This window comes from Ahaetulla prasina, chromosome 6 (genome assembly GCF_028640845.1).
Source record: "Ahaetulla prasina isolate Xishuangbanna chromosome 6, ASM2864084v1, whole genome shotgun sequence".
Lineage (NCBI taxonomy): Eukaryota > Metazoa > Chordata > Lepidosauria > Squamata > Colubridae > Ahaetulla > Ahaetulla prasina.
Genome location: NC_080544.1, coordinates 112,043,549 through 112,329,116, shown reverse-complemented (window position 1 = coordinate 112,329,116; position 285,568 = coordinate 112,043,549). Strand labels below are relative to the sequence as shown.

The window sequence follows — 285,568 nt, the reverse complement described above, 5'->3', positions numbered from 1 at the left end:
TATTCTATTCTATTCTATTCTATTCTATTCTATTCTATTCTATTCTATTCTATTCTAACACCTATCAATCTATTTCTTTTGTCTGTCTGTCTGTCGGTCTGTCTATCATCCATCCAGTGGTGGGATTCAAGTAATTTAACAACCGGTTCTCTGCCCAAATGATTTCTTTCAACAACCAGTTTGTCAAACTGGTCAGAAAGGTAACAACCGGTTCTCCTGAAGCGGTGCGAACTGGCTGAATCCCACCACTCCATCCATCCATCCAACCATTTTCTCTTTTCCTGAGCATTGAAAGGAAAGGGGAGGGAGAATTCTTCATTCCAATCCTTATTCTATTCCTATTCTATCCTGTTCTATTCATTGTCAGTTCACCTGTCACAACAACCTTAAAATTCAGGTAGTCCTCTGTTTACAACAGTTCATTTAGTGGCCATTCAAAGTTGGAATAGCAAATCAAAATTCAGACACTTTGCCACTGACTCATATTTATGACGGTCGCAATGTCCCGGCGTCACGTGATCCCCTTTTGCGACCTTCTGGCCAGGAAAGTCCATGGGGAAACCAGATTCACTTAACAACCGGCTGACTAACTGAACAACTGCAGTGATTCACTTAACAACCGTGGCAAGAAAGGTTGTAAAACGGGGCAAAATTCACTTAACAAGTGCCCTGCTTAGCAACCGAGATTTAGGCCTCAGTGTTGGTCGTAAGTTGAGGATTGCCTGTATCTCCATGCATTTTTAATCAACTATCATGGACAATACAGATAGTCCTCAATTTACAACAGTACTTGTAGCGACTGCTCGAAGTTAACAACGGGATTGAAAAAAGTGACTTATGACCGTTTTTCACACTTATGAGCGTTGCAGGATCCTCGGGATCATGTGATCAAAATTCAGATGCTTGGCCATCGTCTCACATTTAGGACGGTTGCAACGTCCCTGAGTCATGTGATCCCCTTTTGCGACCAGCGAAGTCCGACAAACGAACCCAGATTCACTTAACAACCCGGATTACTAACTTAACAACCGTGGCAAGAAAAGTTATGTCAGTGGTAGTCAACCTGGTCCCTACCGCCCACTAGTAGGCGTTCCAGCTTTCATGGTGGGCAGCAGGGGTTTTGTCCGATACTGAAGCAGAGTAGAGTAGAGTAGAGTAGAGTAGAGTAGAGTAGAGTAGAGTAGAGTAGAGTAGGGTAGAAAATACAACAGAGGAGAGGAGAGGAGAGGAGAATAGAGTAGAGTAGAGTAGAGTAGAGTAGAGTAGAGTAGAGTAGATAGAGTAGAGTAGAGTAGAGTAGAAAATACAACAGAGGAGAGGAGAATAGAGTAGAGTAGAGTAGAGTAGATAGAGTAGAGTAGAGTAGAGTAGAGTAGAGTAGAAAATACAACAGAGGAGAGGAGAGGAGAATAGAGTAGAGTAGAGTAGATAGAGTAGAGTAGAGTAGAGCAGAGCAGAAAATACAACAGAGGAGAGGAGAATAGAGTAGAGTAGAGTAGAGTAGAGTAGATAGAGTAGAGTAGAGTAGAGTAGAGTAGAGCAGAAAATACAACAGAGGAGAGGAGAATAGAGTAGAGTAGAGTAGAGTAGAGTAGATAGAGTAGAGTAGAGTAGAAAATACAACAGAGGAGAGGAGAATAGATGAGAGTAGAGTAGAGTAGAGTAGATAGAGTAGAGTAGAGTAGAGTAGAAAATACAACAGAGGAGAGGAGAATAGAGTAGAGTAGAGTAGGTAGAGTAGAGTAGAGTAGAGCAGAAAATACAACAGAGGAGAGGAGAGGAGAATAGAGTAGAGTAGAGTAGAGTAGAATAGAATAGAGTAGATAGAGTAGAGTAGAGTAGAAAATACAACAGAGGAGAGGAGAATAGAGTAGAGTAGAGTAGAGTAGATAGAGTAGAGTAGAGTAGAGTAGAGTAGAAAATACAATAGAGAAGAGGAGAATAGAGTAGAGTAGAGTAGAGTAGAGTAGAGTAGAGTAGAGTAGAGTAGAAAATACAATAGAGAAGAGGAGAATAGAGTAGAGTAGAGTAGAGTAGAGTAGAGTAGAGTAGAGTAGAGTTGTAAGGGACCTTGGGGGTCTTCTAGTCCAACCCCCTGCTTAGGCAAGAAACCTTACACAATTTCAGACAAATGGCCGTCGAGTCTCTTCTTAAAATCCTCCAGTGTTGGAGCATTCACAACTTCTGGAGGCAAGTCGTTCCACTGATTGATTGTTCCAACTGTCAGGAAATTCCTCCTTAGTTCTAAGTTGCTTCTCTCCTTGATTAGTTTCCACCCGTTGCTTCTTGTCCTGCCTTCAGGTGCTTATAATAAAGCATGTTTCATTTCGGCTGCCTGTATTCGTCTTCCCTGACATAACACATTTCCAAGTTGCACGCAAGCTTGCTCTGCATATTTATGACACCAAGGGTTTCCCCCCCCCCTTTGGTTGCTGTGTGTATATATTTTTACAATATTGCAAATGACTCCGTAATCAGAAAGCCCTCTTAAGGCACCGTTTGGCCCGAAGGATGGTTATGGCAGCCCCTAAACTGTAATTTAAAACTTGATGCATCGAAAAGAAAATACGAAAGAGAGGGAATGGATGGAAGAACAGAATTCCCGTTGGAAATATTATTTGGCTGTTTTTTAACTCCAGCTCCAAGATGAGAGAGAGGTCCATGAATCCTCAGCTGTCACTAAATGCAGGGGGACATTTTCATCGCAAACTCAAATTAATTTAATGAAAAAGAAGGATTAGGGGGGACATGATAGCAGTCTTCCAGTATTTGAGGGGTTGCTCGAAAGAAAAGAGGGGGGGTCAGCCTATTCTCTAAAGCCCCAGAAGGCAGGACAAGAAGCGACGGATGGAAACTAATCAAGGAGAGAAGCAACCTAGAACTAAGGAGGAATTTCTCGACAGTGAGAACGGTTGCAATAATTGGGTATGTCTAGTTTAATGGACAAAAAGTGGGACGCGGTGGTTCAGGGGCTAAGACGCTAAGCTTGTCGATCGAAAGGTCGGCAGTTCGGCGGTTCGAATCCCTAGCGCCGCATAACGGGGTGAGCTCCCTTGACTTGTCCCAGCTTCTGCCAACCTAGCAGTTCGAAAGCAGGTAAAAAATGCAAGTAGAAAAAATAGGGACCACCTTTGGTGTGAAGGTAACAGCGTTCCGTGCGCCTTTGGCGTTGAGTCATGCCGGCCACATGACCACGGAGACGTCTTCGGACAGCGCTGGCTCTTCGGCTTTGAAACGGAGATGAGCACCGCCCTCTAGAGTCGGGAACGACTAGCACATTTGTGTGAGGGGAACCTTTAACTTTAGTTTAATGAAAAGGAGTAGGGGGTGACATGATAGCAGTCTTCCAATATTTGGGGGAGCCAACGCAAAGAAGAGGAGGCCAACCAGAGTTGGGCTTAAAAAACAGCTTAAAAATGCAGCTAAATAGCACTGGGGGAGGTCACAACTACCGGTTTGCCTGAACTGGTCGAAACCGGCAGAATCCCTCCCCTAGGTCCACCTATTCTCCAAAGCACCTGAAGGTAGGACAAGAAACAACGGATGGAAACTAACCAAGGAGAGAAGCAACCTAGAACTAAGGAGGAATTTCCTGACAATTAGAACAATTAATAATTGGAACAACTTGCCACAAGAAATTGTGGGTGTTCCAGCCTCTGGTGGCTCAACAGACTAAAGCAGTCTGTTATTAACACAGCTGCTTGCAATTACTGCAAGTTCAAGTCCCACCAGGCCCAAGGTTGACTCAGCCTTCCATGCTTTATAAGGTAGGTAAAATGAGGACCCAGATTGTTTGGGGCAATAAAGTTGACTTTGTGTAATATACAAATGGATGAAGACTATTGCTTGACACAATGTAAGCCACCCTGAGTCTTCGGAGAAGGGCGGGATATAAATGCAAATTTTAAAAAAATTGGAAGTTTATAAGGAGAGATTGGACAACCATTTGTCTGATATAGCATAGGGTTTCCTGCCTGGGCAAAGGGCTGGATTAGATGACCTCTAAGGTCCCTTCCAACTCTGTCATTCTATATTTTGAATGCTCAGCTCCAATTCACTGTGGTTTGGGGGAGACGAATGCAACCACTGCAACTGACATGGTGATATGTCAGAATATATTCATCAGCTGGGACATAGTAACAAAGTCAGCCAACTGGGAGCTGAGACAGACTGGAGCCAGGGCATATCTTAGTCTGAAGCTTCTGAGTCCATGAAGAGCTAAAGTGAAACTAGTCTTCTCTACCGTATTGTGTGTGTGTGAACAGGTCTGCTGATCCAAACTGAAGAAGCAACTGTTGGTATTGTAAATATATTGTATGTGTTATTATGTATATAAAGAAGTTAATGAATCCAGCTGATTCAGTTATCTGTGTGTGCTTCTGGATTTGATTTTTGCAAGAAACTCTGATGGTATGTATGCACGCTGTAGTATAATCATACTCAGAAGGCTGTGTGTTAAACCAGGGGTCTCCAACCTTGGCAACTTTAAGACTTGTGGACTGGCTAAGGAACTCTGAGAGTTGAAGTCCACAAGTCTTAAAGTTGAAGCCCACAGCAAAGCTTTGCTGGCTGAGGAATTCTGGGAGTTGAAGTCCACAAGTTGCCAAAAGATGAATGGCACGTTTTGTAGTGATTTGAGTTTCAGAAAGGACATACGAGGAGGAGGCTGGACGGAGGGCCACCTCCTAGTGTAAAATTAAAATGTTTAGCGAGTGAAAGCGCCAGGCAAGAAATTAGGAGATGGTGAGTTCTAGTTCTGCTGTGTGGGTGACTTTGGGCCAATCATCAAGGGATGGTGAGTTCCAGTCCCACTTTATGAATTGCATGCCTAAGGTGAAACTAGAACTTACCGCCTCCTGACGATTGGCCCAAAGTCACCCAGATGACTTTTGTACCTAAGGCGGGACTAGAACTCACCGCCTCCTAGCGATTGATGCAAAGTCACCCAGCCAGTTTTCATGACTAAGGTGGGACTAGAACTCACCACCTCCTAGCGATTGATGCAAAGTTACTCAGTCAGGTTTCATGCCTAAGGCGGGACTAGAACTCGCCATCTCCTGGTGATTAGCCCAAAGTCAGCTGGACAGCTTTCATGCCTAAAATGGGACTAGAACTCCCTGTCTCCTGGTGATTGGCCCAAGGTTACCCAGCTGGCTTTCAAGCCTTAAGGTGGGACTAGACCTCACCATCATCATCACCGGCCCAAAGTCACCCAGCTTCTTTTCATGCCAAACACAGGACTAGAACTCACCCTGTCCTGCTCTCTCACCTGGTGTCCTAACCACTAAACTGTCTCTTACATCTAACAGTATTTGGGGTGTCACTCAAAGATGCCATCTCCCTTCCACTTTTGCCCCTCAAAGCTCTCCATTTCGAGGCAGGTGCTAGACCGGGGCAAAGCATACAACAAGACAACCGTTGTGTTATCGCAATTGAGTTGTAGGTTTGGGGAGGGGAAAGGAAAACCAAACCCTGCCCGTTAACCCCAAATAACGCTCTTGCCACCGTACAGCCTTTTGAGCAAGAGACAGCTGTTTTAATTGTTTTAGTTTTTCACCTTGTCGATGACCTTCTGGGCTTGTGTTGAAAAGTATACCTAGCGCCTTTGTGGACTTTTCTTCTGCACCTGGAATTCCTTACTTTAAGGCATTTGGGAAGGAGAGACCTGATTTCACCCAACGTTCTCGGACAAAATGTTGGTTCTCGGTTTGTTTTCCCTCTCGGACATTATAACGGCTAAGCCGTGTTTGACGTAACTCCGGAAGAGAAGGGAACAGTTTTTCAAGTAAGGTTCTAAATCAGCTTCGGGATGCTTCTCCTTGAATTCGTGGAGGTCTTCCAGACCTGCCCTGGCGGTTTCCTTGGAGTTGATCTTCTTGAAAATCTCAGCCAACGTTTGGTTGACTTCATCCTGGGCTAGAGAAGAAGAGCCCGACTCTCTGTCCATGCCAGGCTCTCCCTCAAAGTGGCTGAGAACTTTCCTGAGGTTGGCTTCCAAATCGGAGTCTCCCCTGTCCTCGATCAGCGTGAGATGATCCAAGATCTCCTCGCCCTTCAGCTTGCAAAGGGTGTGCAGAAGGATCTTCAGAGCCCGCAGTGGATAACTGCTCTGATATTGCTTTAATTTCTCCTTGGGCAGGACCTTCATAAATAGGTGGACATCCAACAGGATCTGGTCTAGGTAGATGCTGTCGATGGTTTGGGGAAGCCTCTTGGCCGTTTTCCACAAGCACTTGGCCACCATTTCTGAGAAAGCGAAGAGGTTGGCCGAAGCGGTCATGCTTTCCTGGAGAAGCAGAAGCAAAGAACTAAGGATTCTGGTCTGGTTGGATTTCTCCAGAACCTTCATTACCACCAGTTTAGTGGATTGCTCTTCTGGAAGCTCTTCTACTGGAGAATCCAACAAGAAGCTGATGAGGCAACTGATGAGGTCCTTCAGCACTCCAGCAGAAGCTTCCTGGGCCAAGATGTCTACCTGGAAGAGGGACACCAGGTTGCAAGTGATGGAGTGATAAAACTCGACCACCTGTTCCTTCCGTGCTTCTTCTTCTGCCGTGACGTGGAGATGGTGGATGAACTTCATCTGCCGGAGGGTGGCTATCAGAAACGGGTTGATGTGGCCAGACATGAGTTCCACGTTGTCCTCCTGCTCCAGAATCTCCTGAATCTGGACTAAGGCCTCTGTACTTGTGACAATGCTACCACTAGCCACGTGGCAAATTATCATATTGATGTTAGGTGAGACCCTATTCTCAGCCCGAAGCTCCATATCCATCCCTGGTAGGTCTCCAGCTGCTGGTTTGGGATTTGGGGAGGTGTCCACCTGATTGATGTTCTCCTGCTCTTGAACGGAATCTGAATAGTCCTCTTCGGTCTGATTTTCAGGTGTGACATTCTGCCTGGAACCTTCTACACAAGACTTGGAGAGTTGTGTTTTCACTTTTTCCTCTCGGACAGCCATCGCTTCTGCCTCTCGGATGCTCTCCTCCAAAAGGCCCATATGTTTCTCCGAGATATTCCCAATGACCCGAAATGTTTCTACTCCAAACACATCCCGTGCAGTTGCGATGACCTTCAGAGCAGCTGTATGGACCGCATTGTTGTAATCTCCGGTCAAGACAAGGAGAGTTTTCAGAATTTTGCTGGGGTTGGGCTGGCAGACCTCTGGACCGTATTTCTTAAGCATCCATCCCAACTCTTTCAGACATCCTACCCGTTGGTTGGTGTTCTTGGCCTGGGCTCCTTCGAGAAGAAAAGAAAACGTCTTGAAGGACGGATAGATGAAGAACATCTGCTTCACAATTGCCCGGACTTCTTTGAGAATGGATTCCTTGGTTCCTCCAAGCTTCAGGAGAAGGTAGGGCAGAAAAGAGGACACCTCATTATCCGTCAGCTGGTACTTCTCCTCCATGAGCAGATGGAAGAGTCTTTGAAGGTATTCCAGAGTCTTCATGAGGACCCAAGTGTTGGTGTCAAACAACCGAAGACTGAGCCATTTCAAGATGAGATCCAGGCAGCTGAGGACCCCATCTTTCTCGATCTCCAAGCGCTTGGACATCACCGCCAACGCTTTGATGTGGTGCTGAAAGTTGGAATGAAACATCTCCTCTTGCAGCCAGTTGGAGAGACAGCCGGACATCTGAGCTTTGAGTTGCTCGATATACTTGCTGCTTGGGGTGCTGAAGTTCCACCTGAGAACTTTCAGAGCCTTCTCCTCCTTGGCCCTTTGCTCTTTGCCTTTGGGGACAATCATAAAAATGGGGCCTAGCTTGCTGGGACTTTCTTTTAAGGCGACTTTGGTTGAGGACTTTGTGGCTGGGCATCTCTTGGTTTTGGGAACAGTTCCTTCTGAGATGGCCTTTCGGACGTCCACGCTCAACTCGCTGGACCCAACATTTTCATTCGAGGAGGAAGGAGCCGGTAGGCCTGGTGGAGGAGGAGCCACATCTGATCTGGACCAAGACTTGCCTCGTGGGAGCTTGGACAGGGTCCTCGACAAGCTAAGGGTAGCCTTGGAAGATCTGCTTTCTTTGACTCTTTCCAAGAGGACAAGGATCTGTTCCCGGGAAGCTGGCTTCAGCTTGCTGGTAGCTTCACACATCTTCTCAATGCCAAGGTGAAGAAGGAAAAACGGCAGCGCCTCCTGGGCAGCTGTGCGTGTTTCCTCGTGAGAAGTCTCCAAGGCCGAATAGAGGTGAGGGACGCAACGGAGAAGGTCCGAAGAAGCCGAGTTGGAAGACGGCAGCTTCTCCACCAGCCAGCCCAGGAAGCCCTGTTTGGGAGACACCACGTCCTTCTTCAGATCTGTGAAGAGGTCATCTCCTTCCAGCCATTCTTTCATGCCGGTTTGCTCGGCCCAAGCCTCGATGGTGGTAAGAGCCATGGGCCTCAAGCTACTTTTGCTATCTTTGAGAACCGCCAGGATGGACATTCCCAGGGTCTTGACGTGATGCTTCAACCCGGGACCCATGGCCTTGGCGAGCTGCTGCAGGACAACCAAGGTCTGCTTCACCAGAGCTTTGTTGGAGTCGTGCAGGCAAGCTTTCAAGGCCAGTGGGAGGTCTCCCAGGTTGGGTTGGATGGACGTGATGTCGCTAAGGATCTTGGAGACTTCCTCCAGCCCTTCCTTCCGCACCTTCCAGCTGGGGTCCTGCATTTTGGACATGAGCTCTGCGGAGATCTTCTGTCTGAGGTCCACCGTGTTCTTCTTCCAGTAGGGTTGGGCGTCTCCTCCCTGCTGCTCATTGGCAGAGTTTCGACAGAACCTGCAGCGGCCTCGGATTTGAGGCGGGGGGCTTTGGCCGCTCAGCTGTTCGAATCTGGCGTCTATCTGGGCCAGAACAAGGGGTCTTTCGTTCTCAAAGAAGACCCTCAGTGGGCTCCCCACGTAGAGGAAGATCACGCCGAGGAGGTTGAAAGCCGAGGTCCTCACATCCGGGTGGGCCGCGGACAAGGAAACCTTAATATAGCCGACAAACATTTTGGCTTCCAGGCCATCGAAACCAAAATCTCGGATGGCTTCAGAGAGCCAGTTCAGGGTTTCTGCATGAGTTCTTGGGCTGTCTTGCAAGAAAGCAGCTTCGGTCACTTTCTCGGCCGTCCACGGCAAGCCGCAGGCCTCGGCCACTGCCGTGAGGGCGTCCTTGGTGTCGCTGCTGCAGATGACGTCGCCGATCTTGTCCACCAGGTTCCCCAAGACGAAGCGAGCGGAGGTTCTGGAGAAGTTGCCTTTGCGGGCGATGAGGGTGACGATGTGTAGCTTCTTCTGCATCACTTGGAGTTTGGTTTCGTTCCAGCCGGGCTCTTTGTGGAGCAGCCTGACCAACGCTTGGCAGGGTATCTGATGGTTCTCCATCTCTTCTACGGCCTTCTCCAGGGCCTCGAGGCAGGAGATGCGTTCTTTCCAGTTGCTGCTGTCCAGATGTTGGAGGCAGGACTCTGGGAGGACTGCGGCGGCTTCCAGCTCACATGATTCTTCTGGAAGTTCCTTCTCTGTCATGTCCTTCGGCATTAGCATCTTGGCCGTCTCTGCGTTCTAGAACCTTGGTCGGCCATGTGCAACATGGCGGCTCAGCCCTCCCTCGGGTGGCGATCAGCTCGGTCAGCGCCGAGGACATTCCGAGAAACCAGGTAGATAGCCAAGGTCTCCTTTCTAGGGGAATCTGGCTGGCGACCCCCCACTCTGCCCTCCCAGAGAGGAGATGGTGGTACCCCACTCTTTGGAGAAGAGGGCCTTCTTAAGCGGCTGTTACTCCGGCTTCTCAGTGGTGAGCTTAGCTTGAAGACCCATGGGGTGGGGGGCTTTGTGATGTCACTGATGCCACAACAGAGGGGAGAAAGACTCCAGGAACAAGGAAGATGTCACTGAAAGAGTACAACGGTCACAATTCAGCATGGAAGATAGTGGGGGAAGAATCACGGTGGAGCCATAGTTTCCGGATGGATCATCAAAGAGGGAGGCGGAATCTCCTTGAGATCTTGAATGGGTCAACGTTGGCAGATCTGGTCTATCTCAAAGAGGACTTTTTGAAGAGGGAACTGGACTTTCTTGGTTTTCCTTGAAGACGTTTCTTCTTATCATCCAAGAAGTTTCTTCAGTTCTGACTAAATGGTGAGGAATGGAAGGATTTAGACTGCTTTCAAACAGCTGATCATTTGCATCATTTTAGTCATTGAGGTCCCTTGGAGCTTTATCTGTGCCCTCAGGGTCACCTGAATTGGAACTGGTGAAAGGACTGGGTTGTAAACAGGAGATAAGTGGTCCTATTATGAGGGCCTAGATAAATCTCCAAGTGGCCTCAACGACCCTCTAAAAGGAATGCAAATGACCAGCTTTGTCTGCAAGGAGTATCAATCCTTCCATTCCTCACCGTCCAGTCAGAGCTGAAGAAGTTTCTTGGATGAGAAGCGAAACATCTTCAGAGAAGAACAAAGAAAGTCCAGTTTTGCTTTTTTTCCATTTTTGGGACAACCATGACCTGAATGACTGAGAAGCTCCGTAGACAGACCTGGCCTGGTTGGAGGGAAATGGTAACCAGGCTCAGTGGCTACATTCATACAACATATTCAACCTAGTTATAAACCTGTTCCACCATCTACTGACTCAAAAACTAAAGTGATAGGCTGTCTTCACACCATACTCTAAGCCAGGGGTCTCCAACCTTGGTCCCTTGAAGACTTGTGGACTTCAACTCCCAGCAAAGCTGGCTGAGGAACTCTGGGAGTTGAAGTCCACAAGTCTTCAAGGGACCAAGGTTGGAGTCCCCTGTTCTAAGCCATTGTTTCCCATGTTGAAGATGTGTGGGCATCAACTCCCAGAATCCCCCAGCCAGCATAGAAGTGGAAGTCCATTCGTCTTCAAATTCTCCATTCTGGGAGTTGAAGTCCATAGGTCTTCAAGTTGTCCAGTTGGGAAGACTTCACGAAACCGCAACCAAGCTTAGTAGGTTGTGTGAATCTAGCCTCAAGGTCTTTAACCCAGTTAAGAATGTTGTTAAGCCCCTACATCTCCCACAAACCCACAACCATATCTTTCCTTTCAGTGGTGGTTAGAAACCACAACCTGCCTTCCATGTTGGAACTGCAGAACCAGGGGTCTCCAACCTTGGTCCCTTTAAGACTTGTGGACTTCAACTGAGGAACTCTGGGAGTTGAAGTCCACAAGTCTTAAAGGGACCAAGGTTGGAGACCCCTGTGCAGATCAAACTTTGATCAAGCTCCATTTCCAATGTCTTGATGGACACATCTCTGTAGGTTCCTTGGCAACAGATCCAACGGGACTGGACTGTGGAATTGGCTTCCTAATTTGGCCTGCAGGTTGGGATTTTCTGGTAGCAAGATCTGACCCTCCTTAGCTTTGACAACGAACCAAAGTCATCTAGATCAGGGGTCTCCAACCTGGATAACTTTAAGACTTGAGGACTTCAACTCCCAGAATTCCTCTGCTGGCTGGGGAATTCTGGGAGCTGAAGTTCACAAGTCTTAAGGTTGCCAAGTTTGGATACTCCTAGATCATTGTTTCTCAACCTTGACAACTTGAAGATGGGTGGACGTCAACTCCCAGAATTCCCAAACCAACGTGGCTGGCTCGGGAATTCTGGGAGTTGAAGTCCACCCATCTTCAAGCTGCCAAGGTTGAGAAACAGTGACCTAGATCAGGGGTCTCCAACCTTGGCAACTTTAAGACTTGTGGACTTCAATCCCCAGAGTTGAAGTCCGCAAGTCTTAAAGTTGCCAAGGTTGGAGACCCCTGGTATAGATCTTCTTCCTTCTGTGATCCTGAAACCCAAATTAAAGTCTATCAACAAATTCAAAAGAAATCCCCAAATTTCTCCCGGCTGGTGCGTCTAGGACTTGTGTTGGCTTCTTGGGTGTCTTCTGGGTAGAGTTAAACAAAAATCAAGGTGGCAACACTGGTCCAATCCAAGCTGCACCATTCATGGAAGGAGCTTCCATCACACTAGTGTGGCTACCATCTTGACTTTTTTTACTGTACAGGCCAGCAACAATCCGTAGTACGCTTTGAATCTGAGCTTTTCCAGGCCTTGTTATTTTTATTTTATTTTATTTTAAGAGGTGGGCGCTTCAGATCAGCTCCCTGGCGTCATGGGGGATGAGTGCAGAGGGAGAAATATTCTGCTTTTCCTGCTTCTCCCCCGCCCCCCCCCCACTCCTCCCCTTTGTCCCTTTCTCTGTCTCCTTTTAATGACCCTTTCCTAATTAAAGACGTTTTAGCAGGAAGCACATCGGCCGCAGAGCATCGCGTCAGCCGTTTGCGTGGTCGGATTTTTTTTCCAGGAACGCCTCTAACGGGCTTCGTGGACCTTCTTAGAAAATTTTCAAAACAAATAGCATCTGGAAGAGGGTCGGCCTCTTGGCTCAGCCCACCCAGCCCACCCCAAACACAGAGAGATAAATTGGGGGAGTGGGGGTTGCGTGCGTATTTTTTTTAAAAAAACAACAACAACAAATTATACTCAATTATACTGACCCAGATTCTAAAGAGCCATCAAAACACTGGATTCTCTTTCGGCTCGAACGAACTGGACTTCAGTTTGTGTGTGTGTGTGTGTGTGTGTGTGTGTGTCCCCTACAGGTGTCAGGGTTCCAAGGAACACCCCCAACGAAATAAAGCTCTGAGGCTTGAGGTTCCTCAAAGTTCCAATTTATTAGAGATGTCATGTTGGCACAGCTGGGAAAACCCGAAACTGAAAGCTTCCAGCTTTTCCACACCCAATTGACAGTTCACAGCCCTTCCCCACACCCACAAGTTCATCACATTGTCCAATCAACTCTTCACACTCAATTGGATACAATCTTCAGGCAGTCTACGTCAGATGCAGGCAAAAGTCCTTGAATACAGAATGTTGTTATGACTAACTTTCTACCACTCCAACAGCAACCCTCCTCTCAACTTCCCCAGCTAAAATATGTGGCAGTTAAGAAGCAAAAAAGAAAATTGCCTTCCGAAACTGACAACAGGCAGTGGTGGGATTCAAATAGTTTTAACAACCGGTTGTCTGCCCTAATGACCGTCTGGGTGGGTGTGGCCATGGTGGGCGTGGCCAGTGGGTGTGACTCGGCCTCCTGAACCCCCCTGGGAGGAAAAATGGGCTGGGGGGGGCGTGCCGTACCCCTCTGCACCCCGTTTTGGGCCTAGTAGGCCTCCCTGCACTTACTGGGAGCCAATACAAGCCACAGCGGGACTCCTGGAAGGGGCAAGGAGGGGAGGGGCCAACCACAAAGTTAACAACCGGTTCGCCTGAACTGGTGCGAACTGGCTGAATCCCACCACTACCTTCAGGTAGTCCTTTAACCACAACTGAGCCCAAAATTTCCACTGCTAAGCGAGACGGGTGTTAAGTGAGCCTTGCTCCATCTTACAACCTTCCTTGGCGCCGTTGTTAAGTGAGTCACTGCGGTTGTTAAGTGAGTCACACGGTCCTTAAGAGAATCTGGCTTCCCTGCTGACTTTGCTGCTCCAAAAGGTCGCAAGAAAGGATCACATGATCCACCCACCCCCCGGGACCCTGCGACCGTCGTAAGTATGAGTCGGTGGCCAAGCATCTGAATTTTGATCATGTGACCGCTGGGAGGCTGCAGCGGTGCTACGGGTGGAAAAAAGATCACTTTTTTCAGCATCTTTGCAACTTCAAACAGTCACGAAATGAATGGTGTATAAAGGTTGGTTTATTTGTTTTTATTTATTTTATTTATTTATTTATTTTATTTATTAAATTTTTATACCGCCCTTCTCCCGAAGGACTCAGGGCGGTGTACACCCAAAAAATAAAACACAAAATATATACAATTAAAATAGCAATTAAAAATAGCAGATTATAAAAGGCTGATAATTAAAATTAAAATTTTAAATTTTAAAATTCACAAAACCCCAATTAAAATTCCACACTATATCCACACTATTATGCCAGTCCCTAATAGTGTCCCACACTATTATTTATGGTTTTTATATTTATTTTTATAAATAAATGTATATATGTATGTATGTATGTATGTATGTATTATTATTATTATTATGAACAGTAACAGTAACAGTAACAATTCTTTTTTATATAAATAACTCACGCTGTACTTCTCCAATATATCCCATACACCTTCCTCTTCCTATTTCCCCCATAACAACAACCCTGCGATGTAGGCTGGGCCAAGAGAGAGAGAGAGAGAGAGAGAGAGAGAGAGAGAGAGAGAGAGAGAGAGAGAAAGAATGGCTGAAGTTCTATTTTGAAAAAACAAAACAAAAACAAGATATACAACCGAAATGTGAAAGTTGCAAATCTATTTGAGGCTGCTTCCTGCAATCTGTATCCTCTATTCTGTTCTGTGGCTAAGAGTTCTCAATTACTTTATTATACTAATAGTCAATTACCATGTCTATGGCATTATTCCCTCAATACTATACAGTATAACTATGGGATGATTCTTACAATGTTTCCTTTTTCTTATTACATTTATTTACTTTTACATGTAATAAATGTATTATAATTACTATTATCTTGTCCAACTCAGGGCAAGAAGCAACGGATGGAAACTCATCCAGGAGAGAAGCAATCTGGAACTAGGGAGAAACTTCCTGACAGTGAGGACAATTCACCAATGGAACAGCTTGCCACCAGAAGTTACAAATGCTTCAAGATTGGAGGTTTTTAAGATGAGATTGGACGACCATTTACCTGAATCGGTATAGAGTCTATTGCTTGAGCAGTGGGGGGTGGACTAGAAGACCTCCAAGGTCCCTTCCAACTCTGCGATTCTGTTAATCAGTGGAACAGCTTGCCACCAGAAGTTGTGGGTGCTCCATCACTGGAGGCTTTTAAGAAGAGTTTGGACAGCCATTTTTTTCTGAACTGGCACAGGATTTTCGTTGAATATAGAATAACAGAGTTGGAAGGGACCTTGGAGGTCATCTAGTCCAACCCCCCTCTGCCCAAGTATGACAAATGGCAGTCTGGCCTCTTCTTGGAAGCCTCCAGGGATGAAGCTCCTGCAAATGTTAGCAGTTTAGCAGGTTTTAGCAGTTCTCTTGCAATGAGAAGGGATTAGGAAGCTGTTTGTCTGAAATACTGTAATTTTTTATTTTTTTATTTGCATTTATATCCCGCCCTTCTCCGAAGATTCAGGGCGGCTTACACTATGTCAAGCAATAGTCTTCATCCATTTGTATATTATATACAAAGTCAACTTATTGCCCCTCCAACAATCTGGGTCCTCATTTTACCTACCTTATAAAGGATGGAAGGCTGAGTCAACCTTGGGCCTGGTGGGGCTTGAACCTGCAGTAATTGCAAGCAGCTGCTGTTAATAACAGACTGCATTAGCAGCCTGAGCCACAGAGGCCCTTAAATGTAAGTTTTCCTGCCAGAGCCAGGGGTTGGACTAGATGACCTCTTAGGTCCCTCCCAACTCTGTTAATTTGCTAAAAAAAAACCAAGGGGCTTCACTTCTGAATTCTCTGTCAGAGCTGGGCAGGAAAGCAGGCTGTGGCAGAGCTAGGATTTTGTTTGCCTTTTCCCTGTGCAAAAAATAAATAAAAATGAAGACCAAAGACGGAGAAATAAATTTCCTCTCTTGGTAAATCAGGAATTGAAGTTTTCAGGCCCAGCAGGTGCAGCGTGTTCTGTTGGCAATTAGGTGCATGGAGTCTCCAATCTGCCTAGATTATGGCTCAATCATATTTTGCAAGGAGCATTTCCTTTGGCCTTAGCAGGGCACAATTTCTCCCAGCTCAGCTGCTGCTCGGGGACCACATTGCTGCTTCGGAGGGGGCAGCAGGGGTTGGAATGGAGCCGAAAGAAATTTGATTTCCTTCCGTCTGCTTTCTTGGAAAATTAAATAGCTTTCCCTTGCTTATTCACCCTGGTAATAATACCGCTGCCCCTTTATATTTTGCTTTATATTTCATTACTTGTCTCACGGAAAACTTTGAGGATGTCCAAGACTAACCGAACAGAGTTAGAAGGGGCCTTGGAGGCCATCTAGTCCAGGGGGTCTCCAACTTTGGTCCCTTGAAGACTCCCAGAGTTCCTCAGCCAGCTTTGCTATTTTTTTCAGCTTTATTTTATTTTATGCTATTTATTTCAGCTTTGCAGAAAAAATAATTGCTACCAACCTGCCTTCCATTGAGGACCTGTATACTGCACGAATCAAGAAGAGGGCCCTGAAAATATTTACAGACCCCTCGCATCCTGGACATAAACTGTTTCAACTCCTACCCTCAAAATGATGCTACAGAGCACTGCACACCAGAACAACTAGACACAAGAACAGTTTTTTCCTGCTAAACAAATAATTCCCTCAACACTCTCAAACTATTTACTAAATCTGCACTACTATTAATCGTCTCATAGTTCCCATCACCAATCTCTTTCCATTTATGACTGTATGACTGTAACTTTTTGTTGCTATCATTAAGGGTTAAATTGCAACCTATGACCATCATTTGTGTTGTAAATGTTGTACCTTTGATGAAGGTTTTTTTTTTCTTTTTCTTTTCTTTTATGTACATCCCTTGTGTGTCCAATCACACTTGGCCAATAAATTCTATTCTATTCTATTCTATTCTATTCTACTCTACTCTCTCTATTCTATTCTATTCTATTCTATCTAGTCCAACCCCCGGCTTTGGCAGGAAACCTTCCTGCATTTCAGACAAATGGTTTCAAAGAGCTTTCTAATCCCTTCCCATTGCAAGAGAATTGCTAAAAACCTGCTAAACTGCTAAAGGTTATTGGAGCTTCATCCCTGGAAGCTTTCAAGAAGAGACCGGACTGCCCTCTGTCAAAAATGGAGTAGGGTCTCCTGCTTGGGTGGGGGTGGGGGGTTGGACTAGATGACCTACGAGGTCCCTTCCAACTCTGTTATTCTATATTCAATGGAACAGAAGTTGCCTTCAGAAGTTGTGGGAGCTTCATTCCCTGGAAGCTTTCAAGAAGAGACCAGAGTGCCATTTGTCTGAAATGGTGTAGGGTCTCCTGCTTGGGCAGGGGTGGGGGGTTGGACTAGATGACTTCCAAGATCCCTTCTAACTCTGTTAATTTGTTAAAAAACCAAGGGGCTTCACTTCATTGTGCCTTACACAATGTAAGCCGCCCTGAGTCTTCAGAGAAGGGCGGGATAGAATAGAATAGAATAGAATAGAATAGAATTTTATTGGCCAAGTGTGATTGGACACACAAGGAATTTGTCTTGGTGCAGATGCTCTCAGTGTACATAAAAGAAAAGATACCTTCATCAAGGTACAACATTTACAACACAATTGATGGTCAATATATCAATATAAATCATAAGGATTGCCAGCAACAAAGTTATAGTCATACAGTCCTAAGTGGAAAGAGATTGGTGATGGGAATGATGAGAAGATTAATAGTAGTGCAGATTCAGTAAATAGTCTGACAGTGTTGAGGGAATTATTTGTTTAGCAGAGTGATGGCCTTCGGGAAAAAACTGTTCTTGTGTCTAGTTGTTCTGGTGTGCAGTGCTCTATAGTGTCGTTTTGAGGGTAGGAGTTGAAACAGTTTATGTCCAGGATGCGAGGGGTCTGTAAATATTTTCACGGCCCTCTTCTTGATTCGTGCAGTATACAGGTCCTCAGTGGAAGGCAGGTTGGTAGCAATTATTTTTTCTGCACTTCTAGTGATCCTCTGAAGTCTGTGTTATAAATATAAATGTAAATTAAAAAAAAAATCTCGGACAGATTCAGAAAATTCTGTTCCAAAAGAACAGTTCCCCGACTATCTGTTTAGTGACAAAAATTCAGCAATCTGGGTGTGACTTAGTTTCTTTTCTGCAGATTTTGAAACGGAAGATAGAATAATATTGCATTCAGGGTCTCGCAGAGATGCATCAAAAACTTTGCGTCTTTCAAGAATCCTTGCGCGATGTGATCGTATCATTGTTAAATTTGTACCCTATGACCATCATTAAGTGTTGTAAGTGTTGTACTTTGAGGAAAGTATCTTTTCTTTTATGTACACTGAGAGCATATGCACCAAGACAAATTCCTTGTGTGTCCAATCACACTTGGCCAATAAAAAATTCTATTATAATTCTATTCTGTTCTGTTCTCTCTATTTTATCTCTATATCTCTCTATAGAATAGAATAGAATAGAATAGAATAGAATAGAATAGAATAGAATAGAATAGAATAGAATAGAATAGAATAGAATTTGTTATTGGCCAAGTGTGATTGGACACATAAGGAATTTGTCTTGGTGCAGATGCTCCCAGTGTACATAAAAGAAAAGATACCTTCATCAAGAATCATAAGGCACAACACTTAATGATAGCCATAGAGTACAAATTTAACACTTAATGATACAACATTTAATGATAGCCATAGGGTACAAATAAGCAATCAGGAAACAATCAATATCAGTATAAATCGTAAGGATACAAGCAACAAAGTTACAGTCATAAGTGGAAGGAGATGGGTGATGGGAACAATGAGAATATTAATAGTAGTGCAGACTTAATAAATAGTTTGACAGTGCTGAGGGAATTATTTGTTTAGCAGAGTGATGGCGTTTGGAAAGAAGCTGTTCTTGTGTCTAGTTGTTCTGGTGTGCATTGCTCTGTAGCGTCGTTTTGAGGGTAGAAGTTGAAGCAATTTATGTTCAGGATGTGAGGAGTCTGTAAATATTTTCACGGCCCTCTTCTTGATTCGTGCAGTATACAGGTCCTCAATGGAAGGCAGGTTGGTAGCAATTATTTTTTCTGCAGTTCTAATTATCCTCTGAAGTCTGTGTCTTTCTTGTTGGGTTGCAGAACCGAACCAGAAAGTTATAGAGGTGCAGATGACAGACTCAATCATTCCTCTGTAGAACTGGATCAGCAGCTCTTTGGATACATTCAAAATGACAATAAATTATTGTTCTAAGTCTAAGAAATGCTAATGGAAAGCAATGGAATTATTCGCTGGCTTGCACCTATAATAGATTTTGTCCTGAAGGAGACCAGAATCGCACCTAAATAGAACATAGAATAAATAGAATGTAGAATAACAAGAGTTGAATGGGATCTTGGAGGTCATCTAGTCCAACCCCCTGCTCGAGCAGGGAAACCTATACCATAAAGGCACTTAATGCATTTAATGTCATGTCTTTTCTGTTCCTATCAAAGCATATTTCTCGGTGACGCTCAGGTGAGCTGCGTTAGTCATTTATCTCCAAAGTGGAACAATTACAAAATAAATGCATAAATAAATAAATAAAAATAAAAAGCAGCCAGAGGCGTCTCTTTTGAAGTCACGAAGCCCTTCGCTTCTGTGACTGATCTCTGTTTTTTTAATTTCCATATAAAGAAGCAATCAATTTTTTTTTTCTTCGGTTATACTTTGAAGGCGGGTTGACTGGATGCAGAGCAGACACACAAAACGCTCTTTAAATCGATGCCACGGATGCGTTTCTCGCACTATTTGGGTCTAAGGTTAAAATGATTTCGCACAACCTGCAAAGCTTTAGTCGACAGGAATGTTGGTTAATGTGGTGCACGCCGAGTCCGTGTGTCGTTCGTGCGTTGCGCCAATAGAGGCCTATTGCTTCTTAGGAGATCCACGTTGTGTGGAAATTCAACAAATGTATTAATTCCATAACTTTGGTTAAGTTTGTAGCATACACAGAACTGCCCAGCTCATTGTTTATTTATTTTTATTTATTTATTTATTTTGTCACAACAATATATGTAGGTATCATACAAAAAGATTATATAGTAAATAAACACATATATGGGTAAATATAAGGAGGTATAAGCATATATTTAGGAAGAAGAAAAGAAAAACAATAGGACAGGAACGGTAGGCACGTTTGTGCGCTTATGCACAGCCCTTATGCTCCTCTTTGGAATGGGGTGAGGTCAATAGTAGAAAGTTTTTGGTTAAAGCTTTTAGGATTATGAGAAGAGACCACAGAGTCAGGTAAAGTATTCCAAGCACTGATGATTCTGTTACAGAAGTCATATTTTCTGCAATCTAGATTAAAGCCGTTGACATTAAGTTTAAATCTATTAGTTGCTCTAGTATTATTGCAATTAAAGCTGAAGTAGTCTTTAACAGGAAGGACATTACAATAGATGATTCTGTGAGTTAAACTTAGGTCTTGTCGAAGGCGACGGAGTTCCAAGTTTTCTAAGCCTAGGATTTCAAGTCTGGTGGGATAAGGTATTTTATTGTTTTCAGAGGAATGGAGAACTCTTCTTGTAAAATATTTCTGGACACGTTCAATTGTATTGATGTCAGAGATATGGTGAGGGTTTCAAACAGGTGAGCTGTATTCTAGAATTGGTCTAGCAAATGTTTTATATGCTCTGGTTAGTAGTGTGGTGTTTTTGGAAAAGAAGCTACGCAAAATTAGGTTGTGTTAAGATGTTTGATAGTTTTATGCGTAAGTGATGTGGTGCTTATATTACACTGGACAGCCTATATACAGCACTGGCCAAAATTGTGGAAACCTTTTGGGAAAAGTGTATTTTTGAGGTTTGATGGCTAATAACACCACTTTTTTTTTTTTTTTGGCATTTCAAGATAGTCCTATTCCACTGCTGGAATGGCCTGGGAATAGCCCAGACCTTCACCCAATGGAAAATCTATGGAGCCGACTAAAGAAACTGGTTAGTCGGAAGCGACCCAGCAATAAAACCCAGTTAACAGAAACCATCATTCAATCTTGGTTTCACATTCGAACAGCTGCAGAACTCAAAGACTTGGTTCACTCCATGGGAAGACGTTGTAAGGCCATATTTCATGCTAAAGGCTACCCAACTAAGTATTAACTGACATGGGGATCATTTTTGTAGATCTCGTTTTTTCTACGCGTTTCACTTTTCTTCTTTATACTGTAACGGCTATTCTAATAGCAAATCCTTCACAAAAGTTATTGCATTACATTCTTGATTAAATTATCTTTCCATTGATATATAATTTTATGGTGCTACTGGAAAAAAAAGTGGTGTTATTCGCTAGTTTTAGAAAATACACTTTTCCCAAAAGGTTTCCACAATTTTGGCCACTACTGTACATTCCTATGAAATGGTGTTTTTCAACCTCAGCGGTTTTAAAAAGTATGGAAAAAGCTGGGGAATTCTGGGAAGTCCACGACTTCTTAAAGTTGCCAAGGTTGAAAAACACTGCTATAAAAGAATAACCCATACAGAAAAATAATCTATAAAAATCCCTCTGTCTTCATAAAACGGCCATTCATTTCCCCTTAAACATTTAAAAAAACTGTTTCTGCTATAAATTCTGATTTTAGGCTATGGAAAGTATCTGAAAATGCAACAGTCAGTCAATTGTCCACCAGGATGGTTTGTGTATTTTTGCTAGAAACCTCCAAGAAGGATTTGATTGCAGGAAAAAGTTTTTAATTTCCATATTTTTCTCTTCCTTGACTGCACCTTTCTCTAACTAAATGGGTTAACCCAATGCCTTAAATCAATGCCCCCCCAAAAAGGTTCAAAATACTATATGTAAAGAGATATTTTCAAAGCTTTATTGTGCTGTCTGAACAGATCCAATGATCAACCATTCCAAAGGGTTGCTAAAAGTAGAAACTAAAGCAGGAACAAAATTGTTCGCCTGTCTTCTTTATCCAGAACAGTTTTCCAACTTCACAGACTAGCTGGGATCTCCTAGTGGTGCATCATCCTACAGGTAACAAAGTTAGAGCCTGCTTAGCTGCTGAGCCCGGGCAATATTAATCACAGACCGGCCCTTAAAACTTGTACAATCTTTTGTTTTCAATTCTACACACACACAGAGAGAGAGAGAGTTTCACTAAAGTGTACGGAGGGGAGTCGAATTCACGCAGCAAGTTTAATTTAGACAGGTGTTGTTGTGTTCACACTAGATGTAAACCTCATCGGTGTTTCACTGGATGATCTTTTAATATTATCAATGCCTTTTTTAAAACTGACATACAAGATTGTTTAATTCGCTACCCAGATTAAGCGTGTTGTGTGAATAAAAACATAACTTCTCAACTCTTATTCTGGGAAGAATTCCTAATTGCGCTGCAGTTCTGTTCATACAACTTACATAACCTGGCTGTTAACTTCTTAACCCTCCTTCTAGAAGGCCGCCCTAATTGTATTATGCTTCTATTCACACATTAACCTGTGTGTTAAACTTCTTCAAACCTCATTTCCTGGAGGCCTTCCTAATTTCAGACCCCTTATATTTTTTTTATTTTATTTTTTTTGCATTTATATCCCGCCCTTCTCCGAAGACTCAGGGCGGCTTACATTGTGTCAAGCAATAGTCTTCATCCATTTGTATATTCTATACAAAGTCAACTTAATTGCCCCCAACAATCTGGGTCCTCATTTTACCTACCTTATAAAGGATGGAAGGCTGAGTCGACCTTGGGCCTGGTGGGACTAGAACCTGCAGTAATTGCAAGCAGCTGTGTTAATAACAGACTGTCTTAAGTCTGTTGAGCCACCAGAAGGGTTTTGCTCGATTTTTTTGATTGTGTAAAAGGACATTTAATGCTAAAGACGTCTTGCTTTGAATTTCAATCGTCGGGTGATTGTTTTCATGATTGATCGATTGATTCAGAAGTGGTATTCAGCCAGATCTGGCGAACTGGTAGCGGATATTTTGAGTAGTTTGGAGAACCGGCAAATGCCACCGCTGGCTGGCCTGGCCCCTGCTCATCACTCACCTGCCTGCCGCTCGCCCCACCCACCCACCTGCTCAGTCACTTCTCATCTCACCTCCCTGGCATAGCACACGGTGTGGCTCCTCCTTTGCGTTGACCACTCTGCGCCTTGCCTGCTTAATTGATTGATTGATGAGCTTTAACCCATCGGTGATAAGAGAAAAGCTGCAAGGAGAACACTTTGCAACACAAGCTTTATTGCCAGACTTTTAAGAATTTCAGCCAGCAAAAATTTAGGCAGCAGCTGATGGGCCGATCGAAGAAACAGAGATCACAAACTCCAGGAGGGTTGTGTACAATTTGAAACAGAAAGCTTTATTAAAACAGCTTGAAAACCAAATGGTACTCTTTTTTTCTTCTTTTTTTCCCCTTATTACCTTAACAATATTTTATTATTATTATTGTTGTTGTTATTATTATATTACAGTCTTCAGCTCCTGGCGTGAAGAGACTGAGAAATGAGAGAGAGAGAGAGAGAGAGAGAAAGAGATGGAGGGGATAGAGGAGATTTCGAAAGCTAACAAGAAGTGAAGGTTTTCCAGAAGAAATTTTTGCATCCGGCTTTGCGCTCCCGAGGGGTCAGACCCGGGTTCAAGTTGGCCGATCTCTCGAGTTCCAGTCTGACCTCATCTTGTTCGGCCCCGCGGGACAGGTCGTCGGAACCCAGGGCCTCGTTGTCCAGCTGGTTGGGTTCGGAGAGCAACTCTGCCAGGAAATACTTCGCCAGCTCCTTGGAAGGCAAGAAGAATAGGAAAACCGTTAAAGGACTGGAAAGGAAAATAACAGAATAACAGAGCTGAAAGGGACCTTGGAGGTCTTCTAGACCAGCCCCCCTGCTCAAGCAGGAACCCCTGTACCATTTCAGACAAATGGCTGCCCGATCTCTTCTTAAAACCTTCCAGTGTTGGAGCGCCCACAACTTCTGGTGGCAAGTCGTTCCACTGGTTAATTGTTCTAACTGCCAGGAAATTTCTCCTTTAGTTCTAGGTTGGTTCTGTCCTTGATTACAGGTAGTCCTTGACTTGCGACCACAACGGAGCCCAAAATTTCCGTGAAACTTTTGTCGAGTGAATTTTGCCCCGTTTTACAACTATTCCCGCCGCAATTGTTAAGTGAATCACTGCAGTTGTTAAGTTAGACACACGATTGTTAAACGAATCTGGCTTCCCTATTGACTTTGCTTGTCAGAAGGTGGCAAAAGGGGATCACGTGACCCCGGGACACTGCAACCGTCATAAGTACATGCCAGTTGCCAAGCGTCTGGATTTTGATTACATGCCGCAATGGTCGTAAGTGTGAAAATTGGCCACAAGTCTCTTTTTTCACTAAATAGACTGTTGTAAGACAAGGAACACTTGTAGTTTCCATGCGTTGTTTCTTGTCTTGCTTTCAGTTCCTTTGGAGAATAGCGTGACCCCCACTTTCTTGTCATCCTTACTCCTTCTTTTCCTAAAACTAGCCATGTCTTCTCTCCATCCATGGTTCTCTCAGATGTCTTCTTTCTTTCTTTCTTTCTTTCTTTCTTTCTTTCTTTCTTTCCTTTCCTTTCTTTTCTTTTCTTTTTTTTTCTTTCTCTTTCTTTCTTTCTCTGTCTTTCTTTCTTTTTCTTTCTTTTTCTTTCTTTCGTTCCTCCCTCCCTCCCTCCCTCCCTCCTTCCTTCCTTTTGCTTTGGAGAATAGCTTGACCCCCTTCCTCCTCTCTGTGGCAGCCCCTCAAATATTGGAAGATGCTCTCCTGTCTCCCCTGGTCCTTCTCTTCTCTAGACCAGCCAGGCCCAGTTCCTGCAACCGTTCATCATCATCATGTTTTCTTTCTTTCTTTCTTTCTTTCTTTCTTTCTTTCTTTCTTTCTTTCTTTCTTTCTTTCTTTCTTTCTTTCTTTCTTTCCTTCCTTCCTTCCTTCCTTCCTTCCTTCCTTTCTTTCTTCCTTTCTTTTTCTTCCTTTCCTTCTCCCTCCTTCCCTCCCTCTTTCTCTCTCTTTCTTTTTTGCTTCCTTTCCTTCTCCGTCCTTCCTTCCCTCCCTTTCTTTCCTGCTTTCTTTCTTCCTTCCTTTCCTTCTCCCTTTCTTTCTTTCTTCTTTCTTCTTTTTAGCCTCCAGTCCTCTAATCCTCTTGGTTGCTCTTCTCTGCACTCTTTCTAGAGTCTCAGCATCTTTTTTACATCGTGGCGACCAAAACTGAATGCAATATTCCAAGTGTGGCCTTACCAAGGCATTATAAAGTGGTATTAACCCGTCACGTGATTTCCTTTCCTTTCCTTTCCTTTCCTTCCCTTCCCTTTCCCTCTTTCCTTCCTTCCTTCCTTCCTTCCTTCCTTCCTTCCTTCCATTTTGCAGAAAGTTTGACTCCCTCTTCTTTGTGGCAACCCCTGAGATATTGGAACACTGCTATCATGTCTCCCCTAGTCCTTCTTTTCATTAAACTAGACCTACCCAATTCCTGCAACCGTTCTTCATATGTTTTAGCCTCCAGTCCCCTAATCATCTTTGTTGCTCTTCTCAACATCTTTTCTATATCGTGGCAATTAAAACTGGATGCAGTATTCCAAGTATGGCCCTATTATGGGATGCTCACGCTTCCCATAATCTTGATTCTATCTTTCTGCATACCCAGAAATCCAATTAATTGCAATTTATATGCCGTTTTCTAAGCAGCCGGGGGGGGGGGGGGGGGATCCCCTTGCCTTGGTTCTGGGTCTTGTTTAATTTCTCAGGGATTTCTCTGCCCCCCCCCCCACAATCCCCAACCTCCCCCCAACAGGTCTGACTCTGCTAAGCTTCTCGTCCCCCAAAAAAGTAATCCTCAATTTGCAAGCATCCATTTAATGACCCTTCAAAGTTCAAACAACACCGGAAAAACTGACTCACAACCCATCGTCACATTTTACAACCGTTGTAGCGTTTCCACAGTCACATGTGATCAAGATTCGAACCCTTGACAGCCGGTTTGTGTTTTATGACGGTTCCAGAATTCCCAGAGGTCCCTGATCAGCATTGGTGACCTCCCCAGCAGGGCCTCCGAGGAGGAAAATCCACAGAGAAGCTGGGTTTGCTTAACAACGATGTGACTTACTTAGCGACTGCAGTGCTTCACTGAACAGCCGTGGGGGAAAAGGTGATAGAATTTGGGGGGGGGTTGCTGGCTCACTTAAAGAATCGGCTTGCTTAGCGATGGAAACTCTGATCCCAATTGCCGTCGTAAGATGAGGATTTTACTTGGGGACGGCTAGGAGGGCTGGGTGGGAAATCCATGCCTATAATTTTAGTGGCTGGGCTTAGCGCAACATGCAAAAAATCCAGCTTTGCTTAGCCACGGTGTAACACAATTGTTGTGCTTTCATTCGATGGATTTTTTGCTCAGCCAAGGATTTAACACAATTGCCTGGTTTCATTCTCTGCATTTCACCCCGAATCATGGCATTAGATGAGATGAGATGAGATGAGTTGGAAGGGACCTTGAAGGTCATCTAGTCCAGGGGTCTCCAACCTTGGCAACTTTAAGCCTGGAGGACTTCAACTCCCAGCTTGGCTGGCTGGGGAATTCTGAGAGTTGAAGTCCTCCCAGCTTAAAAGTTGCCAAGGTTGGAGACCCCAAATCTAATCCAACTCCCACACCCCAAGCGGGAAACCCTACACCATTTCTGACGAACGGCAGTCTTGCAAAAGGAAAAGACAATGTTTGTGTAACATGCTAATCTATTCAGAAAGGAGCAATTTGATTGAATGGCTCCATTTACAGAAAATATTCAATTTCAGCTCGTATCGTCTATATCGCCGATCGAAGGAACTGAATTCACCCTCTCTCTAAATTACAGGAAAGGCAGTAAAATTTGAACGGGTAGTCCTGAACTGACGACCACAACCGACCCCCAAATTTCTGTCACTAAGTGAGATGGCAAAGTGCGCCACGGCCCCTGTTTTACGACCTGCCTTTGCCAAGCGAATCGCTGCCGTCGGTTGAGAGTTAAGTCACAATGGCATTAAGTGAAGCTGGTGTTTCCCCATGGACTTGGCCGGCCAGAAGGTCGCAAAAGGGGATCACGAGGACCATTGCAGCCGTCGTAAATATGAGAAAGTTGCCCAGCACCTGAAATTTCAATCAGAGGATCCTGGGAATTCTGCGATGGTCATATGTGTGTGAAAAACGGTCATAAGTCCCTTTTGCCAGTGCCCGTTGTAACTTCCAACGGTCACTAAGCGAACTGTTGTTTGGTGAGAGACGAGCTATACAAAGTAAGATGCAACAGGGGTCTTTCTTGGGATGTTTACTGGAGGGGAGGGGTCTAAAAACTCAAAGCATCTGAAGCCCCTCCCATTTTTAAACATGGGTCATGGGTCCAATTGCACATACTATGAGAAGCCAGCCTCCTGAGCATGTCAGCTTAGCCACAGACCTCAGTCCATTGATAAAACAGGCGGCTGCAAATGGATTTTTATCAGAAAAAGAATTCTTCCATCGGGATATTTTAATTATTTTATTATTTTTATTTTATTTTTATTTTTCAAATTTATATACCGCCCTATCTCCCTAAGGACTCAGGGCGGTTCACAGGCAGTTAAAATACATATAAATACAGATTAAAAAACAATTAAAATTGCATTGGATAAAATTGGATATAAATTGCATTTATATCCAGCCCTTCTCCGAAGACTCAGGGCGGCTTACACTATATATAGGTAGTCCTCGACTTACGATCAGAATTGAACCCGGAATTTCCTTTGCTAACTGAGACAGTGGCTAAGTGAGCTTTGTCTCCTTTTTATTACGATTATTATGATTATTATTTAATTTTTTTAATCCTTTTTTTTTTTATTTTATTTTTCCTCTCCTTTCCCCCTCTTCTACCTCTCTCTTCCTACCTACTTCCTTCCTTCGCTCTCTCTACTCCTCTCTCCCTTTCCATTCCCTTCTGAAATGGCAGCTGAGCAGCCCCAATTTCATTTCAAATTATTTTTATTTAATTACATATCTTCAATCATTCCTGTACATTATTTTTTTATTATTATTTTTTATTTACATTTATATCCCGCCCTTCTCCGAAGACTCAGGGCGGCTTACAGTGTGTAAGGCAATAGTCTCATTCTATTTGTATATTTACAAAGTCAACTTATTGCCCCCCCCCAACAATCTGGGTCCTCATTTTACCTACCTTATAAAGGATGGAAGGCTGAGTCAACCTTGGGCCTGGTGGGACTAGAACCTGCAGTAATTGCAGGCTGCAGTGTTTTAATAACAGGCTATCTTACAGCCTGAGCCACCACGGCCCTTAATAATTCTTCATCTTCCACCCCCCCCCCAAGACTTCCCAGAACAAAGTACAGGGTATAAAATTAACAAATCATAAATTAAAATACAACATAAGTCACAATCCATAGTCACTCCTCGCCCTTTGTACCCTCAACTCCTCTCCCGATTAAACATATAAACCAGTATAATACCTTTGTCTCCTTTTATGACCTTCCTTGCCCCCGTTAAGTGGATCACTGCAGAGGTTAACTTAGTCACACGGTCGTTAAGCGAATCCAGCTATCCCCATGACTTGGCTTGCCAGAAGGTCACAAAAAGGGAATTGCGTGACACACACACACACACACACACACCCCGGGAGGCTGCAGCCGTCTAAAATTTCGATCATCGATGACCGTGGGGGATGTGTGTGCTACGATGGTCGTAAGTGTGAAAAACGGTCGTAAGTGCCGTTGTAGCTTCAAATGGTCACGAAACGAACGGTCGTAAGTCGGGGGACTAATTTTACATTGCAAAAATAATTAAAAAGACAGATTAAGCCTTGGATTCCAGGGTCAGATCCATCACTTCCACAATGGTTCTGTAGACGAGTCCAGAGGTGACTGCAGGGAGGTCAAAAAAGGCGAGAGGGCAGCTGCAACCATAGATTTTTTTTTAAAAAAAACTTTGCCCATTTGAATTGGAATGTAATTTTTTTACAAACTGGGAGGAATAATGCCATCCTAACTGCCATCGTAACTTTTTTAACCATACCCTGAAGATGGAGGGATCCCTTGGACAGACAGAAAGACAGACAGACAGACAAGATAAGGGGTGGGGGGTGGGGAAGAGACATGATTTAAGGGCCTGAACACAGATGGACTTCCAAGGCTGACCTTGAGCCGGTCAGGATCGAACTCCCGGCTGTGGGCAGAATTAGCCTGAAATAAGGCATTCTAACCACTCCGCCACCAAACGAGGGAGGGAGGGAGGGAGGGAGGGAAGGAAGGAAGGAAGGAAGGAAGGAAGGAAGGAAGGAAGGAAGGAAGGAAGGAAGGAGAGGGGAATGAGAGGGAGGGAAGAATGGAGGGAAAGGAGGGAGGAGTTGGGAATGAGAGGAAGGAAGGAGGGGGAAATGAGGGAAGGAAGGAAGGAAGGAAGGAAGGAAGGAAGGAAGGAAGGAAGGAAGGAAGGAAGGAGAAAAAGAGGGAGAGAAGAAGGAGGGAAGGAGATGGGAATGAGAAGAAGGAAGGAAGGAAGGAAGGAAGGAAGGAAGGAAGGAAGGAAGGAAGGAAGGAAGGAAGGAAGATGACAATGAGAAGAAGGAAGGAGGAGGAGGAGTTGGGAAAGAGAGGAAAGAAGGCGAGGGAAATGAGGGAAGGAGTGAAGGAAGGAGATGGGAATGAGAAAAGAGGGAGAGAAGAAGGAAAGAAGGAGATGGGAATGAGAAGAAGGAGGAGGAGGAGGAAGGAAGGAAGGAAGGAAGGAAGGAAGGAAGGAAGGAAGGAAGGAAGGAAGGAAGGAGAGGGAATGAGAGGAGGGAAGAATGGAGGAAAGGAGGGAGGAGTTGGGAATGAGAGGAAGGAAGGAGGGGAAATGAGGGAAGGAAGGAAGGAAGGAAGGAAGGAAGGAAGGAAGGAAGGAAGGAAGGAAGGAAGGAAGGAAGGAAGGAGAGGGAATGAGAGGAAGGAAGGAGGGAAGGAGATGGGAATGAGAAGAAGGAAGGAAGGAAGGAAGGAAGGAAGGAAGGAAGGAAGGAAGGAAGGAAGGAAGGAAGGAAGGAAGATGACAATGAGAAGAAGGAAGGGAGGGAGGGAGGAGTTGGGAAAGAGAGGAAAGAAGGCGAGGGAAATGAGGGAAGGAGTGAAGGAAGGAGATGGGAATGAGAAAAAGAGGGAGAGAAGAAGGAAAGAAGGAGATGGGAATGAGAAGAAGGAGGGAGGGAGGGAGGGAAGGAAGGAAGGAAGGAAGGAAGGAAGGAAGGAAGGAAGGAAGGAAGGAAGGAAGGAAGGAAGATGGGAATGAGAAGGAAGGAAGTGAGGGAGGGTGGGAGGAGTTGGGAAAGAGAGGAAGGAAGGAGAGGGGAATGAGAAGAAGGAAGGAAGGAAGGAAGGAAGGAAGGAAGGAAGGAAGGAAGGAAAGAAGGAAGGAAGGAAGGAAATAGCAATAGCATTTAGTCTTGTATACCCTCTTCACAGTTCTTTCCAGCCCTCTCTGAGCATTTTACAGAGTCAGCCTCTTGCCCCCAACAACCTGGGTCCTCGTTTTACCGACCTCAGAAGGATGGTCGGTAACGGCTGAGTTAACCTTGAGCTGATCAGAATCGAACTTCCTGGCTGCGGGCAGAATTAGCCTGCAATTCTGCATTCTAACCACTGCGCCACCACAGCTCTGGCGACCGTCCCAGACCCAAAGGGCAAATTGAGGTTCTCGTTATGATGTCATTGAGGTACACCCCCCCCCATTCTCACATTTACAATTTGGAGCCTTTTTGAGTGCGGTTTTAACACAACGCACATCGAACTGACCTGTTTAGCTCTTAAACCCTGAACTATAACCTACCCAGAGATTGTGTTTGTACGACATCTTGAGAAAGGAACAAGAAATTAGTCAAGGTTAACACCTTAACCTCAAGCTTAATACGTCGCGCAATTGCAACTAAACTTGGTTAGATGTGAATGAATATAGCTAACTCGGTTATCGCTGGTTGCGTTCACACAATTCCCTTATCCTGTTAGTAAAGTCACTTGTTTTTCCAGGTTCACACAATACAGCGATCTGGAAAACTAGAAAGAAGCTGAGGTGAATAATTCTGCATTATTTAGTACACTACAAGAATAAGAATATTTATTATCATCATCTTTTAATCACCCCAATCCATTGCGGGATGGAGTCTGAATGGAGCCAGCAGAGTGGTTAATGGCCAGATGCCTTTCCTGTCACCAATGCGGAGTTTTGTACAGAAGAATAAGAATATTAATGGAAGATTAGAATTGAACAACCCTGGCGTATTTTTTTTTTTAAAAATATAGCCACTGGGTCTTTTAATAACTCAAATTAAGGAGCAGGAGCCTACCATCACGGTCATAAGTCAGGAGGGCCATAAAATACAGGGACAGTTGTAAAATGACACTTTTGCAGCAGTCATTAAACAAATCAATGGTTTGCTATGGGCCCGGTTTTGTCGAAACTTGGAAATTGCAGTTTTTGGGCAAAACCATTGCAAAATATGATTACGTGACCACAGCGTGCTGCAAATGGTGTTTGGTCACATGACTTTGGGTGGGAGGGGGGGGCCTAACTATCAGAACTTCAAATCTGGGTCACAAATAACCCCAGGGTCGGTCCGTCATAACTTCCAAATGTCACTAAGCAATCGGTCAGAAATGGAGGATTGGCTGAACAGGTAGTGCTCGAGTTAGCACCACAATTGAACCCAAAATGTACGTCACTAAGGAGAATATTTGTTCAGCGAGTCTGTCGCATTTGGGAACTTTTCTTGCCACGATCGTTAAGTGAATCGTATGGTCTTTTTTTTAAAAAAAAAATCCATTGTAAAATACAGCTTGGCTTACTTACACAAGTGTTCTGCTATTTTATTTCCCTCTCTGTCTGATTTGATGAGCATATCCACCCCTTCTTTCCACCACCTGGCCATCCTCCAGATCAGGGGTCTCCAACCTTGGTCCCTTTAAGACTTGTGGACTTCAACTCCCAGAGTCCCTCAGCCAGCTTTGCTTAAAGGGACCAAGGTTGGAGACCCCTGCTGTAGATGTGTGGGCCTCCCCACTTAGACCTCCCCACTGATGGAGTTAAACACGCTGGGGTTCTATCACATCTGGAGACGGTTCAGAATGGAGAAAACAAATATGGATGAATTCCTAGAAAAGCCACATGCCTTCAGCATTAATTGCTGGAAAGCAGCCAAAAAGAAGAATTCTTCCATGTGATATAGCTGTGTTTTTTGCAATCTTGGCAACCTTACCCGTTGGGTGGATTTCAACTTCCAGAATTCTGGGAGTTGAAGTCCACCCATCTTAAAGTTGCTAAGTTGGAAAAAAAAAAACCTCACAAAATTGTGTTCTTCTTTCTACAGAAGGGACGCCATTCGCGTTCTTCTTTGGAGTTCCTGCTCATTCGTCTCGTTCATCTATCCTTTTAGAAAGCCAGATGCGCTGGCTTTCTACAACTGCCTTAATCACAGCTGCATTCAAATGAACATCCGAACGCATTGCCTGTGTTCATTTCTGCAGTACGCCATACGAATGTCGCTGCGTAGTTATTTTGCAGTTTTATATCCTGTGAGCCAGTTTTTCGTATCTCAGCAGGTGCTAAAACACCTGCATTTTTTCAATGCAACAATTAATATTCTATAGACTTGTGTTCCTCTCTGTTGCATCATCTCTTTGCTACAAATACATCCCCAAAGGATGTGGAATTATTTTATCGTTCGGATGCAGGATGGCCCCAAGTTTTAATATTACGATCGGCAGAAATAGCGTGTTGCATTTCTGCCATTCTAGACTTCTATTCTTCTGCCTCTTTTCAAAGCTCGATCCATAAAAAAATTAAATTATCATATTGCCACCTTCTTGTTGTATCACCTTACCTTCTCAATAATCTTTTTCAGATGGCGTCAATGCATGTTCCAAAAGTGGTGGCGTTATAGATTTTATTGCAAGCATTTATTGCACGCCATGCATTGGAGTGATGACATTTCTCAAATGCATTTTTGAGGAGGAGGTTTCTTTAGATTAATCCCTGTTGTGCCATTTACCCTTTTCACTATGGACATAGGCTGGATTAAGCCTTTTTTTTCTTGGCTCTCCAGTACAAACCATGATATCTTTCCTAAGTTTTAAACCACTATTATCACATCAGCTTATCTCGTGGGTTTATGAATGCTTGCTCACTGAGGTCTATGGAGATTCTCAGTCATCCAGGTCATGGTTGTCGCAAAGATGCTTTTTCGAGAGGAAACTGGACTTCTTCAAAGCTGAAGAAGCTTCCCAGCTGGATGAGAGAAGTGAAACGTCTTCAAAGAAAAACCAGAAAGTCAAGTTGCCTCTTGAAAAAGCACCTTTGGGGACATCTCTCATTGAAGGTGTTCTAGATTTTTGGTTCTAGGTTTTTGTCTGGTATAAGGGCTCCTTGCCTTGGAGAAGGGCGTTGGAGGTCCCTTTCCAGCCCTAAGATTCTTCTGCAGAATTGTCCTTTTGTCTTATTTTTGGCATTCTCCAACTGAGGCAGGTGACTTGATGTCACCCCAAAACCCGGCCACCTCTCTCAACGGCTGACTTTAATGTTGCGAAGATTGAAAGCGTTAGTGTGTGTTGGTGTATTTTTTTTTGTGTGTGTGTGGTGTGTGCGTGCGTGTGTGGTGCATCTATCATGGAAACAGCCCGTGTACTAGTTCGACCCGCTTACATCGGCAAGCCTGGCGATCCGAGTTTAATCACGGTCTGTTGGAGCGAAAGCGAAATCCTTTTCAGGACCCTGGACAGCTCCGCGCTTCCCAGTCGCGCCTCTTTCATTTGCTTTTTCATTTACGACTTCATCACGTCCTATACAATTATTGGGGGGGCCAGGGTTTTTTTTGGGGGGGTGGGGAAATCTGGGGGTGTTGTCTAAGATAAGAACCTCTCTCTCTAGTTCTCTCTCTCTTTCTCTCTCTTTTCTCTCCCTTCTTTCTCCTACTCTCTCTTTCTCTTATTCTCTCTCTTTCTCTTTCTCTCCCTTCGCTCTCATCCTCTCTTTCTTTTATTCTCTTTCTTTTTTCTTTCCCTCTTTCTTTTTTCTCCTTCTCTCTCATTCTGTTTTTCTCTTGTTCTCTCTCTTTTTCTCCCTTCTCTCTTGCTCTCTCTCTCTTGTTCTTTCTCTTATTCTCTCTCTTGTTCTCTCTCTCTCTCTCTTTCTCTCCCTTCTCTCCGGTACTCTTTCTCTTATTCTCTCTCTTTCTTTCCCTTCTCTCTCATTCTCTCTTTCTCTTGTTCTCTCTCTGTCTCTTTCTCTCCCTCTCTCTTTTTCTCCCTTTTCTCTTGTTCTCTCTCTCTCTTTTTCTCCCTTCTCTCTCATTTTCTCTTTCTCTTGTTCTTTCTCCTGCTTTCTTTCTCTCTCTAAGTTGCAATCGCGATTCAAGGGCGAAAGATGGTGACTAGCCTGGTGACTGAGAGTCAGTGAGGATAGGGAAATAGGACAGGTTAATCCGTTTGGTTCAGTGATTAGGACCAGGCTAGAAAGCAGGAGACTGTGAGTTCTAGTCCTGCCTTAGCCATAAAAGCGATCTGAGTGACTTGAGGGCAGACCCTCAGCCTACCCACCTTACAGGGCTGTAGTTGTGGAGAAAATAGGAAGAGGAAGATGTGTCGGATATGTTTCCTGCCTTTTTGTAAAACAAATGAGGGCGGAAATAGAGATTTATCTCCGTCTCTCTCTCTCTCTCTCTCTCTCTCTCTCTCTCTCTCTTTCTCTCTCTCTCCCCATCCATCTACCATCTTTCTATAATATTGGTCCTACCGATCTACATCCTCCCGCCCCCCCCCCGGGAAGCTGGCCAGGTTCTCCCCTGCTGATCCTCAGCCTGATTTCAATCCTAAGGAACTACCCAACACTGAGCTGTTCCTTCATGAGTCCTAGCAGGTCAGTAAAGCCTCCAGGTTAGGCAACAGTTTATCCCTGAGCGTCTTCCAACGGAAGTTCGAGGAAGGGTCTTATCATCGTGCAAGACCGTTGGACTACTCTAGTCTAAGCAGCTACCCAATTCCATCCTACCCAAGAGAGCTAGGAGCTGAGCCTCCATGGGCAGGAAGAGTCTACCGTCGCCTTTAGTGAGTTAACAAAGCGGGGGGGGGATCTCCCTGTCTTCCTGTCGGATCCAGCCTCCCGCAGCTCTTGGGATCGGGCGAGGAAGACGGCGCTCTGCATTCGCTCAGGGGTCCGCTGCCTATCACCCCTTCGTGCCATCCCCACCCTACCCCGCCTCGCACTGCTGGATCCTTTTACCTGCTTCCCCGCGGCTGCGGCCAGGGATTTCTGCAGGAACTGCCGGAGCCTGGGATCGGAGGGTGCGGCCGCCACGGTGCTCCACGCCACGGACACGGACACGAGCAGCGCCAGGGCGCAGTGGAGGCGACAAGGGAACATACCGGCGAAGCTCCGAGGAGGCGCGGTTGGATGCCTTCAGTGCTCCGGTGCAGAACGAGGCCAATCTTGGCTTCTGGGATATCCATCGGCGCCCCCACTTTATAAAGCCCTCTGCTGACGTCAAGGCAGGGGCGCGACCCCCTCCCTCGCCCCCCCTTCCCCGCGCTCCAAAGAGCGCCCGGCGTTTTGATGGCCCATTAAGCGCGCAGATCCATCAAGTTAAGGCGGAGAGCTGGTCTGGGGGAAGGGAAGGGGGGCTAGGGGGGAGGGAGGGGGGGCAGACCCACGGGGATACGGTGTTGTGGCATCACCACGCCCCCTCCCGAATGGGGTCTTTGCTCTTCCTCCACCCACCACCCACGCCCCCCAAAAAAATGCGCTTCCTCCCGTAAATGCCATGGGGAAAGATGATTTCGTGATTCCCCAAAATTGATTTTACTGGGCTATTGCTCGGTTGGACCCCTGGCAAATATAGTTTATGGAGTGGGGTGGGGCGTGGCGGGGGAATTGAAGGAGAAACTTTCTCCAGATCCCGAAGGGAGGGGCAGAGGAACTTCGGGCTATTTCTTAAGGCTTGCGGGGCCGGGTTCAGAGCGGGCTTGATTGCGCCAGATCCTCAGCTAAAGCCACGGGGCAGAGTCGGGAAAATAAGCAAAGGGAAAGATTCACGGATCCTAGCGGTGGCGCAGCTTGGGAATGCTCGCTTGCTAGGCCTTTAAAGAGCCTGGCTGAGCCCGCGTGGGGTCTTGGGAACACAGTCACTCTGGAGACCAGCCAGGATTGGAATTGGAGTCGGCGGGTTTATTCGGATCCCTCGGTTTATTTCATCAGTCATTATTTTCTTTACCGTCTTCTCCAGATCGTTCAAATTAAAAGAGTTGGAAGGGACCTTTATAGGTCATCTAGTCCAACCCCCCCATCCCCGCTCAGCAGGAGACCCTCCACCATTTCTGACAAATGGCAGTCCAATCTCTTCTTGAAAGTCTCAAGTGAAGAAGCTCCAGTAAGGAGTACTTCGAGGGGCAGAAAAATAGCTGCGCCAGGCGCGCAGAATTCCAGGATCGAAAGGCGACTACAGGATGGGATATTCTGGGAAGCTTAGCTGGAAATACGAGGGAATTGGGCTCACGGCAATTCCGTGGGTCCACCCGAGTGGGGAGAGGCGGCGTGTCCTCTCTGGTTCTTTTGTAGATTCGGATGGGAGATTTAACTGATCTCAGAAAGCCAAGCCGGGTCGGATCCCACTAGCCCAAAGAAGACCACTAAACTGAAGCTAAACTGGAAAAAAAATAAAGAAAAATAGAGATACCACGGAATCTATACAGCTAAACTGACAAAAAAAATCTGTAAAGCTAAACTGAAAAATAAAGAAAAAATATAGATAACCACGGAATGTTGAAACGGCAAAGCTTTTACGCAGAGAAAACCTCCGACTTAGTGTCTGACATCTGGTTTCCTGCTTTGAGCAGGGTGGGTGGGTGGGTGGGTGGGGATTGGGCTAGACCCCCAAGGTTCCTTCCAGCTCTGTTTATTCTGTTATTCTTGTTCGTTTTTTGTCGATCTTAGCTTTTGTCAAGCTAAACTAGCCAGTACTGGGACGGCCCTTTTTCAATCAATGGTCATCAAGGTTAGTAAATTTGTATTCACGGAACGGGGGCCACGAGGAGATCCCAAGCCTAAGGAAGGAAATAAAATGCCTTTTCTTGCGCCAGCTGGGAAGCGCGGGGCGTTGGAAATCCTCAAGAGAATTCGGCCGACATTTAATCATCCTGACGCCTGCGTTTAAGCTAGGGTCTTCTGCTGGCTTGGTTGGGGCGGGCGAGAGGATAAAAATCCGCCTTCACACGTTACACTAAACCACGCGGGGGCGTTTCTGCAGGTTAGTGCCGTAACTAGAGTAAATTGGGAGTTCGTAACATAGGATTCATGGTTTACCAGGTTCAGGTTTATTCAATAAACCACGGTTTAACCCCGAGTGGGTGGGCTTATCTTGCTTGGCACAGAGACAAAGCAGAGAACGGGCAGATAAGATTTCTCGGGAGGGAAATGCATTCGGGGCGGGGAGGAGGGAGGAGGTGTTTCTCGGCTAAATTAAACCGCCTTGCTAAGTAGTAAAATACGGGCGGCCCTTTTAAGCAGATTCCCAAAGGCTCCGGGCGGTTTTGGAAGCCTTCTGGGAGAGCCAACAGATCTGCAGTTCCTGAGACGGCCAATAGAGGGCAGTTACTCCCTGCTCCCTAGCGGCCGGCACAGATTCTGCAGTCAGACGGGAGGGAGGGAGGGAGGGAGGGAGGAGATGGTAATGAGAAGAATGGAAGGAGAGATGAAGGGGAAGGAAGGAAGGAAGAAGAGAGAAAGGAGAAGAATGGAAGGATAGAGGAAAGAGAAGGGAGGGAGGGAGGGAGGGAGGGAGGAGATGGGAATGAGAAGAATGGAAGGAGAAAGGAAGGGGAAGGAAGGGGAAGGAAGGAAGGAAGGAAGGAAGGAAGGAAGGAAGGAAGGAAGGAAGAAGAGAAAGGAGAAGAATGGAAGGATAGAGGAAGGAGAAGGGAGGGAGGGAGGGAGGGAGGAGATGGGAATGAGAAGAATGGAAGGGGAAAGGAAGGGGAAGGAAAGGGAAGGAAGGAAGGAAGGAAGAAGAGAGAAAGGAGAAGAATGGAAGGATAGAGGAAGGAGAAGGGAGGGAGGGAGGGAGGGAGGAGATGGGAAGGAGAAGAATGGAAGGGAGAGGAAGCAGAAGGAAGGAAGGAAGGAAGGAAGGAAGGAAGGAAGGAAGGAAGGAAGGAAGGAAGGAAGGAAGGAAGGAGGAAGGAGAAGAATGGAAGGAGAGAGGAAGGGGAAGGGAGGGAGGGAGGGAGGGAGGGAGGAGATGGGAAGGAGAAGAATGGAAGGAGACAGGAAGAAAGGGAGGGAGGGAGGAAGAAAAATATTTCCTTAGCTTCTCATATAGATGATGCTGTAGAATTGATTGGATCCCTAATTTTATTCCTTCTACCCAATTTCCCCCAAAATAAGACCTCCCCGATAATAAGCCCAATCGGGCTTTTGAGTGAATGGCAATAAGGCCAAGCACTTATTTCAGGGTTCAAAAAAATATAAGTCAGGGTCTTATTTTCGGGGAAACATGGCATTTTTAATAGAATAGAATAGAATTTTATTGGCCAAGTGTGATTGGACACACAAGGAATTTGTCTTGGTGCAGATGCTCTCAGTGTATATAAAAGAAAAGATACCTTCATCAAGGTACAACATTTACAACACAATTGTGGTCAATATATCAATATAAATCATAAGGATTGCCAGCAACAAGTTATAGTCATACAGTCATAAGTGGAAAGATATTGGTGATGGGAACTATGAAAAGATTAATAGTAGTGCAGATTCAGTAAATAGTTTGACAGTGTTGATGGAATTATTTGTTTAGCAGAGTGATGGCCTTCGGGAAAAAACTCTTCTTGTGTCTAGTTGTTCTGGTGTGCAGTGCTCTATAGCGTCGTTTTGAGGGCAGGAGTTGAAACAGTTTATGTCCAGGATGCGAGGGATCTGCAAATATTTTCATGGCCCTCTTCTTGATTCGTGCAGTATACAGGTCCTCAGTGGAAGGCAGGTTGGTAGCAATTATTTTTTCTGCAGTTCTAATTATCCTCTGAAGTCTGTGTTTTTCTTGTTGGGTTGCAGAACCGAACCAGACAGTTATAGAGGTGCAAATGACAGACTCAATAATTCCTCTGTAGAACTGAATCAGCAGCTCCTTGGGCAGTTTGAGCTTACTGAGTTGGCGCAGAAAGAACATTCTTTGTTGTCCTTTTTTGATGATGTTTTTGATGTTAGCTGTCCATTTTAGATCTTGCGATATGATAGAACCTAGAAATTTAAAGGTTTCTACTGTTGATACTGTGTTGTCTAGTATTGTGAGAGGTGGAAGTATGGAAGGGTTTCTCCTAAAGTCTACCACCATTTCTACGGTTTTGAGTGTGTTCAGTTCCAGATTGTTTCGGTCGCACCACAAGGCTAGTCGTTCGACCTCTCGTCTATATGCGGATTCGTCATTGTCTCAAATGAAACCAATCACTGTTGTGTCATCTGCGAACTTCAGTAGCTTAACAGATGGATCGTTGGAGATGCAGTCATTGGTATACAGAGAGAAGAGAAGTTTGGAGAGCACACAGCCTCGGGGGGCCCCTGTGCTAATTGTACAGGTATTTGATGTGATCTTGCTTAGCTTCACCTGCTGCTTCCTGTTTGTTAGGAAGCTTGTGATCCTATAAGATTGGGTCTCCTTCAAGTTAATGCCAGCTCCATAGGATAGCTGTCAATTGCAGAATTTTCTCAGCAGAAATGATTTCCCGGGCCTTCTTCCAAGACACGAGTGTCAATCTCGCGGGCCACGAGCTGGATGCGTCACGTGCTGGCCACGCCCACCTCTGTTTTAGCAAGAGGGGGAGTCGTGATACATCACGTGATGACAATGTAATGACACACGTGTTCCAAGATGTCTAGGGAATCTCCTGGTGGCCTCCCATCCAAGACCTTAGCAGATTTTCATGACTGGGGCTGTCTTTGTAGCAGAGGTGGTAAGTCAACCATCACAACAAAAACACACACAACTCACAGCACAGTCTCTGCATGGCTTATAAAGATTAAAACCATCACAACAATCTTAGGCTATAGTTTTATTCAACTTAGAGGAGGTAGCAGATGGGGAATACAGGGAGTCCTTGACTTACGACCCAGAAGTCCGGATCAGAATTTCCATTGCTAAGCAAGAAGGTTGTTTAATGAGTGGCGCCTGATTTTACCATCTTTTTTGCCATGGTTGTTAAGCGAATCACACAGATGTTAAGGGAATCCAGCTTCCCTGATTGGCTGGATGGCTGGGGAATTCTGGGAGCTGAAGTCCGCACAGGATGGCTGGGGAATTCTGGGAGTTGAAGTCCGTACAGGATGGCTGGGGAATTCTGGGAGCTGAAGTCCGCACAGGATGGCTGGGGAATTCTGGGAGCTGAAGTCCGTACAGGATGGCTGGGGAATTCTGGGAGCTGAAGTCCGCACAGGATGGCTGGGGAATTCTGGGAGTTGAAGTCCGCACAGGATGGCGGGGGAATTCTGGGAGTTGAAGTCCGCACAGGATGGCTGGGGAATTCTGGGAGTTGAAGTCCGCACAGGGTGGCTGGGGAATACTGGGAGTTGAAGTCCGCACAGGGTGGCTGGGGAATTCTGGGAATTGAAGTCCGCACAGGATGGCTGGGGAATTCTGGGAGTTGAAGTCCGCACAGGATGGCTGGGAAATTCTGGGAGTTGAAGTCCGCACAGGATGGCTGGGAAATTCTGGGAGTTGAAGTCCGCACAGGATGGCTGGGGAATTCTGGGAGTTGAAGTCCGCACAGGATGGCTGGGGAATTCTGGGAGTTGAAGTCCGCACAGGATGGCTGGGAAATTCTGGGAGTTGAAGTCCGCACAGGATGGCTGGGGAATTCTGGGAGTTGAAGTCCGCACAGGATGGCTGGGGAATTCTGGGAGTTGAAGTCCGCACAGGATGGCTGGGGAATTCTGGGAGTTGAAGTCCACAGGATGGCTGGGGAATTCTGGGAGTTGAAGTCCGCACAGGATGTCTGGGGAATTCTGGGAGTTGAAGTCCGCACAGGATGGCTGGGGAATTCTGGGAGTTGAAGTCCACAGGATGGCTGGGAAATTCTGGGAGTTGAAGTCCACAGGATGGCTGGGGAATTCTGGGAGTTGAAGTCCGCACAGGATGGCGGGGAATTCTGGGAGTTGAAGTCACAGGATGGCTGGGGAATTCTGGGAGTTGAAGTCCGCACAGGGTGGCTGGGGAATACTGGGAGTTGAAGTCCACAGGATGGCTGGGGAATTCTGGGAATTGAAGTCCACACAGGATGGCTGGGGAATTCTGGGAGTTGAAGTCCGCACAGGATGGCTGGGAAATTCTGGGAGTTGAAGTCCACAGGATGGCTGGGAAATTCTGGGAGTTGAAGTCCACAGGATGGCTGGGGAATTCTGGGAGTTGAAGTCCGCACAGGATGGCTGGGGAATTCTGGGAGTTGAAGTCCGCACAGGATGGCTGGGAAATTCTGGGAGTTGAAGTCCGCACAGGATGGCTGGGGAATTCTGGGAGTTGAAGTCCGCACAGGATGGCTGGGGAATTCTGGGAGTTGAAGTCCGCACAGGATGGCTGGGGAATTCTGGGAGTTGAAGTCCGCACAGGATGGCTGGGGAATTCTGGGAGTTGAAGTCCGCACAGGATGTCTGGGGAATTCTGGGAGTTGAAGTCCGCACAGGATGGCTGGGGAATTCTGGGAGTTGAAGTCCGCACAGGATGGCTGGGAAATTCTGGGAGTTGAAGTCCGCACAGGATGGCTGGGGAATTCTGGGAGTTGAAGTCCGCACAGGATGGCGGGGGAATTCTGGGAGTTGAAGTCCGCACAGGATGGCTGGGGAATTCTGGGAGTTGAAGTCCGCACAGGGTGGCTGGGGAATACTGGGAGTTGAAGTCCGCACAGGGTGGCTGGGGAATTCTGGGAATTGAAGTCCGCACAGGATGGCTGGGGAATTCTGGGAGTTGAAGTCCGCACAGGATGGCTGGGAAATTCTGGGAGTTGAAGTCCGCACAGGATGGCTGGGGAATTCTGGGAGTTGAAGTCCGCACAGGATGGCTGGGAAATTCTGGGAGTTGAAGTCCGCACAGGATGGCTGGGAAATTCTGGGAGTTGAAGTCCGCACAGGATGGCTGGGGAATTCTGGGAGTTGAAGTCCGCACAGGATGGCTGGGGAATTCTGGGAGTTGAAGTCCGCACAGGATGGCTGGGGAATTCTGGGAGTTGAAGTCCGCACAGGATGGCTGGGAAATTCTGGGAGTTGAAGTCCGCACAGGATGGCTGGGGAATTCTGGGAGTTGAAGTCCGCACAGGATGTCTGGGGAATTCTGGGAGTTGAAGTCCGCACAGGATGGCTGGGGAATTCTGGGAGTTGAAGTCCGCACAGGATGGCTGGGGAATTCTGGGAGTTGAAGTCCGCACAGGATGGCTGGGGAATTCTGGGAGTTGAAGTCCGCACAGGATGGCTGGGAAATTCTGGGAGTTGAAGTCCGCACAGGGTGGCTGGGGAATTCTGGGAGTTGAAGTCCGCACAGGATGGCTGGGAAATTCTGGGAGTTGAAGTCCGCACAGGATGGCTGGGAAATTCTGGGAGTTGAAGTCCGCACAGGATGTCTGGGGAATTCTGGGAGTTGAAGTCCGCACAGGATGTCTGGGGAATTCTGGGAGTTGAAGTCCGCACAGGATGGCTGGGGAATTCTGGGAGTTGAAGTCCGCACAGGATGGCTGGGGAATTCTGGGAGTTGAAGTCCGCACAGGATGGCTGGGAAATTCTGGGAGTTGAAGTCCGCACAGGATGGCTGGGGAATTCTGGGAGTTGAAGTCCGCACAGGGTGGCTGGGGAATTCTGCGAGTTGAAGTCCGCACAGGATGGCTGGGGAATTCTGCGAGTTGAAGTCCACTCATCTTAAAATGGCCAAGGCTGAGAAACATTGATTGAAGCTGTCATATTATTAAAAGTGACACATAAACTGAGGCCACAGAATTCTTTCCACACATTTCTCTTCCCTAAATCTTGGGAAGCTCTTTAGCTGCCTGTGAAGACAAGAGACAGAAATAAATCTCATTTCTTAGTGCAGCGATTGAGAAATCATTCAGACAATTGATCTGAAAGCCCATTTATCCCGTTTCACTGAGCTGGCTCAATTGGTTAAATCGCACCTTTTCCCCCTCATTTCTCCGAGGCTTCTGAGTACTTTAATCATGAATTGATTTTCCCTCCGTTTTTCCCCACCTCTCCTTCCTTGTCATCCGGCCATCCAAACTGCATTTATTGATGGAAGAATTTTGCATCGATAACCATTCGGGGCCCTTCACCCGAAGCCTAATATTTGCCTTAAGGTTTTTTTCCAGGGAAGTTGGCCAGTTGAAGGACCAGCCCCATTTAAACGTAGGATCAATTGGGACACTTTTGCTGTAAGGACAAAAAAAAGAAAAAGAAAAAGAAAAGAAAATTCTATGTGTCCCAGGATGATGTTGCAAGATCCGATCTGGGTCGGTCCCTGGGACCAGAGGTTTCGTCTTCCCAGTTTTCGAACTCGCTGGAGCCCATCCTCAGGGAACTTCTCTCGGCGGGCTTTGGGCTGTTCTGCGTGTGGGATATTTATTTATTTATTTATTAAATTTTATTTTATAGAAAAACATACATTTAAAACATCAGCAATTCCTTCTGTGTGATGTCTCGGTGTTTTCTTCCTGGCTCCATCATTTTATTGTTTCTTCTTTCTTCCCTTCAATTTAAACTATTACCATTTGTCTTCAGATACATAACATAGGATAATAACAAGAGTTGGAAGGGACCTTGGAGGTCTTCTAGTCCAACCCCCTGCCCAGGCAGGAAACCCTACACCATTTCAGACAAATGGCTATCCAATGTTTTCTTAAAAATTTCCAGTGTTGGAGCATTTACAACTTCTGCAGGCAAGTCGTTCCACTGATTAATTGTTCTAACTGTCAGGAAATTTCTCCTTAGTTCTAAGTTGCTTCTCTCCTTGATCAGTTTCCACCCATTGCTTCTTGTTCTACCCTCAGTTGCTTTGGAGAATAGTTTGACTCCCTCTTCTTTGGGGCAGCCCCTGAGATATTGGAAGACTGATGTCATGTCTCCCCTAGTCCTTCTTTTTATTAAACTAGACATACCCAGTTCCTGCAACCGTTCTTCATATGTTTTAGCCTCCAGTCCCCTAATCTTAATAAGGGGAGGGGGAAGGAAGGAAGGAAGGAAGGAAGGAAGGAAGGAAGGAAGGAAGGAAGGAAGGAAGGAAGGGAAGGGAAGGGAAGGGAAGGAAGGAAGGAAGGAAGGAAGGAAGGAAGGAAGGAAGGAAGGAAGGAAGGAAGGAAGGAAGGAAGGAAGGAAGGAGGGACTGCAATAAGCTATCTGGTAAGGAAATATCTCCAAAATGATGACACAAGAGATCATAGCTTGTCCAGTATCTATTAAAATTGCCAAGGTTGAGCAACACTGACTTAATTAGTAGTTGGATGGAAGTCCAAAAGGAGACAAAGACACACAAATGTTGGTTAGATTGATAAATCAAGCCAACATCCCCAAATATTAAGATTAAGGTGAACCATTTCCATAACTGTTGGCAAGAAAACCGGATGGACTCTCCGTTCATGGTGTCCTCGGGAACTGTAAAAGCCTTTATTTTATTTTATTTATTTAGTGTTTGCAAGCCAGTTGCTGAGAGCGGAAGCCAATCAGGAGGCAGGGGAAGGCCGAGCAGTTTTCCCTTCTGTATGGAGAAAGCAGAAGGAGAAGAAGAAGAGGTGCCAGCACCAGCAGTAAAAACTGGGTTGCAACATGGAGGGAGATGAGTATTTAACAGTAGCAGAGTTGGAAGGGACCTTGGCGGTCATCTAGTCCAACCCCCTGCTCATGCAGGAGACCTATACCCGGGATTCGAACCGCCAAACTGGCGACCTTTCTGATCGACAAGCTCAGCGTCTTAGCCACTGAGCCAACAGAGTTGGAAATGTTAAATTGACCAATAAAGAAATAAAGGGAGACTAGTATAGATCTATTCCAAGCTATTTCGCTCTCATCAGCTAGACATATACCCTTCTAGGATTCAAACTCCGGGCCGATAGATTGGTCTCACCGGAAAAACACTGATTCTTCCCCCCAGGTACAGCCAACTAAGTGAGGAGAGCCTGTGGACTAGAGATCAATACATCTGCCTAATATGCAAGCGGCCTGGGTTCGAATCCCAGAAGGGCATGGCTAGCTGATGAGAACTAAACAGCTTAAAATAGATCTATACTAGTCTCTCTTTATTTCTTTGTCGGTAAATTTAAATTTAACACAAAATAGTTTGTCACGAAGGCTCCTGGATTGCTCTAGACTGGTCTCACCGGAAAAACACTTAACAGAGTTTGGAAGGGACCTTGGAGGTCTTCTAGTCCAACCCCCTGCTTAAGCAGGAGACCCTATACCATGTCAGATAAATGGTTCTCCAACCTCTTCTTAAAAACCTCCAGTGTTGGAGCACCCACAACTTCTGGTGGCAGGCTGTTCCACTGGTGAATTGTTCTCACTGTCAGGAAATTCTTCCTTAATTCCAGGTTGCTTCTCTCCTTGATCAGTTTCCATCCATTGCTCCTTCCCCTGCCTTCAGGGGCTTTGGGGAATAGGGGGACCCCCTCTTCTTTGGGGCAGCCCCTTCAATGAAAGGAGTCGATTCCCTGTGGAGGGGGGGAATGCTCTAAGCCAGAGATTGGAAGTGAAAAGAAAAATATTCAAAGCAATTTGCAAAAGGGTTCTTTCCTTGAAAAATTCTGCATGGCCCATCCAAAGGCCAGAGAGAGAGAAAACTTGCCAATCTGGTGAAACATTTTACAGCTCAAATCTAGTTTTATTTATTTATTTTGTCACAACAATATATATAAGCATCACACAAAATATTATATAGTATATAAACATATATATGAGTAAATATAAGGCGGTATAAGCATATATATATATATATAGGACAGGAACGGTAAGCACTTTTGTGCTCTTATGCACGCCCCTTATGGTCCTCTTAGGAATGGGGTGAGGTCAATGGTAGACAGTTTTTGGTTGAAGCTTTTGGGATTATGAGAAGAGACCACAGAGTCAGGTAAAGTATTCCAAGCACTGATAACTCTGTTACAGAAATCATATTTTCTGCAATCTAGATTAAAGCGGTTAACATTAAGTTTAAATCTATTGGTTGCTCTTGTATTATTGCAATTAAAGCTGAAGTAGTCTTTAACAATAGGGACACGGTGGTTCAGGGGCTAGGACGTTGAGCTTGTCGATCAAAAGGTTCGAATCCCTAGCGCTGCCGTGTAACGGGGTGAGCTCCCATGACTTGTCCCAGCTTCTGCCAACCTAGCAGTTTCGAAAGCACGTAAAAATGCAAGTAGAAAAAATAGGGACCACCTTTGGTGGGAAGGTAACAGCGTTCCGTGCGCCTTTGGCGTTGAGTCATGCCGGCCACATGACCACGGAGACGTCTTCGGACAGCGCTGGCTCTTCGGCTTTGAAACGGAGATAAGCACCGCCCCCTATAGTCGGCAACGACTAGCACGTATGTGCGAGGGAAACCTTTACCTTTACCTTAGTCTTTAACAGGAAGGACATTACAATAGATGATTCTATGAGTTAAACTTAGGTCTTGTCTGACTGGCAGTAACATACCTACAACAGCCTCCCAGCCAACAACGTCACCTCTGGTGCCACCATCTCACCTGGCACAGATGTCCCCAGTTTAAATAACGAAAATGCGTTTCTGCCCAGGAATAATTCAATTTATGCCAGAGGTAACAAAACAGAACGGCTCCATCTTGTGGCCAGAAATGAAATTAATTTTCTCCCTTATACATACCTCAGGTCCTTGGCTGTTTTCAGTCAAGAATAGAGCTGGAAGGGACCTTGGAGATCTTCTAGTCCAACCCCCTGCTCAAGCAGGAGACCCCCAGACAATTCCAGACAGTCTTTTCTTAAAAACCTCCAGTGATGAAGCATCTACAACTTCTAGAGGCAAGTTGTTCCACTGATTAATTGTTCTCACTGTCAGGAAATTTCTCCTGAATTCCAAGTTGCTTCTCTCCTTGATTAGTTTCCATCCATTGTTTCTTGTCTTGCCTTCTGGTGCTTTGGAGAATAGTTGGACTCCCTCTTCTGTGTGGCAGCCCCTCAAATACTGGAATTCTGCTATCATGTCTTCCCTGGTCCTTCTTTTCTCTAGACTGGCCAAACTCAATTCCTGCAACCGTTCTTCATAGTTTTAGCCTCCAGGCCTTTGATCCTCTTAGTTGCTCTTCTTTGCACTTTTTCCAAAGTCTCAACCTCTTTTTTGTAATGTGGGGACCAAAACTGGATTCAGTATTCCAGGTGGGGCCTTACGAAGGATTTATAAAGCGATTTTTGAGGACATCATAAATCTTATATGTTGGGATTCATTGTTGGAATATATTTCTATGGAACAACTACAGTAACATTCAGCCAGGCTGAATGAAATTTAGGCTTCTGAAATTTACAAGTTTGGATCTACTCTATGTTTTTTTGTTCTAAGTAGAGTTTGCTGTTTGCTGTTTCCTGTTAGAGTTAAGCAGTTGTGCAGTAAAGCACATGGTTACTGTACTCTTTGTTTGCTCTGTGATTCTATATAAAAATAGAATTTCTAACAATATAATTCAGTGTTGCTGTAACTTTGAACGGTCACTAAATGAATGGTTGAAGACTACCTGTATGTAGTTGCTGAGGGTCACCAGGTTATTGATTTATAATTAAATTTATTTAATTCATAATTTATTTAGAAATCACAATGTATTTCAACTTCTATCCTTAAAATGACGCTACAGGGCATTGCATGCCATCCCTCTGCTAAAGAACTAATTGCCACAACACTGTCGAACTATTTAGTAAGACTGTATTAATATTATTCTTCTCATCTTTCCTATTATCCATCTCCTTCTCTACTTATGACTATAACTTTGCTGCTTGTATCTTTACGATTTATGTTTTATTTCGTTTCCTAGTATGATTTATGTTGATTCTATCAGTAAGTGTTGAATCTTATGATTTATGACGAATGTATTTTTCTGATGGCTATGATCAGATTTATCACTTATAGCTTTTATGTACACTCAGAGTGTATGCACCGAAGACAAATTCCTTGGGTGGCCAATCACACTTGGCCAATAAAAAAAAACCTCCTTTGAAATGTAAAATTAGGTTCTATAAATCTGTAGATTAAAAACCTATTTTTTTTTAAAAAAAATTATCAGTATCTGAAGATAGCTCAGAACCAGTCCAGTATCTAGCTAAACCAATGGTGGGATTCAAATAATTTAACAACCGGATCTCTGCCCTAATGACTCAGTGGGCGTGGCTAAGTGGGCGTGGCCAGGGTGGGCGTGGCTAGGGGCAGGACAGCACTCAGCCTCCTGCAGCATTCTGCCAGTTATAATGGGGTGCAGGGGGCCATGTGACCCCCCCTCGTGCCCTATTTTGGGCCTGGACGGCCTCCTGCACCAACCTGGAAGTCAAAATGGGCTGTGGGGGGACTCCTGGGAGGGGAGGAGTGGGGTGGGGTCAGCCAGAGGTGGGATTAGTTGGTTGTCCGAACTGGGCAAAAAATTAACAGCCAGTTCACCCGAACTGGTGCAAACCCACCACTGCAGCCCGCCAGCCGTTGCCCCAGCCCAGCTCCACTGAGCATGTGCATGCGCCTCCCTACAATCAGCTGGTCTCTACCGCATATGCACGGGGCGCATGCCAGAGGTGCCCGCATGCGTGGGGGGGGGTTTGCATGCGTGAGGGGTGCAGATTGGTGCAGGAGGTTTTCCAGGCCCAAAACTGGGCACTGGGGGGTGGGTCTGCCCCGTTTGGGACCTGGGAAGCCTCCTGCAGCAACCTGGAAGCCAAAACAGGGCATGGCGGGGGGGCTGGGTGCATGCGCAGGGGTCCTTATGCACAGGGATGTATGCGCATGCATGAGCCGCATGCGCGGGGGGGTGATCGCATTGCATTTTGGGGGATTATTATTATTATTATTATTATTATTATTATTATTATTATTATTATTATTATTATTTATTAGATTTCTAGACCGCCCTTCTCCCGAAGGACTCAGGGCGGTGTACAGCCAAGATAAAACATAAACCATGTACAATTAAAAATGAATTAAGAAACTTATTATACAGTTGGTCGAAAAATTAAAATATTTAAAAATCTAAAAACCCCAATTTAAAACATAAATAGAATTTAAAATTTTAAAAATCTAGACAATTTAAAAGAAAAGCCTTAAGCCAGCCCCGCGCGAATGAACAGATGTGTTTTCAATTCGCGGCGAAAGGTCCGAAGGTCAGGTATTTGGCGTAAACCAGGGGGAAGTTCGTTCCAGAGAGTAGGAGCCCCCACAGAGAAGGATCTTCCCCTGGAGGCCGCCAGCCGACATTGTTTGGCGGACGGCACCCTGAGAAGTCCCTCTCTGTGTGAGCGTACGGGTCGGTGGGAGGCATGAGGTAGCAGCAGGCGGTCCCGTAAGTACCCGGGTCCTAAGCCATGGAGCGCTTTGAAGGTGGTAACCAAAACCTTGAAATGCACCCGAAAGACCACAGGAAGCCAGTGCAAACTGCGCAGGAGAGGTGTTACATGGGAGCTACGTGAGACTCCCTCTATCACCCGCGCAGCTGCATTCTGGACCAACTGAAGCCTCCGAGTGCATCTCAAGGGGAGCCCCATGTAGAGAGCATTACATTGTAGGTTCTGGTACGTGCACCTACATTCGTGCGCACATGTGTGCGCTTTGGGCACTAGGCGCCAAAAAGGGTAACCATGATTGGCCTATATTTAAGAAATAAGATGTAAAAGCTTACACTTTGATGCAGGGGTGAAATGCTCCCGGTTCAGCCCGATCCGGTAGCGATGGCGTCAAGTGGTTCGGATTTTAGCAAAAATCCCTGCCCCCCACCATGCCCAGCTGAGCCGCGCGATCATCAGAGTTGTTGGGGGTTTTTTTTCTTTTAAAAGCATTTTTTGTTCGGCCGAAAAAATGCTTTTAAAAGTTTAAAAAAAAAAACAGCCTCTGATGATCGCGCGGCTCAGCTGGGATCGTCCGAACCGTTTAAAAGCATTTTTTTTTACAACCTCTTCGGCCGAAGACGTTGTAGAAAAAAATGCTTTTAAAAGTTGGAAAAAAAAAAGTTGGCCACGCCCACCCAGTCATATTACACCCCCCACCAAGCCACGCCCACAGAACCTGTAGTAACAAATTTTACATTTCACCCCTGCTTTGATGGCTCAATCGAAGTCATGACAATATATATATATATATATATATATATATATATATATATATATATATATATATATATATATATATATATATATATATGCTTATACCTTTATATACTATATAACCTATCTGTATGATAGTTACATATATTGTTGTGACAAAATAAATAAATAAATAAATAAAAATAAAATAAATAAAAATAAAAAGTAAAAATAAAATAAACAATGGGGTGCCCATTTCTCCTTCATGGTTTCTGCGGCGATGAAAAAAAGATTTTTTTTATTCCATTTGGCCTCTAGAGGGCAGCCTTGGCCAAGCAATCATTCAAAAGCCATCTTAAAAGCATTTTTTTTCTCAGCGATTTTACCATATGCGGATTTCAACGCCCAGCATTCCCCAGCCAGCACATTCTGGAAGCTGAAGTCCCCCCCCCCCCCCACAATCTTCAAGTTGCTGAGATGAAGAAACCTTGCTGTAGGTAGGACCTGGAGTAATGCTGGCTGGGGAATGCTGGGCGTTGAAATCCACCCGTCTTCCAGTTGCCGAGTGCTGCAAACTTCTGGCAAGCATTTCGCCGCAACGGATTTAAAAGAGAAAGGGGTTTGTACGCTGAGCTGCCTTTCTATTTCGCTGCTCTGAAATATTTTATCTTGGCAGGCAGCCTCAACCTGGTTGCCTCGAGACTAGGATGAGGGACGCAGCAAGCCACTGACTTCCTCAGAAGGAGGAGAAGATCAAAAAACATTTAACACCACAGACAACACTTCTATCATTCAAAACGACCTTGACCATCTAACCGCTTGGTCTAAAAATTGGCAGCTCCAAATCTCAACCAGCAAATGCTCAGTCTTACATATAGGAAAAAAGAACCCTAAAACTAAGTACATACTAGATGGACATTACCTTACAGATGACCCCCATCCCATCAAAGACCTTGGAGTTTTCATGTCAAATGATCTAAGTGCCAAAGCCCACTGCAACTACATAGCAAAAAAAGCTCTAAGAGTTGTAAACCTAATTTTGCGTAGTTTCTTTTCCAAAAACACCACACTACTAACCAGAGCATATAAAACATTTGCTAGACCAATTCTAGAATACAGCTCACCTGTTTGGAACCCTCACCACATCTCTGACATCAATACAATTGAACGTGTCCAGAAATATTTTACAAGAAGAGTTCTCCATTCCTCTGAAAACAACAAAATACCTTATCCCACTAGACTTGAAATCCTAGGCTTAGAAAACTTGGAACTCCGTCGCCTTCGACAAGACCTAAGTTTAACTCACAGAATCATCTATTGTAATGTCCTTCCTGTCAAAGACTAGTTCAGCTTTAATTGCAACAATACTAGAGCAACTAATAGATTTAAACTTAATGTAAACCGCTTTAATCTAGATTGCAGAAAATATGACTTCTGCAACAGAATCATCAGTGCTTGGAATACTTTACCTGACTCTGTGGTCTCTTCCCATAATCCCAAAAGCTTTAACCAAAAACTTTCTACTATTGACCTCACCCCATTCCTAAGAGGACCATAAGGGGCGTGCATAAGCGCACAAACGTGCCTACCGTTCCTGTCCTATTGTTTTTCTTTTCTTCTTCCTATATATGTTTATATGTGTATATACTATATTTTTTTTTTTTTTTGTTTACATTTATACCCCGCCCTTCTCCGAAGACTCAGGGCGGCTTACAGTGTATAAGGCAATATATAATCTTTTTGTATGATGTTGTGACAAAATAAATAAATAAATAAATAAATGATGGAGAGACAACATCAAAGATGGTGCACAAACACCCCCCCCACTCATTTAGAAGGAAGCTCTGGGCCTCAGTCTTCTGATCCAACCGTTTGATCGTGCTTCTTGTAGCCCACCAACCAGATGGCCTTTTGGAACCACTTACTCATAAAGGAGAATATTTCTAAGCTCGGGGTAGGCAGGAGGGGTTCCTCGGTGCTCCCTGAGCTTGGTTGTTATCTTGCAGGCGTTTCGTTGCCCAACTAGGGAACATCATCAGTGCTAGAACAGAGTGGGAGTTTGTGGAGTGGAGAAGGAAAAGGGGAGGAGGAGGAGAGTATGGGGTTCTGGGTGCTTTTTGAACTTGTTTTCTTGCAGACCTTTCATTACCCAGCTAGGTAACATTATCAGTGTTAGAAGGGAGAGAGGTTTGCGGAGGCGGGGGGAGGAGGAGAAGAAGGGAGAAGAGGAGGAGGGAGAAGAGGAGGAGAAGGAAGAAGAGGAGGAGGAAGAAAAGGAAGAAGAGGAAGAGGAGGAGGAGAAGAAGAAGAGGAGGAGGAGGAAGAGGGAGGAGGAGGAAGAAGAGGAGGAGGAAGAGGAGGAGGAGGAAGAGGAAGAAGAGGAGGAGGAAGAGGAAGAAGAAGAGGAAGAGGAAGAGGAGAAGAGGAGGAGGAGGAGGAGGGAGAGGAGGAGGAGGAAGAAGAGGAGGAGGAGGAAGAAGAAGAAGAAGAGGAGGAGGAGAGAGGAGGAGGAAGAGGAAGAAGAGGGAGGAGGAAGAGGAGGAGGAAGAGAAAGAAGAAGAGGAGGAGGAGGAAGAGGGAGAAGAGGAGGAGGAAGAAGAAGAGAGGGGGAGGAGGAAGAGGAGGAGGAAGAGGAAGAAGAGGAGGAGGAGGAGGAGGAAGAGGAGGAGGAGAGAAGAAGAAGAGGAGGAAGAGGAAAAGGGAGAAGAGGAGGAGGAGGAGGAAGAAGAAGAAGAGGAAGAGGAGGAGGAGGAGGAGGAGGAGGAGGAGGGAGGCGGAGGGAGGCAATCCTGTGTGCTCACTGCCCTTGGTTGTTTTCTTGCAGATATTTTACGACCCAAGTATGTAACACCATCAGTGCTAGAAGGCAGAGAGGGAGTGTGGAGAGGGGAGGAGGAGGAGGAGGAAGAAGGAGAAGAGGAGGAGGAGAAAGAGGAGGAAGAGGAAGAAGAGGGAGGAGGAAGAGGAGGAGGAAGAGAAAGAGGAGGAGGAGAAGAAGAAGAGGAGGAGGAGGAGGAGGAGGAGGAAGAAGAAGAGGGAGGAGGAGAAGGAGAAGAGGAGGAGGAGGAGGAAGAAGAAGAAGAGGAGGAGGAAGAGGAAGAAGAAGAGGAAGAGGAAGAGGAGGAGGAGGAGGAAGAAGAGGGAGAGGAGGAGGAGGAAGAAGAGGAGGAGGAGGAAGAAGAAGAAGAAGAGGAGGAGGAGAGAGGAGGAGGAAGAAGAAGGAAGAGGAGGAGGAGGAGGAGGAGAGAAGAAGAAGAGGAGGAGGAGGAAGAGGGAGAAGAGGAGGAGGAAGAAGAAGAGGAGGAGGAGGAGGAAGAGAGGAGGAGGAAGAGGAAGAAGAGGAGGTGGAGGAGGAGGAAGAAGAGGAGGAGGAGGAAGAGAAAGAAGAAGAGGAGGAAGAGGAAAAGGGAGAAGAGGAGGAGGAGGAGGAAGAAGAAGAAGAGGAAGAGGAGGAGGAGGAGGAGGAGGAGGAGGAGGAGGGAGGCGGAGGGAGGCAATCCTGTGTGCTCACTGCCCTTGGTTGTTTTCTTGCAGATATTTTACGACCCAAGTATGTAACACCATCAGTGCTAGAAGGCAGAGAGGGGAGTGTGGAGAGGGGGAGGGGGAGGAGGGGGGGGCAGGACTTCCTCCGATCCAGGGGTTGTGTTTTTGGCGTACAGAAGACACACAAAGCTCCAAGGCCTTTGGCAAAGGCACCTCCTCAAATTGCTGCGAGATTAGCGATGCTGAAAGAAAGTTTTGTTGGCTGCTCTCGCACAGTGCCTTCCAGATGTGTTCCAACCACCGAGCCCAGCATGCCCAGCCAGACTGGCTGAAGGCCTCCTGCCATCTGGAAGCCACGAAGCTGAAAAGAAAGCAGAGCTGGATTGTCACCCACCCACCGCCTGGTTTTCTCTGCGGGAGAAAAGATAGCCTTGTCCTCAGCACATACTTGGAAAATTGCACAAACGTTGGCGGACGGAATGGAAATGCTGGTGTTAAGCAATGTTCTTGCAGAGTTCCTTCAAGAGGGCCGCGCCCTGGCAAGCCCTGGACGCCTCCAACTGTTGGAGAGGGGCCCAGCCCAAGCTTCTCCAGACCCCGTTGAACCCTGAGCCTTATCTTCTGGTGGTCTGCAAATGAGCCAAACATCTTCTGGTTGAAGTCACTTATGACTATGTGGAGGTCTACCAGGGACAGGACAACCAAGATGATGAGGAGACTAGAGGCTGAAACATACGATGAACGGTTGCAAGAACTGGGCATGGCTAGTCTAGTGAAGAGAAGGACCAGGGGAGATAGGGTAGCATCTTCCAATATTTGAGGGGTTGTCACAGAGAGGAGGAAGGGGGTCAAGCTATTTTCCAAAGCCCCTGAAGGCCAGACAAGGAACAATGGATGGAAACTGAACAAGGAGAGATTCAACCTGGAAATAAGGAGGAATTTTCTGACAATGAGAACAATCAACCCATGGAACAGAAGTTGTGGGAGCTTCATCACTGGAGGCTTTCAAAAAGAGACTGGGCTGCCATCTGTCAGAAATGGGGTAGGGTCTCCTGCTTGGGCAGGGGATGGGTTGGACCAGATGACCTCCAAGGTCCCTTCCAACTCTGTTAATCTGTAAACATAGAAGGATAGGGTTGGAAGGGACCTTTCAGGTCTTCTAGTCCAACCATCTGCTCAAGCAGGAGACCCTATCTATGCCATCCTGGTCAAATGGGCTGTCCAGTTTCTTCTGGAAGACCTTCATTGATGGACACCCACAACTTCTGGAGGCAATCCATGGATTCATTGTCCTCACTGTCAGGAAATTCCTCCTTAGTTCTAGGTTGCTTCTCTCCTTGATGAGTTTCCATCCGTTGCTTCTTCTCCTGCCTTCAGGTGCTTTGGATAATAGGTTCTCTCTCTCTCTCTCTCTCTCTCTCTCCCACTCACACACACCCCTTCTCTCTTGGGGAGTCCCATGTTGTAGTCATAGAATATACAAAATAGAAACATAGGGTTGGAAGGGACCTCAGAGGTCTTCTAGTTCAACCCCTGCTCAGGCAGGAGACCTTATACCAGGGGTATCCAAACTTGGCAACTTTAAGACTTGTGGATTTCAACTCCCAGAATTCCTCAGCCAGCAAAGCTGGCTGAGGGATTCTGGAAGTTGAAGTCCACAAGTCTTAAAGTTGCCAAGTTTGGACACCCCTTCCCTATACCATTATCAGACAAATGGTTGTCCAATCTCTTCTTACGAAAGATTTGCACCATATCCTAAACCTCCTTCCCAAACTAAAAACCGTCTCAAGGCAGATTTAATTCTATTTAAACTTAGCACGTCGGGCAAATATTTATCGGCCACTTCTCGCTCTGTACTTAAATACGTTGTGCAAACAAAGCCAATTTTGTTTCCCTGCAAAACTGCAGCCAGGGCCAAGATCTGACATTGCCCTCGAACCAACCACAAAATAATTCATAATACATAGCCAGAGATTCCCTAAAGTCATATAAGTGAGACCAAATGTTGCGGAGTGGTTAGGAGTTTCAGGGCCAGGCTGACCCGGGGGCTGGCTTTTCGTGGGCAAAGAGAAAGTCCGCGAAGAATTGACGTTCTTCCTGCGTTACAGGTAGTCCTCGACTTACAACGGTTCACTTAGTGGCCGTCCAAAGCTACGAAAAAGGGACTCGCGGCCGTTTTTCTCCCGACTGTTGCTGCGTCCCCATGGTCACGTGGATCAAAATTCAGAACTCTTGGCCACCGACTCATATTTATGACGGGGGTCACGCAATCCCCTGTTTGCGGCCTTCTGGCGAGCAAAGTCAATGGGGAAGCCGGATTCACTTAGCGACCGTGTTACTGGCTTAAGAGCCGCAGCGAATCACTAAAAAAATGTGGCGAGAAAAGCTGTCAGACGGGGCACTTAATAACCATCTCACTTAGCAGCGGAACTTTGCGCTCAACGATGGTCGTAAATCGAGGACTGCCTGGGTTTGAATAAATAGAGAGGAAGTGGTGATAAATTAGAGAGATTTCTAATGGAGCAGTTCTGGTGGGTGGGATCTCATCAGTAAAGTGGGCTTCGGACTGATTATTTCTTTTCTGCTTCAGAGTTCAAACGACTGCCAAAGTTTTTAAGTTCACCCACCCCGTCCCTGGTCTCTCCCCTCGGCTGGCTGGCGGGCCAAGACAATGCCGCTCTTTGCAAATCCGGATTAGGATTATCTATGAAACTATTTAAGAGATCCTGCAGACCGACTCCTAATTGGAAAGTACCAACAGTCAAAAGTTTCAGGCACGGAGGAGGAAGAATGTGGAAGGGAAAGACAGCAGGGGGACTCTGTGGAAAAGATGGATTCCGTTCAGAAGGGAAGGGAAGGGAAAGGGAGAAAGAAGGGAGGGAGGGAGTCAGAAGGGAGGGAGGGAGGGAGGAAGGAAGGAAGGAAGGAAGGAAGAAGGAAGGAAGGAAGGAAGGAAGGAAGGAAGGAGGGAGGGAGGGAGGGAAAGGAGGCAGGCAGACAGAAAGGAAGGAAGGGAGGAAGAAGAGAACAGATGGGAAGAGAAAGGGAGAAAAGAGGAAGGAAAGAAGGGAGGGAGCGAGGGGAAGAGAACATAAGAGATGGGTAGGGAAAGGGAGAAAGAAGGGAGGGTCAGAAGGGAGGGAGGGAGGAAAGAAGGAAGGAAGGAAGGAGGCAGGCAGACAGACAGACAGGAAGGAAGGAAGGAAGGAAGGAAGGAAGGAAGGAAGGAAGGAAGGAAGGAAGGAAGGAAAGGAGGCAGGCAGACAGAAAGGAAGGAAGGGAGGAAGAAGAGAACAGATGGGAAGAGAAAGGGAGAAAAGAGGAAGGAAAGAAGGGAGGGAGGGAGGGAGCGAGGGGAAGAGAACATAAGAGATGAGTAGGGAAAGGGAGAAAGAAGGGAGGGAGGGAGTCAGAAGGGAGGGAGGGAGGGAGGGAGGGAGGGAGGAAAGAAGGAAGGGAGGAAAGGAGGCAGGCAGACAGAAAGGAAGGGAGGAAGAAGAGAACAGATGGGAAGAGAAAGGGAGAAAAAGGAAGGAGGGAGGAGGAGGAGGAAGAGAACATAAGAGATGGGTAGGGAAAGGGAGAAAGAGGGGAGGGAGGGAGTCAGAAGGGAGGGAAGGAGGGAGGGAGGGAGGAAGGAAGGAAAGGAGGCAGGCAGACAGAAAGGAAGGAAGGGAGGAAGAAGAGAACAGATGGGAAGAAAGGGAGAAAAGAGGAAGGAAGGAGGAGGAGGGAGGGAGGGAGGGAGGGAGGAAGAGAACATAAGAGATGGGTAGAGAAAGGGAGAAAGAAGGGAGGGAGGAAGGAAGGGACAATGAGAGGGAGGGCAGGCAGGCAGGAAAGAAGGAAGGAAGGAAGGAAGGAGAACAGATGGGAAGAGAAAGAGAGAAAAGAGGAAGGAAAGAAGGGAGGGAGGGAGGGAGGAAGGGAGGGAGGGGAAGAGAACAGAAGAGATGGGTAGGGAAAGGGAGTCAGAAGGGAGGGAGGAAGGGAAGAAAGGAAGGAAGGGACAATGAGAGGGAGGGAGGGAGGAAGGAAGAAGAGAACAGATGGAAAGAGAGAAAAGGGGAAGGAAAGAAGGATGGGAGGGAGGGGAAGAAAACAGAAGAGAATGGAAGGAAAAGGGGGAAAGGAAAGATGGAGGGAGGGAAGAAGGAAGAAGGGGAAGGGAAGGAAGGGAAGAAGACAAAGAAGAGGAGAGAGAAGAGGAGAGAAGGACACCCACTGAGTCTTTCCTGAGCAGCTACACTGGGGAAATTAGGGTGTCTTTATAAGCCGACATACAACCAGCAGCAACACCAACACCCCTTCCCTACACTGCACCCTACCAAGCGTCTTTGTCGTGCAATTCCCAGAAGCCCCTTGGATCTTGCAGCAGGAACAGTGTTGGCGTGACCCAGCCTGGGGAAGCCCCTCTCTCCTTTCTTCACCCCCCTCCACCCCGGACTTTGATCTCAGCTTCCAGGAACTCGAGGGGGGGTCAGCAGTGATGTGATCGATGGGACCCTTCCAAAATCAACACCGAGTTTGCAGGCCTGAGGGCAACTTTGGACTTGGGCTTCCCGGCTTCCGATATAAGACCTTTGAAACTAGTTTGAAGCCATTTGTCAGAAATGGCGTAGGGTCTTGGCTGGAGGGGTTGGACTAGATGACCTACAAGGTCCCTTCCAAATCTTTTAATCTGTTACTTTGCTGGGGAAAACTTGTATCTTGTCAGTCAGTGTAATTCTTTCTTTTTTTCCAGTTTTGAATAAATCGCTCCGAATTTATCAGCAATTCTTCATAGCCCGACCTAGTGTTTCTCAGCCTGGACATCTTGAAGATGTATGGATTTCAATTCCCAGAATTCCCCAGCCAGCATAAAGGATAAAACTGGCTGGAAAGTTCTAGGAGTTGAAGTCCACCCATCTTAAAGCATGCTAGCTGGGGAATTCTGGGAGTTCAAAGTCCACCCCTCTTAAAGCATGCTTGCTGGGGGATTCTGGGAGTTGAAGTCCACCCCTCTTAAAGCATGCTAGCTGGGGGATTCTGGGAGTTGAAATCTACCCCACTTAAAGCATGCTGTCTGAGGAATTCTGGGAATCAAAGTCCACCCCTCTTAAAGCATGCTAGCTGGGGGATTCTGGGAGTTCAAATCCACCCCTTTTAAAGTATGCTAGCTGAGGAATTCTGGGAGTTGAAGTCTACCCCACTTAAAGCATGCTGTCTGAGGAATTCTGGGAATCAAAGTCCACCCACATTTAAGCATGCTTGCTGGGGGATTCTGGGAGTGGAAGTCCACCCCTCTTAAAGCATGCTGGCTGGGGGATTCTGGGAGTTCAAATCCACCCCTTTTAAAGCATGCTAGCTGGGGAATTCTGGGAGTTGAAATCTACCCCACTTAAAGCATGCTGTCTGAGGAATTCTGGGAATGGAAGTCTACCCCTCTTAAAGCATGCTGGCTGGGGGATTCTGGGAGTCAAAGTCCTCCCATCTTCTAGTGCCAAGCCTGGGAAACCCGGCTCTGTGTTTCTCGCTGAAGCATTCGCCGTGTTCAAGCGGACCTCGTGCCCGCACACCGCATGCTCTTGCAACCATCTGCCCCGTTCTCGCCGCAGGGCGTGGAGTTTTGACGACCAGCGCATTCCTCCTGCACACCCTTTGTGTGCAAAGAAAGCACCAGAGATTGTCAGATCCTCAGTCCCAGCGGAGAGGCAGTGAAAGAGAAGGGGGAGTGTGGTGGTGGGTACTGCTGCTGTTGTTGGCAGGTTTGTGTGTGTGTGTGTGTGAGAGCGAGGAAGGCGTGACCAGCATGGGGAATGCCAGATTCCCCGAAACACACTGCCTTGCACACACACAACCACACTCTCTGCCTTTCACTGTTTTTCTCTCCTCACTCCAAAGCTCTGAACAGAGATAATCCAGCCAGCATTGAGCATCGGACAGCGCACGGCTCACTCGGAGCATAGCCACCCTTCTGCTCTCCAGAGGCATCCCAGGACCACCACCACCCCAAAAAAAATAAAGGCCACCCCCAGGGGAGGAGGTTAAAAAAAAAAGCATGAGGTGAGTTGCTGGCACAAGGGGAGGGAGAGTGCGAGATTGTCTTTTTGTGTGTGTGTGTGATGCCCCCTTGGTGTTTTTTCTGCACAAAGGAGCATTTCTTGGCAGGGAAGGTCGAACAAAGCTGGAGAAAGACACCTGTCAGTTTGGCAGCCTGGGTTCAGAAGGGGGCAACGCTCCTGTTCTCTCTTTTTTTCTTCCCTTGGTTTTTTTTAAAATGTCAGACGTACCTTGCAGGGTTTTAAATTCGATTTGTTTTTTATTTTTCCTCCTCGCTGGGCACATGGATGGCAGGCGTCAAGAGACAGAAGGGTAAGTTTAGAGGAGGGGGGGGGTGTCTTTATGGATTAAAAATGTCCTTTCTGGGGGGGACCACCACCCCCACCCCTAGGATCTGGTCTCTCGTGCCTTATTCAAAGGAAATGGGAATTTGTGAGATGGAAGGGGGAATTGCAACTAAAGATTTGGGATTGTACGTAAACATTTGGGATTGTAAATAAAGATTTGGGGTTGTAAATAATGATTGGCATCCAGAACTGATCTTTGGAGACGCTGCAGGCCACAGAGATTCCAAGAAACGAAAAAAGGATCCAGTAGCTTTTCTTGATTTCTTCCTGGGATCTGGGGTTGTTGTTGTTGTTTTTAATAAAAAAGTGACTTTTGGCAAAAGGATTTGCGAGTTTTCCAAACAACGGGGCCTTCCTGGCCATCAGGAGGACTTTGTTTATTTACTTATTGCCTTCGCCACGCTAATTAAGTTTGCAACTGGCTTGGTTTTGCAAGGTCAGGAATTTAATCCAACCGGCAAACCGTTTGCAGATAGGAAGGTTGTGTTCAAAAGTAGCAAAGTTCGGAGCGACACAGAGGTCTATCGAGGGAGAAGAGTGGGCTTGAAGGTTGCACAGAACTCCTGTCTTCCTCGTTAGGAATTGCAAGGGGGAAAGGAAGAAAACAAAACTGTAATTAAAGAAAAGACTCTTATTTGGAAGGCTGGGAGTCAGTGTAGCCTCTACTATTTATTGTGGTTTGCAATGAGGGTGAACAACTATGGTATACCTGAAGAATACCGGCCCGTTTTACAGAGGTTGGGCCCAGAGGACCTGGATATTTGAAAAAGTGGGATGTCTAATTGCGTACAACTCAGTCCCAAACGTATGTTGCAACCAGAGAGCTAATAACTCAGCTGCTGATCTCCAGCAACAGTTTCCTGAGGGCAATGGGGTCAAAAAAGTCAAAATGGCAGCAGGGATAGAGCACTCATAAGTCCTGCCCCATTTCTAAGCACCAGGCTAGAAATCGGGAGACGGTGAGTTCTAGTCCCACCTTAGCCATAAAAGTCAGCTGAGTGACTTTAGTCCAAACACCAGGCGACGTGGAGTTCTAGTCCTGCCTTAAGCCTGAAAGACAGGCTGGGTGATTTTGGGCCAGCCCTCCCGCCTCAGCCCAACCCACCTCACAGGGTTGTTGTTGTGGAGAAAATAGGAGAAGGGAAGAATATTAGGTATATCTTCTCCTTGAGCATATTATTATAAATAATTTTATGGTATTATAAAAATAATAAAGGCAACCTATTAAATGAAATGGTATAGGGTTTCCTGCCTGGGCAGGGGGTTGGACTAGAAGACCTCCAGGGTCCCTTCCAACTCTGTTATTATTATTATTATAAATAAATACCTGAATGGATAAATACATAAGTATGAAGGGTTGGGCTCTAATCACAGGGTCGCAGCCACCATCTTGACTTTTTCGACCCTCGCCCAGTTGCCCCTAATTTCCCAACCTGATAAAACCAGGTTGGAAAATGTTAACCTTGGCTTGCTTCCAATTTTTTTTCCCATGGATTAGCACGCTGTGTAGATTGAGCTCAGTTTACAGTTCTCCACACTGTTTAAGTTAGTTTACGGTTAGTTTACAGTTCAACGCACTGTGTGAAAATGGATGAATTCCATCGCCCGACTCACAACATTGTAAGAACGCAGCCATCTGCAAAATTGACAAATCTGCCGCAAGATGTTTATAGAAAATCGGAACAGAGTGATCCGGGATGAGTTTCTTGGAGTTTGTTGTGTATTTAAAACGACATAATCTTACTTTCTCAGACTCCTTAAATCTGCACGGGAGGGGCGGGAAAGTCTCAGAAAGTTTTTCTCGACATTAGGAAAATTTAAGAGGGGTGGACTCCAACTCCCAGAATTCCCCAGCCAGGATGTATAGATTAAAATTCCCAGAATTCCTCAAGACACTTGTGACCTTCTGACAACCAAAATCAATAGGGAAGCCAGATTCATTCAACAACCAAGTTGCTAACTTAACAACTGGTTTTTTTGGTTTTTTTTTTAATTTGCATTTATATCCCGCCCTTCTCAGAAGACTCAGGGCGGCTTACACTATGTTAAGCAATAATCTTCATCCTATTTGTATATTTATATACAAAGTCAACTTATTGCCCCCAACAATCTGGGTCCTCATTTTACCTACTTTATAAAGGATGGAAGGCTGAGTCAACCTTGGGCCTGGTGGGGCTTGAACCTGCAGTAATTGCAAGCAGCTGCTGTTAATAACAGACTGCATTAGTCTGTTGAGCCACCAGAGACCCTCTGTGACTCTCTAACTGTTGAGAGATTCACTGAACAACCCGTGTTGCTAACGTAACAACTGTAGTGATTCACTTTACAACGGTGTTGCTAACTTATCAGCTGCAATGATTTACTTAACAACGGTGGCCCAAAAAAAAGGTGGTAAAATGGGGAAGAACTCATTTAACAAGCGTCTCCCTTAATGACAGAAATGATGGGCTCCATTGTGGTCGTAGGCCGAGGACCACCTGCAAAGTCACCTTCTTGAGTGTTTCGTTCCTTGCCTGGCCTACCTTGCAGGGCTGTGAGTGCGTGGAGACACACGGGCTTCACCGTATCCTTGTTTTCTAGGTTTTTGCTGATTTGGGGTCTCCTTTGTGCCGCGCGGCTGTTCGGAGCAGACGCCGTCGAATTGAATGAGATGTTCGGACAAATCAGCTCTCCCGGTTATCCGGACTCTTATCCCAGCGATTCGGAAGTGACGTGGAATATTTCGGTGACGGAGGGCTTCCGCGTCAGTCTCTACTTCATGCATTTCGACCTGGAACCGTCCTACCTTTGCGAATACGACTACTTGAAGGTGAGCCCCCAAAAATCTAATTTCTCTTCTTTGGTGCCTGGAAAAACTGTGGAATTTTAGTTTATTAGATATATATATATATTCTGCTTTTCATAACCATTCAAAGTGGTGTTTACAATGCTGCTGTTTCCTATTGTTTCCCTAACACAACAGCCTTGCAAGGTGGAGGCTGAGAGAGAGAAGAGGGAATGGCCCAATGTCACCCACTCAGCTTTCATGGCTAAAGTGGGACTAGAACTCACAGTCACCTGGGGATTGGCCCAAAGTCACCCAGCTGGCTTTCAGGGCTAAGGTGGGACTAGAACTCACCGTCTCCTGGTGATTGGCCCAAACTCACCCAGATGGCTTTCAGGGCTAAGGCAGGACTAGAACTCACCATCTCCTGGTGATTGGCCCAAACTCACCCAGATGGCTTTCATGCCTAAGGCAGGACTAGAACTCACCGTCTCCTGGTGATTGGCCCAAAGTCACCCAGCTAGCTTTCAGGGCTAAGGCAGGACTAGAATTCCTCATCACCTGGTGATTGGCCCAAAGTCACCCAGCTAGCTTTCAGGGCTAAGGCAGGACTAGAATTCCTCATCACCTGGTGATTGGCCCAAAGTCACCCAGCTGTCTTTCAGGGCTAAGGCAGGACTAGAACTCACCGTCTCCTGGCGATTGGCCCAAAGTCACCCAGCTAGCTTTCAGGGCTAAGGCAGGACTAGAATTCCTCATCACCTGGTGATTGGCCCAAAGTCACCCAGCTGGCTTTCATGCCTAAGGCAGGACTAGAACTCACCGTCTCCTGGTGATTGGCCCAAAGTCACCCAGCTGTCTTTCAGGGCTAAGGCAGGACTAGAACTCACCGTCTCCTGGTGATTGGCCCAAAGTCACCCAGCTAGCTTTCAGGGCTAAGGCAGGACTACCGAACAAACTTGGTTAAACGGTTTTCAAACTGGGTTTCAAACTGGGTTTCAACTGGGTTTGTCTCTTTGTGGCTTAATCCGGGTGCAAATCCTGTTTTGGAGAGTTAATTTATAATTCAGGGTATTGCACCGATCTTATATCTGAGTTGCGTAGTAAAATCATCACTCGTCGTCTTTCGCCGGCCTGAATTTGCAGGGCGATATTGTTTCTTTGTTTCTTTACATATTTATACAGTCCTCGACATATGACAGTTCATTTAGTGACCATTTGAAGTTACAACGGCACTGAAAAAAGTGACTGAGGACCGTTTTTCACACTTACGACCGTTGCCGCATCCCCGTGGTCACAGGATTAGAATTCAGACGCTTGGCAACTGACTCATCCTTATGAAGGTCGCCGTGTCCCGGGGTCACGTGATCCTCTTTTTACGACCATATGATAAATGAAGTCAACAGGAAAGCCAGATTCACTTAACAACCGAGTGACTAACTTCACAGCCGCAGCAATTCACTGAACAATTTTGGCAAAGTAAGGTCAAAAAGCGCGACGAGACTCACTTAGCAACGGTCTCGTTTAGCAACTGAGGTTTTGGGTTCGAATGTGGTCATAAGTCGAGGCCTGCCCGTAAATTTGCTCCGAAGACCCGTTCTCACAACTTTCTATTGTATGTTAGTTAGGTATTTTATAGCTTTCTGTGTAACACAGGCCAGCTGTTTGGGGTTGAATAGGAATGATGTATTAATCAAATCCAGAAAGTAACCCGGTTCAGTAACCAGGTTCAGTTTATGTTGTATGAATGCAGCCATTTTCATTATATGAAGCCTGGACAGCGTCCTTTCTACATTATCTCTTTAGTATGTTCTCTCAGTTGCACAATTCTGCTAAAAATGACAATTAAGTTTTTTATTTTTTATTTTAAAACAAACATCACATCATTAATAAATCAATTTGTCATCCGGGTACAAATTTTTGAGTCATCATATTTAACGCTTACCATCATTTTCTTTATATATATATATATATATATATATATATATATATATATATATATATATATATATATATATATATATATATAGGTCTTTGGTTGTTGGTTTTTCTCCGTGTAAGATTGGAAGTGTCTTGGCGGCGTTTGACGAAGTCTCATTCGTCATCTTCAGGCTTCAGCTTCGTGCTTCTGGGAGCACGGCTGAAGCCTGCTCTGCTCCCAGAAGCACGAAGCTGAAGCCTGAAGATGACGAATGAGACTTCGTCGAAACGTCGCCAAGACACTTCCAATCTTACACGGAGAAAACCCAACAACCAAAGACCTATATACAAACACCCGTGAAAACCTCAGAAAACATATATATATATATATATATATATATATATATATATATATATATATATGAATAAGAATATATATATATATTCTTTGCTTTTACATTTCAATTTAATGTATCTCCTATTAAAACGTTTTTCTTCCAAATTTATTTAATTTTATACCACTTTTTTCCATATTCATTTTCTATCCAATGGTAAAATTGCCCCTGTATGTTATAGTACTCCGATTCTTCCTTTCCTTTAATTGCCAATATTAATCTATTTATTTCTGCACATTCTAACATTTTCTTAATGACCTCTCCCTCTGTAGGGATTTTTTCCGCTTTCCAATTTTGTGCAAATACAATTCTCGCTGCAGTTATGGATAATCAAATATACATTTTCTTCACTAAATTTCTCAGATTAAATACCCAACAAAAACAGGTTCTGGTTTTAAATCAATATGCTGCTGAGTCATCAAAAATGACAATTATCTGTTGTTGCTTACAATGAATGTGCCTTCTAATAAGACCTCTGAATTGCGTTAAAGACACAAAACAACCTTTGTTCCTTCAGACCCAGCTTGGACATTAACTTGGGCTGGTTTGGGCTGCAGATCAAAGGTTGCTCATCCCTAAATCTAGTTCCACTATCTTGTCTCCAGAAATCTAGGTATATACTGTCTCGTGCTTTGTCTGTCAGATATACTGCCTTTGAACATGGGGTCGCTAAATCACATTTTGCAAAACCTTTTGAATTTAACTGAGCTGGTTTCGTTAGGTATCTGCTGTACGCAATTCCTAAATAATGAATTAGTAACTATGAGCCAAGAAGGGTTGAATTTTTGAACAAAGATTAACTTTTCAAACTGACCCAGAGATAAGAATACCGGGGTGTGTGTGTGAAAGTTGTCAGAAAAGTCAAAATGGAAGCCCCACCCTGTGATCAAAGCCCCAACTCTTTTTATGTGCAACTTTATGACAATCACACAAACTTACGAAAGTCACACAAACTAAGATTTTGTATGAGTGGCATACACTTTGATTAGTTTGTGGTTCAACATCTTTTCAAAAGCTAACAACACAGGTAGTTCATATTTAGTGACCATTTAAGCACTAGAACTTAAATGGAACTTAAATGGAGAAGCAACTTAGAACTAAGGAGAAATTTCCTGACAGTTAGAACAAATCAATAAGTGGAACAACTTGCCTGCAGAAGCTGTGAATGCTCCAACACTGGAAATTTTTAAGAAAATGTTGGATAGCCATTTGTCTGAAATGGTGTAGGGTTTCCTGCCTGGGCAGGGGGTTGGACTAGAAGGCCTCCAAGGTCCCTTCCAACTCTGTTATTATGTTATGTTAAAGTTACATAAACTACTATGTACTACATAAACTACTATAAACTACTAAATTTTGTTGGTTTTTAAACTTTATATTATGAATTTTAATGGGTTTTTAGAATTTTAAATGTTTTAAAGTCTTAGGCCAATTGTGTAATAAGTTTTTTAATTCTTGTTTTAATTGTATATTGTATTGTTTGCTTTTATTTTGGCTGTACACCGCCCTGAGTCCTTCGGGAGAAGGGCGGTATAGAAATCTAATAAATAATAATAATAATAATAATACTATTGTGGTTTGGTTCCATCAAAGGAACTTACATCCCAGATTCGAATTCTGAAGTCACGTGACTTTTTTTTTTTTTTTTTGGGACACTCGGCAGCCAGCTGACGTTTACAATGTCCCACAAGTCACGTAATTGTGATTTATGACATTTTTTACCAACTTCAGCAATTATTTATGGTTTCCAGCAAAAAAACCACCGTATGTTGGGCTTGCTTAACGGTATTTGTTTAACGGCTACTGCAAAAAGGATCGTAAAATCGGACGTGGTCATAGGATGACCTGCTTAGCAACCGTCATGACTTACGACCATCTTCGCCGTCCCATTTACGGTATAATTGGAAGCTCCACTCATATATCTTTGAAATGGACTTGACTTACAACCGTTTTTTTAGTGAGCATTCAAAGTTACAACAGCATGGGGTAGTCCTCGATTTAAATCAATATGCTGCTGAGTCATCAAAAATGACAATTATCTGTTGTTGCTTACAATGAATGTGCCTTCTAATAAGACCTCTGAATTGCGTTAAAGACACAAAACAACCTTTGTTCCTTCAGACCCAGCTTGGACATTAACTTGGGCTGGTTTGGGCTGCAGATCAAAGGTTGCTCATCCCTAAATCTAGTTCCACTATCTTGTCTCCAGAAATCTAGGTATATACTGTCTCGTGCTTTGTCTGTCAGATATACTGCCTTTGAACATGGGGTCGCTAAATCACATTTTGCAAAACCTTTTGAATTTAACTGAGCTGGTTTCGTTAGGTATCTGCTGTACGCAATTCCTAAATAATGAATTAGTAACTATGAGCCAAGAAGGGTTGAATTTTTGAACAAAGATTAACTTTTCAAACTGACCCAGAGATAAGAATACCGGGGTGTGTGTGTGAAAGTTGTCAGAAAAGTCAAAATGGAAGCCCCACCCTGTGATCAAAGCCCCAACTCTTTTTATGTGCAACTTTATGACAATCACACAAACTTACGAAAGTCACACAAACTAAGATTTTGTGGCGTAGTGGCATACACTTTGATTAGTTTGTGGTTCAACATCTTTTCAAAAGCTAACAACACAGGTAGTTCATATTTAGTGACCATTTAAGCACTAGAACTTAAATGGAACTTAAATGGAGAAGCAACTTAGAACTAAGGAGAAATTTCCTGACAGTTAGAACAAATCAATAAGTGGAACGACTTGCCTGCAGAAGCTGTGAATGCTCCAACACTGGAAATTTTTAAGAAAATGTTGGATAGCCATTTATTTGAAATGGTGTAGGGTTTCCTGCCTGGGCAGGGGGTTGGACTAGAAGGCCTCCAAGGTCCCTTCCAACTCTGTTATTATGTTATGTTAAAGTTACATAAACTACTATGTACTACATAAACTACTATAAACTACTAAATTTTGTTGGTTTTTAAACTTTATATTATGAATTTTAATGGGTTTTTAGAATTTTAAATGTTTTAAAGTCTTAGGCCAATTGTGTAATAAGTTTTTTAATTCTTGTTTTAATTGTATATTGTAGTTTGTTTTTATTTTGGCTGTAAACCGCCCTGAGTCCTTCGGGAGAAGGGCGGTATAGAAATCTAATAAATAATAATAATAATAATAATAATAATACTATTGTGGTTTGGTTCCATCAAAGGAACTTACATCCCAGATTCGAATTCTGAAGTCACGTGACTTTTTTTTTTTTTTTTGGACACTCGGCAGCCAGCTGACGTTTACAATGTCCCACAAGTCACGTAATTGTGATTTATGACATTTTTTACCAACTTCAGCAATTATTTATGGTTTCCAGCAAAAAAACCACCATATGTTGGGCTTGCTTAACGGTATTTGTTTAACGGCCACTGCAAAAAGGATCGTAAAATCGGACGTGGTCATAGGATGACCTGCTTAGCAACCGTCATGACTTACGACCATCTTCGCCGTCCCATTTACGGTCATAATTGGAAGCTCCACTCATATGTCTTTGAAATGGACTTGACTTACAACCCTTTCTTTAGTGAGCATTCAAAGTTACAACAGCATGGGGTAGTCCTCGATTTACAACCATAATGGAGCCAGTTGTTAAGTGGGAAATTTGTTAAGTGAGTTTTGCCCCATTTTAAGACCTTTCTTGCCACCGTTGTTAAGTGAATCCCTGCAGTTAACTTAGTCACACGGTCGTTAAGTGAATCTGCTTTCCGCATTGATTTTTGCTTGTCAGAAGGTCGCAAAAGGGGATCACGTGACCCCAGGACATTACAACCGTCATAAATATGAGGCAGTTGCCAAGCATCTGAATTTTGATCATGTGACCATGGGGATGCTGCAACGGTCGTAAGTGTGAAAAATGGTCATAAGTCACTTCTATCAGTGCCGTTGTAACTTTGAACAGTCACTAAACGAATTGGTGTAAGTCGAGAAATACTAAAAAAAGTGACTTATGACCGGTTTTCACACTTAATGACCGTCGCGGCATTTTTCCTACTTATGACCGTTGCAGCACCCCCATCAGAAATTCTGACGCTTGGCAATTGACTCATAGTTATGACGGTTGCAGGGTCACGTGATCCCCTTTTGCGACCTCCCGGCAAGCAATTCACTTAACAACCGTGGGACTGACTTAGCCGCAGCAGTGGCTCGCTTAACAACGGTGGGAAAGCTTAACAAATGGGGCAAAACGCGCTGAACACACGTCTTGCTTAGCGACAGAAATGTTAGGCTCAGTTGGGGTTGTAAGTCGAGGACTCCCCATGTAGCCTCTGTAGCCTCTGTTGTGTCTCGTCCGATCTCACCACAGCCGGGGCCTTCTTATCTGCTTCCGAACACGGAGGAATGTCCTAGTATGCCTCCCGGCCCCAGCCCTGGCTCCATGCCCAGACAGGCTGAAGAGGAGGAAATACCTCCAGCCCCCAGCTCTGGCTCCATGCCCAGGCAAACGGAGCAACTAGACCTCCCCTCCTCCACAGCATGTGAGCCTGAGGGAGGTCAATTGCCAACAGCTGCAGACTGGAGTGACCCTCGCGTCAGAAGACTTGATAGGCGGAGGCAACAGAAGGAAGGGAGGGGCAGGCCTGGATAAGTGCTGAGTCATGGAGCCACACCCCATGGCCTATATAAAGGATCTGCTTTCTGGCATTCTCTGAGTCAGGCAAAGTCTAACATATCTTGCTGAAGTCACTTTCTGGTCTCCTGCCTGCCCTGAGGACTTTGCTAGGACTTTGGCAGAGCTGCAGAGGCACGCCTGATTCGGATTTCCCTGACCCGGCCGTCAGCGGAGGAGTGGGACACGACAGCCTCTGCTCCTCCTTTCTAGTAACTTATTTCTGATTTTCAACAAGCAGGAAGGGCAGAGCTATACATACAAACCTCGCGGGTGTTTGTATGTAGGTCTTTGGTTATTCGGGTTTTCTCCCATGTAAAATTGGAAGTGTCTTGGCGACGTTTCGACGAAGTCTCATTCGTCATCTTCAGGCTTCAGCTTCATGCTTCTAGGAGCAATGTGTGATCGCAGCTGTTTCTTCCTTTTAACTGCTAGTGGGGGTTTGAACTGATCGGGTGGGAGCTTGGCTTTGCTCTGATTGGATGGGTGGGTTTTTTTTATGCTCTGATTGGCTGGAGGTGTGTCCTGTTTGGGTGGGGGCTTGGTTGTGCTCAGATTAGTCTGAGTTGCAGGGGGATTTGAGCTGGTGAGCTGCATTGCTGTTGTTTGGCTTCATGTTCGTGGTCGTGCTACATCTTCATTGTGGGTGTCAGTCTGCTGCATGTATGGATTGGAGGGGTTTAAAAGGGCTAATGTTGCAGCTGCGGTCTGGCTTCTGGTCCTTGATCGTGCTTCCTGATCAGTGTGGGTTTGGGTCTGCTTTCTAGGTGGATGTGTGGTGGTGACATCTTGTGTGGACCTCGTGAGTGTGGGTCTGGTGTCATTCCTCGTGTTAGGGACTCGTTTGTCAATAAGGGCGGGTTTCCAAATGGCTGGTAGGCGGGAGGTGTCATCTCGTTTGTTCATGCTGTGTGGGCGTTTTTCTATCTCGATGGCTTCTCTGATTATTCTGTTGTTAAAGTATTCAGTTTTGGCGATAGTTCTGGTCTTTTTAAAGTCAATATCGTGTCCTGTGGCTTTAAGGTGTTGGACCAGGGAAGAAGTTGGTTCCTCTTTTTTGACTGAGTTCTTGTGTTCTTCAATGCGTGCACTTATTCTTCTGTTGGTTTGTCCGATGTATGTGGTGGGGCAGGCGGTGCATGAGATTTCATATACTCCTTGATTTTCTAACTCAATTTTGTCTTTGGGGTTTCTTAGGATGGTGGATATTTTTTGGTTTGTGCAGAATGCTGTCTTGATGTTGTGTTTGTGGAGGATCTTGCTGATTCTGTCTGTGGTGCCTTTTATATATGGGAGGAGGGCTGTGCCGTTTTCTTGTTCTCTGTCTTGGATTTTAGTGGGGGGTTCTTTTTGGATTAGTTTGGTATATATATATATACCAAATATATATATTTGTTTTCTGAGGTTTTCGCGGGTGTTTGTATGTAGGTCTTTGGTTGTTCGGGTTTTCTCCCATGTAAAATTGGAAGTGTCTTGGCGACGTTTCGACGAAGTCTCGTTCGTCATCTTCAGGCTTCAGCTTGGTGCTTCTGGGAGCCAAGACACTTCCAATTTTACGCGGGAGAAAACCCGAATAACCAAAGACCTACACACACACACACACACACACACACACACACACATAGATACATACATAACGACGCTATAGAGCACTGCAAACTCAAAACGACGCTATAGAGCACTGCACACCAGAACAACTAGACACAAGAACAGTTTTTTCCCGAAGGCCATCACTCTGCTATACAAATAATTCCCTCAACACTGTCAGACTATTTACTGAATCTGCACTACTATTAATCGTTTCATAGTTCCCATCACCAATCTCTTTCCACTTATGACTGTATGACTATAACTTGTTGCTGGCAATCCTTATGATTTATATTGATATATTGATCATCAATTGTGTTGTAAATGTTGTACCTTGATGAACGTATCTTTTCTTTTATGTACACTGAGAGCATATGCACCAAGACAAATTCCTTGTGTGTCCAATCACACTTGGCCAATAAAAATTCTATTCTATTCTATTCTATTCTATTCTATATAGATCAAATGATGTGTTGTTATTTAAAAAACCTTGCCAGAGTCACGATCAAATGTTGGAACTCGCCCCAGTTTGACAGATTAATTAATCGTCACCCTGCTGTTTCCCTCCAGCGATGTGTGATTCACACCTGCCTGGTGTTTTGGGCACTGGAAGAAACTCTTGTGAAGGTGAAAATCCAACGAAAAATGTGCCTTTTCTTCTTTTCCCACTTCATTTTAATTGTGTTTTTTTTTAGCCCTTCTGAACTTTTTATTCTATCATAAACCTTCCAGAGTCGCCGTCTTAGTGAGGTGGGCGGCAGAGTAATTTAATAAATAAATTTATAAAAGAGGAAAGCGTCAAAAATACCTTGCCGTGGCTGAAAACTGCTCTTAGGGAATGATGGACTCATTCAATCAAAGGGTGGGAAGGGGCTTTCGAGGTCTTCTAGTCCAACCCCCGGCTCAGAGGATCGTTGTAAACGATATACAGTATATATGCACGCTTGGAATACAACTTACGACCACCATTGAGCCCCAAATGTATGTTGTTGAGTGAGAAATTTGTTAAGTGAGCTTTGCCCCGTTTTATGACCTTTCTCGCCACAGTCGCTAAGTGAATCACTGCAGTTGTTAAGTTGGTAACACGGTCATTAAGTGAATCTGGCTTCCCCATTGACTTTGCTTGTCAGAAGGTCGCAAAAGGGGATCACGTGACCCCCAGAACACTACAACCGTCATAAATATGAGTCAGTTTCCAAGCATCTGAATTTTGATCACAGGACCATGGAGATGCCATAACGGTCATAAACGTTAAAAATAGTCAAAATTCACTTTTTTTCCCCAGTCCTGTTGTAACTTATGAATTGTTGTAAGCTGAGATCACCCTATAAATTGTTGTAAGCCGAGGTCACCCTATGAATTGTTGTAAGCTGAGGTCACCCTATGAATTGTTGTAAGCCGAGGTCACTCTATGAATCGCTGTAAGCCGAGGTCACCCTATGAATTGTTGTAAGCCGAGGTCACCCTATGAATCGCTGTAAGCCGAGGTCACCGTATGAATTGTTGTAAGCCAAGGTTACCCTATGAATTGTTGTAAGCCGAGGTCACCCTATGAATTGTTGTAAGCCGAGGTCACCCTATGAATCGTTGTAAGCCGAGGTCACGCTATGAATTGTTGTAAGCCGAGGTCACCCTATGAATTGTTGTAAGCCGAGGACTATCTACTGGGTACGTTTAGGAAAATACAACGAGCGATGCCGTTCCGTTTCAGGAATCATAAAAATATTGGGCAAAGCTTGAAGACCCAAATCTTAAATTTGGAAAAAGAAAACAGGCCCCTAAGATTAGATACAGATTTGAACACCAAGTTGAAAACAAGCTTTAAGTTCAGTGAACTGAAGCGAGCCGACTTGCAGGAAACGAAGAGACACAGAATGGGGGAATGTTGCCGGTAAGGCCTGAGAAATCAAGAAAAAATGGAAAGTAGCAATTTTGGCTGGATTGCATGGAAACCACTGTCTGTCCACATATGCATATTTATGCAAACTCCATGTTTATACGAATTAGCTCAAACCGCAGAAGCCATCAATCCTCTCCGACTAAAACGGCCCTTTTGACTTTCAGATGATTCCAAATTATTTGTGGGTTGCCATCAAAGTAACCGCCGAGCTCTTCGGCCCCACAGGACATTCTGTGAGAAAAGTGTTAATGTCCTGCCATATGAAGCATGACCACAAGATCCTAGGGAAGGACAGCCAGCGGGATTTCTCAGCCTTGGCAAGCTTGAAGACGGGTGGACTTCAACTCCCAGAATTCCCCAGTTCAGCATCTGAGCTGCTTTGCATATGTTAATTGTGTCTCAGAAAAAACAAATCTGGCTTTGCTTTCTTGGTTTAGAGCAAGGTTTCTTAACCTTGGTGTTGTGGTCCACCAGCAGCCTGCGGAGCTGGCAACGGAGTCGGACAGCGATGAGGCTGAGGAAGAACATGGGCCAGTCCTGGAGGCTGGGAAAGGCCCGGATGAGGGCTCTGCGTCGGAGGCAGAGATGGGGCCAGGGCCATCTGGGAGTGATGTGTGGACTCTGGAGGCTGATAGTTGTAAGCTAGAGGAACAGGAGGAGCCTGTTCCTAATGCATGCATGAGAAGAGCTGCCAGAAGGCAAGAGCAGCTCAAGCAGAGAGGACGACTCAGGAGTAATGCCAAGAGATTATTGCCCTCTCCCATAAGGCTTAAAAGACCAGCAAAGGCGTTTGGGCTCTTTGCCGGAAAACAACGTTGATAGACTTGCTCCTTGTCTTGCTGCATTTATTTCTTGTCGGCGTCTTCTGCTTCTGAACTTTTGCCAAGAAAAGCCTTTGGCAGTTTGCCTAATTAGACCAAGGTTGGTGATAAGACTGAAGAATTGTGTTATGAAGAATTTGCTTCGATTTAGTTTGGACGATGCTGAGAAGGAGTTAATTCTTAGCTGTCCTAATAAAGTTTGTTTGTTTTTGAACTGATTGCTGTCTACTACTACCTACTTGGGCCTGGATCACAACACTTGGCAGCTTGAAGATAGGTGGATTTCAGCTCCCAGAAGTCTGGAAGAAGAACGCTGGCTAGGGAATTCTGGGAGTTGAAGTCCACGCATCTTGAAGTGGTATGGTGGAAAAACACAGTTCTCGCATCAGCTGGAAGTTCTCCAACCTTCATTAAGCTGAAGGAAACCTTCTGACAGGTTTCATAACACCCCAACAATGATTGGATGTAGAAGATGGTAGAAGTGCAGCCAGCCAGATGTGGGTGTTTTATGGAGTTAAAGCTCTTGTTGCAGGATGTAAGCTATTCTAAGTCAAGCTGCCTTTTGCAATTGACAGATTGGGATTTGTCAATGCGCGTGGTTGTCATGATGGCTCATTGCGCAATCAGCCAGATGTTCAGACTGGATTTGGCATTTTTGTCCACCTATCGAGTGTTTCCCAAGCACCTGAAATAGACAGATGTTGTTTGAATGTCACAGGATGTAAGCTGTTCTGAATCAAGCTGCCTTTTGCAATTGACCGAAAGTGATTTTGTCAATGCTGGTGATATTCAAGTGTTCTGGTTGTTTTGGGATTGCACCCATGGCTAATATTATTATTACAAGTGAGCAGAATAGAATAGAATAGAATAGAATAGAATAGAATAGAATAGAATAGAATAGAATAGAATAGAATAGAATAACAGAGTTGGAAGGGACCTTGGAGGTCTTCTAGTCCAACCCCCTGCTTAGGCAGGAAACCCTGCCTATCTGGGATAGGTTGTTTGATAATCTCAAGGATATCATCGCAGGATGTCCACTATTCCAAGTCAAGCTGCCTTTTGCAATTGACTGATGTTGACTTTGTCAATGCTGACTGTTATTATTATTATTATTATTATTATTATTATTATTATTATTATTATTATTATTATTATTATTCATTGCACAGTCATCCAGATGTTTAGACTGAATTTGTCATTTTTGTCCAGCTATTGAGTGCTTCCCAAGGACCTGAGATAGACAGATGTTGTTTGAATGTCGCAGGATGTAAGCTGTTCAGAGTCAAGCTGCCTTTTGCAATTGACGATGGTGATTTTGTCAATGCCGGTGATTTTCAAGTGGTGCTCCAGTTGTTTTGAGATTGCTCCCATGGCTAATATTATTATTACTCTCAAATTTATTTGCCCTGCTCAGATTCAAGGCAACTCTTTCCATTAGATGCTGGTTTAAAAGATGGAAAGATTCAAGAAAAAATGGAAATTAAACAGATAATTCCTTCCTTCCTTCCCCTCCCTTCTTTCCTTTCCCCTTCCATTCTTCCTTCCTTCCCTCCCTCCCTCCCTCCCTCCTTCCTTCCTTCCTTCCTTTCTTCCTCTAAGGAGAAATTTCCTGACAGAAAAATAATGGAAATTAAACGGACAGTTCCTTGATTCTCCTAACAACAGCACAAACGGCCTAATAAATTATTATTTTTCTCCTATGTAGCCTCTTTCTGTTCTGTTCATCTCTTCTCCAGCCCACAGCAGAGGCTGCTTAAATTCATCCATAAATATTCCAGCTCCAGAGTAATATTCACCCTTTTTTTCCTCTGACACAATGTTGGCCCCTAAATCAGTGTTACCCAACCTTGGCAACTGGAAGGTGGGTGGACTTCAACTCCCAGAATTCCCCAGCCACCATGGGTTCTTGGTCACCACAGCATTCTTGGTTAATGATATGGCCAGGACTGGCATCTTGCCAGATCCTGTTGGCCACTCCTGATTGCTCCAGACATGTCTTGTTCCTTTTGGTTGTTGGGTTGTCCCTGCATAGACATGTTGGCTTGGAGATGGCTATGAGGTTCTGGCAGACAGATCTGCATGCAAAATCTTATAAGGTTCCTTGTAAACATGGATTTACGGGTCTTCTGACTTCATAGTTACTTTAATCAGCTCTTAGGAACCACACAGATAGATGTTCTCCAGGAGAATCGGCCCCCAACCTGGTCCTTCAAGTCTTCCAACTGTGTCCTCATCACCATTGTAATTGTCTATCTTTGCTATTGGTTGTCCTTTTCTTTTCTATGGAGATTCTCCATCATCTAGGTCCTGGTTATCCCAAAAGAGCCTCTGGTGGCTCAACAGACTAATGCAGTCTGTTATTAACACAGCTGCTTGCAATTACTGCAGGTTCTAGTCCCACCAGGCCCAAGGTTGACTCAGCCTTCCATCCTTTATAAGGTAGATAAAATGAGGACCCAGATTGTTGGGGGGGCAATAAAGTTGACTTTGTATATAAATATACAAATAAAATGAAGACTATTGCTAACATAGTGTAAGCCGCCCTGAGTCTTTGGAGAAGGGCGGGATATAAATGCAAATTTTAAAAAAAGTGCTTTTTCAAGAGGCAACTGGACTTTCTGTTTGTTTGGTTTTTTTGAAGATGTTTCTCTTCTCATCCAGAGCTGAAGATAGTGTGTGTGGGGGGGCGGGGGTGTACCAAAGGCTGAGTGCAGGTTTAGACATGGTTGTGTGTGTGCAAATCTTTCTCTCCCAAGCATTTCCTTCAGCTGGAGATCTGGTGAGAAAGAGAATCTTTTTTCTGGTACACAGGCGGTTCAGGTTTGATGGTGTTTATTATTATTATTATTATTTATTATTTATTAGATTTCTATACCGCCCTTCTCCCGAAGGACTCAGGGCGGTGTACAGCCAAAATAAAACAAACAATACAATATACAATTAAAACAAGAGTTAAAAAACTTATTAAACAATTGGCCTAAAACTTTAAAAAGGTTTAAAATTCTAAAAACCCATTAAAATTCATAATATAAATTTAAAAACCAACAAAATTTAAGCCAGCCCCGCGAGACCAGTTTAAGGTCTTGTCTGGAATACTGGGCGATGACCCTCAATCCTTGTATCCCTGCTTATTTTCCAAATTCTCCCCATAATTTGAGCATGTCTCTCCACGTTCACTTAACTATGACCCAGCAGTGTGTTGTGTGGCCATACACAAAAAAGCCAAAGCCATCCTAAGCTGCATTAACAGAGGGATAGACTCAAGATCCCACTTTATAAGGCCTTGGTGAGACCACACGTGGGATATTGCACCCGGTTCTAATAATAATAATAACAGAGTTGGAAGGGACCTTGGAGGCCTTCTAGTCCAACCCCCTGCCCAGGCAGGAAACTCTGCACCATTTCAGACAAATGGCTATCCAACATTTTCTTAAAAACTTCCAGTGTTGGAGTATTCACAACTTCTGCAGGCAAGTCGTTCCACTTATTGATTGTTCTAACTTGTCAGGAAATTTCTCCTTAGTTCTAAGTTGCTTCTCTCCTTGATTAGTTTCCACCCATTGCTTCTTTACTGATAGTCGTCCTCTTTCTTTTCTTTCCTTCTACCTTTCCCAGCATTATTTTTTTTCTTTTTACTGGTGAACTGGCTGATGGATTCAGACTCTGCACTTTCAACATCCTGCAGATTTAGGAGCGTTGTGTGGAATCCATTGTGGCTTTTACGCACCAGGCGCTAAATGCTTTCTTCCCTTGGCAATCTGAATCAGATCCTCTCCAGATGAGGAACATCTGTTTTGAAGACGAGGGGAGAGAGAGAGAGGGAGGGAGGGAGCTTTAAGGGCTCCCCTTATTTGAGACCTGAGTTTTCATCTCCAGCTTCTGGAGCAGGTGGTCAAAAAAGTCAAGATGGTGGCCTGGTTTTGCCTGTGATTATTTTTTTATAATCATACACTGCGGGAGCTCCATTCAGAACTAGCAAGCAGCATCTTTGCTAGAGATGACTCTAAACTAAAGCAGCGTTTTCAAAGCTGGCCATATTCTTTCTTTTACTTCCTTTTTTCCTTTCTTTCTTTCCTTCTACCTTTCCCAGCATTATTTTTTTTCTTTTTACTGGTGAACTGGCTGATGGATTCAGACTCTGCACTTTCAACATCCTGCAGATTTAGGAGCGTTGTGTGGAATCCATTGTGGTTTTTACGCACCAGGCGCTAAATGCTTTCTTCCCTTGGCAATCCGAATCAGATCCTCTCCAGATGAGGAACATCTGTTTTGAAGACGAGGCGAGAGAGAGAGAGAGGGAGGGAGGGAGGGAGCTTTAAGGGCTCCCCTTAGTTTGAGACCTGAGTTTTCATCTCCAGCTTCTGGAGCAGGTGGTCAAAAAAGTCAAGATGGTGGCCTGGTTTTGCCTGTGATTATTTTTTTATAATCATACACTGCGGGAGCTCCATTCAGAACTAGCAAGCAGCATCTTTGCTAGAGATGACTCTAAACTAAAGCAGCGTTTTCAAAGCTGGCCATATTCTTTCTTTTACTTCCTTTTTTCCTTTCTTTCTTTTTTCCTTCCTTCCTCCCTCCTCTTCCATCCCTTCCCTTCCCTTCCCTTCCCTTCTTCCTTACTTCTTCTTTCTTCTTCTTTCTTTTTCTTTCTTTATTCCTTCCTTCCTTCCTATTTTCTTCCTCTTCCTTCCCTCCCCTCCCTCCCTCTCACCCTTCCTTCCTTTATTCCTTCCTTTCTGTTTTCCTTCCTTCCTTCTCCTTCCTTCCTTCTCCCTTCTTCCTTTCTTCCTTCTTTCCTTCCCCTAAGCCAGCGGTTCTCAACCTGTGGGTTGGGACCCCATTGGGGATCGAATGACGATTTGCCAGGGGTCGCCTAAGACCATCGGAAATATGGGAAGTATACTTGCGAGTCGAAGAATCGCGCTCCAATGGTTGACTCCACAAGCCAGCTGCAGGCTCTTCAAATCGCTAGCCGAATTCGGCTTCAGGCGCGAGGAATTAAAAAAGAGAGAAATCTTTGCTCTGATGTCTCCCTCTCAAGCCAGCTGCAATCACTCCCAATCGCGAGCCTAATCTGGCTTCAGGCGCCATAAACTTAAGAGGGGAGGAGTCTCCGCTTTAATGCCTCCGTCCTCAAGGCAATCGCAAGCAGTTCAGATCGCTAGCCAATACGGCTTCAGGCGCGATAAATTCAAAACGAAAATAATTTTATGGTTGGGGTCGCCACATCGTGGGGAATTGTATTAAAGGGGTCGCAGCACTATAAAGGTTGAGAACCACTGCTCTAAGGAGAAATTTCCTAACAGTGAGACCAATTAACCAGTGGAACAGCTTGCCACCAGAAGTTTTAGGTGCTCCATCACTGGAGGTTTTTAAGAAGAGACTGGACAGCCACTTGTCTGAAACCATCTAGGGTCTCCTGCTTCAGCAGGAGGTTGGACTAAGAGACCTCTAAGTTCCCTTCCAAGTTTAATATTCTGTATTTCCCTTGAAGGAACTTCTAACAACCATGAAGACTATCCAAGGTTTCCTCACCCTTTCTACTTTTCCCATGGCAAGAAAGGATAGCCCCCCCAGAAACATTCCCATGACCCCTTCAAGGACCCCCCTCTAGGCTTTGGGGTGCCGATCTTTCACCCTGGGGGCCATTGGCATTTTCTCTCTTCTCTCTTCTTTTGTTTCTTGTGGTTTCCACAAATTGCTTCCATCCTGCCGTGGAATGCCAGACGCTTAATGAGGAAAACAGTTGAGATATGTTTGTGTGTGTATATATATATATTGAATATTTTTTTCAAGAGGTGGACCAGACGCCCCTCGGCCCAATTAATGCATTCCAGGACAGGCCCAGAGGAGGTCAGCGTCCTCTTCCAGGGACGGTAGGCCAGAGGGTCGGTCACACAAGCTGGGACCATCCTGGAGAGCTTCCCATAAAATGTCTGGAATGAGACATTCCGTTTTTGCTTTTTCTTCTCCTCCTGCAAGCGGGGGAAGCAGGCAGTAGTTCTGAGAGGCTTTCAGCCCATGCCAGGGGACACTGCTGAGTTAGAAGAGGGGTTCAGGGTTAGAGGCCTTGAGGGGATCCCTGTGCCTAAATCTGTCCGCCGTCCTTCGCCGGCTCAGCAGTTTTGGCTGGCTGGGGAATTCTGGGAGTTGAAGTCCACAAACAAGATGGCTAGGGAATTCTGAGAGTTGTAGTCCATGCGGGATGGCTGGGGAATTCTGGGAGTTGAAGTCCAGCCTTCATAAAGCAGGCCTGGTGAGGAATTCTGGGAGCTGAAGGCCATCTGTTTAGAACATGCCGGGTGGGGAATTCTGGGACTTGAAGTCCACATCTCTTGCATTGTGGTAGCTGAGGAACTCTGAGAGTTGAAGTCCACGTATTTTAAGTAGGCTGACTGGGGGATTCTGGGAGTAAATGACCACACATCTTATAACATGCCGGTGGGGAATTCTGGGAGTTGAACTCCATCCATCATCAAGCATGTTGGCTGGGGAATCCTGAGATTTGAAGAACACGCATTCTTATGCTGGTGGGGAATTCTGGGAGTTGCACTCCACCCATTTTAAAGTAATCTGTCTGGGGAATTCTGGGAGTTGAAGTCCAGCCATCTTAAAGCACGCTGGGCGAGGGATTCTGGGAGCTGAAATCCACACACGTTGGCTGGGGAATTCTGGAAATTAGTCCGCCCATCTTAAAGTAGCCAAGCTTGAGAAATACTGCTGGAGAATATCTTATCTTAATAACAGAGTTGGAAGGGACCTTGGAGGTCTTCTAGTCCAACCCCCTGCCCAGGCAGGAAACTCTACACCATTTCAGACAAATGGCTATCCAACATTTTCTTTAAAAATTTCCAGTCTTAATCAAAGTCTTAACCAAAGCTGAGCTTTTTCTTCTTCCCTTCCTTCTTCTTGGTTTTTCCATCACAACCTTGGGAAAGAGCTCCCACTTCTCAGTCTGTTCTCCATGGCAGACCCTCTATTTTCAGCCCCCCACAGACACACACACACAAACACACACACACACACACAAACACACACACACACACACACACGTCTTCTTTTGCTTAGAGCCATCCATCTCTTTCCCTAAATTACCAAGCAGAGCAAGCAGGCGGCCGGACTTAAAGCAGAAAGATAATCTTATCAACTCGTTCATCCACATAACTTCTGTGGTTGACGGCATATTTTTCCATAAATCGTGAAGATCCACAGAGCTGACAGCTCATTATGGCTTTCGCCTTGGCTTCGCTCCCCTTTGGGGTCAGGATGTCAACATGTTCCCTAGAGAAGATTTACCCCCGAGAAAGAGCAGCGATGGCCGAAGACGAGAAGGAAAAAAAAAAAAAGGAAAAAGTTTATCTCTTAAAACAGAGTGTCTTTGTGTGTTTAATCACAGCTGGCCAATAAAGTATTCTATCCTACTCTATTCCAAAATAATATTTCCCTCTTTGGTCGCCACGATATAAAAAAAGTTTGTTGAGACCCTAGAAAGAGTGCAGAGAAGAGCAATAAAGATGAAAGATACGGAGAACGGTTGCAGCAACTGGGTATGTCTGGTTTAATGAAAAGAAGGACTCTCTCCCGAATTATCGCTGTGGAACAGGATTTGAACTTGGTTGCTCCGGGTTTCAATCCGTCCAGGAGATTTCTCTCCGCAAAAGGGCCCAAGTTCTTTCGATCCAGTTTTGATCTATCAAGCGATAAAGCCAAGGTGTATGGGAAAAGGCCAGGTGAGGTCCCCAGAGAATGTGCAGAGTGCAAAGAAGAGCAACTAAGAGGATTAAAGGCCTGGAGGCTAAAACATATGAAGAACGGTTGCAAGAACTGGGTACGCCTACTTTAATGAAAAGACATGATAGCAGTGTTCCAATATCTCAGGGGTTGCCCCAAAGAAGAGGGAGTCAAACTATTCTCCAAAGCACCTGAGGGTAGAACAAGAAGCAACGGATGAAAAGCAGGGGTGAAATCTAAAAATTTTCCCTACCTGTTCTGTGGGCGTGGCTTAATTGGTGGGCGTGGCTTGGTGGGCAGATGGCTGGATGGGCGTGTCCAATAACAATAAATAATAAAAATAATAAAGTATACAAAACAATAAGAGGTACCAAAAACCAACTTTCACACTTTACAAACACAACACAACACAACACAACTGACTCACACACAATGTAAAAGCAGCTGCACTTCACCCAGAATGGCCCCTGCAACAAGCAGGAACCTCACACAGCCACAAAAAGCTCAAAAATCAACTTTCACACTTTACCCACACACACAACACAACACAACAGACTCAAACACACACACAAAATGCCGCATATAGCTTTGTGAGATTTTGTGTGTTTGTGTAGTTAGAGTGAAACACGACAGAAACACACCAAATCTCAGAAAGCTGCACAAAATATTTTATTATTTTATTTTATTTATATTTTTAGATAAAAGCAGTTAAATTTAAAACCTCCTTTTAAATTTAAAAGTAGCAATTTAAAGTTAATTGCTATGTCTAAAAAAAATTAAACTCTTTTAAAAAAAACAATTAACTATTTTTTTAAAGCTACCCCCCCCCCACAAGTTACTTACCCAATTCAAAGAAAAAGGCAGGCAGATTGAGTTGCTCACCAATCCGATGGATTGCAGGCAGATTGAGTTGCTAGCTGATGCAATTGATTGCAGCAGCCGAAGCAAAGCAAGGCAGGAGTGAGCCCAAAAGAAGGAGCAAGTAGGCAAGTGGGTGGGCATGGGCGGGGGCTGGGGGTGGGCAGGGATTTTTGCTACCGGTTCTCCGAACTACCTGCCCCCCCCATCACTACCGGATTGCACGATCCGGTCCAAACCGGGAGCATTTCACCCCGATGGAAAGTAATCAAGGAGAGAAGCAACCTGGAATTAAGGAGGGATTTCCTGACAGTGAGAACAATTAACCAGTGGAACAGCTTGCCACCAGAAGTTTTTGGTGCTCCCATCACTGGAGTTTTTTCTTTTCCTGCTTTTGCAGGCGCGCACTGAAGGACGGAGCTTGGCAGGATGATTTATGGGACTCGACCCAGGGCTCTGCTTAATAAAAAACAAAGCCCCTGGGGAGGTCTACCACACCCCCGCAGCTCTTATCTTTTCCCTTTCATCCAGGGAAAAAGATTAAAGCCGGCGTTTTCCTGGCTTTTACGAAGTTCAGTACGGAGCTCCTTAATTAGGAACTCATCGAAGAAGGTGGCGCCACTGGAAGCCCACTGGAGTTTTTTAAGAAGAGACTCGACAACCATTTGTCTGAAATTATATAGGCTCTCCTGCTCGACCAGGGGCTTGGACCAGGGGTGAAATGTTCCCGGTTTGGACCGGTTCGGCTGAACCGGTAGCGATGGCGGCACGAGGCTCCACCCACCCACCCGGTCTGGTTTTAACCAGGAAATAACCTGGTTTTTACCCTCTGCGCATTTGCAGAAGGGTTTGTGCATGCGCAGAGGGTCTGCTTGCACTCGCGACGCATGTGGGGCGCATGCACTTCCAAACCGGTGGGGAAGGTAAGTAGATTTCACCCCTGGGTTGGACTAGAAGACCTCCGGGATCCGTTCCAACTCTTGTTATGCTATAATATTCTACCTTCCTTTTTCGGGAGGGAAAACAAACTGTGGTTTGCTCCCTTTTTAGTTCAGGGACACCAATGCCTGGCGTAACCGAGATTCAGCACTAACCTAAAGATTGTGGGGTTTAGCCCCCCCATCATGGTCCAGAAAAGAAATTAGATTGGACTCCAAACCTATACTATAATACAGTTATATTTCCTAAAAGGTAAAGGTAAAGGTTTCCCTCGCACATACGAGCTAGTCGTTCCCAACTCTAGGGGGCGGTGCTCATCTCCGTTTCAAAGCCGAAGAGCCAGCGCTGTCCGAAGACGTCTCCGTGGTCATGTGGCCGGCATGACTCAACGCCAAAGGCGCACGGAACGCTGTTACCTTCCCACCAAAGGTGGTCCCTATTTTTTCTACTTGCATTTTTATGTGCTTTCGAAACTGCTAGGTTGGCAGAAGCTGGGACAAGTAACGGGAGCTCACCCCGTTATAAGGCAGTACTAGGGATTTGAACCGCTGAGCTGCCGACCTTTCGATCGACAAGCTCAACGTCCTAGCCCCTGAGCCACCACGTCCCTTTTTCTAGTCTTTTTCCTAGTCTTTCCTAATTTGGCTTTACCGCTTGCATCAGAAAGGCAAAATTTAGAAGGTCTCTGCAAACTTTCCGGTGAAGACTCATGAAAGAGGCAGGGCGGTTGGCCAGGCCAGGCCTTCTCCAGTGTGGCCTCCTGGCTTTAGGGCTCCCACCCAAACGAGTCAGGCAGCGTCAAGATATTGCAAACGTGTCCTGGTTTTTGTATCCTGGTTCTCTGGCCGCTGAGCCATTTGTCAAAATCGTGAGGAATCTGGACGGGCAGAAGAAGGATTGCTGTGTGTGCAAGAGCTAGCCAATTTGGGGAAGGGAGGAGAAGGTGGTGATGGAGATTGTGTTGTCCTTGGTGCTCTTTGACCTTGGTGGTTTTCTTGCAGACGTTTCATGACCCAACTAGGTAATATAATCAGTGCTGGAAGGGAGGAGGAGGAGGAGGAGGAGGAGGAGGAGGAGGAAGAAAGATGTGGGGTCCTTGGTGCTCTCTGAGCTGGGTGGCTTTCTTGCAGACGTTTCATGACCCAACTAGGTAATATAATCAGTGCTGGAAGGGAGTGGGGTGTGTGAGGAGGAGGAGGAGGAGGAGGAAGAAGAGAAATATGGGGTCCTTGGTGCTCTCTGAGCTGGGTGGCTTTCTTGCAGACGTTTCATGACCCAACTAGGTAATATAATCAGTGCTGGAAGGGAGGAAGAGGAGGAGGAGGAGGAGGAGGAGGAAGCATGGCAGCCAAAGGATGCCACCAACGAGCCGCCCTTCTATTTTCCTCCGAGCAGTGCTGGATAAAGAGAAAACAAATCCAACTTGGAAGGAAGCCAATCTGCCTTGGAAGGGATCCAGAAGGCTGGCCTGGGATGGTACCCACTAAATCAGCCCTTTGCTCTCCGCTCATATTCATTTAATGGCTTATTAGCCAGTGGGATGGGCGGGGCAGGGTCAGAGCCCAATTTCACAACCACCGCAATCTTTGCTGTGTAAATTCAGGTCCCAGTGACAAATTCCTGTGGAGTTTTGTTTTGCGGGTATTTCACAGAGGCTTCGGCGTCCAGCCTTGGCGTGGATTTCTGCCAGTTTCCTATCATTCGGCCTCGCTGCGGCTTGAGAGGGGCAGAGCCAATTTGGAGAGATTTATGGGATCTCTAGTGTGGTTTTCCTGGTGATGCTAAGCAATGATTTGAGGTTGCCTTCTTGGCCGGATCCCACCTTGATTTAAAGCCCTGGCATTTCCCTTTTTTTATTTTATTTTTTTATTCTTAATAATGTTATTTTATTCAAAAGGTTTAAAAGCCCTGACATTTCTGAGTGGTCTCCCATCCACCCTGCTTATTTTTCCTTCCTTCTTTCCTTCCTTCTTTCCTTCCTTCCTTCCTTCTTTCTTTCTTTCTTTCTTTCTTTCTTTCTTTCTTAAAGCACCTTTTAATTGCTTATTTATTTTAGAGTGTGTAAAACACAAATGAAAAGGAAAACCATAGGAAAAGGAAGAAAGAAAGAAAAAAAAAGAAAAGCAGGGAAATGTGGATTTTCAATTTTTTCCCCCCAATATAGTAAATATGGTAAAACACCAAATACAGGTAATCCTCAACTTATGACCAATACGGAGACCAAAATTTCCAATCCTAAGCAAGACGGTTGTTGTTAAATGAGTTTTGCTGCATTTGATGACTTTTCTTGCCTCCGTCGTTAAGTGAATCACTGAAGCAGTTGAGTTAGTCACCCGGTTGTTAAGGTGAATCTGGCTTCCCCGTTGATCGTGCTTGTCAGAAGGTCGCAAAAGGGGAATCACGTGATCCTGGGATACTGCAAGCGTCACAGATATGAGTCCGTTGCCAAGCGTGTGATGGTGGGGGAAATGTAGCAACGGTCGTAAGTGTGAAAAACGGTCAACGTCACTTTTTTTTCCGGTGGTGTTGAAACTTTGAATGGTCCCTGAGCAAATGGTGGTAGTTCGAGGATGACCTGTAGAGTATTAAGATGGTCTTAAATCGAAATTTCTCGAACAACCAATTGGTTTAATCAGCAAAGCCCCAAATCAAAATTTCATATAAGATGAAATTTCACATAAGATCTTTGCGTGAAGATATAAGGGTTTCTGCAGGATAAAGCCAAAAGAGTCAAGAATAGAATAGAATAGAATTCTTTATTGGCCAAGTGTGATTGGACACACAAGGAATTTGTCTTGGTGCAAATGCTCTCAGTGTACATAAAAGAAAAGATACCTTCATCAAGGTACAACATTTACAACACAATTGATGGACAATATAGCAATATAAATCATAAGGATTGCCAGCAACAAAGTTACAGTCATACAGTCATAAATGGAAAGAGATTGGTGATGGGAACGATGAGAAGATTAATAGTAGTGCAGATTCAGTAAATAGTTTGACAGTGTTGATGGAATGATTTGTTTAGCAGAGTGATGGCCTTCGGGGAAAAACTCTTCTTGTGTCTAGTTGTTCTGGTGTGCAGTGCTCTATAGCGTCGTTTTGAGGGTAGGAGTTGAAACAGTTTATGTCCTGGATGCGAGGGATCTGTAAATATTTTCACGGCCCTCTTCTTGATTCGTGCAGTATACAGGTCCTCCATGGAAGGCAGGTTGGTAGCAATTATTTTTTCTGCAGTTCTAATTATCCTCTGAAGTCTGTGTTTTTCTTGTTGGGTTGCAGAACCGAACCAGACAGTTATAGAGGTGCAAATGACAGACTCAATAATTCCTCTGTAGAACTGGATCAGCAGCTCCTTGGGCAGTTTGAGCTTACTGAGTTGGCGCAGAAAGAACATTAAATTTAATAATCATTTTAAAATGCACATTAAAAATAGCAGAGGTTCAATTAGGGTCTCCTGCACATACAGGGAGTCGGACTAGAAGACCTCCAAGGTCCCTTTCCGACCCTATGATTCTATGTTCACTGTCAGAGGTCTTCAAACTTGACAGCTTTAAGACCTCTGTTCTATGATCATTAATACCATCTCTGACTTTTGTGTCCGTATCCTACAGATATGCCTGCAAAGGGTTGTTTCACATTTCAAAGCAGAACATGCAGAAAAGCAATACAGGCAAACAAAATCATATAAAATAAATACAGATTGAAGGATTGATTGAAACCAGCCGGGCTGGCACTATTGGAGTGTGCTCTCTGGAAAAAAACAACACAATAATAATAATGTCAGTCTTTCCAAATTTTCCACTCCCAAAACCAAATAAATCAAAAGGAAAAGGGCGAAAAAATATAGTGGAAAATATAGATTATAGTCTTTGAAACCTCCATCTCTGCCTTTCCGGCACATGGCAGAAAACGTTCGGGCTATCGGCCAAGCATTGAACTGTCGGAAGAATAATTTGGGGTTCCAACTCGAACCGGGGTTGCATGAGAATAAATAAAAATGAGACCCAGACAGTTGTGAGGAAAGAAGAAATATTTATTCCTAAAAGCAAAGCAGTTGGTTGTAGAGAAATGGGGGTACAGTGGCAAACTTTTATAGGGGGAGCTTGTCCGGGGTGTAGAAGTGTCTATATGCTGAGGGGCATGTGTGTGTGTGTGTGTGTGTTTTCTTGTGAACATATAGTCTGGCTGGGAGAGTTAATTTATTATTGTTAATAAACTATTGTGTTTGCAGACCTTATCCTTTGATATGTGGATTGGGTCTGGGTAACTTATTTGGGGGTTTGAGGAAGTTTCCTAATTTGAATGCAGGCGCCTTCATGAGGCAATCTGCACTCTGATTGGTTGCTGGGTGTAAAGGGGGAGTTTCCCTTTTTTCCCTCCTTTTTCTTCTGTGTATTCTATAGGCTGTTAAGATTTACCTCACAATGATTTTACCTCACGATGATTTACCTCACGACGATCTTGTCTGTATATTTATGTAAAACTACAAATTTGTGTCAGTGTCTCTGACTTCATTTGGGCACCAGCTGCGCAATTCCATGACAGGAACTCTCATCCCTAAGTGGGGCGAGAGTTCAGTGAAGGATGCCCAATTTCATGACTTTTTCCCCCCCCAATGTCATTAAGCGAATCCCATGGTTGTTAAACGAACCCGGCTTTCCCCGTTGACTTTGCTAGTCGGAAGCTGGTTGGGAAAGTCATAAATGGGGATCATGTGGTCCCAGGAGGCTGCGACCGTCATAAATATGTGCTGGTTGCCAAGTGCCCGAATTTGGACCGTATGACCATGGGGTTGCTGCAATAGTCATAAGTATGAAACATGGTCATAAGTCACTTTTTTCAGTGGCAAGGTAACTGTGAATGGTCATTAAATGAATGGTTTTAAGTCGAGGACAACCTGTCTTTGCTTTTCTATTGGGTTGGAAGCTACAATGTGGGTCCCAGGTATCCCACCTCCCGGCAGAGTGGCCTCAGGGAGCTTCTGGGCATGGAGGGGAAGAGACGAAGGGAAGGGAAGAAGAAAGGAAAGGAAAGGAAAGGAAAGGAAAGGAAAGGAAAGGATGGATGAAGAGGAAAGGAAAGAAATGAAAAGGAAGGGAAAGGGAAAGAAAAGAAAAGAAAAGAAAGGATGAATGGATGGATGAGGAGGAAAGGAAAGGAATGAAGAGGAAAGGAAAGAAGAGGAAAGGAAAGGAAAGGGAAAGAAAGGAAAGGATGGATGAAGAGGAAAGGAAAGGATGGATGGATGAAGAGGAAAGGAAAAGAATGAAGAGGAAGGAAAGAAGAGAGAGGAAAGGAAAAGAAAAGAAAAGAAAAGAAAGGATGCATGGATGCATGGATGGATCAAGAGGAAAGGAAAGGAATAAAAGGAAGGAAGAAGAGGAAGGAAGGAAGGAAGGAAGGAAAAGAAGGAAAGGAAAGGAAAGGAAGGGAAAGGAAAAGAAAAGAAAAGAATGAATGGATGGATGAGGAGGAAAGGAAAGAAAAGAAAAGAAAAGAATGAATGGATGGATGGATGAGGAGGAAAGGAAAGGAATGAAAAGGAAGGGAAAGAAGAGGAAAGGAAAGGAAAGAATGGATGGATAAAGAGGAAAGTAAAGGAATGAAGAAGAAGGGAAAGGAAAGGAAAAGAAAAGAAAAGAAAGGATGAATGCATGGATGAGGAGGAAAGGAAAGGAACGAAGAGGAAGGGAAAGAAGAGGAGAGGAAAGGAAAAGAAAAGAAAAGAAAGAATGAATGAATGGATGCATGGATGGATGAAGAGGAAAGATGAATGGATGCATGGATGAAAAGGAAAGGAAAGGAAAAGAAAAAAAAGAAAAGAAAAGAAAGGATGAATGGATGCATGGATGAAAAGGAAAGGAAAGGAATGAAGAGGAAGGGAAAGGAAAGGAAAGGATGAGGAGGAAAGAAAAGGAAAAAGGAAAGGATGGATGGATGAAGAGGAAAGGAAAGAAAAGAGGAAGGAAAGGACAGAAGGAAGGGGAGGAAGGAAGGAAAGGAAGGAAGGAGAAGTCAGAGGAAGGAAGCCTTTGCAAAAACGAAAACATTTGAGTTGACCCAACATAAGGGTGGGGGAGGGGTTTCCCTGGTGGAAAAGTGAAAAGTCTTCAGCCTCAAATCAAAACACAGGTTGCCCAGCCATGTTTCTCAACCTTGGCAGCTCCTGCTGGTCTGTGGACTTCAACTCCCAGAATTCCCCAGCCAGCCTGTGGCAGAGGCTCCACCCGGGGGGAGGGGGCGTGGGTGGGAAGCGAAGGGGTGGCAGAGCCCTTTGGCAGAACTGCCAGCTGCGGTGGCACCATAGGAGGGCGAGGACAAAGAAGGGCTGAAGAAACAGCAGGGTGGCAGTGCCAGGAATAAGCCCAACGCCCGGGGGCCACAACCTTTGCGAGAAACAAAAAACAACAACCTCTTTTCAAATTGTGAAACACACACAGACACACACAGTGCATAAACACCACCCCAGCAAAAATTAGCTTCCTGCAAACGGGAAGCTGCTAACATGTTTGCTGCCTGCCTGTAAATCTACCCGAGCCAACGAACCGGCAGTCCTCGTCTTACGACCACAACGATCCCCCACATTTTCTCTGGCTAAGTGAGATGCGTTAAGCGAGCTTTGTCCTGTTTTATGATCCTTTTTTGCAGCAATTGTTAAATGAATCACGGCAGGGGGTTAAGTTAGGGGCACGGTTCTTAAGCGAATCTGGTTGTTGTTTTTTTCTTGCTAGAAGGTCGCAAAAGGGGATCACGTGATTCCCCCCCAGGACACTGCAACCGTCATAAGTATGAGACAATTGCCAACCCTCTGAATTCTGATCACGTGGACTGGGGAATATTGCAATGGTCATAAGTGTGGAAAAACTTTTTTTCCAGTGTGGTTGTAAGTTGGAGCGGTCACTAAACGAGTGGTTGTAACTCAAGGACTGCCTGTATATTCTCCTGTCTCCAGGCTCACTTGAGCCCAGCAATCAGCATGAAAAAAATATGGAAATTCTTTTTTTTTCCAAACAATTTTTTTATTTTATAGAGAAACAAACATACAATACCTAATCTAGTTCAGTGTATTATCTGTGTCTTCTTCTTACTCCTCCGATATTTCTTAATACCATCATTTCTTTTATTATGATATTTCTCCCACATTTCTTGATTTTCTATCAATACATTTATCTACTTGCTGTTCTATTAATACATTTATCTATCTTCTTTCTCCTCTTTCTTCATTATAACATTATCCTATCTGTCTTCTCCGATCAATCATAGAATTGTATCCCCCCCAAAAAAAAAATATGGAAATTCTACCTGGACGGTATATGTGATTGAGGAAGCTGGAGAAAATTTGGTTTAAAAGCACTTTTTGGATAATCTCTTCCGAGTTTCTGGGGCTTGCTGTGAACATGGAGGCAGCCTTAATGAGGGAAGGCCTCTTGGGAATTCTCCAGAACTGCTTCTCAAAATGAGTTGACCCAAGCAGGCTGATCTGATCCCTTTTCCTCAGGAGGAGAATTAAATCCTTAAATCTCTCCCGCTGGAATTTTTTTAAACGTCTGCTAATTGCAGGGAAGGCAGATATATGGAGCTACTTTATGTCGCTGGAGGCAGAAAGAGAATCGGGTGAATTTCCATAAAGTTTTATCGAGTTTTTTTTTACAGACAGCTGTAAAAAGCAATGGAACAAAAAGGCAGTAAAGGAAGGAGGGAGGGAGGGAGGGAGGGAGGAAGTGTTGAAAGAAATATCCATCTGGGTTCAGTTCCAAGTGGAGGCTGCCTGGAAAAATGGTTTAATGGTGGACAGGACCACGTGGTTTTAAATCCTGGGTAGCTGACCACATGGAGTGGAGAGTGAGATATATTTATACCTTCTCTTGGGCTTTGAACTTGCTTCCTGTTCCTGTGTAAGGGCAGGTATCCTAATTGGTTGTCAGACTCCCAGCAAGTCATGCAGGGGTAACTTTGTAGGTTGTCTTGAGTCCCAGGCTTGGTTGAACCTTGCTGGGTGATGCAATGTTCCCAGGTGCCATGTGGTGAGATGGGTAGAGGGCTAATCCTATTATGTCCTGAGGATGAAGGTCTTTTGTGTTGCAGGTAAGCTGGCCCAGCCTTTTGTCTTGCAGATAGGTTGGCACCCGTCTTTCTGGGGCTATTAGCAAAGGTGGAGGCTGCTTTCCAAGCGCATGTTTCTCCTTTTCTCATCCAAGGAGGTATAATGCTCTGATTTTTTAATATTTCCAAGAATATTTCATTCTTCTAGGAGAGGGCTGGGTGCTAAATTCCTACAGAAGGGAGGGAGGGAGAGAAGGGAAGGGAAGGGAAGGGAAGTAACAGAGGGAGGGAGAGAGGAAGGGAAGAGAAGGGAGGGAGGGAGAGAGGAAGGGAAGGAAAGACAAGGGAAGGGAGGAAGGGAGGGAGGAAGGAGGAAAGGAATGGAAGAGAAGGGAGGGAGGGAGGAAGGGAGGAGGGAGGGAGGGAGGAGGAGGCAAAGGAAGGAGGAGGAAGGAAGGAAGGAAGGAAAGAAAAGGAGATAGGAAGGAAGGAGAGAGATGAAGGAAAGAAAAGAAAAGAGGGAGAAGGAAGAAGTGGAGGGAGGGAGAAAGAAGAGCGGGATGGAGGAAAGAAAAGGAAAGCGGGAGAAGGCAGGGAAGGAAGGAAGGAAGAAGAGAGGGATGGAGGAACAAAAAGGGAGAAGGAAGAAGGGAAGGAAGGAAAGGAAGGAAAGAAGGAAGAGGGATGGAAGAAAGAAAAAGGAGAAGGAAAAATGGAAGGGAGGAAGGGGGGAAGGAAGAAGAGAGAGATGGAGGAAAGAAAAGGAAAGAGGGAGAGAGGGAGGGAGGAAGGAAGATTCCAATTTCCTTTGCAGCAATTAAAAGTGCAATTACAATATTATCTTCTATGATAAAAGTGCATGAAGGCGATGCCGACAGCATTTGGTCTGAGCTTGGATTTTGAAAAGGAAGCCAACTTTCTGGAAACTTTCGCCTGGTTCCATGACTTCACTCTTTGGCAACTGATGCCATCACAGGCTTCTTGTGGCAAAGTGGAAATGAAAAATGGGGGAGGGGGATGTCTGCCTTAATTTAAATTATGGCAGGATGGAGTAGGGTGCCTTGGAAGCCCTCTAGCTTGGCGTAGCTCAAAATGGGAGGGTTGGCTGGGTCTGGCCTTCTTCCAGGAAAAATGAGAAGCTGGTCTCCAGTGTGACCACATGCTGTCAAACCAGGTTGCTGTTAGGCGGACCAGGGAAGGAACGGGCCTTTCGGGAAAACAGCGGGCGCACCCGGGCAGGAGTTATTAATTACCTTGGTTTGTTCTGCGGGTTTGGAGAAGCTGGCAAAAACTGGAGAATGAAAGTTACATGGGAAGAAAGGGAAACCAGATTAATGAAGACCAGCATTTGTCAGTCTTGGCTATTTGAAGATGGGTGGGCTTCAATTCCCAGAATTCCCCTGGTTTGTTCAGCTGGTTTGGTGTGTTGTTGTTTTTTCCTTTACTTCTTCCTTCCTTCCTTCCTCTCCACTCCACTCCTCTCCTTCCTCTTTCTTTCTTTCTTTCTTTCCTTCTTTCCTTCCTTCCTTCCTTCCTTCCTTCCTTCCTTCCTTCCTTCCTTCCTTCCTTCCTTTCTTTCTTTCTTCCTTCCTTCCTTCCTTCCTTCCTTCCTTCTTTCTTTCTTTCCTTTCTATGTTTCTTTCTTTCTTTCTTTCCAGCATCCTTCTCACTTATCCAAAGAGACTCTGGGCAGCTTAGAATGCCACAAAAGCATCAATATAAAAGCATTAAAATTAACAACAGTTACATTTGTCTGAAATTATCTTTTTATCTTTCTTCTTTCCTTTCTTCTTTCCTTCCCCTCTTTCTTTTTCCTTCCCCTCTTTCTTTTTCTTTCTTCCTTTCTTTCTTCTTTCTTCCTTCTCTTCCGCCCTCTCTCCTTTTCCTCCCTCCCTTCTCTCTCCCTCGCTCTCTCTCCCTCCCTCTCTCTCTCTCTCTCTCCTTTATGTATTTATTTGGTTCGGTTCTGCAACCCAAAAAGAAAGACACAGACTTCAGAGGATAATTAGAACTGCAGAAAAAACAATGGCTACCAACCTGCCTTCCACTGAGGACCTGTATACTGCACGAGTCACAAAGAGAGCTGTGAAAATATTTACAGGTCCGTCACATCCTGGACATAAACTGTTTCAATTCCTACCCTCAAAACGACACTATAGAGCACTGCACACCAGAACAACTAGACACAAGAACAGTTTTTTCCGAAGGCCATCACTCTGCTAAACAAATAATTCCATCAACACTGTCAAACTATTCAATAAATCTGCACTACTATTAATCTTCTCACCGTTCCCATCACCCATCTCCTCCCACTTATGACTGTATGACTGTAACTGCATTGCTTGTATCCTAATGATTTATATTATAATAATAATAACAGAGTTGGAAGGGACCTTGGAGATCTTCTAGTCCAACCCCCTGCCCAGGCAGGAAACCTTACACCATTTCAGACAAATGGCTATCCAACGTTTTCTTAAAAATTTCCAGTGTTGGAGCATTCACAACTTCTGCAGGCAAGTCGTTCCACTTATTAATTGTTCTAACTGTCAGGAAATTTCTCCTTAGTTCTAAGTTGCATCTCTCCTTGATTAGTTGATATTGATATTGATTGTTTCCTGATTGCTTATTTGTACCCTATGACTATCATTAAGTGTTGTAAAGTGTTGAACCTTGATGAAGGTATATTTTCTTTTATGTCCACTGAGAGCGTATGCACCAAGACAAGTTTCCTTGTGTGTCTAATCACACTTGGCCAATAAAATTCTATTCTATTCTATTCTATTCTATTCTATTCTATTCTATTCTATTCTATTCTATTCTATTCTATTCTTTCTTCTTTTCTCCTCCTCTATTCTGTTCTGTTCTATTCTATTCTTACTTCTTTCCTCTTCCTCTATTCTATTCTATTCTATTCTATTCTAATTTCATTCCTTCCTTCCTTCCTTCCTTCCTTCTACTCCTGCCTGGATGCACCCATCAGTTTGAACAAGACATCCTCACTGCTTCCAAATCCTGTCCAGACTTCCAGTCGTAGCTGGGACTGGGAGAAATATAATTTCCCCAGCGAGCCCCCCAAAATGTTGAGAAAAGTATACTCTTCCTAGCGTTTGATTTCCACATGCAGGCTTCGCGAAAGGACGTTGCGGTGCCTTGCTTCAGGATCTGATGAGCTTTATTAGTATGATGTTGTTGCAGACGGAGCGGGTCCACGATCCAGCTGCCTGCAGGAAGCCCAGCTGGTGCTTGGAGGCATTCAGGAAGGGCTGGCTGCCAGTTTTCCATTCGGTTCCCCTGCCCAAAAAATTCTTAGGAACTTTTTTTAATGCCCAATTTCATATTACAGATTAACAGAGTTGGAAGGGACCTTGTAGGTCATCTAGTCCAACCCCCCACCCAAGCAGGAGACCCTACACCATTTCTGACCGGTGGCAGTCCAGTCTCTTCTTGAAAGCCTCCCGGGATGAAGCTCCCACAACTTCCAAAGGCAACTTCTGTTCCATGGGTGGATGGCTCTCTCTATCAGGAAATTTCTCCTTATTTCCAGGTTGAATCTCTCCTTGTTCAGTTTCCACCCATTATTTCTTGTCTGGCCTTCAAACCTGGAACTAGGAAGAAATCAAAGACTATCTACTATTGACCTCACCCCATTCCTAAGAGGTCTGTAAGGGGCGTGCATAAGAGCACCAGCGTGCCTACTGTTCCTGTCCTACTGTTTCCTTTCATTATTTATTTATTTTATTTATTTATTTTGTCACAACAAGATATATAAGTATCATACAAAAAGATTATATAGTATATAAACATATATATGAGTAAATATTAGGAGGTATAAGTATATATATATATATGAAAAAGAAAAGAAAAACAATAGGACAGGAACGGTAGGCACGTTTGTGCTCTTATGCACGTCCCTTACGGTCCTCTTAGGAATGGGGTGAGGTCAATAGTAGAAAGTTTTTGGTTAAATCTTTTAGGATTATGGGAAGAGACCACAGAGTCAGGTAAAGTGTTCCAAGCACTGATGATTCTGTTACAGAAGTCATATTTTCTGCAATCTAGATTAAAGCGGTTTACATTAAGTTTAAATCTATTGGTTGCTCTTGTATTATTGCAATTAAAGCTGAAGTAGTCTTTAACAGGAAGGACATTACAATAGATGATTCTATGAGTTAAACTTAGGTCTTGTTGAAAGCGACGGAGTTCCAAGTTTTCTAAGCCTAGGATTTCAAGTCTGGTGGGATAAGGTATTTTGTTGTTTTCAGAGGAATGGAGAACTCTTCTTGTAAAATATTTCTGGACACGTTCAATTGTATTGATGTCAGAGATGTGGTGAGGGTTCTAAACAGGTGAGCTGTATTCTAGAATTGGTCTAGCAAATGTTTTATATGCTCTGGTTAGTAGTGTAGTGTTTTTGGAAAAGAAGCTATGCAAAATTAGGTTTACAACTCTTAGAGCTTTTTTTGCTATGTAGTTGCAGTGGGCTTTGGCAGTTAGATCATTTGACATGAAAACTCCAAGGTCTTTAACGGGATGGGGGTCATCAGTAAGGTAATGTCCATCAAGCTTGTACTTAGTGTTTGGGTTCTTTTTTCCAATATGTAAGACTGAGCATTTGCTGGTTGAGATTTGGAGTTGCCAAGTTTTAGACCAAGCGGTAATATTATGTAATAACTACATAAATTGGTATTATATCCAATTTATGTAGTCATTACATACTTATATATGTGTTTGACAAATAAAAAATAAATAAAAATAAAAAAATAAATTTCCTGACAATTAGAACAATTAGCTAGTGGAACAACTTGCCACCAGAAGTTGTGAATGATCCAACGCCGGAAGTTTTTAAGGAGAGATTGAACAGCCGTTTGTCTGAAATGGTATAAGGCGGTGGTGAAATTCAGCCGGTTCTATTGGCTCGGGAGAACCGGTAGCACCTGCAATGGGAGGCTCCGCCTACCTGCCCGGACGTCATCACATCCCGTTTCTGACCCTCTGCGCATGCAGAAGGCTCTGTGCATGCGTGGAGGAGGTGCGTGCGTGTGCTCACATTTGCAAGCCAGTAGTGAAGGTAAGTAAATTTCACCCCGGTATAGGGCTTCCTGCTTGAGCAGGGGGTTGGACTAGAAGACCTTCTGGGTCCCTCCCATCGCTGTCATTCTGTTATTCCCATCAGAGAAATGAGGGACATCATTAAAGTCAAGGTCCTGAAATCAATACAGTACTATGGATGCAAATGAAATTTACCAGTTTTCTGGGTTAATGTTGTGTCTGCGCCCCCCGAGCCGGGCCCCCTGCCAGAAAGTGACTCGGAAAGTGAGGGGGAAGGGCTGTCAGGACTTACCTTGGCAGCACCGGCTTCCCTGGCTCAGGTCCAGTTGCCAGAGGCAGGCCAGGTGGAGGAGATAACGAGGCCTCCATCCCCTGACTCTTTCCCCCCCAGGCCACGCCTCCAGACCCAGCTGATGGCAATCAGGCCTGGCTGGACCCTAGGTTTCGGAGGCAGGAGAGGCGGGAACAACAGAAGCAGGGGTGGGGCAGGCCTAGGAAGTGCTGAGTCATGGAGCCACACCCCACAGGATATAAAGGCAGCAAGGGCTGCTATACCACTTCGTGGCGAGAAAATCAACTGCTTAGAGGGAGAGAATTAGAGCTGAAGTCCTGTTTGTTCCTGGTTTCCTGGCTGACTCATCGGCATCAAGAGAGATAACAGAGATACTTGGCAGACACTCACTAGTTTGCTGCCAGAGCTGATAGTTGCCAGCTAATTAAGTCATCGCTCGTGTCTCCCGGACTGCGGAGGGGGACAGAACAGTTAAGCTGCCACTGAGTTAAAAGTGACCGAAGCCAATAGCTTTGCAGTTCTTCAAATGCAGCAGGAAATGCATTATAGAAAAAATAATAATTTTAAAAATTCTATCCATTTTCAATATACCGGGAGTCCTTGACTTCGTTTAGTGACATTTCAAAGTTACAGTGTAATGGAAAAATGTGACTTATGACGGTTTTGTCAAGACTGAGAAACAAATTGTGCAAACTCTGAATTTTCTGAGTTTAAACTTCAAGATATGATGCTAACCCGGAAATGGGATTCAGGATGAGTGGACAAGGTTTCAGTTCTCCCCTGCGGAGGACAGAGAGTCCCCGACTTACAACCGTTCATTTAGTGACGGTTTGAAGTCACAACGGCGCTCAGAAAAGTGACTTATGATCGTTTTTCACACTTACGACCGTTGCCGCATCCCTGTGCTCATGTGAACAAAATTCAGACTCTTGGCAACCGACTCATACTTACGACGGTTGCAGTATCCCGGGGTTACGTGATTCCTCCTTTTGCGACCTCATGATAAGCAAAGACATTAGGGAAGCCAGATTCACTTAGCGACCATGTTACTAGCTCAGGGGTCTTCAAACTTGGCTCTTTTTAAGACTTGTGGACTTCAACTCCCAGAGTTCCTCAGCCAGCAAAGCTGGAAGTTGAAGTCCACAAGTCTTAAAAGAGCCAAGTTTGCAGGCCCTTGTACTTAACAACGGTGGCAAAAAAACCAGGTTGTAAAACGGGGCAAGGCTCGCTGAATGACTGTCTCGCTTAGCAGCAAAAACGTTGGGCTACATTGTGGCCGTAAGTCGAGGACTGCCTGCCATTCTTCAAACGAAGAATAGCAGGCCAAGATCATCCTGTTTTCTCTGCATTTTCTATGGCTGTCCAACAGGTCGAGTCAGAGGATCAAGTCTTGGCGACGTTCTGTGGGAAAGAGGACCGAGATCCGGAACAGAGCCCTGGACGAGAGCCAATCACGTCTCCGGGTTCACATCTGAGCCTGACGTTCCGATCCGACTTTTCCAACGAGGAACGGTTCACGGGCTTTGATGCCCATTACGCCGCTGTGGGTGAGTTTGGATATCTCGGTTGGTTCCTTCGCCCGTCTGGGCAGGCCAACGTTGGAACTCAGAACAAGGAGGAAGGCGAAATCCTTGGGCGGAGGATTGGACTAGATGACCTTCAAGGTCCCTTCCAACGCTGTTATTCTGTTAAAGCCACCTCAGGGCATCCCAGGATGGTCCAAAGTTGACCTCAAAGTGGCCAGTTTGGAAACGCGAGCGAGAAATTCTGAAACTCATATCCAGGTAGTCTTCAGGTCAAGGTCAAATTATGACCATAAGGGAGTCTGCCCATTATTTATTTATTAGATTTTTTTAATCCTGTCTTTATTATTATAAGGTGGACTCAGCCTTCTGTCCTTCTGAGGAGAATAAAATGAGGACCCAGATTATTGGGGGCAAGAGGCTGACTATGCAAAACCGCTTAGAGAGGGCTGTAAAAGCACTGTGAAGTGGTATATAAGTCTAAGTGCTATAGCTAGTGCTATTATTATGTATTTTATAGGAACTCGAAGCAGTGAACATACATAATATTCCTTCTTCCTATTTTCCCCATAACAACAACCCTGTGAGGTGGCTTGGGCTGAGAGAGAGAGAGAGAGAGAAGGGCTGGCCCAAAATCATCCAGCCAGCTTTCATGCCTAAGCAGGACTAGAACTCCCCGTCTCCTGGTGATTGGCCCAAAGTCTCCCAGTCAGGCCTAAGGGAAAACTAGAACTCCCCGTCTCCTGGTGATTGGCCCAAAGTCACCCAGCCAGCTTTCATGCCTCCTTACGCATGAAAACTGGCTGGGTGGTTTTGGTCCAATTGCTAGGAGATTGTGAGTTCTAGTTACTTTTCCAAAATGGCCACTTTGAAGTCACCGTCTCCTGGCGATTGGCCCCAAGTCACCCAGTTGGGTCTCATGCCTAAGCTGGGTCTAGAACTCACTGTCTCCTGGCGATTGGCCCCCAAGTTACCCAACCGACTTCCATGGCTAAGGCAGGACTACAGCTCACCATCACCTGGTGATTAGCCCAAACTGTTTCGCCTGGCTTTCCCGCCTGAGGCGGAACTAGAACTCCCGTCTCCTGGTTTCTAGGCCAGCCAGCACCTTAACCACTAACCAAACCGACTCTCTTTTATCTCGGTTGATTGGATGAGTCTTAAGACCGCCAACCACGGTCTCTCTGCTTAGGGGACACCTACCAGTGACAGGATGCGGTGGCTCAGGGGCTAGGACGTTGAGCTTGTCGATCGAAAGGGCGGAAGCTCAGCGGTTCGAATCCCTAGTGCGGCCATGTAACAGGGTGAACTCCCGTGACTTGTCCCAGCTTATGCCAACCTAGCAGTTCGAAAGCACGTAAAAAATGCAAGTAGAAAAAATAGGGACCATCTTTGGTGGGAAAGTAACAGCGTTCTGTGCGCCTTTGGCGTTGAGTCATGCCGGCCACATGACCACGGAGACGTCTTCGGACAGCGCTGGCTCTTTGGCTTTGAAACGGAGATGAGCACCGCCCCCTAGAGTCGGGAACGACTAGCACGTATGTGCGAGGGGAACCTTTACCTTTACTTACCAGTGAGTTGCCAACAGAGATGGTTGATTGAGATGTTCATGGTGTCCCATCACAGATATCGATGAATGCTTGGAGAGCAACGATGAAGAACTGGCCTGTGACCATCACTGCCACAACTACATCGGAGGCTATTATTGTTCCTGCCGCTTTGGGTACATTCTCCACTCGGACAACAGGACCTGCAAAGGTAGGGACTCTCTCCTGCCAATTGTCCCAAAGCCAGGGGCTATTTTTTTCAAGAGGCAACTGGACTGTCTGGTTTTTCGCTTTGAAGACGTTTCACTTCTCCTCCAAGAAGCTTCTTCAGTTCTGACCGGATGGTGGGGAATGGAAGGATTTGCAGACCGCTGGTCATTTGCATCCTTTGAGAGCAGGGGTCTCCAACCTTGGCAACTTTAAGGCTTGTGGACTTCAACTCCCAGAGTTCCTCAGCCAGCTTTTTTTTTTTTAAAAAAAGTTCCACTTTATTTATTTTTTTATTGTTTTAATGTTATACACAATCTGACAAACACACAACATATAATATATAAAATAATAGAACAACAGAGTTGGAAGGGACCTTGGAGGCCTTCTAGTCCAACCCCCTGCCCAGGCAGGAAACCCTACACCATCTCAGTCAGATGGTTATCCAACATTTTCTTTAAAAATATAACCTATTTCTAAAATATTTCCTATTTCTAAACGGCGTTTCTTAGTGGTCTTCTATCACTTTTATACCTTACCCCCCAAATCATATTGATTTTCTCTCTTGTCCCCTTTTCTTTATTTACCTTAAATTATCTAATATTAATAGCTTTACTTTTCTAGATTCTTATATATTTATTATTTACATATTATACATTTCTAATACGTTCTGTACTTTCTGATTTCTCCCCTTTATTCTTACCTTTATTTCTAGACTCAAGCCATTCGTACCATTTATATAATAATCTGTCTCTTCTTTCTCTTTAATTTCTTTTGTTAACTTGTCCATTTCGGCACAAAAAAAAAAAAGGTCCTTTTGTGACCTTCTAATAAGCAAAGTCAGGGAAGTCAGATTCGCTGAACAATTGTATTACTAGCTGAACAACTGTAGTGATTCATTTAACGATGGTTGTAAAATGGGGCAAAAGTCGCTTAACAAATGTCTTGCTTAGCAACATGCGTTTTTGGGCTCCATTGTGGTCGTAAATCCAGGACTACTTGTGATACCTATTTATTCAAGCAGGACTGGCTTACAAGTTTTAAAAGTTTTACTAAATTTTTAATTTGGGGTTATTTATGAATTTTATGATCTTAAATTGTTTTAAATTTCGGCCATTTGTAATATGCTTGTTTTAGTTTTGTTTTAATGTGTATATTGTGGGTTTTTTTAATATTTGGCTGTACACCGCCCTGAGTCCTTCGGGAGAAGGGCGGTATAAAAATCTAATAAAAATAAATAAATAAATAAATAAAATAAATACTGGGACTATAGACCCATTCATGCCATCAATCCAAAACTAACCAGGTTAATGTTGTGATCTTTGTGTGTGTCTGTGTGTGTGTCTCTTGCAGTGGAATGCAGCAACAACCTCTTCACCCAAAGGAGTGGGGTGATCCACAGCCCCGACTTCCCCAACTCCTACCCCAAAAGCTCCGACTGCGCGTACCGCATTGGGTTGGAGGAAGGATTTTTCATTACGCTCCAGTTTGATGAAAGTTTCGACATCGAAGATCACCCGGAGGTCACCTGTCCCTACGATTACATTAAGGTCAGCGCTTTCAATCCATTGGACCCAGAATTGCAGCAGAGGAGAGAAGAAGCTGCTGTATTGTCGGGTCCTGGGTGTCGCCTGAGCTTGGCTGTTTCCTTGCAAACGTTTCGTGACCCAGCTAGGGAACATCAGCAGCACTAAAAGGGAGTGGGGTTTGCAGAGAGGAGGTCTGTGGGGGTCCCTGGTAATCTCTGAGCTTGGCTGTTTTCTTATAGACATTTCATGACCCAACTAGGGAACATCATCAGTGCTAGAAGGGTGAGGTTTGGGAGGAGGAGGAGGAGGAGGAGGAGGAGGAGGAGGAGGAGGAGGAGGAGGAGGAGGAAGCTGTGGGGTCCTTGGTGGTCTCTGAATTTGGCGGTTTTCTTGTAGATGTTTCCTGACCCATCTAGGGAACATCATCAGTGCTAGAATGGTGAGGTTTGGGAGGAGGAGGAGGAGGAGGAGGAGGAGGAGGAGGAAGAGGAGGAGGAGGAGGAAGAAGAAGAAGGAGAAGGAGAAGGAGAAGGAGAAGGAGAAGGAGAAGGAGAAGGAGAAGGAGAAGGGGAGGAGGAAGCTGTGGGGTCCTTGGTAGGCTCTGAATTTGGCTGTTTTCTTACAGACGTTTCATGACCCAACTAGGTAACATCATCAGTGCTGGAAGGGAGAGGAGTTATATTGTATATAAACAGAGAGCAAATCCCTCCTCCCTTCCAGCACTGGTGATGTTACTTAGTTGGGTCAGGAAACGTCTGCAAGAAAACCACCAAGCTCAGAGAGCACCAAAGTGTGAGAAACGCAAATAAGTCACTTTTTCCGGTGTTGTTATAACTCTGAGCAGTCACTAAGCAAATGGTTGCCAACCTAACCTGTAATTGTTCTCACTGTGAGAAAATTTCTCCTTAGTTCTAAGTTGCTTCTCTCCTTGGTTAGTTTGCACCCGTTGCTTCTTGTTCTACCCTCAGGTGCTTTGGAGAATAGCTTGATTCCCTCTTCTTTGGGGCAGCCCTTGAGATATTGGAAGACTGCTATCATGTCTCCCCTAGTCCTTCTTTTCATTAAACTAGACACACCCAGTTCTTGCAACCGTTCTTCTTATGTTTTAGCCTCCAGGCCTTTAATCCTCTTAGTTGCTCTTCTTTGCACTCTGCACATTCTCTGGGGACCTGGCCTTTTCCTATACACCTTGGCTTTATTGCTTGATAGATCAAAACTGGATCGAAAGAACTTGGGCCCTTTTGCGGAGAAAAATCTCCTGGACGGATTGAAACCCGGAGCAACCAAGTTCAAATCCTGTTCCACAGCGATAATTCGGGAGAGAATGGAGGGTGGAAATTAACGTACACCACCACAGGTAATATATAACCCTGGAGTCTAAAGGTTGTGAAGTATCTTTGAGGTCATCTAGACCAGGGGTCTCCAAGCTTGGCAACTTTAAGACTTGTGGACTTCAACTCCCAGAATCCCTCAGCCAGCAAAGCTGGGAGTTGAAGTCCACAAGTCTTAAAGTTTCCAAGTTTGGAGACCCCTGATCTAGACTAATGTTGCTCAATCTCAGGAAGTTTTAAGGTGGGTGGACCAACTCCCAGAATTCACCAGGAAGCCAAACAATTCCCAATAATCTTTATTTTATTTAGCCTGCCTTTATTATTTTGATAAATAACTCAAGGCTCTTTTCTCCCAACGACAATCCTGTGAAGTGGGTTGGGCTGAGAGAGAATAACTAGAACTCACCGTCTCCTGGTGATTGGCCCAAAGTCACCCAGTCGGTTTTCATGCCTAAGGCGGGACTAGAATTCACCATCTCCTGGTGATTGGCCCAAAGTCACCAAGTCATCTTTCATGCCTAAGGCGGGACTAGAACTCACTGTCTCCTGGTGATTGGCCCAAAGTCACCCAGCCAGTTTTCATGCCTAAGGCAGAACTAGAACTCACCGTCTCCTGGTGATTGACCCAAAGTCACCAAGTCATCTTTTATGCCTAAGGTGGGACTAGAACTCACCATTTCCTGGTGATTGGCCCAAAGTCACCCAGCTGGCTTTCATGCCTAAGGCAGAACTAGAACTCACCGTTTCCTGGTGATTGGCCCATACTCACTCAGCTGGCTTTCATGCCTAAAATGGGATTTAAACTTGTGATTTTCTGCTTTCTCGCCTGGTGTCTTGACCACTAGACCAAACTGTCTCTCTTACATTATTTTGATAATATTCCCCTCTGTGTTTTTAACGTGCCTTCTGCCCAATGTAGACTCATTTCCTTTGTGGAGGAACTTATATTTCAAAATTTAGAAAGCTGCACCTTCAAGTTTCTGCTTTGCTTGGAGAATGCAACGTTCTCTAAATTCAGAGCAGGCGAAAGAGAAAAATCAGGAAACTCACACGTCAAAATACGCGATGCTTTAAAATTGGCATTTTTTTAAAATCAGCATCGTACTCCAAGCAGGATTTTGGGGGTGCAAAGGAACCTCAGAGAATGCATAACCCTGGGGTTGTTTAATCCAAGACTGTCTCTTTTTCTTTTTCCTATCTGCTCTTCCTCTCTCTCTTAAACACAGGGGATGCCTGCCCACTTCCAGATCCCCCCATCCATGGAAAACTGGAACCTTCACAAGCCACCTACACGTTCAAAGACCAAATTGTGATCAGTTGCAATCCAGGATACAACGTGGTAAAGGTGGGTGGAACCTGGCAGAGAAATCAAGAGTAACGGAGCTTACCCAGATTCGGGTGTGAAACGTCACTGCTTGCCCTGTTGTAGAGCCTTCCTTGGCAGGAGCAGTCTATACCTTGATGAACGTATCTTTTCTTTTATGTACACTGAGAGCATATGCACCAAGACAAATTCCTTGTGTGTCCAATCACACTTGGCCAATAAAATTCTATTCTATTCTATTCTATTCTATTCTATTCTATTCTATTCTATTCTATTCTATTCTATATCTGCACAGATGCTTAACCTCCCACAGTCTGAAAAGAGGCAAACTTTCCTTCGGTGTTTAATCGCACACTTGGCCAGATAAAGTATTCAAACTGAATTCAACTCAGGTCATACTCCCACGGTGCATCTTAATTTATTGGTTGGCAAGATGGTTTTGATAATCAGGCCTCGGTCTGGTCCCAGTGTCTCCAGGCAGCGAACCAAATTTAAAAATAAAATAACGGTATTAAGACTTAGAAGAATAAGATGGGATAGGGATAGGAATAGGGTTAGGGTTAGAGTAGGGTGAGAAGAGAAGAGAAGAGAAGAGAAGAGAAGAGAAGAGAAGAGAAGAGAAGAGAAGAGAAGAGAAGAAAAGAATAGAATAGAATAGAATAGAATAGAATAGAATAGAACAGAGATAGAACAGAATAGAATGGGGTGGGGTGGGGTGGGGTGGGAGTAGAGTAGAGTGGAGTGGAAGAGAAGAGAGAAGAGAATAGAATGAGATGAGATAGAATAGAATGAATGAGATGAGAATGAGATGAGAATAGAATAGAGAATAGAGTAGAGTAGAGTGGAGAGAGAGAGAAGAGAAGTAGAGTAGAGTGGGGTGAGAGAGAGAAGAGAAGTAGAGAGAGTAGAATAGAATGAGATAGAGTAGAGTAGAATAGAACAGAACAGAATAGAATGAGAATAGAACAGAACAGAACAGAATGAGATAGAACAGAATAGAATGAGATGAGATAGAGTAGAGCAGAGAGAGTAGAGCAGAGAGAGAGAGAATAGAGATGAATAGAACAGAACAGAATAGAATGAGAATGGAATAGAATAGATAGAATAGAGTAGAGTAGAAGAGAAGAGTAGAGAATAGAATGGAATAGAATGAGAACAGAATGAATAGAATGAACAGAATAGAATAGATGAATGAGATGAGAATGAGATGAATAGAACAGATAGAATAGAGTAGAGAGAGTAGAGAAGAGAGAGATAGAGATAGAATAGAACAGGACAGGACAGGACAGGACAGGACAGAATAGAATAGAATAGAATCGACAGAGTTGGAAAGGACCTTGGAGGTCTTCTAGTCCAACCCCTCTTCAGGCAGAAACTATTCTGGACAAATGCTGTCCAACATCTTCTTAAAAACCTCCGGAGTATCCACAACTTCTTGATTAGTTTCCATCTGTTGCTTCTTCTCCTGCCTTCTGGTGCTTTGGAGAATAGCCTGACCCGCTCTAAATCTAAATAAGCTTAAATCTACAGATAGTCCTCAACTTACAACCTTTCACCTGGCGACTGTTTGAAGTTACGATCTCCCTGAGAAAGGGGATTTACAACTTCCATCTGAAGTTCTGACAAGTCCTGCTGCTCCCTGCAGTCATGGCGCTTCGGGATTTTGGCAAAATCGTGCCCGTTAGCGTACAATGGGCTTGCACTTACGACCGTCTTATTCACTTAACGACTGCTGCAAAAAATGTTGTAAAATCAGATCGGTCATGTGATCGACCCATTTTATGAATGTCTCGATTTACGACCGTAAGGGCAGGCTCCATTACAGACGTATAACTCAAGGACTGACTGTACAATATGAGTAAAATAGAAGGAAACTCGTCATCATATCAACCCATTGAGCTTTGCAAATTGTCTAAACCTCAGGCCTGAAGTTGATTTATTCTCAAATTTGAAAAATGTTATTTTATTTTTTTTATTTGCATTTATATCCCGCCCTTCTCCGAAGACTCAGGGCGGCTTACAGTGTATAAGGCAATAGTCTCATTCTATTTGTATATTTACAAAGTCAACTTATTGCCCCCCCACAACAATCTGGGTCCTCATTTTACCTACCTTATAAAGGATGGAAGGCTGAGTCAACCTTGGGCCTGGTGGGATTCGAGCCTGCAGTAATTGCAGGCTGCTGTGTTCTAATAACAGGCTTCTTACAGCCTGACCTATCACGGCCCAGTTATGATTAAAAGTGTATCTGGGTCCAGATTAGTTACTGCATTAAGCTACGGTGTGAATCAAGACCGTATAAAATTTAACATCACTTTTAAAATCAAAATCAATGAAGGGTTAAGCTTTGTCTGCCATCCACGTGACAAAATGAACTTTGCTTCTCAGAAGTTGAATGTGAGTTTTATTTATAATGTCTTTGAAAATTAATAAAGTCAATCATTAAAATACAGAGTAACATAAAAGGGGAAAGAGACAGGAAGCAGCAAAACAAACTAAAAAGGGATAAAAAAGAATATATCAAAAATGTGGAACAAAAGTGACCTTTTTTTTTAAACTACAGAGTTAATAGCAATCTAACAGCGGGTTGGACCTCCGAGATCCCTTCCAATTCTATTGTTCTATTTTCTTTCTAAGTTTGAACAAACAATCCTGATCTTTAAAATATCTTGAAATGCTACTATTCAACATCCTAAAGAAAGCAATATTCATCGTGCATTCTTCTCTTAATTTTAATCCAGCACATAATAAATCGTCAGACACAGATCACCTTATATTGGAGAATAGATTTTGAAAGTATTGAAGCATGGGGAAAATACCACCCTACAAAGCCTTTATAAGACCACACTTGGAATATTGCATCCAGTTTTGGTTGCCACACTATTCAAGTAATTTAACAGCCGGTTCTCTGCCCTAATGATTTCTTCCAACAACCAGTTTGCCAAACTGCTCAGAAAATTAACAACCGATTCTCCCGAAGTGGTGCAAACTGGCTGAATTCCACCACTCATTATAGGGTCTCCTGCTTGAGCAGGGGGTTGGACTAGATGACCCGCAAGTTCCCTTCCAACTCTGTTTATTCTATTCTATTCTAATTCTATTCTATTCTATTCTATTATTGTTTTATTTCTATTCTAGTCTAGTTTTATTCCTATTCTGTTCTGTTCTGTTCTGTTCTATTATTGTTTTATTTCTATTCTATTCTGTTATTGTTTTATTTCTATTCTATTTTTCATTGCAATGTTTATTCTATTCTATTCTAGTTTTATTCCTATTCTATCCTATTCTATTATTGTTTTATTTCTATTCTATTCTATTCTATTATTGTTTTATTTCTATTCTATTCTGTTATTGTTTTATTTCTATTCTATTCTAGTTTTCATTCCAATGTTTATTCTATTCTGTTCTATTCTATTCTAGTTTTATTCCTATTCTATTCTATTCTATTCTATTCTATTCTATTCTATTCTAGTTCTATTCTATTCTATTCTATTCTATTATTGTTTTATTTCTATTCTATTCTGTTATTGTTTTATTTCTATTCTATTCTAGTTTTCATTCCAATGTTTATTCTATTCTGTTCTATTCTATTCTAGTTTTATTCCTATTCTATCCTATGCTATTATTGTTTTATTTCTATTCTATTCTATTCTATTCTATTCTAGTTTTATTCCTATTCTATTCTATTCTATTCTATTCTATTCTATTCTAGTTCTATTCTATTCTATTCTATTCTTATTCTATTCTTGTTTTATTTCTATTTTATTCTATCGACAAAATTTCAAGCCATTCGCAGACCACTGTTCGATTTCTTACAAGACAAGGAGAAAAATCAGCTTTCGGCATTTGTGGATTAAATTGGATTTGACCAGAGAAATCTTGCTGAGGCTGGTTGTCTTCATGCAGGCTGTTAAAACGGATTGAACACCTAGTAGCTCCATTGATTTGTGGGTTAATCAATCCGTGGTTAATTAAACTTGCTTAGTTTTTAAGACTGTGTGTGTTTCGGAATGTCTGGTTTTTGGTCAGTTCATTAGTTAGCTGAAGGTTCAGTTTCTTTAATTCAGTGCAACACAGAAGCCAAGAAAATAAATTACAGATAGTCCTCAACTTACAACAGTTCCTTTAGTGACCGTTCTAAGTGATGCCCCTGAAAAAAGTGACTTATGATCACTTTTCACACTTACGATATTTGCAAGCAGCCCTGCAGTGACTGATTTTCATTCGGATGCTTGACCAATGACTCATATTTTCAACGGTTGCAGTGTCCCGGAGTCACGTGGTCCCCTTTTGCGACCTTCCAAGTCCATGGGCAAGCCAGATTCACTTAACGACCATGTGACTAATTTAACCACGGCAGGGATTCCCTTAACAAATGCGGCAAGAAAAGACCAGGGGAGGCAGGATAGCAGTCTTGGAGGGGCTGCCAGAAGACAGAAGAGGGGGGTCAGCCTATTCTCCAAAGCCCCTGAAGGCAGGACAAGAAGCAACGGATGGAAACTAATCAAGGAGAGAAGCAACCTGGAATTAAGGAGAAACTTCCTAACATTGAGAACAATTAACCAGTGGAACAGCTTGCCACCAGAAGTTGTGGGAGCTTCATCAGTTGAGGCTTTCAAGAAGAGACTGGGCTGTCATCTGTCAGGAATGGTATAGGTTCTTCTGCATGGGCAAGAGATTGGATTAGATGACCTACGACGTCCCTACAAGGTTTAATGTGTTAAAATCTATTTTCCAAAGCATCCAAAGGCCAGACAAGAATAACGGATGGAAACTGATCAAGGAGAGATTCAACCTGGAAATAAGGAGGAATTTTCTGACAGTGAGAACAATCAACCCATGGAACTTTGAATGGTCACTAAATCCATTATTGTAGGTCAAGGACTAGCTATAAATAAATTACAGGTAGTCTGGAGACTAGACTGCCATGGGTCAGTCATAGGGTCTCCCACTTGGGCAGGAGGGGTTGGACTAGATCAGGGTTTTCCAACCTTGGCAACTTTAAGCTTTGCTGGCTGGGGCGTTCTGGGAGTTGAAGTCCTCCAGGCTTAAAGTTACCAAGGTTGGAGACTGAGGCATCCTGGGAGTTAAAGTCCTCCAGGCTTAAAGTTGCCAAGGTTGGAGACTGGGGCGTTCTGGGAGTTGAAGTCCTCCAGGCTTAAAGTTGCCAAGGTTGGAGACTGAGACATCCTGGGAGTTGAAGTCCTCCAGGCTTAAAGTTGCCAAGGTTGGAGACTGAGACATCCTGGGAGTTGAAGTCCTCCAGGCTTAAAGTTACCAAGGTTGGAGACTGAGGCATCCTGGGAGTTGAAGTCCGCAGGCTTAAAGTTGCCAAGGTTGGAGACTGAGGCGTTCTGGGAGTTGAAGTCCTCCAGGCTTAAAGTTACCAAGGTTGGAGACTGAGGCATCCTGGGAGTTGAAGTCCGCAGGCTTAAAGTTACCAAGGTTGGAGACTGAGGCATCCTGGGAGTTGAAGTCCTCCAGGCTTAAAGTTGCCAAGGTTGGAGACTGAGGCATCCTGGGAGTTGAAGTCCTCCAGGCTTAAAGTTGCCAAGGTTGGAGACTGAGGCATCCTGGGAGTTGAAGTCCTCCAGGCTTAAAGTTGCCAAGGTTGGAGACTGAGGCATCCTGGGAGTTGAAGTCCTCCAGGCTTAAAGTTGCCAAGGTTGGAGACTGAGGCATCCTGGGAGTTGAAGTCCGCAGGCTTAAAGTTACCAAGGTTGGAGACTGAGGCATCCTGGGAGTTGAAGTCCTCCAGGCTTAAAGTTACCAAGGTTGGAGACTGAGGCATCCTGGGAGTTGAAGTCCTCCAGGCTTAAAGTTGCCAAGGTTGGAGACTGAGGTGTTCTGGGAGTTGAAGTCCTCCAGGCTTAAAGTTGTCAAGGTTGGAGACTGGGGCGTTCTGGGAGTTGAAGTCCGCTCCTGGACTAGATGACCTATTAGGAGGTGCCTTCCAACTCAATTAACCTGTTGCTTAAATTTGGTCACTTAGCAACATGCATTCTGGGCTCCAGGGTGGCCGTAAGTCAAGGACTGCCTGCAATTAAACGAAATTAATGGTCTGCCCGGTGGGAAGATAAGTTTTTTCTGCGTCTGTTTTTTTTTTTTAGGACGATGTGGAGAGTGAGACGTTCCAGATGGAATGCATGAAGGATGGGGTATGGAGCAGCCAGATGCCGGTTTGTAAAAGTAAGAGGGCGGTTTCGCGGTCTTCACTAAGGGAGGAGGGGGGAAATCCAACGGGGTCTGAGGGCCTGTGGCTTTGCCCTCCCGCGTGGGCGAGGACGGTTGGCACAGGATGGCACTGGGCAAATTCTCCTTCAGGGGTTTCAACTTAAATGGAGAAGTGCCCAAGTGCTCTGACCCAGCTCCCCAGACTGTGTTTAATATAAAATATTCCTTTAATTAGGACATCCTCGGCAAAAAATCTCACCGCAGGCTAACAAGTCTGTCCAGCTGGGAGATGAATAATTGTCTGCCCCATCTATTCATCTCCGTCCCCTGCCTTTTATCCCCAGAGCTAGGGGTAGGGTCTCGCTAGCAACAATGGCTCTTCTGTCCCAAGGACCAGCTCATAGATTTCCCCTGTTCTCCTCTCCCCTGCCTTCTGTGCATTTGCACGTCAGGCACTGGACCCAGCTGTTCCTCCTCTTCCTCATCAGCCACCTCTGGACCTGGGGGCTGTTGGCTCTCCATCTGAGGGCTGATGGACGGCCAGGCTCTGCCCCATCTCTCTCTCTGCCAGCTCCATTTCTTCTTCCCCCACAGAGCTCTCAGGTTGCATTGATGCTGACCCCTGCCTCCTCCTCCTCTGATTCGGCTGCTGGGGGAGGGGGTGGCAGCCGACAGGTCACAACGCCAAGACGAAAAGCAAGGTTGGCGTTTGAGGTCTTCTCCCCATAAATGCTCGTTCAGGTCAGGGGGTGAAAGCTGGACCCAGGTGGACGAATACCACCCCCCACTTTGGACTTCGGGCATCGCTGGGGTTAGGGACGGGTACCGGGGTCCCAAATTGGCTCTTTCACTCCAAGAGGTTAAAAAAAAACAAAAAACAACAGGAAGTCCTCGATGTACGACCGCAAGGGAGCCCCAACATTTTGTTGCTCAGCGAGATGGTCGTTAAGTGAGTTTGGCCCCATTTTACGACCTTTTCGGGTCTCGACCGTCGCAGCTTGCCAGCAAAATTGCAGGGCTGAGTTACGGTTGTAAGGCCAGGGCTATCTGTCCCTCCAGGCCTCTGCCAGGTGGGGGGTGGGGAAGGCGGTGGCACCTCCGAAGACCCGCCAGGTACGCAGCGGCGCCCTTTTCCCTAACGCCAAGGGAGGAATTCTTCTTTTTCTGTAATTCTGCGCTAGAACCAACTGCAGGAACCTTCCAGTGTCTGCCTTCCTTTCGCAATCGAATTAACCCGGGGATCTTTTTTGCCGGTGCTGCTTGTAAAAGTTGGTGCATGGTGCATGTTCTCACTAGCTCTCCTTGCCCCTGTCTCTCTTTCTGCCCTTCCTTTCTTCCTTCCTCCCTCCCTCCCTTGTTTCCTCCCTCCCTTTTTCCTATCCTTCCTTTCTCCCTTCCCTTCCCTTCCCTCCCTTCCTTCTTGCCTTCCCCCTCGTCCTTTCTTTCCTTCCCTCCCTTCTCCTCCCTCCCTCAATTTCTTCCTCCTTCCTCCCTCCCTCCTTCCTCCCTCCCTCCTTCCATGTCCTTCTGCTGCTTCCTTCCTCCTTCCTTCCTCCTTCCTCCCTCCTTCCTTCCTTCCTTCTTCCCCCTTCCTTCCTTCCATTCCCTTCTCCTCTCTCTTTCCTCCCTCCCTCCTTCTTTTGTTCCTTCCTTCCTTCCCCCTTCTTTCCTCCTCCTCCTTTCATTCCTTCTGCTTCCTCCTCCTCCTCCTCCTCTCTCTCTTCCTTCCTCCTCCTCCCTCCTTCCCTCTCCTTCCTTCCATTCCCTTCTCCTCCCTCATTTCCTGTTCCTCCCTTATTCTCCCCTCCTTTCTTCCTTCCATTCTGCTATTTCCTTCTTCCTTCCCTCCCACCTCCCTTCAACCCTCTCTCTTTCCTTCCTTCCTTCCTCCCTCTCTCTCTCCTTCCTTCCTTCCTCCCTCCCTCTCTCCCTTCCTTCCTCCCTTCCATTCCCTTCTCCTCCCTCATTTCCTGTTCCTCCCTCATTCTCCCCTCCTTCCTTCCTTCCATTTCCTTCTCCTCTCTCCTTCTTCCTCCTCCTCTTTCTTCCTCCTTCCTCCTTCCTCCTTCCTCCCTCCTCCTTCCTTCCATTCCTTCTCCTCCTCATTTCCTGTTCCTCCTTATTCTCCCTCCTTCTTCCTTCCATTCTGCTATTTCCTTCTTCCTTCCTCCCACCTCCTTCAACCTCTCTCTTTTTCCTCCCTCCTCCTCCTCCTCTCTCTCCTTCCTTCCTCCTCCCTCCCTTCCTTCCTCCCTTCCATTCCCTTCTCCTCCCTCATTTCCTGTTCCTCCCTCATTCTCCCCTCCTTCCTTCCTTCCATTTCCTTCTCCTCTCTCCTTCTTCCCTCCCTCCCTCTTTTGTTCCTTCCCTCCTTCCTTCTTTCCTCCCTCCTTCCCTCTCTCCCTCTTCTCTCTCTTTTTTCCTCCCTCCTTTCCTTCCATCCCTCCATCTTTCCCCTTTTGCCTTTGCCACAGTGTCCGAACCCGAACCGACCGAGAACCGGCTCTCGATAAACAAGGACTCAGATTCCGCAGCAGCCTAACCCAGGAGCCCAATCCAGGAGCCTATGAAAGAGGAGGGGGTCTGAGCCCCTCAGCCTCCCTGTGGCGGCGGGTGGGGGGGGAGAATACTACATTTACATTCACGGGGGGGGGGCTATATTACCCCCTCCTCTCACGGTTTCCAGCTGCTGTATTCAGAAGGGGCTATTTCAGACCCTTCCTTCCCCACCAGCCAAGCTCATAAAATCAGAATTTTCTAAGAGAAAAATCAGCCAATGGCCTTCTGGACATAGCATGCAACCAGATCTTCCTTGCAAGAAATCCCTCCATCCCTCGGATCGTGGCCAGGGGTGAATTTTCTCTCTTTTTTTTCAGTTGCCTCCTTTGCTACACACTCCTTCTTTATAACCAAGGGATGAAAATGCTCTTTGCAAGAACGGGACTAATGTTCTTTTCATGGTGACGGGAATGGCTGAAACTTTTTTCCCCTCCTTCTCTCTATTCATCCTTCTCCGGGTCTTCTCTCCACGCCGATGGGAGGCATCTCCTGGGCTCTTTACCTATATCTGCATGCGCTCCGTAACTCCGAGATGTCAGGAATCGAGAAACGTGGGAGAACGACAGCCCTGCAGAGCGGGAAACCGGGGGGGGGGCCACAGCCACAGAAAAAGATTTCTGACTTCCTTTTTTTTTTTAATTTCTTTTAATTTTCTTTTAATTTCTTTGGCTTCCAAAATCTGCAAATCCTAGCAATCCGTCAGGAGCATCGGGGGAGGGATTTAAAAAAAGGTGGAAATGATGGTTGCAAACCATCCAATAGAAGTCGTGCCTTTTTTTTTTTTTTTTTGCCGTATATGTCACTGGATACTGAGATGGGGAGCATATAAATTAAACAAATACATTTAAAAAAAAATATGTAACACGCACATGCACACACATATATAGATGCCCAGGTACAGCATGGGAAAATTAAAATCGCCAAGACGGCGAATTTGGGGCCACGACACCCTCCCCTCCCACCTTTCTGGACCCCTGTTCCAATTTCCTTGGAGCGTAGCTGGAAGGACGGTTTCAGTCCATAAGTGGGCTGGCTCCGTCTTGCCCAAGGTCTCCATCGGGGTCCCCCAAGAGAGACGGAGAAAAACGTGATGCGGGCATCGAGGCAGGAGTGAAATGAAGAATATGGGATCTGCGTCAGTATTCCTTGACCTGGGCGGCTTGATGATGTGTGGACTTCAACTCCCAGGAAAGAAAAATAAAGTAAAAAAAAAAATCAAACAAAATAATAATAGGATAGGATAGGATAGGATAGGATAGGATAGGATAGGATAGGATAGGATAGGATAGGATAGGAATTGGAAGAGAGTAAATAGAATAGAATAGAATAGAATAGAATAGAATAGAATAGAATAGAATAGAATAGAATAGAATAGAATAGAATAGAAAGGAAGGAGGAAGAGGAAGGAGGAAGAAGGAGGAAGAAGGAAGGAAGAGGAAGGAGGAGAAGAAGGAGGAGGGAAGGAAGGAGAGGAGGAGGATAGGATAGGATAGGATAGGATAGGATAGGATAGGATAGGATAGGATAGGATAGGATAGGATGAGAGAGGGAGGGAGGGAGGGGAGAAAGGAAGGACAGGGGAAAGAAGGGAGGGAGGAGAGGAGGAGAAGGGAGGGAAGGTAGGAGAAAGGGGGAAGAAGGAAGGAAGAGGAGGGTCAAGAAGGAAGGAAGGAGAGGAGAGGAGGAGGAGGAGGAAGGAAGGAGGAGAAGGAGGAGGAAGACAGAAGGAGGGAAGGAAGGAAGGAGGGGGAAGAAGGAAGGAGGGAGGGAAGGAAAGAGGAAAGGGAGGGAAGGGAAGGGAGGAGAGGGAAGAAGGAAGGAAGGAAGGAAGAAGGAGGAGGGTCAAGAAAGAAGGAAGGAAAGGAGGAGGAGGAGGGAGGGAGGGTAGGAAAGGAGGGGGAAGAAGGAGGGAGGGAAGGAAGGAAGGAGAGGAGAAGGAGGGGGAGGATGGAAGGAAACAAACAAGTTGAACAAACCAGGTTTGCTAGCTGGGGAATTTTGGAACTGCGGTCCACCCATCTTCAAGTCGACACGGCTGAGAAACGCTGCCTTACGTAGACTCTAAAACCAGACTTCAAGAGACCCAGGTCAACCCCTGCAGGTATATTCATACAACACACCTTGTCCTAGGTTCTGTCGCACTAACCCTGATCAGACCTGTGAGTGTGCCAGGCGGAAGAGACCGGAAGGGGCGTCCCTATGCATAGTTTGCCTTAACACAGCCTCTTCTGTTAGTTAATAATATTGTGTAAATCTCCGAAAAAGGAGGTTTAATTCATATGCGGGTTCAGTTTATGGTGTGAACCCAGCAGCTAAGAAGAGAAGAAGCAGGTTAAGGCAAGAAAGGGCATAAAACAGCCCCCCCCCTCACATTATTATGGGATGTTATCAATGATCTGGACCGCGGGGAGGGGGGCAATTACAGGTAGTCCTCAACTTAACAGCCACAAAGAGCCCCAATCTCCCCTTGCTAAGCAAGACAGCTGTTAAGTGAGTTTCCCCTCATTTTATGACCTTCCTGGCTGCGGTTGTTAAGTGAAACTGCAGTTGGTAGCACGGTTGTTAAGCGAATATGGCCTCCCTCATTGACTTCGCTTGTCAGAAGGTCACAGAAGGGGATGACGTGAGCCCGGGATGCTGCGACCGTCGTAAGTATGAGCCAGTGGCCAAGGGTCTGAAATTTTGATCGCGTGACCTCAGGGACGTTGCAACAGTCAAAAACACTTATTCTCTGTGCCGTTGTAACTTTGAGGAATGGTTGTAAGTTGAGGACTACCGGCATATTTTCCCAAGTGGCCAGATGTGAAAACTGGGGCAGCCAAAGGGCCAGATGTGGCCTTCAGGCCCTGGAATATCAGGTCTGACCTGGAGGAATAGAGCCAAGAGTTCAGGAGAGACATGGCGGTTGGTCTACTTTGGCCACTACGGTAGCTACCGGGGATACATGATGACCACAGAAGAAGCTTTGAAGAAGCTTTGAGATGCACAGGTAGGTCTTCTGGTTAGAGCTTTAGACCCTGTCTTTGTGGGGGTTGGAGGAGAAAGGGATTTGAGGGGTCCTCGGTGCTCTGAGCTGGGCGGCTTTCTTGCAGATGTTTCATTACCCAAGTAGGTAACATCATCAGGGCTAGAAGAGAGGAGGAGGAAGGGAGGAGGGGAACTGTGGAGTCCATGGCGGTCTCTGAGAGCTTGGCTGCTTTCTTGCAGATGTTTCGTGACCCAACTAGGTAACCTGATCAGTATTACCTAGTTGGGTTATGAAATGTCTTCAAGAAAAGACCCAACAGTTTTCCTCTTTCTCTTCCTCCTCCTCCTCCTCCTCCTCCTCCTCTTCTTCTTCTTCTTCTTCTTCCTCCCCCTCCTCCTCCTCCTCCTCCTCCTCCTCTTCTTCTTCTTCTTCTTCTTCCTCCTCTTCTTCTTCCTCCTCCTCCTCTTCTTCTTCTTCTTCTTCCTCCTCCCCCTCCCCCTCCTCTTCTTCTCCTTCTCCTCCTCCTCCTCCTCCTCTTCTTCTTCTTCTCCTTCTCCTTCTTCTTCTTCCTCCTCCTCCTCTTCTTCTTCCTCCTCCTCCTCCTCCTCCTTCTTCTTCTTCCTCCTCCTCCTCTTCCTCCTTCTTCTTCTCCTCTTCTCCTTCTCTTCTCCTCCTCTCCTCTTCTTCCTCCTCCTCCTCTTCTTCTTCTTCTTCTTCCTCCTCCTCCTCCTCTCCTCTTCTCCTCCTCCTTCTTCTTCCTCCTCCTCCTCCTCCTCTTCTTCTTCTCCTTCTCCTTCCTCCTCCTCCTCCTCTTCTTCTTCCTCCTCCTCCAGTTCCTCCTTCTTCTCTTCCTCCTCCTCCTCTTCCTCCTCCACTTCCTCCTTCTTCTCTTCTTCCTCCTCCTCCTCTTTTCCTCCTCCTCCTCCTCCTCCTCTTCTTCTTCTTCTTCCTCCTCCTCCTCCTCCTCCTCCTGCTGCTGTCTATATTCTCCTTCTCTTCCCTATATTCTCTCCTCCTCTCCTCCTCCTCCTCTTCTTCTTCTTCTTCTTCTCCTCCTCCTCCTCCTCCTCCTCTTCTTCTTCTCCTCCTCCTCCTCCTCCTCCTCCTCCTTCTCCTCCTCCTGCTGTCTATATTCTCCTTCTCTTCCCTATATTCTTTCCCTCCCCCCTCCTCCTCCTCTTCTTCTTCTTCTTCTTCTTCTTCCTCCTCCTCCTCCTTTTCTTCTCCTTCTCCTTCTCCTTCTCTTTCTCCTTCTTCTTCCTCCTCCTCCTCCTACTCCTCCTCCTCCTCCTCCTCCTCCTCCTCTTCTTCTTCTTCCTCCTCCTCCTCCTCTTCCTCCTCTTCCTCCTCCTCTTCTTCCTCCCTCCGCAAACCTTCCTCCCTTCTAGAACTGATGATGTTACCTAGCTGGGTAATGAAAGGTGTGCAAGAAAACAAGTTCAAAAAGCACCCAGAACCCCATACTCTCCTCCTCCTCCTCCCTTTTCCTTCTCCTTCTCTTTCTCCTTCTTGTACCTCCTCCTCCTCCTACTCCTCTTCTTCTTCTTCCTCCTCCTCCTCCTCCTCTTCTTCTTCTTCTTCCTCCTCCTCCTCCTCTTCCTCCTCTTCCTCCTCCTCTTCTTCCTCCCTCCGCAAACCTTCCTCCCTTCTAGAACTGATGATGTTACCTAGCTGGGTAATGAAAGGTTTGCAAGAAAACAAGTTCAAAAAGCACCCAGAACCCCATACTCTCCTCCTCCTCCCCTTTTCCTTCTCCACTCCACAAACTCCCACTCTGTTCTAGCACTGATGATGTTCCCTAGTTGGGCAACGAAACGCCTGCAAGATAACAACCAAGCTCAGGGAGCACCGAGGAACCCTTCCTGTCTACCCCGAGCTTAGAAATATTCTCCTTTATGAGTAAGTGGTTCCAAAGGACCATCTGGTTGGTGGGCTACAAGAAGCACGATCAAACGGTTGGATCAGAAGACTGAGGCCCAGAGCTTCCTTCTAAATGAGTGGCGGGGGGTGCACCATCTGTCTCCTGTGGCGGTGTGATTCATGCAACCCGCTAATGTTTTGAATGTGGGGAACACCTCCGAGCAACCTCTTCCCTCCATCCAGAAGCAGTGTCAGGTCTCCTGGGAGGAACTCCTGCTACTCACTGTTGTAAATAGCTTCTGGTGGCTGCTGAGAAGTGATCATAAGTCACTTCTCAAGCTCTAGGGCCATGGGATGTTTGGGCTTCATTCAGGTAGACCAGGGGTCTGCAAACTTGGCTCTTTTAAGACTTGCGGACTTCAACTCCCAGAGTTCCTCAGCCAGCAAAGCAAAGCTGGCTGAGGAACTCTGGGAGTTGAAGTCCACAAGTCTTAAAAGAGCCAAGTTTGCAGACCCCTGAGGTAGACCACCTGCATCAACAAACAAGTTGAGGAGATGTGTGGAAAAGATTGTCCTAGGCTTCCTTAGAAAATAAACAGCACAAACTTAGTTCCGGCAAACCTCTTTGATTCATACAATTGTAAATTATTTTCATTTACAGTCTGCAAGGTTTGATAAACAGTCTTTCAGAGGGAGGTTATCAACACCCACCTATCTCACGTGGAACGCTGCCAGAGAGCTAATTTCCAGACGCAGGGCAAGGCCAAACTTGGCACAGAGTCACAAACAGAATTTTCAAATCTTGAATTGGCCAGATGAACTAATTGCTTCCTGCAAAAGCTCACGTCCCATTCGCTTCTCTTTTGTGTCTTATTGGAGGGGCCGATCATCTCCAAGCCTTACTGCCAAGTCGACCCTGTTTCCTTAATTGTTCTTGTCTCCTGGCAGCTCTGTGCATTGTGCACACTGGGAACAGGCTCACGCTGTTCTTCTGCCTCGCTGATGTCAGACTCCGGAGGCAGCAAAGAACTACCAGATGGCCTTGATCCAGTGGTGGGATTCAATTTTTTTTTTACTACTGGTTCTGTGGGCGTGGCTTGGTGAGCGTGGCATGATTTGGTGGGCATGGCTTGGTGGGCATAGCAGGGGAAGGATACTGTAAAATCTCCATTCCCTCCCCACTCCAAGAGAAGGATACTGTAAAATCCCCATTTCGTGCCAATCAGCTGGGACTCAGGAGACAGACAATAGATGGGGACGGGGCCAGTCAGAGGTGGTTATTTCCCAGTTCTCCAAACTACTCAAAATTTCCTATACCATTTCTCCAGAACTGGTCAGAACCTGCGGAAACCCACCTCTGCCTTGGCCCCTTCTCTGCCTCCGACTCAGAAGCATCGTCCGAACCTTCCCCAGACTCCAGAACTGGCCCATGTTCCTCCCCAACCTCCTCACTGTCCGAATCTGCTGCCAGATCCGCTGGCCGTTGGCGGGCCACAACAAAGCTGGAGAACCAAACAAAGACCACCAAGATGCCAACAGAACCAAGAAGCCAGCCTCAACATTAGGTGGAACGGTGTTTCTCAACCTTGGCCATTTGATGTTGGATGGACTTCTTCAACTCCTAGAATTCTGGGTGTTGAAGTCCATCCGTCTTCAGGTGACCAAGGATGAGGAACATCAAGACAGAGTGAGGACTTCTGGAGTAGAAAAGAAAGTCTCTACCTCTACCGTTTCTCCCGAGCCCACCATGACATTTCAGAGGTCTATCTAGATTCCCCTTGAAGGCATCTAACATAATTCCAAAAAAAAAATTGAATTTCACCCCTGATTTGCATCCTTTTAGAGCAGGGGTCGAAGTCCACAAGTCTTAAAGTTGCCAAGGTTGTTTTAGAGGGCCGTTGGAAGCATTTCAAGTGCTCCAAAAACCCTCTAAAAAATAAGAATAAATTTTTTTAAAAAAAGTTGACCAATTTCATAAAAACCAAACAAGGACTTAATTTCCCCAGCCGGTATGGATCTTCCAGGGCAGGAAATGAGCGGGAGACCTTTGAACTGGCAAATTCATGCCTTATCTTTTCCTTTCCTGTTCACAAACTGTCTTGTTCTGCTTTTCAACCTGAGCCACAGAGGACAACAAACAATGATTAGGCAGTGCCAGGAAAAGCAGGACACGTGGATGTCAAGGAAATCCTTAAAGAAGGGTGGAAAGGGCTACCCAGGTTGCCTTGAAAAATCGTGGTTGGGCGGAGGAGGGAGAGCGAGAGAGAGAAAGAGAGAAGAAAAGCGAAAGAAAGAGGAAAAGAGAAAGAAAGAGAGAAAGAGTGAGAGAAAATGAAAGAGAGAGAGAGAAGAGAGAGAGAGAGAACTGAGGGAGAGAAAGAGTGAGATAAAGAGACAAGAGAGAGAAAAAGAGAGAGAAAGAAATCAAAAGAAAGGAAAAGAGAAAGAAAGAGAGAAAGAGTGAGAGAAAATGAAAGAGAGAGAGAGAGAGAGAGAGAGAGAGAACTGAGGGAGAGAAAGAGTGAGATAAAGAGACAAGAGAGAGAAAAAGAGAGAGAAAGAAATCAAAAGAAAGGAAAAGAGAAAGAGAGAAAGTGAGAGAAAATGAAAGAGAGAAAGAAAGAAAGAGAGAAGAGAGAGAGAAATTAGGCAGAGAGAGAAAGAGTGAGATAAAGAGACAGAGAAAGGGAGAGAGAAAAAGGGAAAGAATGAGACGAGAGAAAGAAAGCAAAGGAAAGAGGAAAAGAGAGTGCAATAAAGATAGACAAAAAGAAAGAGAAAGAAGAGGGAGAGGAGAGAGGGAGAGAAAATGGAGTGATATAAAAGAGACAAAAAGAGAAAGAGAAAGAGAAGAGAAAATGGAGAAAGAGAAAGTGAGAGAAAAAGAGCGAGAGAAAGAAAAAGAGAGATAAAGAGAGTGAGATAAAGAGAGACAAAAAGAAAGAGAAAGAAGAGGGGGGAGAGACAGAGAGAGAAAGAGAGAAAAAGAAGGAGTGAAATAAAAGAGAGACAAAAAGAGAAAGAGAAAAAGAAGAGAAAGAGAAAGGGAAGAAAGAGAAAGAGTGAGAGAAAAAGAGAGAGAGAGAGAGAGGTTGTGATTACGGGAAGAGAGGACATAACTCCCATAAATTGCCACAGAAGTCGTTCACCTTTGGACTGGACTTTCTGCCCATAGCTTAGACAAGCGGCCGTGAAGAAAACTTTGCCCAGAAGCGGAGTCCTCGACTTACAACAGTTCATTTAGTGACCATTCAAAGTTACAACGGCACTGAACAAAGTGATTTAGGGCCCTTTTTCACACTTACAACCATGGCAGCCTCCCCGTGCTCAAGTGATCAAAATTCACCCCCTTGGCAACTGGCTCACATTTATGACGGTCACAGTGTCCGTGGGGGTCACGTGATCCCCTTTTGCAACCTTCTGACCAATAAACTCAATAAGGAAGCCCGGATGCGCTTAACAGCCGTGTTACTCACTGAACAATCGCAGTGATTCACTTAAGAAACGTGGCGCGAAAAGTCGTAAAATGGGGCCAAAACTCCCTTAACAAATTTCTCACTTGGCAACATAAATTCTGGGTTCAGTTGTGGTCATAAGTCGAGGACTACCTGTATTCCTTTAGGCCACGTAATGAGCATGTTCGCCATTGCCAGCCGCTCTTCCGAGTTCTGTTGCACATATGCGCACAACGGCCAGCTGCTGCCTTCCGGGTTCTGGGGCGTACATACGCGCCAGCCAACTGATCTTTGTGCGAAGAGCAGCCAGCCAATGCGCATGGTGGGCATGGCAGGGGAAGGATACTGCAAAATCCCCATTCCCACCCCACTCTGGGGCCAGCCAGAGGGGGTATTTGCCGGTTCTCCGAACTGCTCAAAATTTCCGCTGCCGGTTCTCCAGAACCTGTCAGAGCTTGCTGGATTTCACTCCTGCTACAAGGTTCTCCAACTCTGTTAATTTATTCATTGGATTAATCCATTTTACCTCCTTTGGGCAAGAGACACTGAGCGCATTCGCACCGCATGCTAAAACAGCCTATTAATACCTTATTCGTCATGGCCGGCGTCCCGGTGATTCACTGTTGTTTGAAGGAGACAAACCACGGCCGCCCCACGGCGGAAAATAAAACGGGAATAAAATTTCACCTGTGTTTTGCAGGAAGATATTTTGCTTCATTTTTTATTTTTTTGGGGGATGGCATTCCCTTCAGGAAAAAGCTTCTATTCCTGCGTTCCGTAAGCACAGAATCACTCCCGGGTCATCTTCCATTTACAACTACAATGGTTTAGCGACCATTCAAAGTTATGACTGGAAAAAGTGACTTGGGGCCAGTGGGCGGGATTCAAATAATTGAACAACCGGTTCTCTGCCCTAGTGACTGGCTGGGTGGGCGTGGCCATGGTGGGCGTGGCCAGGGGGTGTGTGACAGGCGGCACTCGGCCACCTGCACTCTCCTGGGAACAAAAATGGGCCGGGGGGGGGCGCCGCACACACACACACACCCCATTTTGGGCCTAGTAGGCCTCCCTGCACTTGCCTGGGAGCCAAAACGAGGTGCATGGGGACTTCGGAAAGGGGCGGGGAAAGGAGAGGAGGGGCCAGCCAGCAATTTAACAACCGGTTCGCCCAAATCCGCCCAAACCGGCTGAATGCCACCACTGCTTAGGACCCGTTATTCGCACTACTGACCATTGCAGGATTCCCGAGGTCACGTGATCAAAATGCAGACGCTTGGGAACCGACGCGTATTTATTTATTTATTGAAAATAGATTTTTATTTTTCATCAACGTATTTAAATGTACAGTCTCTTATCCGTCGTTAATCATTATTCATTCATCTTATCTTTTAACTTCCATTTGCTAGTTGGTTGTTCGGGCCCGCTCTTTTACCATTTCCTTCCTTTGTTTTAATAAATCCTTTCCTTTTCCTCTTCCCTTCTCTCCCTTCTTCTACCTCTTTCTACTTTCCCCATTCCTCCTCTCCTTCCCTTTTCTACTTCCTCTCCTCTTTCCCCTCTCCTCTCTCCTTCCTCCCTTTCATGCCCTCTCTCCTACTCTTCTTTCCTTCTCTCTCCTTGTCTCCCTCCTCCGCTCCTTCCCTCTCTCTCCTCCTCTCCCCTTTTCCACTCCCTTGTTTTTTTCCATTTTCAGTTCAATCTAAAATGGTATTCGAGTAGTCCCGATTTCTATTTACGTACATCTTCATTTCAAATTTCTTTACTTTACAACTACATAAACTGTTTCAACTCCTACCCTCAAAACGACGCTATAGAGCACTGCACACCAGAACAACTAGACACAAGAACAGTTTTTTCCCCGAAGGCCATCACTCTGCTAAACAAATAATTCCCTCAACACTGTCAGACTATTTACTGAATCTGCACTACTATTAATCTTCTCATAGTTCCCATCACCAATCTCTTTCCACTTATGACTGTATGACTATAACTTGTTGCTGGCAATCCTTATGATTTATATTGATATATTGACCATCAATTGTGTTGTAAATGTTGTACCTTGATGAAGATATCTTTTCTTTTATGTACACTGAGAGCCTCTGCACCAAGACAAATTCTTTGTGTGTCCAATCACACTTGGCCAATAAAATTCTATTCTATTCTATCCTATTCTACATCTCTTCTATCATTCCTGTACATTATTAATCAATCCATGTATCATCTGGGTATAACATTTTTGTTATACCCGGAACTGACTCGTATTTATGATGGCTGCAGTGTCCTGGGGTCACGTGATCCCTTATTGCGACCCTCTGATGAGCAAAGACCATAAGGAAGGCAGATTCACTTAATGACCATGTGACTAGCTTCATAACGGCACTGATTCGCTTAACAACGGTGGCAAGAAACCCCGTCAAATGAGGCAAAGCGGACATAACACATGTCTTGCGTACAAACATATTTTTTTTTTGACTTGATTGTGGTCTTAAGTCAAGGATTACCTGTACAGGTAGTCCTCGACTTACAACCGTTCATTTAGTGACCTTTCAAAGTTACAACAGCACTGTAGTTACCGGGTTTCAGACTTATGACCATTGCGGCATCTCCATGGTCATGTGATTTACGGTCAGATGCTTGACAGGCGACTCATATTTATGACGGCCGCAGTGGTCGCGAGTCATTTTGCGACCTTCTGACCAGCAAAGTCAAGGGGCAAACCAGATTCGCTTAACGACCGTGTTACTTACCGATCTAACAACTGCCGTGATCCCCGTAACAAATGTGTCATGAAAATGGGACAAATTCACTTGGCCGGTGTTTCACTCAACGACGTCAATTTTGGGCTTGAGGGTGGTCGTAAGTCGAGGACTACCTGTATGTCACTTGGGTGGCAGGGCTGTTGATTAGGACTGATCTTCTCAAGAAGAATCGAGCCCACGATGTTCACGGTTCAAAAACTCAAGATGGAGGCTGTGATAATACAAGCCAGGATTGATTCCAAAGAAAAGATATTTCTTTCAACTTTTAAAAAAAGGCTGGACAACCACCTCTCTGTAATGGTAGAGGGCCTCCTAGCTTGAGCAGGGGGTTGGACTAGAAGACCTCCAAGGTCCCTTCCATCATGACTGAATTGAAGGAAGGAAAATCCGTCTGGTTCAGTTCCAAGCTGGGAGAAAAACGCTGGAAATAAAGATGGAGGCTGGTTGGGAAGGAAGATTCTGTTTTTTGGTGAGCAGAACCAACAGCACGCGGTTCTGGGGCAGCTGACCAAATGGCCGAACAGGTGGATGGATCTTTACAGCTTCTGTAACTTTGAAGTTTGGGATTTGTGCAACATGGGTTTTGTGTTTCTAAAGAGGGTGTTGGGCAATTCCTATTGTGGCTAATGGCTTACATCCTGTGTTGGATCTTGGGTGAGGAGCTGCTTGTTTTAATCTACCACTCTGGTTTTGTTAAGCTGTCAAGGAGTTTTCGTGAAATATCCTGTCTTAAAATGGCCTTCTATTTGCTTTGCTTATGAATGGAGCAATCTAGATAGTTGGCTTCCTCTTTCAATCAGCTCTTTATCTCCTTAAGTGCCAGCATCTGCTGTGGGCTATTAAGAAAGACTTGGGGGATAACCATGTATATATTGGTGGGGTTTTGCCCAATTATTTCTTTCCTTTCACACATCTTAAAGCTGCATATAGATTATAAAACAGAAATATTTTTGTTAGGTATCATACCAGAAAAGTATGATAAAGAGGAATTTGTATTTAATACTGCATGTTTTCACAGCAGCAAGGACTGTATTGGCACAGCACTGGAAAAATGAGGAAACACTGAGAGAAGAAGATGCAATTTAGAAAAAATATTAGATTGTGCAGAAATGGACAATCTGACATTAAAGATAAAAGAAAAAGAATATATGGAGTATTTTTGAACATGGGACTTGTTTTCTAAATGGTTGGAGGATAGAGATAGAAATTAGGAGCTGGAAAATATTATTATGTAAGCAAATTGACTCAGGCAATATACTGCTCACAAGGCACTTACATATGTTAAATGAAAATGTATAAAAAGGAAAGGAAAGGAAAGAAAGAAAGAAAGAAGGAAGGAAGGAAGAAAGGCAGGTGGGCAAGAAGGAAGGAAGGAAAGGAGGGAAGAAAGAAAAGGAAAGGGAGAGAGAAAGGAAGGAAGGAGGGAGGGAAGAAAGGAAGGAAGGAGGCAGAGAAGCAGGAAGAAAGGCAGGTAGGCAGGAAGGAAGGTAAGGAAGAAAGAAAAGGAAAGGGAGAGAAAGAAAGGAAGGAAGGAAGGAAGGAAGGAAAAAAGAAAAGAAAGGAAGGAAGAAAGGAAGAAAGAGAAAGAAAGAAAGAAAGAAAGAGAAAAAGAAAGAAGGCAGAGAGGCAGGTAGGAAGGCAGGTGGGCAGGAAGGAAGGAAAGAAAGGAAGAAAGAAAAGGAAAGAGGGAGAGAGAAAGGAAGGAAGGAAAGAAGGAAGGAAGGAAGGAAGGAAGGAGGCAGAGAAGCAGGTAGGAAGGCGGGCGGGCAGGAAGGAAGGAAAGAAAGAAAAGAAAAGAGAAAGGAAGGAAGGAAGGAAGGAAGGAAGGAAGGAAGGAAGGAAGGAAGGAAGGAAGGAAGGAAGACAGACTTGGCGGCTGCTTTCTGCCGCTAAGAACATGTTTCTCCATTTCTCCTTTGGGGAAAATATAATATTCTGCCTCTTAATATTTCCCCAAAATATTTTATTCTTCCGGGGGGGCGGGGGGGGGCCTTCCCACAAGGGCACGACAAGGATGGTTCGGGAGCTGTTTCCAGAAGTTACCCTCTTCCCTCTCTTCTCCTTTCCAGTTGCAGACTGCAAAGCCCCCCGAGAAATCTCGCACGGCTTCGTCACCTTCTCCACCCCACAAAACCTGACCACCTACCAGTCGGAGATCCGGTATTTCTGCCAAGAGCCGTTCTACCAAATGGTTCCCAACGTCACAGGTGAGCGTCTTCCTGGGGTCCTCCGGGGAACATGTACGTTGCTTGTGTGCCCCCAACCCTGTTTAGCGTGGAGATGCGTTCAGACAACACGCCGAGTTCGGGCTAGCCTTAAACCTGGGAGGTGTTTGGCGGCGTTGCGTGTTGAGTTAGCTCGGCTTGTTAGGTTGGCTTCTGGTTCCAGCTGTTCTACAAACCCCCAAAACAAGTTAGATTCAGATCCAGGTTAAGGATGTTGTGTGAATGCGGCCGTGAAGTCAACGGAAAGACAGCAGTCACAAAATGGACCAAAGAGATTCAAGGTATGGAAGGCTGGACCAGGGAAGGATACTTGGTCCAAGATAGTCCATCTCAGGGGTCGGCAACCTTAAACACTCAAAGAGCCATTGGGACCCGTTTCCCACAGAAAAGAAAACACCGGGAGCCACAAAACCCTTTGGACATCTAAAATGAAGATAACACTGCATATATCTGGGGTTTTTTTTACCTTTATGCTATGTATAAAAAAACTGTAACGTGTTGCCTTTATGAAATCAATGAACTGCTAGAGAGAAAACAAATTTTTATTTCTGCGTGCAAACAAAAACTTTTTGAACTCATTTTGAAGATGGGTCGAAAAGTTCAATAAATCATGCGCTGGTGGGGGTCACACTGTTCTGTCCCCCCCCCATCTCAGTCCGGGAGGCACGAGCGATGACTTAATTAGCCGGCAATTCAGTCCACGGCAGCTATCAGCTCTGGCAGCAAACTAGCGAGCGTCTGCCAAGTTTCTCTGTTATCTTTTCTTGATGCCGGCGAGGCAACCAGGAAACCAGGAACAAACAGTGCTTCAGCTCAAGTTCTCTCTAAGCAGTTGATTTGTTCGCCACGGAGTAGTATAGCAGCCCCTGCTGCTTTTATACCCTGTGGGGTGTGGCTCTGTAACTCAGCACTTCCTAGGCCTGCCCCACTCCTGCTTCTGTTGTTCCCGCCTCTCCTGCCTACGAAACCTAGGGTCCAACCAGGACTGATTGTCCTCAGTTGGGTCTGGGAGCATTGCCTGGGCGGGGGGAAATACAGGAGACAGAGGCCTCATCACCTCCTCCACTGGCCTGCCTCTGGCTCCTGGAGCTCAGCCAGAGAGGCCGGCCCTGCAGAGGGGAGCCCCGATGGCCCTTCCCCCTCACTCTCTGAGTCACTCTCTGGCAGGGTGCCAGGCCCGGGGGGTGTGTGCTGGAGCCACAACACACACATTGGCAGTAGTGACTCACATTTTGAGTGACAGGGGGCCGCAGCAGAGGGATGAAAGAGCCACATGCGGCTTTGCTGACCCCTGGTCCATCGTGACCATCACAAGAATAATCTGGGATTCCAATTCGAGCCGAGGTTGCACGAGAATAAATAAAAGTGAGATCCAGACTGTTTTCAGGAAAGAAGAAATATTTATTCCTAAAAGCAAAATAGTTTGCCTTTAGAGGCAGGCTGCTAAGAAATGGTGTGTGTGTGTGTTCTTGTGAACATGCAGTTCTGTTTATGTGTGCAGGCCTTATCCTTTGATATGTGGATTGGGCCTGGCTAACTTATTTGGGGGGTTTGTTTGAGGAAGTTTGCTCATATATTTTTTTTTAGTTGATTAACTGATTTTCAGCTTGACCGTCAATTATCTAGTGGAGACCCCGATTCTCGTACCCTTGTGGATTCTGTTAATATTTTCAGGGGGGGGGATGGGAACAGGTATAAACTAGAATCAAATATATTTGGATATAAAACTTCTCACATTTGCCATGCAATTCCGTCAGGCGTTTTATGTCGCCCCCATAATCAGATTTCCACATTTCACTTTTCGGCAGGGATCTTCACCTGCGACGCCAAAGGCGCTTGGAGAAGCAGCGAGCTGGGAACCCGTCTACCCTCCTGCAAGCCAGGTACCCCAATTCCCTCCCCCCTCCTCCCAGCACACACACACATATATACACACCCCGCATTGCTTCCTTTCTTTCAGGCCAAAATTGTGCTCGCCTTCTGCAAAACTCCTTCCTACATCAGCAACGGACACCAAGGTTAAAATAGACGCCTCGAGGGTGTCGTCAATTTTTTAGAATAAAACAAGCCAGCTATTAACTAGGTTTTCCTCTTGGAGGACAGGACAGAGCTGAGGGTGTGACAAGCTGGCTACTAACCGGGTGTTCTTCCTGGGGAGAGCAGAGCAGCGCTTGGGATGTCAACGAGAAAGTCCGACAGAAGAAAACTGCAAAATTTCACACGGCTGCATTCCCATGACGGAAGCGTTAAATGGTGTTGCAAATAAACCTAGTTCCATTCGTTGCATCGTCGCTTGCGGTAGAAACTGAACATTACGCGGTGAAATTCCTACGATCTATTGTAGGTTTGGGGCTTTGCTTTCAAGGGGGTGAACATTCACACTGTTTGCGCTGTTTTGATGCACAGAGAGGTTCTTCCACGCTTGCCAATTGGGTGTGAAGAGGGAAGCGAAGTGTTTGCGTTTGATTTATCCAGACTGAAGCTTTCGTTAGAAACTGGGCAGCTGTGGGACAGCGAATGCTTTGTTGTGCGTTTGTGTTATTTCTTCGCAATCTGCTCTCACGATGCAGCCTGGATGGTGCATAATGGTGCCAGGTTGCATGCCAGGGAAAAACCGACATGCTGGTTAATCCAGCAAATACCAAATAACAGAGTTGCAAGGGACTTTGGAGGTCTTCTAGTCCAGATGTCGTGTCCCACTCCTCCTCTGACGGTCGGGTCAGGGAAGTCTATATCAAGCGTGGCCACAAAGCCTCTGCAGCTTTGCCAAAGTTATGTCAGAGTTCTCAGGGCAGGCAGGAGACCAAGATATGACTTCAGCAATCCAAATTAGACTTTGCCTGACTCAAGGAATGCCAGAAAGCAGATCCTTTATATAGGCCATGGGGTGTGGCTCCATGACTCAGCAATTATCCAGGCCTGCCCCTCCCTTCCTTTTGCTGACGTCGCCTCTCTACTCTCCGGAAGCATGGATCCCTCCACCCTCCAGCTGCCGGCAATTCCAGCTCGTGACTGGCCTCATATTCCTCATGTTCACATGCTGTGGGGGAGGGGTTTATCTGCTCAGTTTGTCCGGGCATGGTGCCAGGACTGGGGGCTGAAGGCATGCCAGGCCGTTCGTCTTGCTCGGTCTGTCCGGGCATGGTGCCAGGACTGGAAGCTGGAGGCATGCCAGGCCGTTCGTCTTCATTATCCGTCTCTGGCTGAGATAACAGGAGATGAGAGGGGCCACGCTGCGGAGAGGGGGGCAAGCGAGGCACAACACCAGGGGTCTCCAACCTTGGCAACTTTAAGACTTGTGGACTTCAACTCCCAGAATCCCTCAGCCAGCAAGCAAAGCGTCACTCTTCTCAAAGTGGAAAGATTGCAGAGGAAGGGATTATAAGAGAGTAAGCAAAGCTGGCTGAGGAATTCTGGGAGTTGAAGTCCACAAGTCTTAAAGTTGCCAAGGTTGGAGATCTCTGTTCTAGTCCAACCGCCTACTCTGTGACGGCGAACTTATGACACACGTGCCCCAAGTGGCATGCAAAGCCATGACGCCTGGCATGCACGGCGTCGCTCTCGTTCCTTTTCCGGGTTTCTAGCATGCACGATGATTAGCTGATCTTTTTGCATGCGGCAGTGCCAGAAATTAGAAGAGCTGGTCTTTCGTTTTCTTGCGTGAGCATGCGCGCCGGTTAGCTGATCGTCACATGCGCATGCGCACCAGAAACCCGTAAGAGTAGCTGGCTGAAACCGGAAGTTCATTTTCGGCCACACGCATGTGCCCTCTTCCGGTTGCAGCCCAGGCACTCAATGCCAAATAGGTTCAACATCACTGCCCTGTACTAGGGGTCTCCAACCTTGGTAACTTTGAAACTTGTGGACTTCAACTCCCAGAATTCCTCAGGCAGACATGTCTGTTTCTCTTACCTGCCAAAGTGGAAAGTTTGCAGAGGAAGGGCTTACAAGAGAGTAAGCCAAGCTGGCTGAGGAATTCTGGGAGTTGACGTCCCCAAGTCTTAAAGTTGCCAAGGTTGGAGACCCCTGCCCTATACCATTCCAGACAAATGGTTGTCCAATCTTTTCTTAAAACACCTTTTCTTAAAACACGTTAGAAGAGAATAACAGAAATGGAAGGGACCTTGGAGATCTTCTAGTCCAACCCCCTACTCGAGCAAGAAACCCCATACTATTCCAGACAAATGGCTGTCCAGTCTCTTCTTAAAATACCTCCACGGTTAGAATAGAATGACTAGAGCTGGAAGGGAGCTTGGAGGTCTTCTAGTCCAACCCCCTGCTTAGGCGGGAAACCCTAAACACTTCAGACAAATGGTTGTCCAACATCTTCTTAAAAACTTCCAGAGTTGGAGCATTCACAACTTCTGGAGACAAGTTGTTCCACTGGTTAATTGTTCTAACCGTCAGGAAATTTCTCCTTAATTTCAAGTTGCTTCTCTCCTTGATTAGTTTCCACCCATTGCTTCTTCTCCTGCCTTCAGGACCTCTGGAGAAGAGCTTGACTGCCTCTTCTTTGTGGCAGCCCCTGAGATATTGGAAGACTTCTATCGTGTCACTCCTGGTCCTTCTTCTCATTGAACTAGACCTACCCAATTCCAGCAACTGTTTTTCCTATGTTTTAGCCTCGGTAATGCTGGGGAGCAGAGCCAAAGTGCGCTTCCCCAGATGTGCGAGCGACAACAACCCTACACTTTTTCCTCGTTCTGTTGTGTTGCTGGTGATCCTAGATCAGCTCCAAAGAACGAGCAACTCATCCTAGTTAGACAGAACGATGTGGCTGCTTCCCCACACGCGTGGCCATGCGCACCTTCGCATCCCACCGAGGTATTTGAGATGCACAGATAAGCAATAATGGACCGTGATACGTACGGGGTCTCCATCATTGCTGGTAGATCATGCCACTGGGCCTTTTTCAAAGAAGGGCAGGGAAAAATCTTTGGATACGATGGAAATCAGTCGATTTCACTCTTAAGATCCATGCCGGTGAACAGATCCTGAAAGAATCCCGGGAATGCTAATTTACAGGTAGTTCTCGACTTACAACGGTTCGTTTACTGATGGTTCAACGTTACAACGGCACGTCTTTCACACTTAACGACCGTTGCAGCCTCCCCGCGGTCACGTGATCGAAATTCAGAAATTTGGCCGCTGCCTCGTGTTTATGTCCCACGATTCCCCTTTTGCGACCTTCTGACAAGCCGAGTCCATGGGGAAGCCGGATTCATTTAACGACCCGTGTTTCTAACTTAAGAACCGCAGCGATTTGTTTAACAACGGTGGCAGGAGAGGTCGTAAAATGAGGCAAACTCCACTTAACAAATGGTCTGACTTAGCAACGTAAGTTTTGGCCTCAATTGAAGTCGTTAAGTCGAGGATTACGTGTATTGGTACAGGGCAGTGGCTTTTATCTGTTTGTTTATTTACTTTTCATATAAATAAAGGGAGCACTTCAAAGGTAGAAGCAGACCTATCTGCAAAGGAGGTCAAAAAAGTCAAGATGGCCTCTACGATGATATGATCAAATGTCTCTTCCATCTTGACTTCTTTGACCATCCCTCTGGACACCCCCAGAAATGGAGAAATAAAGATCAGAATCAGAGTAGAGCTGGAAGGGACCTTGGAGGTCTTCTAGTCCAGCCCCCTGCTCAAGCCGGAGACCCTAACTATATACCATTTCAGACAAGTGACCATCCATCTCTTCTTGTGGGGGGGGAGAAAGAAAAGAAAAACTCGGCATGGATTTTAAGAGAAAGTTAATCAGAAGAAACTAAAGAATTGCAGAGAATTTTATGCTGGGGGAAAATAACTGCACGTTTGAAAAATAATTCATTGCGCAACTTATTTATTTATTTTTGTAATCCTAAACTTCCTTCTTTTTGCTACTCAAATGCAGCTGGTTTCTTGGGGACGAATCTGCCATGTAATTAAAGTTTGAAAGCAGGGCGACATATCGAAACAAAATCTAAACGCAAGCTTCCTTAATTTTAAATCAGGCATGTAATAAATTTGGTGCTTTGACAGCTGGCTGTTGTCGATCCAGGGGCCTCTCCCAATGTAATTAAATGCAATCCACTTTGCCAAGAATCACCATCCAATACAGGTAATCCTCTATTTACAACAGTTCACTGAGTGACCGTTCAAAAAAGTGACTTATGACCGTTTTTCACACGGTTTTTCACACACGGTTTTCAAACCGTTCTTCAGACGGTCGCAGCATCAACTGACGGTCACGTGGTCAAAATTCAGGCACTTGGCAACTGGCGTGTACTTATGACGGTTGCCAGGATCACATGATCAGTTTCTGTAACCTTTCGGGAACCCAGATTCGCTTAATGCCTACATGATTCACTTAACAACTGCCGTGAAAGGTTGCAAAATGGGACAAAACTCACGTAGCCACGGCCTCGCTTCGCCCTAAAAAATTTCGCCTCAATTTGTGGTCGTAAATTGAGGATTACCTGTGCTACGTTGTAGGTAGGGGGATCGGATGACAGAGGGCAAATTTGGCATAATCTACCGCAATTCGCAACTTTGCTCTGTTTCGGGAGTGCCAAACGGTAATTGTGCGCTGTGTTGTTTTCCTCCCTTAGTGTGTGGACAACCCAGCCGTGCTCTGCCCACCCTGGTCAAACGAATCATCGGCGGAAGAAACGCGGAACCTGGTTTTTTCCCCTGGCAAGCTCTGATCGTGGTTGAGGACACGTCTCGGGTGCCCAATGACCGGTGGTTCGGCAGCGGCGCCCTCCTCTCCGAATCGTGGGTCTTGACCGCTGCCCACGTCCTCCGTTCCCAACGACGGGACAACACGGTGATCGCCGTCTCCAAAGAACACGTCAACGTCTACCTGGGCCTTCATGACGTCCGCAACAAAATCGACGCGGTGAACCGGACGGTGGAGAAGATCATTCTCCACGAGTCGTTCGATATCCAGAATTACAACCATGACATCGCGTTGGTCAAGTTGAAAGAGAAGGTGACCATGGGACCTTACATTATGCCGGTTTGTCTACCCCGGGATCCGCACGAGTTAGGAGGACCTCAACCCAACACGCTGGGCTTGGTGGCCGGTTGGGGTATCTCCAACCCCAACATCACGGTGGACGAGGTCATCAGTTCTGGGATGCAGACCTTGTCGGATGTCCTCCAGTATGTGAAGCTACCGGTGGTCCTCCACGCGGAGTGCAAGACAAGTTATGAGTCCAGATCTGGTAACTACAGCGTGACGGAGAATATGTTCTGCGCCGGTTATTACGAAGGAGGGAAGGACACCTGCCTTGGAGATAGCGGTGGTGCGTTTGTCATCCGAGACTTGGACGACCGCAAGTGGGTGGCCCAAGGATTGGTCTCCTGGGGCGGACCAGAAGAATGTGGCAGCAAACAAGTCTACGGGGTTTACACTAAGGTATCCAACTATGTGGACTGGCTGCAGGAGAAAACAGGGTGGACATTCCTGGATTCCAATCGGGAGAAGAGATGAACTGGACTAAAGTGAGACCCAGCCCAAGGACTGTGTTTGAAGAACGTCAACCAAGCTCAGCCCAAGGACTGTGTTTGAAGAACGTCAACCAAGCTCAGCCCAAGGACTGTGTTTGAAGAACGTCAACCAAGCTCAGCCCAAGGACTGTGTTTGAAGAACGTCAACCAAGCTCAGCCCAAGGACTGTGTTTGAAGAACGTCAACCAAGCTCGGTAACATTCCAAGTTCTTTGAGGGCATTATGGATGGGGAGAAAGATCTGGAGATCTTTCCCCCCCCCCCTTGCATCCGAATTTCAGACGCTTCAACGGCAACATTGCATCCCTGAGAAGAAGCAACGTTACTATCCCGCAAATTCCAGAAAGTGCGATTGGCGTGTATTGAATGGCGTCCATTGAATCGTTTTACGACTTTCTTCCCAGCTTTTCGGTGTTGGCAGTGGGACAGTTTAAAGATGCGCTGAATTATGTCGTTTTGTAGAAAAGGGGATTCAAGACTGTGTTGAGCTAAAGCAATGTTACTTAATTTTTAAGACTTTTTAAAGCAGGGGTCTCCAACCTTGGCAACTTTAAGCCTGGAGGACTTCAACTCCCAGAATACCCCAGGCTTAAAGTTGCCAAGGTTGGAGACCCCTGCTTTAAAGTCTTTTTTAAGGACTTCAATTCCCAGGATTCCCCAGACTAGCTGAAGAGAGTTGAAGTACAATCTTTAAAAAGTTTCAGAAGTTGAGAAACAACTGTTGGTGGAACATTTGCTCCCTCTAGTGGCCATTTCTGGAATAGGAATCTGGTCCTTTGAAAGTAGAAAGATCTTTGAATCTCTTGTCAGTTATACCCCAAAATCTGAATGGTTGGATAATTTTTTCCCTGTGAAATATAGAACCCCCAAATTCAACGAGACGCTCCAAACATTTGTGTGGCTGTGGTTGTTGCTGTGTGCAGCATTTCAGTGATGTTCATTCAGCTTTCAATCGATCTTTGAATACAAATCATTTTCTTTTTTTTCTTTTTTTTTTTATTGAAAGAGTTTTTAAAAAAACAAAAACATTTTTCCCCCTTTTTTTCCCCTGCCTGCCAAAAAAAAAAAAAAAACACCCCTCCTCCCCACCCCCGCTTCCGGGTCAATCACAAGGTAAAGTTATACATAAACCAAACATAGAATAAAATTTTCCCTTCCAATCCAAATAACCACATCCAAAGCTTTTCGTCTCCCAACCCCCTCCCCATTACATAAAATAACTTTCTAATTATTCAAAGGCAATCTGATATTTCTTAATCTGATATCTGTACAAATCATTTTCATTTCTTTAACTAACCATCATTTCCCATTCTTCTCTACCTCTTAGTAAAAAAAAAAAAGGAAGAAAGAATTGCAGGAAACGGGGCAGATAGAAAATACCGGCAGCCCTCGACTTACGACTAACAATTGAGCCCAAGATTTATGCTGTTAAGTGAGAAATTTGTTAAGTGAGTTTTGCTCCTTTTAACAACTTTTCTCACCACCGTTGTTAAGTGAATCGCTGCGGTTGTTAAGTCAGTAGCACGGTTGTTAAGTGAATCCGGCCTTCCCTTGCTGACTTTGCTTGTCAGACGGTCGCAAAAGGGGATCACGTGACCCCGGGACACTGCGACCGTCATAAATATGAGTCAATTGCCATGCATCCGAATTTTATTCAAGCGACCATGGGGGGATGCTGCAACGGTCGTAAGTGTGGGACATGGTCCTAAGTCACCTTTTTCAGTGCTGTTGTAACTTTGAACGGTCGCTAAACAAACTGTTTTAAATCGAGGATTACCTGCAGATGCTTGTAATGGAGAAATTCTGCTCCTCTTTTTCTTGCAAAGAGAGATGAGGCTGCTCAATCGTTTAAAGAAGATTTATTTATTGCTGTATAAGAAAGATAGACCAATATGCAGCTAGTCCGCGACTTACAACCAGTCATTTAGTGGAGTACCCCAAGGCTCTGTTTTAGGCCCAGGACTCTTCAACATCTTCATCAATGACTTAGACGAGGGGATAGATGGGAAACTCATCAAATTTGCAGATGACACCAAGCTGGCAGGAATAGCCAACACTCCAGAAGATAGGCTCAAGTTACAGAAAGATCTTAACAGACTTGAACATTGGGCGCTATCTAACAAAATGAAATTCAATAGTGAAAAAAGTAAGGTTCTACATTTAGGCCAAAAAAATAAAATGCACAGGTACCGTATATGTGGTACCTTGCTCAATAGTAGTACCTGTGAGAGGGATCTTGGAGTCCTAGTGGTCAACCATTTAGATATGAGCCAGCCGTGTGCAGCAGCTGCCAAAAAAGCCAACACAGTTCTGGGCTGCATAAACAGAGGGATAGAATCAAGATCACGTGAAGTGTTAATACCACTTTATAAGGCCTTGGTAAGGCCACACTTGGAATATTGCATTCAGTTTTGGTCCCCACGATGTAAAAAGGATGTTGAGATTCTAGAAAGAGTGCAGAGAAGAGCAACAAAGATGATTAGGGGACTGGAGGCTAAAACATATGAAGAACGGTTTCAGGAACTGGGTATGTCTAGTTCAATGAAAAGAAGGACTAGGGGAGACATGATAGCTGTGTTCCAATATCTCAGGGGCTGCCACAAAGAAGAGGGAGTCAAGCTATTCTCCAAAGCACCTGAGGGCAGAACAAGAAGCAATGGGTGGAAACTGATCAAAGAAGCAACTTAGCAACTTAGAACTAAGGAGAAATTTCCTGACAGTGAGAACAATTAATAAGTGGAACGACTTGCCTTCAGAAGTTGTGAATGCTCCCACACTGGAAATTTTTAAGAAAATGTTGGATAACCATCTGACTGAGATGGTGTAGGGTTTCCTGCCGGGCAGGGGGTTGGACTAGAAGGCCTCCAAGGTCCCTTCCAACTCTGAAGTTATGTTATGTTATTTAGTTACCGTTCGAAGTTACAACGGGGCTGGGAAAAGACTTATGACCGTTTTTCATAGCATCCCCATGCTCAAGGGATTTATATTTGGAGGCTTGACAACTGACTCATATTTATGACGGTCGCAATGTCCTGGGGGTCACATGTTCCCCTTTTGCAACCGTCTGACCAGCAAAGTCAACGGGGAAGCCAGATTCGCTTAACGTCTGTGTGATTCGCTTAACAACGGCATGGCGGGACAGGTTCTAAAATGGAAGCTCACTCACTTCATCCTTGTTTCACTTAGCAACGGAAATGTTGGCGTTTCAATTGTGATCATATATCAAGTAATAGCTGAATTTCTCCTTTAGGTTTAGAGCCGTCTGAATCACCATTTTAATTCATTGTGGTGAATTGTTTAATCTTTTTTTTTTTTCCCCTTTTGCACGACTATATATTCCTGAAAGAGAACAGGTTGGGGCTCTGAATGCAGACTGACCCAGCCCCAAGTAGGTAGTAGGAAACTCAGTCAGTGTAAAAGCAAACAAACTTTTTTAGAACAGCTGAGAATTTACTCATTCTCAGCGTAGTCCAAACTAAATTAAAGCAAATTCCTCCCAACACAAATTCCTCAGTCCTATCACCAATCTTGGTCCAATTAGGCAAACTGCCAAAGGCCTTTCTTGGCAAAAGTTCAGAAAACGCCGATACAAAAATAAATGCAAGAAGACGAAGCTATCAACATTGTTTTCCGGCAAAGAGCCCAAACGCCGTTGCTGGTCTTTTAAGCCTTATGGGAGGGGCCAATCATCTCTTGGCCTTACTCCTGAGTCGTCCTCTCTGCTTGAGCTGCTCTTGCCTTCTGGCAGCTCTTCTCATGCGTGCATTAGAAACAGGCTCCTCCTGTTTCTCTGCCTCACTACTGTCAGCCTCTGGAGGCTCCGGAGTCCGCACCTCACTCCCCGATGGCCCTGGCCCCACCTCTGCCTCCGATACAGAGCCCTCATCCAGGCCCTCCCCAGCCTCCAGGACTGGCCCTCGCTCTTCCTCAACCTCATCACTGTCCAAGTCCGTTGCCAACTCCGCAGGCCGCTGGCGGACCACAACACATAGCTGCAAGCTGGCATCTTGTCTGTTTTGACACAAACACACTTCAATATCTACCAACTGTCCTCGACTTACAACAGTTCACTTAGTGACTGTTTGAAGTTCCAATGGCACTGAAAAAAGTGACTTATGACCATTTTTCTCACTTACGACTGTTGCAGCATTCCCACAGTCGTGTGATCAAAACTCAGACGCTTGACAACTGGCATGTACTTATGACAGTTTCCTTGTCCCGGGGTCACGTGATCCCCTTTTGCGACCTTCTGAGTCAACAGGGAAACCAGATTCGCTTAACGACCATGTTACTCATTTAAGAAGTGCAGGGATTCACTTAACAACAGTTGCAAGAAAGCTGGTAAAATTCGCTTAACGTATTTCACTTAGCGACGGGAAATTTGGGCTCCATTGTGGTCGTACGTCGTTGTACTACCTGTACAACCTTTTTATGTATAATAATTTCCCTTTTTTGGTATCCTGGACTGCTTGCAAGATTGTGTGACTACATATATATATATATATATATATATATATATGTTTTCCGAGGTTTTCGCGGGTGTTTGTATGTAGGTCTTTGGTTATTCGGGTTTTCTCCCGCGTAAAATTGGAAGTGTCTTGGCGACGTTTCGACGAAGTCTCATTCGTCATCTTCAGGCTTCAGCTTCGTGCTTCTTCTCAGTTTGTGGCGGATTTTGCTCCCAGAAGCACGAAGCTGAAGCCTGAAGATGACGAATGAACTCATCAGCGCCAGCAACTCATTCTAGGAAAAGACTATATATATATATATATATATATATATATATATATATATATATATATATATATATATATATATAGGTCTTTGGTTGTTCGGTTTTCTCCGTGTAAAATTGGAAGTGTCTTGGCGACGTTTCGACAAAGTCTCATTCGTCATCTTCAGGCTTCAACCGTGCTTCTGGGAGCAATGTGTGATCGCAGCTATTTCTTCCTTTTAACTGCTAGTGGGGGTTTGAACTGATTGGGTGGGAGCTTGGCTGTGCTCTGATTGGCTGGGGTTTTTTCTGTGCTCTGATTGGCTGGGGGTGTGTCCTGTGTTGGTGGGGGCTTGGTTGTGCTCAGTCTAATCTGTGCTGCAGGGGGATTTGAGCTGGTGAGCTGCACTGCTGCTGTTTGGCTTCGTGTTCGTGGTCGTGCTACATCTTCGTAGTGGGTGTCAGTCTGCTGCATGTATGGATTGGAGAGGTTTGAAGTGGCTAATGTTGCAGCTGCGGTCTGGCTTCTGGTCCTTGGTTTCATCTACCAGAAGAAAACACACACAAACCGCTATCTGCATGCACTCTCACACCACCACCCAGCACAGATCAACTCCGTAGCCAAGACACTCATCTCTAGAACAAAATGCTTAGCTGATGAACAACACCTAAAAACCGAACTACACACTCTCACAAACGTACTAACATCCAATGGATTCCAGAGAAATAAAATTACCAAACTAATCCAAAAAGAACCCCCCACTAAAACCCAAGACAGAGAGCAAGAAAATGGCACAGCCCTCCTCCCATATATAAAAGGCACCACAGACAGAATCAGCAAGATCCTCCACAAACATAACATCAAGACAGCATTCTGCACAAACCAAAAAATATCCACCATCCTAAGAAACCCCAAAGACAAAATTGAGTTAGAAAATCAAGGAGTATATGAAATCCCATGCACCGCCTGCCCCACCACATACATTGGACAAACCAACAGAAGAATAAGTGCACGATTGAAGAACACAAGAACTCATTCAAAAAGAGGAACCAACTTCTTCCCTGGTCCAACACTTTAAAGTCACAGGACACGATATTGACTTTAAAAGACCAGAACTATCGCCAAAACTGAACACTTTAACAACAGAATAATCAGAGAAGCCATCGAGATAGAAAACGCCCACACAGCATGAACAAACGAGATGATACCTCCCGCCTACCAGCCATTTGGAAACCTGCCCTTATTGACAAACGTGTCCCTAACACGAGGAATGACACCAGACCCACACTCACGAGGTCCACACAGGATGTCACCACCACACATCCACCCAGAAAGCACACCCAAACCCACACTGATCAGGAAGCACGACCAAGGACCAGAAGCCAGACCGCAGCTGCAACATTAGCCACTTCAAACCCTCCAATCCATACATGCAGCAGACTGACACCCACTACGAAGATGTAGCACGACCACGAACACGAAGCCAAACAGCAGCAGTGCAGCTCACCAGCTCAAATCCCCCTGCAGCACAGATTAGACTGAGCACAACCAAGCCCCCACCAACACAGGACACACCCCAGCCAATCAGAGCACAGAAAAATCCCATCCAATCAGAGCACAGCCAAGCTCCCACCCAATCAGTTCAAACCGCCACTAGCAGTTAAAAGGAAGAAATAGCTGCGATCACACATTGCTCCCAGAAGCACGAAGCTGAAGCCTGAAGATGACGAATGAGACTTCGTCGAAACGTCGCCAAGACACTTCCAATTTTACACGGGAGAAAACCCGAACAACCAAAGACCTATATACAAACACCCGTGAAAACCTCAGAAAACAAATATATATATATATATATATATATGACATCAGGCCACATTTGAAAGAAATATTATATTCCAAAATGTGTTTAGGTTTGGTATATTCCGAGCTCTGTTACATATTTAAGAGATATTACGCCATTTATTATGGATTTTATATTTTGTAGCATTCCTAACTTTTTGTAATTAATAACCTTTGATAAGAAAATGAATAAAACCGTTGACACAACACTCTTGTATCGCCAAATTGCCTTTAAGTTCTTGAAGCAAATTCAAATTTCCGTTAGCAATAGGAGCTAAGGGGATTGTTGCATCTGTCCTACAGGTAATTCTTGATTTTTAATTCGTTTAGCGACCATTGAAAGTGTCCCCAGCACTGAAAATAGTGATTTACAGCCAGTCCTCACACTTACGACCATTGCAGCATTCCTATAGCCACGTGATTAAAATGCCAGCAATGGATCTGTATATTTATGATGGTTCAATTGTCCCGGGATCATCTAATCTCTATTTATGACCCTTCCAGGCAGCTGTTGACAAGCAAAGCCACTGGAGGAAGCTAGTTTTGCTTAATGGCTGTATGATTCATTTAACGACTGCAGTCATTCGCGTAGCAATCATGGCCAAAAAAAAAAGGCCAGAAAAATCAGGTGCAACTTATTTAACCACCTCCTTGCTTAGCAAGGGAAATTGTGGTTCCAATTGTGGTCCTAAATCGAGGACCATCTGTGGAGATGCCATCCCATAATCTTGCCAAATGACGGCATGCCGAAACTGGATCGACAGGTATTGCTTGCGATCCGTATGCCTCTCTTCAGCCATTTGCTTTGGCTCCAGATCAGAACTCGCTCCAAACTTGGCAACTTTAAGGCAGGTGGACTTCGACTCCCAGAATTCCCTAGCCAGCCAGCCAGCCAGCCAGCCAGCCGTGTTGACTGGGGAATTCTGGGAGTTGAAGTCCATCTATCTGAAATCGGAGGGGGAGGGGGAAACACAGTTCTAAATCTTGGTTTTTCCGTTCTTCCCCAGTTTGTGGGAAACCAAAATTTTCCAGAAGTTCCATGGCCCGGCTCATCCAAGGACGATACGCCCAAAGAGGAATTTCCCCATGGATCGCCATGCTCCAAAGGAACGGTCACCCCTTCTGCGGAGGGTCCCTCATAGGTAAGTGATTTCCAGGTTATATTACCCCAACAGAATGGGGGGGACAGGAAAGGAGGGAGGCTGAAATACAGATAGTCCTCCACTTACAACCATTCATTTAGTGACCGTTCAAAGTTGCAACAGGACTGAATAAAATGCGACTTAGTTAGGACCATTGTTCGCACTTAACGACCGTTACAGCCTCTACGTGGTCATCTGATCGAAAATTCAGACACTTGACCGCTGACTCATACTTACGACATTTGCAGCGTCCCGGGGTTGCGTGATCCCCTTTGGCGACCTTCCGGCAAGCAACATCAAAGGGAAGCCAGATTTGCTTAACAACCGTGGGATTTACTTAACGTCTGCGGTGATTCAGCTTAACAGCCGCGGCGAGCAAGTTCGTAAAACGGGGCAAAACTCCCTTAACAAATGTCTCGCTTGAGTGACAGAAATTTTTGGGCCGCGTTTTGGTCGTACGTCGAGGACTACCTGTTGTGCCTCGCTCGCCCCCACCACAGCCAGGCCCCTCTCATCTCCTGCTATCTCAGCCAGAGACTGATAGTGCTGAAGAATGTCCTGGCATTCCTCCAGCCCCCAGCCCTGGCATCATGCCCGGACAAATCGAGCAAACAAACCTCCCTCCGATAGCATGTGCGCCTGAAGCCAGCCACGAGCTGGGATTACCAACAGCTGGAGTCGAAAAGATGCAATGGATAGATCCACGCTTCCGGAGAATGGAGAGGTGACGTCAGCAAAAGGAAGGGAGGGGCAGGCCTGGATAAGTGCTGAGTCAGGGAGCCACACCCCATGGCCTATATAAAGGATCTGCTTTCTGGCATTCTCTGAGTCAGGCAAAGTCTAATCTGGATTGCTGAAGTCGCACCTTGGATTCCTGCCTGCCCTGAGGACTCTGATAGGACTTTGGCAGAGCTGCAGAGGCACGTTTGATACGGACTTCCCCGACCCGGCCGTCAGAGGAGGAGTGGGACACGACACTACCTGTAGCGTCTATCTCCCCTCTGGCTGTGTTCTTCAGGTTGATGGAAGACGGGCCAACCGCAGTCCAAGTAATGTTGGGTTTCTCCAATTTTCAGACACCTAGAACAGGGGTCTGCAAACTTGGCTCTTTTTTTAAGACTTGTGGACTTCAACTCCCAGCTTTGCTGGCTGAGGAACTCTGGGAGTTGAAGTCCACAAGTCTTCAAAGAGCCAAGTTTGCAGACCCCTGACCTAGAAGATGGGTGGACTTCAACTCCCAGAATTGGACCTGACAATTCTGACCCCAGGCAGAATTTATTTATTTATTTATTTTTCAAATTTATATACCGCCCTATCTCCCTAAGGACTCAGGGCGGTTCACAGGCAGTTAAAATACATATAAATACAGATTAAAAAACAATTAAAAAACTTATTCTATTGCCCCAAATTTAAAATAGTATAAATAATAAAAACCCCTTAAAACCCATAACTTTAAAATCTAATCCAGTCCCGCGCAGATAAATAAGTGTGTTTTAAGCTCGCGACGAAAGGTTCGGAGGTCCGGAAGTTGGCGAAGTCCTGGAGGGAGTTCGTTCCAGAGGGTGGGAGCCCCCACAGAGAAGGCCCTCCCCCTGGGTGTCGCCAGACGGCACTGCCTAGCTGACGGCACCCTGAGGAGTCCCTCTCTGTGAGAGCGCACGGGTCAGTGAGAGGTATTTGGTAGCAGTAGGCGGTCCCGTAAATAGCCCGGCCCTATGCCATGGAGCGCTTTAAAGATTGTCACCAGCACCTTGAAGCGCACCGGGAAGGCCACAGGTAGCCAGTGCAGTCTGCGCAGGATAGGTGTAACACGGGAGCCACGAGGGCTCCTCTATCACCAGCGCAGCTGCATTCTGAACTAACTGAGCCTCCGGATGCCCCTCAAGGGAGCCCCATGTAGAGAGCATTGCAATAATCCAGGCGAGGCGTCACGGGCGTGGTGACCGTGCATAAGGCATCCCGGTCTAGAAAGGCGCAACTGGCGCACCAGGCAAACCTGGTGGAAAGCTCTCCTGGAGACGGCCGTCAAATGATCTTCAAAAGACAGCCGCTCATCCAGGAGAACGCCCAGATTGCGCACCCTCTCCATCGGGCCAGTGACTCGCCCCAACAGTCAGCCGAGGACTCAGCTGACTGTACCGGGATGCCGCATCCACAGCCACTCTGTCTTGGAAGGATTGAGCTTGAGCCTGTTTCTCCCCATCCAGACCCGTCTGGCTTCCAAACACGGGACAGCACTTGATAGCTTCATTGGGGTGGCCGGTGTGGAAAAGTACAGCTGGGTGTCATCAGCGTACAGCTGGTACCTCACACGAAGCCACTGATGATCTCACCCAGCGGCTTCATATAGATGTTGAACAGAAGGCGAGAGAATCGACCCTGCGGCACCCACAAGTGAGGCGCCTCGGGGCCGACCTCTGCCCCTGTCAACACCGTCTGCGACGGTCGGAGAGATGGGAGGAGAACCACCGATAAGCGGTGCCTCCACTCCCAATCCCTCCAACCGGCGCAGCAGGATACCATAGTCGATGGTATCGAAAGCCGCTGAGAGGTCTAATAGGACCAGGACAGAGGAACAACCCCTATCCCTGGCCCTCAGAGATCATCCTGTGACCAAAGCCGTCTCCGTGCTGTAGCCGGGCGGAAACCGGACTGGAGCAGGTCTAGATAGACAGTTTCATCCAGGTGCAGAAACTGATATGCCACCATACTCTCTACAACCTTCGCAGCGGGTTGGAGACAGACGATAATTACCTAAGACAGCGGGTCAGGAGGCTTCTTGAGGAGGGGCCTCACCACCGCCTCTTTCAAGGCGGCCGGAAAGACTCCCTCCAACAAGGAGGCACTCGTAATCGCCTGGAGCCAGCCTCGTGTCACCTCCTGAGTGGCCAGCACCAGCCAGGAGGGGCACGGGTCCAGTAAACACGTGGTGGCATTCAGCCTACCCAACAACCTGTCCATGTCCTCGGGAGCCACAGGGTCAAACTCATCCCAGAAAATGTAACCAAGACCACCCTCAGACGCCTCATCTGAATCGCAATTTTGGTCTAGACCGTCTCGAAGCTGAACGATTTTATCGTATAGATAACCGTTAAACTCCTCAGCACGTCCCTGCAACGGGTCATCCCGCTCCCCCTGGTGAAGGAGGGAACGGGTCACCCGAAACAGGGCGGCTGGGCGGTTATCTGCCGACGCAATGAGGGAGGCGTAGCGCCTCGCTTCCCTCAGTGCCACCAGGTAGGTCTAGTATAGGACCTAACTAGTGTCGATCAGCCTCTAAGCGGCTAGACCTCCAGGAGCTCTCTAGGCGTCTTCTCCGGCGTTTCATCCCCTCAGCTCCTCGGAGAACCAAGGGCGGTTGGGATCTGCGCGGGTCAGAGGCCGCAGAGGCACGACACGGTCTAAAGCCCCAGCCGCAGCCCGTTGCCAGGCTGCGGCTGGTTCCTCTGCCGTGCCGTGAGCCAGACGCTCAGGAAGTGGCCCAAGCTCCGTCCGGAACCTCTCCGGGTCCATCAGGCGCCTGGGACGGAACCAACGTTGTGGCTCCGTCTCCCTGCGGTGTTGAGTGGCGGTCAGAAAGTCCAGGCGAAGGAGAGAGTGATCTGACCATGACAAAGGTTCTATGACTACATCTCTCAAATCCAGATCCTTCAACCACTGACCAGAGATAAAAATAAGATCCAGAGTGCCACCCCCGATGTGAGTGGGGCCACCCACTACTTGAGTCAGGTCCAAGGCCGTCATGGAAGCCATGAACTCCCGGGCCCCCGTCGATGACGGGCCCGCCGATGGCAAGTTTAAGTCCTCATGACTAAAAGTCTGGGGGTCTCCACTGCCACCCCGGCAAGCACCTCCAGGAGCTCGGGCAGGGCAGCTGTCACGCAGCAAGGAGCCAGGTACGTGACCAGCAAGCCCATCTGACACCGATGACCCCATCTCACAAAGAGGGATTTGCACCCGGCGATCTGAGGTACAGTGGTCTCCCTCGGCTCTAGACTCTCTTTAATAGCAACCGCCACCCCCCCCACCCCTACCCTGGGCTCTCGGCTGATGGAATGCACGGAAGCCTGGCGGGCACATCTGTACCAGGGGCACGCCCCCTTCAGTGCCCAACCAGGTCTCCGTAACGCCTATAAGATCCGCAGCGCCACCCTGGATAAGATCGTGTATTAGGGGGGGCCTTATTGGCCACGGACCGTGCGTTGCATAACATAAGACGAAGGCCCAGGCTCTGAGGGTCTTGACCATCCGGGGAACAGGAAAAGTCAGAGGGATCGGGGCACGCGATCGCTTGCAGACATCGAACGCGTGACCCCCTAGACGTCGATCCCCCTTCGCCATATCTGCCCCTCCACTTACCGTGCAAATGGAACCACCCTCACGGAAAGGAACACATTCCCCCATAACCTCCGAACCCACTAAATAATCGCCACGAGCACGCGCGAGACTGGTTTCCCTCGATGGGCTACCCCAATACCCGCCCTAACCCTCCCACCCCACCCCCACCCGACACTACCCTCCCCCTCCAACCCAAACCCGTCAGTTCCGCCTCCTTAAAATTCCCATTAAAATTCCCTTTAAAAACCCGATTAAAATAATTAATTAAAAATCCCCTGAGTCTCCTATTTTTGGCATGCCATCTCTCGGGGTTCCAAAACCCGTCCTCAAGATGGGCCCTCGATAATGTGGGGGGCCAGACCCGCGAGAGAGGGGAATCTCGCAGGGCAAGAAGGTCAGCCGCTGTAAATGTCCGCATGATAAAAGTCCGGCAAACAGACCCATCCTGGACCTGTCAAGATGGAAATTGGCACCAGTAATTCCAGTGGAAGACAGGCGGGATATGGGCCTTGGCGGGAGATAACCAACCCGCCATGAGACAGCCAGAGCCCCAACCCCTCATCTCCAATCCCGAGGGGTGGTCTATGGGCGCGGGGGGGGGGGGAGAAGGATATAGTCCTACAATAGTCAAGCTAGGATTGTCCAGGACCATCCTCAATTCCCCCAGCTGGGGACCAAAGGTCTTCAGAAGATCCCCTTGCAGCCAGCCCATGGGCATCCTCCAAGATGGTAAAAAGGTGCCTACATGGCCCGTGATCGTCCTTCAGGTTGACAAAGAGGCCGAAACACGCGCCTAATGGGCCAAGCTGCTCCACCGACGAGGCATCTCTCTCCAAAAGTCCGGGGGGGGGGGCAAAGGACTCAAAAAGCCCCCATAGGCGGGCCATAGGCGGCCTCTAGATGGGAGCGGGGGCGGCCCCTACACCCGGGGGCAACCTTCAAGATGGCAAAGAAGGCGACCATCGGGCCTCTTCGTGGCCGCTAAGCCAGGCCGCCAGCTGGAATAGGCCACTCACCCGCCGGGTTTGCTGGGTCATGCCACAGTTCGCCGGACCCAGTCAACCACCAACAGGCTAGGCCATGGCCAAGCCGGTCCAACCAGGCCGCCGCCACCGCCGCCACCGACACCGACACTACCGCTGTCGGAAGAGCCTCAGGCCAGGCTGCCGCCGCCGCTGGAAAAGCCGGGCCGCTGCCGCCCAGCCAGGCCGCCGCTGGAAAAGGCCAGGCTGCCCACACCACCGGCACCGCAGGCGGGGGACAAAGGGAGAAAGGCTCTAAGGCCCCTCGAAGCAGGGCCAAGCCAGGCCGCCGACCACCGCCGCGGAGAACCGCGGCAAAACCGGCACCGCAGGCGGGGGACAAAGGGAGAAAGGCTCTAAGGCCCCTCCCGAAGCAGGGCCAAGCCAGGCCGCCGACCACCGCCGCCGGAGAACCGCCGGCAAAAACCGGCCGCCACCGCCACCGCCGCCGCCGCCGCTGGAAAAGCCGGGCCGCTGCCGCCCAGCCAGGCCGCTGCCGCCCGGCCTGGAGAAGGCCGGACCTCTGCCGCTGCTGGAAAAGGCCGGGCTGCTGGAAAAGGCCGGGCCACCGCCACCGCCGCCGCCGCTGCCATCGTCGGCCACACCGCCGGAGGGGGAGCGCTCCGGGACTCCTCCTGAGGGAACCCGGAGACGCCCCGCCTCAATTCGCCCATCCTCCGACTCACCGCACTCTCTTCTACCCGGGCGGGGGGTCCAAGCTGTCAAAAAGACCCCCCCCCGGCCCGAAATAGGCCCGTCGCCACATCAGCTGTTCAGCGGTGCGGCCGCCATCTTGGGCATGCGCAGATATTGGACCTGAGTTGCGGAAAAACTCACTCACCATACTTGTGGGGAATTCTGGGAGTTAAAGTCTGCCCATCTTCACATTGTAAAAGTCGAGAAACATTGGTAGCACATGTGAACTTGGATTTCAGTTGTGTCAAAGCTCACCCCTCCGGATTGTTATTATTATTATTATTTATTAGATTTCTATACCGCCCTTCTCCCGAAGGACTCAGGGCGGTGTACAGCCAGAATAAAAACCCAAACAATACAATATACAATTAAAACAAAATTAAAAAACTTATTATACAATTGGCCGAAAACTTTAAAACATTTAAAATTCTAAAAACCCATTAAAATTCATATAAAATTTAGAAATATAAAATATAAATTTAAAAATACAACAAACAGTTAACAGTTCCTTTCCAATTCAGCATCCTGGGTCAAAAATGAGCACATTGAGCTCTCATCAGCTAGCCATACTCTTTGCGGGATTCGAACACAGGCTACTTACACATTAGGTAGATGAATTAACCTCTAAGCTATGGGCTCTCCTCACTTTGTCAGCTACACCAGGTGAAAGATTAAGTGGTTTTTCTCAGGGCAACCTGGTCTATCCCAAATCTGGGACGGAGCATACTGCTTCCGCTTTAGTCTTTCAGCCTCGATCCAGGGGCCTTCGCAGGCAGTCGCTTTCGCGACAAACTATTTTCTATCATATCGCAAGATCTCAAATGGACAGCTAACATCAAAAACATCATTAAAAAAGGACAACAAAGAATGTTCTTTCTGCGCCAACTCAGTAAGCTCAAACAGCCCAAGGAGCTGCTGATTCAGTTCTACAGAGGAATTATTGAGTCTGTCATTTGCACCTCTATAACTGTCTGGTTCGGTTCTGCAACCCAACAAGAAAAACACAGACTTCAGAGGATCATTAGAACTGCAGAAAAAATAATTGCTACCAACCTGCCTTCCATTGAGGACCTGTATACTGCACGAATCAAGAAGAGGGCCGTGAAAATATTTGCAGATCCCTCGCATCCTGGACATAAACTGTTTCAACTCCTACCCTCAAAACGACGCTATAGAGCACTGCACACCAGAACAACTAGACACAAGAACAGTTTTTTTCCGAAGGCCATCACTCTGCTAAACAAATAATTCCATCAACACTGTCAAACTATTTACTGAATCTGCACTACTATTAATCTTCTCATAGTTCCCATCACCAATCTCTTTCCACTTATGACTGTATGACTATAACTTGTTGCTGGCAATCCTTATGATTTATATTGATATATTGACCATCAATTGTGTTGTAAATGTTGTACCTTGATGAACGTATCTTTTCTTTTATGTACACTGAGAGCATCTGCACCAAGACAAATTCCTTGTGTGTCCAATCACACTTGGCCAATAAAAAATTCTATTTTATTCTATTCTATTCTATTCCATTCTATTCCATTCATTGTTTCCTTATTGCTTATTTGTACCCTATGACTATCATTAAGTGTTGTACCTTATGATTCTTGATGAAGGTATCTTTTCTTTTATGTACACTGAGAGCATATGCACCAAGACAAATTCCTTGTGTGTCCAATCACACTTGGCCAATAAAATTCTATTCTATTCTATTCTATTGTGTTAAATTTATATTTACCGACATTAAGTAGATGTAGATAAGTAGCCCGGGTTCGAATCCCAGAGGGTTACGGCTAGCTGATCAGAGCTCAATAAGCTTGAAATCAATCTATACTAGTCTCCCTTTATTTCTTTGTCGGTAAATATAAAATATTAACACAAAAATTAGGGGAGCTGTGTTGTGTGATGGACTCGCAACTTGGGGAAGAGATACCAGGTGGGGCATCCGGATGCGTACCTTATCAATCCAGGATACGCACCTGCAGCCAGAAAATGACAAAATTTGGGGATTATATAATTGCAAAGATGGATACAGCTAGTCCTCGATTTACAACCGTTCCTTTAGTGACAATTCAAAGTTACAACAGTGACTTGGAACCGTTTTTCACACTCGCGACCGTTGCGGCATCCCCAAAATTCACACACTTGGCCACTGACTCATATTTATGACGGTTGCGGAGTCCCGGATCCCCTTTTGCGAGCTTCCAACCAGCCAAGGCAATGCGGAAGCTGGATTCGCTTAATGACCATGTCACTAACTTAACATCCGCAGGGATTCACTTAACAAGGGTGGCGAGAAAGGTCATGAAACGTGGAAAAACTCACTTAACAACGGAAATGTGGGGTCAGTTGTGGTCATAAGCTGGGGACGACCTGTCCCGGCGATCAGGATAGGAGAAATAGCACCAAGAGGTTTGAAAACCGGATTTGCGACCCCAAATTATCCCAGGGGGAGGGCCTTCTCTGTGGGGGCTCCTACCCTGTGGAACGAGCTTCCCCCCCGGGCTTCGACAACTACCTGACCTCGGGACCTTTCGCCGCGAACTTAAAACTTATTTATTCCGTTTGGCTGGGCTGGCTTGATTTTAAATTCTAAATTTTAAATTTTTAATTGTGGGTTTTAAATTCTGTAATTTTTATGGGGTGCAAGGTTATTTTAATTTTTTTGGCTAATTTGAATCAGTTTTTTAAGGGTTGTTTTAATTATGGTGTATGTTTCTGTTTGTATTTTATTTGCCTGTTCACCGCCCTGAGTCCTTCGGGAGAAGGGCGGTATACAAATTAAAACATTATTATTATTATTATTATTATTATTATTATTATTATTATTATTATTATTTTTATTATTATTATTAAATTTCACCGGGGGGGGCGGGTCAGGTGGGTGCAAGGTCGCTGATCCAGAGAAGGGGAAGGGGGGCTCCTGACATTGTGTTTTGTATTTTCTAGGCAACCGGTGGGTTGTGACAGCTGCTCACTGCCTCCATGAGGAACTGGATCCCGAAAATCCAGTTTTCCGAAATGCAGATATGATCAGCCCGTCTTCCTTCACCGTTATCTTGGGTAAGCGGTCGCTGCGAAACAAACCAGGTTTGCCACTCAAGGAGGGAGGGAGACTTTGATAGGCCGTCCTTAATTTACAACAGTTTCATGGGATTGAAGAAAGTCCCTTAACGTGTCCGCCAGATGTTGGAAATGTAATCAGATACCAGGTTTGTATTATCACATGTGGTGGATGTGCCCAAAGGTAAAAAAAATATTGGATAAAAATACGGTACGTACACGGTTAGAAAAAAAATGGGAAAGCAACATATAGACCTAAAACCAGAAATATTCTTGTTGGGTATTCTACCAGAAGAGTACAATAAAGGAAATACATATTTAATTTTACATGTGTTAACAGTGGCAAGAATTGTGTTTCCACAACACTGGAAAAACGAAGAAAACTCTACAGAAGAAAGTGTAATTACAAAAATACTAGAATGTGCAGAAATGGATAGATCAACACTTAAAATTAAGGAGAAGGAAGAAATAGAATTTTTTAAATATGGGATTCATTTTATCAATGGCTAACTAACAGAAAGAGAAGTTAGAATTTAAAAAGCCTAGGAGAATGATTAATTATATAAGGAAGGTTCATTGAAATTGCAAATATTATTGTTGTTGTTGTTGTTGTTATTATTATGTGGTTGTTATTATTATATTATGAATACTATTGTTCCTATTATTACTATTTCTCAAAATACTATGAATACTGTTACTATTATTATTACTATTTCCAAAATTAACTGTACTCAGACAAGGAAGGTTCATTGAAATTGCAAATATTATTATTGTTGTTGTTGTTGTTGTTGTTATTATTATTATTATTATTATTATTATTATTATTATTATTATTATTATTATTATTATTTGGTTATTATTATGTTATGAATACTATTGTTCCTATTATTACTATTTCTCAAAATACTATGAATACTGTTACTATTGTTATTACTATTTCCAAAATTAACTGTACTCAGACAAGGAAGGTTCATTGAAATTGCAAATATTATTATTATTATTATTATTATTATTATTATTATTATTATTATTATTATTATTATTATTATTATTATTATTATTATGTTATGAATACTATTGTTCCTATTATTACTATTTCTCAAAATGTTAGGAATACTGTTACTATTATTATTACTATTTCCAAAATTAACTGTACTCAGACAAGGAAGGTTCATTGAAATTGCAAATATTATTATTATTATTATTATTATTATTATTATTATTATTATTATTATTATTATTATTTGGTTATTATTATGTTATGAATACTATTGTTCCTATTATTACTATTTCTCAAAATGTTAGGAATACTGTTACTATTATTATTACTATTTCCAAAATTAACTGTACTCAGACAAGGAAGGTTCATTGAAATTGCAAATATTATTATTATTATTATTATTTTTATTATTATTATTATTATTATTATTATTTGGTTATTATTATGTTATGAATACTATTGTTCCTATTATTACTAATTCTCAAAATGTTAGGAATACTGTTACTATTATTATTACTATTTCCAAAATTAACTGTACTCAGACAACACACTGTTCATTTAAAACATTGATTTTTTTATATTTAGTAAAAAAAAATACATAAATAAAACATTTTTTTTTTAAAAAAAAGAAAGTCACTGGCAACCTCGCAGTTCTAACCATCTCAGCATCCTTAGGATCAAAATTGGGGTGCTTGGTATCTGGCACTTATGTACGACAGCTGAAAGGACCTGGGGTCACGTGATCCCCGTTTCCGAGGGGCTTCTAATGAGCAAAGTCGAGGGAGGGGAGCCAGATTCACTTAACAACCATGAGAGATCCGATCTAGAACAAAGGAGAGATTTCCTGACAGCGAGGACAATTAACCAGTGGAACGACTTGCCACTAGAAGTTGTGGGTGCCTCATCACTGGAGGCTTTTAAGAAGAGGCTGGCCCGCCACTGGTCTGAAATGGTATTGGATTTCCTGCTGGAGCAGGGGGAGGAGGGGTTGGACTAGATGACCTCCAAGAGTCCCTTCTGACTCTATTCTTCTGCTATTCGTCTTCCACCCACTCCCAAGTTGTCAATGCTCCAACACTGGAAGTTTTTAAGAAGAAACCGGACAACCAGTTGTCTGAAATCGGATAGGGTTTCCTGCCTGAGCAGGAGGGGGTTTGGACTAGAACAGGGGTCCTCCAACCGTGGTCCCTTTAAGACTTGTGGACTTCAACTCCCAGAATTCCTCAGGCAGACATGTCTGTTTCTCTTACCTGCCAAAGTGGAAAGATTGCAGAGGAAGGGATTACAAGAGAGTAAGCAAAGCTGGCTGAGGAACTCTGGGAGTTGAAGTCCACAAGTCTTAAAGGGACCACGGTTGGAGGACCCCTGGACTAGAAGACCTCCAAGGTCCTTTCCAACTCTAATTCTAATTCCAACAGGGAAGCACCAAACTCAAAGGCCGGACGACACGGAGCAAACTCTCCAACCTCAGTCCATCCACATCCACCCTTCCTACAAGGCGGCCACCTTTGAGTACGACATCGCCGTGGTCGAACTCTCCGGCGAAGCAACCCTGAACAACTACGTGATGCCTATTTGCTTCCCAGATGGATCGCACCAGAAAGGTGAGGATAGGGGTAGCCTGGCTGGCTGGGGAATTCTGGGAGTTGAAGTCCACGCCTCTCTTAAAGCGGCCGCCTCTGAGAAAATACTGACCTAATCTTTGCAAATGGCCAATCGGGTTTCTTGCAATCTTGTGAACCCAGTTCAAGGTTCCCGGGTCCTTGCTGCTCTCCAAGCTGGGTGGTTTCGTTGGAGACGTTTCATGACCCAAATAGGTGACGTCATCAGTGCTAGAAGGGAGGAAGGTTTGGGAGGAGGAGGAGGAGGAGGAGGAGGAGGAGGAGGAGGAGGAGGAGGAGGAGGAGGAGGAGGAGGAGGAGGAGGAGGAGGACAATGGGGTCTGAGGTTGCTCCCAAAGATGTTTTTTGAAGAGGCAACTGGACTTTCTTGTTTTTTCTTTGAAGATGTTTTGCTTCTCATCCAAGAAGCTTCTTCAGCTCTGACTGGATGGTGAAGAACGGAAGGATTTATACTCCTTGCAGACAAAGCTGGTCATTTGCATTCCTTTTAGAAGGTCATTGAGGCCACTTGGTGGTTTATCTGTGTCTTCAAGTCCCCTGAGTGGTCCAAAGGGTTCCTGTAGGCTCCTAAAAGGATGCAACGAGCAGCTTTGTCTGCAAGGAGTATCAATCCTTGCATTCTCCAACATCCAGTCAGAACTGAAGAAGCTTCTGGGATGAGAAGCAAAATGTCTTCAAAAGAAAAAACAAGAACGTCCAGTTGCCTCTTGAAAAAAAAACCCTTTGGGACAGCCAGGACCTCGGTGATGGAGAATCTCTACAGACTTCGAGCTGGGTGGTTTCCTTGAAAACATTTTATGACCCAATTAGGTAACCTCATCAGGGCTAGAAGGGAGAAGGGTTTGGGAGGAGGAGGAGGAGGAGGAGGAGGAGGAGGAGGAGGAGGAGGAGGAGGAGGAGGAGGAGGAGGAGGAGGAGGACAATAACTGTAGGGCTCTTGGTGCTGCTTGGTTGTTTTCTTGCAGACATTAAATGACCCAACTAGAGAACATCATCAGTACTAAAAGGAAGGGGGTTTGCTCCCTGTTTATGCACAATAGCAAATAGCACAAACCTTACTGCTATCTAGCGCTGACGATATTACCTAGTTGGGTCATGAAATGTCTGCGAGAAAACCACCCAGCTCATGGAGCACCAAGGACCAAGGATGGGTGGATAGATGGATGGATGGATGGATAGATGGGTGGATGGATGGATAGATGGGTGGACAGATGGATGGGTGGATGGATGGATAGATGGATGGATGGATGGATGGGTGGATAGATGGGTGGACAGATGGATGGGTGGGTGTGTGGGTGGACAGATGGACGGACGGACAGATGGGTGGATGGATGGATGGATGGATGGATGGATGGATGGATGGATGGATGAATGGACGGATGAATGGGCGGATGGATGGGTGGGTGGGTGGACAGATGACGGACAGGTGGGTGGATGGACAGATGGAAGATGGATGGATGGATGGACGGATGGATAGATGATGGGCGGATGGATGGATGGATGGATAGGTGGATGGATAGGTGGATGGATAGGTGGATGGATGGACAAATAAATGGATAGATGGATGGACAGATGGATGGATGGGTGGGTGGGTGGATGGATGGATGGATGGATGGACGGATGGATGGATGGACGGATGGGTGGGTGGGTGGATGGATGGATGGATGAATGGACGGATGGAGAGATGGGTGGGTGGGTGGGTGGGTGGGTGGACAGATGGACGGACAGGTGGGTGGATGGACAGATGGAGAGATGGATGGATGGACGGATGGATGGACGGATGGATGGACGGATGGATGGACGGATGGACGGATGGATGGATGGATAGGTGGATGGATGGACAAATAAATGGATAGATGGGTGGACAGATGGATGGGTGGGTGGGTGGATGGATGGATGGATGGACGGATGGATGGATGGATGGATGGATGGGTGGGTGGGTGGATGGATGGACGGACGGATGGACGGACGGACGGACGGGTGGGTGGGTGAGTGGGTAGGTGGATGGATGGATGGATGGGTGGGTGGATGGGTGGATGGATGGGTGGGTGGGTGGGTGGATGGACAGATAAATGAATGGACAGATGGATGGATAGATGGACGGACGGGTGGATGGATGGATGGATGGATGGATGGATGGTGTTCTGTCCCCCTACTCAGTCTGGAAGACACGAGCGATGACTTAATTAGCTGGCAACTATTAGCTTTGGCAGCAAACTAGCGAGAGCCTGCCAAGTGTCTCTGTTATCTCTCTTGATGTCGATGAGTCAACCAGGAAATCAGGAACAAACAGTACTTCAGCTCTAGTTCTCTCCCTCTAAGCAGTTGATTTGCTCGCCACGAAGTGGTATAGCAGCCCTTGCTGCTTTTATATCCTGTGGGGTGTGGCTCCATGACTCAGCACCTCCTAGGCCTGCCCCACCCCTGCTTCTGTTGTTCCCGCCTCTCCTGCCTATGAAACCTAGGGTCCAGCCAGGCCTGATTGCCATCAGCTGAGTCTGGGGAGGGAAAGAGTCTGGGGAGGGAAAGAGTCAGGGGACAGAGGCCTCGTTATCTCCTCCACCTGGCCTGCCTCTGGCTCCTGGAGCTGAGCCAGGGAAGCCGGTGCTCCCGAGGTAAGTCCTGACGGCCCTTCCCCCTCACTTTCCAAGTCACTTTCTGACAGGAGGCCCGGCTCGGGGGGTGCAGACACAACAGATGGATGGATAGGTGGAGGGGTGTTTGGATGGGTGGATGGATGGATGGATGGATGGAGATTAGATGGTCATGATCACGTGATCCCCTTTTGTGACCTTCTGACAAGGAAAGCCAAGGGCGAAGCCAGATTCACTTAACAACCATATTACTAACAACTCCAACGATTCCCTTAGCAACTGCGGCAAGGAAGGTCGCAAGATGGGGCAAGACTCACTTAATGAGTGTCTCGCTTAGCGATGGAAATTTTGGCCTCCATTCTGGTCATAAGTCGAGGACCGCCTGTCATACCTCTTGTCTCTTTGCCTTCCCCCCAGGTGCCACCGTCATCGTCAGCGGATGGGGGAAACGGTTGCTGCAACGTCTCCCAGATGCCTTGATGGAGGTGACGTAGCAGCTCACGTCGATCTTGCGATCTATCGATGCATTCATGGGTCTCTCAGTGGGAGGGAAAGGGACCCCACCAAGGACTCACTCCTCAATATCCTTCCTTGATAATAACCCTTTCCCCTAATCTGGGGTCTCCAAGGTTGTTAGGATTGCAGCAGCCGACTCTACTTGGGGGAGGGGGGCTCTTAGAGGCATCAGCAGTGGTGGGAGTCAAATAATTTAACAACCGGTTCTCTGCCCTAATGACCAGCTGGGTAGGCGTGGCTCGGTGGTCATGTGACTGTGTGGGTATGGCCAACTTAACGTCACTCACATCTATGAGTGCTTCGCCTTAGCTGTTACAATGTAATAAGGGTTAACCAGAGAGGCGGTTTCTGTAAGCAGGGCAATAAAGATTAGGCTAGAAATACCACCAGAATGTTGCTTTCCTTACAGGATTAGCCCTGTAAAGTGGGAAAAAGCAAAATAAGATTTCTTCCAACAACCGGTTCCCCCGAATAGGTGCGAACTGGCTGAATCCCACCACTGGGCATCAGCCAAGGCAACAGGGGTCTCACCTCACCCCCTTCAAACCGCCATCTCCAACCTGGCGCTCTTCCGATGCAGGGTCCAAGGCGTGGAAGTCCCAGTTTAAAGTGAAAATAACCACATTTGGAAATCGTTGAGAAGAGTATGTCGATGAAGATTTTTTTTTATTATTTGCATTTATATCCCGCCCTTCTCCGAAGACTCAGGGCGGCTTAAACTATGTCAAGCAATAGTCTTCATCCTATTTGTATATTTCTATACAAAGTCAACTTATTGCCCCCCCAACAATCTGGGTCCTCATTTTACCTACCTGATAAAGGATGGAAGGCTGAGTCAACCTTGGGCCTGGTGGGACTTGAACCTGCAGTAATTGCAAGCAGCTGCTGTTAATAACGGACTGTCTTACCAGTCTGAGCCACAGAGGCCCAATTGATTGTCAATCATCCAGGCAGAGCTGGATGTCGGAAGATTGTCTGAAGGTTGAATGATGGCGATTGAACAAATGTTTCACTGGACTCATTTCATTAGTCAGACAAAGACAGACTCTCAAGGCTGACTTATAAACACACCTCTACTCGTCTCTGGAAATTCTCCATCATCCAGGTCACGGTTGTCCAAAGGTGCTTTTTTTTTTTGTTTAAGAGACAACTGGATTTTCTTGGAAGACATTTCACTTCTCATCCAAGAAGCTTCTTCAGCTCTGACTGGATGGTGGGGAAGGGAAGGATCAAAGAAAAACGAGAAAGTCCAGTTGCCTCTTGAAAAAGCACCTTTGGGAAAACCAGGGCCTGGATGACCGAGAATCTCCATAGACATTTCTGACTGATGGGTGTCCGGTCTCTTCTTGAAAGCTTCTGGTGATGAAGCTCCTACAACTTCTGAGGGAAACTTCTGTTCCACTGAATATAGAATAACAGAGCTAGAAGGGACCTTTTGGGTCATCTAGTCCAACCCCTCCCTGCCCAAGCAGGAGACCCTACACCATTTCTGACCAAGGGAAGTCCAGTCACTTCTTGAAAGCTTCTGGTGATGAAGCTCCTACAACTTCTGAGGGAAACTTCTGTTCCACTGGTTGATTGTTCTCACTGTCAGGAAATTTCTCCTGATTTCCAGGTTGAATCTCTCCTTGGTCAGTTTCCATCCGTTGTTCCTTGTCTGACTTTCAGGTGCTTTGGAAAACAGCTTGACCCCCTTCCTCATCTCTGTGGCACTCCTCAAATATTGGAAGATGCTATCCTGTCTCCCCTGGTCCTTCTTTTGACTAGACCAGCCAGGCCCAGTTCCTGCAACCGTTCATCGTAGGTTTTAGCCTCCAGTCCCCTCATCATCCTGGTTGCTCTTCTCTGCACTTTTTCTAGAGTCTCAACATCTTTTTTATAGTGTGGTGACCAAAACTGGATGCAGTACTCTAGGTGTGGTCTTACTAAAGCTTTATAGAGTGGTATTAGTACCTCCCTTGATTTGATTGAATCCCTCTATTAATGCAGTTTAGGATTGTGTTGGCTTTTTTGACTGCTAGCTCATATTTAGTTGATTGTCCACTTCTTCAGTCTGTACCTATATGGATCTTTCAGAAAAATTATACCCTTGGTAAAAAAAAAATGTCCCAGGAGTTTTTTTTACTTTTACTGCATGTGCCAACCGGACGGTTGGCAGAGAGCGGATTCCCAGCCATAAAGTGGAGAGATTGCAGAGGAAGGGATTACAAGAGAGTAAGCTATGTTGGCTTCCATCGGCTGGATGGGCTGGGGAATTCTGGGAGTTGAAGTCCATCCACTTTGAAGTGACTTGAGTTTGTGAAATGCTGCTCTAGGGTAACTCACTCCCTCTTGCTCTGCTGGGAAGGATCACATTTGTTAATTGCAGTTGTTCTTGTCTGTTCTTACCTCAAATTCAGATTGTACAGATTTACAGGTTAACAGAGTTGTAAGGGACCTTGTAGGTCATCTAGTTCAGGGGTCTCCAATCTTGGCCACTTGGGAGGGGGTTGTTGTTGGAGCAGTAGAAAGTTAGTCATAACAACATTGCGTATTCAAGGACTTTTGCCTGCGTCTGATGAAGACTGTATTCAATTGAGTGTGAAGAGTTGATTGGACAATGTGATGAACTTGTGGGTGTCGGGCAGGGCTGTGAACTGTCAGCTGGGTGTGGAAAACCTGGAAGCTTTCAATTTCGGGTTTTCCCAGCTGTGCCAACATGACATCTCTAATAAATTGGAATTTTGAGGAACCTCAAGTCTCAGAGCTTTATGTCGTTGGGGGTGTTCCTTGAAACCCTGATTTTTCAGGCCTTTAGAACCGTGTTTCTTGAACAGGGCCAGCTTAAGAGGTGTGGACTTCTGTTTCTAGACTCAAGCCATTCCTACCATTTATTCCAGATTATATAATAATAATATCAGAATTGGAAGGGACCTTGGAGGTCTTCTAGTCCAACCCCCTGCCCAGGCAGGAAACCCTACATCATTTCAGACAAATGGCTATCCAACATTTTCTTAAAAATTTCCAGTGTTGAAGCATTCACAACTTCTGCAGGCAAGTCGTTCCACTGATTAATTGTTCTAACTGTCAGGAAATTTCTCCTTAGTTCTAGGTTGCTTCTCTCCTTGATCAGTTTCCACCCATTGCTTCTTGTTCTACCCTCAGGTGCTTTGGAGAATAGCTTGACTCCCACTTCTCTGTGGCAACCCCTGAGATATTGGAACACTGCTATCATGTCTCCCCTAGTCCTTCTTTTCATTAAACTAGACATACCCAGTTCCTGCAACCATTCTTCATATGTTTTAGCCTCCAGTCCCCTAATCATCTTTGTTGCTCTTCTCTGCACTCTTTCTAGAGTCTCAATATCTTTTTTACATCGTGGCGACCAAAACTGAATGCAATATTCCAAGTGTGGCCTTACCAAGGCCTTATAAAGTGGTATTAACACTTCATATATACTAAAACTTCCACACGTATAATAATCTGTCTCTTCTTTCTCTTTAATTTCTTTTGTTAACTTGTCTATTTCGGTGCACTCTAAAACTTTCCCTAGAAATAAAGGGGGGGAAAAATAAAAGGGCGAAATCGGAATGTACAGAATGTATGAGAAATGTACAATATGTAAATAATAAATACATAAGAATCTAGAAAAGTAAAGCTACTTGTATAAGACAATTTAATGTAAATAAAGAAAAGGGGACAAGAAAGAAAATAAAATAACAAATGTGATATGGGGGGGAAAGGTATAAAAGCGAAAGAAGACCACTAAGAAATGCTGTTTAGAAATAGGAAATATTTAGATGTTATATGTTGTGTGTTTGTCAGATTGTGTATCAAAATAGAATAGAATAGAATTATTTTTTTTTATTGGCCAAGTATGATTGGACACATAAGGAATTTGTCTTGGTGCATATGCTCTCAGTGTACATAAAAGAAAAGATACCTTTATCAAGGTACAACTAAATAAAAAATATTTTTTTTAAAAAAAAAGAGGTGCCCAGAATTCCCCAGACAAAAATCAGCTGTTGGTTCTGGTTTTTTTGTCCTGCAGATTGAAATTCCCCTAATTGACCATGAAGTATGCAAGGAAGCCTATTCCGAGTTGCAGAAAATTGTCACGACGGATATGATTTGCGCCGGAGAAGAAGAAGGTAAATGGATATTGGGGGGAAAAGGGTTACCCCAGAAGCACGTGAGGTCCCCCAGCATCTATTCGGTGGGCCCTAGAGAGGCCCAGACTCTGGGTCAGAGCAAACAGCTGGTAGGATATGGGGCAGGGGTCTCCAACCTTTCAGACCTCAGGGACCACTAAATTCAAAATTTTAAATCCCGAGGACCACTATTATGAATTTTTTGAAAGATAAATCGTATTTAGTGCAATATAAAAAATGCAAATAATTTTTCTGCGGACCACCAGTGGTCCACGAACCACAGGTTGGTGACCACTGATATGGAGAGTCCTTGACTTACAGCCGTTCGTTTAGTGACTGTTCGAAGTTACAACAGCACCGAAAAAGGGGATTTATGATGGTTGATCACTCTTACGACCCCTTGCACGTGATCAAAATTTGGACACTGGGCAACTGGCTTTCATTTAACACTCGCTCTCTCGCTCTCAGGGGGAAAAGACGCCTGCAGTGGGGACTCGGGGGGCCCCATGGTGGCTTGGAGCAACCGGAGTGGCCAGTGGCAACTCCTAGGATCCGTGTCATGGGGCGACGGATGCGGCTTGCAAAACCGCTATGGAGTCTATTCGAACGTCCTCTTGTCCGTCCCTTGGATAAGGCAGGTGGCTGAGATGGACGACTGAAGCCACACCTCTGGAGAGCTTTCCTTCCTTCCTTCCTTCCTTCCCTCCCTCTCTCCCCCTCCCTCCTTTGTTTTCCTTCCTTCCTTGTTTTCCTTCCTTCCCTCCCTCTCTCCCTCTCCCACTCCGTTTTCCTTCCTTCTTTCCTTCCTTCCTTCCTTCCTCTCTCTCTCTCCAACTCCCTCCTTTGTTTTCCTTCCCTCCTTCTTTCCTTTCTTCCTTTTCCTTCCTTCCTTCCTTCCTCTCTCTCTCTCCAACTCCCTCCTTTGTTTTCTTTCCTTCCTTCTTTTCCTTTCTTCCTTTTCCTTCCTTCCTTCCTTCCTCTCTCTCTCTCCAACTCCCTCCTTTGTTTTCTTTCCTTCCTTCTTTTCCTTTCTTCCTTTTCCTTCCTTCCTTCCTTCCTTCCTCCCTCCCTCTCTCTCTCTCCCACTCCCTCCTTTGTTTTCCTTCCTTCCCTCTTTTCCTTCCTCCCTTCCTTTCCTTTCCTTCCTTCCTTTCCTTTCCTTCCTTCCTTTTTTCCTTCCTTCCTTCCCACCCTCTCTTCCTCTTCCACTCCCTCCTTTGTTTTCCTTCCTTCCTTCCTTTCCTTCCTTCCTTCTTTCCTTCCTTCCTTCTCTCCTTCCTTCCTTCTCTCCCTCCCTCCCTCTCCCACTCCCTCTCTCTGTGCTTTCCTTCCTTCCTCTCATGTCCTTTCTTCCTTCCCTCCCTCTCCCTCTCTCTCTGCTTTTCTTCCTTCCTTCCTCCTTCTCCTCATTCCCAACTCTTTCCTACCTCCCTCTCCCTCCATTCCTTCTCCCTCTCACCTTCCTTTCTCCCACTCCCTCCTTTGTTTTCCTTCCTTCCTTCCCTTCCTTCTTTTCTTCCTCTCTCCCTTCATCTCAAACCCATATCCATCCTTCCTTCCTTCCTTTCTTCCTTCCTTCCTTCCTTCCTTTCTTTCTTTCTCCTTCCTTCCTTCATCTCCTCTTCCTCTCTTTCTTTCTTTCTTCCTCTCTTGGGGAGGTCAAGAAGATCTGATCCAAGCCAGGATCCAGCTGTCGCAAGGACCCAAAGCTAAACCGATCTAAGGGTAGAAATGTGAATTTTTTTAATAAAAACCAGAGGATTTCTGCAGCCATGGCTCATCCTTGGGAAAGGATGGAGTAATGAGAACTCAGGGAAATCTCAGGAGAAATATACTCCTGGGGGCTTGTGAACCCCTAACTGGGCCCATGAAAGACCTGGGACTTGGTCACAAAACTCTGCTGGTTACCGGTCAGAAGCTGTCAACATCTCAGACTGACAGATTGACACAGGGGTAAAATCTAAAATTTTTTCCTACCGGTTCTGTGGGCGTGGCTTAATTGGTGGGCGTGGCTTGGTGGTCAGATGACTGGGTGGGCGTGGCCAATAACAATAAATAATAAAAATAATAAATAAGGTATACAAAACAATAAGAGGTACCAAAAACCAACTTTTACACACACACAACACAATACAACTGACTCACACACAACGTAAAAGCAGCTGCACTTCACCCAAAATGGCCCCTACAACAAGCAGGAACCTCACACTTTCACACTTTACACACACACAACACAACCGACTCACTCACACACACACACTGCCACATACAGCTTTGTGAGATTTTGTGTGTTTGTGTAATTAGAGTGAAACACTACAGAAACACACCAAATCTCAGAAAGCTGCACAAGTATTTTATTTTATTATTTTATTTTATTATTTTATTGTGGACTTTTTTTTTTTATTTACATTTATATCCCGCCCTTCTCCGAAGACTCAGGGCAGCTTAGAGTGTGTAAGGCAATAGTCTCATTCTATTTGTATATTTACAAAGTCAACTTATTGCCCCCCCAACAATCTGGGTCCTCATTTTACCTACCTTATAAAGGATGGAAGGCTAGTCAACCTCGGGCCTGGTGGGATTCGAGCCTGCAGTAATTGCAGGCAGCTGTGTTTAATAATTACAGCCTGAGCCACCACGACTTCAAATCCCGGAGTTCCTCATTCAGCAAAGCAGGAAGTCAAAGCAAGCTTTTTTCTTCTTCTTCAGTAGCTGAAGAAAGCTTGGCGTTGCCAGCCCGAAAGGAGCAGTAATTATAGATAAGTGAGGAGGGGGCATTGGCTGGGCATGGGTGGGGGCTCTTGTAAGTGGCGGCTGTTAAAAAGTGAGTTTAAAAGCCTGTGAGGATCAGGAAACTCCTCTGGGATCACCTCTTTTTTTTCTTGTTTTTTTTTCCCTTTGGCTGAAGAGGGTTTTTTTAAAAAAAAAAACTTTTAAAGAGTTTCGATGATCTCTGCTCAGCCCCGCGATCATCAGAGGTTTTTTTTTTTTACTTTTAAAGGCATGCTCCAGCTGAAGAAAAACTTTTAAAAGTAAAAAAAAAAACTCTGCTGATGGTGCGGCTCAGCAGAGGCAGGGGGGGCGGGGCCAGGGATTTTTGCTACCAGTCCTCCGAACCAACAGCTGCCATCGCTACCTAATCTGGCGAGCCGGTGCGAACCGGGAGCATTTCACCCCTGGATTGACACCTCTAAAGATCATGAAGTCTTGCCATTCACTCTTTTGAGCCTCACTTTGGATTCCAACCTCCAGAAATCCCAAAAATCCTTGGAACATCCCACTTATCCGGAAGACATTATACAGGTAGTCCTCGATTTACAATAGTTTGCTTAGTGACCATTCAAGGTTACAACGGGCACTGAAAAAAATGACTTAAGGCCATTTTTCACACTTATGACCGCTGCAGCATCCCCCTGCTCATGCGATTTGCATTCGGATACTTGGCAAGTGACTCATATTTATGACGGTCGCAGTGTCCCAGGGTCCCTTTTGCGACCTTCCGATGGGCAACGTCAATGGGGAAACCAGATTCACTTAACAACCATGTCACTAATTTAACAACGGCAGTGATTCACTTAGCAAACGCGGCAAGAAAAGGATAGGATAGGATAGGAAATATAGAATAGAATAGAATAGAATAGAATAGAATAGAATAGAATAGAATAGAATAGTCAAATTAATGGAATGGAATGGAATGGAATGGAATGGAATGGAATGGAATGGAATGGAATGGAATGGAATGGAATGGAATAGAATAGAATAAATATTGGAATGAAGAGAAGAGAAGAGAAGAGAAGAGAAGAGAAGAGAAGAGAAGAGAAGAGAAGAGTTGCAAGGGACCACGGAGGCCTTCTAGTCCAACCCCCAGCTCAGGCAGGAAACCCTTTCAAGGCAGGAAACCATTTCAAACAAATGGCTGTCCAATCTCTTCTTTAAAACTTCCAGTGTTGGAGCAATTATAACATCTCGAGCAGTAGTAGGTTTCAAATTTTTTTTACTACCGGTTCTGTGGGTGTAGCTTGGTGGACGTGGCATGGCTTGGTGGGCATAGCAGAGAAAGGATACTGTAAAATCTCCATTCCCTCCCCAATCCAGGGGAAGGTTACTGCAAAATCCCCATTTCCTCCCGATCAGCTGGGACTTGGGAGGAAGAGAATAGATGGGGGCTGGGCCAGTCAGAATGTTTACTACCGGTTCTCCGAACTACTCAAAATTTCTGCTACCCATTCTCCAGAACTGGTCAGAACCTGCTGAAACCCACCTCTGATCTGGAGGCAAGTAGTTCCACTGATTAATTGTTCTCACTGTCAGGAAAATTCTCCTTAGTTCTAAGTTGCTTCTCTCCTTGATCGGTTTCCACCCATTGCTTCTTCTCCTGCCTTCAGGCGCTTTGGAGAATAGCTTGACTGCCTCTTTTTTGGGGCAGCCCCTGAGAGATTGGAAGACTCTGCTATCCTGTCTCCCCTAAGTCCTTCTTTTCATTAGACATACTCAATTTCTGCAAACGTTCTTCACGTGTTTTACTCTCCAATCCAGTCCCCTCATTGCCAACTATTTTGGGCAGGTTCAGGGTTCATGGGAGAACCGTTTGTGGGGTGTGGAACTAGATGTTTCGTCTGCCCACCGGTGGTTGGCCAACACCCGCTGCCTTCCTCTCAGACCTGCGCTTTCTGCCACAAGATCGATTTGATCAGCCCCAACGAGAGATTGAAAAAAAAGTCACCAAACCGCCCACGATGCACAGAAACTTCTGACAGCCTGCTAAAGGAGGCTGAAAGGCAGCGGAGGGCCGGGCTAACTGAATTTGCCACCGATCCCATCAGGATTCGCACCCAGTGCTGCGAAAACGCCACCAGAACATTACAATTGGCGTCTCAACTTTCCTTGAGTTTGTGTTGTTCTTGTTGTTGTTGTTGTTGTTGTTGTTGTTATTTGTTTATTTGTTTTGTATCCCGCCTTTCTTATTTTTAGAAATAACTCCAGGAGGTGAAAACTTTATCCAACCTTCTGTCACCTCTTTTCCCCATAACAACAACCCTGTGAGGTGGGATGGATGGATTGAGAGAGAGGGACTGGCCCAAGGTCATCCAGCAGTGTTCGTGTCCGCGGTTGAGACTAGAACTCACGGTCTCCCAGTAATTGACACAAAGTCACCCACTTGGCTTTTGTACCTAAGGCGGGACTAGAACTCACCATCTCCTGGTGATTGGCCCAAAGTCACCCATCTGGCTTACGTACCTAAGATGGGACTAGAACTCACCGTCTCAGGTGATTGGCCAAAGTTATCCAGCTGCTTTTCATGCCTAAGGTGGGACTAGAACACACCGTCTCCTGGTGATTGGCCCAAAGTCACCCAGTTGGTTTATGTACCTAAGGCGGGACTAGAACTCACCATCTCCTAGTGATTGGCCCAAAATCACCTAGCTGCCTTTCATGCCTAAGGCGGGACTAGAACTCACCGTTTCCTGGTGATTGGCCCAAAGTCACCCAGTTGGCTTATGTACCTAAGGCGGGACTAGAACTCACCATCTCCTAGTGATTGGCCCAAAATCACCTAGCTGCCTTTCATGCCTAAGGCGGGACTAGAACTCACCGTCTCCTAGTGATTGGCCCAAAATCACCCAGCTGCCTTTCATGCCTAAGGCGGGACTAGAACTCACCGTCTCCTAGTGATTGGCCCAAAATCACCCAGCTGCCTTTCATGCCTAAGGCGGGACTAGAACTCACCGTCTCCTGGTGATTGGCCCAAAGTCACCCAGTTGCTTATGTACCTAAGGCGGGACTAGAACTCTCCGTCTCCTAGTCATTGGCCCAAAATCACCTAGCTGCCTTTCATGCCTAAGGCGGGACTAGAACTCACCGTTTCCTGCTTTCTAGCCTGGTGCCTTAAATAGTAGTCCAAACTGGCTCTCAATAACCAAACTGTTTTTGGTTTTCTATTTTTATTTTGCTTCTGGAAAGGTAAGAGGGGTCAAAACTTCTTCACCTGATGGTACAGGTAGTTCTCGTTTAGTGACCGTTCAAAGTTACAACGGCTCCGAAAAAACTGACCGACACAACCGTTTTTCACACTTGTACCTGTTGCAGCATTCCTACAATCACATAATCAGAATTCAGCTGCTTGGCGACTGACTCATATTTATGACAGTCGTAGTGTTGCCGGGGACACGCGGTCCCCTTTTGCGACCGTCTGACCAGCCGAAACAACAAGGAAGCCAGATTCACTTAACAACCGTGTTCCTCATTGAACAACTGCAAGGATTCGCTTAACAGCAGTGGCAGGAAGAGTCATAAAAACGGGGCAAAATTCTCTCAGAAACGCCGGGCTCGATTGCGGTCGTAAGTTGAGGACTTCCTTTCCAAGCGAGAAGGACCTGCTTCGCAAACCCTCTATCTCTTTTCAGCTCTAGGGAGAGAGTGCCTCTGCGCCCGCGCAGAGAGCCTCCCCTTGGCCCCAGACAGCCACCTTCGCTCCCTTGATTCGCAAAGGTCTGCCGTTCAGAGGTTGTGGTTTCCCAGCCAACGTGATATTAGACATGTCTGGTTTCCCCAAACGACTCGGTGCTCTCGCTCCCCGCGGTCACCTTCGGGGTGAGGCCCCGGAACATCTGCACAGATGTGCAATTCGGAAACCACAAAGAAGGAGTCGTTGGCCGGGTCAAGGCTGCTGCACACAGACCGGGCAAACTGTCTGTTTGGAGTCCTCCACCTCTGCAGCCTCCGGAGCCTTCGGGAGGAAGACGATGGTGGCGTATTCCGTGGGTTCCCGCTGGACGGGTTTCGGAGACGCCGCCGGTTTCATCTTTGCTCCTCCCGGGAATGCCAGCATTTCGTAATCGACCGTAAAAACAGTGACGTCCGGAGGGTCAGCTTCTTCCTTTGGTTCAAGCCATAAAAAAATATATGTTTTAACAAAGCCTATGTGTCTAATGTTGTTTTTAAAGAGAGTTACAGCCAGCGATGGGCTGCTGGGGGTTCGCAGGGGTTCAGGAGAACCTCGAGCTAAGATTCTGTGCAGTTTGGAAAACCCCCAAATCCCACTCCTGGCTGGCCCCGCCCCACCCACCCAACCCCTCCCAGGAGTCCCCATGCGGCCCGTTTTAGATGCAGGTAAGTCCAGGGCCTAAGTGCACGCAGAGGCTTGGGGAGGGCGAAAAACAGGCCTACTGGGAGTTCGGGAGGGCCTCCAAAGCCTGGGGAATCCATTTTCGCCCTTCCGGAGGCTCGAGAATACCTGCTCTACCAGTTTCTGGCGCTCCCGTGTGCGTGAAAACCAGCTGGCCAGCGCGCCGGAACTCGGAAGAGCAGCAGGCGACAGCTCACGTGCCCAAACACAAGGAGAGGGGATCCCAGAGGTCACTTCCTAGTGGAGCAGATCTGTCGGCCAGGACCAGTGGGCCAGGGCTTCCCTCGCTCCTGGCCTGAGCGGGCTTCTTGCACGGCCCCAGCCTTCCAGACCGCAGCACCGACACGTGTCCTGACTGGCTCGGGCACACAGGGCAGCGAGGCAGCATTTGCTGGCTGGGCAGCTGGCCACCCCACTCGCTGTTCCTGCTGTCACGGAGGGCGAGGGGTGACGGGGCCGCCGCTTCCGCCTGGGATGCTGGAGCAGCCAGGAGGAAGAGGAGCTGCCATTGGGCAGGTGAGTTGCCCCAGGAGGGCCAGAGGAGAGCGCAGCTCCTCACGCATGGAGACGCCGGCGGGGGAGCGGCTGCAGGGGCCGGCCGGTCACTCCTGCCCCTCACCCTGCAGGTACCGCTGCTGCTATTCTGGGGCAGCGCAGAAGCTGAATCCGCGCGGGAGGAACGTCTGTCCGACGCCAGAGTAAGAGGCGTGCCGGCTGGGACGCGGTCACGCTCCCTTGGCAGAATTGGGGCGGGGGGGCTGCGCTGGCTTGTTCTCAGTGGCGGGCTGGAGGGGGTGCTTCACTGACACTCTTTCGGTTTCCGGAGCACACATGCACACCGGCCAGACATGTTCTCGCGCACATGCATGTCAGAAACCGGAAGACCAAGTGGCGCGCCAGAAATTGGAAACCGAAAAGATTCGCCAACACTGGTCTAGGGTCTCCTGCTTCAGCAGGGGTTGAACTAGAAGACCTTCAAGGTCCGTTCCAGCTCTATTCTGATCCTGATTCTTACGGTGCTGCTGCTGCGACCCAATTTTCAGAGGCAAAAAGGAACTTACCAGTGGAGCATTTCCTTGCTTCTGTTCCTTTTGCTCTGCAAGAGAAATGAGAATTAGAACTCGCTCCGGGTCCTGTGGAAACAGAATTTTCCCCTTTAACAATACATTCATTGGTATCTGTTGTGATTCCAGCCCCCGAACCTGGCCCCATGCCTGAAAGTGACTCCGAGAGTGAGGGGGAAGGGCCGGTAAGGCTTACCTCGGGAGCATCGATGCCTTTGGCTCGGCTCCAGGAGCCAGAACCAGACCAGTCGGAGGACGTAATGAGGACGTCATCCCCTGATTCCTCCCTTCCCCAGGCTATGCCTTCAGACCCAGCTGATAGTAATAATAATCAAGCTTGGATCGACCCGCGCTTCAGAAGATTAGAGAGGCAGTGTCATCAAAGGGAAGGGTGGGGCAGGAGCCCCACCCCACAGGATATGTAAGGAGCTTTGGGACTGCTCTCATTCCACGGGAAGCAAAAATTAACTGAACCGTTTCAAAGAGAGCTGAAAGTCTTGCTACATGAGTCACTTGTTTGAACTTTGGCAGGCAGCTGCGATTTCTCTGCCAGGACTGATAAGAGCCGTGAATCCACTGGCTAAAGGCCAGCTCGTGGGTCTGAAGTGGGGAAGGAGACAGAACAGTATCTTTGAATCTTGCGAAATCTGAGAATATACCTTGGTTTCAGTATTTTTTTAAAAAATGGGTACATTAGCTATAATATTTAGGAATATTTCAATCACCATCATCTTTTAACCACCCCATAATCCCTTGCATTTTGGGTGGAGTCTGGGCAACTGAATGGAGCTGAGTATTTACTGGCCGGATGCCCTTCCTGCCGCTATTGCGGAGTTTCTTTTCAGCAGATATGCCCAGAGAGAGAGAAATATCTGCCTCTACCTAGGATTGAACTGACAACTTCCTGATTGTGAGGCAACAGCTCCACCTCTAGGCCACTGCACCACTCCATCTATCATCATCATCATCTTCTTTTTTTAACAAACCCATAATCCATTGCGGGGTAGAGTGAAGCATTTACCGGCCGGATGACCTTCCTTTTGCCATTGTGAAGTTTTTTACCAGCAGATATATTCTCAACGTGCCCAGAGAGAGAAATATCTGTCTCTACCTAGGATCGAACTTACAGCCTCCTGATTGTGAGGCGAGAGCTCTATCTGTAAGCCACCATACCACTCCATTTAGGAACATTTCAATCAGGAGTGAAATGCTCCCGGTTCGGACCGGATCGCCTGATCCAGTAGCGATGGCGGCTGGTGGTTCGAGAACCGGTAGCAAAAATCCGTGCCCCTCCCCCCATGCCCAGCTGAACCGCACGATCATCAGAGGGGCTTTTTTTACTTTTAAAAGCATTTTTTCTTCAGCCGAAAAAATGCTTTTAAAAGTAAAAAAAAAGCCTCTGATGATCGCGCGACTCAGCTGGGATCCTCAGAGCCTTTTAAAAGCGTTTTTTCTACAACCTCTTCGGCTGAAAAAAATGCTTTTAAAAGGCTCCTCTGAAGATCCCAGCTGAGTTGTCTGATCGCCAGAGCCTTTTTTTTTTCTTTTAAAGGCAAAAAAATGCTTTTAAAAGAAAAGAAAAGCCTCTGACGATCAGGCAACTCAGCTGGGATCGTCAGAGCCTTTTAAAAGCATTTTTTTTTCAACCTCTTCGGTTGTAGAAAAATGCTTTTAAAAGTTAAAAAAGTTGGCCACGCCCACCCAGTCACATTACCCCCACCCACCCACCAAGCCACGCCCACAGAACCGGCAGTAACAAATTTTACATTTCACCACTGATTTCAATAATGCCTTCAAAAAGACAAGGAAGATTAGAGTTATTTTTTTAAAAAAAAAAGTTGGTAGAAATTGTAAGCTGCTTAGCACACGCGGCTACTCACTTTGTCTTCTCCTTCTGATGATCCACCACACCGAGAAATATAACACAACGAGCAGGATAAACAATCCAGACCCACGCAAGTCAGAGAAAGAACTCTTGGTGTCTTTTCGGACACCCTCCTCCTGTTCCTTGACCTGGGTGATCTTGTCTGGAGGTTGAGTTGCGGCGACTTTTTCTGGAGACGAAAACATCAAGATTACTTCTGGATCCTTCATGCTAAAACTTCAGCGAATCCGGAGCGAATCCGGGTGCATAGGAGACACACCTGGGTCACACAACGTAGCCCACTTCTCTCTGGATAGGAGGGTTGATTTTCCTTGGATCGGTGTCTCGCAACCTTGGGGACTTTAAGATGGGTGGACTTCAACTCCCAGAATTCCCCAGTGGTTAGGGAATTCTGGGAGCTGGAATCCACCCATCTTAAAGTTGCTAAGAGACATTGAGGTATGGACACCTTCAATGGGAAAACGGTACAGAAAATGTGAATGTGGGGTTTCTCATGATTTAGATCCTACTTCAGTGTTTGGGGAAGCCAAGTGAGGGGAGCCGAATGTCAACTCACAAAGCATCCCAGGCAAGTGGGAAGGAAAACTGGCAAAGCAGCGCAGTTGCCAAAAACAAAAGCACGTTCCAGACATATCTCTCTCAAGGCTGTCTCCCAGGGTTACCCATAGCAGCCGGAAGGGACCGATCTCTACAACCCGCGAAATTGCTCCCGTTGGTGAATGTGACTGATGACACACCCTGGGGGGAAGTGGTAAAGAGGGTCATGCCTGGGTCATAAAATTACATGGGGTCAGAGTTGGCTTCACTTGGAATGTGCCGACATGAAGCTCCTAATAAACAACTGGATTTCTATTGAAGCTTGGCTCGAGGCTCATGATTTAATTAGGGCATCCGTCGGAACCCTGACATCAGCTTTGAGAACTTTTAGATGGGTGGACTTCAACTCCCACAATTTTCCAGTGGCCGGGGGAATTCTGGGAATTGAAGTCCACCCATTTTAAAGTTGCTAAGGTTTAGAAACATTGACTTATGGACACCTTTAATGGGAAAATGGTACCAAAAAAATGTGAGCATAGTGTTTCTCATGACTTAAATCCTATTTGAGTGTTTCTCAACTTTGAGAACTTTAAGATGGGTGGACTTCAACTCCCACAATTCTCCAATAGCTAGGGAATTCTGGGAGTTGAAGTCCAGGCTTCTTAAAGTTCTGAAGGTTGAAGGTGACTGTCCTACTCATTGGAGATTATCATGGTCCTACATATTCCCAGTTTCCATCTGGACCGGTGGTCCTCTACCTGTCCAGCCATGGTCCATAAGCAAGGCCCAGTGATAGTTTAGATGGAACTCAAGACTCCTTGCCTTAAATTAAATACGAATAATAAAATGTTTGCCGACAAATGAGTGTCCTTCTTTGGAAAGGACATTCTGGGTTGGTTTGTTTCAGCCATGGTGGGACCCATGACAAAGAACATGATCACTTAACAACGGTGGCCAGGAAAGTGATAAAATGGAACAAAACATACTCTATAACAGCCTTGCTTAGCAACGGAAATTTTGCACTCCGTCGAAGTCATCATTCGAGGACTACCCGTCGTTATCTGTACAGTTGGTCAAAACCACCCCAGCCGCTCCTCGAAATACGCCGTCATACCTCTCACAAAGAGGTTGCTTCGGTTGCTCTCCAGCATGGTCCCTCCTGAGTGGAAGGGGCTCACCCAGCAGTAGTAAGTTCCGCTGTCGTTCTTCTCCACCTGCCGGATCTCCATCTCGTACGTGTGGTCGTCTCGCTTGGGAAAGCCGAACTTTCGGCTGCTGCCGTCCAATTTGACCGGCTGACGGTCGTGGCCCTGTTTGTACCAGTCCAGGTGTTTTCCCAAATCGGGGTTGGAGATGGAACAAGTAAACTTAGCCGTCTCCCCTTCCGTTAAATTTAACTGGAGTGGGTGAAAATGTACTGGGAGGAGAAAAGAAATGAGCAGAAGGAACATCAATCGCACAACTGAATTAGCAGACCCATCCATGGAAGTTTTAAGGCTTCATGCAGGCGGTCCTCGACCGTTCAAAGTTACAACAGCGCTAAACTCGTACATGTACAAACATATACATCCATGTATATATATACTGCCAGAGCCCACTATAACAACATTGCCAAAAAGGCACTAAGAGTCATTAACCTAATCTTGCGTAGCTTCTTCTCTGATAAAATTGTACTACTAACTAGAGCATACAAAACCTTTGCTAGACCGATTCTTGAATACAGCTCATCTGTCTGGAACCCGCACTGCATATCGGACATTAATACAATTGAACGACTCCAGAAATATTTCACAAGTAGAGTCCTCCGCTCCTCTGCTCGCAACAAAATACCTTTTGCCATCAGACTCCAAATTTTGGGCTTAGACAACTTAGAACTACGCCGACTTCAGTCTGATCTAAGCATAGTACATAAAATTATCTACCACAATGTCCTACCTGTCAATGACTACTTCAGCTTCAACCACAACAATACACGAGCACACAATAGATACAAACTCAAGGTAAACTCGATTGCAGAAAATACGACTTCAGTCAATGCCTGGAATGTACTACCTGACTCTGTAGTTTCTTCCCCAAACCCCCAAAACTTTAAGCTTAGACTGTCTACTGTTGACCTCACTCCATTCAGGGCCTCTGGTGGCTCAGACTGCTAAGACAGGCTGTTATTAACAGCAGCTGCTTGCAATTACTGCAGGTTCAAATCCCACCAGGCCCAAGGTTGACTCAGCCTTCCATCCTTTATAAGGTAGGTAAAATGAGGACCCAGATTGTTGGGGGCAATAAGTTGACTTTGTATATAATATACAAAAGGATGAAGACTATTGCTTGACATAGTGTAAGCCGCCCTGAGTCTTCGGAGAAGGGCGGGATATAAATGCAAATAAAAAAAAAAATTCCTAAGAGGTCTGTAAGGGGCGTGCATAAGAGCACCTGCATGCCTACCGTCCCTGTCCTAATATTCCTTTTTACTTATTCTTTTCATGTATCCAAATTATGTTTATACTTTTAGCTGTTATCTCATATATGATTGACAAAATAAATAAATAAAATAAAATAAATAAAATAAATATCCGAACTAGAATGTATTGTTTCTCTGTGTCATAGAATACCATGTTTCCCCAAAAATAAGACCTAACCAGAAAATAAACCTTGACCTAGCATGATTTTTCAAGGTGCTCATAATATAAGCCCTTCTCAAAAATAGTCAGCCAGATGGACACATTTAACACATTTTGCCGAAAATAAGACCTAATAGAATAATAACTCTATTGTCACTTTGAATGTACACTAATCTGCATACATTAAACTGAAATGTCATTGCAAATAGGTCCCAGAGGGGGTCAAAAGAAACAGAGATCGTGAAGTGGATGTGTGGGGTCTCTAACAATGTTTTCATCTCTAAGCACATAGTGCTTATAAGCAGCATCCTGAAAAATCTCCACTGTCCTCACCACTCTCTGTAGGGACTTTCTATCTGAGCACTCCGGCTACCAATCCAAACAGGGATGCAGCTTGTTAAAACGCTCTCTATCGTGCCTCTATAAAAAGTGGCCAGGACAGGAGGAGAAAGAGGTGCTCTCCTCGTCCGAGGCAGGAAATGCAGACGCCGGTTTGCATGTTTCCCTAAGGATGACATATAGAGAGACCAATTCAGGTTGTTAGTTATCTGCACCCCCAGATACTTAATAATGCACTTTTTGGAGCAAAAATTAATATAAGGTCCGGTCTTATTTTCAGCAAAACCCAGTATATGTGTATGTGGGTATGTGCATTTTTGGGGGGGGTCATATTTATGTAGTGTGTGTTGGAGGTGTTTGAGAGCTTTATGCAATGAAATGTCATTTTAACGAATGCCTATTAGTGCACATTTAAAGGGACAACAAAGTTATTTTAAGTCTAAGTCTTTAAAAAAAATGACTTGTGACCGTTTTTCACACGTTTGACCATTGCAGCATCCCCACCGTCACGTGATCAAAATTCAGAGGCTTGGCAACTGGCATGTACTTTTGACAGTTGCAGTGTCCCAGGGTCACGCGAGGCGACCTTCTGACAAGCAGAGTCCACGGGAAAAACCGGATTCACTCAACAACCGTCTCGCTAACTTAACAGCGGCAGTTCATTCATTTAACGCATGTGGCAAGAAAAATTGCAAAATGGGGCAAGACTCACTTAAGAGCCGTCTTGCCTTGCAGCAGAAATGTTGGGCTCAATTCTGGTCGTAAGTCAAGGACTACCTTATGCTGCTGTTCTTTCCAGCCAAAGGTTCCCCAAAAGGCAGGGCTGCACAATTTTTTGTGCGTGCAAATTGAATTATGGAGACCGAGTGGAGCAAGTGGCCAGTTTTAAGTTTCTGGGTGTTATCCTAAAAGAGGGCCTCTGCCTGGGGCGCTCACCTTGCAGCCCTGGTCAAAAGGGGCGAGCAGAGATTCTACTACCTGAGACTTCTCAGGAAACAACAACTAAATGGAAAACTGCTGGTGACCTTCTACCGCTGCACCGTAGAGAGTGTTTTAACTTACTGCACCTGCGTGTGGTTTGCCAATTGCACAGTGGCAGATAGGGCAGCGCTCCAGAGGGTCAACATCATTGGCCAGAGGATCATTGGTTGCCCCCTCCCCTCTTTGGAAGATTTTTATAGCTCCTGCTCCTTTAAGAAAGTTCAAAACATTCTTAAAGACCCATCTCATCCTGGGCACCATTTTTTTTTTTGAACTATTACCATCCGACAGCCGGTACAGGACAATAAAAACAAGAACAAATAGGCTGAAAAACAGCTTCTATCCCAGGGCAGTAACCATATTGCATTCTACTGTATAATGCAGTGTTAATGCAATATCAGGGGTTTTCAATTCAATTGTATAGCATTTGAAGGATATGTCTGTTTGGGTTTTATTTTTATAGTTCTAATGTACACTGAAGATGGCATTTAATTTAGTTATACGAGGTACAATGACTAATAAAGTAAACTCAACTAAATTAATTAACTTTTTTTTTTCCTGTTTCATCCACGGGCAACTGAAAATTTGGAAAAAACTTTCTACCCTTCAATATTTTATTTATTTATTTATTTATTTATTTAATTTAATTTATATACCGCCCTTCTCCCGAAGGACTCAGGGCGGTTTACAGCCAGGGTAAAAAGCACAAATCAGAAAAAGTTAAAAAACATTTAAAAACTAATTAAATTATAGGCTGAAGAAATTAAAAACTATAATAAAATCCCCATAAAAAACTTCATTAAGCCAGCCCTGCACGATGAAATAGAAAGGTCTTTAGCTCGCGGCGAAAGGTCCGGAGATCAGGAAGTTGACGTATCCTCGGAGGCAGCTCATTCCAGAGGGCAGGAGCCCCCACAGAGAAGGCTCTCCCCCTGGGGGTTGCCAGTCTACATTGTTTGACCAACGGCACCCTGAGAAGACCCTCTCTATGGAAGCGCACAGGTCGATGGGAGGCTATTGGTAGCAGCAGGCGGTCTCGTAGATAACCCGGTCCTATGCCATTTCTCTGACAGTGAGGACAATTAACCTGTGGAACAACTTGCCACCAGAAGTTGTGAAAGATTTTAAGAAGAGACTGAACAGTCACTTGTCTGAGATGGTATAGAGTCACCTGGTTGAGAAGGAGGTTGGACTAGAAGACCTCCGAGGTCCCTTCCGGCTCTACTCTGAATTGAATTGAAGCTGAATTGCCCCTGTAGGATTGCCTTCCACCTTCTCCGGAACCACCCAACCTGGAAAGCTGGTGAGAATCCAGAAGAAGTTGTCCATCTCTATTGCCCAGTACAAGAAATCCCATATCGTTGGCCAATGTTACCTCCTCCTGTTGCTTAACTTGGTAAGAGAAATCTGAGAAGAGAACACGGCAAAGCTACCAGATTACTTTGATCTCAGAAGCCAAGGGATCACGTTGACAGAGAAGAGCCACAAAGATGATTACGGGACTGGAGGCTAAAAGATATGAAGAACAGTTGCAGGAATTGGCTCTGTCTAGTCTAGAGAAAAGGATTATGGGTGACATGATAGCAGGCTTCCAGTATTTGAGGGGCTGCCAAAAATAAGAGGGGGGGGTCAATCTATTCTCCAAAGCAACTGGAAAATAAGCAATAGATGGAAACTAATCAAGGAGAGAACCAACTTAGAAACAAGGAGAAATTTCCTGACAGTGAGAATGATTAACCAGTGGAACAGCTTGCCACCAGAAGTTGTAGGTGCTCCAACACTGGAGGTTTTTAAGAAGAAATTGGACAACACTTAACTGGAATGGGTCAGGCAGGATCTCCCGCTTGAGCAGGGGGTTGGACTAGAAGACCTCTGAGGTCCCTTCCATCTCTGTTATTCTGTTATTCTGAAACAATGATTTTTAAAGTGACTGATGTAAGTCTTTGTAAGTCTTGATGAAGGTATCTTTTATGTACCCTGAGAGCATATGCACCAAGACAAATTCCTTGTGTATCCAATCACACTTGGCCAATAAAACTATTCTATTCTATTCTATTCTATTCTATTCTATTCTGTTCTATTCTATTCTATTCTATTCTTTGTAATGTTTCTTGGCCTTGCAGTCGACAGCTCTATTGTACGGACAAAATGCACACTTGGAACGGTGAGGAAAGAAATGGAAAATTAAAATGCTGATTAAGATATTATCTTATCGCAAATCTATGATGAGACCCTCAATGAATTCCATTCCATTCACCTCACCTTATCAAGGAAATCAGCAGAACTGAACAAAAGTGCAAGGGGAAAAAAACAAGCACGGAAAAATGTAATAGAAATGTAGAAAAATCATGGGTGGCGCAGATAACCTGGAAGAAGAGAACTGTTTTTCAGAATTAGGACTCAGCTTCTCCTATGAAAATTTGGGGAGATTTTAGCGCCTTATTCAACTGCAGAATTGATTCATCCCACATACACCCAAGAGCACCTGTCATTTCAAATCCCCCTGTGCTTTTCTCAACACACTTTTTTTTTTTCTCTCCAAATCTAAAAAGTTTGGAAAATAAATGATCTTTAAAGCCACAAAATCCCTTTAGATTGCCTTAACAACCCCTTAACCCCTTAACACAGAAACCTGTGTTTCTTCAAAACACAATAAAACCCACTGTGAATTAATATTTTCATCCATTTTCGTGTGTTTAATCCAGTGCTAAAGCAATATAATGTGGCAGTGAGTTCCACCGGATAAATCAATTTCAATAGCATATTGGCAAATATAAAGGCTATTCATAGCATCAGGCTAGGTTATGGCAAACAACTACACAACGTTTGGGGGGGGTCCTTGTGTTCTCTGAGACTTGCTGTTTTCTTAACAGATGTTTCACAACCCAGCCAGGTAACATCATCTGTGCTAGAAGGGAGTGGGGTTTCTAGCACTGATGCTGCTGCCTAGTTTGGTGAAGAAATGCCTGCAAAAAAACCTATCAAACTCAGAAAGCATTAAAGACCCCACAGATCTCCTCCTCCTCCTCCTCCTCCTCCTCCTCCTCCTCCTCCTCTCCACAAACCCCACTCTCTTCCAGCACTGATGATGCTACCTAGTTGGGTCATGAAATGTCTACAAGAAAACCACCCAGCTGAGAAAGCACCAAGGATCCTTCATTTCAACCCTGAGCTACAAATATTCCCTTCTATCAAAACTACACAACCTGCTGAGGTTTAATACATTTTTGACCCATATTGTTCTCTATTAATTAATGCTGGCTTGAAGCCCATCATTCTGGGGCTCAGCCGTTGACTTCCCTCACCAATCCTTTCTGGAAAACTAAAATCCTCAACTTTCAATTACCCCATTACCTCCCCCCATTCCTAAGAGGTCTGTAAGGGGCGTGCATAAGAGCACAAAAGTGCCTGTCCTATTGTTTCTTTTCATTATCCAATTAATATAGTTATTACACACTTACGCTCATATATATGCTTATATATTATATAAAGCTATTTCATTTCATGTTAATGCAGTGGTGGGATTCAGCCAGTTCGCACCACTTCGGGAGAACCGGTTGTTAACTTTCTGAGCAGTTTGGTGAACTGGTTGTGTTGGAAGAAATCATTTAATCGGTTGTTAAATTATTTTGAATCCCACCACTGTGTTAATGCCTATATATACTGATATGACGAAATAAAATAAAATAAAAAACCTAGCGACTATTTCTTTCTTAATGGTTCAGTAACCAGAACAACTAGACACAAGAAGAGTTTTTTCCCGAAGGCCATCACTCTGCTAAACAAATAATTCCCTCAACACTGTCAGACTATTTACTGAATCTGCACTACTATTAATCTTCTCGTTGTTCCCATCACCAATCTCTTTCCACTTATGACTGTATGACTATAACTTGTTGCTGGCAATCCTTATGATTTATATTGATATATTGACCATCAATTGTGTTGTAAATGTTGTACCTTGATGAACGTATCTTTTCTTTTATGTACACTGAGAGCATATGCACCAAGACAAATTCCTTCTGTGTCCAATCACACTTGGCCAATAAAATTCTATTCTATTCTATTCTAACCGAATTTCAAAGCAATTATGAATATCAGCGAGTGGCCGCCTATCAAACTGCTCTATAAGACAAGCGTAGGAAAAAGCGATTGATATTCATCAGAATAGAGCCAGAAGGGACCTTGGAGGTCTTCTAGTCCAACCCTCGGGGCCAGACAAGAAACCCTACACTACTTCAGACAAACGCTTCTCCCACCTTCGCTGCAAAAGCCTTCCTCCAGTGTCTTAAAGTTCTTTTCTTCAACTGAGACCGTTACCTGTGAGGAACACGCTGGGTACGTACCGAAGGGTTTGACCAGCAAAGCAGACGGGCAGAAAAGAAACCCCAGCAGCACATAAAACACCTTCTTCTCCATGGTCACCCCAAAAAGTCGGCAACTTTTAGAGGGGTCTTCGGAAGCTTCATCCACCGAAGGCAGAGTTTCAGCTGGACGGAGGGAAGAGCATCCGTAAACTGCGGAGAGACCTGCCACATCAGGAGATGATGATGGGATTCCGTCTTCTTGAACCCCTCTCCTGGCTGTACCCCAGGAATTGGACCAAGCTGAGTGTGGGGTGTACCTCCTACCTCCCCCTGCCTTCCTCTCTCGCCTTCCACGCCTTGAACCGAATCTCTGCTGCGAGGGAAAGGAAGTGACACGAGAGAAGATGAGAGAGTCAAGACTCAGCCTCCCACCTCTGCCCACAGGTTGCTTGCAAACTGCAGCAAGGGCAGGTTTCGGAGGCACAGGAAGCCGAGCCTTGAAGATCCTGCCAGGCTCGGCCTGGAAGGCACAAGGCGGCACGGGGCCGTTTTGGTTCCCTTGGGCATTGCTAGCTAGGATGGAAGTGCTCGGGCAGGGGGGGGTTGGACTAGATGACCTGCAAGGTCCCTTCCAACTCTGTTAATCTGTTTGTTAAATGATATTGAAGTCCTAAAGAGAGGGAGGGAGGGAGGGAGGGAGGGAGGGAGGGAGGAAGGAAGGAAGGAAGGAAGGAAGGAAGGAAGGAAGGAAGGAAGGAAGGAAGGGCAATAAGGCTTAGACTTATATACTGCTTTATAGCGCTTTCCAGCCCTCTCTAACAGAGTCAGCCTATTGCCCCCAACAATCTGGGTCCTCATTTTACAGACCTCTGAAGGACCGAAGGCTGAGTCAACCTTGAGCCGGTCAGGATCGAAGCGCTGGCAGTGAGCAGAGTCAGCCTGCAACACTGTATTCTAACCCCTGTGCCACCAAGGAAGGAAGGGAGGGAGGAAGGAAGAGGTTGGGAAGGGAAAAAAGGGAAGGAAAGAAGAAAGATAAAAAGATAATTTCAGACAAATTTAACTGTTGCTAATTTTAATGCTTTTATATTGATGCTTTTGTGACATTCTAAGCTGCCCAGAGTCTCTTTGGATAAGTGAGATGGATGTTGGAAAGAAGAAAGAAAGAAAGAAAGAAAGAAAGAAAGAAAGAAAGGAAGGAAGGAAGGAAGGAAGGAAGGAAGGAAGGAAGGAAGGAAGGAAGAAAGAAAGAAAGAAAGAGGGAGGGAGGAAGACAGAAAGAAAGGGGGGGGAGAAAGAAAGAGAGAGGGAGGGAGGGAGGGAGGAAGGAAAGTTTCCAAGAATTTCCATAGCATCTTTTCATCTCCCACACACAAGTTAATGCAGTCCTGGGCTACATCAACAGAGGGGCAGCTCTAAGATCACATGAAGTATTAGCACAGTTGGTCCACGACTTACAACAGTTCACTTAGTGACTGCTTCAAGTTACAACAGTAGTGAAAAAAAGTGACTTAGGACCGTTTTTTACGACCGTTGCAGCCTCCCCTGGTCACCTGATCATGGAGATAAATGCGAGCCGGTTGCCAAGTGCCCAAAATGTCATGACCGTAGGAGTGTGTGTGTGTTGTGTGTGTTTTTTGGGGGGGAAGCTGTCAGAACTTTAGAAACAGGTTGTTTGTAACTAAAGCCTGTTGTAACTTCAAGCAATCACTAAGTGACCGGTTGTTAAGTGAGGACTACCTGTACCCCTTATTAGCAAAGTTCATGATAAGTGATTTTAGGATTTTATAACTCTGGAGGTAATCCTCAACTTACGACCACAATTGAGTCCAACATTTACATTGCTAAGCGAGACATCCGTTAAGTGAATTTTGTCCCATGTTACGACTTTTCTCGCCAGGTTTGTTAAGTGAATCACTGCAGTTTTTCAGTCAGTAGTAACACGGGCGTTACGTGAATCTGGCTTCCCCAATCGACTTCGCTGGTCAGAAGGTCGCAAAAGGGGATCACGTGACCCCGGGAGGTTGCAACCGTCGTAAGTACGAATCGATTGCCAAGCATCTGAATTTTGATTCAGATTCAGATTCATGGGGCGGCTACAAAAGTCGTAAGTCTGAAAAACGGTCACAAGTCGCTTTTTTTTTCAGTGATGTAACTTCGAACAGTCACTAAATGAGCTCTTGTAAGTCGAGGACTACCTGTACCTGCTAAGTCTTTTTTTACTTTGTTAAACATATTGTGTGAACGCAATCAGTGGGAATTCTTTTAAAACAGGGGTCTTCAACCTTGGCCACTTTGCTGGCTGAGGGATTCTGGAAGTTGAAGTCCACAAGTCTTAAAGTGGCCAAGGTTGGAGACCCCTGTTTTAAAAGACGGTTAACATGCAGGCGTTTCAGAAAATCTAAAATCTGCCGTGTTGCTGATAACCTGTTAGTCTGGAGTTGATTCTAGAATTTCCTCTTTTATCAGACTCAAACCCAGGCAGGAACTAGCAATATTTTTTTTTTCCATTTGAAGTTTTAGATGAACCGAAAACAAATAGTAACGGTTCTTTTCTTTTTTTATTTCATATCTGATTGTACCTATCAACTTATCAAAGCGGTTCGTTTGTGAGTAAGACGGTCCTGCCATCCTCCTGACATTTGAAGCGAAAGGCAAGCAAAATATTTGCCATGCCAAATTTTAACTAAGTTTTTTTTTTTTATGGTTGTGAACAGAGAGATCTTTATATATTTTGTTTTGCAGGGTTAAGAAATTCGGCTTGTGGTTTGTCTCCGTGAGCCACTAAAAGCCGCTTATTTTTGTGTCTGCAACTTAATTGTTCAATAACTGAATTTCAGAGCAGGCTACATACCAGCGAGAGGTAACGTAACAAATAACAGATAACAGAGTCAAAAGGGACCTTGTAGGTCATCTAGTCCAACCCACCCACCACTGCCCAAGCAAGAGACCCTACACCATTTCTGACAGGTGGCAGTCCAGTCTATACTTGAAAGCTTCCAGGGATGAAGCTCCCACAACTTCTGAAGGCAACTTCTGTTCCATGGGTTGGTTGATCTCACAATCAGAAAATTTCTCCTGATTTCCAGGTTGAATCTCTCCTTGTTCAGTTTCCATCCATTATTCCTTGTCTGGCCTTCAGGGGCTTTGGAGAATAGCTTGACCCCCTTCCTCCTCTCTGTGGCAGCCCCTCAAATATTAGAAGATGCTCTCCTGTCTCCCCTGGTCCTGCTCTTCTCTAGACCAGCCAGGCCCAGTTCCTGCAACCGTTCATCGTATGTTTTAGCCTCCAGTCCCCTCATCATCCTGGTTGCTCTTCTCTGCACTCTTTCTAGAGTCTTTTTTATAGTGTGATGACCAAAACTGGATGCAGTACTCTAGGTGTGGTCTTATTAAGGCTTTATAGAGTGGTATTAGTACCTCACTTGATCTTTTTTGTATCCCTCTGTTAATGCAATTTAGGATTGCATTGGCTTTTTTAGCTGCCACCACATACGGCTGGCTCGTATTTAGCTGGTTGTCCACTAAGACTCCAAGATCCTTCTCACAGTTCCTGCTATTAAGCCTGGTTTCACCCAGTTTATATGTCTGCTTTTAACATAACATAACATAATATAACGTAACGTAACGTAACGTAACGTAACATAACATAACATAACATAACATCAGAGTTGGAAGGGACCTTGGAGGCCTTCTAGTCCAACCCCCTGCCCAGGCAGGAAACCCTACACCATCTCAGTCAGATGGTTATCCAACATTTTCTTAAAAATTTCCAGTGTTGGAGCATTCACAACTTCTGAAGGCAAGTCGTTCCACTTATTAATTGTTCTAACTGTCAGGAAATTTCTCCTTAGTTCTAAGTTGCTTCTCTCCTTGATCAGTTTCCACCCATTGCTTCTTGTTCTACCCTCAGGTGCTTTGGAGAATAGCTTGACTCCCTCTTCTTTGGGGCAGCCCCTGAGATATTGGAACACAGCTATCATGTCTCCCCTAGTCCTTCTTTTTGTTAAGCTAGACATGCCTAGTTCCTGCAACCGTTCTTCATATGTTTTATCCTCCAGTCCCAGTATATATACTCCAGTTTTATACTCCAGTTTTAGTTTTTTTCTTGCCTAAGTGTAAGACTTTACTTTTCTCTACATTGAATTTAATTTTCTTAGATAAGGCCCAGGGTTTAAGTCTGTCAAGAACTATCTGGATCAAGCCTAGGGTGTTGGCTATTCCTGCCAGCTTAATATCATCTGCAATATGCTTTATAGGAGGAAAAGCTATTGATGCAACACAATAAAATTACTAACAAACAGGTTGCATTCCCACAACATACTTAACCTGGGTATTGAATTATGTACAGGTAATCCTCAATTTACAACGGTTCATTTAGTGACCGTTCTAGGTTACAACGCCACTGAAAAAAAGTGGCATGACCGTTTTTCACACTTACAACCGTTGCGTGGTCATGTGACCAAAATTCAGATGCTTGGCAACTGACTCATATTTATGACGGTTGCAGTGTCCTGGGGGTCACATGATCCCTTTCTGCGACCTTCTGGCGAGCGAAGTCAAGGGGGAAGCCAGATTCGCTTAACAAGCATATTACTAATTTAACGACTGCAGTGATTCACTTAACAACTGTGGCGAGAAAGGTTGTAAAATGGGGCAGAATTCACGACAAACATCTCAGGTAACAACAATAAAATTTTGGGGTCAATTGTGGTCATAAGTCAAGGACTACTTGTATCGCTGGGAATTACAACTGCTAGGTTTAGTGTTGTGGGAACCTTCATGCGACCAAGGCACAAATTTTAGCCAAGAACTTGAGTCTGGCCTGTGACTTATGGTTTGTAGTTCCATGCTAACAGCAAAATAGAGCCATTTTATTTTAGTTCAAACACAGGTGTTCATGTGTTGTGTGAATAGGGCATTCCTGGCTAATGTTATAAAGCTGCGTAACACAGAGACAAACCCAGATGGTTTGAAGATGGCTGGTTGAAGGTTCACCCCACCTGCTTAGCAGGTTGGGGGAAGTCCGTGTCTGCCTTCACACAACAAGCTAACATGAGTCAGCATCTTGCTGGTTTCCTGGAAGCTTTGTGTGTTTGCCCAGATCTGATATTCAGGTGATCTTTTCAGTGGTTTTTGGAAATGTGGCCACTTTAAGAATAGAATAGAATTTAGAATTTAGAATAGAATTTTATTGGCCAAGTGTGATTGGACACACAAGGAATTTGTCTTGGTGCATACGCTCTCAGTGTACATAAAAGAAAAGATACATTCATCAAGGTACAACATTTACAACACAATTGATGGTCAATATATCAATATAAATCATAAGGATTGCCAGCAACAAGTTACAGTCATACAGTCATAAGTGGAAAGAGATGGGTGATGGGAACGATGAGTAGATTAATAGTAGTGCAGATTCAGTAAATAGTCTGACAGTGTTGAGGGAATTATTTGTTTAGCAGAGTGATGGCCTTCGGGAAAAAACTGTTCTTGTGTCTAGTTGTTCTGGTGTGCAGTGCTCTATAGCGTCGTTTTGAGGGTAGGAGTTGAAACAGTTTATGTCCTGGATGCGAGGGGGTCTGTAAATATTTTCACGGCCCTCTTCTTCAGCCCTCTTCAGTTGTGAAGTCCACAGTCTTAAAGTGGCTAAAGTTGAGAAACACTGGTAGGGTATAGCTGGATGCCAAATTTATTTTATTTATTTATTATTTACATTTCTATATCGCCCTTCTCCGAAGACTCAGGGCGGTTTACAGCCAAGTTAAAAAGACACATACAAAAATTAAAACACAATATTTGAAATTTAAAAATCTGAATCCATAGGCCGAATATTAAAATAACAAGTAATAAAACCACCCATTAAAAATTACCCTTAGGCCAACCCTGCTCGTTGAAACAAAAAAGTCTTGAGCTCACGCTTAAAGACCCGGAGGTCGGGAAGAAGGCGTAGCCCCAGAGGCAGTTCGTTCCATAGGGTAGGTGCCCCCACAGAGAAGGCTCTTCCCCTGGGGGCCGCCAGCCGACATTGTTTAGCTGACAGCACCCCGAGGAGACCCTCCCTGTGGGAGCGCACAGGTCAATGGGAGGCTATAGGTGGCAGTAGGCGGTCCCGTAAGTAACCTGGTCCCATGCCATGGAGTGCTTTAAAGGTGATCACCAACACCTTGAATTGCACCCGGAAGACCACCGGCAACCAGTGCAGCTTGCGCAGGAGAGGTGTTATATGGAAGCTCCGAGACGCTCCCTCTATCCCCCGCGCAGCCGCATTCTGCACCAGTTGAAGTCTCCCGGTGCTCTTCAAGGGGAGCCCCATGTAGAGAGCATTGCAGTAATCCAGGCGGGAGGTAACGAGGGCATGAGTGACCGTGCATAACGAGTCCCGGTCCAGGAAGGGGCGCAGCTGGCGGATCAGGCGAACCTGATAAAAAGATCCCCTGGCAACGGCCGTCAAGTGTTCTCCCAACGACAGCCGTGCATCCAGGAGAACGCCTAAGCTGCGAATGAACTCAATCATTGCAGTTGAAATTCATTTTAACGCTTGCATTTCTTTAAGACTTTCTTCAAAATCTAAGGAACCGGTTTGGACAAAACTCGGAAGCATTTTATCATGCAGCTGTTTTATAAAAAAAAAAAACAGGTCCTTCTCTGTGGGGGCTCCCACACTCTGGAACGAACTTCCCCCGGGTTTACGCCAAATACCTGACCTTCGGACATTCCGTCACGAACTGAAGACATATCTTTTTATTCGCGCGGGGCTGGCTTAAATTGAATTTTATTAAATTTTAATTTCTTATTAACTAATTTTAAATAGGGTTTTTAGTTCATTGTATATTTTTCAGGCCAATTTTAAAATAAGTTTTTTAATTGCATTTTAAATTGTATATTGTACTATCTGTTTTATTTTGCCTGTACACCGCCCTGAGTCCTTCGGGAGAAGGGCGGTATAAAAATCAAATAAATAAATAAATAAAAATAGGATCCCCAACATGATCGCCAGCATCCGATGACAGATACGGCACAAGAAGAAGAAGAATTTCTTTAAGAAATGGGGAAGTAGGTAGAGTCAGAAGCCTTGTACTCCTGATGATGACTTGGGAGATTTGTTCTGTTCTAGTCTAGTCTAGTCTAGTCTTGTAATGTATTACTGTAAGTTTTGGCGGGAGTTTTAGGCGGGAAATATCTCGGTTCTGATTGGATGCAGCCTCAGGCTGAAGTGTATATAAGGAGAGGTTTTTCTCCAGAGTTTTGCTGGGTCACACTATATTAAAGAGCTGTTGTCACTAACCTGGTCTCCTGCCTCGTCAATACCCAAACTTAACATTGGCGACGAAGGTGGGATCTTGAGGCAGAGCACCAGAACAGAGCTGAACTCACTACGAGAATCAAACCCAGCAAGGTGACGGCCATTGCAGCGATGACCGGCTACACGCCACCCACTCCGTTTGACCCTGCCCAGGAGACATGGGGAATATATATGACCCGTTTCGAAAGTTTCCTGGAGGCAACGAGCTACAGGAGTCTCCGACAACCGCAAACGGGCTTACTTCATAAGCCACTGTGGGTCAGCAGTCATCGCCGTCGCAGAAGCCCTAGCGGAGCCAACACCGCTACACTCCGTGTCGTGGCAGACCCTTCAGACCCTCCTGAAGAATCACTACGCACCAGCCCGTCCAAATCGTTCGGATGCGAGTTTGGGAGCGCAGGCAACAAGAAGGCGAGTCTATCAGCGACTACATGGCAGCCCTGAGACAAGCCTCCAAGCATTGCAGTACCGCGATCTGGACGAAGAGCTGCTGGAACAACTTATACGGGGGTCAGAGACATCCGTTTGAGGAGACGGTTGCTAGCCAAGAGCAACCTGACATTGGCAAACGCCTGGACGAAGCCAGAGCCCATGAGATGTCCAACCATGCGGCAGACACCTTACAAAAGCGACTCACGCCAATGGCGGGCGCAAAGCCGAGCACAGTCCACCACGAAGAATCCTATCGTGAGTCAACCAGCGAAGAGGAGGAAGAAGTCCACTACACCGGAAAATCGACAAGGGAAGACCCGGAGGAATGCGGAAGTTGCGGGCGACATCAGCGCCAAAGATGTAAGTTCAGGGCGCCATTTGCCGGCGGTGTGAAAGGAAGGGCACCTGGCTCAAGTCTGCCGAGCACCCCAACCTTCCCGAAAATTCAAATCGGCCAATCAGAGCGGCTCTGAGTCAGAGATGCAAACCCACATTCCCTTGAAATTTCAAACCAGCCAATCAGGCGCGAGATCGGCGAGGCGACCCGCGATTGGCCAGGAAAGAAAGAGCGAAGTCAAACCGAATGACTGTTACCATAGACCACGCAGCTACCCGCATCGAAGAAAAGATCTTCACAAACCCGACAATTGAAGGCGTACCGTGCCGACTGGAAGTAGACACAGGATCAGCTATCACAATCATGTCCTGGGACACTTTTGTGAAAGCCTTGCCGCACATCGCAAAGCGCAAGCTACAGAAACAACGGCTCCGGTGCAGGATTACCAGGGCAACCGCATCCCTGTTCGAGGACAACGACCGTCGAGGTCAAGTACGGACATACGAAAAGACCCTGCCCATCACGTTAGTCGAGGGAACCTTGCCAAGCTTGCTGGGGCTAGACTGGTTCAGGCGTTGGGAATGGGGTGACTGGCGTCCACCGGAGCGGATGCAACCTGCAAACGCCTAATGGAGGAATTCGCAGACGATTCGAGGACCGTTTAGGCAAGTACAAGGGACCCCTATCTCCTTCAATTTAGACCCCAAATAGCTCCCATTAGGTTAAAGGCAAGGAGGGTTCCTTTTGCACTCAAACCTAAAATCGACAAAGAGTTAGATAAATTAGTCAGCCAGGGATACTAGTGCCAGTTGACCATGCCAAATGGGAGACGCCAATCGTCACCCTATAAAACCAGACGGGTCCATAAGAATTTGCGCTGATTACAAGGCTACCTTGAACAAAGCATTGCAAGAGCGCCTACCCAGTTCCAGTAGTGCAACACTTATTGCACTCACTAGGCACGGACAAGTTTTCGCCAAATTAGACTTGGCACAAGCGTACCAACAGCTACCCGTAGATGCTAGCACAGCTGAAGCCCAGACCATTGTAACGCACCGGGTGCCTTTAAGTGCACCCGGTTACAGTTCGGGTGAGTGTGGCCCGGGCTATTCAAAATTTGATGGAGCGGCTCCTACAAGGGTTACCGAGTCGTACCCTATTCGATGATGTGTTGGTATCAGGGAAGATTTAAGAGAACTGGGGAAGCGATTAAGGAAAGTTTTGGCCATTTTAGGTCGGCAGGATTAAAAGTCAAAGCAAGCAAGTGTCAGATAGGGTCGAATCTGTTGAATTTTGGGCTATAGAATAGACAAAAAGGATTCACCCACTGAGAGCAAAGTCAAGGCGATAAAGAGAGCCCCAGCACCCAAAAACAAGACAGAACTCCAGGCTTTCCTGGGTCTGGTAAACTTTACGCCGTGTTTTTAAAAGACAAGGCAACCGTTGCTGAACCGCTGCATAAATTGCTTGGAAAAACACTGTTTGGTCGTGGGGAAGTCAGAGAATAGGGCATTTGAGGCAGTAAAAGTTTGCTATCAAGCGATAGCCTGTTAATACAATACAACAACAGACTGCCATTAGTATTGGTTTGTGATCGTCCCCTATGGAGTAGGAGCTGTACTTAGCCACAGACTCCCAAACGGCACTGAAGCCCCTATAGCGTTCTATTCACGAACGATGTCCCGGCTGAGAGGAATTACAGCCAGCTAGATAGGAGGCTCTCAATAGTGTCAGGGTGAAAAATTTCACGAATACGTTTTGGGAGAGATTTGAAATTATCACTGATCACAGACCGCTATTGGGGTTACTGGCTGGCGACCGCCCAACGCCAGTAGCACTCTCACCTAGACTGACCAGATGGACTATTTTTTGACCGCATACTCCTACAAGCTGCAGCATCGGCCTGGAAAGGAGCTGGGGCATGCGGACGCATTGAGCAGATGCCCATTGCCAGGAAATCGAGGACCCCACCCGGGCACACCGTTCTACTAATTGACTCTTGGACTCTGGCCAGTCACATCGCAGGAAGTGGCTCGGCCTCCTACCGACGTTGTTTTAAGGACTGTAATCAGTTGGGTTCAAGGGATGGATACCGGGCGAACGCTTCAAGGAATTTGTAAAGAAAAAGGGAATTGTCTGTGCAAGGGGTGCCTGCTCTGGGGGATAGGGTGGTAGTTCCAGAGAAGCTGAGGAAAAAGTTCTGGAACTCCTGCATGAGGGTCACCCAGGAATTGTGAGGATGAAGGGTTTGGCTAGGAGCTATGTCTGGTGGCCCCTAATGGACAGGAAATCAGTGACAGGGTTGGCGATGCCAAGTATGTCAGGAATCCAGACCACTACCACCTCGGCCCCAGTTTTGGAGTGGGAGAAACCCCAAGGCCCTTGGTCCCGCATACACATTGATTTTGCCGGCCCTTCCACGGCCAAACATTTCTAATTGTGGTGGATGCATTCTCCAAATGGCTGGAGATCATCCTAATGAAATCCACAACCGCTGGAGCTGTCATCTCAGCACTAAAACACCTTTTCGCCACGCACGGGCTACCGGACACCCTCGTGTCCGATAACGCCCACAGTTCACCGCAGCATTATTTGAAGGGTACCTGGCTGAAGAGGGCATCCGACATGCCTCTCAGCGCCGTTCCACCCTGCGTCGAACGGCCTTGCTGAACGCTTTGTCCGGAGTGCGAAGAAGCGCTATCACGAAGCGGCCCGGCGATTGGCAGGCACAAATCGACGATTCTAACCGTCAACACAGGACCCCTGTGTGGCCACCGCCGCAGCCCAGCCGAGCTATTAATGGGGCGGAAGCTACGGTGCCCGCTAGACCGGCTACACCGAACTACGTGCAGGACGGGTTCAAAACAAAACCAGATAGAATCCGAGAGTTAAACATAGGAGACTCGGTGTGGGCACATAATTACAGCGACGGCCCTAACTGGAAGAGGGGGATAGTCATAGACAAAACGGGCCCCAAATCTTATCTAGTGGAACTAGACGATGGCAGAATCTGGAGGCGCCACATAGATCAATTAAGAAACAGATTGAGCGATAAGGCAGAATTAGGCGAGAACAGCCCTGACTATGATTTAATTAACCCCACAGCTGACCAGCGCCAAGAACAAACAGAAAGCGTAAGCAAAGAACCAAACAGAGACTTATCTGAGTCAGGCGAGGTCCAGCGACACCCTCCGGTCCCTCTAGAGGACAGCAGGTCCGAGCCGGCGAATAATCCAGGGCCGGATGGCGGGAGGAGGAGCTCAGAGGAACGAAAAGTCCCTCCGGCAAGCTCGACTCAACTCCAGAAAGTGAACTGCGCAGGTCCGGGAGAGTCAGGAGACGCCCCACGTACCTGCAGGACTACGTAGAGAAGTAATATGCAAATATTGGCAAAGTGCCTTCTGGGAGGGAAGGAGTGTAATGTATTACTGTAAGTTTTGGCGGGAGTTTTAGGCGGGAAATATCTCGGTTCTGATTGGATGCAGCCTCAGGCTGAAGTGTATATAAGGAGAGGTTTTTCTCCAGAGTTTTGCTGGGTCACACTATATTAAAGAGCTGTTGTCACTAACCTGGTCTCCTGCCTCGTCAATACCCAAACTTAACAAGTCTAGTTAGTATATTCTTTTCATTTCCATTCATTTCTATTCTGTAGTCCAATATCTGTTCTATTCTGTTCTCTTCTCTTCTTCATTCCAATTTCTGTTCTGTTCTGTTCTATTCTGTTCTGTATTCCAATATATATTCTATTCTATTCTATTCTATTCTATTCTACTCTACTCTACTCTACTCTTTTATTCATTTCTATTCTATATTCCAATACTATTCTATTCTATTTCTATTCTATTCTATTCATTTCTATTTTATATTCTAATATCTATTCTATTCCTATTCCTATTCCTATTCTACTCTATTCTATTCTATTCTATTCATTTCTATTCTATATTCCAATACTGTTCTATTCTGTTCTCTTCTCTTCTCCATTCCAATATCTATTCTATTCTACTCATTTCATTTCTGTTCATTTCTATATTCCAATATCTATTCTATTCTATTCTATTATTCTATTCTATTCTATTCTTCATTCCAACATTTATTCTATTCTATTCTATTCTATTCTGTATTCCAATACTATTCTATTCTGTTCTCTTCTCTTCTCCATTCCAATATCTATTCTATTCTACTCATTTCATTTCTATATTCCAATATCTATTCTATTCTATTCTATTCTATTCTTATTTATTTATTTTATTATTTAAATTTTTATACCGCCCTTCTCCCGAGGGACTCAGGGCGGTTTACAGCCAGATAAAATGACAGTACTATTACAAAATAAATACTATTAAAATACCACTAAAAAACTTATTCAAATTGGCCGCAATTAAAATTTAGCAAATAATAAAACCCATTAAAAACCCATTCAAAACCCATTTAAAACCCCTTAAAAACCCACGAATTCTATTCTATTATTCTATTCTATTCTTCATTACTTCATACACTTCATTACTTCATACACTGAGAGCATATGCACCAAGACAAATTCCTTGTGTGTCCAATCACACTTGGCCAATAAAAATTCTATTCTATTCTATTCTATTCCAACATTTATTCTATTCTATTCTATTCTATTCTATTCTATTCTATTCATTTCTATTCTATATTCCAATATCTATTCTATTCTACTCATTTCATTTCTATATTCTAATATCTATTCTATTCTATTCTATTCTATTCTATAATATTCTATTCTATTCTATTCTATCGCCCTGACACGGAAAGGAAGAAGACTCTCCACTTTCCTATCTCTTCACTTTCCTATTCTTAGCTCTCTCTGGCCGTTTAGTATTATAGAGATGTGGAGAGCTAGAGCGGCACCGTTGCCTTCCCTGGCCGACGTGGCTTGGTGCGTGGCGAAGCTTTATTACCGGACGTGACGTTTAGTAAACGGTCCCAGGGTGGAGCGGAAGGGCAGGAAACGGAAGTTCGGAGCGTCGTCGCCTTAGCAACGCCCTGGCAACGCCGTCTTTCGTGAAGCGGCCGCTGCCATGACAGAAACGGCGCCGCCTTTGACGCCCACCCCGACCCCGACCACCACCCCGACGTCGTTAGCCCGGCAGACCAGCGCCCCCAGCCCCGCCCGGGCCTATCACCTGCGCCCGGCCTTCCACCACAGGTCAGTCCGGCTCTCCCACCGTCAACCTTTCCGCTCCTTCCGCGTCTTTGGGTGGCAACAACAGCCCTGCGAGGTAGGCCGTCGCGGGGCGTTGTGGGAGGCCAGAGCGAGCCTCGCCCTCAGGGCGCTTTTTGCAGGTCATTGATATTTGCTTCCCCTCATGTATTGCTTTTAAAAACTTTCGGTTTTGATGTCTTTTATTTTATTTGCATTAAATAAAATGTTGCTTTATTTTATTTGCGTTAAAGTCAATACAAAGATTGCATCAAAGATTGTATTAAAATCTTTGATGTTGTCAGCCGCCCAGAATGGCAGATAAAATAAAATAAAATAATAAATAATAAAATAATATAAAATAAAATAAAATATAAAATAATAAAATGTAAAATAAATATAAAAAATAAATAATAAAAAATAAAAAATAAAATAATAAACTGAAAATTTTATAGAAATTAAATTATAAATAAAATAAATAAAAATAAATAAACATAAAATAAATAAAATGACTCAAAGCTGCAAATGTATCCAGCATACCTTCCTCTACAGGTTGTCCTCAATTTACGACCAAAATTGAGTCCGGAATTTGCTAAGTGATGCATTTGTTAATGAGTTTCCCTCCCGTTTTTACGACCTTTCTTGCCATCGTTGTTAAGTGAATCATTGCAGTTTTTAAGTTAGTCACATGGTTGTTAAGTGAATCTGGCTTCCTCCATTGGCTTTGCTTGCCAGAAGGTCGCAAAAGGGGAATCATGTGATCCCAGGATACTGCGACCGTTATAAATGTGAGTCAGTTGCCAATTACATCCAAATGTGAATCACGTGACCATGGGGATGCTGCAACGGTCATAAGTGTGAAAAATGGTCATAAGTCCTTTTTTTTCAGTGCAGTTGTAACTTTGGTCACTACGCAAACTGTTGTGAGTTTTTTAGAATAGAATAGAATAGAATAGAATTTTATTGGCCAAGTGCGATTGGACACACAAGGAATTTGTCTTGGTGCATATGCTCTCAGTGTTGAGGACTACCTGGATTTTCCCCACAAAAACAACAACCTTGTGAGGTGGGCTGGGATGAGAGATAGAGCGCAATTGGCCCACAGTACCCCACCCGGTTTTAATGCCTATGGCCAGATTAGAACTCACCGTCAGAAAGTGTGGGAGCTCCATCACTGGATGTTTTTAAGAAGACACTGGACAGCCATTTGTCTGGAATATTATAGGATCTCCTGCTTTTTTTTAATTTTTTTTATTTGCATTTATATCCCGCCCTTCTCCAAAGACTCAGGGCGGCTTACAATGTGTTAAGCAATAGTCTTCATCCATTTGTATATTATATACAAAGTCAACTTATTGGCCCCCCAACAATCTGGGTCCTCATTTTACCTACCTTATAAAGGATGGAAGGCTGAGTCAACCTTGGGCCTGGTGGGGCTTGAACCTGCAGTAACTGCAGGCAGCTGCTGTTAATAACAGACTGTCTTACCAGTCTGAGCCACAAAGGCCCTTGAGCTTGAGCTGGGGGATGGACTAGAAGACCTCCAAGGTCCCTTCCAACTCTGTTATTCTGTTATTTATCTCTTAGGTCAGGGGTCTGCAAACTTGGCTCATTTAAGACTTGCGGACTTCAACTCCCAGAGTTCCTCAGCCAGTTTTAGGTGATGTAGAAAGTCTGCACCCGCCCACCCTCTTAGAGAATGAAATATTTTGGGGGATATTAAAAAGGCAGGATAGAATATTTCCCCTAAAGGAGAAATGGGGGAAAAAAATCTTAAGGGAGCCAGAAACCAGCCCCAGTCTTCCTGCCCCAAGCAGAATCTGAGGAGGCCAGCTTTCAAAAATGCAGATTTAACATAACATAACATCAGAGTTGGAAGGGACCTTGGAGGCCTTCTAGTCCAACCCCCTGCCCAGGCAGGAAACCCTATACCATCTCAGTCAGATGGTTATCCAACATTTTCTTAAAAATTTCCAGTGTTGGAGCATTCACAACTTCTGAAGGCAAGTCGTTCCACTTATTAATTGTTCTAACTGTCAGGAAATTTCTCCTTAGTTCTAAGTTGCTTCTTTCTTTGACCAGTTTCCACCCATTGCTTCTTGTTCTACCCTCAGGTGCTTTGGAGAACAGCCTGACTCCCTCTTCTTTGTGGCAACCCCTGAGATATTGGAAGACTGCTATCATGTCTCCCCTAGTCCTTCTTTTTGTTAAACTAGACATACCCAGTTCCTGCAACCGTTCTTCATATGTTTTATCCTCCAGTCCCCTAATCATCTTTGTTGCTCTTCTCTGTTCTTTGTTGCTCTTCTCTAATTTGACTTAGACTAACTTTATTGTCACTTTGAATGTACACTAATCGGCGTACCTTAAAATGAAATTACGTTGCATACAGCTCTCAAAGGGTCTCCACCTCTAATATAAACATAAACTTGATAAATAAATGCAAAATTACGCATGAATCCACATATATGACACGGAGAAACAACATCGTCTAGTTCAGATCAGGGGTGAAATCTACTTCCCTACCGGTTCGGAAGTGCGCGCGCTGACGTGTGCGCGCTGACCCTCTGCGCATGCGCAAACCCTTCTGCCCATGCGCAAGAGGGTAAAAAAACAGGTTAGTTCCAGGTTAAAACCGGGAAGCAACGATGACTGGGTGGATGGGCGGAGCCTCAAACTGCCATCGCTACCAGTTCAACCAAACCAGGAGCATCTCACCCCCACCCACCCTGGGTTTGGATATATACATGCACATGGCGAGAGAAACAAATCTTGCAAGATTACCCGGCGGATGGCCTAAGCCAGGGGTCTCCAACCTTGGCAACTTTAAGCTTGGAGGACTTCAACTCCCAGAATTCCCCAGCCAGCTTTGCTGGCTAGGGAATTCTGGGAGTTGAAGTCCTCCAAGCTTAAAGTTGCCAAGGTTGGAGACCCCTGGCCTAGGGAACAAAGCTGTTCCAGAATCTGAAAGTCCTGCTAGAAGTAGTTTGAAACCTCCTCCCATGGATTTGGTAATCCATTCAGAAAGACTGGGTCAGACAGAAACTCCAGATAAGCAAGCGGAAAGGTTGACAAGATTAGTTCAGACAAACGGCAGGCATTTGCATTTCCACTTCTGCCTATGGAGCCAGCCGTGACCACATAGGAATCTGACAACAGCCATTAGAACATTAAAGGACATGTTCTAGCACAGGAACAGGAATCTCAAATACTAAACCCAAAGAAGGTATTAAAAAGCCCACCCACTCTCAACTCCATTTTTATCAGCTGCACCAGAACTGCACGCTGTGGTTCTATTCATTAATAAACTTTGTTTTCTTTTCTTTTTCATGTTTTATTTATATAACATTCAGTTTTCATCGAACAGTGTGTGGTCTGGGTACAGTTAGGTTTAAACAGTCATAATACCCATCTTTGTCGTATTCATCACCATAATATTGATAATATAATAATAATATAATAACAATAATACTTAATATCACCTTCTTTAACAACTCTCCACTTTAACATTTCCTCTTTTTATATCTCCTCCTTTCTAACTTCTGTTTCTGTTATCTAGCCATTGATTAAATATGTCCCATATCAAAAAATATTCAGCTTCTTCTTTAACCTTAATTGAAAGCCTTAGTCTATCCATTTCTGCGCATTCTAATATGTTCTTAATTACATCCCCCTCAGACCGAATCTCATCATATTTCCATTGTTGCGCAAATACAAATCTAGTTGCGGTTAATATATGCAAAATCAGATACATTTCTGGTAGAATGCCCAACAAAAATATCTCTGGTTTCAGGTCTATATGTTGATTTGTCATTTTTTCCAGCCACATATGCATTTTCGTCCAGTATTTTTTTTTGCTTTTGGGCATGTCCACCATATATGGTAATATGAACCAGATGATTGATTACATTTCCAACATTTAGCAGATCTAACTTTATACATTTTTGCCAATCTTGCCGGTGCAAAATGCCATCTATAAAACATTTTATACAGATTTTCCTTATACACAGTTGACATACTTACGAAAGTTTCTTAAGCAGCCTCCATTTTATTCCCGGCTTGGTACTGGACCTGGATTTTGCTTCCAACAGTGGACGTCCGTTCTTGATTATGACGTAGTAACCTCTTCACAGGGCTACCTGATCTCCAGGATCCCTTCCAGCTCTCTTCTGATCGATTGACCTCTACCAGAGTCAAGGACGCTATTTCCCTTTTCTTTTCTCTTAGGTTCCGTTCTTCCATGGTGAAAGATTGCATCCGTGAAGTCCTGAAGGAGGAGTTGGCCAACGTACAGTACAACCCAGAGGAGACTGGAACCCGAACCAAAGTCTTATCTGAGCTGATCCGGGACAGGCTGAAAGGTCTTTAGATCCACCTGCCTTTGCGCCCCCAAGGACCCTGGGCTTTCTCCCAACTGACCCAGCGTTGAAATTGATGACTTGCGTGATTTGGATCCCAATGATGTTTTCTTTCTTGTTTTTCTTTTTCAGAGAAAGGATTTCACCGATATAAAATAGTGGTGCAAGTAGTGATCGGAGAACAGAGAGGCGAGGGAGTGAAGTGAGTTTTTCTTCTGTTAAAACAATTCTCACCCCCCACATTTTCGATTCTTTTGTCCTATGGCCATGATGGCGAACCTATACGTGGAGCCATATCTGTGGGCACACGAGCATTGCCTTAGCTCAGCTCTAGTGCACACGCATGAACCAGCCAGCTGATTTTCGGGCCTTCCAGGAAGTTGGGAAATGGGCCATTTCCAGCCTCCGGAGGGCCTCTGGGGGTTGGGGAAGGCCGTTTTTGCCCTCCCCAGGCTCCTAGAAAGGCTCTGGAGACCAGGGTGGGCGAAAAACAGGCCTACCGGGCCCACCGGGCCATCCCATGGCAAAAGCAGGAGGGAGCACAGGGGGTCACATGCACATGCACAGTGGGGCGGGGCACATTGAATTATGGGTGTGGGCACGGGCACGTGCGACACCCCTCCCCTCCTGCGCTCCCCCCGCTTTTGGTACACGAGGGCAAAAAGGTTAGCCATCACTCTCCTATGGGCTGCATTGCAGTCCTTGACTTAAAACCTTTTGTTTAGTGACCTTCGAAGTTACAATGGCACTGACAACAAGTGATTTACGACCGCTTTTCACACTTGTGACCGTTGCAGCATCCCCAGGGTCACGTGATCGCAGTTAGAAGTCTTGGCAACTGGCTCCTACTTATGACGGCTGCAGTGTCCCCGGGGGTCACGCGGTCCCCTTTGGTGACCTTCTGGCAAGCAAAGTCAACAGGAAAGCCAGATTCACTTAACGACCGTGTTGCTAACTTCACAGCTGTGGGTTTCACTTAACGCCGGTGGCAAGAAAGGTCTTAAAATTAGGAAAACTCAGGGCAGTAAGTGTGAAAAGAGGTTATCAGTCACTTTTTTCAGTGTTGTTGTAACTTTGAAGAGTCACTAGATGAAACGTCGTAGGTTGAGGACTACCTGTCCTTTGACTTTTTAGTAGCTGATTTCCTACTTTTTTTTTCTTTTCCTTTTTTTTTAAGCATGGCTGCCCGTTGTTTTTGGGATGCTGATACCGATAACTACGCTCAGGATGTTTTCATCAACGTAAGATGTTCAGCTTTATTTTTCTTAACCAATGCTCTACACCAGGCAGCTGTGAAAATGTGGGCTGCCAGCGACACACCGGGAGGGGCGGTCAGTCTGACTTGCATGTACATCTCTGCATTGCCATAAAGTGCTTTGGAACAATTGCGGGTCTCTTTTGCTGGACGGTTTTCTCGCAGTGAGGTCTGCTCTTTGTTTACATACCAGTGGCTTCTCCAACTCAGACAAATCAAGGAACTACCCAGAAGGAAACAACCCTCCCACCAACACTTGGATATAAAAGGAGAGTAAACCCCACTCCCTTCTTGCACTGATGACGTTCCCTGGTTTGGTAATGAAATGTCTGCAAAAACCCAGCTCACAAAGTACCAAAGACCCCATAGTTGTCACTGTTGCCATCCTCCTCCTCTTCGTCCTAAGCTCCCCTTCTTTCTAGCACTGATGAGGTTACCTAGTTGGGTCATGAAATGCCTGCAAGAAAACAAGCCAGCTCCAAAAGCTGCAAGGACCCCACAGTTCTCCTCCTCCTCTTCCTCCTCCTCCTCCCAAACCCTCTCCCTTCTAGCACTGATGAGGTTTCCTAGTTTGGTCATGAAACGTCAGCAAGAAAGCAACCAAGCTCAAGAGAGCACTAAGGACCCCACCTTCAAACCCTGAGCGACCAATATTCTCTTCTAATGGTACCTGCTTTTTTTCCTTATTAAGGAAAAAACAAAACCCTCCTCATGCTGTTTCTGTCCAGTTGCAGCTTCACTCACAACCCTTCTCTTGATCTCCCCAGGAGAGCCTCTTCTGTGTCGCTGTGGCCTTTGGCTGTTTTTTCTACTAATGCCGCCTGCTAGTTCCCAGAACAGCATTTGTTTCGTTTTGAAGATCCTGAAGGAGCAGGATTACAGACTGCTTTTCCTTTCCTCCCTGTGTGCCTGCACACTCTTGTGTGTGTATATATATGTATATAGTCCATTGCATGAAATATAGCTTCCAAATGACATTTCTAAAGTACCCCAGGCTCCTGTTGTTGCTGTTGTGTATATAAAGAGAACTCCAGCACAATTCCCCTGGAAATGGAGAACAGCCACTGTTCTGTTTCCGGTGGGTTGTATACATAATTTTCCTATTGTATTGCTCTCTGCACTTAGTGACATCTGTACATAGTACCAAATGTGGCTATTTAAATACAGCTGTTAACAAGTTATCCTTGTCCTTGCAAATCCATTGCACGCGTCTCAATCTATTCTTATATTTTGAAATATTAATGAGTTATAATATAATACCTTGCCTTATTGATCCCTGTGTGTTACTACAGGAGTCCCATTCCTGACTCTGCTAAAAATGATTCTCTTACAAATATTTCCATATTCCTTCTGTGTTTTATTCTATCAGCGTGGAAAAGAAGCACAGGAAGGACAAACTGTTGTTCAAACTGCACTCTTAGGTTTTTTTGACAGCATAATTCATCACACAAATGTCCTTGACTTACAACAGTTCATTTAGTGACCGAAGTCACAACGGCACCGAAACCTAGGACCGTTTTTCACCCTTGCCAGTGTTACAGCATCCCTGTGGTCACATGATCAAAATTCATATTTATGACGGTCGCAGGATCATGTGATCCTCTTTTGCAAAGTCAATGGGGAAACCAGATTCCCTTAACAACACTTACTAAGAATGTGCAGTGGTTCACTTCAGAACTGTGGGAAGAAAGGCGGTAAAATGGGGTAAAATTCACTTAACAAATGCCTCACTTAGCCACAGAAATTTGGGGCTCAATTGTGGAGGACTGTCTGAGAATGGAATGGAATAGAACGGAACGGAACAACGGAGCTGGAAGGGACCTTGGAGGTCTTCTAGTCCAACCCCCTGTTCTAACTGTCAGGAAATTTCTGTTGCTTCTCTCCTTGATCAGTTTCCCCCCCCATTGCTTCTTGTTCTACCCTCAGGTGCTCTAGAGAATAGTTTGACTCCCTCTTCCTTGTGGCAACCCCTGAGATATTGGAACACTGCTATCATGTCTCCCCTAGTCCTTCTTTTCACTAGACTAGACATACCCAGTTCCTGCAACTGTTCATCATATGTTTAGCCTCCAGTCCCCTCATCATCTTGGTTGCTCTTCTCTACACTCTTTCCAGAGTCTCAACATCAAAAAAAAAACCCCAAAAAAATCTTTTTTACATCATGGCGACCAAAACTGGATGCAGGATTCCAAGTGTGGCCTTACCAAGACCTCACATGATCTTGATTCTATCCCTCTGTTGATGCAACCTAGAACTGTTTTATATTTTTAAAAAATTATGTTGAATAGATATTTTCACACAGGGTCCCAAGCCAAAACCCATCAATGTGGAAACACGCTCTGTTTTGCCACAAGCATCTAAATTATAATTGGAATCGGGGCTGTTCACTGTTCCATAAATTTTACTCGAGAAGTTTTTTTGTTTATTTGAAATCTATTGTAGAATATATCCTTTCACCTCAGAGACTGCTTCATCATAGAACTTCATCATGGAAGAAAAAACCCTTCACTGTGGGCGAGAAAAAGAAAACACGTATTTGTTATCTTAGCTATCAGACTCCAAACCATCTAAAACTTTTTTAAAAAATCCGTGGGGGTGGATGGGTGGAGTTTTTTTAGTAGTCAGCATTTAAAAAAAATATTTACATTAATCTGAAATACAGCAACCCAACTGAAGACATTTTTCCAGTCCACTGTTCATAGTTTCCATTGTAAATTATCATAATTAAGTTACCGTACTTGTCCTCTGATAATTGCTTATCTTCATGTAATTAAAACTCGAGGAGCAGGAATTCAGGCACACTGACCTCATGAGGGTGATCTTCCCACCGTGGAGATCTTACTAATGTTTAAAGATAAGTTCTTGTGCTTAAATTATTTTGAGGGCCAAACGAGACATTCTAATGCTTTGGCTTAAGTGAGTGGTTCTCAACCTTTATAGTGCTGCGACCCCTTTAATACAATTCCCCACGATGTGGCGACCCCAACCATAAAATTATTTTCGTTTTGAATTTATCACGCCTGAAGTCAGACACAGCGATCTGAGCTGCTTGCGATTGCCTTGAGGACGGAGGCATTAAAGCGGAGACTCCTCCCCTATTAAGTTTATGGCGCCTGAAGCCAGATTAGGCTAGCGATTGGGAGTGATTGCAGCTGGCTTGAGAGGGAGACATCAGAGCAAAGATTTCTCTCTTTTTTAATTCATCGCGCCTGAAGCCGAATTCGGCTAGCGATTTGAAGAGCCTGCAGCTGGCTTGTGGAGTCAACCATTGGAGCGCGATTCTTCGACTCACAAGTATACTTCCCATATTTCCGATGGTCTTAGGCGACCCCTGGCAAATCGTCATTCGACCCCCAACGGGGTCCCGACCCACAGGTTGAGAACCGCTGGCTTAAGTCAACTCAATTCAATGCAAAAGAGAGCTGGAAGGGACCTTGGAGGTCTTCTAGTCCAGGGGTCTCCAAACTCAGACACTTTAAGCCTGGAGGACTTCAACTCCCAGAATTCCCCAGCCAGCAAAGCTGGCTGGGGCATTCTGGGAGTTGAAATCCTCCAGGCTTAAAGTTGCCGAGGTTGGAGACCCCTGTTCTAGTTCAACCCCCTGCTCAAGCAGGAGACCCTTTACCATGTCAGACAAATGGTTGCCCAATCTCCTCTGGAAAACCTCCAGTGTCAGAGCACCCACAACTTCTGGAGGCAAGATGTTCCACTGATTAATTTTTCTTACCGACAAAGAGATTTCTCTTTTAATTCTAGGTAATTGGACAAAGTTGCTCACAGCTTCCTCCTTTGTACAATGGAACACAGTGACATGGAAGATCCCACTACCTGTTCTATCTCCTTCCCCACTTCAGACCCACGAGCTGGCCTTCAGCCAGCGGATTCACGGCTCTTATCAGTCCTGGCAGAGAAATCGCAGCTGCCTGCCAAAGTTCAAACAAGTGACTCACGTAGCAAGACTTTCAGCTCTTTTTGAAACGGTTCAGCTAAACTTTTGCTTCCCGTGGAGTGAGAGCAGTCCCAAAGCTCCTTATATAGAATAGAATAGAATAGAATTTTTTATTGGCCAAGTGTGATTGGACACACAAGGAATTTGTCTTGGTGCATATGCTCTCAGTGTACATAAAAGAAAAGATACCTTCATCAAGGTACAACATTTACAACACAAATGATGGTCAATATATCAATATAAATCATAAGGATTGCCAGCAGCAAAGTTACAGTCATACAGTCATAAGTGGAAAGAGATGGGTGATGGGAACGATGAGACGATTAATAGTAGTGCAGATTTAGTAAATAGTTTGACAGTGTTGAGGGAATTATTTGTTTAGCAGAGTGATGGCCTTTGGGGAAAAACTGTCCTTGTGTCTAGTTGTTCTGGTGTGCAGTGCTCTATAGCGTCGTTTTGAGGGTAGGAGTTGAAACAGTTTATGTCCAGGATGTGAGGGATCTGTAAATATTTTCACGGCCCTCTTCTTGATTCGTGCAGTATACAGGTCCTCAATGGAAGGCAGGTTGGTAGCAATTATTTTTTCTGCAGTTCTAATGATCCTCTGAAGTCTGTGTCTGTCTTGTTGGGTTGCAGAACCGAACCAGACAGTTATAGAGGTGCAAATGCCCCACCCTTCCTTTTGATGACACCGTCTCTCTAATCTTCTGAAGCGCAGGTCAAGCCAAGCTTGATTATTATTATCAGCTGGGTCTGAAGGTGTAGCCTGGGGAAGGGAGGAATCGGGATGACGGCCTCATTACATCCTCCGACTGGTCTGGTTCTGGCTCCTGGAGCCGAGCCAAAGGCATCGGTGCTCCCGAGGTAAGCCTTACCGGCCCTTCCCCCTCACTATTGGAGTCACTTTCGGGCATGGGACCAGGTTCGGGGGTTGGAGTCACAACACAACCAGAGGGATTGGCAACTCGGCTGGCCAACACAAGTCGATGTGTGGTTTTCGTGGATTTAGGTTTACAAGGAGGGAGACCTGCGGTGGAGAACTTCAGGGTTCTGTCCTGGTATTCAAGAGAACCAAGGAGAAATTTCCTGGCAGGGAGAACAATGAATCTGAAGTTGTGGGCGCTCCATTTCTGTAGGTTTTCAAGAAGAGATTGGACAATCATTTGTCTGGGATGGTAGAGGGTCTCCTGCATGAGTAGGGAGTTGGACTAGAAGACCTCTGAGGTCTCTTCCAACCCTGTGACCCTATTTTGTATATTCTATGACTACAACTTGGGTCTCCCAAGAGAGAAGAGGGAGGGGGGAGAAATCAATCTATTGACTTCTCAAGGCAAACTGTTCCACTGGTTAATTGTTCTCCCTGTCAGGAAATTTCTCCTTAGTTCTAGGTTGCTTCCCTCCTTGATTAAGTTCCATCCACTGTTTCTTATCTGGTGTATGGGCCATCCAGTCTCTTCTTAAAAACTTCCAGTATTGGAGCTCCCACAACTTCTGGAGGCAGGTTGTTTCACTGATTAATTGTTCTCACAGGCAGGAAATTCCTCCTCAGTTCCAGGTTGCTTCTCTCCTTGATCCGTTTCCATCCGTTGCTTCTTGCCCTGCCTTCAGGGGCTTTGGAAAATAAGCATCAGAAAAATAAGCCTCGGCAGCCCTCCTAGGCCAGCCTCTGTACAGCCTGTGGTTGCTATGTACATAAATATCTAGAATACAGATACTCCTCGACTTATGACCACAATCGGGTCCAGAAGGGAATCACTGCAGTTGTTAGGTTAGTCACACGGTCGTTCAGTGAACCTGGCTTCCCCGTTGATTTTGCTTGTCAAGAAGGTCACCCAGAGAAACTGCAACCGTCAGAAGTACATGCCAGTAATTGTGTTCTTTTCTTTCATCAAAATGGTCAATTTAGCCATCTTTTTTTTGTTGTTGTTTACATTTATATCCCGCCCTTCTCCGAAGACTCAGGGCGGCTTACAGTGTGTAAGGCAATAGTCTCATTCTATTTGTATATTTACAAAGTCAACTTATTGCCCCCCCAACAATCTGGGTCTTCATTTTACCTACCTTATAAAGGATGGAAGGCTGAGTCAACCTTGGACCTGGTGGGACTAGAACCTGCAGTAATTGCAGGCAGCTGTGTTTAATAACAGGCTTCTTACAGCCTGAGCCTGTTAACTCCCATCAATTTTTGCAGCCATGGTGGCAATCAAAATTTCCTTCCATTTTTGTGCATAGTCTTGGTTGCTGTCGACATATATAAGATCAGGGTTCCATTTTTTAAAAAATAAAATAAATTTAAAAAATGGAACTCTGATCTTATACTATTCTATTCTACTGTATTCTATTCATTTTCTATATTCTAGTCTAGTCTAGCCTCTATTCTTATTCTATTTTCTATTTCATTCTATTTCTTATTCTATTTTATTCTAGCTCTATTTCTATTCTTATTCCTATTCCTATTCTATTCATTTTCTACATTCTATTCTATTCCATTCCTAATTTCTTTTCTATTCTTTTCTATTCTATTCTATTCTATTCTATTCTATTCTATTCTATTCTATTCTATTCTATTCTATTTTCTATTCCTATTATATTTTGCCCTACCACAGGCCTCCCTTCCACCAGAGGGGGTCAACGAGAAGCTTCCAAGTTGCAACATAAATCCTGAATTTCTGTTTCAGGATCCAGCAAAACTCCAGTCTTGGAGCATTGATAGATCTTCCATGTCGGTCCCTGGTGGACTTCTTGGGGTGCCCGGTCCCTAAAAGAGAGCACCTGCCTAATAGACCAGTAGCTCCAGGCCTGCAGGGAGGTCCCACGCCTTGGGGGGGGACACACACCTCTTCCTTTTGCTCCCTCTCTGAACCCCACTTTATCCCATGCCAACCATGTCGGACAGACCCCTCAAACACAGGCAGAAATCCAAGCGGTGCGCGCTCTGCGAGGCTGCCTTTCCCGGGGCTGCGGAGGGGGACCTGTGTCCTCGCTGCTCCCTGCAGCCGCTTATCCCCCCCAGCTCAGCATCAGGGGGCTTAGAGTCCCAATGGCGGGACCCCAGGGCCCCTTCCCCTTCTGCCAGCTCAGGAGGGGACCCCAAAGATCCAGATGTGGAGGAAGAGGACTCAGAGAGCCGGAAGGTGGACTGGGTAAGTTTGAGCTGTTTCTCTCTCTCTCTCTCTTTTTTTTTTTTTTTTAGGCTATGGCCTTGGCTCAAATCTCATCTGCAGGATGACGTGTATTTTTATTTTTGGGTTTTTCATTCTGAGCCCAAAAACTGGCCTTTAATGCAGGCTCAAAAGCTGAATTCTGAAAGTCGATGGATATTCTCCGTCATCCAGGTCATGGTTGTCTCAAAGGTGCTTTTTCAGGAGGCAACTGGACTTTCTGGTTTTTTTCTTCAAAGACGTTTCACTTCTCATCCAAGAAGCTTCTTCAGCTCTGATCGGATGGTGGGGAATGGAAGGATTTATATTCCATGTAGACAGCTGGTCATTTGCATCCTTTGAGAGGGTCATTGAGGCCACTTGGAGGTTTATCTGTGTCCTCAGGTTTATCTGAGTGGTGCAAATGGTTCCTGTAGTCTGCAGTTTTTTTCCTCTGGAAATCCATTCCTACTCCCACACCATTCCAAGGGTCTTCATCCCAAACTGTGTAGCTAAAAGTCTGTAGAGATTCTCAGTCCTCCAGGTCCTGGTTGTCCCAAAGGTGCTTTTTCAGGAGGCAACTGGACTTTCTTATTTTTTTCTTTGAAGACGTTTCGCTTCTCATCCAAGAAGCTTCTTCAGCTCTGACAGGATGGTGAGGAATGGAAGGATTTTAAACTCCTTGCAGACAGCTGATCATTTGCATCCTTTTACAGAGTCGTTGAGGCCACCTGGAGGTCTATCTGTGTCCTCAGGGTCACCTGAGTGGTGCAAATGGGTGCGGCGCCTTCTTGGGACTGCTGAAAGGATTGTGTTGCAGAGCGGAGATAGATAATCTTTGTATCCCTCCCCCTCTGTTGACAGAGTGCTGTTCAATTTGGACATGGATGGCCTCTTGGACTCCTCTTTCAAACCAGCGGTCCTCTCTGTCCAGAATGTGGACTTTGCTGTCTTCAAAAGAGCAGCTTTTGTCTTTTAAATGCAGGTGGACTGCTGAATCTTGTCTGCAAGGAGTATCGATCCTTCCCTTCACCACCATCCAGTCAGAGCTGAAGAAGCTTCTTGGGTGAGAAGCGAAACATCTCCAAAGAAAAACCAGAAAGCCCAGTTGCCTCGTGAAAAATGCACCTTTGGGATTTAACTCTGAAAGTTGCTCCTTTCTGTTCCCATGGTGTAACTACAGGGCGTCCTCGACGTACAATTGTTTAGTGACAACTGCACTGAAAAATGACTGATGACCGCAACTGGCATGTCTTTATGACAATTGTAGTGTCTCTGGGGCATGATTTGCGACCTTCCGACAAGCACGATGGGGAAGCCAGATTCACTTAACAACCACGTTACTAGCAACTGTGGTAATTCACTTAACAACTGTGGCAGGAAAGGTCATAAAATGGAGTACAGCTCACTTAATTACTGTCTTGCTTGGCAAAGAACATTTGGGGCTCAATTTTGGTCATATGTTGAGGACTACCTGCACATCAGGTTCCATGCCTGAATTTTGCACAAGTATACAGTATTTTTTTTAAAAATTTTTAAAATTGCTTGTGCAATTCATTAAAAGGTTCCTTGTGTATCCCTTCCCCCACATCCATATATGCATAGCAGGCAAATACCAACAACTTGAACATGGATTCTGTTCCAAAGCCCACTTTAATTGCATTTGTATCTCTTCAGTGTAATTAATAGTGATATTTACAGGAGAAATTTGGTTTGATGCATCTGGAAAAGATGCATCAATCCAAAACTTAAGAGCATATTTTCTCCACGCAAACAATCCTGAGATCTGGTTTCTGGCAGCCTATCCAGTTAAAAATTATCTGATTGCAGGATCTGAAAAAGCTCTTTGTCTAGATCACTGAACTACCACTGCAGTGTGATGGCTATTTTTACTGCTTTTACTGTTAGATCCTCCCATGTTATGTAGCATATCTGGCTGCCCGATATTTGTACTGAGTGCATCTAAATTTAATTGCCTTTGCACCTCTTTATTATTAACATTAGTTAAATATATATTATGTTCCTGCAGATGCAATTATGGAACAGCTTTGGGATTAACTCAAATGTTCATTTAAAAAAAAAGGAATTGCTGGCTGCGGAAAAACTTGAATCTTGCAAACTCATCCTCATGAAAAGGATTGGCTTTGATTGCTAATACTTTTCATTCCTTGTGCTTCTTGATATAGGTGCGTAAAAGGGCATACTCAATATCTGCAGAAAGTTTTTAAGAAATCACATGTACATTTTCTCTCCACTTATTTAATTACTTGGCTTTGATTGCAGTGAGTGCTAACATTCCACTTGTCCCAAAAATAATGTTGAAGGACAGGTTAGCATTATTCTTTCTCAACAGTAGCTGTGAAAATATTCAAGAAATCCATATTTTAAATCCGGATGCAAAGTGATACTAAACAATCTTCCTGCTGTTTTTTTTAAAAGAAGTATAATTGATAAATGTATATATTCTTGCTTGAAAATTATTGTGGTAATGGTAAAATGCAGCATAAAAATATTTTAAATAGATAAAATTACTGTTTATTTTTTTAAAGCCCCAATTGTTTCAAAGGGACTTATGTTGGTTATAGCCTTGGAATGTTTTAATTTAAAATTTCTGTCGTGAACTGTAGAGGTGCTTATTTTACAAAAACTCAAGAGGTGGAAAACGTTGTCCATTTTAAAATGAGCTTTTTTCATTAGGGAATTAGAAGAGTGACATCATGAAATGAGCAAAGCCATGTCATGTCATTCTAGGAAAAAGTTTATTCTAAATAATTATACTATTTATCTACAACCAGAATAACAGTTGGAAGGGAACTTGAAGGTCTTCTAGTCAGAACCACCACCACCCTCAACCATGGTTGCCAGTGATATGGACAATTCTTATTATACCAAATAAAATTCAGAACCACGATTTCCTTAACCACAGTTAGTTGCAAACTGAGTTTGCACCCAACCCCAAACTGGCGCCCTCCAGATGTCATTGCAATAGATAATGGAGGAAACCAGATTGGGGAAGGCCCCTCCATGAGTGGGAAGTGAGTTATGGTTTACAAAGCCCCACAGCTAGCTGGGGATGATGGGGGTTGGAACTGGAATACCAAGAATACGTATTCATAATTCATAATAACAGAGTTGGAAGGGGCCTTGGAGGTCTTCTAGTCCAACCCCCCTGCCCAGGCAGGAAACCCTACACCATTTCAGACAAATGGTTATCCAACATTTTCTTAAATATTTCAACCTTCTTAACACAGGGGTCTCCAACTTTGGTCACTTTAAAGACGTGTGGACTTCAGCTCCCAGAATTCCTCAGCCAGCTGAGGAACCAGCTTTGCTGGCTGAGGAATTCTGGGAGTTGAAGTCCACAAAAGTCTTTAAAAAGTGGCCAAGTTCTAACACAAGGGAGTCAAATTTCCAGCGGAACATCCGGCGCGGGGGACGCCGTTTCCGCCCGGAATCTGCGCCCCTCCCCGGCGGTCCCTTCCGGTCGGGTCCGTCCGGAAGCACTTCCGATTCAGCCCAGCCCCGTTGGCAGGATTCGGGCGTGAGCAGCCGAGGAGGGAAGCCGCGCGGGACAGGTGAGGAAGGGGATGCCGCCCCGGGCGGGGGGGGAGCAGGAGGAGCCCCCATCTTGAGGGGGGGGGAAGCAGAGCTGGCTGGGAGGGGCCTGCTCTATTTTGGGGCGGGAAGGCAGGAGGAACCGGGAAGAATAGAGCGGGGGCAATGGGGGCCTGGGAGGAGGGGGTTAAGTGGCCCCAGGGATGATGCATCAGAGCTGGGAGGGTCCAAAGTGGGAGGGGGGTGAGGACAAGTGCAGCCTTATGGGGTCAAGGGGGGTTCAAAGACAGACTCCTTGGGGGGGGTGTAATATGGGGGGGGGATGTTCTGAGCTGCTGCATTTTTTGGGTTATTTATGTTTTTAATTCTATTCTTTTTTGGGGGGGGGAATATTTTTTTTTTAAATTTTTTAGAAACATAAAAACAGCTTCCATTCAAATTTCAAATACAATGTGTCGGTGTGTGGGTTGCATTTTTTGTGTGCGCAAACAACAATTACCTATCATTAATTTTACTTAATCGTCCGTTTTATCTCCTGATCGCAGTCAAAATGTTTTAATCGCTTGTTTTCCTAATAGTCCATTCTGGAACAGTGTTTTATCTTATTAGCCTATTTTATTCCCATCGGTTTTTAAAAACAATTATATCATTCAATCAATTTTTACCTTATTAAAAACTCTAATCTTCTTTATCATAATGTCCCTTCCAACCGTTGGTAAAATAAGTCCCATATCTTATAAAATTGCTTATCTTCCTGTTCTCTAATTTCAGACGTCAATTTACTCATTTCTGCACAATCCATTATTGATAATTTCATCTTGCGATGGCAATTTCTCATTTTTCCAATTCTTCGCAAATGCAATTCTAGCTGCTGTTATTACATTCACAATCAAATATCTCAATTCTCTACTATATGTTTCAGGTATAATTCCCAGTTTTTGTTTTTTGTTTTTTATTTATTTGAATTTATATCCCGCCCTTCTCCGAAGACTCAGGGCGGCTTATACTGTGTCAAGCAATAGTCTTCATCCATTTGTATATTATATACAAAGTCAACTTATTGCCCCCAACAATCTGGGTCCTCATTTGACCTACCTTATAAAGGATGGAAGGCTGAGTCAACCTTGGGCCTGGTGGGACTAGAACCTGCAGTAATTGCAAGCAGCTGTGTTAATAACAAACAGACTTAGTCTGCTGAGCCACCAGAGCCCGTTTGAATTCTATTCTTCCCCCCCACCTCCTATAGCTGAGACAGGCGCCCAGGTAGTCCTCGACTTACAACCAACGTTGAGCCCAAAATGAACGTGGCTAAGAGGAAAGAGTCGTTAAGCGAGCTTTTTGTTCCCGTTCTGCGACCTTCCTCGCCGCCGTTGTGAAGAGAGTCGCTGCAGCTGCAATCTGTCAGTCGCTCGGTCGTTAAGTGAAATCCGGCTTCCCCATTGACTTTGCTTGCCGGAAGGTCGCAAAAGGGGATCACGGGACGCTGCGCCCGTCATAAATAGGAGGCAGTTGCCAAGCAGCTGATGACGGGGCTGTTACAATGGTTGCACGTGTGAAAATGGCTCGTCGCTCACTTTTTGTCAGTGTCGTCGTAACTTTGAATGGTCATTAAGTTGTTTGTAAGTCGAGGACTACCTGTATTGATTGATTTAGCATATGGCATACAGGTAGTCCTCAAGTCACAGCAATTCGTTTAGTGACTGTTTAGTGTTACAACGGCACTGAACAAAGTGACTTATGACAGTTTTTCACACTTACAACCATGGTAGCATCCCCATGATCATGTGATCAAAATTCAGACACTTGACATCTGGTTCATATTTATGACCATCACTGTCATAAAGGTCATGTGATCCCCTTTGCGACCTTATGACCGGCAAACGGGGATGTTGCAAACGGTCGTTAAGTGTGGAAAACGGTCCTAAATCCCTTTTCTCAGTGCCTTTGAACGGTCACTAAATGCACTGTTGTAAGTCGAGGACTACCTGTGTTTGAACCAGGGTCTGACAAGGAGCACCACAGCCCAAATTCATTAAATGAACAGATGTCGCCTGGCGTGAGAACAGCTGGGTTGCAGAGGCAGCCTCGCTATGCCACACAACCATTTGCATCAGGGGTGCGTGCCACACTTTTGCCCAAGGGCGTTGTGCAAAGGACAGGAATGGTGCAGTTGGCCTCGGGGTCAAGTGGCCCAGGTTGCATAATCCAGGGGTGTGGCTGTGCTTCGCTCTGTTGCTTTTGTATGATGTGGGTTGCTTCGTTTTCTTTTTAATTGTGTATTCTGCCCAGAGTCATACATTGTGTTTTCGGTGCCTTTCTCAGTTCCTTGTGCTACTTGTAGGATAACAGGGAGTCCTTGACTTACGACTGCAATTGAGCCTAACATTTCTTTTTTTTTTTAATTAAAAAAGTTTTACAAAACTTCCCCATTTGTCCCCCCCATCCCTCCCACCCTAACCCCCTTCCCTCCTTCGCCCCTCCTCCCCCCCCAGACTTCCCAGAGCAAATACAGGGTATAGTATCAACAATCACAAACTAAAATATACTAATCATCCAAAAACTCCCACCTCTCTCTGAGCCCTTAACACCTCTTTTCCATAAAAATGAAGAAAAGATTATAACAATACAATTTACAATCTTTCCATTTGTAAACTACTTAACTTTTTAGTCTTTCAGTCCAATTTTTAAATATCAGTCTTATCTTCTCCTTTCCTGTATATATCTTGCATAAGCAGTCTTTCGAATATAATATTTCCAAGTTACCATCTAGGTTCATAAATTTTACTGTCCATTCTTCGACAATAAACGCTATTCCAACTTCCGATATTACACCATCAAAAGGTATTCTTCAATATGCCTTGTAGTCCATGTTTGCTTTCCAAAATATATTTGGCATACCTTATAGTCCATATTTATATATCAAACAAATAAACATCATCCTTTTAATTTAGTTAATCTAACATTTCTAAGCCTAACATTTCTGATGCTAACTGTTGTCCCAAAGGTGCTTTTTCAGGAGGCAACTGGAGTTTCTTGTTTTTTTCTTTGAAGAGGTTGTTAAGTGAATCTAATCAGAATAGAGATGGAAGGGACCTTGGAGGTCTTCAAGTTTAGCCCCCTACTCAAGCAGGAGACTAGACGATTTCAGACAAGTGGCTGTTCAATCTCTTCTTGAAAACCTCCAGTGATGCAGCACCCACAGCTTCTAGTGGCAAGCTGTTCCACTGGTTAATTGTCTTCACTGTCAGGAAGTTTGTCCTTAATTCCTGGTTGCTTCTCTCCTTGATTGGATTCCAACCATTGTTTCTTGTCTTGCCTCCTGGTGCTTTGGAAAATAGGTTGACCCCCTCTTCTTCGGGGCAGCCCATCAATTGCTGGAATACTGCTATCGTGTGCCCCCTACTCCTTTTTTTCTCTGACTTCCCCATTGAAATCAGAAATTCGCAAAAGGGGATCACGTGACCTTGGGACACTGCAACTGTCATAAATACCAGTCAGTTGCCAAACGGCTGGATTTTAATCATGCGACCTTGGAACTACTGCAACCGTCTTAGAAAAAGGATAGAACGTACAGTCGTGGTTAGAATGCAGTACCTCAGGCTGCTACCGCTGACTGCCGGCTGACTGCAATCTGGCAGTTCGAATCTCACCAGGCTCGGGGTTAATTCAACCTTCTGTCTTTCCTTCGAAGGTCGGTAAAATGAGGACCCAGATTTTTGGGGAGCCAGATGTTGTAAACCACTTAGAGAGGGCTGTAAAGCGCTGTGAAGTGGTTTATAAGTCTAAGTGCTATTGCCCTCCCTTCCTTCCTTCCTTCCTTCCTTCCTTCCTTCCTCCCTCCCTCCCTCCCTCCCTCCCTCTGTGTGCTAACTCTGCCCACTGCCAAGAAGTCGATCCTTTATTTTATTTTTATTTTATTTGCATTTATATCCCGCCCTTCTCCGAAGACTCAGGGCGGCTTACACTATGTCAGGCAATAGTCTTCATCCAATTGTATACTATATACTATATACAAAGTCAACTTATTGCCCCCCAACCAGCTCAAGGTTCACTCAGCCTTCCATCCTACCGTAGTCATTAAAATGAGGACCCAGATTGTTGGGGGCAATATATGCTGACTCCATAAACCGCTGAGAGAGGGCTATAAAAGCACCGTGAAGCGGTATATAAGTGTTATTGCTATAAGTTGCTTTTTTCAAGGCTGTCGTAACTTTGAACGGTCACTAAATGGACTGTTGTAAGTCGAGGACTTCCTGGACTCACTTAACACCTGCAGAGGTTCACTTCACAGTTATGGGAAGAGAAGTTGTAAAATGGGGCAAGACTCCCTCGACAAGTGCTTTGCTTAGCGACGGAAATTTTGGCCTCAGCTGTGGTCATAAACCAAGGACTACCTGTACTGTAATCTGGACCCCTGCGTGCAAAAACCACACAGGTTCTGTGACTTCCCTAAAAGCCGAAGGTGCAGCTTCGCAAGACACCCCTCCATGGCGGTCACATTTGTTCATAATATTTTGCTAAGGATGAATGATTTTTAATGAAATGTAAGAGTTCGTTAGGGGACGCGGTGGCTCAGGGGCTCGGACGTTGAGCTTGTCGATCGAAAGGTCGGCAGCTCAGCAGTTCGAATCCCTAGCGCTGCCATGTAACCGGGTGAGCTCCCGTTCCTTGTCCCGGCTTCTGCCAACCTAGCAGTTCGAAAGCACTTAAAAAAATGCAAGTAGAAAAAATAGGGACCACCTTTGGTGGGAAGGAAACAGCGTTCCGTGCGCCTTTGGCGTTGAGTCATGCCGGCCACATGACCATGGAGACGTCTTCGGACAGCGCTGGCTCTTCGGCTTTGAAACGGAGATGAGCACCGCCCCCTAGAGTCGGCAACGACTAGCACGTATGTGCGAGGGGAACCTTTACCTTTAAGAGTTCGTTAGTTCCTTATCTCTCATCCTTGGTCCGATCAGGGTTTGTTTTCCCAGCTGCTGGCACAATATTCCAAAACTTGCTCTTTAAACATGACGTACTTCTGACATACCAAGCCTCGGTGTCATTGTGTTAGCGCAGTCATGGGCGTTGTGAAATCTGACCGTTGGCAGAGCAGATAGTGGAAAGTAGCAGGTTGCCTAAGCTGTCCTCTCCAATCCCTCAAATGTGGCAGTGCTCATTCCAGGGTGTGTGTATGTGTGTGTTTCTGGGCAGGTGAGAAATAACCTGTGATCTGGGGCAGGGGGTCTGCAAACTTGGCTCTTTTAAGACTTGTGGACTTCAACTCCCAGAGTTCCTCAGCCATCAAAGCTTACTCTCTTGTAATCCCTTCCTCTGCAATCTCTTCACTTTATAAGGAGCAAGGGGGGGGGGGAAAGGCATGAGTGACTGAGGAATTCTGGGAGTTGAAGTCCGCAAGTCTTAAAAGAGCCAAGTTTGCAGACCCCTGATCTGGGGCTTCAGTGAGGAGAGTTGTGCTATCGCAGAGCTTGTGAAATAAATAGGTTAACACACATGAGCTCCGATTGGACGCAGATCCTAACACACACACACCCCAAAAAAAGAGGGGGTGACTTGGAGGCAGCAGAATGGGTGTCTCCCCAACTTTGATTCCAGAATTCAGGAGCGTCGCGTCCTGGAACAAGCAGGGCACCATCATAGCATGTGCCAAAAAGTGCGGGGAAAAATGGAAAATTATTATTATTTTTTACCCTTTGTGCCCTGAGTTAGTGGAGAGGAAAGATCAGCCGACTATTCTACAGGTGGCCCTCAACTTCCATCCATTCGTTTAGTGACCGTTCAAAGTTACAATGGCGACTTAATGACTGGCTTGTATTTATGACAGTTGCAGTATCCCCAGGGGGGGTCACGTGATCCCCTTTCGTGACCTTTTTGACACGCAAAACCAATGGGGAAGTCAGGTTCACTTAACGGCCGTGAGCAACTGCCATGATTCACTTAACGACTGTGCCAAGAAACGTCCGAAAATGGGGCAAAACTCACTTCTAACAACTGTCTCACTTAGCAACCAAAATCTGGGACTCAGTCGTGGTTGTAAGTCAAGGACTCCACGCAGGCAGTGTGTCCTCAGTGATGCCAACGGGTGTGGAGCCTTCTTGGAACTGTGAAAGGACCAGGTTGTAGACTGGAGATAGATGATGTCGGTGAGATTCAACACCCATTTGCACTACTCGGCTGACCCTGAACATGCATAATGTGTGACCCTGAGGACACACACAAACCTCCAAGTGGCCTCAACGACCCTCTAAAAGGAACGCAAATGACCAGCTGTCTGCAAGGAGTACAAATCCTTCCATTCTCCACCATTTAATCAGAACCGAAGAAGCTTCTTGGATGAGAAGCGAAACGTCTTCAAAGAAAAAATAAGGAAGTCCAGTTGCCTCCTGGAAAAAAAGCACCTTTGGGAGGATTAGAGTTACACTAAAATCAAAGAAATGGTGGAATAAAATCACTAAAGGAAGTATGCGAGAGGAGGGTCAGGATGAAATGCGAAGGGCAAAAATTAGGATTAGTTTTATTTTAAATAATTACCTAGAATTTTTAAGGGTTGTTCTTAATATTGTATGTGTTTGTGTTTGTATTTTATTTGGTTGTTCACTGCCCTGAGTCCTTCGGGAAAAGGGCGGTGTACAAATTAAAATATTATTATTATTATTATTATTAGAATTGTTAAATTGTCCCATAGCGAGTTATCCATGTTTGGGACCTGCCTGTCCTGGTTTGGGAATAATTTCCTGACAGGCATTATTTAGAACAGCCATTTCCTTCCTTCCCAACTTAAAAATCGAATTCAGAAGTTTTCCATCAAATGCTGTCAGTCTATACAGGTAGTCCTCAACTTATGACCAGAATTGAGCCCAGAATTTCCGTTGCTAGGCAAGACATTTCTGAGTTGAATTTTGTCCTGTTTTACGACCTTTCTTGCCCTGGTTGTTAAGCGCATCGCCGCCATTGTTTAGCTAGCAACACGGTCGTTAAACGAATCCGGCTTCCCCATTGAGCATGCTTGTCAGAAGGTTGTACAAGGGGATCACATGGCCCCAGGACACTGCGACCGTCATAAAAACGAGTCAGTTGCCAAGCTCCCAAATTTTGATCACGTGACTCTGAGGAACGCCGCAACGGTCGTAAGTGTGAAAAACGATCCTACGTCACTTTTTTTCCCCCCAGGGCTGTTGTAACTTTGAACGGTCACTAAACAAACTGTTGTAAGTCAAGGGCTACCTGTAGAAAACGGATTTTTTTCAGACGTTTGAATCACAGGGTTGTTAAGCGAATCGGATGTTTCCCGTTGACCTTGCTTAACAGGTGGTCGCGAAAGGGGATCGCGTGACCCCGGGATGCTGCGACCGTCATAAACACGAGTCACGTGCTCAGCAGCTGACGAAACTTAATTACGTGACTGTGTGGATGCTACAACGGTCATTAGTCGGCGGGAAATGGTCATCTGAGGCCTTTTTTGCTACCGTTGTATCTTCAGACGGTCACTAAACGAATGGTTGGAATTTGAGGACTACCTGTGTAAACTTTTGCTCAGGCTTTTACAACGCTAAAAGAAGCAGAGGTGTCCTGCCTGCAGTTTTGGCATGATTGCTGGGTTAGGAGGTGGGGGAAAAAACTTAAATATTTACTGTCCAGAATAGCCTAGGCCAGGGGTCTCCAACCTTGGCAACTTTAAGACTTGTGGACTTCAACTCCCAGAATTCCTCAGCCAGCAAAGCTTTGCTGTGGACTTCAACTTTAAGGCTTGTGGACTTCAGCTCCCAGAATTCCTCAGCCAGCAAAGCTTTGCTGTGGACTTCAACTTTAAGGCTTGTGGACTTCAACTCCCAGAATTCCTCAGCCAGCAAAGCTTTGCTGTGGACTTCAACTTTAAGGCTTGTGGACTTCAACTCCCAGAATTCCTCAGCCAGCAAAGCTTTGCTGTGGACTTCAACTTTAAGGCTTGTGGACTTCAACTCCCAGAATTCCTCAGCCAGCAAAGCTTTGTCATGGGCTTCAACTTTAAGACATGTGGACTTCAACTCCCAGAATTCCTCGGCCAGCAAAGCTTTGTCATGGGCTTCAACTTTAAGACATGTGGAGTTCAACTCCCAGAATTGCTCGGCCAGCAAAGCTTTGCTGTGGACTTTAAGGCTTGTGGACTTCAACTCCCAGAATTCCTCAGCCAGCAAAGCTTTGCTGTGGACTTCAACTTTAAGACTTGTGGACTTCAGCTCCCAGAATTCCTCAGCCAGCAAAGCTTTGCTGTGGACTTCAACTTTAAGACTTGTGGACTTCAGCTCCCAGAATTCCTCAGCCAGCAAAGCTTTGCTGTGGACTTTAAGGCTTGTGGACTTCAACTCCCAGAGTTCCTCAGCCAGCAAAGCTTTGCTGTGGACTTCAACTTGAAGACTTGTGGACTTCAACTCCCAGAATTCCTCAGCCAGCAAAGCTTTGCTGTGGACTTCAACTTTAAGACTTGTGGACTTCAGCTCCCAGAATTCTTTGCTGGCTGAGGAACTCTGGGAGTTGAAGTCCACAAGTCTTAAAGGTGCCAAGGTTGGAGACCCCTGGCCATAGACAGCTGCTTTTCCAGCCATCTGAGCAGACACAAACGAATGTGTGTGCCACCCAAATTCCCTCCCTCCTTGCCCCACGTCTCCCGACCGACGTGCCAGGAGGCCCATTGCCAGCTTAAACCTTCTGCTCCTTTGGCATTGAGTCAGACAGCTGGGCTCTGCCCCTTTTCCTTCCGCCGCTCTCGGAGCTTCGAGAGCTCTTAATACGCCTGCTTGGATCTTCCAGGCGTTTCCAGCCGAGCTGCCAGAGGCGATTTACGGGATGGATCCCCAGATCTCAGCCAGATTGAGCTCCAGGAAGAGGAGGAAAGAAGGAGCCGGTCCCAACGGGGCCGCCGAGTCGGACGGCATCCCCGTAAAACTGCCCCGCAACTGTTTCGTAAGTTGAAAAGGCCAGGAGGGAGGGCGGCACACAAGGGGTGGCGGGTGGACTTCAACTCCCAGAATGCTCAGAAAGTGGGCGGGTTTCAACTCCCAGAATTCCCTAACCAGGCGACTCAGTCTCTCTTGCTCTGCTGGGAAAAATCACATTTGATAATTGTGGTTCTGTTTTTACCTCTAATTCAGATCTTTATACGCCTCTTTGGTTGGCACAAACGTCCTCTTCTTCTATTATTTTATTTTATTTTTTTATTTTATTTTCATTGTAATTTATTGGTTTTTTTTAACTTATTTTTTATTTTGCTTAATTTTTATTTTATTTTCATTTTAATCTGTTTTTATTTTAGTTATTTCTTCATTTTACTTAATTTTTATTTTATTTTCATTTTGATTTATTGTGTTTATTTTAATTATTTTTTATTTTGCTTAATTTTTATTTTATTATTTTATTTATTATTTTTATTTTACTGGTTTGTTTCAATTTTTATTTTTATTGACTTTTATTTTACTTATTTATTTTTATTTTTTATTTTATTATTTCATTTATTTTTATTTCACTATTATTTTTTTATTTAATTTCACTCCAGTTTTTATTTTGATTTCCCTGTGCTTATTTTAATTCTTATATTATTGTGTTTTTTAAATTTTCATTTGATGGTTATAAATATTATATTTATTATATTTATTATATTTTTATTTATATTTCCTACCCATCTCTGGCTGGCTTTAATTGCATATTAACACATATTCCTCCCAGCTGCCTCTTTCTCCTACCAACAACACCTTACCCAATCTAAGGGGAGAAACTTCCGCTCTGCAACCACAATTTTTAAACCTTGCAGTCAGTAGTATTTTTAACAGCTTGAACTCATCACGAAAGGTCACAGTCTTCTGGCATGAGAATTTCAGCATTGCAGCAAAGATCACTGCCAGTTCAGCTTCAGCAAAAAAAACCCAAAAATCTTTCTTTCTACCTAGAATTGTTTAAAAGTGGAGATGATATACTGCAAAGTTTCTAAAGCTTGCCAAGTTTAAAACGTGTGGATTTCAACTCCCAGAATTCCCCAGCCAGCATAGCTTACTCTCTTGTAATCCCTTCCTCTGCAATCTCTCCACTTTATAGGGGATAAGAGAAAAAGAAACAAGTATGGCTGGCTGGGGAATTCTGGGAGTTGAAGTCCACACGTCTTAGACTTGCAAAGCTTGAAAAACACAGCTACAGGATGGATTTCTCCAGGGCTGTTCTTCACACTAACATATGCTACGATCCTTTCATAATCCTTGCACTGAATCCTCTTTTCCTGACTTTTATGAATGCCGAATAAAGACATATTTTTTTCCTGATTTTTTTCTTGGGTTTTTATTCTTTTAAATCCAGGGCCTGCGAGACCCAGCGCCGTTTTCCGATGAACTGGAAGTGGATTACAGCAAACCCTACACACGAGTAACATTTGAGGAGGCAACAAGAGGGACACCCTGTAAGTTTCGATCCATCAGACGAAAATCAAGAACCAGCAAATTCTTGGTATACAGGGAGTCCTTCACTTAGAACGTGACCATTCAAAGTTACAAGAAGTGACTTATGACCGTTTCTCGCACCAGCCATTGCAGCATCCCCAGGCTCACGTGTTCAAAGCTCAGAAGTTTCGCAACCGGTTCGTTATTTTTGACGGTTGCGGTCTCCGTTTGCCCAGTGGTGGGATTCAAGTAATTTAACAACCGGTTCTCTGCTCTAATAATTTCTTCCAACAACCAGTTTGCCAAACTGCTCAGTAAGTTAACAACCGGTTCTCCCAAAGCGAACTGGCTGAATCCCACCACTGCGTTTTCCCCCATTTTACGACCTTACTTGCCGCCGTTGTTAAGCTGCAGCTTGTTCAGTTAGTCACTGTGAATGCGGCTTCCTCCTTGACTTTGCTTGTCAGACGGTCGCCAAAGGGGATCACATACTCCTGAGACCTCACAACCGTCGTAAATATGAGTCAAGTGACCATGGGGATGCCCCTATGGGTCAATAAGCGTGAAAAAACAGTCATAAGTCACATTTTTTTCAGTGCCGTTGTCACTAAACAAAAGATTGTAAGTCAAGGACCATCTGTACTTCCAGTTTTCGGCGAAACCACCCCCACAGGGAAACACTGGTTCACTTAACGACTGTGGCATTTGTTTAAGGCAGGGGTCACCAACCTTGTCAACTTGAAGACCTGTGGACTTCAACTCCCAGAGTTCCTCAGCCAGCTTTGCTTACTCTCTTATAATCCCTTCCTCTGCAATCAGCCTCCATGCAAAAAATTCTATAATCAGGGTGGTTATATCGACACTTGGCATGACTTAATAACCGTAATGGCCAGGTTCACTTACGGTCATAAGTCGAGATCCACCTGCGTGCAAGCAGAATACCCAGAATTCTTTTTGTTGTTCTAATCTAGAGATGGGACAGCCTGGTGGGAAAAAAACGTGGAAAAAATGGGAAATAAATGGGGTTCTTTTTCTGTTTCCCCCCTGCCCCCAATGGCTTTGGAAAAAAACTTGCGTTTTTTCCCCCAATTATTCCAGTTGTTGTGTTTTTTTCCCCCCCAGGCTGTCCCATCTCAAGTTCTAACCTACATAAACTTTTGCAAGCTGAGAAGGTTGTTTTAGAGATGATACCCTTTCAGTTTTGGCAGCCGTTAGAGGAAACTTTCTGACAGCTGAGATTGAAAGGGGTGAGGAGAATAACTCCAGTCCAGCTTGGAAATGTCAGGATCACAATCAAGTTAAAGGACATTTGCAGCCCGAATTCCCAAGGTTTTAAAAAGGCTTTTTCTAGCACGGAAGGTGTTACCGAGCTGGGTCATGAAACGTCTGCAAGAAAACCATCAAGCACAGAGAGCACCAAGAACCCCACAGTCTTCCTCCTCCTCCACTTCTTCCTCTCCGCAAACCCCTCTCCCTTTTAGCACTGATGATATCACCTACTTGGGTCATGAAATATCTGTAAAAAAAACCCAGTGAAGCTCTTAAGAGAGTACCAAGGACTCTATAGTCCTTCCCCATCCCTTCTAGCACTGATGATGTTACCCAGTTGGGTCATGAAACGCCTGCAAGAAAACCACCCAGCTCAGAGAGTACCAGGGACCCCACAGTTCCCGTCCTCCACCACCTCCTCCTCCTCCTCCTCTTCTTCCTCCTCCTCCTCCTATCTGCAAACCCCTCTCCCTTCTAGCACTGATGATGTTACCCAGTTGGGTCATGAAACGCCTGCAAAAAAACCACCCAGCTCAGAGAGTACCAGGGACCCCACAGTTCCCGTCCTCCTCCTCTCTGCAAACCTCTCTCCCTTTTAGCACTGATGATGTCACCTACTTGGGTCATGAAATGTCTGCAAGAAAACCACCAAGCTCAGAGACCCCACAGTCCTCCTCCTCCTCCCCCCACACACACATTCCCTTCTAGCACTGATAATGTTGCCTAGTTGGGTCATGAAATATCTGTAAAAAACAAAAACCAGTGAAGCTCTTAAGAGAGTACCAAGGACTCTATAGTCCTTCCCCATCCCTTCTAGCACTGATGATGTTACCCAGTTGAGTCATGAAACGTCTTCAAGAAAACCACCCAGCTCAGAGAGCACCAAGGACCCTAAAGTCCTCCTCCTCCTCTTCCTTTTCCTGTTCCCCACCCCTCCTTCTTCTTCTTCCTCCTCCCCTCCTCCTCCTCTTCTCCTCTTCCCCTCCGCCTTCGTTTCCTTCTCCTCCTTCTCTCCCTCCCTTCCTTCCTTCTCCCTCCCCTCCTTTGTCTTCTTGCTCCTCCTGCCTTCCAGTACTGAGGATGTTCCCTAGTTGAGTCATGAAACGCCTGCAAGAAAACCACCGAGCTCAGAGAGCACCAGGGACCCCACAGTTCTCCTCCTCCCCCTCCTCCTCCTCCTCCTCCTCCTCCTCCTCTCTGCAAACCCCTCTCCCTTCTAGCACTGATGATGTTACCCAGTTGGGTCATGGAAACGCCTGCAAGAAAACCACCCAGCTCAGAGAGTACCAGGGACCCCACAGTTCCCGTCCTCCTCCTCCTCCTCTCTGCAAACCTCTCTCCCTTTTAGCACTGATGATGTCACCTACTTGGGTCATGAAATGTCTGCAAGAAAACCACCAAGCTCAGAGACCCCACAGTCCTCCTCCTCCTCCCCCCACACACACATTCCCTTCTAGCACTGATAATGTTGCCTAGTTGGGTCATGAAATATCTGTAAAAAACAAAAACCAGTGAAGCTCTTAAGAGAGTACCAAGGACTCTATAGTCCTTCCCCATCCCTTCTAGCACTGATGATGTTACCCAGTTGAGTCATGAAACGTCTTCAAGAAAACCACCCAGCTCAGAGAGCACCAAGGACCCTAAAGTCCTCCTCCTCCTCTTCTTCCTCCTCCTCCTCCTCCTCCTCCTCCTCCTCTTCTTCCTCCTCCTCCTTCCTTCTCCTCCTTCTCTCCTCCTTCTCTCCTCCTCCCTCCCTCCTTTGTCTTCTTGCTCCTCCTGCCTTCCAGTACTGATGATGTTCCCTAGTTGGGTTATGAAACGTCTGCAGGAAAACCGCCAAGCTCAGAGAGAACCAAGGACCTCGCAGTTCTCCTCCTCCTCCTCCTCCTCCTCCTCCTCCTCCTCCTCCTCCTCCTCTTCCTTTCTGCAAATCCCATCTCCTTCTAGCACTGAGGATGTTCCCTAGTTGGGTTATGAAACGTCTGCAGGAAAACCGCCAAGCTCAGAGAGCACCAGGGACCCCACAGTCCTCCTCCTCCTCCTCCTCTCTGCAAACCCCACTCCCTACCAGCACGGATGATGTTGCCCAGTTGGGTCATGAAATGTCTGCAAGAAAACCACCAAGCTCAGAGACCCCACAGTCCTCCTCCTCCTCCTCCTCCTCTCTGCAAACCCTTCTCCCTTCTAGCACTGATGATGTTGCCCAGTTGGGTCATGAAACGCCTGCAAGAAAACCACCCAGCTCAGAGAGTACCAGGGACCCCACAGTCCTCCTCCTCCTCCTCCTCCTCTCTGCAAACCCTTCTCCCTCCTAGCACTGATGATGTTGCCCAGTTGGGTCATGAAACGCTTGCAAGAAAACCACCCAGCTCAGAGAGTACCAGGGACCCCACAGTCCTCCTCCTCCTCCTCCTCCTCTCTGCAAACCCTTCTCCCTCCTAGCACTGATGATGTTGCCCAGTTGGGTCATGAAACACCTGCAAGAAAACCACCCAGCTCAGAGAGATCATCACAGACAGCTCAACCCTGAGCTTCAAACATTCTCGTCTCGTTTTGTGTACCTGTTGCCCCTCGTGTGTTCTATATACACCTGTTGTTACTTAGATTCTGCTCAGGGGGGTATTTTTTTCCTGGGCCCGAAGCTGACAGTGACTGCATCCAAGCGGCATTCCTAGCATGGTATCTCTCACCTCACACTTCCAGACTAGCTATCAGTTCCACTCCTGACACAAATATTTCTGGCTGAGCTCTACGCAGTTGCAACGTGTGTAAGTTCAGAGGGGCCCTTTGGCTGTGCTCGATGCTGGTGTTGCCAAACTGTCCAGGCTCCTTCCAGACATATTCTCTCTCCTTCACTTAGGCCAGGGGTCTGCAAACTTGGCTCCTTTAAGACCTGTGGACTTCAGCTCCCAGAATTCCTCAGCCAGCAAAGCTTTGCTGTGGACTTCAACTTTAAGACCTGTGGACTTCATCTCCCAGAATTCCTCAGCCAGCAAAGCTTTGCTGTGGACTTCAGCTCCCAGAAATCTGGCTGAGGAACTCTGGGAGTTGAAGTCCACAAGTCTTAAAGGAGCCAAGTTCGCAGACCCCTGGCTTAGGAAGTCGTAGGACAGGAAGGCTGAAGGATCCCTCCTCTTACGACAGTTTGTTTGGTGACCGTTCAGAGTTACAACGCCACTGAAACAGGTGACTTAGGACCGTTGTTCACACTTAACGACCGTTGGAGCATTCTCTATGATCATGCGATCAAAATTCAGGCATGTGTTGTGAATTTGGCTTCTCCCACTGGCTTTGTTCGTCAGGAGGTCGCAAAAAAAGGATCAGGTGACCTCTGGACACAGCAACGGTCGTAAGTAGGAGCCAGTGGCCAAGCGTCTGAATTTCGGTGACGTGACCATGGGGATGCTGCAACGGTCGTTAAGTGTGAAAAACTTACCCTTTTTTTTCAGTGCCATAACTTTGAATGGTCTCTAAATGAACTGTTGTAAGTCAAGGACTATCAACAAGCCAAGACAAATTCCTTGTGTGTCCAATCACACTTGGCCAATAAAATTCTATTCTATTCTATCTAAAATTCCTCCTTAGTTCTAAGTTGCTTCTCTCCTTGATTAGTTTCCATCCATTGTTTCTTGTCCTGCCTTCAAGTGCTTTGCAGAATAGCTTGACCCCCTCTTCTTTGGGGCAGCCCCTTAAATATTGAAAGTCTGGTATCAAGTCACACAATCCTTTGGCCCTTTGAATTCAACAGAATAACACAGTTGGAAAGGACCTCGGAGGTCTTCTAGTCCATCCCTCTGCTCAAGTAGGGGACCCTATCCCATTTCAGACAGATGCCTATCCAATCTCTTCTTATAACCTCCAGTGTTGGAGCACTCACAACTTCTGGAGGCAGGTTGTTCCATGGCTTAATTGTTCTAACTGTCAGGAAATTTCTTTTTATTTCTGGGTTGGTTCTCTCCTAAGATGAGAAGATGGTTGCAACCTCAAATCGGAGTCTTTGGATAGACAAACGACTTTCCAGTCTCTTCTTAAAAAGCTCCAGGGTTGGAGCACCCACAATTTCTGGTGGCAGGCTGTTCCACCGGTTAATATTTCCTCACTGCTAAGGAAGTTTCTCCTCCTTTCTAAGTTGCTTGACTAGTTTGCATCCGTTGCTTCTTGTCCTGCCTTCTGGTGCTTTGGAGAATAGCTTGACACCCCCCCCCCTCTTCTTTGGGGCAGCCCCTCAAATATTGGAACGCTGCTGTCAAGTCAGACCTTTGACCCTCTGAATTCAATAAAATAATAGAGTTGGAAGGGACCTTGGAGGTCTTCTAGTCCAGGGGTCTCCAACCTTGGCAAGTTTAAGCCTGGAGGACTTCAACTCCCAGAATTCCCCAGCCAGCAAAGCTTACTCTCTTGTAATCCCTTCCTCTGCAATCTCTCCGCTTTAAGAGGTTAAGAGGGGCGGACTGGGGAATTCTGGGAGTTGAAGTCCTCCAGGCTTAAACTTGCCAAGGTTGGAGACCCCAGTTCTATTCCATCCCCCTGCTCCAGTGGAAGACCCTATACCCTGCTGGTGTTCAGGCCTCCGGTGCGCATGGCGTGTAATTCAGGGGACCCACCTGGTCTTCGGAGCTCTCCTGCGCACGCACTCACATTTTTGCATGCGCGCAAGAGTACTGGTCCTCTGGTGGCTCAGCAGACTAAGTCTGTCTGTTATTAACACAGCTGCCTGCAATTACTGCACGTTCTAGTCCCACCAAGGCCCAAGGTTGACTCAGCCTTCCATCCTTTATAAGGTAGGTAAAATGAGGACCCAGATTGTTGGGGGCAATACGTTGACTTTGTATATAAATATACAAATAGGATGAAGACTATTGCTTGACATAGTGTAAGCCGCCCTGAGTCTTCGGAGAAGGGCGGGATATAAATGCAAATAAAAAAAAAATTGTGCACATGCATTGTCTGCGTGAAAACCACGTGCATGGACAGATGGTGCATGGACAGCGCACGGTGGGGCGTATGTGAAACTGTGAGCATGCGCAGATGGCGCATTGCATAGGGAGCAGCAACGCACGCGAAGCACGGACCTGTTCGGCACTCGGTGAGTAAAAGGTTCGCCACCACGGCCCTCTACCATTTCAGAACAACTAACTATCCGGTCTCCTCTTGAAAACCTCCAGGGATGGAGCATCCACAACTTCCAGTGGCAAGCAGTTCCACCGGTTAATTGTCCTCACCGTCTGGAAATTCCTCCTTAGATCTCGGTTGCTTCTCTTCTTGATCAGTTTCCATCCGTCCTTTCTGGTCCTGCCTTCAGGGGCTTTGGAGAATAGTTTGACCTCCTCTTCTTTGTGGCAACCCCTGAGATATTGGAACACGGCTATCATGTGTACCTTTCCTTTCCCTCCCCCCCTCTCTCTGTTTGTAGTGGACAGGCCCGTCCGGGTTTACGCCGATGGGATTTTTGACCTCTTCCACTCTGGACACGCACGGGCTCTCATGCAAGCCAAGAACCTCTTTCCCAACACCTACCTCATTGTCGGAGGTAAGAGAGGAAACCTTGAATTCGGGGCCCCTGGGAAGAAGCCCAGATGAGGAACATTTGGCCTCTCACTTAACAAGGTTTCCTGGTGGCCCTTGTTGTGGCCCGTCGGCGGATCTGGCAGCAGATTCGGCCAGTGAGGAGGTTGGGGAGGAACATGGGCCAGTCCTGGAGTCTGGGGAAGGCTCTGATGAGGGCTCTGCGTCCGAGGCAGAGAGAGGGCCAGGGCCGAATGCCAGTTATCATCTGCCTTCGGAGTCAGACTTCAGTGAGGCAGACAAACAGCTGGAGCCTGTTCCCAGTGTTTGCATGCGCAGAGTTGCCAGAACAGCTAAAGAACAAGGGTCGACTTGGGAGTAAGGCCCACAGGTGGACGATGAAGGGCCCCTCCCACAGGGAATAAAAGGGGAGTGGAGTTTGCAAGAGACCATTAGTTCATTCCTGCATTCTTGCCAAGTATTGCGGCGTCTGAAAGATGTCGGCCCGGCCGCTCTCCGAGCCAGATAATTGTGAACTATCTTGAAAGAATTCACCGTGAAGTGCTGCTGGGGGAAGCCGAGCTCAGAACAGCCCTTTGGAAGGAGACCTCGGGGTGGGGGGGGGGGGAGGCGGAAAGGGTGGGGGGAGAACCTTGGAAGGATTGGAGTGAGGCCCCGAATTTTGCAGTCTGCAGCGACGAGCTGACGCACAACTTCAAGGGCTTCACGGTGATGAACGAAGCCGAGCGCTACGACGCCGTGCAGCACTGCCGTTACGTGGACGAGGTGGTGAGAAACGCCCCCTGGACGCTCAGCCCGGAGTTCTTGGCGGAGCACAGGGTAAGGGGAGGGGGGGGAGCCTCCTCCGGGAGAGGACGCCTTGCGCTAGAGGGGTCTGTTCGAGGCCTCGGCGGGAATCGAGCCGGGAGCCTTTTCCCACCTGCCCCAGGTTGGGGTATGGGTGGCGGGTTTACCAAAGAGGTCCAGGCAATGATCCAAAGTTAAGAACCTTAGTAGTTTCTTTCCATCCTCCCTTCCCTCTTCCCCTCTCCTTCTTTCCTTCTCAATTTTTTTTTCCTTCTTTCCTTTCATTCCTCAATTTCTCTTCCTTTTTTTCAGCTTTCCTCCCTCCCTCTCCCCTTCCTTCCTTCTTTCTTTTTTTCCTTTCTTTCCTCCTCCTTTTCATCATCTCCTCTCCCTCCCTCTCCCTTTTCTTCCTTTCTTCCTCCCTCCCTCCTCTCCCCCCTTCCTTCCTTCTCTTTTCCTTCCTTCCTTTCTTCTTTCTTTTCATCCTTCCTCCCTCTCCCCTTCCTTCCTTCCTTCTTTCCTTCCAATTTTTTACTTCCTTTCCTCCTCCTTTTCATGATCTTCCCTCCCTCCCTCCCTCTCTCTTTCCTTCTTCTCCTCCCTCCTTCCTTCCTTCTCAATTTCTTTTCCTTCCTTCCTTCTTTTCTTATCCTCTCCCTCCTTCCTTCCTTCTCAATTTCTTTTCCTTCCTTCCTTTCCTTCTCTTCCCCCTCCCCCCTCCTTCCTTCCTTCTCAATTTCTTTTCCTTCCTTCCTTCTTTTCTTATCCTCTCCCTCCTTCCTTCCTTCTCAATTTCTTTTCCTGCCTTCCTTTCCTTCTTCTCCCCCCTCCTTCCTTCCTTCTCAATTTTCTTTCCTTCCTTCCTTCTTTTCTTATCCTCTCCCTCCTTCCTTCCTTCTCAATTTTCTTTTCCTTCCTTCCTTCTTTTCTTCTCCCCTCCTTCCTTCCTTCTCAATTTTCTTTCCTTCCTTCCTTCTTTTCTTATCCTCTCCCTCCTTCCTTCCTTCTCAATTTCTTTTCCTGCCTTCCTTTCCTTCTTCTCCCCCCCCCTTCCTTCCTTCTCCATCTCTTTTCCTTCCTTCCTTCTTTTCTTATCCTCTCCTCCTTCCTTCCTTCTCAATTTCTTTTCCTGCCTTCCTTTCCTTCTTCTCCCCCTCCTTCCTTCCTTCTCAATTTCTTTTCCTTCCTTCCTTTCCTTCTCCTCGCCTTTCCTTCTTTCCTTCTCAATTTTCTTTCCTTTCTTCCTCCCTCCCTCCCTCTCTCCTTTCTTCCTTCTTAATTTCTTTTCCTTCCTTCCTTCCTTCCTTCCTTCCTTCCTTCCTTCCTTCCTTCCTTCCTCAGTTCTTCTAGGATAGCAAGGTCCCCAGGGCTGGCAGCCTTTCGGCCTAAGCCACGCTCTCTGCCCCAAGCGCCACCTTCTCTCGCGCTAATATTTTTCCTTTCTCCAGATCGACTTTGTCGCCCACGATGACATCCCCTACTCCTCAGCTGGCAGTGATGACGTCTACAGACACATAAAAGAAGCAGGTGAGTTTGATGCCCGTGGAAACTCTTCCAAACTCTGCCTCCTCTAGTCCGTATTCAGCAGCTCTGGCCTGGGGAAGTCCTTAGTGCTCTCTGAGGTTGGTGGTTTTCTTGCAGGCCTTTCATGACCCAACTAGGGAACATCATCAGCAATACAAGCAAGTGGGGTGTGAGGAGGATGGGGAGGACAAGGACCGAGGGGTCCTTAGTGCTCTCTGAACTTGGCGGTTTTCTTGCAGGCCTTTCATGACCCAACTAGGGAACATCATCAGCGATACAAGCAAGTGGGGTGTGAGGAGGATGGGGAGGACAAGGACCGAGGGGTCCTTAGTGCTCTCTGAACTTGGTGGTTTTCTTCCAGGCCTTTCATGACCCAATAGTAGGGCTACTAGGGAGTAGGGTCTTGAGAGAGGAAGAGGAGGACTGGGGATCGTTGGTGCTTCTTAAGTTTCCTTGCAGACGTTTCATGACCCAGCTAGGTGGCATCATCAGTGCCAGAGGGAGGTGGGGCTTGTTCTCTGTTTACAGACATCAGTGTTGGTGGGGATCTTCTCGGTGGTTCCGTTTGAAGTCCCGTCCCCCACCTCACCCCCGCCATGACATTCACTGCAAATCTTCGGGAAGGGAAGCATGCCTTGTCCCCATGTTGCATCTGTCGTGGGTCTTGCGTGAAACTGACCCCCCCCTCCTTCCCGCCTTTGGCCGGCGTAGGAATGTTTGCCCCCACGCAGAGAACCGAAGGCATCTCTACCTCCGATATCATCACCCGCATTGTCCGGGACTACGACGTCTACGCCCGGCGGAATCTGCAGAGGGGCTACACGGCCAAGGAGCTCAACGTCAGCTTCATCAACGTGAGTGTCAGCGACCCCAACGGAAGCACCCACCCACCAGACTTCCCAGGGTCTCAAGTGCAAAACTTCGATTGGGTATACAGCATTTCGGCACCATTGAATGGCAAAACCAGCTCTACCTAAGTCCCACGCAAACCCACAGAGTTAAGATAGGATAGGATAGAAAATAGAATAGAATAGAATAACAGAGTTGGAAGGGACCGTTGAGGTCTTCTAGTCCAGGGGTCTTCAACCTTGGCAACTTTAAGACTTGTGGACTTCAACTCCCAGAATTCCTCAGCCAGCAAAGCTCCACAAGTCTTAAAGTTGCCAAGGTTGGAGACCCCTGTTCTAGTACAATCCCCTGCTTAGGCAGGAAACCCTATCCAGCGATGGCACCAAGTGCTGAAAAGGTCGCATGGAAACATACGCCTGCATGCACGCTCATCGGGTCCGCGCTCTGGAAAAGCCAAACTTTATTATTATTACTATTATTATTATTATTATTATTATTATTATTATTATTATTATTATTATTATTATTATTATTATTATTTATTAGATTTCTAGACCGCCCTTCTCCCGAAGGACTCAGGGCGGTGTACAGCCAAAATAAAACATAAACCATATACAATTAAAAATAAATTAAGAAACTTATTATACAGATGGCCGAGGAATTAAAATATTTAAAAAATCTAAAAACCCCAATTTAAAACATGAATAGAATTTAAAATTTAAATCTAGGCAATTTAAAAAGAAAAGCCTTAAGCCAGCCCCGTGCGAATGAACAGATGTGTTTTCAATTCACGGCGAAAGGTCTGAAGGTCAGGTATTTGGCGTAAACCACGGGGAAGCTCGTTCCAGAGAGTAGGAGCCCCCACAGAGAAGGATCTTCCCCTGGGGGCCGCCAACCGACATTGCTTGGCGGACGGCACCCTGAGAAGTCCCTCTCTGTGTGAGCGTACGGGTCGGTAGGAGGCATAAGGTAACAGCAGGCGGTCCCGTAAGTACCCAGGCCCCAAGCCATGGAGCGCTTTGAAGGTGGTAACCAAAACCTTGAAATGCACCCGAAAGGCAACAGGCAGGAGGGGTGTCACATGGGAGCTACGTGAGACTCCCTCTATCACCCGCGCAGCTGCATTCTGGACCAACTGGAGTCTCCGGGTGCTCTTCAAGGGGAGCCCCATGTAGAGAGCATTGCAATAGTCCAAGCGAGAAGTAACGAGAGCATGAGTGACCGTGCATAAGGCATCCCGATCGAGGAAGGGGCGCAACTGGCGGACCAGGCGGACCTGATAAAAAGCTCTCCTGGAGACGGCCGTCAAATGGTCTTCAAAAGACAACCGTCCATCTAGGAGAACGCCCAAGTTGCGCACCCTCTCCATCGGGGCCAATGACTCGCCCCCAACAGTCAGCCGCGGCTGCAGCTGACTGTACCGGGGTGCCAGCATCCACAGCCACTCCGTCTTGGAGGGATTGACCTTGAGCCTGTTCCTCCCCATCCAGACCCGTACGGCTTCCAAACATCCGGACAGCACTTCGATGGCTTCGTTGGGGTGGCCTGGGGTGGAAAAGTACAGCTGAGAACTTCTGGGTTCTAGCATACATGCGCACCTGACGATCAGCTGGCTGGCGTGCATGTGCAGGTTGGTTTTCAGCATTGCCATGCACACGAAGGAATCGCACTCCAGGAAAGCTGAACTTCCGGGTTCCAGCCTGCATGCGCAGCCAACGATCAGCTGGCTGGCACGTATGCACAGACCGGTTTTCGGCACTGCCGCGCGGTCGAGGGACAGCTGATCGTCGTGCGCACCAGAAACCCAGAAGACAAACAGGCAAGGCCACGCATGCCATAGGCTTGCCGGCAGGCCCTATACCAGTTCAGACAAATAGAAGACCTCTGAGGCCCCTTACAGCCTTAGGAGTCTATGATTCTACAAGGGAGGGAGGGGGAAGAGGAAGGAAGAGAGAGGGAGGGAGGGAGGGAGGAAGAAACGAAGGGAGATAAAGAGGGAGGGAGAAAAGGGAGGAAGAAAGGAAGGGAGGGAGGGAAAAGAGGAAGGAAGAGGGAGGGAGGAAGAAAGGGAGGGAGGGAGGGAGGAAAGGAAGGAAGAAAGGGAGGGAGGGAAAAGGAAGGAAGAGGGAGGAGAGAGGAAGAAAGGGAGGGAGGGAGGGAAAAGAGGAAGGAAGAGGGAGGAAAAGAGGAAGGAAGGAAGAAGAAAGGAAGGAAGGGAGGGAGGGAAAAGAGGAAGGAAGAGGGAGGAAAAGAGGAGGAGGAAGGAAGGAGGAGGAAGAAGGAGGAGGAAGGAAGGAGGAAGAAGGAGGAGGGAGGGAGAGGAAGAGGGAGGAGGGAGGAGAGGAAGGAAGGAAGAAGGGAGGGAGGGAAAAGAGGAAGGAAGAGGGAGGGAGAGAGGAAGGGAGGGAGGGAGGAAAAGAGGGAGGGGGAAGAGGGAGGAAAAGGGAGGAAGGAGGAAAGAGGAAGAGGAGGAAAGAGGAGGAGGAAAAGAAAAGAGGAGGAGGAAGGAAGGAAGAAAGGAGGAGGGAGGGAAAAGAGGAAGGAAGAGGGAGGGAGAGAGGAAGAAAGGGAGGAAGGAAGAGAGAGGGAGAAGAGAGAGGAAAAGAGGGAGGGAGGGAAAAGAGGAAGAGGGAGGAAAAGAGGGAGGGAGAAAAATCCTCCCCAGGGTCAAAGCAGATTCCTTCCCCCCTCCCCCTCCAAAGAAGATCAGCTGATGCTCCCTCTTCTCCCCTCCCCTCCCCTCCCTTTTGTAATCTTTTTGAACCCCCCCCACACCCACTCCCACCCACCCCCGGGGACTGTTGCAGGAGAAGAAGTACCACTTGCAAGAGAGGGTGGACAAGGTGAAGAAGCGAGTGAAGGACGTGGAGGAGAAATCGAAGGAGTTTGTCCAGAAAGTGGAAGAAAAAAGCATCGACCTCATTCAGAAGTGGGAAGAGAAATCGCGGGAATTCATCGGCAACTTCTTGGAGATGTTCGGCCCCGAAGGCGCCTTGGTAATATCTGTGTGTCTTTGTGTGTACGCGCGCATGTGCACATCCCGGTTAGCATTCCTGTGTGGTCTCGGGGTTTGCGACTTTGTGTCTGAATTAGCTCTATTAGGTAGTCCTCGACTTATAGCCGTTCGTTTAGTGACCGTCCAAAGTTACAGCAGCACAGAGAAAAAAAAACGGGACTTATCCCTGTTCTTCACACTTAATGACCGTTTTGTCAATTTTGCTCCTTCCTGGGAAAAAAATAAGCTTAATGTTTGTGCAGCTTCTCAATCATCCAGGCCCTGGTTGTCCCCAAAGATGGTTTCTTTCAAGAGGCAACTGGACTCTCTGGTTTTTCTTTGAAGACGTTTCACTCCTCCTCTAAGAAGCTTCTTCAACTCTGACTGGATGGTGGGGAATATAATGTACCTCCCACTGACCCTTGCGCTCTCACAGAGAGGGACTCCTTAGGGTGCCGTCAGCCAAGCAATGTCGGCTGGCGGCCCCCAGGGGAAGGGCCTTCTCTGTGGGGGCTCCCACCCTGTGGAACAAACTTCCCCCTGGACTTCGACAACTTTTTTTTTTTTAATTTACATTTATATCCCGCCCTTCTCCGAAGACTCAGGGCGGCTTACAGTGTATAAGGCAATAGTCTCATTCTATTTGTATATTTTTACAAAGTCAACTTATTGCCCCCCCAACAATCTGGGTCCTCATTTTACCTACCTTATAAAGGATGGAAGGCTGAGTCAATCTTGAACCTGCAGTAATTGCAGGCTACTGTGTTCTAATAACAGGCTTCTTACCAGCCTGAGCTATTACAGCCCGTAATAGACCTTCGTAATAGACCAACTACCAGACCTTCGGACCTTTCGCCGCGAACTTAAGACACATCTATTCCGTCACGCAGGACTGGCTTGAATTTTAATTTTTAGTTGATTTTATGGGTTTTAATTTTTATTAATTTTATAGGGTTTGATATAGGGTTTAAAAAATTGGGCCAAATTTAATAAGTTTTTTAATGTCTGTTTTTAGTATTGTATGTGTTTTCATTGTATTTTATCTTGGCTGTAAACCGCCCTGAGTCCTTCGGGAGAAGGGCGGTATACAAATTAAATTATTATTATTATTATTATTATTATTATTATTATTATTATTATTATTATTATTATTATTATTATTATTATTATTATTATTATTAACCTCGGATTGTCATCATAAACCGCCATCATTCTAGCCACAGTCTCTCCATTGCAGGAGCAAGGCCTCTTCCATAGGTTACTAACCCATGCGGTCCAGGGCTCGCTTTCGCCAGTCGGGCCCGCCATACTTGCTGATGCCCATCCGTCCATTTTTGTTTTTTGGGCCTCTTTCGTGGACGCTTTTGATCAAGATCAATCTCTACATACAGTAGTGGCCAAAATTGTGGAAGCCTTTGTTGTGTCTCGCCCAATCTCACCACAGCCGGGGTCTTCTTATCTGCTTCCAAACACGGAGGAATGTTCTAGTATGCCTCCCGGCCCCAGCCCTGGCTCCATGCCCAGACAGGCTGAAGAGGAGGAAGCACCTCCAGCCCCCAGCCCTGGCTCCATGCCCAGGCAAACGGAGCAACTAGACCCCTCCCCCTCCCCCACAGCATGTGAGCCTGAGGGAGGTCAATTACCAACAGCTGCCGACTGGAGAGATCCTCGCTTCCGGAGAATTGAGAGGCGACGTCAGCAAAAGGAAGGGAGGGGCAGGCCTGGATAAGTGCTGATTTATGGAGCCACACCCCATGGCCTATATAAAGGATCTGCTTTCTGGCATTCTCTGAGTCAGGCAAAGTCTAAACATACCTTGCTGAAGTCACTTTCTGGTCTCCTGCCTGCCCTGAGGACTTTGCTAGGACTTTGGCAGAGCTGCAGAGGCACGCCTGATTCGGATTTCCCCGACCCGGCCGTCAGCGGAGGAGTGCGACACGACAGAAGCCTTTTGGGAAAAGTGCTAGCTAAAACTAATAACACCACTTTTTTTGGAGTAGTACCATAAAATTTATACGTCAACGGAAAGATAATTTCATCAAGAATGTAATGCAATAACTTTCATGAAGGATTTGCTGTTAGAATAGCCGTTACAATATAAAGAAGAAAAGGGAAGGAGGTAGAAAAAATGAGATATACAAAAATTATCACCCTAGAAAATGGGCCGAAAAAAGCCTCAAAACCAGGCTGAATAAAGTCTCAAAAATGGGCTGAAAAAAGGCCGAAAAAAGACCCAAATAGCGGGGCACGTGGAGGCTAAAAAACCGCCAGCAGGTTAGCGGGGCTTCGGCAGTATTCAGTCTATAATAATAATAATAATAATAATAATATTTTAATTTGTATACCGCCCTTCTCCCGAAGGACTCAGGGCGGCTTACAGCCAAAATAAAATACAGCAAAAACACATACAATACTAAAAACAGACATTAAAAAACTTATTAAATTTGGCCCCATTTTAAAATACAATCAAACCCTAAAAAATTAATAAAAATTAAAACCCATAAAATCAGCTAAAAAAATTAAAATTCAAGCCAGTCCTGCAAGACGGAATAGATAAGTCTTAAGTTCACGGCGAAGGACATATTTTCACCCCCTTTTGGGAGACACAAAAGCGCATCTTAATAGTCCGAAAAATACGGTAATCTTTCCCCTGGTATAGCTGACAAAGCGAGGAGAGCCAATGGCTTGGAGGTTAATACACCAAGTAGCTCGGGTTTGAATCCCAGCAGGGTACGTCTAGCTGACGAGAGCTAAAGAGCTTGAAATAGATCTATACTAGTCTCCCTTTATTTCTTTTGTCGGTAAAACGTAAATTTAACACAACGGTCGTAACTCGAGGACTACGGTATCTATTTGGAAATGGACTTTTTTATTAAAAAAAATTGTGTTCTTTCTTCCTCTCTCTCTCTCTCTCTCTTCTCTCCCCCCTTCCCAGAAGCACATGCTGAAAGAGGGGAAGGGCCGCATGCTGCAGGCCATCAGCCCCAGCAGCAGCCCCACGCACGACCGCTCGCCCTCGCCCTCCTTCCGCTGGCCTTTCACCGCCAGGACGCCCCCCCTGTCTCCAGCCGGCCTCCCTCGGAACAAGTCGAGGGCCAGCTATGACATCAGCGAGGATGAGGAGGACTGAGCCTTCCCCGGGAGACGGCGGCGCGGCGGGGCTTACGGAAGCCACGAGCCACTGGGGGAGACCCTGAGAACTTCTGCCTGGCTCCCAAAATCCAGGAGCTGAGATGGTCACACCTCTGGAAACGTTTTCTCTTCCCCCAACCTCCGGGAGCTGGGACACACCGTAGCATTTTCCTTATATCTTTTGTTTTATTTTCCTCCTCTCCTTTTCCCGGTTATTTCTCTGCCCCTACGGAGGGAAACGGTGATTCTTCTTTTAAAACCAAACATTTTTATTTATTTATTTTTTTTGCCGTTAGCCGAAAGCATCAAATTTGGAGACGGTAAGGATGGGAAACCTCTCTTTCTCACCTGCCTTCTCATCCTTAACATCGCCATCTCCGCTTCTCCACCGTCGGCCGGGTCCTTGGCCTGCAGGGAGCAGAGGCCCTTAAAAGTGGGCGAACCAGGGGGTGGCGGGGGGAGGAAAAAGCTGCAAAAAGGCCGCTCCCCACGCCTAGGGGCAGAGACAGAGAGAGAGAGAGTGTGTGTGCACGTCGTCTCGCAGCCTCCCCAGGTTTCTAGTCCTCAAGAGAGAAAGCGGAGAGGCGATGCGAAGCGAAAGTTTGCTTCGGGGGTTCCCCAAGAGACTCACACCTGGGTTTCACGCTCCCCGCTCTTCCTGTGTGTGTGTGTGTGTGCCCCCCCCCCCCCCCCCGGAAAAGTGAAAGCTGCCTTTTTTCGGTTCCTTTTGCAACGTCCCGCAAGGAGGTCAGAGCTGCAGGTGAACCAGGGGTGGAGGGAGAGGGAGAGCAGTGAACTTTTCTCTCCCGACTCGGCTGAGAGTTTCCAGATTGTTGTGTTGTCAGTCCATCGGGGTGGCACATCCGTTGCACTAAAAAGCCGCACAAACGGACACATCAGGTCCGTTTTCGCCTAACGGAGCCGGTCCATCCCCCTCTCCCTCCCCCCCTCCAAGCTATTTGCAAAGTGCCCTGGGGCAGCCCCATCCCATTTCAGTAACATTTCGCCTTTGCGTGTCCTGTCCCGTCACGGAAAAAAACCATCAATTTCTGCGGGTGGCTGGTCTTCGCGCCCGCCTTTTCCCCCCGAGAGGTTCCCTCTCTTCTCGCGTGCCTGATGCGCGCCCCACACTGCCGAGAATCAGCCCGGATTCTGCCCCGCGGCTGAACGAGGGAAGCTCCATCAGGCACGGCCCCGAGCCGAGGTGGGTGCACGGTCACCCGCTGGGCCCCAGATTGCAAGAGTTGGAGTGGGCGCCTGGCCATCTTTCCCTGCCGCCACTCCTCTGGAGCAGGGGTCTCCAACCTTGGCAACTTGAAGACTTGTGGACTTCCAACTCCCAGAGTTCCTCAGCCAGCTTTGCTTACTCTCTTGCAATCCCTTCCTCTGCAATCTCTCCACTTTGGCGGGTAAGAGAAAAAGAAACAGACACGGCTGGCTGAGGGATTCTGGGAGTTGAAGTCCACAAGTCTGAAAGTTGCCAAGGTTGGAGACCCCCCCTGCTCTGGAGGACGCCGAGCAACATCTGGGCGGCAGCCGCTCGTTTGCCCTGGCGCCACGCCCGTTCGTTAGGAACCCACTTCTCGTTGGCTGTTGTTCTTAACTCTGTAATAAATGTTCGGGTTTGACTAACCGTCTCTGTAGGTTTTTCTGGGTCTGAATGGCATTTTAATTTATTTTTATTTTTTGGGGTTGGGCTGCGCCGCCGTTCTCTTCCTGCTTCCTTCCTGCAGCTTCGCAGGGTTGTTTCAGAGGGCTGATGGCTTTGTGAGTCAGTTTCCTCCGCAGGATACACACTCACACGCCCCGAGTGCAAGCAGCGGGATCTAATGCCGACAGCTCAACCAGAGAGCCTCCACTTCCAGCCAGCACTGACAGGGCAAGCCACGAGAATATAAATGAGAGCAAACCCCTTTGCTTACTGGCACTGATGATGTTACTTGGTTTGGTAATGAGATGTTTGCAAGAAAACCACCAAAATCAGTGAGCACCAAAGACCCCACAGTTGTCCTCCTCCTGCCTTTCTTTTCCTTTCCTTTCCTTCTTCCCTTTCCTTTTCCTTCCTTTTCTTTCCTTTTTTCCTTTCCTTTCCTTTCCCTTCCTTTCCTTTCCTTTTCTTCTTTCCTTCCCTTCCCTTTCCTTTCCTTCCCTTCCCTTTCCTTTCCTTGTTTCACTTCCCTTTCCTTTCCTTTTTCCCTTTCCTTTCCTTCCCTTTTCCTTCCTTTTCTTTCCTTCTTTCCTTTCCTTTTCCTTCCTTTCCTTTTCTTTCCTTCTTTCCTTTCCTTTTCCTTCCTTTCCTTTTCTTCTTCCCTTCCCTTCCCTTCCCTTTCCTTTCCTTCTTTCACTCCCCTTCCCTTTCCTTTCCTTTTTTCCTTTCCTTCCCTTTTCCTTCCTTTCCTTTCCTCTTCATCCATCCATCCCTTCCCTTCCCCAAACCCCACTCCCTTCTAGCACTGATGACGCTACCTAGTTCGGTCATGAAACGTCTTGGAAGAAAACCACCCAGTTCAGGGAAAACCAAGGACCTCTCAGTCCTCCTCCCCCAAACCCCACTTCTTTCTAGCACTGGTGATGTTCCCTAATTGGGTCATGAAAGGTCTGCAAGAAAACCCCCCAAGCTCAGAGAGCATCCAGAACCCCCCCCCCTCCAAAGTCTCTTTGTAACTAATGCTTTAGCATTGACTCTGCGAGGGGCCGGGATAGCTCAGGCTGTTAAGAAGCCTGTTATTAGAACACAGCAGCCTGCAATTACTGCAGGTTCAAGCCCGGCCCGAGATTGACTCAGCCTTCCATCCTTTATAAGGTAGGTAAAATGAGGACCCAGATTGTTGGGGGGGCAATAAGTTGACTTTGTAAAAAAAAATATACAAATAGGATGAGACTATTGCCTTATACGCTGTAAGCCGCCCTGAGTCTTCGGAGAAGGGCGGGGTATAAATGTAAAAAAAAAAAAAAAAACATGGATAACTTTCCAGCTGTTTTGCTGCTGCAGGACTTGCCTTCAAGAGAACCCACTCTTATCTTTAAAAACATGTCTAGTTCCTACGATCAAGAGCAGGGGAGGGGGGGTTTCAAACTCCATTTCCTTGAGGGCCGCATCAGGGTTGGGGGGGGCAGGGGGCGTGGCATGGCCAGGGTGGGCGTGGCCAGCTTGCCGTCACTACCTAAGGCTCCATTTTTTTTGCCGCAACGGCCTCCTGCAACTGTCTGCCAGTGAAAATGACCTCCCGGAGCTCCGTTTTCGCTGGCAGAGAACTGTAGGAGGCTGTCGCGGGCGAAAACAGAACCCGGACCCCGTGGGCTGGATCTAAGCACCCCGTGAGCCGGATCCAGCCCGCAGGCCTTGAGTTTGACACCCCTGATCCAGAGCAGAGGTCTCCAACCTTGGCAACTTTTAAGCCTGGAGGACTTCAACTCTCAGAATCCCCCAGCCAGCAAAGCTTACTCTCTTGTAATCCCTTCCTCTGCAGTCTCCCCACTTTAAGAGGTTAAGAGAAAAAGAAGCAGATACAGCTGGCTGGGGAATTCTGGGAGTTGAAGTCCTCCAGGCTTAAAGTTGCCAAGGTTGGAGAGACCCCTGATCCAGAGGAACCTTCTGGAGCCAGGCTGACTCGGTCGTCAGAAGGACCTTGGAACAGGAATGTCCGGAATCAATATGAGCAATAATGGAACTTAGAAGAAGCCCCGGTTTCTCTCCCGACTTACCCAAACCAGAATTTTTAGAAATATTTGCACAAAACGTACAAATGAACCTCATCGCCCCAGTTTCTCGTCTTGGTTCAGAAGGATTTGTCCCATCCAGGACAGCAAGTTCCTGAGCATAAAAATTAAGACAACCAGGCTAGCAGTTTAAGTACCACGCTTCTTTCTCTCGTTCCAATGAGAAGAAAATGGGAAGATTTTATTCGGCGAGCTTTGCGCACTTTTAACAATAGGCGTGCCTGTGCCAATAGTCCAAATGTCACTCCGCAAAGGTAGGTTTCTCTCTCTCTCTCTCTCTCTCTCTCTCTCGTGCCACCAGCAAGCAGCAAAATTCTTCGTGGAAACGTATACAGGTAGTCCTCGACTTACAACAGTTCACTTAGTGGCCGTTCGAAGTTACAGCGGCCTTGAAAAAAGTGACTTGCAACCATTTTTTTTACACTTGCGACCCTTGGAGCATCCCCGTGGCTACTTGATTTAGATTTGTATGCTTGTCAACCGACTCACGTTTATGACGGTTGCAGTGTCCCGGGGTCATGTGATCCCCTTTTGCAACCTTCAAAATGGAAGCCAGATTCACTTAATGTCTGTAGGACTAATTTAATAACCGCTGTGCTTCACGCTGATGGCAAATAAGCCATAAAAACGGGACGAAGCTCGCTTCACAAATTTTCCAGCGACAGACATTTTGGGCTGAATGGTGGGCGTAAGTTGACGACTACCTGTAGGGTGGGATTTGGCTGTTTTTGACCAGTGTTTTGTGTGTTGGGGGCCGGGTCTCGGACCCTCCTTTATTGCCTGATCTCGGCTTTGTACTCTGGAGATTCGCGGAGGCAGCATCCTGGCTTGTCGTCCGACTTCCGGTAATACATCCTGGTTAGCACAGCAAGGACAAACGTTTCCAGGATCAGCAGCTGGGCGTGCATTTCTTGGAACAAAAGATTGAAATCATCAGGATTAGCGTTGAAGGCAGCCGCCTTGTTGTGACTCGTCCTCCCTCCTCTCCTCAGCCGGGCCCCTCCCGTCTCCAACCGGGCCTTTTATCAGACTCCGAGTCTGATAATGAAGATGAACGGCCTGTCATGCCTCCAGCCCCCAGCCCTGGCCCCATGCCCGGAGAGGATTCAAGGAGTGAAAGGAGAAGCCCGATAAACCTCACTCATACAGCCTGTGTTCCTTTGGCTCAGCCTTCAGAGCAGGAAGTCAGCCAGGTGCTGGAAATACTCGGCCCTACTCCCTCTGACCCCTCCCTTTCCCAGACGCTGACAGCAGATCCAGCTGAAGACAATTCAGAGTGGGTGGACCCTCGCTCCCGAGATCTGAGAGGCAACGCCAGCAGAAGGAGGGGTGGGGCAGGCCTGGATAAATGCTGAGTCATGGAGCCACACCCCACAGCCTATATAAAGGACCTGCTTTTGGCATTCCAACCTTGAGTCAAGCAAAGTCTTATCCAGTTCTGTCACTTGTCACTGAAGTCACAACTTGGACTCCTGCCTGCCCTGATAAACCTCGAAGGAACTTGGCAAGCTGCAGAGGCTTCGTTGCCAAGTTTGTTACGGGCTTCCCTGACTCGTGCGTCGGAGTGGGGGTGGGACACGACACGCCTCCTGGTCCTTTGAAAGCAGCCGTCTCCTACCTGAGGCTGCCTTCCGGAGGTTTTCAGGACTACGGTTCCCAGTGGCCGTGCTGGCTGGGAAGTGTAGTCGCTGCCTACATGAAAGGTGCATTTGACTTTGGTAGCTGCTGGGGTTTGCTGGCCACTTTAGGTAGTCCTCAACTTACGGCCACAATTGAGCCCGAGATTTCCGTTGCTAAGCAAGACACTCGCTAAGTGAGTTGCTCCCCTTTCCTGCCGTAGTTGGCAACCGGTTCATATTTAGGACGGTGGCAGCGTCCCGGAGTCACGTGATTCCCCTTTTGCGACCTTCGGACGAGCCAAGTCAATGGGGTAGCCAGATTCACTTAATGTTACTAACTTAATAACCGCAGTGATTGATTTCACAACAGTGGCAAGAAAGGTTATAAGATGGGGCACAACTCACTTCGCTGCCTAACTTAGCAACAGGGATTTTGAGCTCAACCGTGGTCGTACTTCGAGGACTACAGCCTTGCAGGTGATAACCCCAATTAATTGCAGATTTTCCAGATTAAGTTCTAAGAAATAGCTACATTCTTCCAATATAAACCTTGATGAAGGTATCTTTTCTTTTATGTACACTGAGAGCCTATGCACCAAGACAAATTCCTTGTGTCTCCAATCACACTTGGCCAATCAAAAATTCTATTCTATTCTATTCTATATGCTCTCATTTTTTTTCCCATCACCTTACTTAGAAAATTTTAGGCATCCTGGAAGTTTCATTCTAGCACAGGGGTGAGGAATGGTCCTTTTTATGACTTGTGGACTTCAACTCCCAGAATTCCTCAGCCAGCCGTGATGGACTTCCACTCCCAGAATTCATGAGAGCCATGAAGACTTCAATTCCCAGAATTCCTCAACCTCCCATGATGGACTTCAACTCCCAGAATTCCTCAACCAGCCATGATGGACTTCAACTCCCAGAATTCCTCAACCAGCCATGATGGACTTCAACTCCCAGAATTCCCCAACCAGCCATGATGGACTTCAACTCACAGAATTTCTTAATCAGCCATGATAGACTTCAACTCCCAGAATTTCTTAATCAGCCATGATGGACTTCAACTCCCAGAATTCCCCAACCAACCATGATGGACTTCAACTCCCAGAATTCCTTAATCAGCCATGATAGACGTCAACTCCCAGAATTTCTTAATCTGCCATGACGGACTTCAACTCCCAGAATTCCTTAATCAGCCAGGATGGACTTCAACTCCCAGAATTCCTCAACCAGCCATGATGGACTTCAACTCCCAGAATTCATGAGAGTCATGATAAGACTTCAACTCCCAGAATTCATGAGAGCCACGATAGACTTCAATTCCCAGAATTTCTCAACCTCCCATGATGGACTGCAACTCCCAGAATTCCCCAACCAGCCATGATGGACTTCAACTCCCAGAATTCCCCAACCAGCCATGGCAGGCTCCAGAATTCTGGGAGTTGAAATCCACAAGTCATAAAAGGGCCATCATTCCCCACCTCTCTTCTAGCATCTCTAGAGCCCAGATCTAGGTTTGAGAGAAACTATTTTGTTCAAAAGCATTTTTGGAAATATGCACGGAGGATTCTGGGAATTACAAGAATCGGAAGGCAACTTATGGAGAGGAGATCAGGTTGATTTAACCCACCCACCCCCCCGAAACTTACGCTGGCCTCTGGCCCTGGAGGAGAAGGGTGGGGAGCAGGCGATCTGACCCCCGTTGGCCAAGATGCTGAAGATGGACGGCTGCAAAGCCACCAGAATGAGGAGGACCTGGAAGCAGAACAAGCCACAGAGATATTGAACCAGTCGAGATGTCTCAGAATCAGAACAGAGCTGGAAGGGACCTTGAAGGTCCTCTAGCCAAGCAGGAGACCCCCATACCATTTCAGACCGTCTCTCCTTAAAAACCTCCAGTGATGAAGTACCCACAACTTCTAGCGGCAAGCTGTTCCACTGGTTAATTGTCCTCACAGTCGGGAACGTTCTGCTTAGTTCTAGGTTGCTTCTCACCTTGATTTGTTTCCATCCATTTCTTCTTGTCCCGCCTTCAGGTTCTTTGGAAAATAAACTGACCCCCCACCCCTCCTCTTTGGGGCAGCCGCTCAAATACTGGAAGACTGCTATCATCTCACCCCTAGTCCTTCTTTTCTCTGGACTAGGCAAACCCAAATCCTGCAACCGTTCTTCCTATATTTCGGTCTCTAGGCCTTTGATCATTTTAGTTGCTCTTCTCTGAACTTTTTTTTCCCCAAAATCTCAACATCTTTTGTGTAATGTGGTGACCAAAACTGGATGCTGAATTCCAGGTATGGCCTTACTGAGGCTTTAGAGAGCAGGGGTCTCCAACCTTGGCAACTTTAAGCCTGGTGGCCTTGCTTTTTTTTTTAACCTTTTAAAAGCATTTTTTACAACCTATTGCTACCATTCAGGTAGGAAAAGCGAGCTAACTGGAAAGAACCAGCAAGCAGGCAACCAGGTGATTGGGAGGGCATGGAGGGTGGGGGGGGCAGGGATTTTTGCTACTGGTTCTCCGAACCACCCACCACCATCGCTACCGGATTGGCCGAACCGGGAGCATTTCAGCCCTGGCTATACCCTCATCTACTCCTAGAATTACCTGGAAGCAAACGAATTTGCCCGTCATGTTCTGCTCTGCGAGGTGAGATTTGGCTTGCCGAAAGAGGATGGCCAGCGCCCAGAGGGCAAAGAGGGTGGAGACGCCAAGGGAGGTGTTGATCCAAAGCGCCACACTTGTAGCTGAAATCTAGAGGCAAGAAGAAGAGATGCCAACAAGGCTAAACGCCAGAGGCTCCTGGGCTGGGCTGGCGGAAGGATGCGTGTGTCCTGAACTCTTCCTATTTTGCCCAGGTTTTCCCCAAGTTGATGAGACTTTCATTCCCAGAATCCCTGGGAATTTCGGGGCATCTGTGGGTCCCTGGCCCTCTCTGAGCTTGATGCTTTCTTACAGACATTTCATGACCCAATTAACTAACGTCATCAGTGCTAGAAGGGAATGGGGTTTAAAGAGAGGAGGAGGAGGGGACTGTGAGATCCTTGGTGCTCTCTCAGCCTGGTTGAGTTTTTTTTTGCAGACGTTTCATGACCCAGCTGGGTTACATCATCAATGCTAGAAGGGAGTAATGAAGGTAATGAAACGTGTGCAAGAAAACAACTCAGTTCCTAGAGCACCAAGGACCCCACAGTCCTCCTCCTCCTCCTCCTCTTCCTCCTCCTCCCCCCCCCAACATCCCTTTCCCTTCTAGCATTGATAATGTCATCTAGCTGGGTCATGAAACGTCTGCAAGAAAACTACGAAGCTCAGAGAGCACCAAGCACCCCACAGTTCTCCTCCTCCCCTCTGCAAACCCAACTCCTGTTGTGTCTGCGCCCCCCGAGCCGGGCCCCCTGCCAGAAAGTGACTTGGAAAGTGAGGGGGAAGGGCCGTCAGGACTTACCTCAGGAGCACCGGCTTCCCTGGCTCAGCTCCAGGAGCCAGAGGCACGCCGGGTGGAAGAGATAATGAGGCCTCCGTCCCCTGACTCTTTCCCCCCCCCCAGGCCACACCTCCAGACCCGGCTGATGGCAATCAGGCCTGGCTGGACCCTAGGTTTCGTAGGCAGGAGAGGCAGGAACAACAGAAGCAGGGGTGGGGCAGGTCTAGGAAGTGCTGAGTCACAAAGCCACACCTCACAGGGTATAAAGGCAGCAAGAGCTGCTATGCCTCTTCGTAGCAGGCAAATTAACTGCTTAACTAAGAGCTGAAGTACTGTTTGTTCCTGGGTGACTCATCGGCATCGAGGGAGATAACAGAGACACTTGGCATGCTCGCTATTTTGCTGCCAGAGTTGATAGTGCCGGCTAATTAAGCCATCGCTCGGACGGAGGCGAGGGGGGACAGAACAACTCCCTTCTAGCCCATCTCTTCCAATCCTCCCCATTATCCTTGGGAAGGAAAGGGCTATGACGACCTCATTCGTTTTTCTACTCTTCTTTTTGTATTCTTCTGTTCTTCGCTAAAGAGGCAGAAGGATGCTTCAGGGTCTCCCTCCCACCGACCCCTCCAGGGCCCGGGTGCCCCTTACATCTGCCGTGTCGTACAAGCCTTCAGTGCTTAAAACGAGGCCCAGGAAAGTGCAGGAGACTTTAAGGAAGGCGTATTGGAAGGCACCCAGCAGCATTACTCGGAGTTTCCGTCTGCAGGGAACAGAAGGAAAGAGGTTCGTTATCCTTGGCAAGGAGTCTCGGAGAGTCACGAACCAATTAAGCGCACTAATTGTCTCCTGCAAACTCCACTCCCCTTTCGCTCCTCTTTTATTCCCCATGGGAAGGGCCATTCGCTGTCCACCTGTGGCCTTACTCCTGAGTTGACCCTTGTTCCTTAGCTGTTCCCTTCTAGCAACTCTGCACATGCGCACACTGGGAACAGGCTCCAGCTGTTCTTCTGCCCCAGTCATATCCAACTCCAAAGGCAGCTGACAACTGTCACATGGCTGTGGCCCCCTCTCTGCCTCTGACGCAGAGCCCTCATCAGAGCCTTCCCCAGGTTTGGTTCCTCCCCAACCTCCTCATTGTCCGAATCTGCTGCCAGATCTGCTGGCTGCTGGCGGGCCACAACAACGGCAACCAGACAGCACTGTGATTGGACCATGTGACTTATTGGGGAAGGGGGAGGACTTTTACTTTTAATTAGGTGAAAACCGTGGGAACATTCAGAGTCTATTTTTAACCAGCCTATGCCAATATGATATATCCCCGTGAGGGTGAACCTATGGCATGCGTTCCACAGGTGGCATGTGGAGGCATATCTGTGGGCACGCGACCGTTGCCCTAGCTCTGCTCCAGCTGACTTTTGGGCCTTCCGGGCCCACCGGAGGTTGGGAAACAGGCTGTTTCCGGCCTCTGGGGGTTGGGGAAGGCTGTTTTCACCCTCCCCAGGCCCCTAGAAAGGCTTTGGAGTCTGGAAAGGGTAGAAAATGGGCCTTCTGGTCCCACTGGAAGTCGGGAAACGGATCATTTTCGGCCTCCGGGGGTGGTGGTGAGGAAGGCCGTTTTTGCCCTTCCCATGGGTGTGGGCACACGCGTGTATGACACACCCACACCCCACGCTCCCCACGCTTTTGGCACGTGACGGCAAAAAGGTTAGCCACCACTGATATATCCAGTAAAACTGTCCTTTGAGGAATTCGCCGGCCTCGGAGTTCTGTTCGCTATGGGTGGAACCCTGAGACCTCTCCGGTTTTCCACTCACTTGGTCATGGTGATGGGGGGGCAACAGAGACAGCAACAGCAGCAAGGCCCCGTCCGTATCAGCATGGGGGTGTCCTTCAAGGCCTTGAGCACGGCGCTCTTCCCTCCGAAGCCTTCCACCATCACCAACATCGTCAGGTAAAAACAGACGGCGAAATACCTACGTGGGGAGAAGCCGAGCCAAAGCCATCATTAGGTAGAGATAATGGAGCCGAAGAGCCGAAGAAGGTTAGTTGAAAGGGGCCTTGGAATCTTCTAGTCCAACCCCCTGCTCAAGCAGGAGACCCTATGCCGTATCAATCCAATCTCTTCTTTAAAACCTCCAATGATGGAACACCCACAACTTCTTGTGGCAAGCTGTTCCACTGGTTAATTATCCTCGCTGTTAGGAAGTTTCTCCTTAATTCCAGGTGGCTTCTGTCCTTAGTTAGTTTCCATCTGTTGCTTCTTCTCCTGCCTTCAGGGTGTTGTGCCTCGTCCTCCCTCCTCTCCTCAGCCGGGCCCCTCCTGTCGCCTCCCAGGCCTGCTATCAGATTCAGAGTCTGATAATGAAGAGGAACGGCCTGGCATGCCTCCAGCCCCCAACCCTGGCACCATGCCCGGACAGAATGTCAGGAATGAACAAACAAACCTCACTCCTACAGTGTGTGAGCAGGGAGCCAGCCACGTGCTAGAATTACCGGCAGCAGATTCAGAGGAAGGGAATTCACAGTGGACGGATCCCCGCTTCTGGAGATCTGAGAGGCGACGTCAGCAGAAGGAAGGGAGGGGCAGGCCTGGATAAGTGCTGAGTCATGGAGCCACACCCCATGGCCTATATAAAGGATCTGCTTTTTGGCATTCCTTGAGTCAGGCAAAGTCTCCTTTAGTTTGCTGAAGTCACACCTTGGATTCCTGCCTGCCCTGAGAAATCTGAAAGGAATTTGGCAAAGCTGCAGAGGCTTCATGGCCACGCTTGATACGGACTTCCTAGACCCGGTCGTGGGAGGGGGAGAGGGACACGATACAGGGGCTTTGGAGAATAGCCTGACTCCCTCTTCTTTGTGGCAGCCCCCCAAATACTGGAACATGCTATCATGTCACCTGTAGTTCTCGTCTTCTGAATATTTACAGAACACAGAATAACAAGAGCTGGAAGGGAACGTGGAGGTCTTCTAGTCCAACCCCCAGCTCTGGCAGGAAACCCTTTACCATTTCAGAAAAATGACTGTCCAATCTCTTCTTAAAAACCTCCAGTGTTGGAACACCCACAACTTCTTGTGGCAGGTTGTTCCATTGGTTAAGGAAGTTTCTCCTTAGTTCTAGGTCGTTTCTCTCCTGGATTAGTTTCCACCCATTGCTTCTTCTCCTGCCTTCAGGGGCTTTGGAAAATAAATTAACCCCTTCTTCTTTGTGGTAGCCCCTCAAATAGATGCTATCATGTATCTCCTGGTTCTTCTCTTCATTAGACTAGCCAGGCCCAGTTCAGTGGTGGGATTCAAATTTTTTTTACTATCGGTTCTGTGGGTGTGGCCTGATGGGCGTGGCATAGCTCGGTGGGCGTGGCAGGGGAAGGTTACTGCAAAATCCCCATTTCCTCCCGATCAGCTGGGACTCGGGAGGCAGAAATAAACAGGGGTGAGGCCAGTCAGAGTTGGTATTTACCGGTTCTCCAAACTACTCAACTGGTCAGAACCTGCTGAATATCTCCTCTGGCCCTGTTCCTGCAACCCTTCTTCATATGTTTTAGCCTCCAGTCCCCTAATCATCTTTGTTGCTCTTCTCTGCACTCTATCTAGAGTTCTCAGCATCTTTTTTATAATATATATTAAAAAATTGAGGTGTAATGGATGATGGTTGCTCACCCCAAGCATGAGGTCCAACAATATTCTGACAGAGCAATTAATCAGTGGAAGAACTTGCCTTCCATCTCCGGGGGTTTTCAAGGACAGATTGGACCACCATTTGTCTGAGATGGTATAAGGCCCCTGGTTTGAGCAGGAGGCTGGACTAGAAGACCTCCAAGGTCCCTTCCAGCCCTATAATTCTATGAACTTGGACAGGGGGTTGGACTAGAGGGCCTCTAGGGCCCTGGTTCGCCCGAACAGGGCCTCTGGTGGCTCAACGGACTAAGTCTGTCTGTTATGAACAGCAGCTGCCTGCAATTACTGCAGGTTCTAGTCCCACCAGGCCCAAGGTTGACTCAGCCTTCCATCCTTTATAAGGGAGGTAAAATGAGGACCCAGATTGTTGGGGGCAATAAGTTGACTTTGTATATAAATATACAAATAGGATGAAGGCTATTGCTTAACAGTGTAAGCCGCCCTGAGTCTTCGGAGAAGGGCAGGATATAAATGCAAATTTTTAAAAAAATACTACTGGTTTGCCAAACCGGTAGTAAAAAAATGTAAAGAAAAAAATTCCGATGATGATCAGCTGACCAGTGCGTGATCGTCGGAAGGTTTTTTATTTTACTTTTTAGGCATTTTTTAGTACCGGTTCGGGCGAATAGGTAGTAAAAAAAATGCTTTTAAAAAGTAAAAAAAAAGGGCTCCGACGATCACAGCTGTTCCATGGGATCATCAGAACCTTTTTTTTTTTTTTACTTTTTAGGCATTTTTTTTTACTACCAGTTCGGGCGAATAGGTAGTAAAAAAATGCTTTTAAAAAGTAAAAAAAAAAAGGGCTCCAACGATCACAGCTGTTCCACGGGATCATCAGAACCTTTTTTTTTTTTTTACTTTTTTAAAGCATTTTTTACTACCTATTCAGCCGAACTGGTAGTAAAAAAATGCTTTTAAAAGGTAAAAAAAAGGGCTCCGACGATTGCACGGCACAGCTATGATCGTCGGAAGGTTTTATTTTACTTTTAAAGCATTTTTTACTACCTATTCGCCCGAACCGGTAGTAAAAAAATTCTTTTAAAAGTTTAAAAAAAGGTTCCAACTATCGCGCGGCACAGCTATGATCGTCGGAGCTTTTTATTTGCCCTTTAAAAGCATTTTTTTACTACCGGGTCAGGCGAATAGGTAATAAAAAAATGCTTTTAAAAAGTAAAAAAAGAAAAGAAAAGAAGGCTCCGACGATCACAGCTGTGCCGCACAATCATTGGAACCTTTTTTTTACTTTTTTAAAGCATTTTTTACTACCTGTTCGCCCAAGCCGGTGGTAAAAAATGTTTTTAAAAAGTTTTTTAAAAGGTTCCCACGATCGCACCCGACAGCTGATCTCCCTCCCGCCGCGCTGTTCTACTTACCTTCCCAATCCTCCTTTTGGCGTGCGCTGCGTATGTGCAGCTCGCATTTGGTGTGCACTGAGCATGCGCACACAGCAAACTGGTAGTAAACCGGTTCAGAGTTCACCACTGCTCCAAGGCCCCTTCCAGCTCTCCGAATCTATGACCTTGGGAAGGGGGTTGGAGTGGAAGACCTCCAAGATCCTGTTCTGTCCCCCCTCGCCTCCGTCCGAGCGATGGCTTAATTAACCGACAACTGTCAGCTCTGGCAGCAAACTAGCAAGCGTCTGCCAAGTGTCTCTGTTATCTCTCTTGATGCTGATGAGTCAACCAGGAACAAACAGTACTTCAGCTCTAGTTAAGCAGTTGATTTGCTTGCCACGAAGTGGTATAGCAGCCCTTGCTGCTTTTATATCCTGTGGGGTGTGGCTCCATGACTCAGCACTTCCTAGGCCTGCCCCACCCCTGCTTCTGTTGTTCCCGCCTCTCCTGCCTACAAAACCTAGGGTCCAGCCAGGCCTGATTGCCATCAGCTGGGTCTGGAGGCATGGCCTGGGAGGGCGGAAGAGTCAGGGGACGGAGGCCTCATTATCTCCTCCCCCTGGCCTGCCTCTGGCTCCTGGAGCTGAGCTAGGGAAGCCGGTGCTCCCAAGTCCTGACGGCCCTTCCCCCTCACTTTCCAAGTCACTTTCTGGCAGGAGGCCCGGCTCGGGGGGGCGCAGACACAACAGATCCCTTCCAGCCCCGGGATTCTATGTTCTACTACCCTATCCTTCATCTCAAAGGTCTTCAGCCATCCACGTTCACCCGAAAGGGCCCACTGGTCCAGCCTCAGCCCCAGCCCCACTCCTGAGTGTCAATTCCAATTCCACTCAATTACAAAAGAACACCCTGGAGGGAGATACTCACGATCCGATGGCCATTTCCACGTACGTCATGGCCCGGGGCACCCACAGTCCGAGGAGGCAGAAGACCGAGACGGCCTAGCAGAGAAAGGAAAGAAGGCACAACAGCAGGCATCCAAAACCACGCTTAGTTTGTGGAAGGCCTAGATGAGGGCTCTGCATCAGAGGCAGAGATGGGGCCAGGGCCATCTGGGAGCGATGCGCGGACTCCAGAGCCTCCAGAGGCAGACAGCAGAGAGGCAGAGGAACAGGAGGAGCCTGTTCCTAGTGCACACATGCAAAGAGCTGCCAGAAGCCAAGAGCAGCTCAAGCAAAAAGGACAACTCAGGAGTAAGGCTAAGAGATGATTGACTCCTCCCATAAGGCTTAAAAGACCAGCAATGGTGTTTGGGCTCTTTGCCGGAAAACGTTGATAGACTTGCTCCTTGTCTTGCTGCATTTATTTCTTGTTGGCGTCTTCCGCTTTTGAACTTTTGCCAAGAAAAGCCTTTGGCAGTTTGCCTAATTAAACCAAGGTTGGTGATAAGACTGAAGAATTGTGTTATGACGAATTTGCTTTGATTTAGTTTGGACGACGCTGAGAATGAGTTTAATTCTCAGCTCTCCTGATAAAGTCTTGTTTGTTTTTGAACTGATTGCGTTTAATACTACCTACTTGGGCCTGGGTCACAAAGGTCACAAAGGTGACTTTGGGCCAATGACCCTCTCTCGGTCCAATCCATCTCACAGGATTATTGTGCAGAAAGTAAATGGAATGGCCGATCTCAATAAAAATAGCTTTAGCCTTTCTGCGGAGTTAATATTCTGATCTGGTCCACCTGGTGCAGCTGATGCAAACAAACACCAATGCCAAAAAACAGGGCTTGGAGCTACTCATTGCTCCTGGTGACAACACAAGGAGCAACGAGGAGATCTTGGCGCTGTCTGATTTTTGGTGGTTTTCTTGCAGGTGACATCATTAGTGCGGGAAGGGGTTTGCGGAGAGGAGGAGGAGGACTATGGTGTCCTAGGTGCTCTTTGATCTTGGTGGTTTTCTTGCAGATGTTTCATTACTGAAATAGGTAACATCATCGGGGCTAGAAGGGAGAAGGGTTAGCGCGCAACCTTCTAGCACTGATGCTGTTACCTAGTTGGGTATTGAAACGCCTGCAAGAAAACCACCAAGTTCAGAGAGCCCCAAGGACCCCACAGTTTTCCTCTGCCTTCCTCCTCCTCCTCCTCCTCTCCACAAACCCCACTCCTTTCTTGCGCTGATGATGATACCTAGTTGGGTATTGACACGTCTGCCAGAAAACCACCAAGTTCAGATAGTACCAAGGACCCCACAGTTTTGTCTTTCTCCTCCTCCTCTTCCTCTTCCTCCTCCTCCTCCTCCTCCTCCTCCTCCTTTATTTGTTACTGGAGAGCCGTGCTGGGTGCTTACTGTGGGTGCCGAGCTGCTCCAGATGAGAGTGCTCATCTTGACGAAGCAACGGATCTTCTTGGAGAGATAGAGAGCATCCTCTACGAAGATGACCACGGACACCAGGGTCAGGAAGGTCGCCATGCCGATGATGGCCAGGTCCACAAAGTTCTGCTCTGCAACCACCAACACATTTAACCCTTAGCGGTGAAATCTAAATTTCTTTCCTACCTACCGCTTCTGGGGGCGTGGCTTGGTGGGCGTGGCTTGGTGTGGGGGTGTCATGTGACTGGGTGGGCGTGGCTATGTGACTGGGGAGATCAAAAGACTGAAACTCACTAACCGTGTCCTGTTGGAGCAGGGTTGGAATAGATGACCTCCAGGTCCCTTCCAGCCCTGGATTATCCTCTGAAGCTGGTCCTTCTCTGTGGGGGCTCCTAACCTCTGGAACGAACTTCCCCCTGGATTGCGTCAACTGCCTGACCTTCGGACCTTTCGCCGCGAGCTGAAGACGTATTTGTTTATTCGTGCGGGACTGGCTTAGTAATTTTAAATTTTATAATTTTAAAGAGTTTAATTTTAATGTTCATATTTGATATAAATTTTAGGGGTTTTTTAACGGTATAACTGTTTTAAATTTTTGCCAAACATATAGTAAGTTTTTTAATCTTTGTTTTTATCTGTATATTGTCATTGTTTTTTATTGTGGCTATGAACCGCCCTGAGTCCTTCGGGAGAAGGGCGGTATAAAAATCCAATAAATACTAATACTAATACTAATCTAGTGCCAGGTTTGTAGTCCCTCCTTCCTCTCCTTTTTCCTCCCTCCCTCCCTCTTTCTTTCTTTCTTTCTTTCTTTCTTTCTTTCTTTCTTTCTTTCTTTCTTTCTTTCTTTCTTTCTTTCTCTCTCTCTCCCTCTCTCTCTCTCTCTCTCTTACACACACTCACTCCCTCACATGAACACCCCCCCCATTTATTTATTTTATTTATTTTAAATTACGCCTGGATTACGCCAACTGCCTGACCTTCGGACCTTCGGCCGTGAGCTCAAGACCTATTTATTCATCCGTGCAGGACTGGCTTCGTGATTTTTAAATTTTATAATTTTATATTTTTAGAGAGTTTAATTTTAATAGGATATTGTTTTATATCTCAGCCCATATATAATAAGTTTTTTAATTGTTGTTTTAATTGTATATTGTTCTATTTTTATTATGGCTGTGAACCGCCCTGAGTCCTTCGGTAGAAGGGCGGTATAAAAATCTAATAAATAAATAAAATAAATAAATTTATTAAATTTTTATACCGCCCTTCTCCCGAAGGACTCAGGGCGGTTTACAGCCATAGTAAAGCAACAGCAATATACACATAAAACCATAATTTAAAAAACTTATTACACAAATGGCCGAATTAAAACATTTAGAATAAAACCCCATAATTATAAAATATTAAAACATTAAAACTGATTAAAATCCTATGCCAGTCCTGCGCGAACAAACAAATAGGTCTTCAGCTCGCGGCGGAAAGTCCGAAGGTCCGGCAGTTGCCGAAGTCAACTGCCAGACCTTCCTACAGCCCCCATTTTTTGCCTAGCAGGCTTCAGCGTTTTTACCTTTTAAAAAATACTTTTAAAAGTAAAAAAAAAAAAAAAAGCCTCTGACGATCAAGCGCCTCATCTGGGATTGTCAGAGCCTCGTTTTAACCTTTTAAAAGCATTTTTTAACAACCTCTTCGGCCGAAGAGTTTGTTAAAAAAATGCTTTTAAAAGTTTTTTTTTTTTTTAAAGGCTCTGACGATTGCGTGGCTCAGCTGGGCATGGAGGTGGGGGACCAGGGAACTTTGCTACTGATTCTCCAAATCACCTGCCGCCGTTGCTACCGGATCAGCCGATCTAGTCCGAACCGGGAGCATTTCACCCTTCCGTTTAACTCTTAGCGGTGAAAATGCTGAGCTCCCCCACAGAGAGCCGAAGGGCCTTGCCCTGCGTTTGCACCTAATAGCAAGCGAGGAAAAACAAGCTAATGGATTAAAGCTCATTAGACTGAAGAAGCAATAGGTAGTCCTTGACTTACAATGGTTCGTTTAGTGACTCTTCGAAGTGACGGCGATGCTGAAAATAGCGACTTGCGACCGTTTTTCACACTTATGACTGTGGCAGCCTCTGTTGTGGTCCGCCAGCAGCTTGCGGAGCTCGCAACAGAGTCAGGCAGTGATGAGGCTGAGGAAAAGCGTGGGCCAGTCCTGGAGGTTGGGGAAGGTCCAGATGAGGCAGAGGTGGGGCCAGGGCCATCGGGGAGTGAGGTGCGGACTCCAGAGCCTCCAGAGGCTGACAGTAGTGAGGCAGAGGAACAGGGGGAGCCTGTTTCTAATGCACGCATGAGAAGAGCTGCCAGAAGGCAAGAGCAGCTCAAGCAAAAAGGACGACTTGGGAGTAAGGCTAGGAGATGATTGGCCCCTCCCATAAGGCTTAAAAGACCAGCAACGGCATTTGGGCTCTTTGCCGGAAAACAATGTTGATAGCTTCGTCTTCTTGCATTTGTTTCGTATCGTCGTCTTCTGAACTTTTGCCAAGAAAGGCCTTTGGTAGTTTGCCTAATTGGATCAAGGTTGGTGATAGGACTGAGGAATTGTGTTGGGAAGAATTTGTGTTAATTTGAGTTGAACGACGCTGGGAATGAGTTAATTCTCAGCTGTGCTAATAAAGTTTGTTTGTTTTTACACTGACCGAGTTTCCTATTACCTACTTGGGCCTGGGTCACAACAGCCTCCCTGTGGGTCACTCGATCAAAATTCAACTAAGTGAGTCAATCGCCAGGAGATTTTGACAAGGTGACCATGGGGGATGTTGCAACAGTCCACAGTGTGATAAACAGTCTTACTTCACATTTTTCAGGACAGGTAACCCTCAACTTACAACCGTTCATTTAGAGACCGTTTGGAGTTACAACAGCACTGAAAAAGTGACTTATGATTGTTTTTGAGATTTATGACCATTGACTGCAGCCTTCCTGTGGTCACGTGATCAAAATTCAGACACTTGTCAGCTGACTCATATTTATGACGGTTGTAATGTCCCAGGGTCACGTGATCCCCTTTTGCGACCTTCTGACAAGCAAAGTCAATCAGATTCACTTAACAACTGGGTTACTAACTTAAACATCTGCAGTGATTCACTTAACAACCGTGCCAAGAAAGGGCGTAATAAGAAGATGTAACTGATGTCTCACTTAGCAGTGGAAATGTTGGTCTCAATTGTGATTCATACGTCGAGGACTACCTGTAGTGTTGTTAAGTGCTAACAGCCAGTAAACGAACGGTTATAAGTTGAGGACTAGCTGTACGGGGTTCCTCATATTGTGTGGCCTCCTCCGCCTTGGTTGTGTCTTGCACACTTACGTCGCAGCAGCTGCAGCGCAGAAGGCGGGTGGGAGAAACATGCAACGGGGACGCTGAAATTGTCGATCAGCAGATGAATCAAATCCAGGGATAAACTGCCAAAAAGAATGAAAAAAACAGAGTTCAGATGAAACTTACAAACTTCCTCGTCCTCTCTGTGGTTTGACCCCCAAAAAATATGGACTGTTTCTTTGGTTAGCTAGTTTAGAATTATTTTTATCCTAAAAGTGTTAGTACCACTTTATAAGGCCTTGGTAAGGCCACACTTGGAATATTGCATCCAGTTTTGGTCGCCACGATGTAAAAAAGATATTGAGACTCTAGAAAGAGTGCAGAGAAGAGCAACAAAGATGATTAGGGGACTGGAGGCTAAAACATATGAAGAACAGTTGCAGGAACTGGGTATGCCTAGTTTAATGAAAAGAAGGACTAGGGGAGACATGATAGCTGTGTTCCAATATCTCAGGGGTTGCCACAAAGAAGAGGGAGTCGGGCTGTTCTCCAAAGCACCTGAGGGTAGAACAAGAAGCAATGGGTGGAAACTGATCAAGGAAAGAAGCAACTTAGAACTAAGGAGAAATTTCCTGACAGTTAGAACAATTAATCAGTGGAACGACTTGCCTTCAGAAGTTGTGAATGCTCCAACACTGGAAATTTTTAAGAAAATGTTGGATAACCATCTGACTGAGATGGTGTAGGGTTTCCTGCCTGGGCAGGGGGTTGGACTAGAAGGCTTCCAAGGTCCCTTCCAACTCTGTTGTTATGTTATGTTATGTTATCCACTGGATCCATCCAAGCATTTATTTGTAGGTTATTTGAGGCAAGCAACCGCTTGTGAATTGACCTGTTTTCCTGTTGTGGTCGGCCAGCAGCCGGCAGAGCTGGCAATGGAGAGCGATGAGGCTGAGGAAGAACGTGGGCCAGTCCTGGAGGCTGGGGAAGGCCCGGATGAGGGCTCTGCGTTGGAGGCAGCGGTGGGGCCAGGGCCATCTGGGAGCGATGTGTGGACTCCGGAGCCTCCAAAGGCTGACAGTAGTGAGGCAGAGGAACAAGAGGAGCCTGTTCCTAATGCACACATGAGAAGAGCTGCCAGAAGGCAAGAGCAGCTCAAGCAAAAAGGACAACTCAGGAGTACAGGTAGTCCTTGACTTACAACCGTTCGTTTAGTGACCACTCACAATGACAACTGCACTGAAAAAAAAAAAGCAACATGAGCTGTGTTCTCACTTAACGACCGTCGCGGCATCCCCACGGTCACGTGATCAAAATTCAGCCAGCTTGGCAACTGGTTCATATCTGTGACCGTGGCAGTGTCCCGAGGGTCATGTGATCCCTTTTGCGACCTTCTGATGAGCAAATTGGGGCCGTGGTAGCTCAGGCTGTAAGAAGCCTGTTATTTAAAACACAGCAGCCTGCAATTACTGCAGGTTCTAGTCCCACCAGGCCCAAGGTTGACTCAGCCTTCCATCCTTTATAAGGTAGGTAAAATGAGGACCCAGATTGTTGGGGGGGCAATAAGTTGACTTTGTAAATATACAAATAGAATGAGACTATTGCCTTACACACTGTAAGCCGCCCTGAGTCTTCGGAGAAGGGCGGGATATAAATGTAAATTTAAAAAAAAAATTGAATGGGGAAGCCAGATCCGCTTAACAACCCTGTTGCTAACTTAACAGATGCAACGATTCGCTTATCAACGGTGTCAAGAACGGTCATAACACGGGGCAAAACTCACTTAACAGCTGCTTTTGGCAGGCGTTTCATGACCCAACTAAGTAACGTCATCAGTGCCAGAAGAGAGAGTAGTGTTTGTGGAGAGGAGGAGGAGGAGGAAGAGGAGGACTGTGGGGTCATTGGGACTCTCTGAGCTGAGTGGTTTTCTTCAGACGTTTCCTGACCAGACTTGGTAACATCATCAGTGCTAGAAGGGAGGAGGCTTGTGGAGAAAAGGAAGGAGGAGGAGGAGGAGGAGGAATGGGGAGTCCTTGGTGCTCTCTGAGGTGGGTTGTTTTCTTGCAGACGTTTCATGACCCAACTAGGGAACACCATCAGTGCTACAAGGGAGTTGGGTTTGCTCTCTTTTTACACACGAATAAGAAAACAAACAAGCTCTCAGAGAATCCCACGAACCTCACAGTCTCGATTCACGCAGTGCCACTAAACAGGTCAGGTGCATTCACACGCGGGACGGCAGCCCGAGTTTGTGTTAACCCCGGTGAGTTTTGCGTGCCCATGGGGCTTGGCATCCTGGCTCGTTCTTTTGATTCCTTGCAGTGTGTGAAACCGGAAATGTTGTGAACCAAGGCCCAGGTAGTGAACACAATGCAGTCCTGAACAAACCTATTTTATTAAAACAGCTGAGAATTAATTCATTCTCAGCTTAGTCCAAAACAAAATTCTTACAGTGAGAACAATTAACCAGTGGAACCACTTGACACCGGAAGTTATGGGTACTTCGTCACTGGAGGTTTTTAAGAAAAGACTATCCGGAATGGTATAGGGGTCTCCTGCTTGAGCAGGGGGCTGGACTAGAAGATCTCCAAGGTCCCCTCCAGCTCCATTCTGATTGTATGACTGAATAGAGCCCCTTCTTACATTGGATTCTGAGGCAAAAAAAAAAAGTCCCACTTTGATCCCTCAGGCACAACCTCCATCTTGACTTTTTCGACCTTTGCTTTACGCAGGTTCCCCTGTCTCCGGAAACAACCGGCAAGCGCCGTGCGCCAAATTGGTGAGTGGCGGTTTCGATTTGGAAGGACGCTCTTCGACCTTTGAGGGTTGAATGACCTTCCGGTGGTTAAAAGCACATTGGAAAATACCATGTGCTTCTTGTCCGACCTTCAATGCTTTGGAAAATAGGTTGACCGCCCCTCTTGCCTTCCAAATTCTTTGGAACAAGGGTGCTGAAATATTGGAGGTTTTTAAGGAGAGATTGGACAGCTATTTGTCTGAAATGTTATAGGGTTTCCTGCTTGAGCAAAGGGTTGGACTAGAAGACCTCCAGGGTCCCCCTGTTATTCTGTTATTCTCTGGGACAGCCCCTAAGTACTGGAAGATTGCTCTCAAGTCCCCCCTCCCGCCCAATCCTTCTCTTTATTAGACTATTAGTTCCCTTAGATATTAATTCGCTAAGGAAGCAAATATAGAATAGAATAACAGAGTTGGAAGGGACCTTGGAGGTCTTCTAGTCCAACCCCCTGCTCAGGCAGGAAACCCTACCCTAAAGATTCTTTTATTCCACAGGTGGTTTTTCAAAAGGCAACTGGATATTCTAGATTTTCTTTCCCCCCCTTGAAAACGTATCGCTTCTCATCCAAAAAGCTTCTTCGGTTCTGACTGAACTGAAACCTTTTCAAAGGAAAAAAAATAAAAAACCAAGAAAGTCCAGTTTGCTCTTTTGGAAAAAGTACCTTTGGGACAATCAAAACCTGGATAACTGAGAATCTCTAGCGACGTTTTTCTTCTTTTTGGTGTCTTTGAGCCCTTTGAGCTGCTGAAAATTGCCTTTCTCCCTGTTGTTGTAAGTTGAGAGCAACCCGTATTTTCAAATGCGATTTACCGATTGCAAGAAAAATATATATATATGACAAAACGCTGAAAAAAACCCTGGCCTCCTTCTTCCCAGGGTGGGCAAAAAGGGACTAGCACAAAGTCAAACAGCTGGTTTTTCTGCCTAAAGCCGGACTAGAACTCACAGCTTCCCTGCTTCTAGCCTGGAGGCTAAAATATATAAAGAACGGTTGCAGGAACTGGGTATGTCTAGTTTTATGAAAAGAAGGACCAGGGGTGACATGATAGCATCTTCCAATATTTGAGGGGCTGCCCCAAAGAAATGAGGGGGGGGAATCAGCCGATTCGTCAAAGCACATGAAGGCAGGACAAGAAGCAACGGATGGAAACTAACCAAGGAGAAAAGCAAGCTGGAATTAAAGGAGAAAGTTCCAAAAAGTTGGAACAATTAAGCAGTGGAACAGCTTGCCACTAGAAGTTGTGAATGCTCCAACACTGGAGGATTTTAAGAAGAGTCTAGACAACCATTTGTCTGATATGCTATCATGTTCCCTGCCTGAGCAGGGGGTTGGAATAGAAGACCTCCAAGGTCCCTTCCAACTCTGTTATTCTATTCTCCGCCCAGGAGAGAGATTTGGACTAACCACACTAGCGTTGTTCACCACTGGAGGCCCTCAAGAAGAGATTAGACTGCCATTTGTCAGAAATGTCCTACTTGGGTGTGGGGGGTTGGACTAGATGACCTACAAGGTCCCTTCCGACTCTGTTAATCCGTTTAAAAGAGTTAATGCACCAGAAGCCAAGATAAGAAACAATGGATGGAAACTAACCAACCTAGAACTAAGGAGAAATTTCCTGACACGGAGAACAATTAGCCAGTGGAACTACTTGCCTCCAGAAGTTGTGAATGCTCCAACACTGGGAATTTTAAAGAAGATATTGGACAACCATTTGTCTGAAGTGGTGTAGGGTTTCCTGCCAGAGCAGGGGGTTGGGCTAGAAGACCTCTAAAGTCCCTTCCAGCTCTGTTATTCTGTTTTAATTTTAATCAGTGGAACAACTTGCCTCCAGAAGTTGTGAATGCTCCAAAACTGGATGTTTTTAAGAAGAGATTGGGCAACTATTTGTCTGAAGTGGTAAAGGGTTTCCTGCGTGAGCAGGGGGTTGGACTAAATGACCTCCAAGGTCCCTTCCAACTCTGTTATTCTATTCTATACCGTTCTACCGGTATTCTATTTAACCACTGTGCCAAACCAGCTCTCCGAGGGGTCTTTGAGAGAGAATGAAGGTGCCTACCCTGGATTTGGCATCAGGTTCTCCAAAGAAGGATTTTCTTCCATGCTTGCTTGCATTTGGTGGTTTCTCGCAAGCTTATCAGCCTTTCTTGATCCCACGAGAAGCAGCCGCTGAAAAAGATCTGGACTTCCGGGAAGCTGGGTTTTCTCTCTTCAAATTGGGGTCAGAGTCCTGCTGGCTGAGGCTGCTGGGAACAATTTTATCTTGGATTCATTCGGCCGGAATCATCTTTGCCTCCCGCTTCTACTCTTCTTGGGTTCATTGGCACAGATGCCAATCACGCGTACCAGGGCGGCTGCTAGGTTAATGAACCAGGAACTGGCAAAACGTGCCCCCCAAAAATAAATAAATAATAATAATGAACCGAGAAAACATCCAGTTTCGTGCAGGCAGGGCCCGGCTAGATTTTGGACAGGCAGTCCTCGACTTAACGTCGGCAAATTTTCTCTCGCTGAGACGGGTTCAGCGAACTTCGCCTCGTTTTGCTTGGCGCGGTTGTTAAGTGAATCGCCACAGGTCACCGGAAGCTTTCAAGAAGAGACCGGGCTGTCAGAAATGGTGTAAGGTCTCCAGCTTGGGCGGGGGTGGGGGGGTTGGACTAGATGACCTCCGAGGTCCCTTCCAACTCTGTTATTCTATATTCAGTGGAACAGAAATTGCCTTTAGAAGTTGTGGGAGTTTCATCACTGGAGGCTTTCAGGAAGAGACCGGACTGCCATCGGTCAGAAATGGTGTAGGGGTCTCCTGCTTGGGTGGGGGGTTGGACTAGATGACCTACAGGGTCCCTTCCAATTCTGTTATTCTATATTCAGTGGAATAGAAGTTGCCTTCAGAAGTCCTTTCCAACTCTCTTAATCTGTATCTGTATCAGTTGTTAAATTAGCAACTGGCTGCCCTGTCGACTTTGCTTTGTCAGAAGGTTGCAAAAGGGAATCGCGTAACCTCGGGACGCTACGACCGTCGTAAATACGAGTGATAATTTCAGCCTCCGTTGTGCGCTCCTCCCAGCCGCCTTCTGCACTACAGCTGCTGCTGTGATGTAAGTGTGCATGACACAACCACGGCGGAGGTCACAATATGAGGAGCCTTGCATAGGTAGTCCTCAACTTATAACCATTCATTTAGTGGCCGTTTGGAGCTTCAACAGGTAGTCCTCGACTTACGACCGCAATTGAGCCCAAATTTTCCTCTGCTTAATGAGACATCTGTTGAGTGAGTTTTGCCTCCTTTTTAACGGCCTTTCTTGCCACCGTTGTTAAGTGAATCACTCCAAATGTTAAGCTAGTAATATGGTTGTTAAACGAATTTGGCTTTCCCGTTGACTTGGCTCGTCAAAAGGTCACAAAATGGGGAACATGTGACCCCCCCCGGGACTCTGCGACCGTCCTAAATACAGTTCCCAAGCTGCTGAATTTTGGTCACACGATCAAGGGGATGTTGCTATCGTCGCAAGTGTGAAAAAGGGTCCTAAGTCATTTTTTTTAACGCCGTTGTCACTTCAAGCGGTCACTAAATGACCCGTTGTAAGTAGAGGACAACCTGTATTTTTCAAATGGGATTTACCGATTGCAAGAAAATAAAAAAGACAAGACACTGACAAGGCCTCGCACAATTAACAGCACAATCTTTAATCTCAAAGAGAAAAAAAAACAGTAGAAACCCAAATTCAAAAAAAGTAAAAATAAAAACCAATGCAAAACAAAACAAAACAGAAAAGAAATATAGAGGGGGAAATCTATATTTCATGGTTACAGGTTTCCTAATAAATATATTTTTGTGATCAGGACAAAATATTACTGTAAAATATCATTTTTAAAAAAAAAAAAAATCTCGCTGATAGTCCTCAATTTATGACCAAAATTGTGCCCCAAACTTCTGTCGCTAAGTGAGACAATTACGTGAGGTTTGCTCCGTGTTATGACCTTGCTTGACATTGCTGTTAAGCGAATCACCGCAGTTGTTCAATTAGTAACATGGTTGTTAAGTGAATGCGGTTGTTAAGTGACAACTTCAGTTGTCAGAAAGCTGCAAAAGGGGATCATGTGACCTCGGGACTCTGCCACCGTCATAAATACGAGTCAGTGGCCAACGGTTTGACTTTCGATCATGTGGCCATGGGGATGCTTCAACGGTCGTAAGTCTGAAAAACGGCAGTAAGTCCCTTTCTTCAGTGCCGTTGTATCTTTCAACGATCACTAAAAAAACGGCCGTAAGTCGAGCGATATCTGTATTTTATCAAAAGAATGCATCTCAATAGAATAGAATAACAGAGTTGGAAGGGACCTCGGAGGTCTTCTAGTCCAACCCCCTGCTCAAGCAGGAAACCCGACATCATTTCAGACAAATCAGATTATCCCAATCTCTTCTTCAAAACTTCCAGTGTTGGAGCACCCACAACTTCTAGTGGCAAGCTGTTCCTCTGATTAACAGAATAATGGAGTTGAAAGGGACCTTGGAGGTCTTCTAGTCCAGGGGTCTCCAACCTTGGTCCCTTTAAGACTTGTGGACTTCAACTCCCAGAGTCCCTCAGCCAGCAAAGCTGGCTGAGGGACTCTGGGAGTTGAAGTCCACAAGTCTTAAAGGGACCAAGGTTGGAGACCCCTGTTCTAGTCCAACCCCCCCACCACTCAGGCAGGAAACCTTATCCCATTCCCGACAAATGGTTGTCCAATCTCTTCTTCAAAATTTCCAGAGCACCCACAACTTCTTGTGGCAAGTCGTTCCACTGGTTAATTGTCTTCACTGCCAGGAAGTTTCTCCTAATAAATGTCTGAAGAATCCCCTTAATATGTATGTGTGTGTGTGTGTGTGTGTGTGTATACATATATATACATACATACACACATACATATTTGTTTTCTGAGGTTTTCGCGGGTGTTTGTATGTAGGTCTTTGATTGTTCGGGTTTTCTCCCGCGTAAAATTGGAAGTGTCTTGGCGACGTTTCGACGAAGTCTCATTTGTCATCTTCAGGCTTCAGCTTCGTGCTTCTGGGAGCAATGTGTGATTGCAGCTGTTTCTTCCTTTTTAACTGCTAGTGGATATATATAAAGACCTATATATATATATGTAGGTCTTTGGTTATTCGGGTTTTCTCCCGCGTAAAATTGGAAGTGTCTTGGCGACGTTTCGACGAAGTCTCACTCGTCATCTTCAGGCTTATACACATATATATATACACATACATACATACAAACACCCACGAAAACCTCAGAAAACAAAGATATATATATATATATATTCTTCAGACATTTATATATATATATATTGGCTTGGTCTGAATTACGTGGAGATTCCTATTTTGGGGTGAGCAATTCTAATCAGCTCCACGCCAGATTTGGGGTGCCTGGGTTTCCAGGCCACAAATTGATGGGACATCACCCCTCAAGCGCCCCCCTCCCCAAGAGAATAAAAGAATAGAATTCTTTATTGGCCAAGTGTGATTGGACACACAAGGAATTTGTCTTTGGTGCAGATGCTCTCAGTGTAGATAAAAGAAAAGATACCTTCATCAAGGTTCAACATTTACAACACAAATGACCCCCGCAGCCCCACCAGCTTCTCCAACTGCCACCCAGTAACATTCCATATCAGAAGGGACCCCCCCTCCCCCTCCCCTCCTCCGGCCATTGTCACCGCCTCGCCACGACAACGGCCTCCCCTTTGGGTTGTGCCGTTGGGGTCTCGTTCAGGGGTCTCACTCTCTTCCTCCAGACATGGCGTCCGGCAGGGGTGGGTGCCACCCCCTCATTTCGGGCTCCTTCGCCTCTTTCCACTTCAGCACCCTCGTGGCGCTGAGCTGCCTCTTCTTCACTTTCCCGTGAGTATGGAGGAGCCGCGCGATCTTTCCTTCCGAAGAGGGATGGATGGATGGATGAAGGGGTTGCTCGGGGTTGAAATGTGGAGTCCTGGGTGGTCTCTGAGATTGGTCGTTTCCTGGAAGACGTTTCATGACCCAACTAGGTAACATCATCAGTGCTAGGAGGCAGGGGGGTTCGGGAGGAGGAGGAGGAGCTGGAGAAGGAGGAGGAGGAGGGGAAGAAGGAGAAGAAGAAGAAGAAGAAGAAGAAGAAGAAGAAGAAGAAGAAGAAGAAGAAGAAGAAGAAGAAGAAGAAGAAGAAGAAGAAGAAGAAGAAGAAGAAGAAGAAGAAGAAGAAGAAGAAGAAGACGACGACAACTGGGGGTCCTTGGCTTTCTTTCCTGGGTTGAGGAAAGTGTGGCTGGCTACTGCGAATTCTGGGAGTTGAAGTCCACCTTCTGGGTATTCTGGGAGTTGAGGTCCACCTTCTGGGAATTCTGGGAGTTGAGGTCCACCTTCTGGGATTTCTGGGAGTTGAGGTCCACCTTCTGGGAATTCTGGGAATTGAAGTCCACCTTCTGGGAATTCTGGGAATTGGGGTCCACCTTCTGGGGATTCTGGGAATTGAAGTCCACCTTCTGAGAATTCTGGGAATTGGGGTCCACTTTCTGGGAATTCTGGGAATTGAAGTCCACCTTCTGGGAATTCTGAGAGTTGAGGTCCACCTTCTGGGTATTCTGGGAGTTGAAGTCCATCTTCTAGAAATTCTGGGAATTGAAGTCCACCTTCTGGGAATTCTGAGAGTTGAGGTCCACCTTCTGGGTATTCTGGGAGTTGAGGTCCACCTTCTGGGAATTCTGGGAGTTGAGGTCCACCTTCTGGGAATTCTGGGAGTTGAGGTCCACCTTCTGGGTATTCTGGGAGTTGAGGTCCACCTTCTGGGTATTCTGGGAGTTGAGGTCCACCTTCTGGGAATTCTGGGAGTTGAGGTCCACCTTCTGGGATTTCTGGGAGTTGAGGTCCACCTTCTGGGAATTCTGGGAATTGGGGTCAACTTCTTCCGGTGGACTTCAGATTATCAGGCGGGGGAGCCTGTGCAAAAGAGAAGTCGGGGGGAGTCCGGCGTGTGAGAGAAACGCCCCCCCCCCATGTCTGTCCTTTGCTGTCCTCAGGGGCACCTGGCTGGGCCTGAACGTCTCCTGGGCCTTCCCCATCATTTGCGCCAACCTCCTCATCCCAACCATCCTTTACTTCTTCCTCACCAGTTTCACAGACACGGGAATCCTCCATAAAGGTAAGCGGGAGGCTCTCCGTCTTTGTTCAATGCCGGTAGTCCTCAACTTACGACCCTGGAATAACAGAGTCTGAAGGGGCCTCGGAGGTCTTCTAGTCCAACCCCCTGCTCAGGGCAGGAAATTGATACCAACCGGAGCCCAAAGTTTCCTCTGCTAAGCAAGAAAGTACGTTAAGCGAGTTTTGGCCCCATTTTGCGTCCTTTCTTGCCACGAGTTGTTAAAGTGAATCACTGCAGATGTTAAGATAGTAGCACGGTTGTTAAGTGAATCTGGCTTCCCCCACTGACTTTGCTCACCAGAAGGTCGCAAGAGGGGATCACCTGACCCAGAGGCACGGCAAACCGTCGTAAGTATGAGTCAGTTGCCAAGCCTCTGGATTTTGATCTCATGGCCATGGGTGGGTGGGGGGATGCTGCAATGGTCGTAAGTGTGAGAAACGGTCGTAAGTCCCTTTTTTTCAGTGGCGTTGTAACTTTGAATGGTCACTAAAGAAACAAACCGGTTGCAAGTCGAGGACTACCTGTGTAGAACTATTTTCTAAACAAAAAAAAACCCCAAAAAATTATTTTTAGGAATCATGGAGGGCCGAATAGAATGTCAGGACGAATATTTCTATTATCCCACCCCTCTTGCTGAAAGAGATCAAAATAACCCTTAGAATCGCAGAACGGTACAGGGGTGCCTTAGAGGTCATCTAGTCCAACCCGCAGCTTTCGTTGCAGAAAGCGATTAAATTATCCCCTAACCGTAGGGCGCCTACTTCCCACTTTGGCAACCTTACAATAGAATAGAGTTGGAAGGGACCTTGGACTCCCCCCTCTTCTTTGGGGCAGCCCCTGGTCTCTTCCACTGTTAGCCCCCCAAAATTTATTCCGTTTTTCTCGCAGAGGCTGAGACGGATAAAAAGCCTTCATAAATTCATCCATCTGGATGAGACCAGATTATCCTGCCGCTGATGTAACTGCCATGTCTTGAGCAGGTAGTCCTCGACTTACAACCACAATTGAGGCCGACCAAGCGGGACAGTTGTTAAATGGGTTGTGTCCCATTTTGCGACCTTCCTTGCCACCCTGGTTAAGTGAATCGCTCTCGCTTAACAAGGTCGTTAAGTCAATCTGGCTTCCTCATTGGCTTGTCAGAAGGTCGCAAAAGGGGATCGGGTGACACCCACCCACCCCGGACGCTGCAACCGTCGTAAATACGAGACAGTGGCCAAGTGTCTTGAGTTTTGATCATGTGATTGTAAGGATGCAGCAGGGGTCGTAAGCGTGAAAAACGGTCCTAAGTCCCTTTTTCCGGTGGCGTTGTAACTTTGAGCGGTCGCTAAACGAATTCTCGTAACTCGAGAGCTACCCGTAGAAGTGGTGCAAGTCGCCCTCCCTCCTCACATCGTCCCTACACAACAACCCTGTCAGGTAGGCTGGGCTGAGAAGAGAACCAGGTGAGCTGGCCTGAGAAGAGAACGAGATCGGCCCAAACTTACCTCCCATGCTTCCAAGGCTGTGGCAGGACTTGAACCCAGCCCTGCCCAGAGGCAACCCAGCAAAGTCTTGCCTGCACCCAGCTGGCTAGGCGCTGGGAGGAAAAACAGACATTCTTCTTATTATTATTATTAGTTTGTAATATAAACTGCAGAAAAAATAATTGCTACCAACTTGCCTTCCATTGAGGACCTGTATGCTGCACGAATCAAGAAGAGGGCCGTGAAAATATTTGCAGATCCCTCGCATCCTGGACATAAACTGTTTCAACTCCTACCCTCAAAACGACGCTATAGAGCCCTGCACACCAGAACAACTAGACACAAGAACCGTTTTCCCCGAAGGCCATCACTCTGCTAAACAAATAACTCCCTCAACACTGTCAGACTATTTACTGAATCTGCACTACTATTAATCGTTTCATAGTTCCCATCACCAATCTCTTTCCACTTATGACTGTATGACTATAACTTGTTGCTGGCAATCCTTATGATTTATATTGCTATATTGATCATCAATTGTGTTGTAAATGTTGTACCTTGATGAACGTATCTTTTCTTTTATGTACACTGAGAGCATCTGCACCAAGACAAATTCCTTGTGTGTCCAATCACACTTGGCCAATAAAATTCTATTCTATTCTATTCTATTCTATTCTAAAACGCAAAAATGCAAAAGGTATCAGCAGCTGCCTCATCCGTGGGGTTTTCTTCTTGCTTTTTAAAGCTGTTTTTGTGCGTGTCTTTGTGTGCGTGAGTGAGTGTGTGAACTCCTTGCGGAACACAAAGACACAGGGAGAGGCAGGTTTCACACCTTGTGGTCTCCTTTCCTTCCCTCCCAGGCATCGAAGAAGAGCTGGAGAACCAGGCCAACACGCTGGGCAGCTCCCGGCAACATTGGTGCAACTATTGCCAGCTGTACTGCTTGCCGCACACTTTCCATTGTCGCTGGTGCAACATCTGTGTGGAGGTAAAGTCCGGCAGGGAGACACAAACACACAATTTCTCCAAACACCTCTGACGTTTCCTCCCAGAGCCGGGCCGTGATTGCCGGTAATCCTCCACTTACGACCGTTCGTTTAGTGACCGTTCGGAGTTGCAACGGCACGGGGAAACGTGACTTATGACCGTTTTTCCACACTTACGTCCGCTGCAGCATCCCCAGGGTCACATGATCAAAATTCAGAACGCTTGTCTCGCGTTTATGACGGTTCGCGGTGTCCGGGGGGTGTGTGTCATGTGATCCCCCTTTTGCGACCTTCCGACGAGCAAAGTCGACGGGGAAGACGGATGTGCGTAACAACCGTGCGATTCCCTTACCGACTGTAGTGATTCACTTAACAACTGAGGCAAGAAAAGTCATAAATTTTATATTTAAAATATAAATATTTATATTTATATTTTTAATATTCGGCATTAGAATAAGTTTTTTAATAGTTATTTTAATTGTATATAAATGTTTTATGTGCCTGTGAACCGCCCTGAGTCCTTCGGGAGATAGGGCGGTATACAAATTTGAATAAATAAATAAATAAATAAATAAATAATAAATAAAGTGAGGCAAGACCAGTTCTTGCTTGGTAATGGAAAGTGTGGCCTCAGTTGTGGTCGTAAGTTGAGGACTACCTGAACTTTGGCAAAACCAGCCCATAATAAAACAGTTGGTTCACTTAATGACGGCGGTGTTTGCTTTACGACCGCAACGTTTGCTTAACAACTGTTGTTAAAAAAGGGTTAGAAAATCAAGCCGGAAATGTGGGTGACCCGTTTTACAACTGTCGCAACCTACAACCATGATGGCCAGGCTCTGTTATGGTTGTAAGCCAAGGACTCCCAATGCATTTCCAGGTGGTCTCAAGTCTGAAGCTGCTAGCTAAGATCAACCATCTGCAGTGATCTCCTACAGGTAGTCACCCAGCTGGCCTTCATGCTTAAGATGGAACTAGAACTCACTGTCTCCTAGTGATTGGCCTAAAGTCACCCAGCCTGTTCTCATGCTTAAGATGGAACTAGAACACACTGTCTCCTAGTGATTGGCCTAAAGTCACCCAGCCGGTTTTCATATCTACGGTGGAACTAGAACTCACCGTCTCCTAGTGAAAGTCACCCAGCCTGATTTCATATCTAAGGTGGAACTAAAATTCACCGTCTCCTGGTGATTGGCCTAAAGTCACCCAGTTGGCCTTCATGCTTAAGATGGAACTAGAACTCACTGTCTCCTGGTGATTGGCCTAAAGTCACCCAGCTGGCTTTCATTTATTTATTTATTTATTTTATTCAATTTTTATACCGCCCTTCTCCCGAAGGACTCAGGGTGGTGTACAGCCATGTAAAAAATCACATTATAAACATTAAAAGAAATTAAAACAAGCATATTATAAGGTGGCCGAATTTAAGATGGAACTAGAACTCACCATCTCCTAGTGATTGGCCTAAAGTCACCCAGCCGGTTTTCATATCTACGGTGGAACTAGAACTCACCGTCTCCTAGTGATTGGCCTAAAGTCACCCAGTCGGTTTTCATATCTACGGTGGAACTAGAACTCACCGTCTCCTAGTAATTGGCCTAACGTCACCCAGCCAGCTTTCATATCTAAGGTGGAACTAGAACTCACTGTCTCCTGGTGATTGGCTCAAAGTCACCCAGCTGGCTTTCATGCCTAAGAAGGGGGGGACTGGAACTCCCGATCTCCTGGTGATTGGCCCAAAGCCACCCAGCTGGCTTTCATGCCTAACATGGAACTAGAACTCGCCGTCTCTCACTTTCCAGCCTGATGCCTTAACCACTAAGCCAAACTGCCTCTTCGCACGTTGGGTGAAAGTTGGACTAGACCAGGGGTCTCCAACCTTGGCAACTTGAAGACATGCGGACTTCAACTCCCAGAATCCCTCAGCCCGATGTATCTGGGTTTTTTTTCTCTTACCCGCCAAAGTGGAGAGATTGCAGAGGAACGGATTATAAAAGAGTAAGCAAAGCTGGCTGGGGAATTCTGGGAGTTGAAGTCCGCAAGTCTTCAAGTTGCCAAGGTTGGAGACCCCTGGACTAGAAGACCTCCAAGGTCTCTTCCAACTCTGTGATTCTGTTAATCGAGGAGAGAAGAGGGTCCTATAGCCCTGCTCCCTTTCCCTATAAGGACCCCCCCATGTCAATTTTCTCATCCCCCCCCCACCCCATCTCTTTCTGGGCGCTGGCGCAGGAATTCGACCATCACTGCCTGTGGGTGAACAACTGCATCGGCTGCCACAACTTCCGTTTCTTCCTGTTCTTCATCTTCTTCCTGACCAGCTACGACCTGGTGGTGCTCCTGGCCTGTTTCACTTACCTGGCCCTCAACTCCCAGCAGCCCTTCGGCGTGGAGAAGATCTGCACGTATCCTTGGCCCCGTACCCTTCCTCCTTTTTTTTTTTTATTAAGCCTCTTTTCTCCCCAACGTTGGCCAAGGGGGGGGGTCGAGGTCAAAAAAGTCAAGATGGTGGCCAGCTCTCTACAAAAAAATTATTCTATAATGTGAGTAAAAAAAAAAAGGCAAGGCTTTGATTGCATCATCTTGATTTTTTTTTTAAAAAAACAACAACAACTCTGATTGTGAATTGTCCTCGGTAGCCAGCATGTTGGTTGAGGAGGACGATGGGTAGTGTTGTTGTCCCGCACCAGACCGAAGGCAGTTTGTCTCGTGACGTTTGGACGTTCCCTGCCCTGCAAAGCTGCTGACTTTCTTCCTGCAGGCTCAACAGAGCTTGTTCAAACCGGTTCGGGCGAACCGGTATTAGTGACCTGTGGGTGGACCCGACCCACCCAACCCGCAATCCAGTCCTATATCGCTGAGGTTTTGACGCCGCACACATGTGTGGACGGCGCGCACGAGCGAATTCCCGTGTTGTTTGACATCGCACGCATGCGTGGATCAGTGGTGGGTTTCCAATTTTTTTACTACCGGTTCTGTGGGTGTGGCTTGGTGGGCATGGCATGGCTTGGTGGGCGTGGCAGAGGAAGGATACTGCAAAATCCCCATTCCCACTCCAGGGGAAGGATACTGCAAAATCCCCATTCCCAGCCCCCTCCAGGGGAAGGATACTGCAAAATCCCCATTCCCTCCCTACTCCAGGGGAAGGATACTGCAAAATCTCCATTCCCTCCCTACTCCAGGGGAAGGATACTGCAAAATTCCCATTCCCTCCCTACTCCAGGGGAAGGATACTGTAAAATCCCCATTCCCTCCCCACTCCAGGGGAAGGATACTGTAAAATCCCCATTCCCACTCCAGGGGAAGGATACTGTAAAATCCCCATTCCCACTCCAGGGGAAGGATACTGTAAAATCCCCATTCCCTCCCTACTCCAGGGGAAGGATACTGTAAAATCCCCATTCCCTCCCCACTCCAGGGGAAGGATACTGTAAAATCCCCATTCCACTCCAGGGGAAGGATACTGTAAAATCCCCATTCCCACTCCAGGGGAAGGATACTGTAAAATCCCCATTCCCTCCCTACTCCAGGGGAAGGATACTGCAAAATCCCCATTCCCACCCCACTCCAGGGGAAGGATATTGTAAAATCCCCATTCCCTCCCTCTTCCAGGGGAAGGATACTGCAAGCACTCACATTTCCGGTGCTGGGCGAACTGGTGGTGACAGAGCCGCCTCTGAGGCTCACTCACACGCGAGTGCAAAACATTGGTGCCCCTTTCCAGAGTGGGGGGGGTGGGGGATAAGCGTCTTTTCTTGCATTTAGGCGAGAAAAACCAAATGCACAGGTATAGAATAGGACTTCAGGGTCTCCTGCCTGAGCCAAGGGGTTGGACTAGAAGATCTCCAAGGTCCCTTCCAACTCTGTGACTCTTAATAGGCTTGAAGCATCTTCTCTGCAGGTAGATGCAGGTTGAAGGTGGCCTCTGGCGCTCCCATCTGGGTCCATGTTTCCCGAAGTTTGAGCTCAGGGACCGCATCACACACCCCCGCACTCCAGGGAGCCTATCCCCCCCCTCGGCATCCTCTCTTCTCCCACACCAACCTTAACGGGATCCTCTGGGCCAGGGTTCTGCTGACCATTCCTGCTGCCTCCTCCCTCGTGCCGCTACTCATCCTGCTGTCCCACCAAATTATCACTGTTGTAGCAGCTCAGGATTCGTGCACGTTCCAGGTAAAGCTTTTGGGGAGGATTGAAGTGGGGGTAGGGGGGACGTATGGCCGGGATGGGGGGGGGTGAGGTCCAGAGCTCTGGTGGGACTTTTCTGTTGGGTGTGCAAGTCCAGGCACGGAGGGTCAACTCAACTGATTTACTGCTAAAATCCATCTGGACCTCTTAAGAGTTGGATCAGGGCCAACAGCACTCAAGAGAGGGTAGATTTTGTTTGCGGCTACACAAGGATTCCTCTTTTCTATCTCTCTCTCATCTCTCTCTATCTCTCTATCTCCATCTCTCTATCTAATCTATCTCTATTTAAATATCTTCTCTCTATCTCTCTATCCATCTCTATCCATCTATCTCTATCTATCGTTTTATATATCTTTATCATATATATATATGTATATGTATATATATATCTTTATTTGTTTTCTGAGGTTTTCGCGGGTGTTTGTATGTAGGTCTTTGGTTATTCGGGTTTTCTCCCGCGTAAAATTGGAAGTGTCTTGGCGACGTTTCGACGAAGTCTCATTCGTCATCTTCAGGCTTCAGCTTTGCTCCCAGAAGCACGAAGCTGAAGCCTGAAGATGACGAAGGAGACTTCGTCGAAACGTCGCCAAGACACTTCCAATTTTACGCGGGAGAAAACCCGAATAACCAAAGACCTATATATCTCTATCTATCTATCTCTACCTACCTACCTACCTACTTAGCTACCTATCTACTGTTACCGTGTTTCTCTGAACATAAGACCCTGTCTTATATATATATTTTTGAACCCTGAAATAAGTGCTTGGCCTTGTTGCCATGCGCTCAAAAGCCCGATTGGGCTTATTATCAGGGGAGGTCTTATTTGGGGGGGGGGAAACAGGGTATCTCTATCTAGCTGCCCATCTCATAAGATGTGACTCCAGCTGTTCTCACACTGCCTGTTCTTCTAGTCGCAGCCAATGCTCAGCGGTGACTCGCGCCGCCTGGGGCTTTGACATCCAGAGATTAGTGCATCTTCCAAAATAAAATAAGTGACTGCTTGCCCCATCCTTTGCTTTTTTCTGTAGGATCCCTTTGCTAGCCATCTTTCAGCCTGGAGGAGCCATTTCTTTGCACTGTGCAAGCTGCGCAATGCCAAGTAAGTAACAGGAGGAGTCAGGTAGGAGGATTTAGATGATTTAGGAGAGTAACGGGATTTATTAACAGGTTTTAGGAGAGGAGGATTTAGGAGAGTAACAGGATTTAATAACAGGATTTAGGGGAGGAGGATTTAGGAGAGTAACAGGATTTAGTAAAAAGGATTTAGGAGAGGAGGATTTAGGAGAGTAACAGGATTTAGTGACAGGATTTAGTAACAGGATTTAGGAGAGTAACAGGATTTAGGAACAGGATTTAGGAGAGGAGGATTTAGGAGAGTAACAGGATTTAGTAAAAAGGATTTAGGAGAGGAGGATTTAGCAGAGTAACAATCCAAAACACGAAACTTTGAGTGATTCATAACATGTGAAGGCTTTGACTCCGTTTATTATTTTCCTGCCTCTCTCCGATACTTCCAAGCTCTATTCAGATTCTGCTCTCCTCTTATCCCTTTTGCGGGTTGCCCTTTCCCATCCCTTTCGCTGCACCAGCCACATGTTGCTTCCCGCAGGCCGCAAAGGAGCTTGGTGTGGCCGGTGGCCACAAGGACCAGCTCGAAGGGAGCCAAGCCCTTCTCCACCCTCTGGATTGCCAGCACCGCCACCCCTGACTCTGGACCACCTGCCCATCTGCCGGACCATCGCCAGGAGCCGAAGGTGTTGAAGGCGTGGGGACAGTTGCTCGCAGCCGTGGGCAGACTCCTGCGCCCCTGTGTGGACACCTGGCCAGGGAAATCCACTAAGGAGGTGAGTGGGTTATGTGTCCGCACACACGCATAGGTGGGTGCTGCGTCCAAGCAGGGAAAGACACAGAGGAGGTAAGTAGGCTGTGTGCGTACGTGTGCATACGTATCCATGTGTGTCTCTGTGCGCGTGTGTGTTGCACTGAGTAGGAAAAGCCAGCAAGGGGATGAGTGGGCTGTGTGTCTCTGTGCATGCACGTGTGTGTGTGTGCATGTGTGTGTGGGTGTTTGTGTTGCATCTGGGCAGGAAAAGGCAACCAAGGCGGTCAGTGGACCTGTGGGTATATTTGTGTGTACATGTTCTCCACTCCTCTGAATACAACAAAATACCTTATGCCACCAGACTTGAAATCCTGGGTTTAGAAAATTTAGAACTCCGCCGCCTTTGACATGACCTGAGTTTAACTCATAGAATCATCTGTCACAATGTCCTTCCTGTCGAAGACTACTTCAGCTTCAGTCGCAACAATACACGAGCACACAATAGATTTAAGCTTAATGTGAACCGCTCCAATCTTGATTGCAGAAAATATGACTTCAGTAACAGTTGTTAATGCCTGGAATGCACTACCAGACTCTGTGGTCTCTTCCCCAAATCCCCAAAACTTTAACCAAAAACTATCTACTAGTGACCTCACTCCATTCCTCAGAGATCTGTAAGGGGCGTGCATAAGAGCACAAGCGTGGGGAATGGGGATTTTGCAATATCCTTCTCCCAGGGGTGGGGAGGGAATGGGGATTTTGCAGGATCCTTCCCCTGCCACACCCACCAAGCCACGCCTACAGAACCGGTAGTAAAAAAGGGCCTCTGGTGACTCAACAGGCTAATGCAGCCTGTTATTAACAGCAACTGCTTGCAGTTACTGCAAGTTCAAGTCCCACCAGGCCCAAGGTTTACTCAGCCTTCCATCCTTTATAAGGTAGGTAAAATGAGGACCCAGATTGTTGGGGGGCAATAAGTTGACTTTGTATATAATATATAAATGGATGAGACTATTGCCTGACATAATGTAAGCCGCCCTGAGTCTTCGGAGAAGGGCGGGATATAAATGCAAATAAATAAAAAATTAAATTAAATTTTAAAAAAATGGATTTCACTACTGGCATGTACCGTGTAGGTGTGTGTTTGTGTGTGCGTGCATGTAGATTGTGTGTGTGTGTGTGTAGGTCTGTGTATTTGTGTGTGTGTGCCCTCCTTTTCCCTCTTTTTGCTTTCATTTTTTCCAAATCAATTGATTCCTTCTAATGCTAATTCTTCCCCTATTTATACAAGTAGTCCTCGACTTAACGATGACAATTGAGGCCGAAATTTTGGTTGCTAAGCGAGACAAGTTGTGAGCTATGCCCCGTTTTATGACCTTTCTGGCCACAGTTGCTAAGGGAATCACTGCAATTGTTAAGTTAGCAGATTCGGTCGTTAAGCGAATCTGAAATCCATGGACTGCGCTTGTCAGGAGGTCGCAAAAGGGGATCACGTGACCCCGGGACACTGCAACCGTCATAAATATGAGTCAGTCGCCAAGCGTCTGAGTTTTGATCACATGACTAGGGGGATGGAATGGTCATAAGTGTGAAAAACGGTCATAAGTCCCATTTTTCCTTGCTGTCGTAACTTCGAACGGTCATTAAATGGACTGTTGTAATTCAAGGACAGCCTGTGAATCAAATAACCAAATGTACCACCCCCCCCCCAAAAAAAGCCAGAATGAAATCCTTGGGCCTCAATTTCTATTTGGTTATCGGAAGATAGGATTCAAATCAAATATTGAGGTTAAGACTGGTGCATTTCTGGAGAGGAAAAGAAGATGCAGGTAGACTTCTCCTAAACTGGAGGTTTTGAAGGGATCTGAAGGGATCTGCGGGACATTTCTGAGTTGTTGGTGTGTGTGTTTTTTTTTCGTTTTTCTCCCTGGCAGGTGAGCCAGAAAGAAAATCTGTGGCAGCTGAACCCGAATGACAGAAGTGTGGCGATCACAAGTAAGTTCCCCAAGGTAGCGTTCTTGGTCCAACGCTCTTCATACTATACATAAATGATCTCTGTGACCTCATCTCAAGTTATTGTGTTCTCTTCGCTGACGATGTCAAACTATTTAATACCACTAATAATACTTCTACCCTTCAAGAAGACCTCGACTTAGTTTCCGATTGGTCTAAAACTTGGCAACTCCAAATCTCAACCAGCAAATGCTCAGTCTTACATATTAGAAAAAAGAACCCTAACATCAAGTACAAACTTGATGGACATTACCTAACTGACGACCCCCACCCTGTCAAAGATCTTGGAGTTCTCATATCAAATGACCTTAATGCCAAAGCCCACTGCAACTACATAGCAAAAAAGGCTCTAAGAGTTGTAAACCTAATTTTGGACTTCCGCTTGGCACCACCTTTCTCGCTGGGTGCTAATTTATGGCACTCCGCACTGGATATTGTAAAAGCCGGTGTAAATAGCTACGAACAGCTGTTCCCGACTTAATTTTCCCTCTCTGGTTGAGAGAGCAGGGGAAAGAGCAGGGGGGAGAGTGGTAGATTCCCCTAGGGGCTTTGTTTTTGTTATGCAAAGTCCCGAAAGGTCGAATCCCATTGAATTCCTCCTATCTCCAGTATCCAGCGCGTCTCCTGCAACAGCAGGAAAAGAGGAAGGTGTCCAAGTTCTGCTAACAATTGATTTCTTTTTGTGGATTTCTATAAGCAGGCGGAAGAAGCATGAGTGAACAATTACTGGTTTGCAAGTATTGTTGATTTCCTGACTTCCTCCTTTTTTTAAAGAGAGAAAAAATTTTTTCCTTCTCTTAAAATGGCGTTTGAGACTAACTGCAAATGACCGATAGCCTTGCTGCGAAATCGAAACTGAATGGAGACTTCATCTTATTGTGTTGGATTCTGGATTGTTGGATTATATTATGTTGTTTAAGTATTTCATAAGGGGATTTTCAGCAAGAATTTTGCCATGAAGGTTCTTTCAGAAGAATGGATTTGTGACTTTATACAGGATTACACAGAAAGAATGTATTTAATTATTCAAAAATACGAACTGAAAAAAAATGGGGAGTTTTTGGATCAAGGCTTGGAGGAAATTAACCAGTGTGATCAGGACTTAAATGCAATGGAGGAGATACAAACAAAAATGGATAAATATGAAGATATGATCGTGAATAAACAAGTTGATGTAAAGAAGTTTCCTTTAAATAGTTTGGATGAAATGTCAGAATTTGTGTTACAAGAGGCTGTCTCCCGAACTGAACAAATTTACAGGCTTAATGCTTTTCAAGAATTCTCTCTTTGGATTGATGGAATATATGGTAATAATTTGTGGATTTTTGAACATAAGGAACTATTAGGCAATATTGTGACTGACTTTTCAAAAGGAGTAATGAAGGAAAGACAGAGACTAATGCATCAAAAAAAAATGGCAAGAGACAAAAGTATTATCCTTTGAATTATTAACAGACAAAAATATTATTGTCCCTGAAAGACAATATGTGAGGAAGATCTGGAAGAAATGGGTTGATTATATGTTTTATATCTATCATAAAAGACTAGGTATTTGGATTTATACTGGATTTTGACGAGGAAGGACTAAATTTGAATAGCCACTGTAATTCTTGGTATTGAAATTTTATAATGTGTTGTATTGTATTTTGAATAGACTATTTTTGAAAGAGTTTATGTAAGAAAGACCTGGGGGAAAAATTATATGGTTATAGAAGCTATAAGAGAGATATTCTTTGAATTGGATTGGATTTTTATGCTTTAGTTGGTTTTAAATACTTTAGGATTAATTTGTTTTATTGATTTACATATTTTGTTACTCTTAATTGTTAATTTTTTTATTTATTTATTTTTCTTGAAGGATTTTGGTTATGTTAGGAGGAAGTCAGAGCTAGAGAGGGAAAATTGGTATAATAGTTTTGGGGGAAAATCTTCTTAGCATATGTTTGTTTTATTTTTAACTATACCTTGTGCTTCATCCGGGAAGTCAGGGAGGAGGGGGGAGGGATTAGTGAAGGGAGGGGGGTTGGGGGGAAAGGGGGGGGATTTTTTTTTTTGTAAAACGTTTTGAATTAAAAAAAACAACCTAATTTTGCGCAGCTTCTTTTCCAAAAACTCTACACTACTAACTAGAGCATACAAAACATTTGCCAGACCTATTCTTGAATACAGCTCATCTGTCTGGAACCCATACCACATCTCTGACATTAATACAATCGAACGCGTCCAGAAATATTTTACTAGAAGAGTTCTTCACTCCTCCGAAAACAACAAAATACCTTATACCAACAGACTTGAAATCCTGGGATTAGAAAACTTAGAACTCCGTCGACTTCGACATGACCTGTGTTTAACACACAAAATCATCTATTGCAATATCCTTCCTATAAATGACTACTTCAGCTTCAATCGCAATATTACAAGAGCAAAAAATAGATTCAAGCTAAATGTCAACCGCTTCAAACTTGATTGCAGAAAATATGACTTCTGTAACAGAGTTGTTAATGCTTGGAACTCATTACCTGACTCCATAGTCTCTACTCAAAATCCCAAAATCTTCAACCAAAAACTGTCTACTATTGACCTCACCCCATTCCTAAGAGGACTATAAGGGGCGTGCATAAGTGCACAAATGTGCCTACCGTCCCTGTCCTATTGTTTCCTTTCGTTATATCCAATTAATATAGTTATTACATACTCATCCTTATATATAGGCTTATATATTGTATAGTTATTTCATGTTTATGCTTATATATACCGTGCGACAAAATAAATAAATTAAATAAATAAAAAAATATCTACTATTGACCTCACCCAATTCTTAAGAGGTCTGTAAGGGGCGTGCATAAGAGCACCAGGGTGCCTACCATTCCTGTCCTATTGTTTCCTTTGATTGTATCCAATTTGTACGGTTATTCCATGCTTATACTTATATATATTGTTGTGTTTGACAAAATAAATAAATAAATAAATAAATAAATAAATAAATGGCCCCCCATCCAGCCTTGGCACGAGGGCAGAGGGTGGTTTCAGCAGGAGGGACCCCCGTTTTCACCCGGCCCTTCCTGCGATGAATGGTAACCCGGTTTCTCTCTTCCCTGCCAGTCCCCGACATCCTGGAATCCGGAGATCGCCTGGATGGGGTGCAGGAGCCCCACTGGAAGGGCCAGATCCACGGCAGCCGGCGGGCCCCCTCCTCCCCTACCGCCATGCTGCTCTCCGTCTCCGACATCTGAGGACACCCACCCACCCACCCCGTCTCAGCACCCGACGGGCAGATCCCGCCCTGCAGTTTTGTATTGGGAAGATAAAGCAAAGGGCTGCTTTTCCTGCACCTCGTCTGCTCTGCTCAATGGCGTTGTGTGTGTGTGTTTGTGTGTCTGTGTGTCTGCATACAGGTGTGCGTGAGTTGTTGAAAGAAAGGATTGGCTGAAAGGGAGAGAGGCCTGCTGAGCTTTGGTTTGAGAAGATGGCTGTATCTACCCCACATATCAATCAATCAATCACTCTGTCTCTCTCTCTCTATTTATGTCTATCTCTTTATTATCTCTCTGTCTATCATCTATCATCTCTTAATCATCTACCTATCTACCTATCCATCTGTCTAACGTATCATCTGTCTATCAATCTATCAGGATTGCAGTGAGATGGGTGGCAGCCAAATTTAATAAATAAATAATAAATACAACAACTGTCTAACTATATCTCACCAATCATCTCTCAATCTATCTATGCTTTAATCTATCATCTATAAATTATCAGTCTATCATGTATCTATTTATTTATTTATTTATTTATTTATTTATTTATTAATCACATTTATATACCGCCCTATCTCCCGAAGGACTCAGGGCGGTTCACAGGCAAGTAAAAACATATAAATACAAATTAAAATAACAATTAAAAAACTTATTCTAAAGGCGAATTATTAAAAAGCAGTATAAATAATAAAACCCATTAAAACCAATATAAATTTAAAATCTAATCCAGTCCTGCGGATGAATAAATGTGTTTAAGCTCGCGTGACGGAAGGTTCGGAGGTCCGGAAGTTGACGGAGTCCTGGGGGGAGTTCGTTCCAGAGGGTGGGAGCCCCCACAGAGAAGGCCCTTCCCCTGGATGTCGCCAGACGACACTGCCTAGCTGACGGCACCCTGAGGAGTCCCTCTCTGTGAGGCGCAGGTCGGTGAGAGGTATTCGGTAGCAGTAGGCGGTCCCGTAAGTAACCCGGCCCTATGCCATGGGCGCTTTAAAGGTGGTTACCAAAAGAAGCGCACCGGAACCACAGGTAGCCAGTGCAGTCTGCGCAGGATAGGTGTCACACGGGAGCCACGAGGCTCCTCTATCACCAGCGCATTCTGACTAACTGCAGCCTCGGATGCCCTTCAAGAGCCCATGTGAGAGCATTGCAGTAATCCAGGCGAGGGCGTCACGAGGCGTGGTGACCGTGCATAGGCATCCCGGTCTAGAAAGGCGCAACTGGCGCACCAGGCGAACCTGGTAAGCTCTCCTGGAGGCGGCCGTCAAATGATCTTCAAAGACAGCCGTTCATCCAGGAGGCGCCCAAGTTGCGCACCCTCTCCGCCGGGGCCAATGATTCGCCCCAACAGTCAGCCGTGGACTCAGCTGACTGTACCGGGATGCCGGCATCCACAGCCACTCTGTCTTGGAGGATTGAGCTTGAGCCTGTTTCTCCCCATCCAGACCCGTCGGCTTCCAAACACTGGGACAGCACTTGATAGCTTCGTTGGGGTGGCCGGTGTGAAAAAGAACAACTGGTGTCATCAGCGTACAGCTGGTACCTCACACGAAGCCACTGATGATCTCACCCAGCGGCTTCATATAGATGTTGAACAGAAGGCGAGAGAATCGACCCACGGCAACCCACAAGTGAGGCGCCCGGGCCGACCTCTGCCCCCCGTCAACACGGTCTGCGACCGGTCGGAGAGATAGGAGGAGAACCACCGATAGCGGTGCCTCCCACTCCCAATCCTCAACGGCGCAGCAGGATACCATGGTCGATGGTATCGAAAGCCGCTGAGAGGTCTAATAGGACCAGGGCAGAGGAACAACCCCTATCCCTGGCCTCAGAGATCATCCACCAATGCGACCAAAGCCGTCTCAGTGCTGTAACGGGCGGAAACGGACTGGCAGGTCTAGATAGACAGTTTCATCCAGGTGCAGAAACTGATATGCCACCATACTCTCTACAACCTTAGCGCCAAGGTTGGAGACAGATGATAATTACCTAAAACAGCGGGTCCAGGAAGGCTTCTTGAGGAGGGGCCTCACCACCGCCTCTTTCAAGGCGGCCAGAAAGACTCCTCCAACAAGGAAGTTAACGCTGAGCCAGCATCGTGTCACCTCCTGGTGGCCAGCACCAGCCAGGAGGCACAGGTCCATAAACACGTGGTGGCATTCAACCTACCCAACAACCTGTCCATGTCCTCAGCCACAGGGTCAAACTCATCCCAAACAATGTCACCAAGACCACCCTCAGACGTCTCACCTGAGTCACATGTTTTGGTCCAGACCGTCCCAAAGCTGAACGATTTTATCGTATAGATAACCATTAAACTCCTCAGCACGTCCCTGTAGCGGGTCATCCCGCTCCCCTGGTGAAGGAGGGAACAGTCACCCGAAACAGGGCGGCTGGTGATTATCTGCCGACGCAATGAGGGAGGAGGTGTAGCAACGCCTCGCTTCCCTCAGTGCCACTAGGTAGGTCCTAGTATAGGACTTCACTAGTGTCCGATCAGCCTCTGAATGGCTAGACCTCCAGGAACTCTCTAGGCGTCTTAACATAACATAACATCAGAGTTGGAAGGGACCTTGGAGGCCTTCTAGTCCAACCCCCTGCCCAGGCAGGAAACCCTACACCATCTCAGTCAGATGGTTATCCAACATTTTCTTAAAAATTTCCAGTGTTGGAGCATTCACAACTTCTGAAGGCAAGTCGTTCCACTTATTAATTGTTCTAACTGTCAGGAAATTTCTCCTTAGTTCTAAGTTGCTTCTCTCCTTGACCAGTTTCCACCCATTGCTTCTTGTTCTACCCTCAGGTGCTTTGGTGAACAGCCTGACTCCCTCTTCTTTGTGGCAGCCCCTAAGATATTGGAACACAGCTATCATGTCTCCCCTAGTCCTTCTCTTCATCTAACTAGACATAACCAGTTCCTGCAACCCTTCATCGTATGTTTTAGCCTCCAGTCCCCTAATCATCTTTGTTGCTCTTCTCTGCACTCTTTCTAGAGTCTCAACATCTTTTCGTATGCACCAAAACTGGATGCAATATTCCAAGTGTGGCCTTACCAAGGCATAATAAAGTGGCACTAACACTTCACGTGATCTTGATTCTCTCCCTCTGTTTATGCAGCCCAGAACTGTGTTGGCTTTTTTAACAGCTGCTGCACACTGCTGGCTCATATCTAAATGGTTATCCACTAGGACTCCAAGATCCCTCTCACAGGTACTACTATTGAGCAAGGTACCACATATACGGTACCGGTGCATTTTTTTTTTTTGCCTAAATGTAGAACCTTACTTTTTTCACTGTTGAATTTCATTTTGTTAGATAGCGCCCAATGTTCAAGTCTGTCAAGATCTTTCTGTAACTTGAGCCTATCTTCTGGAGTGTTGGCTATTCCTGCCAGCTTGTCATCTGCAAATTTGATGAGTTCCCCATCCTTCACCCAAGTCATTGATGAAGATGTTGAAGAGTACTGGGCCTAAAACAGAGCCTTGGGGTACTACTTCTCCCCCATGTGGATGTAGTTCCGTTGAGGACTACACGTTGAGTGCGGTTGGTCAGCCAGTTACGAATCCATCTGGTGGTGGTGCTGTCTAACCCACATTTTTCTACTTTATCTAATAGTAGGTTATGGTCTACTTTATCAAATGCTTTACTGAAGTCCAAGTAAATTATATACGCCTCTCCGGCGCTCCCCAGCCCTTTCTCCACCTTACCTATCGAACCAAAGGGTTCAGCCTGCACTGGCCCAGACCACGGCCCGCACGGCCCATTCCCAGGCCGCAACAAGTTCCTCAACCGTGCCGTGAGCCAGACCCAGATTTATATCTACCAGTATCTGTCTGTCTGTCTGTCTTATCTCTCTCTATTCAACCATCCATATCTATCTATCTCTCTCCTCAGCTAGCCTTCTCCATCTCTATCATCCTTCTAGCATCTATCATCCATCTATCAATTATCTTTCTCTCTTTCTCCCTCTTTCATCTATCTATCTATCTATCTATCTATCTATCTATCTATCTATCTATCTATCTATCTATCTATCTCATCTATTATCTATCATCTACCTACCTACCATCTATCTATCTACTTACCTACTATCTATCTATCTATCTATCTATCTATCTATCTATCTATCTATCTATCTATCTATCTATATCATCTACCTACCATCCACCTACCTACTATCTATCTATCTATCTATCTATCTATCTATCTATCTATCTATCTATCTATCATCTATCTATCTCATCTATCTATTATCTATCATCTACCTTCCTACTATCCATCTATCTATCTATCTATCTATCTATCTATCTATCTATCTATCTATCTATCTATCTATCTATCTATCTATCTATCTATCTATCTCATCTACCTACCTCCATCTATCATCTACCTACCTACCTACCTACCATCCATCCATCCATCCATCCATCCATCCATCCATCTATCTATCTGTATCATCTACCAAGCTACCATCTATCTACCTACCTACCTACCTACCTACCTACCTATCTATCTATCTATATCAAATTTATACAGCCACCCATGTCATCAGGATTGACTGACACTCCAATATCCATCTCTCCCTCTCCTCAGCTAGCCTTCTCCATCTCTATCATCCTTCTAGCATCTATCATCCATCTATCAATTATCTTCTTTTCCTCTTCATTATTCATATCTATCTATCTATCTATCTATTCATTCATATTATTATCATCTACCATACCATCTATCTATTACTTACCTACTATTTTATTCATCTATCTATCTATATTCATCTATTATATTATCTATCTAATCATCTATAATATAATATTATCTATTATCATCTATCTATCTATCTATCTATCTATCTATCTATCTATTATATCTATCATCTATCTATCTCATCTATCTATTATCTATCATCTACCTTCCATATCCTCTATCATTGTATCATCTATCTACCATCTATCTATCTATCTATCTATCTATCTATCTATCTATCTATCTATCTATTCTTCATCTATTCATCTATCTATCTCATCTACCCATCCATCTATCATCTAATACCTACCTAATCCATCCATTTATCCATATCCATCCATCTATCTATCTGTAATCTACCAAGCTACCATTATCTAATAAAAATCAAATTATCTATCATCTATCTATCTATTCATCTATCTATCTTATCTATCTATATCAAATTTATACAGAATGTCATCAGGATTGACTGAAAAATATTTTTTCAGTAGTTCTATCTCTATCATCCTTTAGTGATCTATCATCCATCTATCAATTATCTTTCTCTTTCCCTTTCATCTATCTATCTATCTATTCTTCTTCTTATCCATCTATTATCTATCATTAATACCATCTATCTATCTATACCTAATTCTCTTCTTCATCTATCTATCTATATTCATCTTCATCTATCTATCTATATCATCTAATATAAACTATTATTTATCTATCTTATCTATCTATCTTCTTCATCTATTATTCATCTATCTATCTATCATTATCTATCTCATCTACATTATCTATCATCACCTTTATATCCATCAACTATCTATCTATTATCTATCTATTCATCATCTATCTATCTATCATCTATCTATCTATCTGTTAAGTTCTGGAAGTAACGAGGCTGGAGACCAGGGTAGTGACAACAGCTCTTTAATATAGGGTGAACCCAGCAACAGGCTGGGGAAAACCTCTCCTTTTATACAGTTCTGGAGGTTTCCCAATCAGCAACGTGATTTCCGCTCAAATATTTAAAGGTACAACTGAATACATAACACTCCTCCCTCCCAGAAAACACTTTGTCTCTATTTACATATTTATTTACATGTTATTTTTCAATGAGTCACGCAAATAACCTGGGCGCCTCCTAGTTCTTTCTGACCTGCGCGGTTCAGTTCTGGTGGTGTTTGAGCTGGTCGGAGGGCTGTTTTCCTCCCAGCTCTTTCTCTGGGCCAACGGCCCGGATTATTGGCCGACTTTTTCTTGGCCATCCGCCTTGGATTACTTTTTGAATTTTCCTGCTGTTTCCTCGGGAACCTGATGGCGCCGCTGGAACTCTGGGACCTCAGCTAAGTCTTGCGCTCCCCGGTCATTGTCAGCTGTGGATTCAAATTGTATCATGATATGTTTTTTGGTTTGGTCAGTTATTCGCTTCTTAACTGATCTATGTGGCCCACACTCGTTGTCTGGTAGCTCTACCACGTATGATTTTGGCCGTTACTTTATTATTTGTCCTGTGAACCAACTAGGGCCGCCCCATAGTTTCGGCCCACACCGTCGCCTATGCTCATTTCCTTTTTCTAGTTCCCCTTGTAACCCTCTGGTGTAATGGGGGTTCAAACGGTCAAGTGGGCACCGGAGTTTCGTCCCATTAGCACGCTGGGCTTTTCCGTGTGCTTGGGGTTCTGTGCTGACGCTAGGAAAGTCTATTTTGTTTGCCAGTCACCTGGCTTGAGCCTGACAATGCCTCCTTAGCGCCCGGACGGAACGCCTGCAAGGCCATTCGACGCAGGGTGGAAAGGCAGAGAGGGCATGTCGGATGCCTTCCTCTGCCAGGTATTCTTCAAACTGGGCTGCCGTGAATTGGGCATTGTCGGACACCAGAGTGTCCGCAACCCGTGAGTTGCAATAGGTGGCAGGGTTGCGATTACTGCTCGCCGTAGTGGATTTCATGAGTATGATCCAACCATTTAGAAAATGCATCCACAACCACTAGGAATGTTTGGCCGTGAAAGGGCCAGCAAAATCAATGTGGATTCTTGACCAGGCCCTTGGGGCTTTTCCCATTCTCTGACTGGGGCTGGGGTAGAGGTCTGACTTGGCAAGCCTGGCATTTCCCACTCAGCAATCTCGGCCCATGAGTGGCCACCATACATAGCTTCTAGCTAACCCTTCATCCTTACGATCCCTGGGTGACCTCGTGGAGGAGGTCCAATACCTTTCCCTTAACTTTCAGGAATTATTACACGATCACCCCATAACAGGCACCCCTTGAGCCGAGAGCTCATCTCGCTTTAACAAATTCTTTGAACCTTTCGCCCGGGCGCGACACCCTCTCTGTACCCAACCGAGTACAGTCCTTAACACAATGTCGGTATGATGCCGAGCCACTTCCTTAGATGTGACTGGGCCAGAGTCCAAGAGTCAATAAGTAGGATGGGTGTCCCTGGGTGGGGTCTTGGTCGCCCCAGGTAATGGGCATCGGCTTAATCGTCAGCATGCCCCACTTCTTTTCCTGGTCGATGCTGCAGCTTGTAGGAGTAAGC

The 285,568-nt window shown here is 45.9% G+C and overlaps 7 protein-coding genes across 12 annotated transcripts; 3 read left to right on the top strand and 4 right to left on the bottom strand.

The window, feature by feature from the left end:
• Positions 1-5,671: 5,671 nt before the first annotated feature.
• On the bottom strand, positions 5,672-9,517 carry LOC131201349 (cytoskeleton-associated protein 5-like). Its single transcript, XM_058189169.1, has one exon. It carries the CDS (start codon positions 9,515-9,517, stop codon positions 5,672-5,674), a length of 3,846 nt encoding a protein of 1,281 aa, XP_058045152.1.
• A 13,668-nt stretch (positions 9,518-23,185) lies between these two features.
• SST (somatostatin) lies at positions 23,186-35,035 on the bottom strand. Its single transcript, XM_058187903.1, has 2 exons — positions 34,895-35,035; positions 23,186-23,398 (listed from the first exon to the last, which is right to left on the bottom strand). The coding sequence occupies exons 1-2, from the start codon at positions 35,033-35,035 to the stop codon at positions 23,186-23,188; spliced, it is 354 nt and encodes a 117-aa protein (XP_058043886.1).
• A 24,003-nt stretch (positions 35,036-59,038) lies between these two features.
• On the top strand, positions 59,039-161,174 carry MASP1 (MBL associated serine protease 1). Of its 3 annotated transcripts, XM_058187888.1 has the most exons (17): positions 59,039-59,425; positions 59,717-59,734; positions 62,350-62,578; positions 98,081-98,258; positions 99,861-99,992; positions 101,342-101,538; positions 102,727-102,874; positions 104,075-104,193; positions 110,283-110,361; positions 126,017-126,154; positions 127,981-128,055; positions 141,227-141,361; positions 150,376-150,489; positions 152,908-153,093; positions 156,123-156,190; positions 160,252-160,351; positions 160,820-161,174. In XM_058187888.1, the coding sequence occupies exons 1-17, from the start codon at positions 59,421-59,423 to the stop codon at positions 161,008-161,010; spliced, it is 2,112 nt and encodes a 703-aa protein (XP_058043871.1). In that variant the 5' UTR covers positions 59,039-59,420; the 3' UTR covers positions 161,011-161,174. The 3 variants fall into 3 exon arrangements, with proteins under 3 accessions (XP_058043871.1, XP_058043870.1, XP_058043872.1); XM_058187887.1 differs by lacking the exons at positions 59,717-59,734; positions 141,227-141,361; positions 150,376-150,489; ... (2 more) ...; positions 160,252-160,351; positions 160,820-161,174 and adding an exon at positions 132,763-134,704; XM_058187889.1 differs by lacking the exons at positions 126,017-126,154; positions 127,981-128,055; positions 141,227-141,361; ... (3 more) ...; positions 160,252-160,351; positions 160,820-161,174 and adding an exon at positions 112,821-112,932.
• A 5,122-nt stretch (positions 161,175-166,296) lies between these two features.
• PDCD1 (programmed cell death 1) lies at positions 166,297-179,537 on the bottom strand. The gene is made up of 5 exons (XM_058187902.1): positions 179,248-179,537; positions 172,078-172,380; positions 170,422-170,595; positions 168,539-168,573; positions 166,297-167,228 (listed from the first exon to the last, which is right to left on the bottom strand). Exons 1-5 carry the CDS (start codon positions 179,318-179,320, stop codon positions 167,010-167,012), a joined length of 804 nt encoding a protein of 267 aa, XP_058043885.1. The 5' UTR covers positions 179,321-179,537; the 3' UTR covers positions 166,297-167,009.
• Positions 179,538-192,296: 12,759 nt separating this feature from the next.
• On the top strand, positions 192,297-236,813 carry PCYT1A (phosphate cytidylyltransferase 1A, choline). Of its 4 annotated transcripts, none has more exons than XM_058187896.1 (12): positions 192,297-192,453; positions 196,675-196,808; positions 196,938-197,007; positions 197,983-198,046; positions 217,492-217,644; positions 219,025-219,124; positions 225,787-225,903; positions 226,567-226,718; positions 228,134-228,212; positions 228,921-229,063; positions 231,866-232,054; positions 234,989-236,813. In XM_058187896.1, exons 1-12 carry the CDS (start codon positions 192,326-192,328, stop codon positions 235,181-235,183), a joined length of 1,524 nt encoding a protein of 507 aa, XP_058043879.1. In that variant the 5' UTR covers positions 192,297-192,325; the 3' UTR covers positions 235,184-236,813. The 4 variants fall into 4 exon arrangements, with proteins under 4 accessions (XP_058043879.1, XP_058043880.1, XP_058043882.1 ...); XM_058187897.1 differs by lacking the exon at positions 192,297-192,453 and adding an exon at positions 192,508-192,526; XM_058187898.1 differs by lacking the exons at positions 192,297-192,453; positions 196,675-196,808; positions 196,938-197,007; positions 197,983-198,046 and adding exons at positions 208,665-208,724; positions 209,476-209,626.
• Positions 236,814-239,059: 2,246 nt separating this feature from the next.
• Positions 239,060-259,578, bottom strand: SLC51A (solute carrier family 51 subunit alpha). The gene is made up of 9 exons (XM_058187900.1): positions 259,483-259,578; positions 254,677-254,771; positions 251,302-251,456; positions 249,883-249,956; positions 245,761-245,919; positions 244,595-244,706; positions 243,130-243,276; positions 242,177-242,282; positions 239,060-239,815 (listed from the first exon to the last, which is right to left on the bottom strand). Exons 1-9 carry the CDS (start codon positions 259,536-259,538, stop codon positions 239,679-239,681), a joined length of 1,041 nt encoding a protein of 346 aa, XP_058043883.1. The 5' UTR covers positions 259,539-259,578; the 3' UTR covers positions 239,060-239,678.
• Positions 259,579-263,197: 3,619 nt separating this feature from the next.
• On the top strand, positions 263,198-278,276 carry ZDHHC19 (zinc finger DHHC-type palmitoyltransferase 19). The gene is made up of 9 exons (XM_058189168.1): positions 263,198-263,301; positions 264,453-264,574; positions 266,898-267,025; positions 269,253-269,425; positions 271,088-271,193; positions 272,237-272,307; positions 272,818-273,052; positions 274,965-275,025; positions 278,146-278,276. The coding sequence occupies exons 1-9, from the start codon at positions 263,198-263,200 to the stop codon at positions 278,274-278,276; spliced, it is 1,131 nt and encodes a 376-aa protein (XP_058045151.1).
• Positions 278,277-285,568: the final 7,292 nt, after the last annotated feature.

Excerpts from the sequence above, each read along its gene's own strand:
- LOC131201349 (XM_058189169.1), bottom strand. The coding sequence starts at position 9,517 with ATGCTAATGCCGAAGGACATGACAGAGAAGGAACTTCCAGAAGAATCA.
- SST (XM_058187903.1), bottom strand. The coding sequence starts at position 35,035 with ATGTTCCCTTGTCGCCTCCACTGCGCCCTGGCGCTGCTCGTGTCCGTG. Across the intron at positions 23,399-34,894 it reads CCGCAGCCGCGGGGAAGCAG|GAGCTGGCGAAGTATTTCCT; the intron begins GTAAAAGGATCC and ends TTGCCTTCCAAG.
- MASP1 (XM_058187887.1), top strand. Across the intron at positions 101,539-102,726 it reads GTCCCTACGATTACATTAAG|ATCAAAACTGGATCGAAAGA; the intron begins GTCAGCGCTTTC and ends ATTGCTTGATAG. Across the intron at positions 126,155-127,980 it reads AATGGTTCCCAACGTCACAG|GGATCTTCACCTGCGACGCC; the intron begins GTGAGCGTCTTC and ends ACTTTTCGGCAG.
- PDCD1 (XM_058187902.1), bottom strand. The coding sequence starts at position 179,320 with ATGGAGAAGAAGGTGTTTTATGTGCTGCTGGGGTTTCTTTTCTGCCCG. Across the intron at positions 172,381-179,247 it reads TTTGCTGGTCAAACCCTTCG|TACATTTTCACCCACTCCAG; the intron begins GTACGTACCCAG and ends TTCTCCTCCCAG. Across the intron at positions 170,596-172,077 it reads AAGCAACCTCTTTGTGAGAG|AAAAAGTCGCCGCAACTCAA; the intron begins GTATGACGGCGT and ends TTTCGTCTCCAG.
- PCYT1A (XM_058187896.1), top strand. The coding sequence starts at position 192,326 with ATGACAGAAACGGCGCCGCCTTTGACGCCCACCCCGACCCCGACCACC. Across the intron at positions 192,454-196,674 it reads CGCCCGGCCTTCCACCACAG|GTTCCGTTCTTCCATGGTGA; the intron begins GTCAGTCCGGCT and ends CTTTTCTCTTAG. Across the intron at positions 226,719-228,133 it reads AGTTCTTGGCGGAGCACAGG|ATCGACTTTGTCGCCCACGA; the intron begins GTAAGGGGAGGG and ends TCCTTTCTCCAG.
- SLC51A (XM_058187900.1), bottom strand. The coding sequence starts at position 259,538 with ATGCAAGCAAGCATGGAAGAAAATCCTTCTTTGGAGAACCTGATGCCA. Across the intron at positions 244,707-245,760 it reads CCCCCCATCACCATGACCAA|ACGGAAACTCCGAGTAATGC; the intron begins GTGAGTGGAAAA and ends TGTTCCCTGCAG. Across the intron at positions 239,816-242,176 it reads CTCCAGGGCCAGAGGCCAGC|AAATGCACGCCCAGCTGCTG; the intron begins GTAAGTTTCGGG and ends TTTTGTTCCAAG.
- ZDHHC19 (XM_058189168.1), top strand. The coding sequence starts at position 263,198 with ATGGCGTCCGGCAGGGGTGGGTGCCACCCCCTCATTTCGGGCTCCTTC. Across the intron at positions 269,426-271,087 it reads GGCGTGGAGAAGATCTGCAC|GGTTCTGCTGACCATTCCTG; the intron begins GTATCCTTGGCC and ends CCTCTGGGCCAG. Across the intron at positions 275,026-278,145 it reads CAGAAGTGTGGCGATCACAA|TCCCCGACATCCTGGAATCC; the intron begins GTAAGTTCCCCA and ends CTTCCCTGCCAG.